At 43.9% G+C, this 288358-nt stretch overlaps 12 protein-coding genes across 22 annotated transcripts in view; 8 read left to right on the top strand and 4 right to left on the bottom strand.

Moving 5' to 3' along the window:
• The window catches only part of LOC125284409, a 23107-nt gene extending 2637 nt beyond the window's left edge, over positions 1-20470 (top strand). The window contains exons 4-7 of the mRNA XM_048228345.1: positions 1-476; positions 2737-2785; positions 3808-3917; positions 20315-20470. The exon at positions 1-476 is cut by the window's left edge and continues 386 nt beyond it. Of these exons, the coding sequence (XP_048084302.1) occupies positions 1-476; positions 2737-2785; positions 3808-3917; positions 20315-20470 (791 nt within the window). The remainder of the gene's footprint in view (positions 477-2736; positions 2786-3807; positions 3918-20314) is intronic.
• A 28507-nt stretch (positions 20471-48977) lies between these two features.
• On the top strand, positions 48978-59006 carry g2e3 (G2/M-phase specific E3 ubiquitin protein ligase). 2 transcript variants are annotated; one of them, XM_048228109.1, is made up of 14 exons: positions 48978-49433; positions 49570-49667; positions 49918-50019; positions 50141-50265; positions 50481-50643; positions 50780-50886; positions 51082-51198; positions 51934-52058; positions 54918-55011; positions 55694-55995; positions 56735-56916; positions 57240-57379; positions 57782-57993; positions 58399-59006. In XM_048228109.1, exons 1-14 carry the CDS (start codon positions 49391-49393, stop codon positions 58644-58646), a joined length of 2058 nt encoding a protein of 685 aa, XP_048084066.1. In that variant the 5' UTR covers positions 48978-49390; the 3' UTR covers positions 58647-59006. The 2 variants fall into 2 exon arrangements, with proteins under 2 accessions (XP_048084066.1, XP_048084065.1); XM_048228108.1 differs by having other exon boundaries at positions 48980-49433; positions 57207-57379.
• Positions 59007-65424: 6418 nt separating this feature from the next.
• Positions 65425-87340, top strand: scfd1 (sec1 family domain containing 1). Its single transcript, XM_048228110.1, has 25 exons — positions 65425-65521; positions 66276-66346; positions 66750-66838; positions 67057-67147; positions 67526-67648; positions 67996-68083; positions 68230-68319; positions 68831-68886; positions 69897-69982; positions 71003-71102; positions 72905-73044; positions 73270-73360; positions 74456-74529; positions 75361-75442; positions 75594-75690; positions 77283-77353; positions 80889-80968; positions 81092-81154; positions 81394-81469; positions 81586-81639; positions 84832-84884; positions 85534-85567; positions 86257-86322; positions 86442-86510; positions 87094-87340. Exons 1-25 carry the CDS (start codon positions 65491-65493, stop codon positions 87115-87117), a joined length of 1899 nt encoding a protein of 632 aa, XP_048084067.1. The 5' UTR covers positions 65425-65490; the 3' UTR covers positions 87118-87340.
• A 663-nt stretch (positions 87341-88003) lies between these two features.
• Positions 88004-92450, top strand: opn6b (opsin 6, group member b). The gene is made up of 6 exons (XM_048228344.1): positions 88004-88211; positions 88603-88808; positions 89342-89441; positions 89951-90055; positions 90473-90693; positions 91821-92450. The coding sequence occupies exons 1-6, from the start codon at positions 88115-88117 to the stop codon at positions 92448-92450; spliced, it is 1359 nt and encodes a 452-aa protein (XP_048084301.1). The 5' UTR covers positions 88004-88114.
• Positions 92451-96442: 3992 nt separating this feature from the next.
• On the top strand, positions 96443-103690 carry coch (coagulation factor C homolog, cochlin (Limulus polyphemus)). Of its 2 annotated transcripts, none has more exons than XM_048228111.1 (12): positions 96443-96671; positions 97161-97209; positions 97469-97513; positions 97702-97858; positions 98212-98345; positions 98586-98660; positions 98788-98847; positions 99102-99246; positions 99544-99650; positions 100017-100243; positions 101163-101682; positions 102359-103690. In XM_048228111.1, the coding sequence occupies exons 2-12, from the start codon at positions 97176-97178 to the stop codon at positions 102529-102531; spliced, it is 1677 nt and encodes a 558-aa protein (XP_048084068.1). In that variant the 5' UTR covers positions 96443-96671; positions 97161-97175; the 3' UTR covers positions 102532-103690. The 2 variants fall into 2 exon arrangements, with proteins under 2 accessions (XP_048084068.1, XP_048084069.1); XM_048228112.1 differs by having other exon boundaries at positions 96443-96693.
• A 438-nt stretch (positions 103691-104128) lies between these two features.
• On the bottom strand, positions 104129-125004 carry strn3 (striatin, calmodulin binding protein 3). 2 transcript variants are annotated; one of them, XM_048228105.1, is made up of 17 exons: positions 124392-125004; positions 116474-116577; positions 116277-116350; positions 116084-116162; positions 113207-113383; positions 112709-112847; positions 112110-112251; positions 111679-111738; positions 109423-109559; positions 108704-108879; positions 108520-108567; positions 108272-108393; positions 107835-108002; positions 107166-107306; positions 106923-107030; positions 106552-106638; positions 104129-106153 (listed from the first exon to the last, which is right to left on the bottom strand). In XM_048228105.1, exons 1-17 carry the CDS (start codon positions 124644-124646, stop codon positions 105984-105986), a joined length of 2187 nt encoding a protein of 728 aa, XP_048084062.1. In that variant the 5' UTR covers positions 124647-125004; the 3' UTR covers positions 104129-105983. The 2 variants fall into 2 exon arrangements, with proteins under 2 accessions (XP_048084062.1, XP_048084063.1); XM_048228106.1 differs by lacking the exon at positions 111679-111738 and having other exon boundaries at positions 124392-124999.
• On the top strand, positions 123408-127882 carry ap4s1 (adaptor related protein complex 4 subunit sigma 1). Of its 5 annotated transcripts, none has more exons than XM_048228125.1 (6): positions 123408-123496; positions 125849-126006; positions 126113-126199; positions 126593-126661; positions 126760-126771; positions 127393-127882. In XM_048228125.1, the coding sequence occupies exons 2-6, from the start codon at positions 125869-125871 to the stop codon at positions 127519-127521; spliced, it is 435 nt and encodes a 144-aa protein (XP_048084082.1). In that variant the 5' UTR covers positions 123408-123496; positions 125849-125868; the 3' UTR covers positions 127522-127882. The 5 variants fall into 5 exon arrangements, with proteins under 5 accessions (XP_048084082.1, XP_048084081.1, XP_048084080.1 ...); XM_048228124.1 differs by having other exon boundaries at positions 123414-123496; positions 125846-126006; XM_048228123.1 differs by lacking the exon at positions 123408-123496 and adding an exon at positions 123825-124017.
• On the bottom strand, positions 127770-164693 carry hectd1 (HECT domain containing 1). The gene is given in 42 exon segments (XM_048228127.1): positions 127770-129093; positions 129695-129839; positions 130219-130369; positions 130487-130580; positions 130866-130944; positions 131754-132418; positions 133029-133166; positions 133465-133666; positions 133817-133944; positions 134553-134635; positions 135501-135705; positions 136186-136368; positions 136728-136782; positions 137059-137281; positions 137889-138045; positions 138355-138488; positions 138883-139104; positions 140051-140445; positions 140447-140990; positions 143083-143259; positions 143582-143748; positions 144157-144480; positions 144803-144942; positions 145270-145404; positions 145513-145618; positions 145724-145818; positions 146254-146400; positions 146830-147041; positions 147249-147512; positions 148048-148270; positions 148791-148961; positions 149323-149461; positions 150212-150386; positions 150679-150793; positions 151318-151416; positions 151871-151947; positions 152109-152379; positions 152831-153112; positions 154134-154361; positions 154494-154728; positions 159253-159531; positions 164459-164693. Coding segments are annotated over 41 exon segments (7863 nt in total). The 5' UTR covers positions 159393-159531; positions 164459-164693; the 3' UTR covers positions 127770-128955.
• Positions 164694-165196: 503 nt separating this feature from the next.
• heatr5a (HEAT repeat containing 5a) lies at positions 165197-194497 on the bottom strand. 4 transcript variants are annotated; one of them, XM_048228093.1, is made up of 37 exons: positions 194323-194497; positions 192324-192554; positions 191870-192081; positions 190801-190909; positions 190377-190526; positions 189453-189624; positions 188932-189089; positions 188479-188728; positions 188026-188160; positions 186549-186799; positions 186183-186294; positions 185469-185621; positions 185162-185261; positions 184566-184675; positions 184190-184350; positions 183659-183822; positions 183269-183374; positions 182542-182732; positions 181519-181678; positions 181099-181294; positions 180699-180868; positions 180225-180251; positions 178534-178678; positions 177693-177872; positions 177005-177235; positions 176409-176587; positions 175245-175313; positions 174798-174977; positions 174099-174318; positions 173566-173805; positions 172885-173012; positions 170100-170247; positions 169554-169850; positions 169053-169277; positions 168481-168629; positions 167405-167615; positions 165197-166997 (listed from the first exon to the last, which is right to left on the bottom strand). In XM_048228093.1, exons 2-37 carry the CDS (start codon positions 192468-192470, stop codon positions 166699-166701), a joined length of 6135 nt encoding a protein of 2044 aa, XP_048084050.1. In that variant the 5' UTR covers positions 192471-192554; positions 194323-194497; the 3' UTR covers positions 165197-166698. The 4 variants fall into 4 exon arrangements, with proteins under 4 accessions (XP_048084050.1, XP_048084052.1, XP_048084051.1 ...); XM_048228095.1 differs by having other exon boundaries at positions 185469-185612; XM_048228094.1 differs by lacking the exon at positions 194323-194497 and adding an exon at positions 193629-193726.
• A 1360-nt stretch (positions 194498-195857) lies between these two features.
• LOC125284230 lies at positions 195858-202848 on the bottom strand. The gene is made up of 13 exons (XM_048228104.1): positions 202840-202848; positions 202379-202494; positions 201960-202275; positions 199992-200184; positions 199517-199793; positions 199108-199411; positions 198595-198787; positions 198239-198407; positions 197408-197705; positions 196982-197197; positions 196721-196862; positions 196397-196463; positions 195858-196303 (listed from the first exon to the last, which is right to left on the bottom strand). The coding sequence occupies exons 2-13, from the start codon at positions 202491-202493 to the stop codon at positions 195978-195980; spliced, it is 2616 nt and encodes an 871-aa protein (XP_048084061.1). The 5' UTR covers position 202494; positions 202840-202848; the 3' UTR covers positions 195858-195977.
• A 7182-nt stretch (positions 202849-210030) lies between these two features.
• Positions 210031-210884, top strand: LOC125284407 (mucosal pentraxin-like). Its single transcript, XM_048228342.1, has 2 exons — positions 210031-210079; positions 210277-210884. The coding sequence occupies exons 1-2, from the start codon at positions 210031-210033 to the stop codon at positions 210882-210884; spliced, it is 657 nt and encodes a 218-aa protein (XP_048084299.1).
• Positions 210885-228314: 17430 nt separating this feature from the next.
• Positions 228315-247853, top strand: zfand3 (zinc finger, AN1-type domain 3). Its single transcript, XM_048228116.1, has 6 exons — positions 228315-228667; positions 235770-235810; positions 236709-236897; positions 238717-238782; positions 240561-240761; positions 245579-247853. Exons 1-6 carry the CDS (start codon positions 228597-228599, stop codon positions 245731-245733), a joined length of 723 nt encoding a protein of 240 aa, XP_048084073.1. The 5' UTR covers positions 228315-228596; the 3' UTR covers positions 245734-247853.
• The last annotated feature ends 40505 nt before the right edge of the window (positions 247854-288358 follow it).

The raw sequence follows: 288358 nt of genomic DNA, 5'->3' as shown, positions 1-288358 counted from the left end.
TCATGGACAGCACCACTGCCAGCATGACCATTCAAGTGCTCAGGGGCCTTTTTAGTTGCTATGGCATTCCACACATTCTTGTGAGTGACAACGGACCACAGTTCTGTGCTGAAGAATTCAGTGTGTTCCTGAAGTCCAATGGAGTCAAGCACATCCGCTCAGCGCCATACCATCCTGCCACCAATGGCTTGGCCGAACGCTTTGTGCAGACGTTCAAACATGCCTTAAAAGCATCCAAAGGCATAGCACGTGTGCGTCAGCGACTTGATGCGTTTCTACTGACTTACCGAAACACCCCTCACGCAACAACGAAAGAAACGCCGGCTATGTTGTTCCTCGGGTGCAGGCTGCGTTCTCGACTGGATTTCCTGAAACCCAGTGTTGCTGGAGCAGTTCACAGGTCACAGGATGCCCAACAACAACGCCGCCAACGTCACTCTAGGGCCAGACAGTTTGATGTTGGGGAGCCAGGCCTTGTGCGTGATTATAGGAAAGGGGAGGAAAAGTGGGCACAAGGTGTTGTTATAGAAAAGACAGGACCGATTGTATTTTTTACAAGGTAAATGTGGGATCACCAGGGGTATGGAAACGTCATGTGGACCAGATGCTGACACGCCCGGAGCCTGAGCCTCAGCAGACTGCGGTGAACCTTCCTGTAATCCCACAGGTGTTACTACCCCAGAGTGATAGTTGTACCACAATGCACCCTTATACACCTCCACCAGAAAAAGAATGATGATCAAGTTCCTGAGATCATCGAACCATCAAATACACACCATTCCCTGAACCACCACCCACGGGACATGCGCGGGTAACAGAGACTGTGAAACAGCTATCCTGTGAGGGATCACAAAACCACCAGTACGTTACCGTGATGAGTGAACAGTGATTAGCTCACAGAAGTTTGTAGTACAGTTTGAGTTTTGGAACATATTGTTTTCAACATAGTTATACCGAAAGTAAGATAACTCCTCATTGTTATTTTGTTGTACAAAGAAAACTGTACAAATGTACTTTTTATGTTGTGCACGGAAAAGTGTATCATTTAGGTTGTGTTAAATAAAATATATTTTGTGTTAAGGGACAACCTATCTTAGTGGGGAGGAAATGTTAGGTATGTAGCTAAATGTTGTGCTATATAAATATTGACCACTAGGGCGCATCAGTGTTCTGTAATTGGTTGAGTTCTCGTATGCAATAAACCAGTCTAGAAGAAGTGAGTGAACCAGCAAAAGCGCGTGAGTGTTGCTCTGGTGCGAATATAGAATTGTCTATATAAAGACATTAGGAAGCAACATAACACTACTCACAAGAATAATTATTCAGAGGCTGCATTTTAAAACATAAATGTAGATCTAATTAGAAAAAAAATCCATAAAGCTATTTTAAGTTAGAATAAAAAAACTTAGAATGCAGTGCCTATTTTAGAGATTGGTTTTATTGTAGGTCTAAATCAACACGTGAACTAGGCTTTGTTTATTGATTAGCAAACTGTGTAACCGATTGGCCGAAGTAGCCTGAGCTATTAATACTTGGAAAAAATATCCTTTGAACAGACATCAGGAACCACGATCAGTGAGGAACAGGAGTTACCTCCACTTACTTTACTCCTAATTTGCTGTGCAAACAGTCATTTCAGGGTCTCCGATGACGCGTCCATAATGCGCGCTGGCTGCGTTTTGAGGCTAGTGCAAGACGGCGGGGCTTGGATTTAAACATAGAAACAATTTCATCATAGATTGTTTTCAGGAGCTTCTGGGAAATGGAGTGGCCTTAATTTATTTAGAGAGTGAATAAACTTATGAAACAGAGAAGTATCCGTCATGTAATTCATTGATTTTAACAATGTAACTGTATTCTAAATAACTATTTAACTTGTAACTGTACCGGAATACACGTAACGCCGGTACATGTATTCCGTTACTCAGCAACACTGGTGTTTGAGTATAAGCATGTGTGCGCACATCCATGCATTTGCACATGTGTGTGTTTGTGAGTATTTGAATGCTTGTGTGTGTGTGTGTGTCTACATCCCAGAGGTCCAGTATTGTATAGATTTGTGAGGCTAAAAATCATAGCACAGTAGATTGCTTTCTCCACCTGGAAATCAAAATGCCAATGACCTGTCAGAGTTGTCAACGGCCAATCCTCACTTGTTTCCACTATGGCAGGTCTGCAAGGTCTATATGTAGAAATCAATCACACACACAAAAAACACAGTACTCTGCCCTAAGAAAAAAATAAATAATTGACCTGAGCTGTCCTCTCATGTGAAAAGGAATTTACATGTCATAGGGTGCATATTGGCATCATTCATATTTTAAGAGGCCATATATGAAACACCTTCCCATATGTGCCAATCTCTGAAGGTCCCGATGGCACAGGTGAGAAAACATACATGAATACTAAACAGAGGAGGCATCTTTACACACCGTTCCCCTCAAGTAACACCCTGACATTGCTTTAGGTTAACCTCTCTGTTAACAAGACGGGCTGTCTGCACTGACCAGTTTGTCATGCTGAGGGTTGGCGTGCGGTGGGGATGGTAGTGTGTGTGTGTGTGTCCATGTGCATGTGTGTGTGTGTGTGTTCATAGACTAGTTGATGTCATTTTATAGGGTACAGTCAGATACTAGATACATCTCTCTCTCTCCCTCTCTCTCTCTCTCTCTCATGTAAACATTGGCTCATTGGCACAGTGAGTCAGTGATTTGGTTTTGGTTTCGTGTGACCCAGATTCCCCCTGCGGGCTGGTGGCTGATGGGCAGTGACCTGGTAACGGCTGGTGAGTGAGCGCCCAGTCAAGAAGATGCACTGCTCCCATTTTCTCCACGGGAGAGGAAGCTGGCGAGGCACACGAGAGGTCACTCCCAGCGAGAGAGGCACCGGCAAGTGCATTATGGCAAGTAAGGGTGCCTTGGTTCTCTATCTCTCTCTCTCTCTCTTTTTCTCTCTCTCTGTGTTTGTGTGTGTGTATCTGTGCTTGTATGTATGGTTGGGAGGTCATGTTATGGTACTTGCACACCATGAGGGTCTGTAGTGTGTGGGTGTGTGGTGGTGTGTGTGTGTGTGTCTCATTCTGAGGTGTGTGTCTGGTTGGTGTTTTGCATTCTGACCCCCTGTGAGTGTAAGATGTTTGTCATATAGGCCTACTCTGTTTCTGCACACAGAGGCTCTCAGCTGCTGAGTGGCCAGGTGTGAACGCTATCATGACGGTTACTCGTGCGTCGCCATGTCAACTGTGCCGGTCATTGATTGGCTGGAGAGGTGACAGTGGGGTCAGACCTGGGAAGGTCATCACTGACTCCTGAGACCCCAGTCACCAGTCTCTAATGCAGGAAGCTCAGGCCAACAGACAGGAAGCTGTTGGTAAGAGCCAGGGGGATTCTGGGAAAACACGGGCCCAAAGACTCAGCCAAACCCCAGTCTACACAGACAAGGCCTTTTTTCTGTTCCAGAACAATATGCACAGAAGACTCAGTGCTCAATTCTGACAGATGAAGAGGGATAGCCGGATGGGAGAAAAAAGGAATAATATATATACAGAGAGAGGATGATGAATACAAATAAAGAAAGAAAGAAAGATAAATAGATAGATAGATAGATAGGAAAAGAAAGCAAATGAAAGAGTACACAAAACCGAATTCTGCTTCACCAAGCAGTTTGTAAACATGGATTAAAAACCGGCCAAGATGAAAATGCCATTCTGCAGTGCCCCAGTGATCAGAGGCTCAAGCGGCGGTGTTATGCCATTATTTCTAAGCGCCTGCAAGGTTTCACACCCTCTAAAAGGCTTATGTTCTTAAGAGAGCAAAAGTCCTGCGTGCCAGTCCTGGTCAGCTCTGGTCCCGGCCCGCAGCCCTGCGGCTCCCAGGCCCTCTCGCCTGGCCTTCGCCAAGCCCCGCAGATGTGCCTACGTGAGTGGACTAAGCCTCTCAGCTCTCCCATAGCAGCGTCGCTCTCGCTGTGCCAGTCATGCCCCCTCAAGTCACACAAACACACTTGACCTCTATTGCATGTGAATAACATGAAACACATAAGATAACAAAGGTCCAGCTGGGAGCCTGCTGCGAGCGTTGAAGACGGAAAAGGCCACTTAAGCTCATGTGTCAGACTGCAAGCCATTTGCATATGAAACAGGGTTCACAGTGTCACACAAGACCTCTCATTGATCTGTCAAATCGGCGTGCCAATTGATTCATTTTGTCGCAGCGGTATTGACATATTGCTGCTGTGGCATAGTTGTGGAGAATGACGCAGTAGGATAACAAGGAAACATCTGCAGGTGGTAAAACACACACACATACACACACATATACACTCATAAGCATAGATGCATATAGACACATGAACACACACACACACACACACACAAACTGACATACAGTACATGTGAAACATTGTGTAGTTTCATATATACTTGAGGTTTGTATGTGGAAATAGGCATGTTTACTGTAGTTTCACATCTACACTACAAGGACAATACAAACAAAAACAAAGCAATAACTCATAACTGTTAGCCTTCTCTGCATTAACTCATATGTGTACTAGGAATACATTGAATTGATGTATTTATTTACAGCAGGCAGTATTTTAGGCACCTCTGACAGTCCTCGTTGGTCCCATTCCCTCCCTGCATGGCCATTTCCACACGACTGGACTGAGTAGCCACATGATGGATTACAGCTCCATAATCCTCCATGCAAGAGGTAGCAGGCCTCTGCTTGCTTTCATACCACATGATGGAAGTCTACAGCCATAGCAGTTGTGTCCATTAAGGGCTGCAGGAAACATCTCAAGGGAGGAGGTCCCCAAACCTGGACCACTACTGGACAAAAGTGTCTGATGGTTTTGTTTATGGGGCAGATGATTGTTGGTCATTAGTGTCCAAAGGTCATACAGTCTCTATTTGATCTTTTTATCTTATAGCCTGCATATTGTAATTATATTACAAATAATCTGCATTTGTCCATAAGCCAACCAACTCAAGCCTACTGATTTACATGTGTGAATGAGATTTCATCTTCATGACACACATTATACTTATATATATACAGTGGGGAGAATAAGTATTTGAACCCATGCTAAAGTTGACTAAAAAGAAAAATATAAAAACATCTGTTAGAAATTGATCTTAATGCCTTAATTAAAACAAATAGTAAAAATCCAACCTTTAAGTACACCAATTTTCTTAGTGAATGAAGAATGTATCGTAAATAAATAAATGTCCTTCCTTAAATTACAGGGGCAATAAGTATTTGACCCCTATGTTAAATTCCCATAGAGGCAGGCAGATTTTTTATTTTTAAAGGCCAGTTATTTCTTGGATCCAGGATACTATGCATCCTGATAAAGTTCCCTTGGCCTTTGGAATTAAAATAGCCCCACATCATCACATACCCTTCACCATACCTACAGATTGGCATGGTGTGTTTTTCAGTTAGCCTATTAGCTGGTTTGATTTGCATTGAACCCAATGAGCATTTTAGTCAACTTTAGCATGGGTTCAAATACTTATTCTCCCCACTGTATATTGTATATATATATATATATATATATATATATATAGTCCATTGAAGGAGACTTTTATTCAGTATTTTCTTTCTCAGTAAAGATGAAATGAGGAGCATTGTTTTCAGGTGGATCTTTCTGTTCCTTGGAGGAATCACAATGATTTCAAATATCAAGGTATTGGAACCCTTGATGTGTGACATGATCCCGGACATAACCGTGAATACCAAGTGCTGTTTGATATTTTCGAGTGACTATTGGGTTCATAAGGCGTGACTATTGGTCTCATAACACTGTCTTACTGGAGGGAAAATTAATGTCTAGGTGTGTACCTGGCAGTGAAAAGGCACAGAAAAAGCCATTACAAGGCCCGAGCGGCTTGTAACCACAGGCCATGGCGTGCGATTGGTTGACTAGAAAAAGGTGTTGACCATGACATGATGTCAGACATAACCAACACACAGACATTTCTCTGACTTGGAAATTGGCAAAGACATGGAGAAGCAAGTGCCCAACAAAAAAAAAAAATGAAAACATAATTATGGCCCTGAGATCGATCTTTCTTGGGGGGAAGGCATAGGGGGTAGGGTGAGAAGAGAGGGCAACCTGGTGATATTGTGAAGAGAGGGCTGGAGGGAGTCGCAGATCTGAATAGAAGACAGCCTCTCGTTGACTGACGTCTTTGATGCCAAGAACCAATTAGACCCAGCCAAATGGCAGCCGAATGTTGCTTTATTATATTCTGTCACAGATGTAGGTCTCGGTGTAACTTTTTAAATTCTCTTCCCAGATTGTATGCTCAATTGTGTGTGTGTCTCTGTGTGTGTGTCTTATACACAGTATGTGCATGAAAAAGAGAGTGAGAGAAAGAGAAGGTGCTGCTTAGGACTCTGATGATGGGGTGTTCAGTGTGTACAAATTACACGGATACACACACACACACACACACATACACACACACACATACACACACACACACACTGTGTGACACTACATAACCAGCTGTCCGAGGCTCTGTCTGGTGTTTGAGAACTGGACGCTTTGTTTGCCCGCCGTATGAAAAGAGCCCCTAAGCGTTTTTTTCCCAGAGTGCCGAGCAAGGGGCCAGTGGCGAGAGAAAGGGGCCGACGTGTTGCCAGCTTCTTTCATTATGCCCCCGTCTCTGCTTCGCACTGCACTGCTAACGAGGCACAGGCCTCAGGTTGGGTGTAACGAGCTGTCTGTCACTCACCACTGGCAATGCACTCTAATGAGGAGCCAGCGTGGTCCTTCTCTTAGGTAGGGCGGCAAAGGTGTGGTGTGGAGGGGCTCAGGCTCGGGGTTGGTGGGGTACCCAGCCCTTATTTTCATTGTCATTGGGGTATTGTTATAGGTGATAGCTTGAGGGGTGTGAGGAAATAAGCTTCCAAAGCAATCAATGCAGCACGCGTGTGTGTGTGTTTGTCAGTCATATTGTTCTCCACCCTCAGGACCAGCTTTAGCCCATCTATAAGCATGCAGCACCACAAACCTATACTGATATGCTGATATCATTTTTCCATTCCTAAAATCTTTGGGACTATGCAGGTTTCTGCTAGCCTAGAAATCTAGACGCACACTAGCGGCAGCAAATTTAATTTGCTGCCCGGGCTAGTCTAGCAACTGTCCGTTGGCTTGCGAGCTGGAGCTTTAATGAGGCCAATCACATTGTGTATCGTGTATATCACGTCGGTAGGCGGGCTTCACATAATGATTGATGGCAGAGTTGCAACGGTTCGGCGTGAATTCCCTGCTACTTGAAAACAAAAAAGATGGATGTTGCTGTTGGCGAACAGCGTGACACGAGTTAAGCTTTTTTTAAGTTGGCAAAAGTTTGAACTAGCCAACTAGCTCCACTGGTGGTAAAACGCATGGGACTCATGAGTTGTAGCTCTATCCTATTGCGTGCAGAGGGAATTTGAAATACAACCGATTATCCCGCCCCTCGGACTGAGCACTGTGAACCAGACGCTACCTTTTAATGTGAGTCTGGCTCGTCAGGCAAGGTTTCTGGAATATGTTCTACAAACTACAGAGCCCTAGAGGGGTCATCGCAAAATGTTTTGCATGTTGAGAGAAGAATGCTTTTACTAGATTGTGCTTCGTTTTACTAAATTGTGCTCTTGTTTAACTAAATTGTGCCCTCGCTTAACTATATTGTGCAGTCGCTTTACTAAATCGTGCTTTGTTTAACTAAATTGTGCCCTCGTTTAACTATATTTGTGCACTCGTTTTTAATAAACGTACCGCGTTTTACTAAATTGTGCGCCGGGTTTACTAAATCGCGGTGCACAATTTACTATATCTGTTTAACTAAATTGTGCCCTCGTTTAACTATATTGTGCAGTCGTTTTACTAAATCGTGCTCTTGTTTAACTAAATTGTGCCCTCGTTTAACTATATTGTGCAGTCGTTTTACTAAATCGTGCTCTTGTTTAACTAAATTGTGCCCTCGTTTAACTATATTGTGCAGTCGTTTTACTAAATCGTGCTCTTGTTTAACTAAATTGTGCCCTCGTTTAACTATATTGTGCAGTCGTTTTACTAAATCGTGCTCTTGTTTAACTAAATTGTGCCCTCGTTTAACTATATTGTGCAGTCGTTTTACTAAATCGTGCTCTTGTTTAACTAAATTGTGCCCTCGTTTTACTAGATTGTGCGCTCGTTTTACTAAATTGTGCTCTTGTTTAACTAAATTGTGCCCTCGTTTAACTATATTGTGCAGTCGTTTTACTAAATCGTGCTCTTGTTTAACTAAATTGTGCCCTCGTTTAACTATATTGTGCAGTCGTTTTACTAAATCGTGCTCGCTTTACTAGATTGTGCTACTGCTTACTAAATTCGTGCTCTTGTTTAACTAAATTGTGCCCCTCGCTTAACTATATATTGTGCAGTCGCTTTACTAAATCGCTCTTGTTTAACTAAATTGTGCCCTCGCTTAACTATATTGTGCACTCGCTTTTACTAAATCGTGCTCTTGTTTAACTAAATTGTGCCCTCGTTTAACTATATTGTGCAGTCGTTTTACTAAATTGTGCTCTTATAACTAACTGTGCCCTCGCTTAACTATATTGTGCAGTCGTTTTACTAAATCGCGCTCTTGTTTTAACTAAATTGTGCCCTCGTTTAACTATATTGTGCAGTCGTTTTACTAAATCGTGCTCTTGTTTAATAAATTGTGCCCTCGTTTAACTATATTGTGCACTCGTTTTACTAAATCGTTTTACTAAATTGTGCTCTTGTTTAACTAAATTGTGCCCTCGTTTAACTATATTGTGCAGTCGTTTTACTAAATCGTGCTCTTGTTTAACTAAATTGTGCCCTCGTTTAACTATATTGTGCACTCGTTTTACTAAATCGTACGCTCGTTTTACTAAATTGTGCGCTCGGTTTACTAAATCGTGTGCACAATTTACTATATCTATATACGTGGCCACAATTTGTAAAAAGTGCACTCAATATTGTCTTGACACATGTAAACATGAGCACGTTATAGTATATTCGAGATCTCGATCTACTAAAACGCACCCACGAATAATTAAAACGTGGGCTCGAAGAAATTAAATTGTGTGCACAAAAACATAGTGTGGTGTCAAGGGGTATCCCCGGGAATGACGTCGGGAGGTGTGTCGCTTGTAGTGACGTAGAGGGAATCTCATTGATTGCAGTGCACCTGGATATAGCCCCGTAAAACGTCCCACATACTCGACGCACCCGACCAGTAGCGCGATAATGTGACGTCACAGAAGCGCCGTAACCATTTATACTCGCGCGTGGTGGTCGCAACACTAGTTGCAATATTCTCCTGAACAGAGGTGTCGCTGTTGTGAAAAGACTAACATTAACTACTTACACAGCAGAAGAAGCTGCAGTAAGAAACACCAGTAGCTAGCCTCTGTGATGGTACTTCAGACTTTGGTTGCTACTATTCACAACTACCATCATCATTATCATGTAGTTTCCAAGGTGTGTGCACAAGTAGATAGATAGATAGATAGATGGATATATAGATAGGTACTTTAGTCTTCCCGAGGGAAATTTTAATAATTTAAACAGTTTAGTTAGCTGGCTAGCTAGCTAGCAGCTGGCTGAGTTTGTGTAATTTCCTGAAGTGGAAAGAGATTTTGTTCAGGCCTTAATAGATATCCTTTGTTTGAAAATAAATCGTTTCTATTCTTTCCTCTTAATTCCATGTGTTGCAACTCTCACTGGTAACTTTGTTAACTTATCCAGCAAACTATTAAAAATTCACGACTGTAACAAAACACTGCAACTCGCTTTGCCCTCGAACTAGTCCATCTTCCTGTTTCCGCCTTTGTCGCTTCTGCCTGAAAAAAAATGAGTGGTGCGCTACCACCGGTGCTACACGGCCAAAACCCTGGCGCGCCAGAGAGATCTACGTCATTTTGACGTCACATTGTCGCGCTACCGGTCGGGTGCGTCAGGTATGTAGAAGCCATTAGGTAGGCTGTAGGTGGGAGAGCAGATGATTGTGTGTGTTTGTACAGGCCCCTTGCCAACATCGTCCAGCTGAATGTTTGCCGAAGTTTTGAGTGTTTGTTGAGGTCCAAGTGTATGCAGAGCTGTAGTGTTTATCGCGAACGGTGTGAGCTGGGCTACATAGCCTGAGAAGCTGAGCATCGTGGAACGACACTGTTTATGTCTCCCGTTTCATAGTCCGTATCAAAGCTTACCTCGTTGTGTGCATCATTGGTGTGCGCGTGGGTTATATGGTGAGGCCCATCGGGCGCTAGAGGGAACCTTATTGTATTGGGTGGGTATTAGGCTATACTACTAATACGCAGTAGCCTATTTGTACCAATAGTTGGTCTACGTGTTGTAATTGTCTGGGAGCTTGTCGCTGTGATGTGCTTCGATTGACTTCTAGACCTCACAGTTAAGTCAACAATCCAGGAGATAGTGGAAACCGGTCATTAGGCTACAACAGAGCCCGCGAGTAGCCTTTGTAGCCTAGTAGAATTTCCCCAATATGGGTCTCCATAGCTGGCGGTTGACACCACAGTGCCCCTGCTACAAAGAGTAGAAGTCCGCTATAAAACATGACCACCTAAAGTCTTTAATTAGCTGCTTACGGTTATCATCACATTACCAATATGAACTGTTACAGACAGCTGTAGGCCTAGTCCATGTCAAGGTAACACGAAGTTGCCACCACAGCACAGCGAGCGGTGAGAAAATGTCGGGAATTAGGCTACTAAATGTGAGCACAAAATACATATTTCGAGAGCTCAATTTAGGCCTACAACGGGGTCACGTTGTATTAATTCGAGGGCTCAATTAAAGGAAAACGTGCTCACGTTTTATTAATTCGAGGGCTTAATTAAAGGAAAACGTGCTCACAAATTATCACGACCAGAAAAAATATCACTTAAAGTGAGCTCTCCCGGGCTCCGTAACAAACCGTCTGTGTCTCTCCCTTAATGTGTTTAGTCTATAATTTCATGCATCTTGAAGAATTGCTATTGGTTGTCATTGATACATGCCTAAGGCTGATGATATCTGAATCAGCACTAATGCATGGTAGACATACTCTGTTTTTTTTTTTTTTACAAGAATCCCATATAATGGATGAAAATTCTTCCCATCTCTGTCTCGTTTCATCTGTTCTTCAGCACAATCAATAGACCTATTTAATACTGTTTTCCATAAGAATGAACAAGAGATTATGAAGAAAGCTGTATACATTGGACGTGGAACATGCAAAGACAGTAAATAGTCTTTGAGATGTCAGAAGCAACTGCCATATGCTTTACCATTTCTAACTTTACCCTCGCTACGATGTGCTGATTTTAAAAAGATTTCCTTGTAGTGGTGTATTTTTACCCGATTTCGTTGCTTTGCCCCCCAGGTGAGCCAGAGAATTTGCTGGCGCTGCCACATATCCATGGGACCAGGGGGGTGTGAGTGGGGGTTGGGGGGGTGGTGGGGTGGGAGTGGGGGTTGGGGGGGGCAGGGGGGCACAGCTGAACGGAGCTCTGAGGGCGGGGGGAGAGAGCAGTGATTCCAGTACTATTCACAAGATCGACCCCTCACCGACTAATGGTGTTTTATGCATCATGAATGTGATTCCTGGAGACATGATGTGTGTGTGTGTGTGTGTGTGTGTTAGTTCCAGACCTTGCTACATGGTGTGGACAGGTTTAATTCGAGGAAAGTCCGGGGTACTTTTATCATGATAATTTAAACAGATGGGGCAGAGCTGTTCATCATGCTGTTTGCAATTATGTCATGCCACCAGGGCATCCCAGAAAGAATGACTGAGAATGATTCAAATTTTAGTATTCAAAGGATATCTGGATGTGAATTTCATTTTCTTTTGTAAGACTGATATGCAGAGCCTGTTATTCAAGAATAAAATTCAAGAACAGACTATGCATGTCAAGTTAATTCAGCCTGATTACATCAAATTAAAATTAGACAAGATATCTGTGTTTAATATGGATTTTGATCCCAGTTTGCGCCAAGGTGTGTGATATTTAAACTAATCTTACAGCTCTTTGAACTGGTATATTGCTTCATGCTATATAGAGTCATCACATTTCTGAGGAGATTGTGTAATTATGCACCATGTATTTCTGTCCATTGTTGTTTTGATGAATCCTCCATGATTCAACTCATCAGGGCTGTTGTAACTGTACCTGTCATAGCCAATAACTTACTAAGTGAAACATCTTTTCCAGACATTTTGGACCTGCTCTATGCCAGTGCACTTTCATAGTGCCCATTACTGAGTACGGTAAGACAAATGAATGTGGGTTGTCAATATAATAAGTAGACATATCCGTGTCTCAGGTGCCTTCCTCCAGAGAGCTCGGAGTTTGGGAGGCCAGGCGTCCATTTGCCATCTGTTACTTGCCCGTCTCCCCTGCATCATCATGCTCATTCATATTCACAGTCAACACACAAGAATTGCACTTCACACTACTTCCAGGCCCACATGGAAAGACAAGCTGTTTATAGTTTGTCTCTGGTACAAGGCATGGAGGGTCTCTGTTCGTGCGACACCTACTTCCAGGGAACTTTTCCAAGGAGCTGTCTTTTTCGTCAGTATTTACTGAGTGTTTATGAGTTGCAACTCTCCTCAACACAGAAACTACAGATTTCTGCAGGCAGGGGGTGGGTAGAGGGCCATTCTCAAGGAGACAGGGAGGAGTATGCGCCTCATCTAGGGTCTGTGTGGAAATGGGAATTGCATCCCACTCCAGATGGTGTGTATGCATGTGTGCATGCCTGTGTGTTTATGTTAAAATATATTTGTGTTTGTGTATGCATGGTTGTGTGTATGTGTGTGTGGGAGAGAGAGAGAGAGATAATGAGTGGGCGGGTGGGAGGTCATGTACACATACCTGTGCTGTGTGAGTATGTGTTGTTATGTTCTATGTATGAACCATGAATGTGCATGTGACGTGTGTAGGCATCTCTTACTCAGACAAAGTCAGAGCTGCGTTCTACAGTTACACACTGTAGTGTAGATGTTGTCTGGGGAGTTGTACATGATGCATGGGTCATCTGAAATGAGAGAATAGTGAATGTGTGTGTGTGTGTGTGTGTGTGTGTGTAAGCGAGAAAAGAAAGTGTGTGTGTGTGTGTATGTGTGAGACAGAGAGGGTGTGTGTGTGTGTGTGTGTGTGTGGTGTGTGTGTCTAGAAGCTGACAGCTCCGAAGAACATGTTTTGGAGGTCAGCTCAGTCAGGCAGCTCTGCCCCAGTCCTGTGGGGGCATCATCGAGGGAGAAAAGCTGCTACAGTACAACAGAGCAAAACACACACACTCGCACACACACACACAACACACACACACACACACACACACTCAAACACACACACATAAACACATTCAAGCACGCATGCACGCACGCACACACAAACACACATACAAACTCAAACACACACAAACACTACTAACCAACACGTGAACATGTCCTCACACTCGAAAAACATTATGTACATATATACGGCACACAAATTCAGCATTTACAGATGAAAACACATTAGGCATTGCAAATATTGATTGTTTATTTTAATTATGTGGGTAATGTATGTATGTACATATGTTCAATTTGTGTGTGTGCGTGCGTGCATGCGTGTGTGTCTCATCCAGACCCTGTTGACAGCCAGGCCTGTCAGTTCTCTTTAGGCTATGGGACAGCTTGAGGGGCAGTGTAGCGGTCAAGGGCTTAATGAGGGCTAAGTGCTTTAAGGAGAAACAACACCTCCACCATAACCAGTGTCACACACTCTGGCCTGAAACACATCACACACTGTAGCAAAAATTAATCCATTTGTGGTTACCTTGCCAGTCTTCAGTCAAACATTTCTTTATTGTCAACTTGTAACTGCATCAGCTACTGTATAAAGTACTTTGGGTTAACTCCTTTGCAGGGCTGAGATGGGTTTTAATTGGATATGGCGAGAATGGATAGAAAAAGTGAGAGAACTTAAAAACAGAATAGAGAGAAAAAGGTTAGAGGGTCAAGACAAGAGAAAGACAACTCCACAGAATCATAATTTATTTTGGATCAGAACTTTAATATAAAACATATTATAATTCTAATGTGATTCATTTATTTTGAATGTTAACATTTAATAGGTGATTAGTTTGTGTCATGCGGTCATCACAGGTCAAAAGCATTAACAGCACAATATAAACTGGTTTTAAATGGCATATGGTTGCACATCATTATCCAAAGGGTATCACCTTAAGACAGAATCCTGCACGTCTTGTTGTCATGGTCTTTTCACTCTTGGTCTCTGCTTTCCAGGTTATATTTAAATTATGCTAAAAATATATATTTCGAAATATATATACAAAATTATTTTTCTGTTTTACGTGTTATGAACATGAGCATGAAAAATTGTGTGCTCAGTGCATCACTAAGAGGAGGCCATGGGGCTATGTTCACTCATTTCTGCTCTTCACTGCACACACACACACACACACACACACACACACACACACACACATATGTACAAATACACACACACACATATGTACAAATACACACACACACACACACACTAAGTCACTCAGTCACACTGACTCACAGACAACCCCCACAGCACTGGTACTTTCAATGTAGGTCAGTTGAATGAAATGAGGGAGTTTTGAGGTTGAAATGAGGACCTTTTTTTATGTTGAGGACAATGTTTTGGCAGTGGAATATCCTCTGTAAGGAATGGATGGAAGGCCCTACCCTGTAGTCTGTTCAGTGATTTCAGAAGGATTGTTCATTTCCAATTTCCAGTAAAAAAAAAAAAACATACATTATAATGAAAAAATAATGATTTTATTGGAAATGTCTAACTCTCTCAAAGGTCCTCACATCTCCTACACACACACACACACACACACACAGACACACACACACACATTGACATTGTGAGAGAGGTCAGTACTCACCATGCTCCCACAGATCTGACCTTTTGGGACCTGAGTCATTGTCACAACACATCATCTCCTCATGGTAATAGCTAATTAAACTGACCTCCCAGAATTCAGATCTGCAGCAACACAAAAGGAAGTGTCCCACGCATACAAAGCCCTGAAGATAGAAAAAACACATGATAATCACAGAAGTCCCTAAATGATGCAAAATCTGAGAAGACTGTTGAACAAGCCTTAGAAGCAAGAGAATATTTTCCTGAATAACTCTCTATTGATTACAGAGAGCAACATGATCAGTAACAGACTTTTACTAAAGACACAGAGAGGCTCATGAACAAATCCCTCTACAGAGGCAGCTAGAGAAATAGATTTCTGAATAGACATAGACAGGAAGTGTCTGAACACCAGACTGTTACTGAATATAAAGAGACAGAGGGTTTCAGATACAGGGGAGTGGAGGGGTGGGGGGTTCATCTGTGACACAGCAGGCTAACAGCTAATGGATGAATATGACACAGACACTTTTTAAAGATCCCAAAACTACTGTAATTTCCCAACTACTAGCCGCGGCTTATACATTGATTTTGCAAAATTTCTTCAGCTATGAGATTAATACATGGGGGCAGTTAATATGGTATTATTGTGGTTTTATTTCTTTTAACTTGCATAAAACACTGTCCTGCGGCTTATATACAATGCGGCTAATACACAGGAAATTACTGTATTGCTAGAATAGAGAGCGGTAGGTAAATAATTCCACCAACAAGGAATCACAGAAGAAAAGATTCTCAACCGTGACAGCTTTCTTTGTGATATTAATAATACAGTTGTTGTGATATCACCACACTAACACTGATGTAATGTTAAGAAACTGTATCCAGCTATTTAATAGAGATAGAAATAGATAGATAGATAGATATAAAGTATCTATCTATCTATTTCATATTAATTCATTTAGAATTACATACAAAAGTCAGTATTTATACATAAGTACAAAATAATGTACAAATAATATTTTTCTATATTATGCATCAATTATGCATTATATATAATAATAATACTAATATTATTGTTATTATTATTATTATTAATAATAATAATAATAATAATAATAATAATCAATCATATTACATTCTTAAACACACTGAAATAATGCCCCCAAACTGTAACAAAAATGGGATGAGAGGTTATTATTTGTTGTATTACACCAATTTTTAAGTCAATTTTTGTTCATTTTTTAAATGTGAGATATATTACAGTGTAAGCCCAATGCATTTGCAAAATGATGACTCGAATTAGATGAAATGTTTACCCACCCATTTTTTGGCCCCAAGATAAATTTGTCCATGTTTATTCCTCAACCAAATACCTCTTGTCATGTGTTGTCAAAAGTAAGAACCATCAACCGTAACCACCAGTAAAAACTTCTCTCCCATATAACAAGCAAACACACTCCTAGTACACAAACACACACACACCAACACACACATACACGTCAACGGCAGCCTTGAGAGGTGACTGTAGCCGTAGTAATGGAGCCCGTTAGCCGTGACGTCCCTCCTCTGGCCGGCTCTCCCGTTCCTCCGACTGGCTAGCCGCCGAGAAACCCTCCCCGCCCACACACCCGCCCTTCCCCTTTCCTTTTTTTTCTCCAGCCAGAGTTTGCGTGCCGTTTTATAATGTTTTCATCGATGTCAAGACCTTGGTATAAAACATGACTAGCTCTGCACTAACTCCCCCTGCGCTCCCCTGTGTCTGTGGACGGGCCTTCCTCCTTCAGCAACTCGCATAGCTGGAGGACTATTTACAGCACGCCTTATTTCCCCTTTATCTTGGATGTCCCAGTATGTCAAAGGCTGTGAATTTAATATTGATTTTATAAAGTACTTTTACTGTAACATGTCAGTTCGCGTTAGGCTCAACGCGGCCAGTGCTCCGGCGGAGGGCCGGCTTTGCACGCGATGTGGCAGTGGCTGCCCTCCTTGGAGAGGAGAAGTGGAGCGAGTGCTTTATTTATTAAAGTGACAGTGGGCCCAGAAAGGGCGGGAATGCCTCTCAGTGCTCGCCTTTATATGTGTGTGTGAGTGTATGTGAATGTGTGTGTGTGTTTGCATGGGTGTATGTGTGTGTGTGTGTGTGTGTGTGTATGTGCACTCATGTGTGTGTCTTGCGAGTGTGTGTGTGTGCAAACGGCAGCCGGCAGTGTGTGTATACATTATGCTGGGAGCGAGAGAGTGGAACCAGGAGAGACGGATCATTTGCTGATACGTAAACAGACAGATGAGTTTATAGATTGCATTAAGCCCTAGTGGCTGTGAACAGGAGGACAGGGGGGAGAAAAGAGGCAAATAGGGGTGAGAGGGAGAGTGTAACGTGCTGTGACCTGGACCGGCTGAACACACACACACACACACCACAAAAACACATGCACACAAACACAGACAATCTCACACCCTTTTGCACACAAACACACACATCCAAAAAAACACACACATCAGCCTCGACTATGAAGGTGAGAGAGAAACTGAGAGAGAGAGAGAGAGAGAGAGTTGTGCCAGTCTTCCTCACAACCCTGGAAGTGAGGATGTTGATGTGCCGCTGCCGGTTGTTGCCACACGCAACCGTATCAACACATTTCCCATAACCCAACACAAACACACTCTCCCCCAGAGGCCTCGGAGCACTGTGGCCCCATCAAACTAGCCCGACCACGGCGTTCACCTCACACTGGAAAAACAACTCTGTAATAATAATAATTCTCCTCAGTTCTTACTTGCTATTCTCATTTTCTCTCCCACACCATGAAACATGTCACTGATGCAGAAACATAACATTTAGCAAGCAGTAAAAAAGGCACTTTAATAAGTACTTCAGTCACTCAGGCCCACATGTCCTAGGTGACCGGTCAACTCAGTCTCACCCTGGGAAGGCCAACTGTACTATTCTGTGACTCTGGCTAATTGTTGTTCCTGGAAAGGAGGTTCCAGTGAACTCGAGTCCTCATAATGGACAGGGCCCACCCATTATGTGAACTCTCTCCCTTTAGCATGGATTTACTGGAGAATTAATGACGAAGGCAGCCGCTGAGAAAGAAAGAAAGAAAGAAAGAAAGAAAGAAAGAAAGAAAGAGAAAAAAGATAGAGTGAGAAAAAGAGGTATACAGATGAAAAAAAATAGACAATTAATGATGACACATATAATAATAATAATAATAATAATAATAATAATAATAATGAGACTTTAGAATACAAAAAGAGAGGACAAAGAGGGAAATAATGCCTATATTTATGTCTACTGTTGTCTACTAATATGTAAATCTCATTCACTAGAACGTAAATTATGTTCATATGCACAAAGCCTTTTGAATTTGAAGGGAACACTTATTTGATCAGCCCAGGAAAGGGAGATGGCAGCCCTTTGACCCTGCCATGCTTATGCTACATGAATTATGAAGCACATTTGAGCATTTCAAATGCAACCTAGTTTATACCCAGCTGTCCCTGACACTTTTGCATGAGTGCATATGTGTATGTGTGTGTGTGTGTGTGTATGTGTGTGTGTATATGTTTGGGTCTGCATAGAGGTCAAGATAAAACTGTTAGAGGCTCAGACGTGTCCAAAGGCAAATTAAAACACTGGCACACTGATGCAAACTAACACACACACACACGCACACAGACACACAGAGAGACACACACAAACACTTACACAGCTCTCGCTCAGTGAAGTTGACAGGCATTGTGTTTGACAGATGCTCTCCTGTCAACAATGGGGTGATAGAGGATTGCGGAGAGGGAAAGGAAAGAGATGCGCACCTCTCTTTCTCTGTGTCCATTCCGCCTTTACTGTTTGCTCTCTGAGCCATGTTGTATTCTAAACACATGCTCTGTTTGGGTTCCATGGGTGGATGAGGGGACGGCAACAGAGAGCGTGGGGGGGGGGGCTTGAAAAAGGAGGTGTAGAGAGAGAGAGGGAAAAGGATAGCGGGTGATCTGTAGAGAGAGAGAGGGAGAGAGGGAAAAGGATAGCGGATGATCTGTAGAAAGAGTGAGAGAGAGAGGGAGAGAGAGAGAGAGAGAGAGAGGGATAAAAGGAACAGTGGCTTGGGGCGATGAACTCTGCACTCCCATGCTTACCCCATGCCTCATTACCCATAAGCACCACAGGTTCATGACTATGGCTCATCAGGGGCTGGGGAGGCTACCCGGGGTGGGGCTTGCATGTATTTTAGGGATGGGGGGGTGGAGGCTGGTGGATATGGGTATGGATGGAGGGATGGGGGGGGGGGGTGATGGGGTGGCGTTCAAAAGGAGGCTCCACGTTGGGGTGAGTTGGAGCCTAATAAGGCCAGAGAGAGTCGGAGAGCTCGGCCCTTAATCCAGACAAGAATTTCAGGCCGTCATCAAACCCCTTCTGATCTGCACTCTTCCGCCATTAGCACCCAGTCAGAGGAGCTTGGCACAACCAATTAGTCCACCTATGAGCCTCCCTGCCGGGTTAAGACCCTCCAATTTGACAGAGGCCCATATGGAGGGGGTCAGTAATGAAGTGGTCTTACGAGTCAACTCGCCTCGACGGAAATCCGTTGTCTGGACACCGTCAGACACGATACTACACGACTAACATAAGCAGAGCAAGTGCCAGAACAGAGCTTTCAACCATCAACAGAGGATTTCACATCAGTGCTTATAATAGGAGTTTCTCCTACAGACACCACTTTCACAACTCTGCTGCCATTCTGAGTTTTATGTACTCGACAACACAAATGGCAATAACCCCAATGCTATCGGACTCAGAGGCTCAGCACATAGCGACCGGTGTCGTGAGTACAAGTGTGTTGGGCCGATACTCTGGTCTATAAGTGAGGCAGACAGCCACTCTCTCCGGGCCTCCCAAATGCCCCCAGATCCTCTGCTGTCCCGCCACAGCCCTCAATATTTCATTAGAGCAATTAGGAAAGCCTGGGTGCAGACACACTCTGCCGTTGACATACTCCCTGGCAAATACAAACGCCTTCTCTCTGTGTGTGTGTGTGTGTGTGTGTGTGTGTGTGTGTGTGTGCATGTGTGTGTATGCTGTGAAGCCTGGGCTTGAATAGGGAGTATTAAAAGAGCATGAAAACAATTGCCCTGTTTGCACCAAAGCTGCTCTCGCGCCGCCTCTCCTGGCCTGGAATGTCGGCTCGCATTAGGGGATAGCGTAGATGTTTGTGGGGTTGGGGTGGAGGGGGTGAGGGGTATATGTGTGTGCGTTTGTATGTCTGTGTGTGCGTGTGTGTGTGAATGGAGAGAGAGGGGTCATGACTGCCAGGCCATGTTTCTGCAGGTGAATTTAACCACATCACACAGGCTCTTACTAATCTCACACCATCGCTCCTAAGAACACAGGAATTCAGTCTGAGGCTGGGGCCAAACACAGCCCAGCCAGCGGCCAGTCCAGGAGGAGGATGGAGGAGGCGGCGAAGCACGTCCAGGGCGAGGAGGAGCCACAGTCTGAGAGATTCAGGAGGAGGAAGAGGAGGAGGAGGAAGAGTTAAGCCATCAGAAGGGGGTTTGCTGTGTGAAGGTCTCTAAGTGTGATGAGGTTCAGATGAGACACTCAGCGCCTCTGACCAATCCCAGGGTTTCATGGGAGAATTAGGGACAAGACCTTCATTCAGACCAGGGATTGGAGCTTTTAGTATAGAAAAAATACCAAAAATTTAATTTTGACCATTTTTACTTTATTTCCTTATTTCCAGTATATTGTTAAAATATGAGAACTTTACTTATTAAATAGTTATAACATGATATTAGTGTGAGAATGTGAATTATGCATTAATGTTTTTCTTTAATTTTTGAGTATTTTATCGTGTACTTTTGACATATATTTTATTGAATTTAGTGACGTTTAATTTAATTCTGTTAATCTCCAGTCAATATGTCTTTTAATTTCATGCAGCAAAATGAAGTCAGCAGGGTCAATACAACGCTCAAGATCTCAGAATAGACTTTGTGCGAGATAGCTAATGGAAGATACAGTACATGCTCAGTTCTCATGAAACTGTATACATACATGTACATTTATATAATTTATGTTTCCTAATTTGGTTTGCGGAATTATTACTGAAGATTTATTTAATATAAAATTTCAAATTTGCTTAATTGTAATATTATATTTTACACATTTTTTGAAGAGGAAATTGCCAACAGACTCAAGGTGAGCAGTCGTTTGGTAAAATAACAACTGAAATACGAATCCAAGCTTTGTATCACCCAAACACTCAACATTTGGTGTCTTAAGATAAGCTTAGGTGCTTAACGTCTGCTCCAAGCCAAATAGAGGCCACATGTTACACTGTGTGTTGTCGCCGTGGCCGCGCATGAGCGTAAATCCGAATGTTTTCAGCAACACTTGATTTTGAAAAGGTGCTAATCCTGACTGGTGCTCAGTGGAGCAGCATGACCCGGCCTTGAACTCCTTCCACCCCTTCACGCTCTCTTCATCCCCAGCCCTCACACACACACACACACACACACAGACACACACAGAGCGCCTTTCACGGCTTAGTCTGAAACAGTCCAGATGAATTATGCATTGCAGTAGTGGCGCCATACGAACAGAGCATTTGCTTGCACACTGACCGAAGACACCCACACAAACCTCGTCTTTCAGGCCGCCTTGCTCATTAAGTGCAATGCGATGCTGCCATCATTAATGGAGGGTGTCCAATTCAACCGCTACCCACTCCTTTTCCACTAACACTTCCCTGTGTGAAGTACACAGTTAAGACACAGATGCCCCTGAGCTAATGATACTGAGCCATCACGATAATAATGGCAGTGAGCTTCCTGAGGAATGTCTCACAACAGATGAATCACTCAATTTCACTGCAAATAAACACAAATAGTCTGGAATCCATTATTTTCAATAACAATCACTATCAGTTGTAATAATTCTAAGTGAATAAACCACCTTCTGCTGAGAGAATGATTTAACTGTTGACTCGAATACAGCTATACAAATTTTAAAATACATGACTTATTACCAGAAACCTGTCCACACTCCACACAGATATATAGGAGTTAAGCAACAGAGAGTAACAATAACATCAATCTTGTGTCCAACAGACAGACTACTAATTAAATGTGTTAGGTTTGTTTAGTCTGCGAGAGGGTTTATATGGTTCTGTGCTCAAATATTTCCTGAGAACTAGCCTGCCGACAGTGGTTTGATGGCAAATCTCTGTCCTACAAAAACATTCTCAGCTGTTACAAAGAACTCTGCTGTTGCCAAGGGTTACTGCGACCAGGACAAACAGCTACACCTTGGGTTATTCGTTATGCGTCCCACTCGCACCCTGACAGCACACAGCTGAACCTCTCATTCCAACCTCTCAATCTTATACAACCTCCCTCAACAGAACCAACATCCAAACCTTTTTTGTACAGCCTAATCAGCCCTCTTCCGTTTTCCAAGAAAAGAGCTCTAATGCTAATCCTTTTAAATGCAGTACCAGCCAACCACTTAATACTTCACCATCAAGAGATTTTTGCCTGTTACAGCGTGGGCTTGTTTTATAAGTTGCCCCAGTCAACTTGGAGATTCAATTTCAATTTCAATTTCTTTTTTAAGGGATAACCCCTTGAGATGAGACATCTCGTTTTCGAGGGGGTCCCAAAAACACCAAACACATATATTACACACACGCATTCATCCACACCAAAGCTCTTCATCACTACAAGCTACAAAGCAGTCCAACCTCTCTAACCTAATAGATGTATGTTGGTAAAAAACAGAAATTAAATTTGTAATACATTAAAAATAAAAAATAAAATAAAATAAAATACAAATAAAGGACATAGGAGAAAACCACAACTGAAAATGAGTTAAAGTAAATAAAAGAAGTAGAAGTAGGAGAAATAAGCAAGTATATGCACATCTAATAAATACAAGTACACAAACATAGGCCTATAGATAGATTTTTTTTTTTTAAATAAGTCAACCACCAGGAAAGCATGTGCATTGGTCACATGATTGCAAAAAGTTTAATAGGGATGACTTAAAAAGTAGAAAAGATTAAATAGATCTCAATGAGCTGGGTAGACCATTCCAGTCAGAAGGAGCTTTACATTTGAAGGCACGCCTCCCTATTTCTTTAGATATACTAGGAACAGAAAAAAAACAAATGATCAAGATGTCTAAGCCCATAAGTAGACCTATATGGATTTAAATAATTGTGTAAATAAGATGGACAAATAAAGAAAAAGCATTTATAGATAAACTGAAGCCAGTGTAGTTGCCTGTCTGGCCTTAGGTGATAAGAGATTCAGTTGCTGATACATGTGACAATGGTGGGTAAGGTATGGACATCTCAACACAAATCGACAGAGGCTGTTGAAGACAACATTTAAAGATTTCAGATGTGATTCTGTTGTATTGATATACACAATGTCTGCATAATCAAGGATGGGAAATAAAAGCTGTGTTACAATTCGTAATCTGATCTGTTGAGTGAAACAATTTATAGAGCGATACAAGAGTCTAAGGTTGAAATTAATTTTCTTCACAACAGAGTCAATATGTGACTTGAAGGAGAGATTTGCGTCAAGCAGTAGGCCCAAATATTTAAATTCTTCCACATTCTCCATAAGTGTATCATCCAAGAACCTTATTGACAGAGTGTGATCTTGATTGTAACGGGTTGACCTATTGTCAAAAAGCATACTGTAAGCTTTATTAAGTATGAGCCCATTATCTGCGAACCACTTTTGAATGTTGTTAAAATCTGATTGCAATGAAGACTTGATCAAATTAATATCGCATTTAGAAGAATAAATAACAGTGTCATCAGCATACAGCAAGATATTACAGTTGGAGTATATTTTTGGAAGGTCATTAACAAATATAGAGAACAAAAGAGGGCCTAGACATGAACCTTGTGGAACCCCTTTTTCCATGACCATGTACTGGGAAAGACAGCCATTGAAAACCACACATTGACGCCTAAAATGAAGATATGAATTAAACCAAAAGAGTGACTGCTTACACAGACCAATGCTATGCAATTTATCAAGAAGTAGATAGTGATTAACCAAATCAAAGGCCTTGGTGAGATCTATAAATATTGCTCCAGTAGGCATGTTATTATCTAAAGAGGATGTAACATCATTGACAAACTTTGTGAGGGCAGTAGTGGTAGAGTAATTGGGTCTGAAACCTGATTGCATATCAGATAAAACAGAAAAGTCATTGACATATTTCAGTAATCGCTTAAAAAATATTTTTTCAAATATTTTTGCCACAGTGCTAATAATTGAAATTGGTCTATAGTTGTTAGGGTCAAGTGGATCGCCACTTTTATGAATAGGTGTTACTCTAGCATACTTCCACATAGCTGGAACTTCAGACATAGATATAGATAAATTGAATAAATAACATAGTGGAAATGCCAGGATGTGAGAGGCAATCTTAATAAACTTGATCTCCAGACCATCAGGACCAGCACCACCAGATTTAATGTCAAAAATAGCCTGCTGTACTTCAGTAGGTAGTATTGTGTAGTTAGTGTAAATGAAGTATTGGCTACCGATGTATTTACAGAATTGGAATGAAATAAATTAGATGGGCTTAATTTACTTACAGAGGAAAAGTGCTGGTTAAATGCATCAGCCACAGTAGCAGGATCAGTAATAAACTTGTCATTTACACGTAGTGATGGAGAACTCACAACAGATTTATTCAATACAAAAAATTGTTTTGGGTTAGTGAAGTCATTAGACAATGCTGTCTTATAGTAATTCGACTTTGCATTTCTAGTTTTCACAGTGTAGATATTACGTAACCTCTTATATTCAACCCATTCATCCATAACTTTTGTTGACTGGTAGCGCTTCCAGGCCTTGTCCCTTTCCTTAAAAAGATGTAACAGGTCACCATCAATCCATGGTAGATGCCTACCCTTCACCTTCATTGATACCCATGGTGCATGTTTGTCGATCACTTCGTGAACTTCAGTATGAAAAAAAGTCCAAGCATCCTCAACATAAGGAATAAGTTCCAACCTAGACCAATTAATATTCGGCAAATCATTAATAAAGGAGTCTTCACAAAAGTTTTTATGTTGCCTTCCCTTAATTATTTTAGATGTCAGTCGTGGCAATCTTTTTTTCCACACACAGAAGATGACTGAGTGGCCACTGAAGCAGTCAGATAAAATACCAGAGTCAGCAATTCTGTTGGGATGAGTGACCAAGATCCAATCTAAAAGAGACCTAGAGCTCCCAGTCACTCTAGTAGGAGATCAATTTTATACGGTAAGCTCCTGATATTTAAGTGAATGACAAATAAACCTTTACCCATTGTCAAACAAAACTAAATAAGAGAGAGTGGGACAAAAAGTAGGATAGAAAAGCAAACACACACACACACATCTCACCACACACACACAAACAAACATAGGTTGGCTAGACCAGAACATTAAAAGAAAGTAAACTATCTGCCAGCATACACAAAATATTATGATAATTCATTTACTTCATAATTTCCCATAAAGTCCAACAAAAACAAGGTCTAACACAACAAAACAGAAAAAGCCCCTTATAAGGCGTACCAAAAACAACACATAGAAGTGTGCAATCCAGTTATTTATCAATAGAGGGCGGCTTATCATAAGTACTGAACACAAAAGATCTCAGTTTTGAGCATAGGGATAATTAAGAAGTGTCTTTCACAAGTATTCAATATTCAATATTCAATGCCTTCAAGGAGAAAAAGATACGGAAGCAATTGCAGCATTTTCTAAACCGAACATGTATCACGCATATCATAAGTTGATGAGATGAGAGGGGATCTATGTAACCCCTTTGTGTGTACATCCATATTATGCTTTGTTGTGGCTATGGCTCTCCTCAGCTGAGCTGGAGATTTTGAGCAAGGGATTGGCCCTGGTCAAATGCTGGAATCTGACTGCATAATGCTCTGATGTGAGCCTTATCTTGACTGCCCTATTGATTTTAATGAAGCCCTGCTGGCAGGGCTGTACAATGTCTGTGCTATGGATGGTTTACCAGCTTAGCACCGGTGACACATTATTTAAAATGTTTTCTAGAGTGTAGCCTACAGATGAGGTGTTTGTAACTACATACTGATGCTAGAGATTTTTTGTGGATTGTGCTTCAAAACTATCAATCTCTGTAGCACTAGTGCTATGAGCAAAGCAAGTTACAGTACAACCCAGTCTGCCGGACAATTTCAGCTCAGATGCGTGGACTGAAAGAATCAAGATTAATATGTCAGGGTTTAATGTGGTGTTGGTAGTAAACAGCAAGAAAAACCTTTTTGTTGCAAAACTTTTGCAAGAGCGTACATCCGCTCCTTATCTCAAGTCATACCTGGGGTAAGTGTGGGAAATACATTTTTTTCTGTCCAAAGTACGAAATACAATTACACAATGAGCGGATTAAAATTCTCCTTCTGCCCTTTTTTTCACACCAACGCAGTCAAGGCCTCACTGACCAGACAGAAGACCTCAAAGACGAAATGACAAAAAGGGCAAAAAAAGGGACAGACAGACAGAGAGGGTAAATCTGCTGTGTGGAAAGGTCACGATTTCTTTCCTGAACTGTTGTGACACAGTGGTAACTCAGCAAGAGCCGAGGGCCGAGGGCCGAGGGCAGCCATTGCCTGGAGTGCCGAACGGATCACACCGTCCACACAGCCTCGGTTTCTTTCCCCTCTCTCTCGCCTCGGAAGGGTTTTCCCCCTCCTTACGGAAACCAAATCCACAAATTCCACATGGAAGGGTGTTAGTGGGGGGGGGGAGAACTGCAGTGCACAGACTCACACTTAATCTCCTGTAAACCTGAAATATTCCTATTGCTTATTTACTAACACTGTATAATCCAACCCTTCCACTGACCCCAAAGAGTGGTTGAGTGAATCGGAGAGAAGAGAGAGTTAGAATGCCCAAATAGACTTGTCAGACGTGTGTGTGTGTGTGTGTGTGTGTGTGTGAATGAGTGAGTGGGTCAGGCATGTGTGTGTGTGTGCGTGTGTGAGAGTGAGTGTGTCAGACAGAGATGTATGTGTGTCAGAACATGGCATCCACTCCTTGAGGATGATGCATCCAGCTGTGCACAGTATGTGGAAACATCTGATGCAAAGCAAGTGTGACTTCTCTTTGACCCCTATGACAAATATGTGAGTCATTTTCACATACACAAGTAGGCTACATACCTCCGATGCCAAAACAATGACACATTTAGAAATCTGGCTATTATGCTACATGAGTAATACACAAAAAAAGACATGCAAGGTTAACTGTAAACATATATTTATATAATAAAGCCATTTTTGTGTAGATAACCATTCGAAACAAGTCAATGCGGACATACAACCATAAATGCACACATTCATGTCACCTTCCTAAAGAAAGAGTTTGCCATCTTATCATCTGGAGCTACACAATTAAGTACAGTACAGTAAGTGTTGTAAGAAACTTGGTTTCGTAAACTGCATACATCCAATGAAAATGTTTTAATCTGTATACAGTAATATAGGCTGTTTTCTCCGTGCTGTTAACTACATTAAGATGTAATGTAATACAAAGATACATTACCTGCAGATTAAGACACATATACTGTATCTGCAATAACTGATGGTCTAGCTGATGTTCAAATCATAATTTATTAGCACTGAAAAATCTCTGCTGAATTCCTCACCCTTCCCCCCCTTACAACTGCTTTTATCCACTTAAATGGCCTGTCAACAAGATATTGAAATCATTTACATCCTTTGCACCCCATGAAAGTAAAATTAGTCCCTGTTATAGGTGCTGTACATGTTAAACATTTTGACAATCACAGCATGAATTTGAAAAGAGGAACTCAGGCCCTCGCACAGCATTTGCTGCTTTGTCTTTGGGGACTGGGTGCTAACATTCATCCTTAATTGACTAGTTAAACCAATTAAGTCTGAGGCAGTCAGATATGAGAATAGTTCTGTTTAATCTTCTGCCCTGTGTGTAATGCATGTGTGAAACTTTTAATATGTGTGTGTGTGTGTGTGTGTGTGTGTGTTTCTTTAATAGCAGGTGTTCTGTCTGTCATTTTAACAACCATTTTCTCTCTCCTCTGATTTGCGTCATAAATGTTCCATCTTTCTCTATCTCTCTCCTGTTTTTCAACAGCAGCCACTGTCTGCGGCTCAGTCACCAATCACAGCCGAGATATCCCCCCTCAGCAGCAGCGGTTGCTATGAAACAAACCTGCATAATTCATTTACCCACAGCATACAAATATGTGGACAATTAACCCCTTTTGTTTGCATAATAAATTTGGATATTTAATCTGAGCTCATCTGCCAACTCTCTGTGAGCCAGTGAAGCCACAAAAGCAAGCAGCATTATGAGAGCCAAAACGCCCACCACACATACACACACACACACACGTTATACACACACACTACGCACACACAGCAATCATTCCCTGATACCTGATTTCTTCCAGAAGTACAAGAGGGCTGCAGATTACCCCGTCACAGCTATCTGCACTAATTACAGTCTAGCAGCTATAGACGCCATTCATGTGCAGATGAAGATGGACTATGTGTGTTTGAACGGAAAAGAAGGCATGTTTTGGTTGTGCTCTGTCAAAGGAACAGCTGGGTTGCCATTTTCTCTCAAATTAGATTTCACAGAAGCAAAGCACTGTAAAAACTCAGAGAGCATTTATGAAAAGTTGTTTTCTGTCTTTTTCTCCCTCTTTCTTAAACAAAACCATGTGAGACGCCTGAAAAGTCAATTTTTTGCGCTACTTTAATTGGCAGGGGGAGGAAAAATGTCATCATCTCCATTCTGAAGTGTGCGAGTTACAGTAATTCATCACTTGCTTATTTACCAATCTAATCCTGTCGGAAACACAAGCCATCCTCAAAACCCGACAGAGGAATACAGAAATTACTTTTGGAAATTTTTTTGTGGTTTTAAGTAGCACAAAATATCCTTGCAAATCCAGGATGCTACTCTCTCTCTGACAAAATAAACCATTCATGCAAAATTTGGAAGAATCCTTCTAACCCACCTTTAGGTATGCAGATACAGGTGGATAATACTGGTTACAGGTGCAACTGCAAAAATATTCAATATATTCAATGCACAAATAAATAAGTATTTATCAGTACCTTCTATGTATGTGATGCTTGTGATGCTGAGATGTCCCAGGTATGACTAGGTGTGTTGAAGGCCTTACCTGGGTGGCACAGGACAGTGTAATGCTCTCTCCTCCTCCCCTGGCTGATCCTCTCTGGCTCTTCCATGATGTGTGTGTGTGTGTGTGTCTGTTTGTTGTGGGTTGAGTGTCGGGAGGCGAGTGTCCTCAGTGGGGCCCCACGGGTCACTGATAGTTCAACCATCAGGACAGGAGCACAGCAAAGGGGAGAGGAGAGGCTGGCGTTCCCAAACACAGACTCCTCCTTGTTCCATTGCCACCGCCACCCCCCATCCCCCACGACTCAACCCCAAGGCCTGGGGTGACAGAGCAGGGCAATGAGCCCATCCAACACCACACTCCATCCTACCCCACCCCCTCTGCTTACACATGCATTCTCACCACAAGTGTGCACATCCACTCAATGCACAAATACAATCACAAGCCTGTGTCTTTATGCATCCATCTTAGTAATATGGCTATATCCTCTGCTATCCGTCTTATAAACTGAATGAGGAGACTTTATTCTCAAAATGAATGTGGTGCCAACTTTCTCTGGTTTCGCTGTGGCTACATTGTTTCTTGCTAGGTAATTTCAATAAAAAAGGACTATTCTGTCAGACAACAGCTTGACTGGTAAGACAGTGGTTTGCTTGAGTTATGAAGTATGACTGCAGTAATTTAACCTTTGACAGATGTTTATAGACTGTGTGAACTGTTAAATTGGTGTCTTGTTTCACTTTTAAGTAGTATCATTTAGAAAAGTATGGCTTAACTGGTAATAATGGAAGTAGTTTTTATCAGTATATGAACTCTTTGGAAAGGTCACGCTTGAACCTCTTGATCACATTCTATAAAAATCAACTGTCCTTTCTTCTTTCATTCTTTATCTTAAAAAAACAGATATGTGTACAATGGATGGTGTGTACATTGTTTACTTTGTGCTTCTTCTCAAAAACAACAAACCAAGTCTGTGACTATAGGCTAAAGTATCTACCTCCAATACAAAGACAGAGAACTTGGGAACAAAAAGGTAACAAAAAGAGTAACACTCTGACGAGGCAGCTCCTCCTTCAAGTTACCTTTTCTTTTTTTCTCCCTCTCTCTCTCTTTCTTTCCCTCCCACCCTCCTCCTCCATGCTGCTCTTTTCACATCTCTGATTAGTAGGCACATTTTATCACTCTCAAGACAAGTCAATTTTCGTTGGGGGAAAAGGGAGGAGGGGGTACAGCGCCACACTGGCACATTGACACTGAGACCCCAGCGAGCCAAGTGGCGAAGTTGATAATTAGACTTGCCCGCACTTGGGGTCAGAGAGACCGCATTATTTGGTTTGTGTAGACAGCAATTTCCTCAAACCACATGAGACAAGATATCGCAAGCTGTTACAAATGTGCGGAGGGAAGCACATTCAAGCGGGGTCAGAGTCCGGCTCACGGTCCCCGCTCAATCCCGGGAAACGTCGAGAGTGGCAACTAACCAGGGACTGCTATCATTTAATTTGGCAGCTTTCCGGGGAGGGTTCCCCACCACTGGGGCCTGCTCTCCAGGGCCAACTTGCCGCTCTGACGGCGGCTGATAATCAAGGCTGAAATGTGAGCCAGCGGTGCTATGTGCCGGGGTTGGTGGTGGCGCTGGTCACATCATTCCAACTCCTCAAAAGTAGCACAATTTAATGATGTTTTTTATTTTTTACCCCACAATACCTCTGGTGTATGCACTCCAACCAGGTCTAAACGCTGGGCCTCTACAAGTACACAGACTGTGTGTGTGTGTGTGTGTAACTGAGTGAGAGAGAGCGAGAGACACAGAGAGAGAGAGCACATTGTTAAGCTATAGCTAACAAAAACCTTAGTTGTGGTACACAAACTGTGCATTACCAATAAGGGGGAAGTCAAAGAAATTGGACCACATGTTTCAATGGCTGCAGGGGCGGCATAATCAACAATTTGAAGCAGATTTGCTGGCATTTAATTAGTGTGAGAAGAGGTGTAATTTATACAAAATCCTGCCCTTGGTCCAAAAGGCCTATTGGAAAAACAACATACAGAAATGTCTGAGGCAAATATTATCATGGAAATATAAAAGAAAAGGCATTGTGGAATTTGCAGCTGAAATGCCGATTCTTTTTTTGTCACTTCAGTAATGTGGAGAACATAAATGTTAGCATGTAGCCTACCAATTAAACCATAACAATCCTAGTGCAGGTGGGAATTCAAGTACAGCCCATGCATTCTGCTGCAATGTTCACGAAGGTGCTTGGTAAGGAGCAGTTGCAAAGTGAGGAGAAGCAAACAGCGGACAGATGTGTAATTATACTATTTTTACCACTGGGAGCTTGGTGCACTAAAGGAGAATTAGCATCACACCTGTGTATAATTGGCTAAATTAGCCTGCAGAATGCCAGCTCTGAATAGTGTTGGACGCCAGGGAGGGAGTGGTTTGTGGGGCTGTTTAGAATCCCATTTGGAAATTTGATGAGGAAAGAAAGCCACAGCCTATAATCTGGCGTGTTGGGGGCAGGAGTGCATCAGGGTGACCCTGTTGGACATGTTGTCAAACAGTAGGCCATGTTCAGCTGGCCACCCCTCCGCCACCCACATTCCAGTGGGTAGGTGATGCTCTGGAAGGAACAGCTGGATAAAACAAGTTGGTTGTAAAACATGCATGAAATCATACCTTTGATTGGTTTCCATGCAAGGAACGCAAGTATGTTTTAGACAAGGGAATGCATTGATTCAGTGCCGTATCAACTCTATTAAAAAATTAACAAACATTTCTGTCTCGTATTTGAGGTGTTGACTACATCACCATGTCTGGATACTATATAATATTTACTTCAGTCCTGCTGCATTGCACTGTGAGACTGCATTTCATTTTAGGGGACTAAAACGTGCAAGTATACCTGTTGTGTTTCACAAAAAGTATAATTAAGACATAAAGACACAAAATAATCAGGATTGGTTTTCATTATTTTACATCATCAAGTCATAGACTATCCCCACACAATTCATTAATGAGATCTGGATCATGCATGTCTTGAAGATCAGCATGCAATGATATGTTGAGTATTACTACCACCTACTGGTGCATTCAGGAGAAAACATGTACTATGGGGTTTATGACTTTTTTAAAGGACTAAAAGGCATTTTCAGACAACCTATTTAGCTACGCACAAAAATAAATCACCTACAGAAGTGGATGGTTTTACATGTTTGTCGTATGGTCCTTTATATCAAAGGGTTCTTAATTCCTTTTCCGGGATAGTTTGGCTTAAAGTTGTGCATCAGACATCAAGACTTTAACAGTTTGTTGCAGATTTTTTTATTTTTTGCAGTTGAACCCACCACCATTTTCTCTGAAGGTGAACATTTTCAAGTTTAGGGCAAGACAAAATTATATTTTGTGATAAAATAGTGTAATATTAAAATACCTTAACTGATTAAATTGTGGTGCTAAAAGTTTAAGTTAAGTTTTAAACTTAAAGGTGCTCTATGTTGGGTAGTGTCACTTCTGTTGACGTTCAAACAGAACAGAGAGCTAGCTCGTCCCTCCTTTCCCCTCCCTTCCGTGCAATTGAAACTCTCCTGAACGGGCATCTCGTCGGTAAATGGCTGCAAAAGTTTGTTATTTTTCATGGTCCAGGCTGCACCAGATTGTTTTTGTTGCCATTTTTGGAGAGAGCACATTTTTTGCAGTGTATTCAGGGGACAGGCAGCTAGAGGATGGTGAGGAGATTTTTGCTGTATGTGACAAAAAATGTTTTAGCTTAACATTAACAAAAAATGTTTTAGCTTAACCGCGTAACACCGCTTTAAAGGCGAGCTATGCGTTTCTTGGCGTTGTCTTCAAGGCAGCGCTGCCTGGAAGGCGGTTAGGCATGGGTTAAAGGAGAATTCCGGTGTGATATTGACCTAAAGTGTGTTGAAACATGATACCAAAAAAAAAATTCCATGGAAATGCATGGATTCCAGTTGCTGCTACTGGAAGAAACTGGAATCCATGCATTTCCACTGAATTATTTTTGGAATCTGATCCCTTATCATACCTGTTCATTCTTACTCGTCGCTCGACTTATCGTGACTAAATTCAAGATGGCTGCAAACGCTAAACTTTGTGAAGATACTGTCTGCATAAATCGTCTTGTAAGTAAACTACCAGTGCTTTTCAAAGTTCTCAATGTCTCGTTTTAAATGTCAGGGCCCTCAGAAGTCTACCAATGAAGTGTGGAGATACATTGAGCCTCATAAATGGTGTAAAACAGTGATTTATTTGCATGGCTAGCCCGATGCCGAAGCACCACCATTGAAAAAGCTGTTGGTAGCATCGGCTAACTAGCCAGATTTTTGGAGTGCAGGGGACAAGCCGAGATGGGCTATGAGACATACGTTCACACTCGGTATCATGTTTCAACACACTTTAGGTCAATATCACACCGGAATTCTCCTTTAAGGTTAGGTTTAGGTGCCTTTAAGTCGACGGTGGCAGCGCTGCCTGGAAGATGACGTTGGGGGCTTAAAGGGGAACTTGGCAACTATTCCAACGTAATAAACCTGTTTAGAAATCATTTGGATGGTTAAATGACCTGTTCCGGTGAAAATGGTGACTTTTCCCGCTGCCCCTAGCGTCCCCAGGCGGAAAACCAACCTTGCAACATTGAGACTACCGTCCCGGAGAGAGAAGTGAGAAACAAGAAACTTGTTTTAAAGAAGCCCTATGCAAGTCTGGTTATTCCTTCGCTGTTTCTGGGTTTTCGCCTGATTTGGGCTCGCATTTTTCACAACATAGCTCCCCCTGCAGCTTCGGTAGCAAGTGACTGCTACGCTAAACCCCCACTAGCTAGGGAGCTAGCCATCAAGAAACCAAGCTAAACACATACAGTACAGGGCTCACAATAAAACGGTCGAGCAAACACATTGTTCAAGAGACTATCAAACCACATTACAAAAACGAAGTTCACCCAAGGGTAGGCTAGTTACAATTTCAACAGCAACAAAGCCAAGACGGAGTCCGTTTTGCAGTCTTCTTAGAAACTACAATCTGTAGATTTTCGAGGCCTTTCGCTGAGTAACATCAGGATTTCTTCGGTTCGGGACCAGAAAGTTGCATATTTGTTTTTTCCGCGGAGAAGCACTAGGGAGAGACGAAGCACCCACCAAACGACCCAAAAAGTGTTGTAGAACCATCAGAACGACTCTCAACCTGCATAATTATGACCGCCGTGCAGCGAAGCGGTCATAATTATGCAGGTTCTGACTAGGTTTAGTCAGATTTTTTTTTTTTTTCTTTTTTTTTTTTTCTTTTTGCATGCCCAAATTTCCGTCAATGATTCCCGGGACACTGAAAGACCGGGTACCTAAACTTGGTGGGCATGTAACCCCACATGGATAGCATGGAACCATCGTTTTTCGTTTTGATCTGTAGCCCCCGCTGGACTGGACCCCCGAAGGAGGGTAGGGCAGACACAGTTTTCTGTGAATATCTCGAAAACGTAGGGGTTTAGGAGGACCATTTTTTTTTTGTATGTTGATCTCAAGGGGCCATGTCAACCCATTCCATAACCACTCATTTCATGTATAGCCACCTAGTTAAACACAAAAAGTAAAAATGAGGTGTTGTAATTGAAGGTATCTGTGACCTAACATAGTCAAAACTGCACAAAATTGGAATTGTAGGATCATTATGACACCCTCTGTATGCACGCCAAGTTTTGTGGAATTCCGTTCATGGGGGCCACACAATAAATTAATTTATGTTACTATACACCAACTGGCCTGTAGGTGGCGGAGACAGTTTTCTGTGAATATCTCGAGAACCGTAGGGCCTTAGAGGTCCACCTTTTTTATGTATGTTGGTCTTAAGGGGCATGTCAACCCATCCCATTACCACTTATTTCATGTATAGCGCCACCTAGTTAAAAATTAAAAAGCAAAAAATTAGGTGTTTTCATCACAATATCTCTGGCTGACAAGGTCAAAACTGCACGAAATTAAAAGTGTAGGATCATTATGACACCCTCCGAATGCATGCCAAGTTTTGTGTACTTTCGTTCATGGGGGCCTTACAATAAAATAATTTATGTGTACATTTAGTGGCATACACCAACAAGGATTCCGGGACACTGAAAGACCGGGTACACAAAACTTGGTGGGCATGTACCCCCACATGGATAGCATGGAACCGTCATTCTTCGTTTTTGATCTGTAGCCCCCCGCTGGACTGGACCCCGAAAGGAGGGTAGGGCGAGACACAGTTCTCTGTGAATATCTTGAGAACTGTAGGGCCTAGGATGACCAATTTTTTCATTATGTTTGCCTCCAGGGGTCATGTTAACCCATTCCATGTGCACACATGTGCATAAACAGATACACACGCACACACATACATTTACAGTAATCATCATTATGACACATACTCACACAGTAGACATATGTACGCATGCATGCAAACACACAAGCAGGCAAACACACACACACACACACACACACACACACACACAAACATAAACATAAATTTGTACACGCACACATGCACATAATTCAAGAATTTTTCCGATCATCTACTCCCTGAATTTTTGGTCATTGATACCCGGGACACCCGAACCACCAGGGTACATGAAATTTGGTGGGTATGTAGCCCCACTAGACTTTACGGAAAAATTTCATTTCGCCCCCGAATTTCATTTCGACCACCACCAGCACCCCGGGCTGGGCCCCCGAACCGAAAAAAAAAAAAGTTTTTCCTAAATAACTACCTGAACCGTGGCACTGAGGATGAAGAATCTTTTATGGTATGTTGGTCTCAAGGGCCCACATCAACCTGGCTCATAATCACTCATTTGTGATTTGCACCCCACCCCGGTAAAAATGAAAATGCAATATTATTCTGCTTTAATTGCCCCTATCTTCAGTTAAGATGTTCAGAACTGCACCAAATGTTATGTGTATGATTGACCTGGCATTCTCTGGGGGTATGCCAAGTTTCGTGAGAATTTCATCCATGGGGGTCTAAAAATTAGGTTATGTGTACATTTAGTGACTGTACACTCATTGGCCTGTAAATGGCGGTGCACACATATACACATGCACACACACAGGCACCCACATACTATCGGTATTAGAACGGCCGATACATAATTACAAATTCAGTAGGATTAAAAGAAAGCCAAAATAAATATTCATCATCATCATCATGGCTGCATTTTCAGTATTGGCGATAAGTAGTCGCTTGTCCACTAGATGGCGATCGTTGCAGTGAGACGTAATTTTGTTGGAAGTTAAAAGTGGGTTGGAAAAAACAATGGACGTTTCCTACAAGGACTGTAATTTACCGCAGCGGACATCTAATAAGGATAGGACGATGTTCACATGAAGTGTAATTCCCATTTCTTCTTGAAGCCGAAATAAATCTGAGGATGTTTATCGGACATGCTTGGTTTTTACTGCAGGTACGTTAATCTTGTAATATCAATAAGGACCTAGGTAATGTTACCATTAGCGTTAGTTGAGTGATGGAGGCATTTGATTGATTGCATTTGTAGAAAACTATAAATGCGGTTATACCAAGCAAATTGATAGCAGCACTGTAATTGTATCTTTCGACTGTCATTTATTGCACGTGCTACAAAATCATTCTGTGCAATGGAAGATTTACCAACGTTACACCGGTCTGATACAGTTTTGCCTATACATGCGTGAGACTGAGACGCCTGTTTATTTTGTTTAAAGTGCGTGCATGGTGTGAGAGGGGAATCGATGTGCTTTGATTACAGCTTGGTAGTTGTAGTCTTGTGAAATGAAAAAGCTCGTGTGTGTGAAGTATCCAAACAATGACACCTTCATTTCATTATGGCTGCTTTAGCAACACACCTTAAGCTACTGTGTATAGTGGGTCCCATCTAGAAGTGGCTACTTCATTCAAGGCTTCCCTTGACTCATGGAGCTGCTTGAATGTTATTACAATTTTTCGCCACGATATGGCAGTTTAAGTCCGCTTGATACTGTAAAGGCGTGAAGCCATTGGTTTCCAAAGGAGATTTTATTCGTAGTAAGCCAGCATAGCCTATTGACAATTTATGTTGTAAATAGGCCTACCTTATAATCCTACCTGTAGCTTAGGGAAGCTAACAGCTTTCTATTAGGATCTAGTTTGTTAGTTACCGTTTTGTCATAACTCCCCTGATGCATTTTTGCATTTAGAATAGCCAGAGCGTGTATATCTCAATCGGAAAATTAAACAATATCGGGTGCCTATGGACTAGGCTGGGTGAACCCAGCCTGATCTGCCCGCTATTTATTTTTTGATTTCTTAAAAGATTGAGCTTGGTCTGATGAAAGCCAGACTAGCCATGGACCTCAGTTACACAATGCAAGGGAACATGAATCAGCCTATATTTGTAACGAACAATAACGGACAAAAGCTCTTCAACTTTGGCCCGTTAAAATGTGTATGAACAGTCTAGCGGCGCATTTCATCAAGGCCCATTTGGACATGTCAGTTATTTGCACCACTGGTTAGATGTAAAACAGCATTTTGTTTCAGACTAGGCTACTGTTACTTAATTTGTGCATTAACAATAACGTTTCAGACTACTGTTACTTAATTTGTGCATTGACAATAAAGTATTAGGCCTACATGAACTAAAGATGACTAAAATCTTATGTAGAAGAAGAAACATTCACAAAAAATCCATCCATCCAAAAATGACCTTTGTTTTTGATAGCTGTTGAAAACGGCATGGAACTGACAGAGATGTTTTTGTTTATAAATACACAAAAAAAAAAATAAATAAATAAATAAATAACATTATGCTGATACCTTTTGCTTTTCCCAAATACAATGTAGCCTACAGGTGTAAGTGACCTTTCATCAATCCAGTTGCAATGGATGAACTGTGATGAACTGCCCTACTTGTGATTGTTTAGCGATTTTAAAGGTTTTATAACAATGCTACATCTTCTTTGGCTATTCTACAATCTATTCACCTTTTCAGCACCAGTAGGCTACTTTCTGTGCAGCCGCACACACACACTCAGGCATGCCAAACAAGCATACACAAAAGTTTCAAGAGTGGGGGATGGAGTAAAATATGGAGACAAATTGAAGTGTGATTTATTTTCGCGGAACGGATGTACAGGACTGAGCGGCGGTCATATTTTGTACCGCTATGCGGTACATCTAGTTAAGGTAATTTTTGCTAAAATTGCTGCATAGGGCTTCTTTAAATCGTGTTTCTTACCTTATAACATCCACATTGTCTGCCGAACTTATGCTAACCGTTTTGCTAGCTTGTAAACAAATCCATGTGCTTTATGTTTTTTCACAGTTTAAAATAGCACAATGCACAATAGCAGAGGGGGAAATCCTGCCAAGTTTCCCTTTAAAACACCATTGAGCATCCCATGCAAGGTTTTTACCTTAATATAGCAGCTTCGAAGTAATTTTGATGGTAAACAAATTTGTAATAGGGTTAGTTGAGCCCTCCACTAGAGCTGATCGATTATGACATCATTATCACAATTATTTTGTTCAATATTGAGATTGTCAGGATCCTGCCTGGACTGAGTGACTTTGTGCCACCCTGGTGGCCATTTTGTATGTTGTCCTGTGTTTATTTGCTTTCCCCATAGGGGTATTCCATCAACCTCGCAAAAATCCAAACCTGGCTAATTTCGATAAATCTCGCTAATTTTAGTGAGAGTTCCGTTCCATTAGTGAGGTTAACGTGAATCCCAGCTTGGTAACTACTGTATGGAAATGTATGCCACAAAACTAACCTGGGGCCGTATTCACAAAGAATTTTAAGGCTAAAAGTAGCTTCTAAGTGGCGAATTTAGGAGCAACTCCTAAAAATCATTTTTCACTAAAAGTAATTCCTGAAGCATTTTAGACCTAAATGTAGCACCTAAGTCTGGGACAGCTTAGTCGAGAGGACTCCTAACTCACTAAGACCTATTCACAAACAGCTTTTTGTGGCATTTCACGTTGCAATGTTTTGAAATGCGTCGCCTATGCAGCAACAGGAGCTTCCAATCGCGAGGGAACAATTTTGCATTCATAAAAGGGATGCAATAACGCCACCAACAACAACCAAAACTACTCATTGTTAACATGTAAATTAAATGTAACGTTTCATTGTGAATCAAATTAAAATGGTCTCCTCTTTGCAAACGTAGGCATGGTGACAGATTAATTTAATAATGTTGCAAAGATACTGCATCAATCCGTAGGCCTATGTTTCATTAGGCTACAAGGCTATTTGTTTTCCCTTACTCTTTATTAATTTAGGCTAGGCCTTTTTATTCAGTTATTCATCATCTTCCGTCCTTCGCACTACTTGTGTAGCGCACACATTCTCAGACCTGTCACTCATCATCGTAAGGGAGGTGTTTGGAATCATTCCCGCGTTACAATCATCAGCCAATCAAGGTGGTCACTTCAGTCAAGCTCGTGCATGAGTAATGACGTCATCCATAGCAACGAAGACTCACTCTTAGTTTAGGAGTTGTCATTTTTCCTTACTAAGAGTAGGTCTGAAAGGCTTTGTGAATAACTTTTAAGAGAAAACTCCTAGATCTTTTAGTGCGATTTAGGAGTACTCCTAGTGGTAAGATAAAAGGCTTTGTCAATACGGCCCCTGGTCCGTAGCAGGTTAACTTTCAAGCTTAATTAAGCTGTGTTGCAAAAATACCCAATCAGTCGGAAAACAAGTCCAAAAAGATGGTTCCGTCTATGCTTTCATCACCTGTAGAAATGTTTTTTCCCGACAGTGTCACCAAGCATGGATTTACACATTCACTAGCTCCAAAGAATTTATGAAAACGATGCGACTTAAAGCAACACCATAGAGTTTTTTGTACCTTAAAATAATGTTTCCAAAATCGTTTCAGTGGTCCATCAACTCGTAACAGGGTGAACGGCAATTCTGCATTCGCTTCGCGGCCCTCTATCGGCTATAACTGCACTATGTAAGTTTGCCAGATCGGGTAGCGTATCTGTAGTTCGATGGAATGAGACATAAGAAACTACAAATTTGACTTGCATCTGATGTCGCAATCGTATTTTTATAAGTCATGCAAAATATTCTACCTTGTCTGTGGACATCGTTATTTGCAAAGCCGGTGCTGGATAAACAAATAGCGTGCGTGCGACAGAGGAAAAGTTCTTTAAGGCTTTAAGGCCTCCTTACACCAAACAACTTCGACAAGATTTGGGAAAGATTCTTGAAAGATTGTAGTCTTTTAACTAATGCCCCCATTCAAGCATTACTCAAAAGACTACAATCTTTCAAGAATCTTTCCCAAATCTTGTCAAAGTTGTTTGGTGTAAGGAGGTCATTAGATCAGTATTCTATTAGCCTTACATCTGAGCATAAGAAATGTAAGGAAACACTTTTGAAGGCAGTAGTTGACGGCCTGATAGTTAATGAGATTTTTCCTGCTCGAGAGGAAAATCCTAGTTCACCACCAGCTTCAAATTCGTCAGCTATTACAGCTGGTTCCGAGCAAGAACTTAAGCTGCGGGAGTATGCGTTGGAGGAGCGTAAACTGCAGTTTGAAGCAGCTAAGCTAATTATTTTATTAGAAGAGTTTAAGAAATGTATTCCAGACGCAGTAGCGATGTATTTAAATGACCAAAAAGTGACAACACTAAGGCATGCTGCTGTCTGTTCTGATGGATTTGCGTTAATGCACAAACATTTGTTTTTTCTTTTCATCTCCTCCTCCTCGTCGATATTCAGCTCAGCCTTCCAGTCCGAGGCAGAGCTGGAGAAATTCAGAGTTCAATAGGCCTAGGCCTAAGTCACCTTCGGAAAGTGAATCGTGTGAATGCTATTACTGCCATGAGGTTGGTCACCTCATTGCTCTATGCCCGGTCTTAGAAAGAAAAAATTCTTCTCCAAAGCGGAAGAATGCGAAAAGTGCTGGCCTTATGCGCACTGTAAATTCAGATCATCCATACGGGGAATTAGAATCCGCTTTTGATCCGTTCGTCTTCGAAAGAATCGTGTCTCTCTCAGGGCGGGAGAGGGACAGTGTTCCGATCAAGATTTTGAGAGATACAGGTTCAGCTCTGAGTTTTATTCTTGCATCTACTTTGTCTTTCTCTGAAGAAAGTTACTGTGGTTCTGACGTTTTGGTACAAGGGATTGACATGGGATTTTTAAAAGTTCCATTGCATACTGTTCATGTTAAGAGTGACTTAATTTCTGGATTTCTAAACGTGGCTGTTTGTTCTCAACTGCCAATGAACAGTATTCATTTTCTTGTTGGAAATGACCTCGCACATGAAAGTTGTTCCTCAGGTAATTTCGAAACCTCCTGAACACACCGAAGTAGACTCCAGTTTGTCTGACTTCTGTCCAGGGTGTGTAGTCACTCGAGTTCAAGCATGCAAGTCACGTTCTGACTTGTGTGATTCGTTTATGGCACTTAAGGATCCCATTGTGTTTACTTCCGATTCAGCGCGTCGGTCGCTGTCCACGGCAGATGGTGCTGAAATTCGTAAACTCTGCTTCATCTTTGCCAATAGGCCTTTATCACGGCAGCTGAAGCAGGGCTGTTCACTTTCCTGTTAGCAGGCAAACCACAGGTGTTCCTAAAAACATTAACGAGGCCTCTGGTTGAAGTAACTGTGGCCGAATCTGACACTTAATTAGAAACACCTGTGCTCACACAGGAGCAGGGCTGTTCGCTTCCTACTTTGGCCTATTGACAGAGATTTGATAATGCATGAACCGAGTTCCGTCATTAGCCAAGTCTGTTAACCGTAGTTTTCAGGCCGGTGACAGAGTTTTAGTGTCTGTGCTTGGGTCTGCCCTACAGGCATGTGTGTGTCATATTAACATGTTAAAATTGTATGTCCCCAGGGAGCCTGAACCTTAGACTGAGTGTGTGTGTCCAGTGCCTGTCGCTTGTGCTGCTCCTGTAGTTTCCACCTACTCTCTAGAGGAGGACAGCCTGAGTTTTCGTGATGTGCCTGTTTCGTATCTCTGCCTTCCAAATTCAGGGATTTTGGAAGATTTGCCTTGTTTGTCATTTGCCAGGTTCGTGTGCAAAGGATGTCCAGAAGTTGCTAGAATCCTGACTGGGTTTTTTCTCAGATGTTACCTCGTGCACTAATGTCCTTAGTCACGACATCAATAGTCGCTATACCTGCAAGACTTCAACCTGGAGATACGATACGATTTTAGCAGACACATTATCTCACTCTTACCAGTAAGAGAATTTTATGTGTTTGAAATTTCTGTCTGTTTTGTTCGTTTCACACACTGGGTTTTCTTTATCAACATTACATGTTGATTTTTAGTGGTGGGGGTGTTACGTCCCTAGCTGTTTTTGTATTCCTGCTGGTTTTCTGTGTGTTTTTCAGACACTCCAGCAGGGGGCTTAATTGCTGGACCAGCCCTATATAAGGTGCTGGTTGACGTCACTCCAGAGACCGGCTCGTTTTTTGGTTCCTCGCAGAACGCTACCGCTGCCACGCTACGCTTCGCTTTGTGCTCCGCTATCCGCTCTCTGTCCAGGTCTCCAGTCCCTCTCAGAGTGAGAGTCTGGGAGAGAGGCCTGGAAATTGGGCGGCTTCGTTTTGCAGCCTTCTGGCCTTCATATATTGAGTCAGCCCATTGGCTGTAGGATGATTGGATGAAGATTGGGCCGATGTATTTGTCATACATATAAATGGTGTTTCTGCCAATGCAAATTGTTACATATTCAAGTGTGGAGCTCATGCATATTCAAATTCATGCAGCTTAATATGCAGTTGTGCATATTTAAATTCATTTCAAAAGAAACTGGGAGTCAATGGCAGCACTTATTTCCAATTGAGCTGCATACACATATTGGGTATCGTTGGATGCGTCTTGATGAGAGGAATACACTGGACATGGTTTCCATGTGTTTGGTGCTTGTATGGACCTTGTATACAGATATTAGCTATACAGATATTAGCCTGCTGTTGGTACATTGTACCAATCAGCAGTTTCCAGGCTGCACCATGGGGAGGTTTCTGTATCAGCTCCCATGGCTAAATGTATGAGGGAACCCAAAGCTGTACTCAGTCCCCAGCTTCTTACAGTCCCTCCACAGTAACGCTGCCAGTTAGGGACATCCCGTCTGGCAGCTTCTCACACGTGAGAACATAATAGGGCACAGCAGGGGTGTTATAAAGGTCTGCCAATATAACTCGAAGCATGGCGGCACCAACCATAGAAGGCGCTGCCTCTAGTGCCTCAGTGATTGGGAACAGCCACCTTACACTGTGGATAAGCTGCTCGTTTCCCGTCCAGGTGTTCAATGGGGAAGGTCTGTCCCCAACTGAGGCACTATTGAATGGGGCCAGGCCTAGGAAGCCCCTGAGGTAGGTTGCACTCCTCGGGTTAATGCTACAGGTCCTGAGGGAGGGACTGTAGTGCCGGTCGAACAGGCTCATTGGAGGGCCTTACACCATCAGCTCATAAGCCAGCTCCAGCTGGTATGCCTTCCACGTGGCTGCAAATCCTCCTTTTCCCAAGTTAGACAGAAGCAGATCGCTGAGGGAGGAGGAGATATAGCCCATCATCTCCTTCAGGACTCCAATGAGGGAACAGCGCCTGGTGTCCATGACCGGGACGACGACCGGAAAACTTCTGGAGAAGGCTTTCCAATGCAGAGACATCAAAGAAGTCTTCAGCCTGGATGCTTCCCGGCAAGTGGAGGTCTCTGTCCTTTGCCTTCATGTCCATGGCAAAGTGCACAGACATGGCATCGAATTTATCCATGTCCAGGAACCCCAGGTCAAACTGCCCTTCCATTTTTTGCCCAAACTTGGTGATGCTGGGAATCAAAACAATATATTCGTCATCACTGTTTGCATGTTCGACGGCACGCTGCAAAAGTGACATGACAAATTGCAGGTCTTGCGGCAGGAACTCAAACTTGGCAGTGTGGGAGAGGCATTGCTTAATAAGGGACGGTCTTCTCGGGTCTTCTTCCGGAAGTACTTGCAGTTGCTCCAGGAAATTTCCCCTCACTTCATTCAAAGCTTCGGTGGCAACAGTGAGGTATGCCAGTTGCTGTTCTAGGATTGGATTGGGGTTTTAATGGCATGGCTGTCAGGTTCAAGAACAATGCCCCATCTAAATGTGCAAGAACAATCCCGCAGCAGTTCCGCAATGCCATCTGCCCTTTTGCCGAATAGGACTGCAAGTCCACATGCTTACTCTGCAGGTAGTACTGATTTCTCACCTTGAGTACTTGTGGCAAGAAGAGGTAGTGAACCCCTGATGTCACTGCTGTGACCTTTTGCGGCTGGATGTTGATCCATCAAGGGTTTTTGCTGCTTCTTCGCCGGCTCTGCCATTATACACACGTTTGCAACAATCTCTAGCGTTTCGTTAGCCTGCCTCTGTGCTGTAAACTGATCCTGCTTCGGTCGGCGGGTAGGATACACCGAACTTGCAAGTGGGATATTCTTCCTACAGGCAGTAGGGGCGGGCGAGAGAGCCTTCATTCGCCCCGTAATGAGTCATTTAACCATATACCAACTTATTAAGATGATTAATTAACACGAAAACGTTGCCTGGTGTCCCTTTAATTTGTCAACATTCCCTACCAGCAACCCTTCACTCAACATCATCATCTACAGGCCGATGGGTGTACAGTCAATAAATGTAAACATAAATTAATTTATTGTACGGCCCCCCCATGGACGGAATTTCATGAAACTCTGCATACAGTCAGAGGTTGTCATAACGACGTCAAATGCAGGTCTGAACATGTCAGCCACAGATGCCTGCGATACCTTTAAATGAGTGGTATACCACAAATGAGTGGTTATGGGATGGGTTGAGATGAGCACTTGAGACCAACAGACCACACAATAATCCTACAGTTCTCGAGATATTAACAGAAAAAAAATGTTTTTCACTGCACTAGCACGGCGGTCATCTCTCAACCCAAGTAGGCCTACTGGAAGACATGCATCTGTGACTGATAGTTCAATACACTCCTGTGGTATGATGTGTGGCAGCAGAGCAGTAGGCCTAGCCTAAGTTTTGGTGAACTGTTCTGAAAATTAAATTTAACAGCATAACTAAATGTACCACATAGCGGTACAAAATATGACCGCCGCTCAGTCCTGTACATCCGTTCTGCGAAAATAAATCACACTAATTAATTTGTCTCCATCTTTTACTCCATCCCCCACTCTTGCAACTTTTGTGTATGCTTGTTTGGCATGCCTGTGTGTGTGTGTGTGTGTGTGCGGCTGCACAGAAAGTAGCCTACTAGTGCTGCAAAGGTGAATAGATTGTAGAATAGCCAAAAAAGTTGTAGCATTGTTATAAAACCTTTAAAATCTCTAAACAATCACAAGTAGGGCAGTTCATCACAGTTCATCCATTGCAACTGGATTGATGAAAGGTCACTTACACCTGTAGGCTACATTGTATTTGGGAAAAGCAGAAGGTATCAGCATAATGTTATATTTGTATTTATTTATTTATTAATAAACAAAAACATGTCTGTCAGTTCCATGCAGTTTTCAACAGCTATCAAAAACAAAGGTCATTTTTGGATGGATGGATTTTTTGTGAATGTTTCTTCTTCTACATAAGATTTTAGTCATCTTTAGTTCATGTGATACTTTATTGTCAATGCACAAATTAAGTACCAGTAGTCTGAAACGAAATGCAGTTTTACATCTAACCAGTGGTGCAATGCAAATAACTGACATGTCCAAATGGGCCTTCATGGAATGCGTCGCTAAACTGTTCATACACATTTTAACGGGCCAAGTTGAGGAGCTGTTGTTCGTTATTGTTCGTGCAAATATAGGCTGATTCATGTTCCCTTGCATTATGTAACTAAGGTTCATGGCTAGTCTGGCTTTCACCAGACCAAGCTCAATCTTTTAAGAAATCAAAAAATAAATCGCCGGCAGATCATGCTGGGTTCACCCATCCTAGTCCATGGTAGGCGCCCGATATTCTTTAATTTTCCGATTGAGATATCCACGCTCTGGCTATTCTAAAGGCAAAAATGCATCAGGGAGTTATGACAAAACCGTAACTAGATCCTAATAGAAAGCTGTTAGCTTCCCTAAGCTACAGGTATAAGGTAGGCCTATTTACAACATAAATTGTCAATAGGCTATGCTGGCGACAAAAAAAATCTCCTTTGGAAACCAATGGCTTACGCCTTACATTATCAAGCGGACTTAAGCTGCCACATCGGGGTGAAAAGTTGTAATAAAATTCACGCAGCTCCATGAATCATGGAAAGCGCAAATGAAGTAGCCACTTCTAAATGGGACCCACTACACAGTAGCTCAAGGTGTGTTGCTAAATCAGCCATAATGAAAGCCATAATGAAGGTGTCATTGTTTGGATACTTCACACACACATGCTTTTTAATCTCACAGACTACAACTACCAAGCTGGAATCAAAGCACATCGATTCCCCTCTCACACCCTGCACCAACTTAAAACAAATAAACAGGCGTCTGTCTCAGTCTCACGTATGTATAGCCATAGGCAAAACTGTATCAGACCGGTGTAACGTTGGTAAATCATCCATTACACAGAATGATTTTTTGTAGCACGTGCAACAAATAATATTAGGATTATGTGTACAGCCCTGCCTTGGATACATCTCTCAAAGTGCGCTCTAAAATATTTGGTTTAGATGTTGATCATCACGGGTGCGTTCATTTTGAAAATAGAGTATTGAAGTAGCCTAGTGGGTGTTTGGGAATGAACGTTAGCTCAGATGCTTTTTGAGACTTTTTGTGGTTTTAATGCAACACTTTACAAAGCACTGACAGGGCCACCTTGCAAGGACTGTGATCAAATCAACAGCAGAAAAAAACCTATTTAGCAAGCAGAATCTTTCAGGTGTATTTTCCATTAGAAAACCATCGCGTTAGGGAACGTTGTGGCTAACTTACTTAGCTTGTTAGTAGGCCAGAATGAGATGACAGTCGAAAGATACAATTACAGTGCTGCTATCAATTTGCTTGGTATAATCGCACTTATAGTTTTCTACAAATGCAATCAAATTGGCCTCCATCACTCAACCAATGCTAACGGTAACATTATTGTACCTAGGTCCTTGTAGATTAACGTACCTGCAGTAAAAACCAAGCATGTTCGATAACATGCGTTCATTTTGAAAATAGAGTATTGAAGTAGCCTAGTGGGTGTTTGGGAATGAACGTTAGCTCAGATGCTTTTTGAGACTTTTTGTGGTCTTAATGCAACACTTTTCAACGCACTGACAGGGCCACCTTGCAAGGACTGTGACCAAATCAACAGCAGAAAAAAACCTATTTAGCAAGCAGAAATGTCCCAGCTCGGTGTTTGCATCATAGACAGGTTGTCTTTCAGGTATATTTTCCATTAGAAAACCATTGCGTTAGGGAACGTTGTGGCTAACTTACTTAGCTTGTTAGTAGGCCAGAATGAGATGACAGTCGAAAGATACAATTACAGTGCTGCTATCAATTTGCTTGGTATAATCGCACTTATAGTTTTCTACAAATGCAATCAAATTGGCCTCCATCACTCAACCAATGCTAACGGTAACATTATTGTACCTAGGTCCTTGTAGATTAACGTACCTGCAGTAAAAACCAAGCATGTTCGATAAACATTCTCAGATTTATTTCGGCTTCAAGAAGAAATGGGAATTACATTTCATGTGAAAATCGTCCTATCCTTATTAGACGTTCTCTGCGGTAACAGTCCTTATAGGAAGCGTCCATTGTTTTTCCAACCCACTTTTAACTTCCAACAAAATTACGTCTCACTGCAACGATGCTCCATCTAGTGGACAAACGACTACGTATCGCCAATACTGGAAATGTAGCCATGATGATGATGATGAATATTTGGCTTTCCTTTAATCCTACTGAATTTGTTATTATGTATCGGCCGTTCTAATTGCCAATACCGATAGTATGTGCGTGCCTGTGTGTGTGTGCATGTGTATATGTGTGCACCGCCATCTACAGGCCAATGAGTGTACAGTCACTAAATGTACACATAACCTACATTTTTTTAGACCCCCCCATGGATGAAATTCTACGAAACTTGGCATACCGCCAGAGAATGCCAGGTTAATCATACACATAAAATTTGGTGCAGTTCTGAACATCTTAACTGAAGATAGGGGCGATTAAAGCAGAATGATATTGCATTTTCATTTTTTACCGGGGGGGTGCAAATCACAAATGAGTGATTATGGGCCAGGTTGGTGTGGGACCTTGAGACCAACATACCATAAAAAAAATCTTCATCCTCAGTGCCACGGTTCAGGTAGTTATTTAGGAAAACTGCATTTTTTAGTTTTCGGGGCCCAGCTGGGGGGGAGTGGCCCCCGGGACTCAAAAAACACATTTTTTTTTCCGTAAAAGTCTAGTGGGGCTACATACCCACCAAATTTCATGTGCCATGGTGTTTCGGTGTCCCGGGTATCGTTGACCAAAATTTCAGGAAGTAGATGACGAAAAAAAAAAAAAATAATAAAAAAAACTTTCACAATCCCTATATGACCGCTTCGCTAGCGGCGGTCATAATTATTTATGTAGTGTATGACATTTGAGTGTGCAGTGTAGTGGTGAGGGTGAGTTTCATTGATTTCCTTTGTGGTGAGGGATCAGGTTGGGAGACAGTATGTTACTTTTCAAAAATGTTCAGGATACATTATCATTAAAATTGCAGTAGGCCAAAAAACGTGCATAGTACAGTGTGCACAAATGCAGTGCATTCTCATAATCATAGACAGCATAAAATACGACCGGTCTTGGTCTTAACTTATCAGGAACTTACCAGCAGCCAGCAACGCTTGAATTTTCACAGGAAACAGTTTGATGGCGTATTTCCTTTTGTCCCGCCCACGTTTGAATGTTTTGGTTTGAATGGAACCAACCATGAGTGGAGGAGGATTGTCTTGCAGCTGCAGGAGAGTGGGTTTCAGATGTTTAAATGTATCGCTAGAATTTCCAGGAAAAAGTCTGAATTAAATGCAATATCACGTCATATTTTACATATGTTCGTTTAACGCTCGAGGGTCGAAGTATTGTTGTGCATGAAACTCTGTTTAACATTGGGTAGGGCAGTAACGTTAAGCGACAAGTTTTCTTTTTCGCGTTCGCTTAGAAGTTTCTGGCAACGACCTAACGTTACGTGTTAGCTATTCTAGCTATGCTATGATGAACAGTTTTGCCAATTGAATACATTCGCTGACTGTCGCAAAAACTCGATCACACTTGAGCCATTAATGCATAAAAAATGAAGAGGACTAGAAGTTCCGACGAAAAGAATTCTATAGAAGGTAAGTATAACGTTACATTTTCCACCGTGGTTTTGTTACAAAACAATGTCAGCTAACTTACGCAGATAGTAATATGATGTTATCAATTATTTACGCGTGTTAATAACTAAGACACTTCATTTTTATGTATTTTTAGTTTGTCAGCTTTGTAGACGAAGTGATGATTGTCCTGAAAAATATGGAAAAAAAATTACTGTTCCGGAGCACCAACTCACCATCCACTATTTCTGCCTGGTAAGCGAACGAAAAGTACTGCGTTCAAGAGTCTTATGCTGACGGTGGGAGCTAACAAATGCTTCCAAATACACCACACAAGGAAGTATATCTAGCTAAAGATTATACTCTAAATTAGACATTGTCCAGGGGTTGTTATTGAGCATTGACATCCCCTGCTGTGCTTGCTTATTGTGAGCTGTCGTATGAGGTTTGAAAATATTCAAACCAAGAAGTGATGTTAGGCTCAATTGATATCCATATGTTGCAGTTGATGTCCAGTGGCATTTATCAGCGCGGAGAAGAAGATGAAGGAATTCATGGGTTTTTAGTGGATGACATCCTCAAGGAAGTGAACAGAGCTTCCCGGCTGGTATGTGTGATCATGTTTACAGAATTAAGCTGTGGTCAACTGTTCTTGCCTTAAGTGATGTATAACTAGTTATGAAATACATATGGATTCAAAGAGTGTTTTGTTTTCTTTCCACCTCCAGGCATGCAACGGTTGCAAGCAGAAGGGTGCATCTATAGGATGTTCTGTAAAATCCTGCCGAAAGATGGCCCATTTCCCATGTGGGATACAACTAGAATTCGTTTATCAGTTTAAAGATCTATTCCCGTAAGGCTGACTGCTACTACTTCATGCCAGCTCTGTATAATCAAGATTTGCATACTACCTCTTTATACAATGTATGTTGTGTGTGTTGTGTGAATGTTCACAGTTATGAGCAGTTATGCTTGCACCTTTTTAATTTATAAGCAGATCCATGGGATTTCCCTGTGAATAAGGACATTTTCATCAATGTCCAAGGCTTACTCTGTGTGTGTCTTTAGGTCATTTTGTTGGCATCACCGGCCCACACAGACGTGTGCCGTGCCTCCCTCTGGGCCGCTGTCTTGCTCTGTATGCCTGGAGGACATCGAGCCTGTCCTGTCCTACTCAGTACTCAAGTGCCCTGCCTGTCACGGAAGCTGGTTTCACAGACACTGCGTGCAGGTATTTACATACACATAAGCACACACACACACACACACTCTCTCTCTCTCAATCCTCAACTTCATGATCCATTAAGTTAGTCAAGTCCAGTTGAAAGGATGGTTAACTCATGATTGTCGGTGCTTCTTTGCCTCAGCTCCAGGCTCACAATGCAGCACAGTTCTTCTTCAGGTGCACCATCTGTAACAACCAGGAAGAGTTCCAGGAAGAAATGCTTCGAATGGGAATCCACATACCAGAGAGGTGCCCAGTTGCATACCTGCTTGCTATTTTTTCACTCTTCTGTAGATCCCCTAATCCACACTTGGATAAAGGATACTGATGTTGAAGTGATGTGATGTCACGCTACCAATATCCCTTATATACAAACCCTCTCTTGTGCTGCTGGCTGTTTTGCGCAGCTACGCTGTTCTGAACCACTGCTTGTACTTTATGCAGAGATGCATCTTGGGAGATGGAGGATAATGCATATGCGGAGCTGCTTCAGGTGTACCAACACTGTGATGCCTTCACCTGTCAGAGCAGCTTGGGCAGAGACTTTAGTGCACAGTCAGGGTGAGTTTGATTTATAAATTATTTGTATAGTGTGAGGATACTAACAACAGCTCTCTAGATATGTAATGCACGTGATAATCACATGTCTAATAATGGGTTATTTTGGTAATTTTTAATTGGTTTGTGTCATTTTTTCCTCTATGACGGTAAACTTAAACAGGGTTCCCACAGGTCATGGAATTTCTGGAATATCATGGAATTTAAGAAAGTCTATTCCAGACATGGAAAGTCAGGGAATTTGATCATTCTTTGAGCAAAGTCATTGAATATCAGGGAATGTTGTAGCAGAATGTTGTATATCTGGTTATTAACTCTACTGCTTGTTTGAGTAGATGTGGTTAGCCCAACTTTGTTTATTCAATGCCCATTTATTCATCACCCACTCTAAAAAAAGTAGAAGATTCTTGAACACTCTGGTTACTCTGAAATCTTTGGTCGGTATATTGTACCATTCATTATATAGTAGGTCATGGAATTTCAGGGTTTTAAGTCATGGAATTTTACATCTGACTTAGAGTGTGAACCCTGCTTAAATATACTTGTTGTGTGGACTGAACAGGGCATTTGAGGACATTCTTGGACTTTCGGAAATGTGTGAACATGTTTTCACAATTTTCTGGAACTTTTTTTTATTAAACCACTACTCGATTGATCCATAAAATAACCAATAGCTAAATCGTCTTTCAAAGTAATCAGTTGCAGCCCTAATTTGAGTGTTATGCCTTCCCTTTGCAGGAAGTTTGAAATTGTCCGTTGTAGCTTTTGTGGCTCCAATGGAACACACCGAAAATGCTCCTCTCTCAAAGCCAATCAGAATAACTGGGTTTGTACTGACTGCAAGTCCGTTGTTGATGGATCAGGTATGTGTCACATTTTCTTTTTCTGGCCCCATGTTGTTCATTCACATTAGTGCAGCAGATTAGTGGAACAATTGTTCACTTTGTGATACAAGCATTTTCTTCTTGATCTACTTTTTCCGGTAGCCACACACAAAAAAAACAACAACAATATGACCAGCATTTTCCAAGATGGCTGTCTTCTATAGCTACTTTTTTACCTAGATTGTGATTGGATAATCCATTGTTGATGATTTGGTCATCAAAATATAGCTTTTTGAGTATAAAGATTTCAATTTTGTATTTAAAAAGTTCAAATTGTGAAAAAAAAAAGTCAGTTAATTGAAAATAAATGTTTTTCAGTAACATTTTATAACCAATGACTGATATGTGAGAGTCAATTGGGTGTTGTGTCCCGAACCAAGGCTGGGTGGGTATGGTTGTTCCAACGTGAAGTACTGCAGTCAGGATGAACTCGTTCGCCGAACACTGCTGATTTAATTATGTATACTTAATAAAGAAATGGTAATAGTGCTACCCAGTGAAGACCATCATCAGTGCAAACATTCACAAAAAGGACACACCCTTATATCGAATATCCTTATTGGAAGACCGTGATGTTTGAGTTGTCACTCAACCAAACTCCAAGTAGTAAAGTGACAAGTTATACAAAATCGCATTTTTAAACAAAGCCTAAGGTGGGACAAATACAACAATAATAACAGGACCCAGATTAAAAAGTTATACAAAAGGTATACAGACATCACATGAGTGCATTGCTTAGGTATATTGAAGATGGTTGCGATGTGACAGCTCTTTAAGAGGGTACACCGCAAAGAAAAACACATGTAACACAGGCTACCCTAATAAGTTAAAGTTCATTCAGACCAGATAGGTGCAGGGTTTTCAAATAAAAAATCCATTTATCTTAACATCAGAATAGACTTTGCCTAATGCAACTATTTGTCCGCGTGACTATGCCCACAAATTTGGAAGATGAATGATTGGCCTCAGCGAAGTGTCTCACAACCTAACGGCATAATTCCTATTAATTGCACTGCAGTGTTTATTTAGGAGTCTCTGTGTGCACCCAGTGTATTGTTTTCTGCAAGGACAGTATAGTATGTAAATGGCATTAACAGAACTGCAGGTTATGAATGTCCTAATGTCATATTTTTACCTATGGCAAACCAGTTTTAAGGATGCAGGGTGTACGAGGTACAGTTCCGACAAGGGAAAAATTATTTATGTTATCCCAACATTCTCTGGGACATTTGGAGTGATCTTTGTGTCGGAGTGGACCAGCCTATCCTTCAAATTACAGGAATTACAAGAATGCATGAATAAAGGCCTACACACACAGCCAGTCAAACACGATGGTGGAATTCTGTTATTCTGTAATTCACTTTACTACACACACTACTGGTGACGCGATCACCCATCAATTCAGTGGAGATACACTGATCATAGAAGCTGTTTTCTATTATGACGTATCAATATCACCCTGAAAAATAGAAAGGGGGTGATCAGAGCGATGTGTGTATGTGTTGCCCCATTCACTTCAATAGATTCTACAGTATTTCAATTTGCCGGTCACCTGGGTTTAGGAAAAGCCTGTCTGTAAGACATGACAATGTTGTTTAATGATTTTCTCAGACTCTGGGTTGTGTTCAAAATCCCCTGCTGTGAAAACACACTGCAAAAGGTCTTCCATTAGTTTGCAGTGTGTTTTCACAAAAGGGGAATTTTGAATTTTGGGGGGTTGTCCTCGATTGATGATTTCATGATTTCTGTGATTGCATTTGAGACACTAAACCAGAGGTGGGCACACTACGGCCCGTGGGCCGGATCCGGCCCGCCATGCACTTTAATCCGGCCCGCCGAGCATTTAATTAGGTTATCATAGGCTGCTCGCTATTTTTTCCCTGCTACAGATGATGTTGTGGTTAGCTTTACTGCAAACTGCTTTTCACTCTTCTTAGAGAACGTTTACAACGTCAATGTCAAAACAGCATGTTACATAAGGATGATCCTGATGCTGTGTCCTCCCCATCTCCATTGCAGCAGATCTAACTTGAATGTTATGGTACTCCATTTTATTGGGAACGCGTCTGAGCACACACGAGAGGGAGAGAGAGAGAGCGGCAGGGTCCGGCTGGCTTGTCATTGTTGATAATTGATCTCTCCTTTTTAATATCAGAACCTTTTAAAAGGAAATCATGAGGGAAACAAGAGTTCCCATTTGTAACTGAGAGAGCACAGCACTAGCCATAGGCTATATTTGAATGGAGCTGGCAAAATATCATTATGAGATACAATGCTCTTGAACTGACAGTGCACCATTTATAAATGAGTTAAACATCATCAAATTAGCAGTGTTTTATTAAATTAATAATTGAAAACAAAATTACTTGGTCATTATTATCATTTATTTATTTATTTTGTTGGGTGCGGCCCGCTGGCCAATTTTCAACTAGAACTACAGTCTAGTATAGTTTAGTCAATTTTAATTGGCACCATTGAATTGGTCATGTCAAAATACATACATTTTGAATCCTGGATCACCACAATATGTCCAGCCATTCACGTTCTACATTGAAATAAACTATTTTACATTTGATCTGTCGGCCATCTTGGATTTTCAGGAGGCTACCAGGCTCTTCTGAAAAAGTCCGAGGCATTAGTCATGCCAAATTTGGCGCTTGTATCACAAAGTGAACGATTCAACTGCAATATTGACTTAATCTGCTGTACTACATGGACTACTGAGACTTTCATGATAAATGTTACATTATCACACTGTACACTGTCCATAGTCATTTTGAGTCCCTTTACGGATCCTATTTTTACTAAAACAGTTCTGATCACTTTGTTCCTCTTCAGGTACTCTTCCTCGGCACGTACAGTCACCTGTGTCAGAACGCCACGAGAAGAGGAAACGGCTAACCACTGTAAACTCTTCCCTTCTGTCCAAAAGGTATATCTCCCAGCCACACTGTTCATCGCCACACAAGACAAGTAGTTCACTCACAATTTCTTTGTGTTTCAATTTTCATCTTAAGTGGTAATATCTTGACTGATATATAGACTTAATTACTATATTTCAACATTAGCATGAGTGTTCTGTCTGTTGAGCATTTGAATTGTCGTGTGACAATTCTCTGCCTCATGAAAGTTAAGTTATATTCGTCAGTCAAATCTTATTAATTATCCCTTCCTAGTTAGAAAAAGTAAAGAGAACCATTACTGTTGAACATTGTCTCTCAGATTGGTTCTGGATGTTAGATGTAAAACATGTTAGTGGCTGTCGATAAACAGAAATCCTGAAAAAAAATGTGCCTGGCTGTTGATAAACAGAATCCTGAATAAAATTGTGTGTGGCTGTTGATAAACAGAATCCTGAATAAAATGTCTGTGGCTGCTGATCAATAGAATCCTGAATAAAAATGTCTGTGGCTGTTGATAAACAGAATCCTGAATAAAATGTCTGTGGCTGTTGATAAACAGAATCCTGAATAAAATGTCTGTGGCTGTTGATGGATAGAATCCTGAATAAAAATGTCTGTGGCTGTTGATAAATAGAATCCTGAATAAAAATGTCTGTGGTTGTTGATAAATAGAATCCTGAATAAAAATGTCTGTGGCTGTGTTTTGGGCAGGCGCTTGTTACACTCGAGCCCACGGGGCATCCTGCAGGAGCTGAGCAACCAGATCAGTGGCACGCAGCCTGGCGGCGAGCTGCAGGTGCGCGAGGGTCAGGTGCTGGAGGCAGCGTTGGGCCTCCTGCGGCGCTCCGACTTCAGCCCTGAGCGTGGCCTCGTCGTCCGATTCACCGGCGACCACCAGCACAACGGTGCCAGCGAGCTGCGCCGCTTCTTCCGGCTCCTGCTGCGGCGGTTGCAAACCTCGACACTCTTCAAGGGCCCAGAGAGTGACAAGAACCTGGCCCTCGACGCACAAGGTTAGAAAGACAACCCCAGTCATTGGTGCTTTTCATCTTGCGTAGGCTACCCCCTAGTGGAAGCTTGCGTACCACAGTTTGGGAATCCCTTGGCTATATAAGTAGAGCTGGCAAAAGAAACATTAATTTGGTGATTTATTTTCTATTTAATATGCCCTTTAGTTGGGGATCACATTAGCCAGCGGAAAGCGGCAGATTTCCTATTGTAGTACTACTCAACTGTAGTGACGGCACTCTGTCACACTGCCCTCCCCTTCGGGAAGCTTGCCCATGCACTTCACGCACACTGGCGTCCCTCGCGCAACCACCAGCCGTACTTCTCCCATCCCAGGGTGCCCCACACACAAGTGCTTCACCCATCTCTGGGGTCCTTCACACAAGGGTCAACCAATCCTGGGGGTTCCTCATACGGCTCACACACTAGGCAAGCTTCCGATGACCTCACGGCAAGCTATCCCACTTCTGACACCATATGTAGTGAAGGGAGAGAGCAGTGACTCTACCCGGTCTTGAACCCGGGTCTCTGGGGCACTAAACCTGCAGCTTGACTGCAACGCCAAAGAGCCAGGCCCGTTGGTATGGCAGTCAGAGCACATATTCAACTGTAGTTAATTTTTTTTTAATTGTTTGACAGCCCTAGTAAAATGTATTATACTGTAGAATGAGCCAAATGCATGTTTGTGTTTGAAGCCCTGAGGATCACTCAGTATTGAGCCTGTATCTGTGGTCATTTCTGCAGCTGTGCGACAGGACCGATACTATGAGATGGGCTGCCTGATGGCCCTGAGCATGCTCCATGGCGGCCCTCCCCCGAGCTTCTTCTCCAAAGCCCTGTACTTCTCGCTCTTCCACTTCCCCAAGGACTTCCAGTTCAGTCTCAGTGACCTCAATGAGACTGGGCTAGTTGACAAAATGAAGAAGGTAATGCCCTCCCACAGCTGTTTTTGTTTGTTTGTTTGTTTTTGTTTTGTTTTAAGGAGCCATTTATCATTTCTGCCCTGTTTTTTGTACTTTTTAATCAATTGCACTGATTGCACAGCACTGAATAGCATCCAAGGTGAGCAAACAGTGTCTTAGTTAATAAATCCTTGGCTGACTAGGAGGTTATGCTAGTGACCCACATGTCCGGATCCATATGATATCCAGTAAAGAAATAGTTTGCCACATGATTTCAGCACATAAACTCCCATAAACACTCTCTGGCATGACAGATAAAGGAAAGTAAAACAGTGGAGCGCTTGCGGGAGGCCATGGAGCCTTTGTCCGAGTATCTGGAGGTGTCTGGCTGCAGGAGGGAGGTGGCGGGTGCATATGAGAAGTACTCCCTGCTGGACGACATGCTCAACTTCCACATGATGGTCAGGATGCAGTTGCCTTTACAGAGGTAGGCAACATTTTTAGGCAACAGACAGCCTTTTTTCTTTTTCAAACTGTCAGTTAAATATGATAGAAATCTATATTAAGAAGAAGTTCCCTCTTGAACTAGCTATTAATTTAAACACAAATGCCCATGACTTGAAATTGTCATAGACCTTGTGGTAGTCTCTGCCTTCATTCCTATGAAACCATTTTTTGAAGATGTGTTTTGTTCTGTGAAATTCCGTTGTCAGTTTTGAACAGACAACTCAAAGCTCAATACACACCGACCATTGTGCCATTCAATTCAAGGGGCCTTTGCACGCACGTTTGTTTGCAAGCTCACGATGGTGCCGGTGTGAGACAGTATATCTACTCCTGATTCTTTTCTGTCCTAATGTGTGTGTGTGTGTGTGCATATGTGTTTCAGATTCCGTGAGGGTCTGAGAACACTGGGTGTCTATGAGCAGATCCAGATGGCTCCCGAGGCTTTCTACCAGCTGTTCTGCTACCCTCCAGAGAAGTTGTGTGCCGATTCCATGGTGGCCATGTTCTCCCCCCAGTACTCCGAGCGTGTGGACTACCTAGCTAGGGAGACTGTTACCACCAAACACTGGCAACAGTTCCTCCAGGAGTGTGAAGGTGGGTTTATTTAGAATTGATTTAGAATTTAAGGCTTCTTTAGAATTGATATTCAGTGTGCTGGTATGTTGGTGTGAATTTATGGGCATAAACAAGAACATCTGGAGTAGATATCCTCTGTGGGTCACCTTTATAGTGGATGCATGTTCTTAATAACCCTCTGGGTTAACACTTTGGTCCTTGGCTCCTTATCATCCATCCAAAATGTGCACTCAAAAAAAAAAAAAAAGAAAGTGGTTTGGAATGTTGAGCTTAATATTAAGAACTAATATTCCACTCAGTACCCAGACCCTTTTGCCAGAATCAGGTAATGCCCCTTTAACAGCCTTTTGACCTGGCAGATAAAACTCTTATATATTGTTTTACTTATTACCTGTGTGTGTGTGTGTGACTGACTGGTCACAGAGGGCAGATGTGCCAGCTCCCTGGAGGACGTCCTGGTGTTCGCCACCTCCTCGGACACTGTGCCCGCCATGGGCTTCATGCCGCCTCCCACTGTCTCTTTTCTGCCGGTGGCCGACCCGTCCTACGCATTCCCCCAGCGTCAGCCCGACGCCAATCGCCTCCTGCTACCCGTCACCCCTTCCTACAGCACCTTTAAGAAGAACATGGAGTATGCTGTGTGCCAGGTCACAGTCATGCAGGACTCATAAGGGACTCCTCTCTCATCCATTACTCATGCAAAAGCATCTGGATGATTGTGTTGCTGTTGCTAGTTCAGACCTTTTTCAAGTTGCTGTTACTGTTACTATGAAGTCATTTCGAGGTATTCTTCCCCAGAAAGTTGCTTTGGCTGCCTCTCTCAGGTCGTCGGGTTATGCGCAGTCCTGGACAGTCCGTAGAACTATGTAGCTGTGTACAGAATTGTATCTGTTGCGTTTCATTCGACTCAATTCCGTCAATGGTGTGTTTTATACCCATCTTCTGTTTCTCTGTCTCTGTTTCTCGCTTGTATTACGGCTCAGAGCATAAAAGCTGTATATTTCACAGTAGTAAAATGTAGAAAATGTAAAGCCGTGTAGGTTGTAGTCTTTTTTTCTTGCCTTTGTGTTTAATTTACTCTGGTCAATGTCAAGTTAAAGGAACCATATGTAAGATTGTGGTCAAAACTGGTACTGCAATCACTTTCAAATTACTGTAGAGCGGTGTATCCCCTCCCCCTCCCCCCTGACTCGAGGTTACCCACCCGGATGCCGAAACACTACTGACTTTGTGGTTAGTAGATAGGTGGAGGGTGGCGCATCAGGCCAAAACACAACATGACATGAAAAAACACAACATCAACATCAGTTGAGGGCTGCAACTTCACTTTTTTTCCTGGCCGGACTACTGTTTTCAGTGATATAAGTATTTGAAATAAACATGATTTCTTAATGTCTAGTGACATATCAGGGCCATTTTATGATTAATTGAAATGCATTTCTTACATACGGTTCCTTTAAGTAACCACAACCAATGTAGGATACAGTTAAAGGAGAAATCCGGCTGATTTTTACATGGATCTTGATTGCTAGACGTTGCAGAGTACTGTCAATAGGAAAAAAAGGTGATACCGAACTGGAGTAGCTGCAGCTAAAGGCCAGTACTCCCAGTCAGCTACAATGTCTGGGGGGGATCATCTAAACATGCCTTTTTTGCCTCTTAACAGACTCACAAAATGTCATTAAAAAAAAAAAAATTGTACTACATGAACACGTGACAAAACGATGCATTTTCAACTCATTAGCTGTGAAGAAACCATCTAAATTCAAAGTTTTATAGATGTAACAAGACCCATGTCTTCCAAGAAGTTGTGAGATGAGCCTTTGTGTTCTTTTTGGTCAGCAGTGGTTTTTGCCTTGCAACTCTCCCATGGATGCCATTTTTACCCAGTCTCTTATTGTAGAATCATAAACACTGACCTTAAGGCAAGTGAGGCCTGCAGTTCTTTAGATGTTAAAGGGATATTCCACCATTTTGGGAATTACACTCATTTTCCACCTCCCCTTGAGTTAAACAATTGATTTTTACCTTTCTCCAGTTCATCCAGCCGTTCTCTGAGTCTGGCGATACCACTTTTAGCTCCAGCCTAGCATAGATCATTTAATCGGATTAGACCATTAGCATCTCGCCTGCTAGCATCACGTTTAAAAGTGACTTAAGATTTCCGGTAATTTTCCTATTTAAAACTTGTCTCATCTCAAGTTAGAAAGTGTAATAAGACCAACGGAAAATGAAACTGCGATTTTCTAGGCTGATTTGACATGGAACTATACTCTTATTCCAGCGTAATAATCAAAGAACACCATGGGCACAGCAACACAATGATATCATGCAACACCTGAAAACAGTCCCTGTAGGCGTAGGCTAACTTCCAGCAACAAGGTTGAGCTGCAGCAGACGAATTGGTAAGTGACTGGATTGATATGCCTGACATCTTTGATCTGACGTCATGAGGTTGGGTTTCAGCTCGTGCAGGAATTTACAAAGTCAAATACAGTTGTATTTTCATCAGGAATTATTTCAACAATTAAAAGTGGAACGTGCATAATGTTTTATTTGTCCCTCCTGGTCGGGAATTACAACGCAGTCCAACTAATTCACAAAAAAACTTTAACGTCTTAAAAATACAAAAACATTGACACAAAATACACCTTTTCTACAAGAAGAATTAAAACTGGTCAATTATTAGCCTACTGATTTAGGATTAGATTAGATTAGATTCAACTTTGTCATTGTGCAAGTACAGAGACAACAAAATGCAGTTTGTGTCTAACCAGAAGTGCAAAAAAGCAGAAAAGTGCAATGTGATATAAAAAGTAGTTGGTGCATAGACAGGACACAATATATAGTGCAGTGTAGATAGTAGTATACAGTTTTCAGAAGGTGGTTTAGAGTAGTATAAATTAGATATAAGTGTGCAGTGTATTAGCAGTAACTTTATAAGAGCAGAATAAATATGGCTATGTAATATGAACAATGTATGAACAACATGTACAGATATGTGCAATATAGTGGCAGTACCATTATAGTAGTAGTAAGAACAATATCTATATATGCAGTGTATTAACAGAATATTAATATGGCTATGTATAAGTGTATGTACATTTGTAAATAAATAGACACTATGGATGGGATAGGGTAGTGCAGTTGTGGATGGGGGTGGGCTGGGGGATGTCCGCCTCCTTGTTGTCCCTGTCAAGGCTGCCATGGTCATGGACACCTCAACAGCCACAGGCAAGGAGGCATCAGGCAGGGCGGGGGGTGATGGGGGCTTAGTTTGTTGGATGTCACCGGGATGCAGAGCTAGAGTTTAGTAGGGTGACAGCAGCAGGAAAGAAGCTTCCTCTGAACCTGCTGGTTCGGGTGCGGAGAGACCTGTAACGCCTCCCTGAGGGAAGTAAGGTGAACAGTCTGTGGTTGGGTTGAGAACAGTCTTTTATGATGCTGCGCACCTTACGCAAGCACCGCTTGCCCTGGATGGCCTCAATGGAGGGGAGTGAGGAACCAGTGATGCGTTGGGCAATTTTCACCACCCTCTGCAGTGCTTTCCGGTCATGGGCAGAGCAGTTGCCATACCAAACTGTGACACAGTTGGTGAGGATGCTCTCGATGGTGCAGCGGTAGAAGTTCACCAGGATCTGAGGAGACAGATGGACCTTCTTTAGACTCCTCAGAAAGAAGAGACGCTGGTAAGCCTTTTTGATCAGGGTAGATGTGTTGAGGGTTCAAGAGAGGTCCTCAGAGATGTGGACACCCAGAAACTTGAAGCTGGTGACACGCTCCACTTTAGTCCTGTTGATGAGAATGGGTGTGTGTGTGCCAGCTTTAGACTTCTTGAAGTCCACAATGAGTTCTTTGGTCTTCTTGGTGTTGAGAGCCAGGTTGTTATCAGTGCACCACAATGTTAGGAAGAGATAGATACTTTATTGATCAATTGAAATTCAAGGTCTCAGTAGCATACAGACAACACACACACATTCACTAACAGCAGAAAAAGTAATTAAAAGTATATAAGAACACAACTAAGCTATACAGTAAGGACAGTAGAAGATAAAGAATATACTAAAATACAAATTATACTAACTAACACTTAATCTAAATCAATTCTAAAAGCAGTATCCACATAGTGGTGATTAATCAATCAAGAGGCGCTTGCAATAACTGAGGCAGGGACTGAGCCTGTGATTCTCTGTGCATAGTAAGGTAAGTTAAGGTGATCTGTGAGTGAGTGTCACGGTGATAGTGCAATGGTGATAGTGGTCATGGTGATAGTGCAAATGAGTAAGTCCAACAGTGCAAGCAAGAATAAGTCTATATATCTATATATCTATTTATATAACTATTTTAAGAAAATGTAGTGTGGCCACAGTTCGGCTGTGGCATGGAGGGAGGGGTTATGCATATGTGCTAATGTGCTAATATAGCACGCAAACAGTGAGGCAGAAAGACAGTGGTAAAAAGTGGCTAGTGGACAGACAGTATCCAAACATGGAGGGGGTGAAGAGGCAGACTATGCAGAGAAGTCTATCTCTCCTCTTCCTTTAAGTGAAGCATTGAACAGTTCAATGGCCCTGGGGACAAATGACTTCCACAGTCTGTCTGTTGTGCAAGACAGTGAGCAAAGTCTCCAGCTGATCAGGCTCTTCTGCTTAACAATAGTGCTGTGGAGTGGGTGACATTTATTGTCCAAGATGTTGATCAGTTTGTTCAGGGTCCTTTTGTCAGATATTGAAGTGATGCACTCCAGTTCAGCTCCCACTACAGAGCCAGCTTTCCTTACCAGCCCGTCAATTTGCCCTTTGATCCTTCTTCTTTGTGCTTCCTCCCCAGCATACCACTGCATAGAAGAGGACGCTGGCAACAACAGACTGGTAGAACATCCTGAGGAGCTTGCTGCACACATTGAAGGACCGCAGCCTCCTCAGGAAGTACAGCCTGCTCTGCCCTTTCTTGTAGAGTGCATCAGTGTTGGCTGACCAGTCCAGTTTATTGTCCAGGTGGAGACCCAGATACTTGTAGGTGCTTGCCACCTCCACATTGACCCCAATAATGGGGACTGGTAGCGGAGTGGGCTTAGACCTGCGGAAGTCCACCACCATCTCCTTGGTCTTTGAAGTGTTGAGTTGAAGATGATTGAGTTTGCACCATTGCACAAAGTCCTCCACCAGGTTCCTGTACTCCTCCTCCTGCCCATTCCTGATACACCCCACAATTGCAGTATCATCAGAAAACTTCTGCATGTGGCATGACTCGGTGTTGTAGCAGAAGTCAGATGTGTACAGGGTGAACAGGACTGGGGAGAGCCCAGTTCCCTGTGGCGCTCCGGTGCTGCTGATCACAGTGTCAGAGAGACAGTTCTTCAGTCTGACAAACTGTGGTCGCTCGGTCAGGTAATCTGTAATCCAGGTTACCAGGTGAGCATCCACACCCATCTGCAAGAGCTTGTCTCCCAGTCTGAGGGGTTGGATGGTGTTAAAAGCACTTGAGAAATCAAAGAACATGATTCTCACAGCACTTTTCCCCTTGTCTAGGTGAGAATGTGTCCTGTGTAGAAGATAAGTGATGGCATCGTCCACGCCCACTTTCTCCTGGTATGCAAACTGTAACGGGTCTAGTGCATGGGGTCTGAGCATACCTAAGACCAGTCGCTCCATTGTTTTCATCACATGTGATGTAAGAGCGACAGGTCTGTAGTCATTCAGCTCACTAGGGTGTGGCTTCTTAGGGACAGGGACAGGGTGCTGGACCTCCTCCCTGTAGGCCGTCTCATCGTTGTTGCTGATGAGACCAATCACCGTAGTGTCATCTGCAAACTTAACAATGATGTTAGAGCCATGTACAGGTGTGCAGTCGTAGGTGAAAAGGAAGTAGAGGAGAGGGCTCAGCACACATCCCTGTGGAACGCCGGTGTTCAGGGTGATGGTTGAGGAGGTGTGGTTATCTAACCTAACAGACTGAGGTCTGTTGGTTAGGAAGCCCAGAATCCAGTTACAGAGGGAGGTATTGATGCCCAGTTCACTGAGTTTGGTGATCAGTTTGGAGGGGATGATGGTGTTGAATGCTGAGCTGAAGTCAATGAACAGCATTCTTAAATAGGTGTTGCTATTGTCAAGGTGGGACAGGGCAGAGTGAAGTGCCGTAGAGATGGCATCCTCTGTACTCCTGGTCTGACAGTATAAGCAAATTGGAAGGGGTCCAGTGAGGGTGGTAAACAGGTCTTGAGGTGGGCTGGATGTTCTAAAATAACTGCATGCAGGGAGAATTTTATACACATAGCCTACTACTGGCTGTAAACCTCCAAACTGGGAGGGAACTAATTGTATGCCCGCTAGGGATCTCAGGGAAGATTCCTGCTAGGGATCTAAGGAACTTACACAATTGTCAAAAGTCAAAGTCAAAGTCAGCTTTATTGTCAATTTCTTCACATGTTCCAGACATACAAAGAGATCGAAATTACGTTTCTCACTATCCCACGGTGAAGACAAGACATATTTTACCAATTTAAGTCCACAGACAAACATAACATTCAAGTAAACAAAAAAGTAAGTAAATAAGTAAATAAGAGGGCACATATAATGAAAAATAAGAGCAGCAAAATTTGGTTGAAATTGTGCATAGACAGTCAATAAAATACTAGTGCAAAGTCAGGCCAATAAAAGGCTGGGGTAGTTCTGTTTGACCTAAGTAAGAAAGAAAGTGGCATAGTGGTGCAAGTTATGTAAGAGCAGCAGAAGTGTTGTGTTTTCAGGACAACAATAACAAGTTGCAAAGTGTACAAGTGTGCAAGTGGAGTAGTGCAGGCGGCCATTGTGGGTCCAATGTCCAGGATGTTATGTAGCTGAGGGTGGAGGGGGGAGAGGAGGGAGAGAGTTCAGCATCCTTACAGCTTGATGAAGCTGTTGGTGAGTCTGGTAGTGCGGGAGCGCAGGCTTCTGTACCTCTTCCCAGAGGGCAGTAGATCAAACAGATTGTGAGCGGGGTGACTTGCATCACTCACAATTTTGGTCGCTTTGCGGGTGAGGTGGGTGGTGTAAATGTCCTTCAGGGAGGGGAGTGAAGCACCAATAGATATCTGAAACTGAAAGCGTGTGTACATAAATGACCAAAGTGAATCTATCCTTAGAAAAATGACAGGGTTGTGGTCGTCTGAAATGACAACTGTGGATGGGGAGGCCATTGTGGATATCTGAAATGTTATTTTTATTTTTAGGACGACTACATTACAGATATCTGCATATCAGGTTTGTTAAAATTGTTTTGTTTTTTTTATATAGAATTTGAATTTCGCTTTAAATAGTGCAAAGTAGACATCTTGAGAAACATTGTCTACAGGTAAAGATTTTGTTGTCGGTAGCCTATATTTTAGTGCCTTTCTGACTAATGAGCATAAAACGGCATGCTCTTGGAACAGACTCTGTGCTATTTGATCATGTTTAACAGCAGGTGGCAGTGGTGGTTTTTCCTGATGAACTACGCCACGTCATCCTGCGCCTCGTCACTGCATAAACAGTAAAGATGGCTGCCTCCGTACGGGAGAAACAGACAGGTCTGTTGGCGATTTACACATTTTTCTAAAGAAATATTGTATCTATTGCCGTGGGACATAATTCATATTTGTGTATAATTAGATAATTGTCTTGTTTTTCTGTCATTAAATACAGTAAGTTAAGGGATAGCTGACAAAGACAGTAAAAACGATAGAACCGGCGCAGCTAACCATGCTAGCTCTAGCTTCATTACATCATAATTTCAAGATATGTCTTATTCGGTCTGTTAATTTGATGTCAAGTAAAAGAAAGTGGGAGAATACAACGCTTTTAGCTTTGGCGACCTTCACATTTTAATCATAATATTCTGTCATGTTGTTGGTGCCTGTAACTTAGCTAGAAAACGTCCGGTGAATATTGTCATCATATCATATAAAAACATATCTAAACTTCATGAATAATAGTTACTAGTATTGGTCCGCAATACAGATTTGTACACCTAGCATCGAGTGAGCATCATGTTCCCAAGTTTTCTTGCAATGTCACTTCAAACAATATCAAGAGGTTGACAGGTGATGGCTGATAAAACAAGTCTTTCAAAACTGTTTGACGAGTTGGCGATCGACTATCCAACCCTTGTGATGTCTGACGCGAAGGCTGTCGATGCTTCATTTTGATCGAAACGGAGATAACAGTTGCCTACCTTTGTGAGACCATTGTGTCTGAGCGGCTCAGCCCATCCTTCTTATCGTAAGCAACATTCATCTCTGCGAAGGTGCTCTCCCTCATAACATAGGGTATCTTTCTTTACAGCTGCCTTAAAGCGGATGCTAAACCTAAACGCCCCTCTCCTGAAAAACACTGCCTCCGAACCAGTATGGAAGGTAAAGTACCGGATATAAAACATCCCTGTCCACTTAGCAGTCCAATATGTATGTCTCGTTATGGATTGGTATTATGTGGACTACCATGAGGCGATTTGAACAAGGCTGGCAGGAAGGTTGTAAAACTAAAGAAGGCTACTCTGTTCAGGAGCGGCCCTATTAACTAATAAGGTTTTCTTAGTTTTGCATGATGAATACATGATATAAAAAACACAATGATAGTTGAAAGTTCCTTGTCCAGTAAAATTTCCTGTCTGGAATTATTGTTTAGCAGTAGGCCTAGGCCTACTGTATGTGGTGGGCTTGAAATAACTCTGAGGCAAAACGAAAGTACCCTGTTTAGAAGCAGCCCTCAAAATAATACGATACTTCTGGTTCACTATTTGCTGTTTAATTCCATCAGGTTTTGGTCTACGACCGCTTTGGGCAAGACATCATCTCTCCGTTGCTGTCTGTGAAAGAGCTGAGAGACATGGGAGTAACCCTACACCTGTGAGGCTTCCGACCAACCACCACAACACTGCACTTTAATACACCTTTCATACAGAAACTACGCTTTGAATTATATTTCGTAGCCACACAATTTGAGTGGAGAGAATTTATGTAATCTGAAATTGGAGAGATTATTTAATAGTTCATGTGTCTGGGATTTTATAACATTTGTATCAGCAGTATGTGCTTGCATTGATGATATGCTTTTGGTGTCAAAGGCTGCTGCACTCAGATCGTGACCCAATCCCAGATGTTCCTGCCGTCTACTTCGTCATGCCCACAGAGGAGAACATTGACAGGATATGCCAAGTAAGTTTGTTCAGGCACCACCTGACATCCCTGCTGGCCAGTGTCCAACAAGACTGTGAGACCAGTGCATATGACTTTCAGGCAGGACATGTCAATAAATGAAAAAGCTGCAATGATACTGTGATCTCAAGGCAGAAGTTGGTAGTAGGCCCCATTCACTGTGAGTTCTGGACAGGCCATCAGTGTGTGTGTGTGTGTGTGTGTGTGTGTGTGTGTGTGTGTGTGTGTAGAGAGAGAATTTTTTTCCTGATTTTAATGTAATGTAATCAAAATCAAGTAAATGACTCCGAGTGAAGAATGTCACTGATGAGTGAGAGACTAAAAGCACCAGCAGATAATCTGAGTTCCCCTGATCCACATGTAAATGGTTTCCCACAGGACCTACGGAATCAGCTCTATGAGGCCTACTACCTGAACTTCATCTCGGCCATCTCCCGGAGTAAGCTGGAGGACATAGCCAGTGCTGCCCTGTCCGCAAACGCCGTCACCCAGATAACCAAGGTCAGCCAACCAGATCACTACTCTGGGCATTTCCGCTTCATGGTCTTCGTGCTCGCCCCTTGTCATCTGATTTCACTTATCTCTTCTTGGTCCTTTCTTGGACATTACATTTCTCAGTATTGTCTGGTCAGCTAAACACAGGAAAAGATGTTTAAATCCTAGTGCTATTGGTTAGGGACTTCCTACAGCAGCCAATGGAAAACCAAGCCTTAATACAAATGATAATACAAAATGGTGCAGGATTCAACAGCAAAGCACAGTTTATTAGTAATGCAAGTTGGGTTTATTTTTTTGATCGGAGTAATGTGCCTGTGGAGACATCTGACTAGTGTCTTGTTTTCATGTAGGTATTTGATCAGTATTTAAACTTCATCACCCTGGAAGATGACATGTTTATCCTGTGCAATCAGAACAAGGAGTCCATCTCCTATCATGGTGAGTTGTGCTTTTACTGTATATCTGATATGTGAATCCCGTCTGGCCACACTGTTGTTTATGAAGGAGAGGGTGTTTTTGAGGGGGGGGGTTTCTGTACAAAATCTTTTATTTTATCAATTTATTGATTGTCCACTCTCTCTCAGCAATTAACAAGCCTGACATAATGGACACAGACATGGAGATCATAATGGACACAATAGTGGACAGTCTCTTCTGCTTTTTTGTGACACTAGGTGAGTATCTAAATCTCTCTTTTTCTCTGTCTCATGCACACATACACACACTCTCTCTGTCTCCTGCACACTCTCTCTCTCTCATGCACACACTCTCTCTCTCGCTGGAATGTGTGGGTTGTGAGTGCGCGGAGGGCTCTGCTCCTGTGTGTGCCCACATCAGAGCAGCTACCGCAGGGCTCCAGCAGTGGGCAGCATGAGCTCATGGTTGTGATTGGCAGAGCTGAGCCGTGCCATGCAGGGCTCCTCTGGCGGGCTCTCGGGCTGTGCTCTGGGAACGGCAGCCACCGATGCTCATCTCAGGCCTCAACCTAAACAGCCGCACTCATTCGATCCCGCAGCTAACGGCCCAGTGTAAATCCCTACTGGCCTGATGCATTTTGCAGCTGTGTGTTTTGGCCCCGCTTTCAAAGCAGTGTGTGAATGTTAACGTTGTGTGTGTGTGTGTGTCTGCCTGTCTGTCTGTCTGTCTGTCTGTCTGTCTGTCTGTCTGTCTGTGTGATGTCTGAAGGTGCGGTGCCTATCATCCGATGCCCACGAGGAAATGCAGCTGAAATGGTAGCTGTGGTGAGTTAGCACTTGTCTCCCTTCCTTTGGCTTCATATCCTCCCCCACTCGTTTCTTCCTCCATTGTTCCTCCGTCTCTGCTCTCCGTCTCTTCTTTATGCCCTCTCCTCATTCCTGTCCTCCTCATTTTCTCTTCATGGTCTCCCTCCTCATCATTTCTTCTTTCTCTCTGTATCCCATGGCTATGTATCTCTCTCTCTCTCTCTCTCTCTCTCTCTCTCTCTCTCTCTCTCTCTCTCTCTCTCTCTCTCTCTCTCTCTCTCTCTCTCTCTCTCTCTCTCTCTCTCTCTCTCTCTCTCTCTCTCTCTCTCTCCCCCCCCATCTATTTGCTCCTCTCCTCCCGTCTCCTCTCCGGTTCTCTCTGCCGTCTGTCAGAAGGGTCTTTGTGTCTCAGTGCTATGCATGCAGGGGGGTGGGGTGCTTCCCTACTGCGGCCCAGGGAAAAGAGGTTGGGTAATATGATAACACACACACACACACACACGCTTTGATACTGGAGGGACATTCTCTCTCTGATACCTCATGTGTAGTGGAATGCAATGGGCCTTGGGTGCCAGTTAATCCAGTGTAATAGATCCTGCCATTTGAATTGTCATATACACGTACACACACACACACACACACAAGCACACACACACACACTCACTCTATCACTCACACATTGATTTACTCACACACCTGCTAACACACATGGTTCTTTGTTCATGGGGTCTTGGGGGCTTAGCTGTGTAGCTGCAGTCCCAGGTTGCCCCTGCTCCAACCTCTCAGCTCAGGTGTTAATGCTGCACAAGGCAGATCCAACAGCCATAGCACTCTCTAACTCTGCCTCGTCCTCCCTCCTGCATACACACACACTCACACTGTCAAGTCACTTGTCCATCTTTTATGCATAGAGACACACTCCTGTCACATACACCCATTAAATCAACACACACACACACACACACACACACACACACACACACACACACACACACTAATCCAGCTTGTGTGGTTTATGTGGGTTGCAGAAACTGGATAAGAAGCTGCGGGAGAATCTGCGAGATGCCAGAAACAGCCTGTTCACCGGAGACAACATGGGCTCCGGCCAGTTCAGGTACCACAGTCAACACACACACACACACACACACACACACACACACACACACACACACACACTCTCACTCACGTAGAGATCAGACTACTCAAGTACTTATACTCCACATAATCTCATATGCATACATTCAGACACTCACATGACAGACACTCTTTTAGATAGATACACACACACACACACTTAGAGCGCAGAGCACTCAAAGTACTCACACTCCACATAATCTCATATGCATACATTTAGACACTCACATGACAGACGCACTTTTATATCCACACACACACACACACAGACACATACTGTGCACACACTTATTATATGGAGACTCAATACTCTCCACTGGAGTCGAGAGCACAGTATGAGTTGGTGCTCTTGGAAGGCCATGTTAGATTGCAGTCATCAGCAATCAGCGTGAACATTACTTCAAACTGAAGCACAATATTATTCCTGAGCCCATTTGCATGGCCACCCACCTCCGCGCTGTCAAGCCCCCCGCTGTCTGCAGCATCCAATGTTTTTAGTCGACTCTCACTGTCGCCTGGCCAAGAAAAATCAACTTTTTAAAAAGCCACGTATACGGTTATATAAATTCATTTCCAATAACGGCACTTGCTGCTAAGCAAAGCTGGGCGCTTCAGAGCTCTGCCAGTGCCTTCTCAGTGTTATGTCATAAGCTCACCAGAGCCGCGTTTATGAGACGGGCCGGGGGGGTGGTTGGGGTAGGGGTAGGGACAGGGAGGTGGAAAAAAGAGAGAGAGAGAGATGAAGAATCCGGCAGAGGACAAAGAGCGGGCTGTGCCTCTGCTCTGTAGGGAGGAGAGTGTTGGGGAGGGGGAAAAGATCCGTGTGTGTAGGTGTGTGTGTATGTGGGTGGAAATCCCAGTCTAATCAATCACCCTACACATTTCATCCCTGCTTTGTATCTTTTTTTTCATCTCTCCTTTCTGCCCCCCCCCCTCTCTCTCTCTCTCTCTCTCTCTCTCTCTCTCTCTCTCTCTCTCTTCTTCTCTGTCATCCTCTCAGTTTCCAGAGGCCCTTGTTCGTCCTGGTGGACCGTAACCTGGATCTGGCCACCCCACTCCATCACACATGGACCTACCAAGCCCTCATCCACGACGTCCTGGTAAGGAGACTGGACAGGAGAGGAGCAGAAGGAGACGAGTTAAGACAGGATGAAGGAGAGAGATGGAGGGAGGGAAGGGTGGTCAGAGTGAGCGGATGGGAGTACAAGGAGAAAAGGAGCGAGAGGAGACACAAAGAGAGTGGAGATAGTCAACAGTAGGGGTAGATGAGAGCTGGGATAGCAGGAGGCACTCTCTCTCTATTGCTCTCTTTCTCTCTCTTTCTCTCTCTCTCTCTCTCTGCTCTCTCTCTCTCTCTCTCTATCTCTCTCTCTCTCTCTCTCTCTCTCTCTCTCTCTCTCTCTCTCTCTCTCTCTCTCTCTCTAAATATATATATTTATATATATATATATCTCTTGCTCTCTCCCTCTATCTGTCTCTATAGCTCTCTCACACTCTTTCTCTCTCGCTCTCTCTCTCTCTCTCTCTCTCTATCTCTCTGTCTCTCTCTCTCTCTCCCTCTCTTCCTCCCTCCCTGGTGTCCCCTTGTTGGACTGCGTTGGCAGGCGTTCTCCTCCTTCCCAAGGGGAAGTGGAGGATCACATCCACACGGACCCCAGCGGTGGAAAATTCCCAGAAAGAGCCGCCTCTACGGGGCCACTCCTGTCCGGTACAGGCCGGTCCGTTCGCATCACACAGGACACTTCTGCGGTCGGGCACGCCGAGTCGTGTGTCTTGTGTGTCTCCGTGGCGATGGCTTGAAGGGACGCCATGGCCCGGGCAACACCAATAGGCCTTTTGTTTTCGCCAGGGGCCGGAACAGCGGTGTGTGACAATGCGCGTTATTATGGCCTCTCTCTCTTCCTCCCTCTCTCTCTCTCTCTCTCTCTCTCTCTCTCTCTCTCTCTCTCTCTTCTATTTTAATATGCTGTAAGGGGAGAGCGGAAAAGCACAGCCCCAGGGGAATGTGCGGAGAAGCGTTTTGTGCTGTGCACCACGGTTGAGGTATTAGGGTTACAATGTCCACACTGAGCTCAGCCAGATGCTAAAAAACACACTCACACACATACACTAATCACACACACACACATACACTAATCACACACACACACACACACTATTAGCTACTTAGTTTATTATAAACACACGCACACATGGACCTTCCTGTTTCAGTTACGGGAAGTATGCGGTAAGCACTGCCCGTCAATGATTGAAATCAACGATATTATTTGTATAGGTTGTTTGCGCTGCAGATGGAAATAGGCTAGTTTGACAGACAGCGTTGCATATTATGTTTACTATAGCATGAGGTCATGGTTGTGGGCTTGGCTCTGTAATTGCTGCGTGAAAGTGTTTTTGAAATATACAATATCTGATTTCCATCTTCCTCTACTCCGTTGGAAATAAACATAGGCAGAGTTAGAGAGATCCTAGATCAACACCCGCTCTACACACAGAAAGGCTTCATACGTCTCAGCCCACAGTGCGTGCCCGTGTGTGTGTGCGTGCGTGTGTGCGTGCGTGTGTGTGTGTGTGAGAGAGAGACAGACAGACAGGGAGTTGGTGTCTTTCAGTCAGCTTCTCCTCTGATTGTATTGTTCTGAGTATATGAACATTAAGCGGAGACTTCAAGTATATTATATACTATATATTATTGTGATATATTGTTCAGTTAAAAATGTGGGTGCTCCTTACACATCCATGGTTTTGTCAGCATCCTGTTCCTGGTTATTGATTAGGACTGGTTTGTGAATATGTGTGCATGTCCATACTTCTCTCTTTGTGTTAAAATGAGTGTGTGCGTGGTGTGTGTGTGTGTGTGTGTGTGTGTGTGTGTGTGTGTGTGTGTGTGTGTGTGTGTCAGGACTTCCACCTGAACAGAGTGAACATTGAAGAGGCGTCGAGCACAGAGGCATCCCCCGCCGGGGCCCGACCCAAAAAGAAGAACAAGAGGTGTTACGACCTCACGTCCGCAGACAAGTTCTGGCAGAAACACAAGGGCAGGTGAGCTCAACACACACACACACACACACACACACACACACACACACACACACACACACACACACACACACACACAACAGACAATATTTGTTTTATCATTCTACTTGCATGTATGCATGTTTGGCATGCTTGTTTTGAGATTCTCAAATGTGTCTTGTCTATGTTCACTCATCTAAAATTTGTTTGTGTGTGTGTGTGTGTGTTTTTGTGCGCGTGCGCTTGTAGTCCATTCCCGGAGGTTGCGGAGTCGGTACAGGAGGAGCTGGACACGTACCGGGCCCAGGAGGATGAGGTCAAGAGGCTCAAGAGCATCATGGTGAGGCCTGCCCCCTTTCCCACTCCACGTAAACACGACACCATATGGGCCCTAATTTAATTGACCGGCAGAGTACAAAGTTAGGCAATGAGCAAAGTGCCCTGTGCTTGAACAAAGGCTATTGTGTGCTGTGATTTAATAGCTCACGCTATTAAATGTATTTATTTATAGTTATTAAATTGGCTTTATTTAGACTTAAGACTTTGCCCATAATTTTAATTGGGGCCACCTATCATCACCTCTGCCAACATCCATCCCCTGAAAGAGCTCTTGCTGTGTGGTGTTTATTTTAGAGAGACAAAGTCTCTGGTTGTTACATTCAAGCTGCTTCTCAAAGAGACACTGCCTCCGTCGATCACTGCACAAGGCATTGACGTGTCTTCCTCGCGGGCAATGGCAATTGTAATTTCAATCATGATTAAATGAACAATGAGACACAGGCCCATACAGTATGTGCAGCCAAGGGTCTGGCCAAGAGAAAGGAGGAGAAAGGAGGAGAAGGGGGAAAAATGAGGAGAGAAGAAAAAGAGGAGACTGTCATCAGCCTTGGGGCAGACGTGTGTCTGGCGGGCGTCCACTGGCGTCTCAGCAGGCCGGCCATCTTCATCAGGGCTCTTTGACTCTGCCACCAGGACTCAGGACTGGCCCTGCTCGTTAGTCGGGGCTTCTGGGAAAGAGGGGAGGACTGGAGTGTGTGAAGGCCAGGCGGCGCTGCTCTCCGCCGCTCACTAATGACTTCACAGCAAAAACGGTCCCTACTCATCTGGAGGAGGCCAACAGACTTAAAGGCACAATGTGTGATTCTGGCGAAAGGTTGTAAATGCGCAACAGCCAATGAAATTGCACCCTACCTTTTATCCTTGTTCTGTCCTCCTGAAGCGTGGTGTGGATTGGCCGGAATATTGCTTGAATATTGCTCACTCCGAGCCACTTTGTTGACAAATAGTGTCTTGGACGTAAAATCACCGACAGCACCTTTTAAGATTTGTATAAGCTGTTGAATTTAGTGAGGTAAGGTAGTTGTGTTTGCTGGATGCTGTTGTTCAATTCTTTGTGTATTGAATAAGCGTCTTGTCTGCCTTGGCTTGACCACAGGGGCTGGAAGGAGAGGACGAGGGGGCCATCAGCATGCTCTCGGACAACACGGCCAAACTCACCTCCGCCGTCAGGTGAGGGCAGCTTGTAGTGTGTTTACTGATGACGGATGAGTAACACACACACACACACACACACACCTACACACACACACACACACAGACGGCATTAATAACTGCCTGGGGTCAGAGGTAGTCTATCAGCCCTAGTCCAGAAATAGCTGACTTCACCTCACTGGCTCGCTCCTTGAGCAGCCTGTATGTGTGTGTGTGTACACTCCTCCCTTCACAAAATGTCCTTGGCCGCAAAGTTGTTGTTTGTTCAGAGGTGACAGAGCTGTAGAATGTGTCTCCATATTAGGCCCCAGTTGGACAACACTACTCCTCTTGGTCTGCTCTTGACATGTAAACACATTTTAAACATAAACCCAAAAATCATCTGGAATTTTCCGGAATGATCAGCCCTGCAGTGGATGAGGTGAGACAGAGATGGAAAGATAAGTTCACGTGAGCCTGAGCTTCTCTCTGGTTCTGCTGGGGAAGGGTTTGCTTGCATTAGGCTGGACCGGTCAGATCCAGTTCCTCCTGGTCATTTCTGGACCCTCTCTGTCTCTCTCACACACACACACACACACACACACACACACACACACACACACACACACACACACACACACACAGCACCCAAGTACTGGTCCAGACCTGCAGAGGTGTTGACATGCGTTCTCCTCCATCACATGTGTTCTGTCTGTAGTCATAATGGTCCCTGAAGAGAGGCTTTGTGTCATGTGCTAGAGCTGTCTGAAGATGCTCTGTGGGGGCTCACATGTGTCCTGGTGGTTTGGGTTGTGTGCGTGTGGTCTCTTCTCTGGCATGTTGAATATGTGTGTGTGTGTGTTCACACAGTTCTCTCCCAGAGCTCCTGGAGAAGAAGAGGTTAATCGACCTGCACACCAACGTTGCCACAGCAGTACTTGACCACATCAAGGTAAACACACATATATACACTCACACACACTCACACTCTCTCTCTCACACACACACACACACACACACACACACATACACACACACACACACACACAGAGACAAATACAAGCATTGTGGGCTTATGTTGTGTTTGGGTATGTTTTCCTCAGTCGCGTAAACTGGACGTTTACTTTGAGTACGAGGAGAAGCTGATGAGCAAATCGACATTGGACAAGTCCCTGTTGGACATCATCAGTGACCCTGATGGTAAGTGAGCCTCAGGTCAAAGGTCATGAAAACACACTCGCTCACACACAACTACGCATGAACACCTACACAGATACACATGAATGCGTGTGCTTACACTCTTGTGCAGATGCACACACACAGAGACACACAAGCAAGACTCCATCAAATGTTTTTTTGAATGAACAAAAGGGGGAAGGCCATGCAGTGTGGCTGGGGCTTCAGCTCCCAAAACGGTGACAGCTGGGCACGGCTCCCCTAACCCAAACCTCAAGAGGGAGATCAGCGTGTTCCTGTCTTGCCCCGGGGCCGGGTGAGCTCACCGCGGCCACTTAGCCGGCGCAGGACAAGCGGTCCCTGCGGAGATGCGGTCCGATCTCTGCTGCTCCGATGGAAGAGAGAATGGGGGGAGCGCTGCCAGCGGGGGAGAAGAATGGAGGGATGAGAGAGAGAGGGAGAGAAAGAGAGAGAGAGAGAAGAGAAGAAGCGAGGGAGAAGTCTGGCTGCGGAGAAGCGTGTGTGTCTCTCCTTGAACAGTGCCTGCTTTCAGCAGCGTCCAAAAGATCCCTGGAGAGATGGGTGGGTGCGACTCAATGGCCAAAGGGTTGCGGACACTTTCCCCACCTTCATCGAACAACAAGAGCTCCTCCTGTCCCCGCTGGCTGAGCGTAGCAGACGTCCTGTACCAACACGTCCACTGGGGTGTTATTGCTGATCATGATCTATTGATAAACATCGTCCTGGCCTGCTGTGATGCTTCATCACTCAGTGCCTACTTACCTGGCCAGGCATACAATGTTTGGTTACATAGATCATTGTGAAATTCTTCAAAGAAGCGCTAGCCTTAACAGACCAGACCGAAACTAGCTGTTTTAAACAGTGTGTTGCACTTTTTCAGTCTACTGCGTTCCAATATCATAGTTGTCAAGGTCATGAGTTTTTTTTTGCAGGCATATTAGTGGGTAATTCATCAAGATAGCTGTAATAGCATTTTAAACCTGCAGGTCTGTTTTCCATTAGCTTCTGAAGTGGCCCAGGTGATGACACGGACTGTCGACCGGGCAGCCGAGGGCCGTTCATTTTTTGGAGTCTTGAGTGGGCCGACTGAGCCCATTCTGGACGCTGCACCTCACATTCCTCCCCCGAAATAGGCCATGGTTGGGGCCCGGCCATAGAGGAACCCCCTCAGGCTGTGGAGACCCTGAGCCCACAGCATAGCTTATGTGGAGGCTTAGCAGACCCGTGGCTGGGTCTGGGGGTCCTTCAACAGGTCCTTTTACCATCAGACCTGCCATAGGGCTTGGTGACGGGGGGATTCAGTGGAGAGAGGTTTTCTAGCTGCTGGGGGCGGGTATGTGTGATCTGTCACAGATGCTTATGGATGGTCCTGTAGGAGTTAAGCGAGGGGCCCTGTTGCAGTGCAGAGGGGCTGCAGCCCAGAAGCTGCTTCAGTGGCTCTATGAGTAATGTCTGCTTCTCCTGCATGTTGGGTAACCCGTGTGTCTATCGGAAATGGTAGTTGGTGGTGTGTGTGTGTGTGTGTGTGTGTGTGTGTGTGTGTGTGTGTGTGTGTGTGGTGCTGTGTGTGTGTGTGTGTTGTGTTTGGTTCACAGCGGGAACGCCAGAGGATAAAATGAGGCTCTTCCTGATCTTCTACATCACCGCACAGATGCCCCCATCAGAGGTGAGAGATCTCTCATTCACACATACATACTTTAACGCCAAATATCTCAAACATTACACACACACACACACACACCAGCTCACATTTGGTGCAGACACTGCTTCATTAGACTTCATAAAGGTGTTCTAGCATGCATAGCATCTAAAGGCAAAGCTCTCTCAAGTCAGTCAAACTCTTTTGGTGTTGTGGACCCCACATAACCGTGACAAATGTGGGTATTGACTTCACATTGGGTGGCCCACTGTTTATCAGTATATTAGGTAAGCAGTTACACGCGTACAAACAGACATCAGACCTACGTTCAAATTTACTTAAAATGATCAGTGGATTTAAACACTACATATTGGGGCATCACCCCTTCAGGAGAGGTCCAGGAAGCACCACGTATACAGTCATCAGAGCCACAAACACACACACTTAACTGGACGTGATCAACGGTGTCAAACACTGGGGCACCGGCCCCTTAGGACAGCTCCAGGAAGCGACAGCAGCGCAGGCATCTGCGAGCCCTCACTTTGGCAGAGAGAGAGAGAGAAAGCTAGTTACATAAAGCAGCTCGGAGTCGTGCGCATAACATGGGGAGCAATGGCATCTCGGACAGCAGTCAAAAGCCTCATTGTTCGGTGGGACACATGCAGCGCAGATTTCAGGAGCGCCGCTGGCCTTTGAAGGCCTGGCCAAGCATTATTACTCGTGTAGCTGCAATAATGCCGCTCTGTTGAAGCCAAGGGCCCCCCCCTCCGTTTTGGCGTGTTTTTTAATGTATGGATGTGTGTATATATGTGTGATGTAATATGTGTGTGTGTGGAGCCTTCAAGAAAAAAGTTGTGGCGCGCAGCGGTAATGCGCAGTTTCAGGTTTCCAGCATGTTTGTGTGCGCGCGCGCGGGTGCGGTGTAAAGGCAGGTTACATGTGTTTCCAGTACTTCGCGGTGTGGGGTGTGGGTGTGGGTGGGGGTGTGCGCGGTGCTGCAGGTGTGCGCGCGCAGGCGCGGCGCAGGCGGGCAAGGCAGCTAAGGCGTAGGTGGTGTGTGCGACGCGCTGTATAGGCAGGCAGTTGCGGTGTGTGCGCTGCGGTCGGTAGGGAGTGATGGGCTGAGCCATGGCCGGCACATTGGCTCACGTGCGCTCACACACCGCTCACGTAGGTGCCCACAAGAATGCGTCCAGGTTGAACACGCGGTCACATCTGCATCCAAACGCCAAAGAGCGCAGGAGATTTGGGCTCCACACACACACACACACACACACACACACACACACACACACACGTGTGCACACCCACTCAAACTTATACACATACATTAACTCACTCACACACACACACACACACACACACACACACACACACACACACGTGCGTGCGTGCACACCCACTCAAACTTATATGCATGCATACACACACCAGTAAACTCTGACAATTCCTCTCACTCACATCCACTCACACACCAAACACAATCATATGCATGCCCTAGGCACGCATACATTACGTACACAAATACCATCCTAGGATGAGAGACGCTCACATGCACACACACACACACGCTCAGACACTGGTCATTTGAAAGTGCCATTGTCTTCACATTGAAGGACACTAGCTCTGACTTAAACACTTTTGTCATTTCTGCATTCCTACTCAACCTCTTCTATCAAACTCATCTTGGTTGCACCAGATGAGCCTAAGTTCAGTCGTAAATAGCAGACATCCTGTCTGCACAGCACACACACACAGTACAAACACTTTTGCGTCCCTTTTGCATAAGCACACATTCTTTCATCTAATGTCAACACATTATTTACACAGTCTGTAGGTGTTCACCTGCGGATGCACTTAATGTTTGCACTTATCTGTGACTTATCTGGCACTAAATACCCAGAAGTAAACACACACACACACACACACACACACACACACACACACACACACACACACACACACACCAATCCTGGTTGGTGGTTGGCCGGTGGCCACAGCCTGTTCTTCTCTGTCTGCCATCATCATCATCCCTGATGAAGCAGGGGATCTGCACCGTGGCCCAGGAGGCTCAAACCCCCACCCCACCCCCTGCTGCCCTTTCTCTTTTTCATATCTCTCAGACGCTGCTTCATCCCCCTTTCTCCTCAGGCTTGTCGGGTTGTTCGCTTGAGCTCTAGGTTGTTTCGATCAGCGCTGATCCCAGCTCTGCTCCCGGCGCCCTCCCCCTATCCCCCCTCCCCTCAAGCCAGGCCCCTGTTTGTTTTTCATAAACGCGGCTTTACCTAAAGGAGCCCCGTCTAAACCGTTCTTCCTCTCTCCTCCGGGTGCCTCCCCACAACACACACACACACACACACACACGCAGCACCCACTCAAACTCATACACATACATACACACACACACACTCACACAAGTGTGTGCACACCCACTCAAACTCATACACATACACACACACACACTCAAACACACATGTGTGCACACCCACTCAAACTAATACACATACATACATACATACACACACACTCACACACACACACACACACACACACACTCACACACACGTGTGTGCACACCCACTCAAACTCATACACACACACACACACACACACGTGCGCACCCACTCAAACTCATACACATACATACACACACACACACACTCAGACACACGTGTGTGCACACCCACTCAAACTCATACACATACACACACACACACTCACAGACACACACACTCTCACACACACGTGTGTGCACACCCACTCAAACTCATACACATACACACACACACACACACACACACGTGCGCACCCACTCAAACTCATAGATATACATACACACACACACACACACACACACACAAACTAATACACATACATACACACACACTCACAGACACACACACTCTCACACACACACGTGTGTGCACACCCACTCATACACATACACACACACACACACACACACACACACTCAAAAACACATGTGTGCACACCCACTCAAACTTATACACATATATATACACACACACACACACACTCACACACACTCACAGACACACACTCTCACACACATATGTGTGCATACCCACTCAAACTCAAACACACACACACACACACACACACACACACACACACACACACACACACACACACACACACACACACACGTTGGACATGATGGTTCCCTCTCACATCCCTGCTGCATCCCCCCCCTCATGACCTTTGGCCCATGAGGTCACCGTGCCCCTGTGTCTCCAGCAGCGCTGGTTAGTTGGGCCGCTGATCAGACTCTGGTGAGCGGTGCGTTGGCTAGATGTTCTACTGAAGGATGCTGTGTGTTGGTCTCTGTTGCCTCCGGGATACAATATCAGCGCTGTACGCTGGGAGACTGTAATGAGAACACTGAAAACGCTAAATCCCCTTCAAATGTGCTCAGATCTCAAATGAGGAAGAGAGAGAGAGAGAGAGAGAGAGAGAGAGAGAGAGAGAGAGAGAGGGGGATGCAGAGCTGGGAGACAGACAAGTGATTGAGGAACTGTTGCTGCTGTTGCTCCCCCTACAGGCGGACGTGGAGCAGTACAAGAAGGCCCTGCTGGACGCTGGCTGTGACCTCTCGCCTCTCAACTATATCAAGCAGTGGAAGTAAGTTTGTGTGCCCTCACATTTGTACACACACACACACACACAGTCCCACTTTGCTCTCATCAGTATATGAACATAGCTGGTTGTTTGTGCGAGGCTGAATCTTGATTGTTTTCATTCCAGAGCTTTCACCAAGATGGCTGCCGCTCCAGCTAACTATGGGAACAGTGGAGTGAAGCCCATGGGGTGAGATCATTAAAGAGCCTTCTCTCCTCCCTCTCTACCCCTCTCTCTCTCTTTTGCTCTGCACTCAGTTTGCTCCAACTCTACAACCGGTGATCATCTTTAGGTTTTACAAAGATGGTAATATGTGTCCACATGCATCTAAAGCCTGTTCATATTAATGTGTGTAATCTTTCTTAATATTTTTTAAATCTCTCTCACTCCCCCTCTATCTCTTACTTTCTCTCTCTCTATGTGTGCAGTCTCTTCTCTCGTGTGATGAACACAGGCTCCCAGTTTGTCATGGAGGGAGTGAAGAACCTGGTGCTGAAGCAGCATGTGAGTCCTCCCTCTCTGCGTTCCTCTCCTCAAAGCGCCCAGTCTCAGGGCAGACTAGGCCAAGGAAGTCATTGTTCACTTGATGTCTTGGTAATGATCATTTTGTGTTTTTGCAGAATCTTCCGGTCACTCGAATCCTGGACAACCTCATGGAAATTAAGTCTAACCCGGTGAGTGCATCTCTCTCTCCCTCCATACATTCATCTATCTATCCATCCATCCATCCATCCATCCATCCATCCATCTATCTGTAAATCTGTCCATTCATCTATTCATCTGTCTGTCCATCCAACCATTCATCCATCCACCCACCCATGATTCCTGTCCTCTGTCACATCTCTGGTGGGATGTTGTGTCCACTAACTGTCCATCCAGTGGGAGCACTGGTCTCTGGGGCCCGTGTGCTGTGTCATATCAAGCTCTGTGAGTCCACCTCCCGCTGACCAATGTTTGTGTGGTGGACTTCAGAGAGGACAGTCTGCTCTAGTCTGACACACGAGGGTCCAGAAGGGAAAGATCTGTTTTTCTTCTCTTATTCTATCTTTCTCTCTCTCTCTCGCTCTCTATCTCTCCTTCTTTCTTCTTCTTTTTTCATGCGCTCGCTTCCTTGCTCACTTGAACTGCTGGTCAGCTGAGCGCCTTTCCCACCAAAGGGGCGAGAGTAACTCTCTGTTCTTTTCCGCTGACCGGCGGACTTATGCAAGCCGCACGAGTCCTCACAGCTTAATTCTGAAATATTTCCGAATGGCAGCGCGGATCAAAGGCTTTTATCGCATTAAGGACGGTTTGGCAGCGGCACGGCGCCGCCCTCCCAACTCCTGCCCGCCCGCCACCGAGCAGCATCCTCCTCATCCGCACAGAGAGAGAGAGAGAGAGAGAGAGAGAGTGTGTGTGTGTGTGTGTGTGTGTGTGTGTGTGTGTGTGTGTGTGTGTGTGTGTGTGTGTGTGTGTGTGTGTGTGTGTGTGTGTGTGTGGAGAGAGTCTCATGCCTGTGTAAGGAGAGATGACCTTTGCAGGAGATGAAGGCACCACCCACAGCACCTGATCTCACACACACACACACTAGGACACACACACACACACACACAAACAAACAGCCACTGGATCTCTCCCAGTATCTCCAATCCTACCCTGCCTCCACACTCAGACACACACCAGGTATGCCTGGCCTTCCTGCTAGCCCATATCAGGCTGGGAGAAGGTGCAAACTCTCCAGCAGACCTGCCCTGAGCTCATTCAGGTGTGTGTGTGTGTGTGTGTGTGTGTTTGCATGTGTGCCTGTTTGAAGGACATGAGACCTGAACTCTTTCCCAGACCTCTTTGTTACTTCTCTGAAAGAGATTTATGGTTAAGTCATTTCATTATTCCAGTCCCCTTCTGGACAAGTTCTGCTTGTTCTGTAACACATTGCTCCCTAGCTGCTGAAGAAAATAGAAGGGACTTTTAGTTGTCATGGTGACAGCAGTGTCATAGTAACAGTGAGCAAATTTCTGCTGGGATCATTGTGCCAAAAAACGGCAGTACTAATAAACCGGGATTGGGAGTAGTTTTTCCCTCGGAATGAACCAAAACTAAGCTACCACAGTGTTCTAAGCAAAACTGTCTTTGTGTTTTCCAATGAGTGCACGTCAGGCATGCATGTTGCCCTGCTGTGCATGTGGCTGCTTTGCATACGTCTGAAGTATGTCTTTATGACTGACTGATCGTGTGTTACTTTTCTGGGGGCCTCGTGTGTGTGTGTGTGTGGTGGTGGGGGGGTTCTCAGTGGGACCCACCTGGGTAAACTGAACGAGGCTACAGAGCTGAAAGAGGAGAGAAAAGGAGACGAGAGGAGCGACTGGGGGCCAGAGCAGCTGGACCCTTCTTCACTGCTGCTGGTGGTCAACAGGAGTCCTCCACTCAACCCCCACTCCCCCCTCCCTCCTGCCCCAGCAGCTCTGCTTCTCTGCTTCGTTCTTTCTGTTTGTTCTTTCTTTCTTGCTTACTCTCTCTCTCTCTCTCTCTCTCTCTCTCTCTCTCTCTCTCTCTCTCTCTCTCTCGCCTGTGTGTCTGAGCGGACTCAGGGTCTGGTTTCTCTGGCTGAAAGCTAAGCCTCTTCTCCTCGCCTCCCACAGCCGCCGAAAGCTGAAATGGACATAAACAATATTATCATTTTCTCAGCTACTGGAGTTACAGTGGGACGCACAATGCTACTGTTGTTAGGCGGGCCGGTTTAGCTCAGACCAGATTCAGCAGACCCTCTTTCTTGCTCACACACGCACACACACACACACTCTCTCTCTCTCTCTCTCTCTCTCTCTCTCTCTCTCTCTCTCTCTCTCTCTCTCTCTCTCTCTCTCTCCATACCCACAACTCTCCATCTCAGGTGTCATATATCTAGCTTTTTTGTGCGAGAGAACAATTTCTGCTCTTCCCAAACTCTTCTCTCTCTCTCTCTCTCTCTCTCTCTCTCTCTCTCTCTCTCTCTCTCTCTCTCTCTCTTTCTTTCTTTTCTTCTTTCACTTTCTTTCTCTCTCTCTCTCTCTCTCTTTCTCTCTCTCTCCCCTTGTGCTCTTTCTCTATCCACCCTTCTCTTCTCATCTTCTCTCTTCACTGAAGCGCAGCACAAATGCACAGCCCTGGCGCTCATAGCCGGCCGAAAGCCGATAGCACAAATATTCTGGGCATCCTGCGTTCTCTCCCTCTCTCCCCTGCACTGGTGGAGTGCAGCGGGAGCTCCTCTTTCAGCGAGCTGCCGCTGAAGTATGTGTGCTCAGCCCACGAGAGAGAGAGAGAGAGAGAGAGAGATGGGGTGGAGGTTTTTGAATGAGTTGTGATAAATGGGTAAGGAGGGAGGACAGACGATGATGAAGCCTGTGGGTCAAACCCCTACTTCAGACTTCATATGTCCTCCCCCGACCCCCCACCCTCCCATCCCCACCCCCACGTCAGGCCTCCACCCCATGAACCATGTCTGCTCGGACTGGCCGAAAACAGAGCTCCAAACGCAGGAAAGGGCCCTCGAGGACTGAGGTGTGCATGTGTGTTTCATCACCTGTCTACTCTGTACACATTGACATCTATGGACACACACACACACACACACACACACAGAGAGAGACTGGTAATACACACATACACCATGAAAACCGAAGTAAGTCCATGTGTGTTGAAGTCTTGGGCCTGTGAGCTGGGCTGTGTTTGATGGAGAGAGAGAGGCAGGGAGAGTTGGGACCAGGAGCTGGCCTTTTAATGCAGACAGATGAAGTGGTGCAGGACAGATGGGATGGAGCAGTATGGAAGCGTATGGAATCTGGGTTAGGCGTCTCTCTTCAGGCGCAGAGCAGACTAGACTCCTCACCTCTCTCACTTGTGCTTCCCAGGAGACAGACGACTACCGATACTTCGACCCCAAGATGCTGAGGGGCAGCGAGAGGTAGGAGCTGGACACACACACACACACACACACACACACACACACACACACACACACACACACACACACACACACACACACACACACACACATAGTTACGGATGGACTACCCATTAGTTCACATTCACACATTACATTACATTTACATGTATTCATTTAGCAGACGCTTTTATCCAAAGCGACTTACAGTACATACAGATGCATCTGAAGAAATGAGACACACACACACACACACACACACACACACACACACACACACACACACACACACACATAGTTATGGATAGACTACCCATTAGTTCACATTCACACATTACATTACATTTACATGTATTCATTTAGCAGACGCTTTTATCCAAAGCGATTTACATACAGATGCATCTGAAGAAATGAGAATATCATGGAAAAGTTGAAACTGTCATATAATCTAGAAGTGAAATATGTCAAGCCTTTTTTTTTGTTTTAATCTTGATTATTCTAATCTTGATGATATGTCAATCATATGGTCAATCACACAACAAATGATGAATTGTGCTTGTACTGTGCTGTGTCCAAGGCACAAGCACATCCTCAGTATCTGGACTGAACATTTGTCTTCCCGTCTCTGTTTTATCTGCCTCTCTTCCTCTGATGTCCCTGTCACATACAGTTCCATTCCAAGAAACAAGAACCCATTTCAGGAGGTGAGTTAACTTCAGATTGTCTGTGTGAGTGTGTGTGTGTGCGTGTGTCTGTGTCTCTGTGTGTGTGTCTGTGTGTGAGAGAGACAGACAGACAGACAGACAGACAGAGTGTTGCTGTGGGAACCCTCTCAAGCCACTTAGCCAAATGCCCATGGCGATGCCTCTTGGGTCTGTGCTTAATCTGGATTAGGTTTCCTGGTGGCCGTGATCAGCTAGCATGAGACTTAGAGGGACATCAAACATCCCTCCAGTCCCCCTGCCCCCACCCCACCTGTAGTCACACCTGTAGAGATTAGTCCTGTCTATCAGAGCAGAAGCAGACCCAAGAGCTTGATTGCATTGAGATAATATAGATTAGAACCGACCTGCTTGGATATAACTGCTTGGTGCATACTGCGTAAGAACCTGTGAAGATTTTAATTAAGTTTAATTAGGTGGTGTTATTGAAAATACTGCAATGTGTCATTTTCCACAGTAATTAGTTATTTAGTTGATTAATGTGCTGGGAAGGCTTAATTGATTAATGCAATTAATGTCACAAAACAGAAGACTTCTTTTCTTTAATGTCCCTCAAGTGCTTTGTTGCGCTTTCATTGTGGTGATTTGATTTGATATTGTGATAATCATTTGAGTACTTTGGAATGTCTGTCACTGTATCATGCCAATCAAATGTCACATTGTCGTTCCAGGCTATTGTCTTTGTGGTTGGCGGTGGCAATTACATTGAGTATCAAAATCTTGTTGACTACACAAAGGTAAGTCCCTGCTGGTGGTCAAGTCCCAGAGACCCAAATACATGTTCATACTGTAATAACCTGATTGAGCTGGCATGCGATCAAATGGCTTACATGTGTGTTTATCTGTGTGTTTGTAGGCCAGACAGGGCAAGCGAATCTTCTATGGCTGCAGTGAGCTCTTCAACGCCGGGCAATTCCTCAAACAGGTACGGCTACCTCAACTGATCTTAATTCACACGATTGGTTTAGGAATCCCACTGGGATGTGTGTGTGTGTGTGTGTGTGTGTGTGTGTGTGTGTGTGTGTGTGTGTGTGTGTGTGTGTGTGTGTGTGTGTGTGTGTGTGTGTGTGTGTGTGTGTGTGTGTGTGTGTGTGTGTGTGTGTGTGTGTGTGTGTGTGTGGACATGGCTGATTGTTTTAGGACATTGTTATTACCATTCCCTCTAGAAGCTGCTAACAGGGACACAGAGTCTTTAGAGTAAAACTGAACATGGGACATCTTTGTTTTGAATCCCAACAAAGTGTTCATGCTCACAGTCAAGCTTGTTCATCTGAGCTAAGAGATCACTTGGACTTGGAGTTGATCCTGGACTTGCTTATGAATGGATAATACGTGAACCATCTTAATCAGAGAATATCTATTATAAATTCCACAATTTATAAATTTCACCCAATCTGTGTTTATTCTCTCAATAGTGTGTGTGTGTGTGTATGTGTGTGTGTGTCTGAGAAAGAGAGGTCGACAGAGAGAGAGTGAGTGGTCATGACCGGTCTTTATTGCTTCCCCAGCTCTCCCAGCTCGGACAGAAATGATAGAAAACTGTGATCAGAAGACCCTCCTCTCTCCAGCTCCTTGTCCTCTCTACATCCAGTCCAATCAGGATCTCTCTCTCTCTGCCTCGGTGATCAGCTCTTCAGATCTCTTGGTCATATTCCATGTATTTTATAATGTTTACCATACTGTAATAATGTTTGTCTTACTCAGATGCTAAACTCTCACAACAAATAAAGATTAACACTTAAATGCAAAGATGAACCACTGCGTCTGTCATCATTTAGCAAAGACTCCAGAAAAAAAGCTCCCAGCTCATTGTATGGATGGATTGATCACGTCTTAATCTGATTACTCATGACCAAGCACCTTTGAGGTACCTTATAGGTTGACTACAGCAATGTGAAGGACACATGCCATGTACTTTGCCTTCGATAAAAGTGCTTTATGAATTAAGATGAAATCTCTCTACATCCGGTCTTGTCAGGATCTCTTTAATCAGTAGTTTCTGGTTTGAGTTGTTAGGGCCCAAGGAGAGGGCCATTCAATTACAAATTCAGTTGGGCCAGAAATTTTGCTGGGTCAGATCATTTCAGCGGCTGATGGAGATTATAATCGGCGTGAGAGGCCTGAGAAGGGACTGTCAGGAGATGGGTAAGTGGCTCACTTGTGCTTTCTCCGACTCACAAACCTCGCCGTCGACCTGACGGCCTCATGCCTTGACAGGATTAAGGGATTAATGTAGCACTGCCATTGCATCTGTATGGCCGCTCCAGATGGCTTTACCTTATGGGATAGATTAAGGCCAGTAGCGACACTCCCCTCCCTCCCACACACACACCTCCAGCAACACCTGCTACTGCTAAGCTATCCAAAGGGACAAGCAGACCTCTAATTTACCTTGTTTGTTGTGTTTAGTTGGGTTAGAACACTGGAGCATAGCTGTGGGAACGGAGACCAACTGTCTGAAATGAGTGCATCCTAATAGTGGTTCTCAAAGAAACACAAACGCTTGCTCAAAAGCTCAAGGGCACCCTGATGATGGATCTCCAAGACAACCTGAGGGCAAACCTGTCGGTGTACCGCGTATCGGACGAGGGAGAAACGGCCATAGGAATCTATCTACTCATACTGGGTAATGCCCAAACTTTTCAATCAATTCATCTGCTGTGTGTGTGTGAGTTTCTTATTACCAAATGGATACCAAAATTGATGTTTGAGACGTATAGACTTTAGGGTAGATGTATAGACGACTTTAGGATAGATGGGGTCCGTTTTTAGATGTACAGGTATGTATGGTATGTTTGCAAAATTACATAGTGCTTCACCCATAATACAGAATACCCACCAAGAGTGGGAAGGCTTGAGAGAAGCCTTACCTACTCTTTGAAGCTTTACTTCAAAGCTCCTGAAGAAACAATCCCTGTTGATGGTGAACTTCAGAGAAAGGACAAGCGGGGAAAACAGGAATGTCTTTTGATATAAACCTCCTTGACCGATGTGAGTGATTATTTTGCTTTTTTTAGGGTGGCTGTCTTGGCTTGGCAATGGGGTGGTGATTTTACTGTTGACCAAGCGGTTGCACACACTCCAAGCCCAGGACTTTCTCACCCTCAACCTGGCCTTATCTGATGCTGGGATTGCTATGTTTGGATACTCCCGGGGCATCCTAGAGGTCTTCAACGTCTTCAGGGATGATGGGTATCTCTTCCAAACCTTCTGGACCTGCCAGGTAAAGCTATTAGTCACAGCATATTTAGTTTGATATGTGATTCCTATTTCATCCTCAGAGTCTTAAAAAGAAGCACTTTGAGGTTGTGCATGGATTGAAAGTTCCAAATATTATTCTGAGACTATGAATATACGATGAAGTCTAGAAACTAGGGGAATAGTACATACTGACTAGAGACTATCAACTCCAAGGAATTGTTTGTGTTTGCTACCTAATCTTTCCTCCCGTACACTAGAATCCCAATCACATGTGCTAGATCAGACAGTGAACAGATGGGCAGGAGTTTCTCATTGCACCAGAGATGCACCATGTTCCTCCTTATCCTCTAATCTACCTGGCCAGGCTGGCACAGAGCAGCAGGGCAGAGCGAGGTGATGTCGCTAGCACTGCTGCCCCATCCTCAGAGCTTATGAACACAGAGAGAGAGAGAGAGATAGATAGATAGATAGATAGATAAGATAGTGAGAGAAAGTGGAATAGGTAGATAGATAGATAGAGATGTCCTAATTTCAGGGTTTGTTTGTGTGTTCCAGGTGGATGGCTTCCTAATTCTGCTCTTTGGCCTCATCAGCATCAACACGCTGACAGCCATCAGTGTCGTTCGCTACATCAAAGGATGCCAGCCGCACCACGGTACGCATGCCAGCATCCCACTCCCTATGCCAAGAAATCCCTTCTCCTCCCCCTGTGGTCTGTAAGCCGCATGCAGGTGCATGAGTGAGGCCAAATGGGGTTAGTGGCCCGGAGGTGCTTCCCCCCTCTCTCTCTCTCTCTCTCTCTCTCTCTCTCCCGGCGGACCGCTGACCACTGGACTATGGTCTCGGGGGGTTCGCAGGAGAGAGTGGACGTGCTCATGATGTGGGAAACGCTTAAGTCAATTAAACAGAAAGTGAAAAAAAAACACAAATCAAACCAAGGCAATATGTCGATCAAAATAGTGAAACCCCAACATTAATTTGATTCGATCAGATGTGTTTTAAGCTAAATGTTTACCATTGCTTTATCACAGATGGTTGAACTCTCGACTTTAAGAAAGTGTAGCTTTAGTGCGCTCTACTGACCTGGGGCATTAAGGATGTATCCAGTTCTTGTTTTCAGAGTCCTCTCCTGAAACTTCTAATCCTGTTTCTCTGGTGCTGCAGCCCACCACATCAACAGGTTTAACATCTTCATTGCGATTGGTGTCATCTGGCTCTCCTCCCTCTTCTGGTCAGGAGCTCCACTGTTTGGATGGGGGAGCTACAAAGGTAAAGGAGCCAATGAACCAACGGCATGTCCATCTCCTCATGGCCTGAGGGCAGCTCTCCCTACCTCTTTCCACTCTCCATACTTTACACAAGAGGTTCTCTTGTCCTCTGTTAGGTCCCTGTAGCTCCAGTTAATCCTTGTTACCTGGCAACTTTCCATCTTTTGTTTGATCATTCTGTCATTCAGTTGGATCATTCCAGTGCAGGTAGCACCTCATAACCAGTACAGCATTCCTTCATAAACAGTTGTCTACATGTTGGAATTGTAAAACAAATAAAATGCCTCACAGTTACAGTATACTGTTAATGTCTTCAAAGGAAGACACAACAGCATTTATTCGACATATTGACATTGACATGATTTGACATATTGACATGAGTATTGAAGAGGCGTGGTCTCTCCTCTTCACTCTGCAGCCCGCAGGTACGGCACGTGTGAGATCGACTGGGCGCAGGCCAGGTTCTCCGTGGCCTACCGGCTCTACGTCATCCTCATCTTCCTCTTCAACTTCTTCCTGCCCATTTCCGTCATCGTGTTCACTTACGTGTCCATCATGCGCATGGTCAGCGCCAGCCACAGGAACTGCCAGGGGAAGGTCAGCGAGCGGCAGAAGAAGATCGAGAGAGGCATAACACAGGTACCTCATCTCCTCTCTCGGGAGGAGAACCATAACACAGGTACCTCATCTCCTCTCTCGGGAGGAGAACCATAACACAGGTACCTCATCTCCTCTCTCAGGTGAGGAGGGGCATAACACAGGTACCTCATCTCCTCTCTCAGGGGAGGAGAACCGTAACACCGGTACCTCATCTCCTCTCTCAGGGGAGGAGGGGCATAACACAGGTACCTCATCTCCTCTCTCAGGGGAGGAGAACCGTAACACAGGTACCTCATCTCCTCTCTCAGGGGAGGAGGGGCATAACACAGGTACCTCATCTCCTCTCTCAGGGGAGGAGAACCGTAACACAGGTACCTCATCTCCTCTCTCAGGGAAGGAGGGGCATAACACAGGTACCTCATCTCCTCTCAGGGGAGGACGGCACCTAAGATGTCCAGCCAGGTTGCTCGTAGAACTGTCTGAATAAGTGTTCTTTGTAGAATCCTTTTTGTGAAATGTATGGCAAGTTTATGCCTCAAAGAACACTGTTTTACTCACCAGTAAAAAAAATCTTGTAAAATTATTTATTTTTAATTTCTCTAGCTGTCTTTTTTCCACTTTTAAGGGTTCTGACCTGCTTTTTACTTGTATACAATATGTGTTCACCATCAGTGGAATGAGACTGTGTTACACAAACAGAGCTCCGCATAGCCACACAACCATGATTAACACTTCTGACTCTTTGATGATGATGAGGGGAAATCACCACCCCATCCACATAACTGTCCTGAGCTGGAGAGTCCATTATCCTGAGTTTCTTCTCCTCCCTAGACTCCCTCTCTCCTGTTTTCTCCACGGTTCTTTTATTCTCTTGTCCTCCTCCCACTCTCTGTATCCTCCCATCTTATTGAGTGCATCTCCCAGTGCTTCTCCGCAGGTGTCTTTCCTGCTACTTTTCTCTCTCCTCCCTCCTCCTCTCATCTGGTCTCCCCTCCTCTCCCCTGTTTACAGTCTAACCTTTCTCTCTCTCTCTCTCTCTCTCTCTCTCTCTCTCTCTCTCTCTCTCTCTCTCTCTCTCTCTCTCTCTCTCTCTCTCTCTCTCTCTCTCTCTCTCTCTCTCTCTCTCACTCCTCCTCTTTCTCTCTCCTCTATCTACCTCTCTGCAGGTGTCTCTGCTGCTGTGTGCGGCCTTCCTGCTGGCGTGGTCACCGTACGCCGTCATCTCCATGTGGTCAGCACTGGGCTACCAAGTGCCGCCGCTCACCGGGCTCCTGGCCAGCCTCTTCGCCAAGTCGGCCAGCTTCTACAACCCCTTCATCTACATGGGCCTCAGCGCTAAGTTCCGCACTGACCTGGCCGAGCTCTTCCACTGCCTGCGCCGGCCCCTGGATCGCCTGGGCCACGGCTCGCCGGTCCCGCAGGAGGACGGTAGGGAGGGCCGGGGTGGTGGTGGTGGCGGCGGTCACCGCCCGCTGGGCTTGGCGCCGGACAAGGTGCAGGTCAACCTCGATCGCTTCAAGGAGTCGGTGCCCGGGGACGAGACCCTCCTTGACAGCGGGCTGGACTCTGGGGTGGAGTTGGGCCGCAGCTGGAGTGACAGCGGCGCGCCCCCGGAGAGGGAGGCGGGCGTGGGAGGAGAGAACGAGGAGCGAAGGGTGGGCGTTGAGGGGGAGAGGGAGCAAGTGGAGATGGGAAACCCCCAGACAGACTATCAGCGGAGCCCCCTGGTGGGCCCCAGTGGTCCCCCCACTCTTCACAGCTTCAAACGCCGACCCAGCAACACTGGGCGCCTGTGAGGACTGGAGCTACACATCCCATAATATCAAACACAGTAAACCACACCAAATAAATCATACCAAATACAAAACATCATACCAAACCAACATATCACCATCATAACCACTTACTACAGAGCAACTCCCATTTATCCCTGTTATTGACCTTAAATTGTATGATTATGATCTTTGTAATAAGGTTTTCATGCACTACACAACACTGGCACAATCCATAATCAGTGTAAAACAGTCATAACATCATTTGCAGCCACCACCTCGGTAACATATTTCTTTGTTGGACCCCCCCCCCCCCACCCCCCACCTCTTTCAATATTTTCTCCTTTCTAAAGCAGCTACTTGATGATGTCTTTTATAATGTAAAAGCTCCATACAACTGGAGATGTGTTTTCTGGATCAGGTTGCTGCATTGTGATTGTAACATAGTGTGTCCCCCCTCAGACACTGGCAATCATCTATTCAAGACAACCCCTGTCCCATTTATAATCATGCTTTAAATATATTTTAAAGCATGATTATATATATATTTAATATATATTTTATATTTTTCTTATTCACTAGGCCTTATTATGAGTAGGCTTAGTGTGCTTGTGCTAATGTGCTTTACACTTAAAAGGGCCATAGCCCACTGTGAAGAGATGAGGGATGTATGCATCTGAATTATTTAAGAAATTAAGAAATTATTAAGAAATCTCTTAAATTCACTTCCACTTTGCTGCCGTGCGTGCGTGCGTGCGTGCGTGCCTTTGTCTTTGTGTGTGTGTGTGTATGTGTGTGTGGTCCTCAACGTTTTTCAGGATGTATGTGCTACAAACAAGTCCAAACAAATCTTCAGTGTTGACAGTTCTCACAAGCTTATATTTTGACAAAGAACTTAGCTTTTTGGATAAAGTCTTCTCGCACTTATTTATGTGACAACAGTCTCGAAAAGTATGTCCATGTATGTGATGACAACTTGAAATTGCCTTGAAGTGAATCCAAAAGAATCAGCTTTGGACAAGGGACATAGCTTAGAGAGTCAGCTGTCCTTGGGTGTCCTTCTCTGTGAAAATAATGAGAGCGAGAGAGAGCCAAGACTGCCCCAAAGTCGCTAATCTGGGACCTGCCCTCGCTTGACTGAGCTTGAGAAAAGTCTTTCCACCTCAAACAAAAGTTTCAGGAACATTCACCGATCTATGCACTAAAAATTGAGCTGCTTACCATATTCATACATGTACATAAACCAGCTATTCATATGTCTCTATTAGCATTTTATCAGTGGCTTCCCAAAGAGCAGTGCAGCATAATAGAATTCAGTGTTAATTCCCAAAATATCCTTTAGCTACAGGGATTCAGGAAATAAGGTAAGGGGATTTTGTTCAACAATAACATTGACTCTAGCCAGGGCCAGGTGTGTAAAATAAACCCGCGTTTCAAAGTGAAGTATCACCATGTCCCTCAGTGAGGCTATTAGTAAAGATTAAAAGGTGGTTTAGCATTTTCACTATTCCAGAAACTGAACATCGAAGGGGGGAAAAAAAGCTGGAAAAGACATTTGACTATGGTGGTCGTCGAACCTGTCAGTGCGGGTTAACCGTCCAGGCTTGAGAGAAGTTAATCATTAAAGTAAAAAGCCAATTTTCTCTCCTGTGTATCCTGGTTATACTGTAATCCACAAACAGCAAAATACTTCATCCCTGTTTTGACTTCTCCGACATAGCGCGGAGTTAGCAGGAATTTCAGTGTGCTGTAATGGGTCCAGACAAGCAGACAATAGCACACCAGGAGGTCCCCACCACTGACCCTCTGTGCTAGGGCAGTCCTGTCTAACACACACACACACACACACACACACACACACACGTGACACAACAAACTTATTCATAAGTGCACACAGTTGGCCAGATGACTGTTAGATAAAAATTAAATGTGCACAGGGTGTAGTTTGTCTGCACAGCAAGGAGTCTTGACTTATTATATTGTTTGTAAAATGTCTGACTGGTGTTTTTGGATAAAGGTGTGACTGGCTAGTTACCACAGGCAAAGAGCTAAACTGTAGAGAATATGGATTTCATATTAAGATTGCATATTGTGTAGGCCTAGGTACAGGTGTAGGTTATGTTCAGAGGGGTATATGAACCTCCTTCCACAGATTGAAGGTTCTTAATTCCCTTGTTGTTGAAGTGGTGCTGTGTGTATCACCATGAACCACCAGTGCCTTCAGTCAAGCCTTCAGTCATTGTTGAAGTGTGCTTAGTCTGTATAATTTTCTCTCCGTGTGTGTGTGTGAGAGAGAGAGAGAGAGAGTTAGAAAGAAAGTGTGTGTGTGTGTGTGTGTGTGTGTCAGTCTGTGTCTATGTGTGTGCGTTTGTGTCTGTCTGTGTCTATGTGTGTGTGTATGTGTTTGTATGTGTGCGTGCGTGTGTGTGTGTGTGTGTGTGTGTGTTTGAGTGTAGTTCTAAAGCATAGCCTCTTGCTTGCTTCCTGAGACACACACTGGGCCTCCGAGCCCTACTCACATGGGGAGAAACGTGAGGGGGAACTGGGGGTGTGTTTGGCCTGCACAGAGAGGAGTGTGTCACTTCCACTCAACTCACCTTCCTCTTCATCCTCCACCACACACACACACACACACATGCACGCACGCACGTACGCACACACACACTCACACCTTCCATGGTCCACAGATTACTGCCAGCTTCCCCTTGTGATGATCACCTGCCTTCTTGAGAAATTGAACCTCCTCCTCTTAGTCTTCTCACAAAAAAGAGCGACAGAGAGAGAGAGAGAGAGAGAGAACTCTCCCCCCTCTTCCTGACTAGGGTCTGGCAGGAGCCAGCAGGAGCTCTGTTATTATTATCCTTATTAATGTTTTTACAATGAGAGATAGCTCCAGGATAGAAGCCCCATCCCCCATCCAAAGATGGGGGTGTTGGTTGTGATCAAAGCAACCAAGCGTGGGCCAAGACACACACATAACACACACCGAGCAGGACAATGGGTGTTGTATTGGTCTGTCTCTAAGTCTGATTGTTATTATTAGTATTATTAAGTGTCCGGGTCCAGGATGCTTTCTCTCCCCCCAAAAATAATGATCAATTACCCATGTGCCCAAAATCACTACAATGAGAAGGCTGTTCTAGAAGGACCAAAACATTCCTCTCGGGTGTCCGTGACTCTGCCCGCGACCGACGGGGTGTGTGTGCACTTCAAAAGGCCCCTTCGGTGGCGGGCAGGAGGATGGGCAGGTTGGCGCTCGCCAACAGCAACTTCCTCCGCAACTTAATCAGCATACAGAAGCCCTGGTCAGCGGCTGCCACTGTAAACAGGGCCTGCGTCGCTCACAGGACGCCAAGAGCGGAGTCAATATACGCAGAAGGGCCTCGGCTAAAGGCGCCCCAAAACGGGCTCCTGGACCGGCTCCTCCATCTGATGAAGCTAATTTGATCTGGGATTGGATCCCCTCGTGCAAAAGGGCCCGTTATGTAAGTGGGGCTCTCTGGTGCCTAGCACTTGAGCCGGCGTTGTTATTTGAAGGAGAGGATGGATTTGCTTTGTCATCTTAGCAACTGCTGATTAATGGAGAGGGGGGGAAGCTGGAGGATGAAGAAATGGGAGTTAACAGACATTAGACACAGAGATCTGAAAGCCCCTATCAAAGCAGATCGGTTCTATTGGCTCATTATTGCTCATTTGTTATTGCACAGTAGAGTTTGATCACAGACTTAATTTGAGTGTTGTTTTTGATTCCACCTCTACCTTATCAACTCTTTTCACTTGGGGCCAAAATACCTCTTGCCTCTGAAATCCCCCCCCACCACCAAAATAAACCTATTAGACACACAGTGCCCGTGTACAAATTTGTCTCTAATATTTGCTAATATCTACTGTCTGCTGTGCCTGTGAAGGTATAACTGACCTGTTGAATAATAGGCTCTTCACTCTTGAAGCTCTTCAGTGTCTGGACATCCTCACAGCCCGGCGGGCCAACGGGCCCGCCTCTGCTGACGTTGTCACAGAGACTCAGTGGGATGTGTGTGGGGTCGTTATTTAAAGGGACGGACGAGCTTCTCTGCAGCCCACTCATCCCAGGAACACCAGGACCAAAAGGAATATAAGTCTGATCTCCCTCCTTTTTTTTGAATCAACGAAAAAAGAACTAAAGGAGGACAAAAAACAGCCTTCTCCTCAGTGAGCGTGAACTCTAAGGGTGTCCCAAAAGAAGTTGTGTCTCATCTGCTATCTGTAAGCTGGGGCTTTTTTTGAGGTGGGGAGGCTGTTTCTAGTCTGTTTTGCTCACTCTCATCCAGCTGCACTCTTCCCATGCACGCTGATGCTGTTCCACAGCAGAGCTAAAGGGGAGGGATCAGGTTACACTGAGCTGCAGGTGTCTCTGATGGGTCTGGGGCTCGACTGAATGGAGGGATGTAGAATTATTATTTTTTTAATTGAATGAACTTCCATACTACTTTTAATAATGTCTAAACTGAGAAAATGTTTTCATACGTAACCAAGCTGATTTAGTGCACTGCTGTTCACCATGTGAATGCAAATATGTAGAAATCCGGCCAGCGTGAAAGGGATCTTTCTCATTTATCTCCATTATTAAAAGTTCTTGTCTGTTAATTCAGGGCTGTTTTAAGGCCGAATAAGTTGGTAACGCCTATGCTTTCTTTCATAGGATATTTGTGCTGATTATATGTTCTGTTTCTATTTTCATTTTTTTTTCTGTAGGAGTTTGCTCTCAACATGTTGCTGTGGTCTCTTGTTCTTCATCTGCTGGGTATGAGTTCTCTTCTCTAAAAACAGCTGAAGCCTGCATTTATTAACCAGAAATGTACATTGAAACAGTTCTCGCTTGTCTGTGCAAATTAATCTATGCTCGTATCGACAGAGTGGTCATGTACAGTAGACTACCTGTCGTTTTTGCAGTGTTCCTTTCAAATATTGAGCCTATCACTGCTGTGATGTTCTTAAATCTCCCTGTTCCTTAGCTTGAGTTTCTTTAGAAGTAAAACTCAAGTTTTTTTTCTTTTGTGTAGGCTTTTTGTCCTTCTTTGGCAATGCGTATGGATCGGAATCTACTGGTAATATTTTCATTTATTTTGGAAAAATTGTGAGCTGTTATTTGAGACGCAGTATTTGGCTATTACGCATGAGTGTGATATGTAGTAGATCAGATTATTTAATGTCCTCGACTTCTTACAAAGTGTAAAATGAAGCTGAATGGGCGATAGACATAATTCCCCCTGACTTGGTCTCTTGTGCGTACTAGTGCCAATGCCCATCACCTGCACGACACGCGGAGCCGACCTGACAGAAACGCGCCAGATCGTGCTGTGTCCAGCTGACTGTTCACAGTACAAAGCCTCCGTTTTCGGCACGGGAGTCTACGCGTCTGTGTCTAGTGTGTGTGGTGCAGCAACCCACAGGTAAGCGTTATGATTTTAACTCTAGCATATAATTAAAAATATATATAATTAAACTGACCACAAGAACATTTTTAAAGACTTAGAAAATAGATCCATATTGTTACTGTGGCGAGTAAGATACCCGTCTGTAACCACTTTGAAACGTTATAGTTATATGATAGCTTGCTGTCTCCATAACTATTATTCGTACATATACATAATACATTTATTTTAAATACATGTTTTGCTGTAAAAGAGAAAATGTGGTTTCGTCTTAGACGCGCATTTCTGTACACTGCCATGTAAAGGGAGCTCAATTTGCTACCTCAGGTAATGCTATTTGTTCTCTATTCCTCCTTTGATGTGTCTTCTAGAGGAGTTATCGGGACCTCTGGCGGGTCCCTGATGGTGCACAAGCTGCAAGGCAGAAGCAATTACCTCGCCTCCTACTCACACGGAGTGCATTCTCAGCCGCTCTCCAAATGGACTGCATCTTTCAGTGTTACCAGTAGGGGGAGACATTTCACAAGCTATCTCTGCACCTTGTCTGTTTCTTCTTCGTCATGTGTAGCGAACTGTTGCTCTTCACATATTGCATATAGCCTTCATGATAGCCAGCACACCGTCATACATTATGCAATATTATTTTGCAGAGGGATTGACTTTTTGTCTGAATGAGATAACTAGGATTTTTCAGTCATATTTTTCCTTTCTTATTTGCATTATTTGTCTTAATTATGCTATTAAGAATGGATGAGTCCACCACTGGAGGTTTCCAGTCAGACCAGCACTGCTGCACCTGTGCCACCAGGACCAGGTCCAGGTACAACACGCGCACACACACACGCGCACACACACACACACACGCACACACGCACACGCACACGCACACGCACGCGCGCGTTTAGAAGTCCTTATATTACATATAAATAGCAATCTGTTTCTTTCAGTGAAGAAAGTCCCAATGGTGAAGAAGCCAACCAAGAAGCCCACCTTACAGGGAAACAGAGGTGGGTACTGGTTAGACAGGCCTAGACTGAGAAAGACAGACCCTGACCAGAGAGATGCACTGTAGATGAACTAATAGATGTAGTAGTAGACATGATGTGGATAAACTGGAGAAATATATCCATTTGATGTTATAACTGGCCAATTTGGGATTAGTGGTTGTTAATGTAATATTATTACAGTATGACAACTGTGAATATTGACTCCTGGAAAAGTATACATGGGTCACATGCTCTTCTGGTGTGTTGTGGGGCAGACTGCCAGGTGGACATGGCTGTGCTTCTGGACGGCAGCTCCAACATCGGGCGTCGGCGCTTCATCCTGCAGAAGAACTTCATCAGCAAACTTTCAATGCTGCTGCGTGTCGGGGAGAACGGCCCTCATCTGGGAGTGGTCCAGGCCAGTGTGTGTGTGTGTGTGTGTGTGTGTGTGTGTGTGTGTGTGTGTGTGTGTGTATGAGACAAAGGTAGAGTGAGAAGAAAAGAAATAAAAGGTAGAATTGAATATGAGAATTTACAAGTTGCAAGTTGTCTTTTGGATTGACCCGCTTGTGTTGGTTAGAGCAGACTGTATGAACTTGTGAGTTTGTCTGTTTGTGAGTGTTTGCATTGCGTAAGGTGTGACTGTGTATACTGAAATGAGATCATGAGTTACGTTTGTGGCCATTAGGGGAGTAACCTCTCTCGTCTCCCTCTCTGCAGTGACATGCCTCGCACAGAGTTTTTTCTGACTAACTACACTCAACCCAAAGATGTGCTCTTTGCCATTAAAGAGATTGCCTTCATGGGTGGCAACACCAACACAGGTCTGGAAACACTCTTGATTACGTGCATGTGTGCGTGTGTGTGTGTGTGTGTGTGTGTGTGTGTGTGTGTGTGTCTTCCTCATTCATCCCATATGACTTCTCACCTGTGTGACAGACAGCTTGACTGTGGTGTCTGGCAGAAAATCTCAACTTCACAGCTAACGGCTTTGAAAAGCATTCATTTTTGCACTTTTGTAAGATGTGAGGGTATTAAAACGTGATTTGTCTTCATATAAGTAATCTAATTAATGCAAGTCACGTAGAGTAGGGATTAGGGAATGAAAAATGAAGAGAGAAGGATAAGAACTCTTTTTTTTCTATAGCTATGGAGATGCTTATAAAGGCATATGTGAATGGTGCTCGCAGGTAAAGCCATCACACACACCGTGGAGACGTTCTTCAGCTCGGAGTTGGGTGTGCGTCGCGGGCACCCGCGGGTGATCGTGGCGCTGGTGGATGGCTGGCCCTCGGACAGCCTGGAGGAGGCGGCCGTGCTGGCGCGCGACTCGGGCATCAATGTGTTCATGGTGACCGTGGCCAAGCCCAGCCCCGAGGAAGTCAGCATGGTCAGCGACCCCGACTACATGAAGAAGGTGAATGAAGAATGATTATGCGTGTGCGCGCGCGTGTGTGTGTGTGTGTGTGTGTGTGTGTGTGTGTGTGTGTGTGTGTGTGTGTGTGTGTGTGTGTGTGTGTGCGTGTGTGTGTGTGCGTGTGCGTGCGTGCGTGCGCATGTGTGTGTGCAGGAGGAATGACAGCAGTGGCAGTGCACACACTCATCATAAGGGAGCACAGCAGACCAGAGGCCACAGAGTCATTAATCATGGTGCAGACAAATCATGGTTACTGCAGCACAAAGTGCAGAGTTGCTTGCAGCACTGGGCTCACCTTTATAGGCTTTGACATCAGCAGCTCTTAAAGCTATTGTTAGAGAGTCTGGTCAGCATTCAGTCTTCTACACTCTTCTCAGTGCTAAAAGAATTTGATTTTGAGGCTTTTCACTTAAGAGCAAGGCACTTAACCCCAAGTTGCTCCGGGGACAATGTGATCCCTTGTAATATAAGTATATATTAAGTAAGTATATATACTTTTTTGATCCCATGAGAGAAATTTGGTCTCTGCATTTAACCCAATCAGTGAATTAGTGAAACACAAACAGCACACAGTGAGGTGAAGCACAATGGTCGGGGCTCGAACCGGCAACCCTCCGGTTACAAGTCCAGAGTGTTAACCAGTGGGCCACGGTAAGTCACTTTGGTCAAGAAGTGTCTGCTAAATGTAATGTGTGTGTGTGTGTGTGTGTGTGTGTGTGTGTGTGTGTGTGTGTGTGTGTGTGTGTGTGTGTGTGTGTGTGTGTGTGTGTGTGTGTGTGTGTGTGTGTGTGTGTGTGTGTGTGTGTGTGTGTGTGTGTGTGTGTGTGTGTGTTGTGATCATGATCCATATCTAAGTCTTTATGACTGCTTGGTTCCTTCACCTGTATATATCTAAGTCTTTATGCGTGTGTCATGCCAGTCTGTGTGCAAAGACAACGGCTTCTTCACACTGAGCATGCCCAGTTGGTTCAGCACCACCAAGTTCATCAAGCCCCTGGGCCAGAAGCTGTGCTCCATCGACCAGATGCTGTGCAGCCGCACCTGCTACAACTCCGTCAACCTGGGCTTCCTCATCGACGGCTCCAGCAGCGTGGGCGAGGGCAACTTCCGCCTCATGCTGGACTTCATCGCGTCGGTGGCCGGCACCTACGAGGTGTCCGACGTGGGCACGCGCGTGGGCGCCGTCCAGTTCACCTACGACCAGCGCCTGGAGTTCGGCTTCGGCCAGTACGCCACCAAGGAGCAGAACCTGCGCGCGCTCCGCGGGATCCCGTACATGAGCGGAGGAACGGCCACCGGCGACGCCATCACCTATGCCATCAGGAACCTGTTCACCAACAAGAGGCCCGGCGGCAGGGGGAGGAACTTCCTGATCGTGGTGACAGACGGACAGTCCTATGATGACGTGAGAGGCCCAGCACGGGCAGCACATAAGGAAGGTATGTATGGGGACAAGGGGAACAAAGGACAAAGGAAGTTAGACAAATATACTGAGCTGCTCTACAGTACCTGAGTGTTCAGAGTATAGTGTCATTTGAGTTAAAGGGTGTTTGAGTAATAGGATATTTGAGAACAGCCTATTAGTCCTCTTAGGGTGTAGGGTGTCCTCTGAGTATGTGTTTTATAGATAAAAGGGAACAAAAGTGAATTCTAAGATTTCTAGGTATCCAGTCCAGTCCAGGGATCATAGTTTGTATTAATGTACATAAACATACAGTGTGTACAAATGTTGGCTCTACATACACTACTGGTCAAAAACGTGCGGTCACTTAGAAATGTCCATTCCAACGGCATTATAGACAGAATACCAGCTGAGATCAGTTGCATTTTTTTTTTAAATCTGGGCAGCAGTTTTCAGATTACATTATGTTCTTACAAAATTGCAAAAGGGTTCTCCAATGTTTTCTCAGTTAGCCTTTTTGAAATGATATTAGATTAGTAAACAGAATGTGCCTTTGGATGGATGGTTGCTGATAATGGGCAATGTGGATATTGCATTAAAGATCAGCCATTTCTTTCTACAACAGTCGAGAACCCTTTCTTGCAATTATGTAGTGTATACACACAAATCCTCTCTGATGTACCCTCTCATGCCCTCTCATGTCCCTTCCCCAGGCATCACGGTGTTCTCAGTGGGCATAGCCTGGGCTCCCATGGACGACCTGCGAGCCATGGCCACGGAGCCCAAGGACGCGCACACCTTCTTCACGCGGGAGTTCAGCGGCCTCGAGCAGTTCCAGCAGCCCCTGGTCAAAGCCATCTGCAGGGATTTCACCGAAGCCAACTAGCCAGCACACACTTTACTGTATGAGTACGGAGGGTTCCAAGAGTGAGGCCAGTGTGTAAGACACACACACACACTGTTTGAGTGGGACGTGGGGTGGAGAAGAAGTAAAGAAAGCATTTTCACACACAACACCTCCCCAGCCCCCCACCTGTAGGATACAGGCCCGCAGCATAGTTTTCTGAGCTTTTTAAGTTAATTTCTTTTCCTTTTTTTAAAACTGAAGGTACAGAAGTGTGTCCACATGAGATTGATTTGAGTATTGTGTTTTTTTTTTTTAATATTCTGTAAGGATGTTAAGATCTTTTTGCTTTGGTGGTTTTCTTTAAGGGTATTTGTGTGTTTGTGTATATGGTTATGTGTGAGTGTGTGTGTGTGTTTCTTGTGTTGCAGCATGTGTGGAACAGGCCAGCTCGATCCAAATGCGTTCCAATGAAAGTAGACACCTTTGATTCAGAATGTGTTTGTGCATTGCTGTAGGCCTATCTATTATCAACCAACTTTTCCTCAGTTATACAGAATGTATTTATTGCTGATATACTTGTACATTTCGGCAAACTGTGAGGCTAGTGTTCAGGTTAGAGTTTCTCTCTTGTGTCTGTTGCGACTCTTGGGACTATTTGAAAGAAACTCTGGCCTCTATTTTTTAAGACCTCACTACCTGAGATGTGTATCCAAACAACTAGGCCTCACTGTTGCCTACCAAGCTCTGAGCGCTTACATTTTATACCGTCCTGAAGAAACGGGCTCTGAGAAACCAAACTGAAGGTCACCCCCATCCCCCGTTATACGACAGTGCTCATACCTCGAGACACGACTTAAAACACGTTGGTCATTCAGTGTGGCTGACAGCAGTAAATGTCATTTCCACAGCAAAGTCGTAAATAAGATGCTCACAATAGAAGGTGGTGAGGAAAGCGCTCAGCTGTTTGTGGTTCTCTGTGCTGTTGCTTTTTTGTGCTCTCGTTACTTTTAGCCGCTTTGACACTCATGCCTCCTTACACACACAGGTAAAACTTGTCGTTTCTTTACATCTTTACATATGCATGTTCACCTGCTCTTTATGAACCTGGGGTGGGGAGGGGACAACGTAATGATTGTATATTTCTGTCATAATTTATTACTTTCCTCTCAATAAAGGACAAGGTATTTTTACAACTTGATCCACTTGTTATGGACAATCAAAGTCTAACAGCTGATGCTGAAGTTGCCAAGTCAACACTCACCACTGTTCCAGAAATAAAGGTCCACATTCATCACATGGTGTCGATCTTTCATAAGCTGTTACTCCTGGCAAGATGAGGTATTGACCAGACAAATACAGTGAAGCAACAAACCAATCAAGAAGAGCGTGATAAGGATGACATGTTACAACAGACACCCCTGAAACTTTAGTAACTGCCATCCATTGAGGGGGCCTCAAGCACCAGTCTTCAGTGGCCTCAATAGACATAATTGGTTACAGATAGATGAGATCAAGACAAAACATTATTGAGTGGCCTGCTACAACAGAATGGGGCTTGTTAAGAACACTAACACAATCAACCTTCCAAACTGCCAACACACACACACACACACACGGAATAGACCAGGATTCTAAATGTATGTACAGGTACACCATTTAATATTTATTATAGACATTTTATATACATTACTTTTCAACAGCGGTATTTTGCTATGTGGTACAATCTTTAAAATCTGCGGATTCATAGTTTGTAAATCAAAAACCTTACAAAACTCATCAAAACTCGCAAACTGATCAGAACTTTTTTTTTTCCTTTTGGAAGACTAGAAAAAATACTTTATTGTATTAATCATGCATTACACAAACAAACAAAAAATCTTTAGTTACACCATAAATTGTAGCATGTTTGAAAATAAAATGGTTTTACAGGATAAAAGTAGGGAAAAGTATAACCAAACAAAAGATGTTTATAACCATGATTCATCTTTGATGTTTGCTATTCAAATCCCTTCCATTTAAAAGAAACAAACAAAAAAAAATTAAGAAAAACAGAAATACCCCAAAAATAAAAGTTCCTCCGTATGCTTCAAAGCACTGATCTGTCACAACGTGGAGTGGCTTCTTCCACTGTGCAGAAACCGCCATTTTCTTTATAATCATCTATTTACGAGTGCTGTTCCTGATGCTTTGCAGGAGGCCGTTCTCAAGGACACCCTTCGACCGCAGTCTTTCATCATGAAATAAAGAATAAGACTAACCAAACTGAAATAAATACACGGATAGCGTTTTTTTAATTCTCAAAGATGTCTAACCCTGTGATAAATTAACTCTAATACAGAAGGTGTACAAAAATATCACATAGTGATAGGATGCTGCAGTTAACTTTATAATCTTTTTTTTTTTTAAGAGCTCTTCCAGAAGCTAGGAGCTGTTGGGTGACTCTCACCCTAGTCACTGGTAGGGATAGGGAGTTGGGTAAGGGTCAGGGAAACAGAAAGAGCCAGGGGGGGAGACATGACCCAGATAGTGGCCTGAGACCAGAGCAGACCTGGCCCCAGTCTGGCCAGCATCCGTTCTCCAGTCAGCGAGTGACTGGGGGTGCCATCCTTCCTGCACTGGCAAAAGACAGGAAGTCGAGGGACAGGATAAAGTGGTGGGGCAGGGAGGGGGCTGAATGGTCAAACGCTCTTCCTCTCCAATTAATTAAAAACTGAAATTTTCAGTGCTGTTTATGGCAGTCTTTTTTTATATAAAAAGGATTATAAAAACTATATATATATATATATATATTTTTTACACAAAATGTCATGAAACTAATAGCTAAGGTATGAGGCTGATTGAACAGAGGTTTATGACTATTCTCTTCTTTTTTTATGCTACAAGAGGAGTGGCAGGGGAGACGAGTCAGACTGGGACCGAGAACTACACACCCAGACTAGGGCGGAGGAGGGGAGGGGGGGTTCTAAGGTCCAAAAAAATGACCTACTGAAGCACATGATTCAAGAACCACTCCATGGTTCCCCTACAGAACCGATTTCTGCCCAGCTTATACAAACTCCAATGGCTACAGAAGCTGGCATTGTTTATTTTTTTTTTCTTAATCCACCCCCCAGCTGCAACTTACAGTAAATTATAGTTAAAACAATACTTTAGTTATTCTGTGTGTCTGTCTGTCTGTCTGTTTCCCTAGCCAGTCTGGGGAATTTCCGATCAAACTGGAGAGAAGGGGTTTGGAGATAGGGATGGGGTAGGTGCTGCAGTCGCCCCTGCAAAGGAGGCTCCCCCTTCAGCCGCAAGTCCTCGCGAGCATCAGCTCTGCCAGGGCTACAGGAACAGGAGCAGGAGACTTCGTTGTAGTGTTCTGGGATGCTACCGTTACACAAGGCAGTGAAGCAGTCCGTTTCATAAGTCTGTCTGTGTACTGTGTGCGTGCGTGTGTGTGTGTGTGTGTATGAGGGGGTTCTAGGTCTCTGGCCCACGTAGAGGCTGCTCTACACAAAGACTTTGGCGAGTGCGTCTGCCCCAGCGCTGGCGATGAAGGCCTTGGATGGGTGGAAGGCCACGTCGTATATGCTCTCGTCCGACTTCTTCCGATGGGCCGTGATCTCCTGCACGCACGTCTTGCTGTCCAAGTTCCACAGGCGCACTGAGCTGTCATGGCCTGGGGGGGGGGGGGGCAGAGGAACAGGCAGAAGGGTAGGGAGAGAAAAAGAAACATGTGAGTTGAAGTCAAAAAAAAAAAAAAAAAAAAAAAAAAAAAGAGAGATTTTTTTTTTTTTCTCCAGGCCGAGGCACTCCTTAATTAAAATGTCTTTATTCACAATGATATGTCCTAAATGGACCAGTTTAAAAAAGCCCATGCGTAGCATGGTGAGGCCTTCTTCAAGGCATAGTTGTGTGAGTTGAAGTATCAGAGACAAAAAAAGGACTCAAAGGCTTAATGACAGAGTGTGTATGTGAATGAATGTGTATGTGAATGAAAATATATATATATATATATATGTGTGTGTGTGTGTGTGTGTGTGTGTGTGTGTGTATTGTGTGTGTGTGGACTCTTACTTCCTGACATCAGGTAGATGCCATTGGGGTCCACTGCCAAGCAGGTCACAGCGTCTAAGTGAGCCACCATGGCATGGATGAGTTTCCCTAAAGTAAACAGAGTGCAGTGGTCCAAATTTAACATTTCAATTCATACACGTCTTACACGTACAGACATGTTGTCAAGTGTAGCAAGCAGTTTAGCTATGGTGTGACGTTTTCTGTTCAAGAGCTCACTTATGTTGCCACGAGCTCTATTTTATCCTGATGCAATGGCCCAAGAACTTATGCCATTTTAATGACACAAACTTAGAGCTTCCCAAATCATACTCTGTAGTGCAGTATCAGAACAGCACTGGCAGCATCATGAGCTTGGGCACAGATGCACTCACCCGATTTGTTGTCAAAGAACTTGATGTGCCGGTCTTCGTGGGCAGTGACCGTGACGGGTAGTGTGGGGTGGCTGACCACCTTGTTAATGTGGTTACCAGCAGGCAGAGCTGGGGTTGGAGAGAGAGGGCAGAGAGAGTGAATAGGACATAGGTACACTCAATGGGCTTTTGTGTGTGTGTGTGTGTGTGTGTGTGTGTGAGACTGCTCTGCTGACCCAGGGGGCCCCCAGGGGGGATACTCACTGCTCTCGCCTAGCGCGGGGAATACTACGATGGGCTGGGACGTCTCCAGGTCGTAGACAACAGCGTTGCCCGTGTTGAAGGACGTCACCATGTGGCCAGGGTCACAACCTGTGAAGTCCACTGCCGTGGGGATTCCGTGCTCTAGAAAACAAGAGTGTTTGAGCATTTCACAGCAATAATTTCACATTCAATGAATTCTAACCGTTTTAAAGGCTGCCTAGAAAACTGAAGGAACAACCTGAGGTAACACATTTAGCTTATCTGGTCTAACACAGACATTACCTAGCTTAGCAACAACTAACTTGGCAACAGAATAAAAATGGCCTGTGCTGACGAAGGCAGCCAGGCAACAGAACTTTTTTGATCCCTGCAGTGGACCAACTGAGCAACACAGACAATATCTAGTTGAATACCATCTCAAACCCTTCCATAAACCCAACAGACGGGTCCAAAGAAACAATTATATTCAGAGACTGTCAATTTAGAACATTGCAATTGAATATTAGGCTAAGCCACTGAGTGTCCTGGAAATGTTCTTGAACCAACTGGAAAGAGGCAGTCCTTTTGCAAAAGGGCCTCCTGTCCAGTTCTAGGCCAACCTACATTAGAACTGCACACTGCTAAGTCCTGTGGGGCAGGTATATGAGAACAGGACTGAGGAGAACTCACCTTTCTCTACATTGTAGGTGGTGAGGCAGGAAGTCTTCTCCTTAGGGTTCCAGAGCCGCACGGTTCCGTCGGCGGAACAGGAGAGCAGCCGGTTCTTGATGCCGCTGTAGGCCAGGCCCCAGACTGCGTCTGTGTGCCCGAGCAGAGAGCCTGCCAGAACACTGGGGTCTGTGGAGAACAAGAACGGAACGTTGAGAACTTCGGTCCTCATGCAACCCCGTGTCACATCAGGATAACAGCTTAGAAATCAAGTTAAATCAGTGTAGACTATATACAATCTCAAATGCAACACACTACAGAAACGAGAACAACTTTAGGTTGTATTTTAAGTCCTGTTCGATAGAGGTTTAAATTTTCTAACCAATTTGAACACAGTTTTACCAATGGAGTAAAGCCAATTCATTGATTCGTTGGTTTAAGCCTAGTCAGGCACACACCGTAAGTGTCGTATGGGTCGACGTTGGAGCTGGGCATGTTCCACCATTGAATGGTGGAGTCGATGCCACCGCTGAAACAATGCTCTCCACTGGAGCTAACAGCCAATGAGAGCACAGGCCCACTGTGGAGAGAGAGTGAGAGAGACAGAGGGACGATTTAAAAAAGGATTCTCTCTGTGAGGAATCGGGTACTAAATGTGTAGTGTTATGGGATCAGTCATTAGTGGCATTCTCTCTGAGATACTCACACATGGGCTCTGAATGTGTAGATGGGCTCCACATCAAGAGAGGCACTTGGAGGGGGAGAGAGAGAGAGAGAGAGCAAGAGCTCAAGGTTAGCTGGGAATCACAGTAGGTATTGCTAATGCCACTTCGCAGCTTATTTCTCTGGTGTAATGTGATTTGTCGTTAATATTTTCTGTGGGCTCTAACTTTTTGGCGGGGACCGTCTTCTGCAGGTTCCACAGCTTGAGCGTGTGGTCCTCGGAGACAGTGACCAGCACGGGCTCCACGGGGTGGAAGGCCAGAGCGCGCACCCCGTCAAAGTGGCTCCGCAGCGTGTACTTGGGGTTCCACGTCTTTCTGAAAGCGTCCTTATTGGTCGGCAGCTAAAAAAAAAATATTAAATAAAAAACATTCACACAGAGGTTTGGAAGCACAGGGTTGTGCGAGTGGCAGGGTGAAGAGGGCTTGGGAGGGACTGTTTAGGACTCGGTCTAATCTGCGGCGTTTGGCTCCCATGAACAGATCTGTGTACAAACATCAGAAGGACTGTGAGAAGCAATTCACTCTATCTGACCATGTTGATGCGATTAAAATAGCAGGCTACACCTTTAATTGAAGAAGAGTTCCCCTCCCCTCCCTATGCAAACACAAGAGCATAACCATGTGACATTCTGGCCTGTGTGCCTCAGACTGATTTCAACAGTTGTGTTAATGGGTCTGTTATGGCAGAATATTGAGGGCACTGTTCAGAGCCAGAGAGAGAGAGAGGCGCCAGGAGACAAAGAGTGGAATAACGACAGAGACAGGGGGCATAAAAACCACAGACATGAATAGACAGACTGTGAGAGAGAGTGTGTGTGTGTGTGTGTGTGTGAGGTTGAGAAGCAGAGAGAGTGCGCGTGTGAGAGGATGCCAGGCGTGCTTACATCATAGCTGTATTCGGCCTCGTCGTTGGCCACGGTGAGGTCTGCCAGGTCCCCCAGGCCCAGCACGCTCTCCAGGCCGTCCTCGGAGCCCAGCAGGAAGGACTTGCCCCCTCCCGACGGGAACGGCAGTGGCTCCGCTAAGAATAGGAGCAGCCCGAGAGGAGAGGATCAGTAAACAACATGCCACACCTTGCAGAAGGGAACTCTCACTCCCTCAACACACACACAAACCTACACACACACACACATACATACACGACGGAACACACAGTGTGTATGTGTGTGTGTGTGAATGTGTGTATGTGTTTAAGGCGATCAAGAGGCCCATGTTTGCTATGAGAAGCATTGGCAGAATGAGAATGTTGCAAGGTATAAACGGCATCATGGTGGATTTAACAGCATAGCTGAGGATTTGATCTGGCAGGGTTCATTATGTTCGCCGTCAGTAAAAAAGTAGAAACGGTCTGTACTCCCTACTCCCCCCATTATCCAATATTATACAAACATCCAGAGAATGTGATAAAATCAGAACGGCCATTTCCAGCATTGTTAATTGGTGCAGCAAGGTTGAGACCTTCTACTGAATTGGCTGAGGGAGTGAATGTGTGTGTGTGTATGTGTGAGAGAGAGAGGAGTCGAGTGAGCAGTAAGCTCAGAATATCCTGAGTAGAAGTGGAGTGGAATGCTGACACAGCACGGAGCCCTTACCGACACTACGGCAGGGAGGGAGGGGCTTGCCACAGCCAGGATCAGATCATTTCACACACACATACACACACACACACACACACACACGCACACGCACACGCCTAAACACACACCAAGTACCCACAGTAAGTCATTTGCAAGGGGAAGGTAAATTTGCACACACATGTATGCATATGTGTGTGTGACCCAGTCTCAGTGCAACACTGCTGTGTGTTATTAGCCTGTGTAGGGGTTAGAGGAGGGGCATGGATGCTGTGCTGAACTGACTCCAGTCCTGCCAGTGGAGAGCAGCCAATTTGCTGCATCATATGCTAAACATACAAAGCGGAATGACCCTTCCTACTGAGAGCAATGTCATGTTCCATGTATAGCCGATATTAGGATATATTAGCTTTGATTATTCATATATTTGTAATGTCATGGTCCCATAAGAGGTTAAGAAGTTAATTAAGTCATCGAAAATAGAGAGTTTAGCTAGGATGGGTAAATATACATACTACTTTTAAAATTGCTAAATCTTGTGTCAAAGTTTAATGTAAATGTAAAAATGTAATTCAGCTTTCTAGGCCATGTATACTTGCGTATTATCTCTGCATTTATCCCATCCGTGAATTAGTGAACACACAGAGCACACAGTGAACACACAGTGAGGTGAAGCCCACACTAAGTCGGAGCAGTGAGCTGCCTTGCTACAGCAACGCTCGGGGAGCAGTGAGGGGTTAGGTGCCTTGCTCAAGGGACCCTCAGCTGTTCCTACTGGTTCTTTTTTTCTTTTTGCTCCTTTAATGTATTACGGGGCAGCCGTGGCCTACTGGTTAGCGCTTCGGACTTGTAACCGGAGGGTTGCCGGTTCGATCCCCGACCAGTAGGAACAGCTGAGGGTCCCTTGAGCAAGGAACCTAACCCCTCACTGCTCCCCTCGAAAGCTGTTGTTGCAGGCAGCTCACTGCGCCGGGATTAGTGTGTGCTTCACCTCACTGTGTGTTCACTGTGTGAAGTGTGTTTCACTAATTCACAGATTGGCAGAGACCAAATTTCCCTCACGGGATCAAAAGAGTATATATACTTATATACTCAATAACACTTTCCTCCCCTTCCTCTTTGAGGTATTGCTTCCTCTCAAGTCTCTCTGGTGTGTCTAGCCATCACCTTAATACCAGGCCATGCCTCATTCCCTCAACTCCATCAAGTCCTTAGCTACCACCACCATTTATAAGAAAGCTTCTGATTGCACCGACTGTTTTCAGAGCAACTCGGTACATCCCAGCCACAAGATAAATCTGACAGCTCCCTCAGGCCCGCTTAGCATCAAACGCTGATCTCTGATCAAAATGACAACTTAATTGAGGAAAGCGAAGATGTATGATCACTGATTAATAGACTGATTGATTCGTCAATAATCAAGAGAGGAACTGAAAGTTGATTGATAAATTGGGTTGATTAATGGATAAGAGGGTTGCCAGCTTGTTTTATTGGAGCACCTACACAGCCGAGGAATCAAGGACACCTACAGAGACTAACGGAGTGATTTATTACATTTACACGTACACATCTGGGCACAATCCAAAGGGTGACGTTCTCGTAGACGGAACCTCTTGGCACTGTGAGCTGCCGTGGATGAAAGACATCAGCATCAATAACTTTCCCAACACAAGACTTTAAGGCCAGTTTTCTTTATCACTGTGAAGTGTGGTAATCTAGCCCATGTATTCTTACTTGCTCCATGGCGTGGACAAGATGTGATTCGTATGAGTTTTTGGTGCATCTTCTCACCCAAGCCTACAAGTCACTATTGTTGTGGTCTTTAAGTATGATAACCTTGCATTTTCAAAAACCCTGCTCTTCTAGAAGAACCTCCCTAAAGGCCTTATATTAATTACTTGAGAGTGGTGGGGCTAGCACCAGAGTGCTACTGAACAGGTCAAGTAGACATGTTTCTGTGGAGAGGAGTTGAGTCTGGGCAGAGTCTGGTCTCTTACCCCATTCTGTGCCGTCTCCAGAGCTGCGGGCCTCCCCAGCCCCCTCCCCGTCCTCAGCGTTCACCAGGAAGTCAAACTCCTTCAGCGCCTCCTCCGTGTCTGGGTCATCAGGCAAGTCGGACGCCAAACCCTCATTCCCCACCTGACACACACACACACACACAATGAATGAGACTTTACTTCAATCGCACAAAATCAGTCCAATTTCACCAATGCTGCTATTGTGGTCACTCACTTCTGTGCTTAACTGCATTATTTATCATATGCAACATCAGCACTGATTTCTCCTTTTCTTTCACCCAAATGGAGGTTGCTTCCCTCCTGTGACTACTCCCTTGACTGTGAATGGTTAGCTAGCTATCATTACCGGTAGGACTGTGCTGACTTAAAATGTTTGGAAGCTCCAAACGTTAATGCCTTCAAAAAAGCACTCTACTGACTCAGGGTGAGACCTCCTCTGGCCATCTCCGGACCACACATTAATAATGGAGCAACGAAACTTAAAAGCCGGGTCCTGTCCCGCTTCCGTTTTGTTCAAAGCCGTCCAGAATAACTGTGTTGGGCTGAGAGTCTAGAGGAAAGTAGGGGAGGTTGGACACCTTGATTTTGTGTTTCTTTATTCTGTGCTTCTCTCGGTCTGAGATGTCCTCCATCATGTCGCCTTCCTCGTCCTCATCTTCATCGCTGTCATCAGCGTTTTCTAAGAAGTTAAACGTTTCTAGAACATCGCCAGGATTCCTACCGGGAGAACAGAGTAGAGCAGATGGCACCTCAGCAACGGCTAAAAGCTTACTACGGTCACTGCTCACATATGCATGTCTTTGAAATCACTTGCACAAGACCCAAACAGTTCAAAAGGCATTCATGGTTAACAGGTTAGCAACTATAGTTTTGGGAAATACACCCCAGATTTCTTATGGGTTCAACTAAATCAACAGCATCTGGGTAAGTGTGCAGGAGCTGTTGGCTGAATGGGAACTAAAACTATAGCCAGCGTGTGGCAGGATGTTTGTAATTTTGCTGAAACTAAAACTGATTTTATCCAGTTGAGCAGCGCTTGTTCGTGCGTAGGAAAGGATCTCTTGGATGCACCTCACCTTTTCATGTCCTGTCCCTTTCTCTTGGCGGGAGACTCGCCGCCGTTGAGGATCTGCTCCAGGTTCTTGCTCTCCACCGAGCCGTTCTGCTCCGAGCCCGACAGGCCCAGTAAGGAGCGCACCCGCTGTGACCGCACGTCCAGTATCGTGTCCGTGTAGCCTACCTCCTGGAGATACCTGAGGATGGAGGAACACAAACGGTTATCCACTTTGTAGACATGTCCAATGCAAAACAATTCAGCTAATTTAGTGTTGTGTGACATTATATAGTATAGTATACTAGTGTAGTACAGTATAGTGTACTGTAGTGTATTGTACAGGGCTTAAAGCAAGGCAAATTGCTGTGCCTGAAACTTTTGAAGCCATTATATAATTGTCTGTTGTCAAATCTCAAACGGCCTGGCCCACGCCTGAGTTCAGGCACAGTGCCTGACAGCTTTAAGCCCTGACTTTTTAGAATTAGCCTAGAGGTAAGCTGATGCACAGTTTCATAGCTAGTGGCTACTGCGTTGACATATACCCTATGGATGGTTTATCTCGCCGCTCCATCTGCCTTAGTCTTTCCATGTGTGCTCCATGGGGCTCCCAGAACAGAGCCATACCATCAAATGAAAGATTATACAAATAGTAATAAACTATCCTGACACAGTGGTCCTGACTGAAATATACGAAAACACTTCAGAGTGAGCCAACCAAGAAACCTGTACTAGACATCTAGACCTTCTGTTCCTTCCTTCCTTCAGAGCTTTGCGGGGGTTGGGTTAGATGCAAGTCTATTTTGTTCCTTCCTGGAGTTCAACCCAGTCCCAGAGCAAGCTGAGGTAATCAATACATCTAGAGTGCATCCATTTCCTCTAAGCAAGTCACTCAGGACGAACAAGAATACTTTGGCTTTGGAGCTCTAACATGTGAGGCTTACCAGAACAGATGTGCCTCAATGAGTCTGTGCCTTCATTAGCTTAGCCATTAATAGCTAATGGGGAAGAGAGCAGCTTCTGATGCAGATGTGAAGGTCTTAATGCAGTGTTTCCCCTACAGTGTATTTAACAGCGGCGCAGCGCCGCCGCTGGATTTTCAGCGCCGCTGCAACATAATATCACCAGATTCACTTAACACACTGTAAAAGCACAACGCCAACGCCATCTCGAAATTGTTTTCTGAAAGTCTTGAGGTTAAGTGCATCAACCGCGACTTAGCCTCTCATTATTCAGGACATATATGCATGATGTGTCAGGTGATTACAAGCCCAAAGACAAGTCTGCAGCCCATATGGCTAGCCTAACGCTCTGAACACGGTTACGTTGTTTAGCTATCCCGACTGATGGGGTCTTGTTCACCACAGTGTAGCCTATGGTGTCATCGCTCACTTGTAGGTTACACAATAAATAGCCTACTTATAGGCCTGGTGACAATAAAAATGATATTAGTTATATTTCATCACGGCTGTTTGTATGTCGAATTCGCTTGTAGCCTATGCCATATGTTAAGCTTGAGCAATTCCTCTGATCCAAAGCCTGCTTTGACACATTGACACTAATGTGAAACATGCATCCTCCTCTCCTAGCCTACATCAAATAAAAGAAACCAATTCATGATTACCAAAATGAATTTAACATGGGGGAGTTTGTTGCATTTAGCCTACTGTTGTGATGGTTCTTTCTGCTGATTGGATTTACGGCCCGTGTCGCTAACTCTGAGAACTCTTGCTCCGGCTGACAATTTTATCCAGAGAGCTGAGATTTCCCAAAGATGAGCCTCCATCAACATTCAACGACAAATTATTAAAACGTAAGTAATGCAATAGAGTAAACCAATGTGCTACAAGGTGTATGGTCTTAACGCTAATTGTAGCCTAGACTTGTAACGTTAGCGTAGGGCTACATGTAATGTTTGCATGGGAAAGCTAGGCTTAACACAGTCTAGGCCTGTTTAAACTTTCTGATAGTTAAAGGAAATATGAGCATATGTTGGCATATACGATAGCCTAAATTCTGTCCACTTAGCTATAATAGGCTATCACAAACAGACCTTTTCTACGTTTTATGCATTAGACATAGGAGCCTACATTCTCTTATCAGAAAGACGTGTTCTCATAACTTCAGCGTTCTCTTTGACGGTGAGATCTAACGGTCGACTTCAATCAAGTAGCCTAGGGTCCTTTTTCGAAGTTAATTGTGAGTTGTATGGTAACTGTGGGAGTGATGTAGAAGAAAAGTGAGTATTTACTTTTTTATAATGCGGGTTTGTTGTTTTGGGACTGAGAAATAGACTACAAGGAGAGCATCTGGCTATGCATGCGTGTCAGCATTAATGGCCCCCAACAATTCAATTCAATTACCAAAGAGCCTTAGAGATGTTCTTTGAAAAGCCCAGAAAAATTAAGTGCTCGAGATTGGGTGTGGCCTTTGCCATTAAGACAAATTTAAATAAATTGTAAATAATCTTTTTTCTGGGTTGTGCCATTTCATTTTTATTTTATCATTTTTAACCAATAATGTAAAAGAAAGCTGAAAATGTCCACAAAAGAAACACGAAGGTATGATATATATAAAAAAATTAATTTTTTTTTTTAAAAAAATGCTATAACAACCCCCAAAAAGAACTCCTCCTAGGATTTTTACAGAAAAAAATAAATAAATAAAGTTTATTTATTAAAGCCAATTCATTTTAGGACACGTGTGTCATGAGTTCAAGGATGTTTTAGAGCATAAGCTAGCTAGATAAGATAGATAGATACTTTATTGATCCCCAAAGGGAAATTCAATAAATATGTTCCCCTTCACTGCTGAATGAATATGTGCCCCTTCACAGTGAAGCACTGCTTCAGTGTACTGTGGCTGAGGTGAAGACTGGATGAGGGTAAGAGGACAGACTCACTGTCTTAGGAGCTGTCTGCCCTGTTTCCACGTCAACTGGCTGTTCTGAGGAACGGCGGGGACCTCCGCGTCTTTGGCATCTGCCGCCGGGCAAAAGAAACAGTGCAGTCAGTCGGTGGGCAGGCAAAATAACACACACATGTCCAGACTGGTGCCTCTGATAAGAGATGACATGTGCTCACACACACACTTACCTGATTCAAAGCTGGGCATCTTCACTTCACCTTGATTGAGTTCAGTACCATATTTTAATTTATGGTATTTTGCTCTGAGATACACACACACACACAAACAGAAAATCATAAATTAATGTCTTCAGCTTATTCCATATATACACATTCAAAATTCAGTATGTACAACATTTATTGTCAGACAGTGAAAGTCCACTTACCTCTCTTGCTTTAATGCATACTCTAACATCTTTATTCTTCTGACCAAGTCATTCTTTAGATTTTCCTGACCCTTCCTTTCCCCCTGGAGGAATGCTATTCGAGCCTGAAAGACAAAAGGACATACAAATTAGCACACCATTATGTGGGCCTAATACCTTAGCAGTGTGTTCTTCCTTGACACAGATTAAAGGGGCTAATATGTATCCAGCCAAATAACCTGAAACACAGAGCCCAGTTTTAATTTGACCTGTTTGGTCAGCATTTGTGCCTGAAGGTGGGAATGAAATACCTGTTGAGCATTTTATGGTGCAATCAATGATTCATTATTTGTTCTTAGTTGATTAACCTTTGTGTAATTCATGAGGCTTATCTGTGAAACACCCAGTAGTTATGAAGTAATTGCTTTACAGCTTCATAAACCCACATACTCAGATTCTCAAGAACAAGGGATGGCCCTTTATAGGGCTGAAATCCTGTATTACTGTGAAAGTGGTCTTTGATGCCTTGTTTTTGCCCTGATGACTTTTACGAGTCAAAACGTGTAGGAGTATCCACTACAATAAAGGGATTTTATTTTATACTTGATCATTGTGCCTCAGATTTCTTAAGACTGCCTTATACAAACTTACTGGCTATAGCCTACACAAACAAGACAGTCACATTTACTGTTACCATACTGGTCTTTGATACTGTTGCACAATTTGTGTAATGTTGAAATAAAGTACAAATATTTGTGATTGATTGTATTTTCTAAAAAGTTCACTGTAACAATATAACGTCTACTTAAATGACCAAAATGACCCCAGTAGATATCTAGGCCTATTAACTAACTTCAATTCGTCAACAAGTTTATAATCCAAGATCACGTCAGTCAAGTCAGCCACTGCATGTATTTTTTCCATTCTTAATATAAGATGTCATCAGTGGTAGTATCAGTATAGGTCATAGTTTTCAAATAAAGAAAACACACACACAAACTAATTTTGGACCAGAGTTCATTCAGCCTTGTGCAATCTGAAGCATGCCACATGACGTCTGAGTCGGCCATCGGATGCACCACTACTGCATGACAATGACACGGCAAACTGAGACCTTTCACTGAAAAACAGGCCTGCCAAACTCTGAGTGGACTGTGGAGTCTTTAAATTTAGCCCTTTCAGGGAAAAGAAATAGGCTGCTCCATGCAAGTAATTTAGGTCAAGTGCAGAGCACTTAAAAACTTTCCCCGAATTTAACCTCTAGCTTTGTTCAAAAGTGTGCCCTGATTGTTGACTTCATACGCCATGTGGATGAAGGAAGACTTCACCTAACTAGAAGCCACCTAAAGGTTTCCCCAGTGTGAGTTGTCATCCCCTACTTTGAATCTGGAAGCCCATAGCCTCCATCTGATCTGAGTTCAGCTTCTAAATTTGGCCACACTGGTTCCCAATTGCAGCACGGTTGGCAGCATCTGACTCTGGATCAGCTGATGAGCTGGGAACGAAACCAGAGCCGGGCGACCGTGAAACCCAATCTGATCTAAAAGGTTGCTGGGAGTGGGTGAGGGGCAAAAGAGGGGAGTTGGGGGTTGGGGTTATATTTATAGCCCACTGGCCCCTCATGCCCCATTTGCTCATGATTGGGGTCAGGGTGCCCATGGCAACCCATTCTGTTTGGCAGGTAAACCAGGGGCAAACACCCTCCGAGGTCGCCATAGAGATGGAGTGGGGCGCAATGCGGTCACCATGACAGCACATGTCTGTGCTGTATTGCTTATGTAAGGCAATCCAGCACCTCTGATGTCAAATAATAAACACATACAGAATCACTACGCTATGTCAGCTTGCATAATTAACAGCTGCACAAGTATTGTACCAATGCTAACAAGCAGCGACAGCACTATGTTGGTATAAGGTAATGAACAAAGTGCCTGGCCCATTGCAAGTTGTTGTAGAGACAGAAACTAATCCTGATCGTTGTACACTAAATGTGATACTATCAAAATCAACGACACACATTGAAAAACAACTGTAGCCTAGCAGAATGACAGCCTCTACTCTGCTTGCTATTAACTGAAATCTATCAAATTCAGCACACTAGCAACTAATATTCATTCACATTCAAGTCTGGCTCATATACGCTACTGAAAGCCATTTTTAAAATGGTTTTATGTTGTTGAAGGTTTACGCTCTATAGTATTCCATGCAGAGGGAATACAGGACACTCATGATATTCCCTTTAAGAGAGGGAATGAACATTTCTCCTCAATACTTTATCTGATATATTGTAAATGGGTTTCGCATGTGAAAGGGGCTTGACAGTCATGGCAGGTTAAGGGAAAGCAGTATTTCAGATAGTGCTGAAAATAACTACAAATTGGCTAGTGAAGAATGACTGCAGGTCACCCATTTCCATGACCTGTTGGCCCAAGGGACCGTCAGTAGCCTAAGCAATCTTCAAGTGCCGCCTCCACGGCAGAAGTGATGAGGGCACCAACAGATTACGATTATAGACAAACTGAAAAGACAAAACTCAAATAAGAATCTAGATTCTAGATCTTATTTAAGTCAACAAAATCATCATCATCATGATCTTACTTTGTTATCTAGAACATCAGTGGAGTGGGCTTCTCAAATGGAACAGAGGTGATGAGGAGTTGGTAGAGACTAAGAGAGTTGTCTGAGTAAATGAGAGTGGAGTGGAACTTCAGGACCTCAGTGGGAGGACTGGAACGCAGCGCTGCCAGATCACCTCACTACAAACCCGGTGGCCTTTCCCTTTCTGGCAGACACCGGAGAGAGCACTTCAGCAACTCCACACTATGTGTGTGCGCGTGTGTAGTTAGTAGACTGGAGGAGATCCACTGTGTGTGTGTGTGTGTGTGTGTGTGTGTGTCGTGCGTGTGCACACAGAGAGCTGAAACAGGCCCACATGTACGCATATGTGTCTTCTGGGCTGGGACATGACGTGCTTATGTGCGTGTGTGTGTGTCGTGCGTGTGCAAACAGAGAGCTAAACAGGCCCACATGTACGCATATGTGTCTTCTGGGCTGGGACATGACGTGCTTATGTGCGCGCGTGTGTGTGTGTGTGTGTGTGTTTGTGTGCGTGTGTGTTTCGTGCGTGTGCACACAGAGCTGAAACAGGCCCACATGTATGCATATGTGTCTTCTGGGCTGGGACATGACGTGCTTATGTGCGTGTGTGTGTGTGTTTGTGTGGCACTGGGCTGCAGTGGGCACTGGGAGGCCTGTGGCTATGGAGGAGGGGTTCACAAGAACAGCTGTCTGCATTTGTCATTGTGCTGAGGACTTGCAGGAAACAGCCTGACAAACCAAGTCTCTAGGTCCACTCAAAGAAACATGTCCAGTTGTACACCGAGCGCCAGCTCGCCCACCCACCCAGATAGACACAGCCACTCTCTGCATCACACAAGCGTGCAAGCGTACACTCTCACTCTCACCCTCACTCTCACTCTCTCTATGTACAAAATCAAATTAAAGGCAGTTCCGATTAGAGCCTATTGGAGGCGCTAAACAAGCTAACTAGATACCCACCCCCCTTGTTAATACTGTGCTGGACTGAGTCATGGTGCCGTTCCTGGAGGCTGATGGCAACGGCAGCAAGATGTGAGGTCACAGGCGAGCGGGAGGCGAGAGCGGGAGACGAGAGCGGTAGGCTCAGAGGGGATGTGGGGAGGGGGTATTCGCTGAGGTCACTGCCCAAACCGAGCGGCTGACAAAAGCAGGAATAGCCACAGGCCGACCCAAAGCGCATTCCTCTGGCCTTCAGCTGTCTGATAGCCCCCTGAGGGGCAATGGCCTCACATCAGAAACCCCCTCCATCAATAATCCCCGCAAAATAACCTGGGGGAAAAACAAAACAAAACGCGCTACGGAAGTTACACCTAGTCATGAACGCAGGGGACAAACAGTGAGGTACTTTGGAATGAAGAGTGGAGAGTAGTAATGAGCTGCGAGTGAGAGCCTCGAAACACCTTCGAGGCAGTGCGGAAAGTGCAGATGCCGCACATTTTTTGCAATTCCCCCTGGGCAGTGCGGGGCCGAGGACAGGGGCCTGTGGTGCACCCTTGCTGACATTTACGGGGGGAGACGAGTTGTGCCAAAGCATGGTAGTCTATGATTACCACACACACAAGTTCTTCCACTCTGCTAGACTTTGGACCACTGGCAGAGAAGAATGCAGTGGACATGAGAATGCTGTAACATGAGCAGCTCAGACAAGACTCTCATGATGCAGCTTACAGAACAAGGATACGCTCTAATGACAAATATGCCCAAAGTTCAAAAACAAAGGAACTCAGCATTACGCTAACAACCCTATGACAGGAGTGAGAGCCACTGACCGGAAAACAAGGACTCTGCATCCAAATTCCAGAGATCATGCTACAAAACACAACTTAATATTTTCACAACTTAGTATGTCACAAAGTCATGAAATACTCATACAATACTCTCATTAAGTTGTATATAATACAACTGTGCTTGACTGAAGGCTTGTTAAAGTTTATGTGAAAATCTATTCCTCTATTTGTATGGCCCAGGAAGCTTTCTGCTTGAGTGAGACCAGCCATCCAACAACAACAACAACAACAACAACAAGCATATTCCCACAACGCCTGATATGCAGAAAAGGTGGACGGACAGCCAGCTCAGCATATCATGTAGGCCTGTTCATCTGAAGGTGAGGTCTGACCCAAGTAGAAACTGGCCCAGGGTCTGCCTAATGACTAGCAGCCAGTGCCTCAGCCCCAGTGTGAAGCAGTGGAGCGTCATTAGCGCTGCGGTGTGAGAGTTGCTGCAGCCTGTGTGGAGGGTTGCATGCATGTTGTGCGGGGGTTCTGGGAGGTGGCAGTGGGGGTCAGCAGCACATGGGATGGGATCCATATGGTGAGAAGCAGCTGTGGGTCGTCTGTCCTCAGGTCACGCTGGGGTTGGGGTGTGCTGGTGCTGCTGCATGAGATCACAACGAGCTGCTATAGAACTACTGTACACAACACACTACACACCAACACACACACACCAACAGACACACTAACACATACACACACGATGATGGAGAATCAAACCAGAAAGTGGACCAGGGGCCTTTCTGGATGCCTGCCAAGATGTGCAGAACAAATGACTCAAGGTTCTGGAACATTCCAAAGGAGCATTCAACTCATGTCTTGAGTTGGTTCCTGTTCAAGTGATATAATGGGGAGCGTTACGTGCATACGATTGTATGTTTATGCGTGGCGGTAGGCCTATAAAATTTAGGGGCAAGGGCAGAGAAGATCATTGGGTGATGGTGAACTATAGTACCATAGGAGAAAGTGACCGAAAGTGGGAAGGATGGGCCAGGGAGGAGAGGAGTGATGCAGAAGACAGCACAGCTTTGACCTACAAACCACTTCCAACCCACATATAATGATTTCCCCTGCTGATGCGAGTACTGTGGACAGCGCAATGATCTACAGTGGCTACTCAGTTCTCAGCAGACAGCAGTCACATACACACACACACACACACACACACTAGATCTTAGGCATCTACCAGACACACCGTTGAAATCAACTAAAGAATGACCAAAAGGATGACAGTTGGTGAACACAATGCATGAGGCCAAGTTTGGATACCCACATACAACTGTGAAACAGTTTTACACAGTCCCAAAAATCATTATCCTAAGACAATGGCATCTGTAAGGACAACGGTCTTCACCTGCCATTTACAGTTTGAACTTCACATGCCATTCTGCCAACCCAGATAAAAACATATCCAGATTATTGCTTTCCAGAGCACAGATGATGCATCACAGTTAATAAACAGGTCAACAGCATCTATCATACTGCAGTGGCACCTCTGCATCAGAGAATCCATGTCTTCCATGGGCCTACTTTCCTTGAATTTCCCCTGGGGATTATAAAGTATCTATCTATCTACTCTTTAAACCACCAGAGAGACAATTATGGATCACGCGCAGTGATTAAACAATGAAATGACAGACCCTAGGTCTCTCCATTACGACAAAATACTTCCAAGCAGCAAGAACGGATGTTTTGAGGGCTTACGCCTCTCATGGTGAATGAAACAAGCGAGTCAACAAGTGACATTCCAATGTCTCTTGCCAGAGACAGGAGTAGGTAATTGAGGTGAGAGTCATGGTGAAGGTATGTTTCACTGTGCAAGTTGGAGCAGGGGGATGGCGAAACACTCCAACGCTTCCACTTTTCCTCATGGACTTTGGCATGTGTGGACACACATTGAGGCAGGCTGGGCCCGGTCATCACCTACAATTTCAGACCCCCCCCCCCAATCCCCAACACTTAACTGCTGCTGCTTCTTGACAACGACAACAACAACAACAACAACAACAACAAAGAACTAGCACATAGACATGGCATTTGTACATAGTAAAAGTAAAGCACTGAGGACCTGGTGTGATTTCCATGAGTACTTCTCATCATTCATTCCTAACAGTGTATATGCAATACCACCGTTCATGGACATCTGATTCATAGCAGTCGGTATGCACCAGACTGTCAACCACACAAATCTCAGTTATTGCCTTTCAAATTCATCTTAGTCTCCTTGAGTAAACGAGGCTGTTTCAAGCTCCACCCAGACATCCACTTTTATCTTTGGCCTATATGTGTAAGCGATTAGGAGCGCCGCAAAGGGGTGCGGATTCGTCACTTCGATGTGATTGCAGTGTCCAGTAACTTAGCTAACGTTACAGCTATATTTCCTGTCAATGAAACTGATGCGTTCCCCTTTGTTTGAATTCGTTGTGCAAGTCTAGCTCATTTTGCATGTAACAAGCAAAAGTAACGTTACAATGCAGGACAAACGTTGATTAAAAGTACTGATGATGTCACACTCGAAGGACTTACACTTAATGTTGTTACGTGACTACTGCGGTTGTCTTACCGATCAGACGTCCCCCCATGTAGACTAATACAATTCTTGTTGTCTAGCTAACTTTCCTACCTCACCAGTATAATTGTGCCAACCTTTATTGTTCATGCGCTACAACGCGACGTGAGTATGTCACGCAACCCCTGTTTATAACAATACAAACAATATGCTGTGGAATCTGTAATGCCAATTGAATGGCGAAGAAGATTACCGACACACTTTAGCAAAATGACTGTCTGCTTAGCGTAGTTTGCCATTCAGTAATATTCTGACCTAGCAAATGGCTAGTTAGCAATCTTCAAAAGGTTATTCATATCGGTTAAATGCCAAACATGACTATTTTTGAACATATGATGAATGCAGTAAAGACACCATAAATCTGTCAGCAAATGTTTTCTAAAAGAGGATGCAACACTTTGATGATGAGGCCCAATAGCAGACTTACATTGCTTAGCTAAATAATGACTAAGAAGACCTAGCCAAGCCGACGCCATGTTGACCAAACCAAAATGGCTGCATGAGAGATTAGTTGACAGTCAGTTGGCTAGATTTGAGTTGGTTTCTTGTTTTGGAAAATTACGTACTATGTTAATGTCTGGACCCTATCAAATCAGCAAGACTAAGGCGTTTCATTGAAATCAGTGGTAAGACCAGATTATTTCATGTAACATTCCACTGTCCATCTCAAATACATCGATGACAACCCGTCTAGCTAAGGACGGTGCATTATCGCTAGGTGCTAACTTAGCCACCTAGCTCGAACCAAGTTAACGAGCTCGGTGGTTCATAAGGTGGCAAAGCTACTAAAACATATGTTTAGCCTCTAGCACAGACTATGGTATATAATTAAAAGCAAAGTATCTGAGACAAACTGCAAGGAATGTTAACCAACGTGCCGTCTTAATACAACAAATCCATACTGTTAACTTGGTGAGTGAGTTAGCTAGTATGCTAACGTGTCAACAATCCAGCCAGCTAATGTTAGCTTGTTGGCTAGCAAATGTAGGCTATTTGATACCTGGAGCTCGGCCCTCTCCACTTCCCAATGAGCCCTTTCCATTTCGAAACGGGCCCATTCGTGTTGAATGTAGTGTAAAATCCCCGGGATTGTGTATTGCTGAGGCCGAGGCATCTCATCTTGTTGTTGTTGGACCATTAAAGCACCACCCCCTCCACCGATTTGCGGATTAACGTTGTTATTTCCCTGCTGCGGTGCTTGCTGCTGTCTTGGGGTGGCCATTCCTACTCCTCCTCCGCCGGGGTGTTCATCCATTTTTTAAATAGGAAAGTCTCAGCTGAAGTAACTGGACAATTTCACCCAGTACTTCTTCTAAGACTGAAACTGTTCTTGGTGCGCAAGACTACTAGCGCCCTTCCCTGAGAGGTCTCAGTGGGTCTTTGTAGAGGCGGCGCTCTGTTATGGATTTGATGTCAGCGCACGGATTTGCCGGCCGCCATTAGTGCGATCCTTGGATGAGAGTCTCCTCGCTTACTCACTGCGGGGGTGAGGAAGAATTGGCTCGCACTGCATGATGGGACGTGTTCACCCAGCCCTCTCTCAGTCAGTCATCCCAAATACAGCAGCTGGGCGAATGGCGAGCATGCGAGTGCCGTTGCGCTGTGTTAAATCCAAAGATGGTTTGGGCACAAACTGTGACATAAAATGTGGCGGTGTCCTAGTGAAGGCAAATGTGAATTGCGAAGGAACACATTTAATGCAGAAAAAAAAAGATCCTCCTTGAATTTACATCTGGCCTATAAGTGTGTGCACATAGCTATTGATCTTTTCTAAGCTTTGCTCTTTAATAAAAAAAAAAGTTTTCGTCTTAGACTTAGACTATTTATATGTTCTAAGCACAGTCAAGAAGGATTCTTCTGTGATAATGAGTGAAAGAAAATCCGTGTAGGCCTAGATCACACATTTTGTTTATTTGCAGCACCATGATTCAATGGCCTCTTATTGCCATTTGTTTACTTATTGCATTCATTACAATATAGAAGTTTCGAATTAATTTAATATTGTTTTTGTTTGGGATTTTTTATTTTGTCTACAGCTGTTCTTCGTCACAATAATGTCTGCACTGTAGGATGTGTAGCAGTGAGCTGACTCAGGTGCATATAAAGTTAAAGATTTGCAGAAACGTTTGTGCTGTGCCCATAGTTTGTTGCAGTACTTTGGCTTCTTGATGATGAAGCATTTTACAGCCTCTGTTCTCCAAAACAGTTTCAGCACTGTGAAATTGTCATGATGTTGTGAATTGAACGTGTTATTATTTGGCTTTCATTGAATTTAAATACAAATAATGACATTTGTTTTTGTCAAACCTCATGTCACATGGCATTAGTAATGAGTTTGATTAGGACCAAAATACTCCTATAATTCCTGTTGCCACCAATGGTATTGTGTGTTGTGCTATGAGATATCTGAATAATGTTATTATCTGAATAATGCTTCCTTATCTCTTTTCTCAGTAGTCTATCCTCATCAGACCATCATGATCAAGTTTTTCCTGATGGTCAACAAGCAGGGACAGACTCGCCTTTCCAAGTACTATGAGAATGTTGACATCAGCAAACGTGCAGCACTGGAGGCAGATGTCGTCAAGGGATGCCTCTCCCGACGAAAAGATGAGGTTGGGTGCTCTTGTGCATGTCTGATATTCTCCTCTCACAGATACTACTGAATTTAGAGTAGTGCATATGCATAAAACAAACTGAATGTATCTTTTCCCCCTCCAGTGTTCCTTTGTGGAATATAAAGACTACAAGCTGGTGTATCGGCAATATGCAGCCCTTTTTATTGTGGTGGGCATCACAGACACAGAGGTGATGGATTGATGCTCACACCCACAGACATATCCAATAATAGCCACTCATGTTCCACCCACACCTTACTTTTGGTAGGTGTGATTGTGGCTCTGTATGTTTTAGCTGGGGCTTTAAGATTACACAGCCAGGTACACTCCCTCTGGTAGGTGTGTGTAGAAATAATGGTGTGGAAGTGTACGTGTAGAAATAGATATAATTCCACATCAAAATCATTTTCACATATTTTTGATCTATTTTTGATACTCACTATGAATTGGGTTCTTCAAATAACTTATTTCCCAGTGGAAACTAATTAGAAGTTTGAAGTATTTTGTTAAGAACCTTTAGTGTTATTGAAAATTAATCAACACCTGACTATAAATGAACAGATATTATTTTTTCATCTTCCAGAATGAACTCTCTATTTATGAGTTAGTGCACAACTTTGTTGAAGTTCTGGACAAGTACTTCAGTCGTGTTGTAAGCTATTTTTTCCTTTACTTAGTAGTTTTCTATATAAATATTTAAAAAGGTAAATTGTGTATTAAGTAATCTGAATATTTTCTTCTCCCATACAGAGTGAACTGGATGTATCCTTTTAACGGGTCATGGGGATTTGTCATGTTATCTGTTAACTTAAACACACATACAGTGACCTGTAGAGGCGTCACTACACGTCAACTGTGAAGCGTCAGGGACTGCATGTTCTCACCCTCAACAAAACATTTAGCACAAAGAAGATCAGCTGAAGTGAAGATCATTTACATAACTTTGGGATAACTTCTGGTCTTGCATACATGAGGATAGTGTTCGGTCACAGGTATTGCATAACATTGTCAGGACTCCACATGCACAAGGTATGCTTTCATTATCCACAATCTACAAGACCCCCTCCCCTGCTGTTTTTAGTCTACTCCAAATAGTACAACTCTCACTACTGTGTACCGTCCTGCACTGGCTTTTTCTAGTGCTTACAGCACACACCTGTGGGGTATTCCAAGTATGTGGTTTAGTGACAAACCAGGTTAAGTGAAATCTAAGTGGTAAACCTACTAATAATAGGCCAATAGGTTTGATAGATGAACAAAGCAATTTGAGATTTACTACTTATGATTCCTCCAGATGAGTCACTAAACCACGTACTTGGAATATCCTCCTGCTGACACGGATCAATCCATATTTGAAGGGTTTTTCCTTTACCCTTGGCCCAGATCATGTTTAACTTGGATAAAGTGCACATCATCCTGGACGAGATGATTCTCAACGGGCATGTGGTGGAGACCAACAAGAGCAGAATCCTGGCACCCCTGCTTGTTCTGGACAAGATGGTGGAGAGCTGAGCGCAAAAGCCTTTCCCTTGGTGACAGGGGGAGACCATCCCTCCATTCCATACATGCTCTGACAGGAGTGGTGCTGCACTAGACATGGACTCACACCCAAGAGGACTTGCATGCAGCCAAGCTTGTTGTCTTTGTGCTTTTGATAATGCTGTGTTTTCACTTTCTCATCTGATTTCAAAAAAGGTGTACAACATGCCAGCACAGCTGCTGAGTAGATCACAAGACGGAAGGAAAACCATGACGCTGCATACTTTGCAAACATTTTTTAATGATTTTTTTTCGGAGCATACACATTTGAAAATATTTGTTTACTTCAAACTGCAACTTGAGTTAAATAAATGTTTATAATATACAAAGAAAATACAAGGGAAAGCATAGCTTGCTTTTTTTGTCTTAAATGTGCCTTGCACACAGAACCAGTGTTTTTTGTCTCTATAGCTTTATTGTAAAATTACACAAATGCACTCAGGGACTTTGATCCTTGTAGCTGGGCAATGAACAATCAAAACATACTCACACTGTAACAAAAGCAAAACAAATACGGAAGGGGGAGGAATAAGCGTGTGCATGATCGTATGCCATAAGAGTAAGTAAAACAAGAAGAGAAAAGAAAAAAAAAAAATCCTAACAGTTCAAACAATGCAGGCACTAGTAAAACTTAAAACTTGTTAATGGAGGGAGGCGGTTGGGGGTGGGGGAATGCCCAAACACGCTAGTTATTAGCTCTACAGAAGCAGGTGCCTTACTGGTTCCCCCACCCACCCACCCACCCACCCAGTCAAACAGACCCAACTGAGCTCTGTGGGAGAAAGAGCGGTGAAAAGTAATGCTGTCCGAACAGTCGCGGCGGGGAAAGAGAGGAGGGGAAAAAAGAAAAACCTTGAGGGCAGAAAAATAAAACTATGTTGAACTTTACACGGATGCTCACAGCCAGAGAATGAACCAACACAGCAGCAGAGGGCGGAGCAGAGGCCACCTGTCACTCAAGCCCTTTGGCAGCCCTGTGCCAATAGGAACAGCTTGTGGGTGTGAGTGCAAGAGAGTGTTTGTGATGAGAGTGTGTGTGTGTGTAATATGTATGTGTCTTTGTTAGGGGGCACGCCCCTTCTGTATCAGTAGCTAGTAGAGTCAAACATGGAGCTGTTTTCCTTGACGTGTTATTTTTTCCTCCTTCTTTTTAATCTTCACCTGGGACAATGAGGAGGGGAGGAGGGGAGGAGGGGAGGGGAGACGGGGCTTGGTGGGAGAGCGGTAAATATCAGAGAGCGGAGCTTTTTCGGTTTTTTTCCTTTTTTTTTTTTTTTTCTTGGTTTACTGCGACAAAACACAACAGGCTTCACCAGCAAGGGGAGTCAGTCAGTCATGTGTTAAACAGGGGCGGGATCTGGGAGGGCTGGAGGACTGGAGGGGGGGCGGGGCCAGGGCCGAGCATGCTCAGTTGAGGTGGAAGCCCTTTTCCATGGTGGCGGCCAGGAGGCGTTCCCTCATGATGTCTTCAGAGGAGTACTCTGGCAATTTCAGGTAGTGCACACACGTGTTAACGGAGGGGTAGCTGGCATCAGTGGCGTCCACCTGAAACCAAGAACATAAGTGTGAGCTGGCTGCCAAACAGAACCGTCCACAACAACTACCTGACACACAAATATCATTAAGGAAGAAGCTTGAGTTACTTGTCTTATGGGTGACTAAGACACTCAACAAGGTTAATTTGCCTCATAGGTACATAACTGTTAGAGGCAACAGTACAATAATTATTTTACGATGCAGATTCGATTCTGCAAAACTTGGCGATTTATTTCTCCCTTATATTACAGCACATATAATGGAAATCGCTGAAGCTATCTTGGCATGTTCTCGACCCCGATTTCTTTTCCAATTTCCGCTGTGACACAAGTATAAAGCTGTTGTGCGCCATCTTGTGGACTTCGGAAGCAATGTCTAATAATAAATAATAATACTAAATTAATAAATGGCAATATTGTGCTTGAAATACTGTGATACAAAATTTATTTTTTCTCCCACCTCTAGTGCACAAAACATTTAAATAAAGCCTTGAGTCAAAAACCATACCATCTTTACCATTACAATTCTGGCCCAAACAGGCATCATAACACCAAACGTGTGATCTACGCATCTCTCTTAAATGGCAAGTGACCCGGAGGCCTCTCCATACCTTGCGGACAATAGTGAGGCGTGGGTGAAGGTTGGCGAGGCCGCCAGGGGGGAGCGTGGAGCAGCCGGTGGTGAACTGCAGGAAGGCCTTCCTCTCGTCCGAGGACATCCCGCACAGGACCCGCACAAAGCGCATGAAGCCTGGGCTGTGGATGGAGGGAGGGAGGGCACAGTCAACACTTAACTCCAGCCTGAGGCTATAGCTGACTTTTAAGGGCTGCTGCCTCACATAAACTCTGACATTCAAACACACTGCAGTCAAAGACTAGACTCTTTTTTTGTGCGAAAGCCTCAACCTAATGTGAACTTCACAAGATTGCCATGTGCCTCCACGTGTAAATCATGCTCATAACATTAACCCATCATTGGGGCAAATCCTAACTAACTAAGCAGTCATATTACCGTTCTCTCAAACCATTATCTGACCATACAGTTAGGCAGCTGTCGCTAACATCTAACATGCCTAATGTTTCCAAAACAGTCTTAGTGTGTGAACTACATAAAGGGCACTTGCCCAACCCGTACCTGTCGCGCGTGTAACCTAGTTTGGGTTCAGTGTAGTTCACCACGTCGTCAGCCGTCCAGGATGGAGACTGGTTTCCACACAGGATCATCTGCACCTCCTTATGACTGAAAGAGCTCAGCTTCTCCATGGGGAAGACCCTGTTAAAGCCCTCTGAGGGTTGGGGGAGGAGGGAGAGATTGCATTGTCATGATCACAACCAAGTGAAAATAAAGCAACGTCACATTTCTAAAGCTTTGGCAAGACGTTCATCACACATGACGCACATACCTCTAAATGCCTCCATCTGCTTCTGAATGCCTGTGTGCATGCCAAAGTCAAACATCAGTTCTACATACTCTTCTGCATTCTCCATGGTCACCATCTAGGAGATACAAAATCACAGTATTAACACCAAAACAAGATTAACACACTATAAATTACACAAGGTCCACCACTGTCAAGTTCTCTGAAATCATTGCTAATTTAAGAGGTCAACAGTTTTATAAGCTTAGTGCATGCCTTGCTAAATGTGAATTTCATAGTGATTTACTAGGGAACCTTCACCACACAGACACATGCGGGTGGACTTTGCAGTGAGCCTGTTCAACAATATGCTAGCTGCGTGAGGTAAACATACTCCAATGCAAGGTCTTGTTTGCCCACATACCTCATCCTCTCCGTTGGGCTTGAGGTCCACAGCCGCGAAGCCATGTACTTTGGACGACGGACAGAACTGGAAATTCAACCTGTTAAGAAACATCAGGCCAAACAATGAGGAAATCTTTCGTATGGCTCTCCCTCACCTCCCGGCGTGGGCTGAAGTGTAACGTAGCAGCTGGTTTGTTTGTTTGTTTGTTTGTTTGTTTGTTTAAGGCCATTTCCGCAACTAAGGCTATTTAATGGCCAGAGCACTGTGTGTTATAGAAACTTAAAAGGGAAACTTGGCAGGATTTCCCCCTCTGCTGGAGAAATTGTGCATTATGCTATTTCAAAACTGTGGGAAAAGGTAACGATAAAGCACATGGATTAAGTTTACAAGCTAGCAAAGCGGTTAGCATAAGTTAGGCAGACAATGTGGATGTTACAAGGTAAGAAACACGATTTAAAGCGAGTTTCTTGTTTCTCACTTCTCTTTCGGGGACGGTAGTCTCAATGTTGCAAGGTTGGTTTTCCGCCTGGGGGACGCTAGGGGGGCAGCGGGAAAAGTCACCATTTTCACCGGAACAGGTCATGTAACCATCCAAATGATTTCTAAACGGGTTTATTACGTTGAAATAGTTGCCAAGTTCCCCTTTAAATATGTTTTTTAAAATCTATGCTAATAAGATATTCTAAAACCTTCAAAAGGTGGGACCTTACTAAAAACATCAGCTATAGAATTTTGATGATAAAATAATTGTCTTTTGGTTTTCAAGGCAAGGCCGTAGCAGCTGGTTATAATAATACTGACAGAAGCACCCATGAATGGGCCTTGGGATAAGACTACCTATAATATATTAAGGGTACTGACATACATATTGACTGTCTGCATGTGTTTCTGTGTGTGTGTGCCTACCCCAAGTCCTCCACGCTGAGTGGTGGCCCGGAGCCCATGGGGTTCTTGAGCATGAGGTCCTGCAGCCGCGTGTTCTTCTCGTCCTCGTTGAGCGTCTTGCTGGTGAGGATCTGCCTACGCTTGACGGCCAGGTCCTTGACCTCGCGCAGGAAGCGCGCCCGGTGCGGGTTGACCAGTTCAAAGTCCTCCCACGTCAGCAGGCCGTGGTACCACGCCGGCGGCTTGGGCTTGGGCGGCTCCAGTATGAACTCGCACTTGGAGTCCTCGTCGAAGCTGCCCACCGAGTAGCAGTCGGGGCCCTCCTCCGTGGACGTCTCCGTGGACTGGAAGTCCAAAAGGAAGTGGCGCTCGCTAAGCGTGGAGTCCATGGTGGTGGTGGTGGTGCTGGTGCTGAGGCCGCCGCTGCCGCCGCGGGACTGGTACAGCAGCTTGCTCACGTTGCTCTTGATGTCGCCCATGCACAGGAGCTTGAAGAAGGGCTGCGAGATGGGCAGGTCCACCAGCCGGTTGTCCTGGATGCACTTGGCCAGAAAGATGCCCAGGAAGAGGAAGAGCTTGCTGATGCGCTCCAGCTCGTCGCTGTCCTGTGGGAAGGGTGCCGGGAAGAGACCACACGAACGCTGCACGTAGTAACCGGGGGGCTTCAGACCGCCGCCCAGATCCACCTGGAGAAACAGTGCCACTCATTTTTAACTTCTCTTCCTAATAACAAAGCTAGGGCTGTCACTGATGATAATTTTCATTGTCAACTCATCGGTCGATTCATTTTTTGAATTCTTGTTTATTCAATAAAATGCTAGAAAATGGTGAAAAAAAGAAATGTCAATGAGTGTTTCGCAAAGCCCAAGAATGTGTCCTCAAATGCCTTGTTTAGTCCACACACCAAGGATATTCAACTTACCAAAATGGCTGTCGATTAATTTAATACTCACCCAAGATCATTCAAATACGCAAGATGTCATTTAAAAACCAAGGAATCTATATTACCCTTCAATGAAGATTTGAGCATGCATTTAGCATATTGGTCCAGGCATACCAAGATTCTTCTGCAACACCACCGTGCAACAACTATATGTATGCAATGGAGGAACACCACAGAAGGAGCGCAACAGCTTGTAGGGACATTTATTTTAAAAGTAAATCCTTGTAAACAAGCCTGCTCCATGGTGCGGTCTCGTAAAGCTCACCCCAACCAGTCCCCCACTTTGGTGCCTGTAATTAGCAGCGCATGCCTGGAGGAGCCGCAGCTCCGTGGCGGGCAGCGGTGGTACTTGCCTGGCGCGACTCGTCGTCGGGGAAGTCGTCGTCACAGAGCCAGATGCCCAAAGAGGTGCGCTGGAACTCAGCCGCCACGAGGGCGTAGAACTCCAGAGTGGGCCCCAGCCCTGTGCCCTCCTCGCCCTGGAACTCCACCTGGGAGGAGGAACGGGACCATGTGATCAGGCTACAAACACCACTATTACACACACCATGAGGGTGATTGGACACACACTTCGTATGAAGCAGTCAATACTACGATACCAAGACAGCACTTATTCCAAGTCATCACCAAATTAGACAAGTGTCATAATGCACAATTACTGCACTTGGCATTTTGAAAAAAAGAAAAAAACCATGAGGCGCTATGAAATGCATTCTGTCATAGCAAAGAAATAAACAAACAAATAAAACCTCTACTCCTAGACTGGTTGATGACCTTCACTCTCCTCACCTCTAAGACAGACTTTCTGTCGGCATGGATCTGCATGACGCTCTCGGCCCATTCCATCATGCTATCCCCGCGGGGCACTTTCACACGCTCGTGTTTTAGACGGCCCACGCGGAACTCGCCAGGGTCGTCCCTTCGCACCGTTGTGGACGGCCGCGTTCGCTCCATGGTGGCCTCCCGCCGATTCTGAAGCCACACTATCGCCCTAGAGGGGTGGATGGACACACACACACAGTTAAACCCAAACATCATGTAGCGTTTGCACACAATGGTAAATCACTAAAATACACTCATCAGAATGTTCGTGGAGAATAAGAGAAAAGTCAGCACTGATTTAAGATCTGCTGATGCTCACCTTGAGGCTCCAAATGCTGTGCAAGTAAAGTACAGTTGCCGGGTCTCGAAAGGGATGAGGAAAGGACATTTGCTGGTTAACTGCTCACACCAGTCAGGTAGGGCACCACTCGCAAGTGCCAGTGGCTCCTTGGAAACACACACACACACACACAGAGAGAGCAGAAACTCTTATTTAGGAAGTCATCATTGGATCATCAAAATGCCATTAAAAGTCTTGCAGTTTTTCGACAGAGAATGCGTTCTTGAACCAGTTTGGTTTAGAATTGTTTGAACCTTGGTGCCATCTAGTGAACCAGCCCGCATTTCCACCAGTTTTGAACTGGACCAAGGATGCGTCACCAACAGAGGGTGGTGCATGCATAAACAAGAGTTAATTATAAACATGACAGTTGTGCCATAAAAATGGCATAAATTAGCTATGTAAAATGCTAGTGGTTAATGTGTGCAGTGTAGTTCTAGTTTTGTTCACTCATGGCAACAGTTGATATGGACGAAAACTCATGCTTTTAGCCTTCTCTCTTCTGAAAGGTAGAATGACACGGGCACTTCGGTTCACAGGAAAAAACTATTTTCTGGTTCAAGCTCCGAACCAAAGTGCCACGTTACGAACCACTTTTTGTTTGGTCGAAATGCTGCGGTTCTCTGTCGGTGGAAAAATGCTAACAGTGAGTGGATGCTATGCACAAAATGGGCTGATCCCATAAGCCTCACAGGCCCAGGGCAGGCCACCATACCTCTATCTGCTGTAGGATCTTAGTAGTAACTTTTTTGCTGGTGAATTCTTCAGGCGAAGCATTGAACTGAAGATCTTCAAAATCTATGGAGGGAAAAGTGGTTTTAGATTAGCAGCAGAACACAGAGAACACAAGACGCCCAACCCAATCATCACTATAGAACACAGAGAACACAAGACGCCCAACCCAATCATCACTACAGAACACAGAGAACACAAGACACCCAACCCAATCATTACAGAACACAGAGAACACAAGACCCCCAACCCAATCATCACTTCGCTAGAGGAAGCAGTGTTTCTCACAGAATTGGATTCAATCTGTGGCGGTAGCACGATGCTAAGCGATTTTATTAGAAATTTAGCCCGCCGTCTTCTATGCAATGCTTCTATGTGGCATCAACAATCTTTCAACAATCTTTAATGTTTTGTTAAATGCACATGCAGAAGAGGGGCAGCGCCACAGTGGGTTCGTTACGAGAGACAGAGGGGCGGGGAGAGGAAAGGCTGCATGTGTAAAAAGCGCAGCTCAATGAAAGGATTTGATCTTATCCTTAATTTAAATAGTACAACATAGAACATTGATGTGTGGCTGCTGGTTTTAATCTTGTGGCGCCCCGCCACAGATTACTCAATGTATCGGAAACACTGGGAAGTGTGGCTGTGGCCAAGACTTTTCTGAACAGAATTCAAAAGAATTCTCTTCTGTCTGACATCACCTCCACATTTGTTTTGCTGCGACACTTCATAAATCAAGGCTACTGACTACTCAGACTACTTACTATTAACATCTAACTGACTACGAACATCTCTAACCCAAGAACCAAATTGCTCAATAATTATAGAGAAGGAATATGTGAGTGAGCATGTAAAATGTCAGGGTGAATTACTGAGACTGAAGCTACTTGTGTGTGTGTGTGTGTGTGTGTGTGTGTGCGTGCGCACACACCTTCTAGCAGGCTGCGTCCCAGGTCTCCGCCGATGATGTAGAGGATGCGCAGCAGCTGCAGCACGTCCTCCACGCCGCAGGCACTCTGCGAGGTGCCGGCCTTGGCCTGCGGGGGCTCACGCGCCACGTTCAGGATCTCGCAGCTCTGCAGGGAGCCCAGGGCTGCCGCCCAGCCCAGTAGCCGGCAGCCACGGTCGCACAGGTCCTGCCCAACGCAAGCACAGAGCACTGGCCGTTAGAGAAGCAGACCGACCCAGCGGTCGACCCATCCACCCGCCAACCCCGTCAACTATCAACTTGCTAACCATGAAGCACACATTCACACATGAGCAAGTAGAGGCACACAAACATGTACAAGCACAGACACTCTTTCAGTCACTGCTCCTTGTTTAGTTACTCAGATTACTGTATAATAGCATGGCAGAAATCCATCAATTAAAAAAAAAAAAAAGTTCAATTGAAATTATACATAAAGTAACTGAAGTTAAAATGAGGTTTACTGATCAGGATTTCTTTGAGTGAACAGCAACAACTGTCTGACACGTGCTTACACAACTGACAGTCAAGCAAGAAGGGAAAATACAACTGTATAAAAAAAAAAAAAATGAGGGAAGGGTAAATAATAGATGTAAAATAATAATAATAATAATAATAATAATAATCACATCTGACGCCGTCGCTATACCTTGTATGCAGCTATGAGCTGAGAACAATTTCTGTTTTTCCTAATACTCTTATTAGTTCCGGTTAATTTCCAGTGGCGCAGGAAAGAGGAGTCTGCATTCTTCTGCATGTAGGTTATCAAGTGATTCTTTGGTAACTCATCAGTGCCAAGGTACTGTTCCACATGCTCTATAGACCAGCAACCCTACAACAGGAAGAACCAAATGTTGGTCTTTCCTGATTGTAAAGTCTCACGCAACACACATGCATTACAGTGACTAGCTTTTTGTGTTTGAATCTTTTTTTTGTTGAAGTTGTAGTTGTTGAAGTCATGAGGCCCATGCAGTTACACCAAAAGTACCATCAGGCCCTAAGGCACGTCTTTGTTGCTGTTGTTGTCAAAGACTTCCTCATGTTAGGGGTTGTGAGTTTCGGACAGACTACTAAGAAAGCACCATTTACACACTTTTTTTTTAGAAGCAGCCACATACAATTTTACAGTCAACACTGAATGGCCTGGGTGAGTGGGAGAGAGGGGGAGGGGCCGAGTGGACAGGGGCTTACCGGCTTTCCTTTCTCCTTCTCCTTGTCGGAGTCCTTCATTTCTCTGTACATTATCCTGAAATACAAGTCAGAGAATCATGTAGCGCAACTCAAGTTTCCTTAATCGCACTGAATCAAGCTCATTTTCATGTGTGCTCCGTTTTGTTTACATCTTTCATGTTTGTGTGCACTTTATTACACGGTCTACGATTGTTGGCATTGTGTGCCCATATGTTATTGGGTCTAGTCCCAGTCAAATTTCCCACAGGGACGTGAAAGTAAATATCCATCTATAGATTACATGTACAGATCTGGCAGGCCCCTGAGGGCCACAAGAGGGAAGGTGCCTTACGTGTAGGTGGGTTCCCAGATGCGCCGTAGCTTGTCGGACTTGATGCTGCCGCCGCAGGAGAGCTGCAGCAGCTTCTGGACATAGTAGAAGATGGTGGACTTGTAGTTGGACAGAGGTAGCTCGACTTCCCGCGTGCTGCCCAGTCCGGCCACTTTCAGGATGAGGGCGAGACGGGGAGAGGGGGCACACTCCACCTCCTCCTGCACCTCAGAGCGTGGGGTACCTGGGGCCACACCAACACACCCGCAAACAAACAACACAATTATCCACCATGCATGGTTTGAGGACAAAGCTGAACAGTCACACGATTTAATTACAAATTTCCAGAGGTTATGTGCCTTTAGATCACTAGTTATTTACAGAGAGGGAACAGGAAGACTGCACTAAGAATATGCGTCATCATGGTGCATGATGGATGTACACTGCTGGTCAAAAGTTTGGAGTCACTTAGAAATGTCCATTCCACTCCATTATAGACAGAATACCAGCTGAGATCAGTTGCATTGTTTTTTTAATCAGGGCAGCAGTTTTCAGATTACATTATGTGCTTACATAATTGCACAAGGGTTCTCCAATGTTAACCTTTTAAAATTATATCAGATTAGTACCGGTAAACATAATGTGCCTTTGGGCACCTGTATAGTTATGTAGATATTGCATTAAAGATCAGCAATTTCTAATTTACAAGATCTATGATGAAAACAAGGACATTTTTGAACGGTAGTGTATGTGTACTGGGAACATTCAGTGGACAAGGTCATGCAGCGTATAGGCATGGAAAAACTGCATTTGTCTGTGTACGTGTTGGTGAGTCTGCTTTTGTGCCCCACCTGGTGGAGGGATCTCCAGGTCAGTGGTCTGCTGGACGTTGGTACGGCCAGGTCGCGGGTCGAAGGCGGGCACTAGAGCTGAAAACTGACGCTTCAGCACAAAGTCATCATCCCACGTCCTACGCCTGCCGCCTTTGGTTTCATACTCCTCCTCTTCCTGTTCACCCACACAAACACACACGTAAGGAATTGCACTAGATATGAACATCAATTTGCGCCTCAAAACATATGTATAGTCAACTATATTTAAATCCTATTTCTACATGTCTCCCACATGTTATTTTAAATGCTAATCCAAATGTTACCAAAATGAAAACTTGTATAAAAATACAACACACAAGACACAGCTGGTCAATGCACTAGACAGAAGTCATCCATCACTACTCCAGTTTCTCTACACACAAGAGAGCTGGGCTTAACAGCTCTGCACTGGGGAGACAGCAACTAAGAGAGATATGATGCGCACCAGAACCTCTTCATACTCCTGGTCCTCCTGATTGTCATCCTCGTTCTCGTCATCGTCGTCGTCGGGCTCGGGGAGATCCTCTTCGTCGTCCAGCTCTGCAAGCAGCGTGTTGGCCCGACAGCTGTCCAGGAAGTCTGTGTGGACAGAGCAGTCACACATCATCATCACAGACACCACCAGCCCATACAAACTGTCATAATGCATTTCATATAGAAGAGGAGACGTCCGATGCCAATGGTAATATGATCTGTACTCATATTTCCCACACACACGCACAATAAATCTCGCTTACTCTCCATGACTGGACTGAATTCAAAGGGGAGGGTACTTACTAATGTGATATCTGTAAACAACAAAGACAATAAACAACACACATGGAGGGCATTGCAGGGTGAGGGGTTATCAACCAAGGACGGGGTGGTAGAAGATGAGTAAGAGCAATGCAGGGAGGAGAAAACACACACATTTGTGTGTGTGTGTGTGTGTGTGTGTGTGTGTGTGTGAGAAAATGAATATCACATGGCCTACCATAGAGGGAGAACTCTGCCTCCTGACCCGTGTCGCTCTCGCTAGAGGTGGAGGTCAGGCTGGTCGTCAGCGTGTTACTGAGCAACTGGCCCACCGACAAACCTGTGGTTGCCGTGGCTACGTTATTGCTGCTGGTTACTATGGAGGTGGACATGGTGACGGTGGAGGTGGTGCCGGTGGTGGTGAGGTTAGGAAAGCTCTGTGCTCCCATGAGCGGAGAAGCTGCAAACAAACAAACAAAGCCAAGAGGGAGCCGTTAGTCTGGACCCAACCACACCCAAAGCAGCCACTGAAAGTCCACTACCTACTCATGATCTGGGATGAAACTCAACCAAGTGCTCCATTAGGGTTTAAGTCCAAACACAACAATGGAGGGTAAGTGTGAGGGAACGGCATTGCTTGTTATGGGGGATTCAGATGCATGGTCATTTGTTTGTTGCAAAGCCAACCAGAGTTAGATGTGATCCATTCTGTTTTCACAATCTACAGCTGCTTTCTATTATGATTCACACAACCATGACAATTACTGTAGCACACAGCAACAAACGCAACACCCTTGGCGCACATCAGCTTTAGCATTATAGAAAAACTGCATTAATGCACACAATCACAAACAGAAAACTGATTTTAAATTGAGCCTCCATATAATAATAAGTGATGATTTCATTACTGGTCAAAGTAACACAGTTACTGAGAAAATTCTGTAAACTTCCACCAACATAGGCTAGGATTGAATTAATATCATGTAATGACACTAAAATGAATGGTGATCTTTTAGTAAGCATGATTTCTCCTCAACATATGTCACTAGTTATGAATCAAGGCTTTAAAGTTTTACAATAAAGGCGAAAACAGCAGAGCAGTTAGCCAAGATTGATTTGTCCTGGCAGAGATCTTCCAACTTCTGTGATGACTATACGGTCATGCCTGACGTGGACATGAATATATCGGCTAGTATAATGTCTATACTAGTATACTAGTCAACTCAAGTAAACGGTGCCTTCCCAAAACGGATACAGATCAAGCCAAACATACACAAAAAAATGTCTGACCATGAACATACATGTTGTATGAATGTAGAGTGTGTGTGCGCGTCTTGAAAAATGTGTGTGAAACTCATTAACATCAGAGCTGATGCATTATGACTGGCGGTGGTGTGTGGACTCACTGGCTGTGCTCATGACAGTCCTGCCCAGTGTGTTGGTGTTGTTGTCGCTGCTGCTGCGGCTCAAGTTCATGTTGTTGGTGGCGTTGGTGCGTGACATGTTGGGCGCACGGCGCACAAACGACTCCATGAGGCTGGCCTCCCGTGATGACAGGTTGGGCACGCTGGCGCTGGAGCTCATGGGCGCGCCGGCCGCCAGCAGCGAGCTGACCGACAGCCGGGCGCTGGCCGCTGAGCACAGAGGCCGCTGAGACGGCGCGTCCTTGCTGGACGACTCCGACACGGAGCTGACGTCGGGCGAGCTGACGCTCACCAGGCCCATGGAGATGGCCGCGTTGTCGGCCGCCGCCGCGGGCTGCTGCTGCTGCTGCTGCCGCTGCTTGCCGCTCGCCGGTGGGCGTCTTCCGTTCGCTCTCGGCACCCACGCCCTCGCCCGTCAGCGTGCCGCTGCTGGACGCCGAGCCCGCGTCGCTGGTCGCCGTGGTGGCGGGGGATGATGACAGCACCACCACCGGCTCCTGGCCCTCGGCCCCTGGACCCCCAGCTCCTCCTCCGCCGCCTCCCGGTCCGGCCACCGCCCCGAGCACACCACCCCCAACCACACCGGCCTCCAGCAGGCTCTCGGCCCTCCTCGGCTCCACGCGCGCGGAGCTGAGGCTGACGTCGCTGCTGCTGGCCACGCTACACACCGAGCTGCTACTGCCCTTCCGGCTGGACGAGCTGGCCCCCGCCGCCGCCGGGCTCGAGCCGCCCTTGTCCGGACAGTTATTTTTCACCAGGCTGCTCCAGGACGGCGGCGTGCCTGAAACAGTGGATGAGACAGGTTTGGGTGACGGCGCAGACTCAGGGTCGTAACCTGGAGCAAGCTTGAGGTCAAACTTCCCTTCCGCCCCCATACGGTACGAGTTTGAGCCACCGGCATCCCAGGTGACATCAATCCAGCCTGGAAAGGGATATGAATCTGTGAGAGCCGGCAAAAGACAGAGCAAGAAAAAAAGAAAAAAAAAAAAAAAAAAAAAAAAAAAACCCACACATACATACACACACACATACATACAAGCAGCAGAAGTCATAAAGATAGCAGCTCAGCACTCAACTCTGGACCAGGACGTCAGTAATCGAACAGCACATTTCCACCGCACGATTTGAGCGGAGTATAGACTAAAGTTTGATATTTAAATGCCATTTCAAAATGACGAAATGGCTTTGTCTGACTTGTATACCTTATATAATCTAAGTTTTATACGCTCATGACCGTTAGATTAGCCAAACTGCACATTGTCTGGTCCAGGTGGAGTGACGAGGGAAGAGACATGAGTTACACAAATAAAATGACAAAACAAAAAACGAAAGCCAAGGATAAGAAATTTGCAAAAATGCCAAGCTAAAAGCCACTTGAGAAAAAGGAACTGAAAGGAATTTTGAGTCCAAATGTAAAAATACACTTGCAGTGGAGTCCATTCAGTGCTTGCAAATTGTGACATCAACATGCACTTAGCTGATTGATGGAGACAGTTGCTTTTAAAGACGTTCTTATTGATATTGCTTTGTTTGTTTGTTTACATATTGAAAACTATGGCTGCCCAAAAGATTGAAACAGCAATGTAAGAGAGAGAAACGCTTTGGACACAAGTATGACAAAAACAAAGTTACCTGTTAGACAGTGGGAGAGGGGGGAGGGTTGCACCTCAAAATAGAAAACTAATAACAGAAATAAAAGTATGGAAGTGACAAATTGAAAGTGTGTGTATATAGAAATAGAAATAGGTTCAAATGAGTTAATTGTCCTCAAATGAAAGATAGAGGCGATGCGGGATTTCAGCCGGTAGGGGGCGCCGCAGTCCGAACCCTTCCCACACCCAGCAAGCCCAAAGTGCACAGGAGGAGGACAGCGATACAGAAGAAGCACAAGATGCCGTCACAGAGTACACCGGGTGCTGGATTCATGTACCTTTCTTAACAACTACAGCGAGTGAGGGAGCAACGGTCTGTTGGCTGGCCCATCCCAATCCCACCAGTTCTTTCATATTTCCATATGTGAAAACCCTTGTGAGGTAACCCCTGTTTTACATAGACCTTACATATACAGAGTCAATGATAATGCTAACATTCTTCCCCAGTATAATCTGTCAACTAGGGTTTGATTTGTAAGTGGTTCAAATTGTATAATAGGTGGTTCAAAGTGTATGGGAGATGTCTCATTACTATGTTGATGATTAATTGGTTTCACCAGTCTCAGTATTTAGGGTGTATAATCCTAGTCTGTGGTTATTGTATGGCAGCTTTTGAATGTAGAGGGTATTTTATCCAACAAGGCCCTCAGACAGGACAATAGGCAAGCGATTAGTAATCTGATAGGCAGCTTTGGGAGAATTAGAGAACAGGGCCAGATTGAAGCTTTCCTTCTGTCTACATAATGCTGTAGAAGAGAAGAGATGCTCCATCACTTCTGAAATACAGCATGCAACTCATCCACTCCAGTGAACTCTAACTAGCCTCTTCATTTGAACACTTTTTTTGGTATCCAATCCCCAGAAGGTCCACTGGTGAGGACACTAAAGCCAAATTCTAGCAGAGGTTGGAGGAAACAACATGACCAGAGGCTTCCAGGAATTACTGACCATCTCTCCTAGGATTGAGTGAAGGCTCCGCCAAACACATAAATGCACTTGATGTTCACAATTTGTTTTTGTCTTTGTGTACCAGAGACTCCATTTAGCCGAATGTGTTCAGACTCGTGTTAAACCTTTTGAAAGTGGCCTGCTACATTGTTTCTCCTCTATACAGAGAATGGTGGTGTGACAGTCCCTCCCACTCCAACTACCAAATTGGAGAATCCCACCCACCCCATTTAAAAAAACAAAACAAAACACATACAAACAGTCTATACACCACACATCTAGTACACTCAAACCTTGCTGATTTGGTAAGTGAGATTAATGCACTCTACCTACAACATTATGAGCCGTCAGCTCCACACACACACACTCTTTCTCTCTCGAACACACACAAACACACACAAGACCGCTGCTCACCATTGTGTGCCTCGCCCGTTACAGTGCCCTCTCCTGGGGGATTGCCATCCTGATCACGCCACTTCCAGTCGATGCCGCGCACCACGCGTGCCCCGGGCACGATATACTTCATGACCTGCGAGCGGAAGAGACGACGCTGCCTGCGCAGGTTGGCCTCTGCCTCCTTCACAGCTTTACCTGAGAACAATACACACATTTAGGCAACGTGATGGAAATTCTGTAATTTCACTTCTGGGTTGAATAAAGTGTATCAATTATCATCTAATAAAATCACACACACACACACAGACTACATGTCTGCACATACAGTATGTACATATGCCATACATTTTAACAGTGGGTTGAACTCTGACAGGAACATAAACTGAGAAACATATATGCATAAACAATAACACTGTCAAAATTCAGATTTCAAATAACTTCAAATCCCAAGTGCAGAAGTGCGCCAGCACCAACAGACCAGCGGTGCGAGTAGCGCAGGCGCACCAGAGGTCCTTACCCAACTGGTCCTCACAGACGCCGCTGACGGTGCCGTAGAGCTCGAGGCCAGACAGGGAGAGGTAGTGGGTCTGGCCGCTGGCGTTCTTGCCCATCTGCTTGATGCGGATGTGCCTCCAGCCCTGCTTCTCCTCCTTAGACGGGTCCAGGGGCCAGGTGGCCGTGGAGCTGCATGTGGGGTGGGGAGAGCCCAGTTCAGGTCAGACAGGGCAGGCTATACACAGACTGCTGCAGTCTAGTCTGTGTTTGGGTCTTTTTTTTATTTACTAGTCTTTTTAACTACGTTTTTATTCAGTGATCAACCCAAATCCATAAAAGCACTCATACGACTTTGTAACAACAAGCTTGTTTATCACTAATACCCCCCGCCTTCAAAACACTGCTGTATTTTGATGCACAATTCTAATGTCAAGAAGCTATCGGCGAGTCCATAGCTCAAGCATTGTAACCTACCGTCTGTCAGCTTTAGAAACAATTTCATGACACGTGATTAACAATTTGCCTGAAATTCTAGCTATGATTAATGATTATTAAGCAAGAGAGAAGAAAAACGAAAGAAAGAAGAAAAAATCCTACCCAGGCTCGTTGAGGCTGCAGTCGTCCACGTGTGTGTAGAGTGTTGTCCAGTTCTGTCCGTCTTTGGACACCTGGAACATCCAGTTGCGCAGAGCGGAGCGGCCATAGCCGCGGGCATGTCTGAGCGTGTAGGCCGAGGGGATGACCCACAGGCCCAGGTCCACGGCGAACCAGGCGTTCTTGTCATCGTTGGTGTGGCAGTTCAGCGCAGAGCTGTCGCGGCTCAGGATGTCTTCCAGCCGCCCGTACGGAAGGTTCCGGCCCTCCGACGAGGTCACCACCACCAGGCCGTACGCAGCAGGGTTTACCCACTCATAGGCCGTCCTGTGGAAACACAGCAGATCAAAACCATTACTCACGAAAGACAACTGATCTGTGTTTTTTTCTTCCAGAGAAGAGATTGACTGAATTAAAGCTTTCAATTAAAGGTTCATGGTTTCATACTTCAGCATTCATGCTACAAAATCAGTAATGACTGATTGCTAAAATACAACTATAACTCATTACAACTCAAATCAGAGTTAAAAAGCCTTTGGTGGCTTATTGCCCAATTCATTTAATTCCAAGTTAGTTTTTTACACAGAATTCTGATCTAAGAATAAGACTGAGTGGTGTTAACAACTGTAGTATACTGGGTGAGCCTTACTTGGCATTAGTGCCGATCCAGTAGACGATGCCGTTCTCGTCAAAATCATGCTGGTGTCTGAAGGTGAAGTTCTGGCCTTCTCGCAGCTTCCGCACAAAAATGAAGGAGGAACGGTCAAAGTCGTACCACTGCTTCGCCACCTGAGCAGAAACATAACAGAGAGAGTTAAGAAAGCAGGACAACAAAGAGATCGAGGCTTTAAATAAAAAAGTTCTATCTGACCAAAGGGTCCTGCACCGTGATGTCAAAGCATGTAAGGATGATGGAGAACTACACAGCCAAAGGCAGAAGGAATAACAGAAAGAATATGGAAGCTGGAGTGAGAAAACTGCTCACTGTGACACTTGTTAAAAAATTGGACAAGTACTGAAACAGACAGATATCAATAAATCAGTGCAGAGAGAGAGCGAGAGTAAGAGAGAGAGAGGAAGAAAGTGAGATAGAGAGAGATGGATAGATGATCTGACCATCTTGAGCAGATACTGCTCCAGGGACTCCACGGTGGCCAGTGGCTCCATTTTCAGCATGCGGCCGGTGCGGTCGATCAAGGCAGTCTCCCCTGGGGCCCGCTCCAGACGGAAACGCAGCCGCCGGGTCAAGATCTGACACACACAAAATTCATATTTAGTATAGATTTACACAAGACAACCTTTCTTCAAGTGCTTTACCCAGTAGGCCTGATAGATAGGCTGACTGGAGTAGAAGCTCACCTGTAAGTTATAGGTGGAGCCCGGCGTGTCATACAGGTGCAGAGGTAGCCGTTCTATGGACTCCAGAACTGCGATCAGCTTCCGGATTAAGGCAATTGCGGGTCGGCTGCTGAGGTAGAGACTGCATTTGAAGAACAGCGGTGCTAAAATCCGTTCATACCGAATGATGCTTTTATGGTTGGTCTCAACATTATCATCTCGAGTGACTGACCTTTCATGATCCTCATTTTCACTGAACGCAGTCTTAAATACATTTATCCTCTCCATCAATGGCTTACAATCATGCTTCATGTCAAGTTCCACATTCTGCAAAGAAAAATTGGGGAAGAAAAAAATATATAGCTTTCACCAATGGTCTCCCTATATTTTCATTCATGTCTTTACTAGGATTAGTTTGGTTCAATACTGTGGTGTTCAGTAACCATCATATCTCAGAACTACATAAAGGTCACAGCTTAGGTAAGGTCACAAATCACCATTATGACATGGACAATATTGGAGTCTATCAGTATGACACTGTAGCCTTATCAAACATGTATACATATCTTCACAAAGAGCACATACATCAGCATGCGTCAAGGGAAACTTCTGATTACTTATTAGCTCAGCGATAATCATGTAGGGGACTAATGATTACTTGTTCTACTCTACATCTATTATAGACAGCAAGGACAAATGACATAACATAAACACTGGCTTGTGACACACACACACACACACACACACACACACGAAACGTACATTATTAAGGACAGTAAGGAGGGCCTGCACAAGGCCGCTGCTGCACATCTCGTAGGGGGAGATGGTGTTCTCATCCTTCAGGACCACGATCAGGTTCTCGAGCGCCGTCTTCATCAGATCCCGCCACGTGTTCTCTCCCTCGATGCACTGCAGGCCGCAAGGGGTGGGCAGAGAGAAAAGAGCAAAAACATGAGCAGGCAGAAACTGCACTGAGTGCAATACTCCCCAAACTAATATAGATCCGACGTTTTAACTCAAGTGTGTGGGAGGCTCACAGGTGAAGAGACAACAAATGAGTCGCTCTGCAGTCTTTTTTTATGACTGTTCCTCACCGATCCATTTTTATGCTTATTCCTGACATCTCAGCGTCTTAGCTGTGGGTGTGTATATACTATTCACCAGTCTGTGTGTGTGTGCGCGCGTGTGCATATACTATTCACCAGTCTGTGTGTGTGTGCGTGTGTGTTCAACTTAAGCGTTTGTGGTCTGTATATCTATGTTCCACAATTATCTGTGTGCATGAGGACTTATGTGTATTCCTCACTCCTGTATTGCGTTAGTATGCGTGTTCCTTACCTGTCTGTGTGTGTGTAGCTCCCAGGCCGACTCCAGCTGGGTGGCGATGTTCCTCAGGGTGACCACTACCCCTCTGGGCATGCTCTCCACCGCCTTGAAGTGGTCGTCGTACAGGTCTCTGGCCATGGTCTTCACCTTCTGCTTGGTCTTCTCCAGCTTAGACTTCAACTTCCTGCCACGCTTCCCTGTCCAGCCAGTCACAAATTCAGAACCTGCAGATACCCCACCCACCCACACACACACACACCAGATTGGGAATGAGAAATCAAACCAACACTGTACTACTAGAGGGACATACAAGGACCAGAGCCAAATACTCTGTGTGTGTGTGTGTGTGTGTCTCAACATACTTGGCCAATAAAAGACAATTCTGATTAACACACACACTAACAAAGACATTGATGTACCTTCAGACTTACCCAAGGAGGTCTCTGCGGTGAAAGAGTGTTTGGTGCCGCGGTTGGACTCGAACACGAAGCCGGGCAGGTCCTCCTTGAGGATGGTGGCCTGCTGCCCATCAGAGTTGTGGATGGCGATCTCGCCCTCCTTCAGGCAGGTCAGTGACCAGTTGCCCACCGTGAGCTTGGTGGGGCCCACGGCCGAGAGAATGGGCTGGCTGGCCGTCACAGGCTTCACCTGGCTGCGGGCACGCTGGAGCTTCTCCAGGAACTCACTACGGCTCTCTGAGGGTCACAGCACAAACACCGAAAAGAGTTCAAACACCTCGTTACAGACACTGGACACTACCATCCTCAGCACATTCTAACCCACAGCAGAATTAACATCTACACAACACAGGAGATTTAGATAAAGAGGAAATCTTATAAGAAAGTTGTAAAAATGACACCACTAAACCTAAGTTATAACTGTTATGTTATAACTGTGCTTCTGAACAAGTGTCAGTGGATGGCGGTCTAGTCATTAATGATTCTTCTGTTCCAACCAGGGCCTAACTGGGGACAGTCATTTCTTGTGTCCATCACCAAGTGATACATGCGAGTTTCTGTGTGTATGCACGTGTCCATGTACATTTATGCATATCGCTGCTGTCGGGTAGAAACCTTGTAACTCCATATTTGTTGGTTTTTTTTTTTTGGCGACGCAATGTTGAAATATTTTCACAATGCACGTTTTCCTTTCAATTTCCTGAAAACTAGTGGATTTGGACATACAAGGTTTCCACCCGACAGCAGTGGTCTGTCTGTCTTGTCTGTCTACCTGAGCTGTCGGAACCCCCCTCGGGGCTGCCGCTGGAGTACATGGTGGCCAGCTTGCCGTCCAGGATGAAGCGGAACCAGCCGTTGCTGCCGTTGGAGAGCTCGAGCGCTGCGGCGTCGCTCCAGATGTACAGGCAGTCGCGGCCGCGGATGATGGACCAGTCGCGCCAGTGGTACGGCTTACCCTGCTGGATCTCTTTGGCATCTTCCTGTGGCTCATCCTCCTTGAGCAGAAAGGAGAGCGATGAGCACTTAGACACAAAGACAAAATTCATAGTTTTATGGAAACCTGATGCTACCGTCAGATATACAGTTGAGGTGAGTTAAACAGAGGGGTTTACTTTAAAGGGTAGCAAAATGATGACCCCATTGATGAGCCATCATCTAACCCAAACATGGCAGGCCTATCTGCCACAGGCCGTAATGGAATGTACAGCACACTGGAGGACTTGCCAATAGACCTCTGAAGTTCGCCTGCAAGGAGGACCCAAAGCTGCCATTTTTGCCTATATAAGGAGATCCGAATCACCTTGTCTTGGCAAAGATGGTACCCAGATCTGCTTATATGGGCAAAGGCAGCAGCTTTTGGGTCCTTTTTGTAGAACCTTCAGAGGTCTATGTGCTAGACAATATGCTTAATTAAGGAAGACCTTTTAAAAACTTATCTGAGGAGGGTGAAACAAAGGAAAACGATTGACACTTAAGGCAAGCCTCCCATATGCTCGGCTCTGTTGCCTCGCCTACCTTCTCAGGTTTGGACTCCTCCTCGTTCTCGTCATCAGAGGTAGGGCCGGCCAGAGTGGACACCTTGTTGATGACGCCCAGCCGCGCAAGCTGGTCAAGGAACACGTCCCCTCCTTTGTCGACGAGATCTCTGATGATCTGCAGCGCCAATAGGTGCCCATCATCGTCATCCTGTGTGGGTGTAAGGTGATGAGGGTGGAGGGAGGGAAGGAGAGGGTGAGAGAGACATACTTCAAAATCTGCTTGAATGAATGAATAAATAAATAAATAAATAAATAAATAAATAAATTAAAATAAAATAAAATAAAAAACAAAAACATAATTAAATGCAAAATAATGAAAGAACAAGGCCTGCATTAGGATCATCCACTCACTCACAGTTCAAAAAGAGAACTATATTTCACTATGCAGTAAATAAGTCGATGTTCCAAACGCAGGTCTGGACTTGATGCAGTAACAACCACATTGGATCTGTGTGGGAATCGGTGTCAGAGGTCAGAGTTTTCAAGGACAGGTCTAACTGATTACTGACCTCTTGATCCAAGACTGTGGCCGTGATCTCCACCAGCACAGTGGGCAAGTTGTGTCCGGCGTCCGAGTCACACACCTCCTTAAGCAGCGCTTCGGAGCTGTAGTGCACCATTTTTCTGATCAGGGCTAAGCTGGCTTTCCTGTGGGACAACGATGGCATACAATTATTCACAGTGGACGGACACACACACACACACACACACACAGCTGCTTGTGCAATGATACCTATCAACCACACTAACAAATGTCAACAGGTCTATTTTGAGCTATTCATGCTTCCTATGAAGCTGTATGTGTGGGTGTCTCGCTGAGCAATGGGTCAGAAAATAGAACTTTAACCAGAAAATAGTCGTTTTTTCCTGTGAAATGGAGTGGGCGTGTCACGTAACCGTTCAGAGGAGAAGGCTTATCAACTGTTGCCATGAGTAAACAAAACTAGTCAACTAACACTAGACTACAGACTAGCAACTGTTAACTAGCATTTTACACAGCTAATTTATTGCCATTTTTACGGGACAATAGTCATATCCATTCTCCTGTTCATGCATCTCATTAACTTTTGTTTTGCATGCAACACCCATTGTTGATGACGCACCCATGGTTCGGTTCAAAACTGGTGGAAATGCGGGCTAGTTCACTAGATAGCACCAAGGTTTAAAGAATTCTGACAGAATCGGTTCAAGAATAAGAACCACATCTTTACGCAATATCACAATTTCATTCAGTTTTGGAACATTGGGAAAGGTGAATTTGTGCAGAAACATGGATTTCTGAGAGAACAGCTACAATAGATCTACATTAGCTCAGTCTACCATCAAGACAGCTCAGACCAGTAAGAACATTAAGACTGTAAAAGTAGCCGTATGTCAGAGCTGTAATCCAGTTTCTACCTAATTGAAGGCAGCATGGTTTGCTGAAAGGTTTGTGCAAAAACAGGAAGCAGCCTCTTCAGGTAGATGGGGGCCATCTCAGGATCTCCTTTGGGTTCGCTGCCCTCCTCCTCCTCCTTGTTCACATCTTTCTTCTTCTTTTCGTCTCCTTTGTTTACAGGACACATCCAGTCCCCTGAAACGGAAACACAGGATTCCAGTTATGACTGCTTATGTTGGTACATAATATGATAGATCGCTAATCTCTTCACTTTTTTTTTTTTTTTTAGAAGGCAAAGGCAAACTGTGGTAGGGCGAACTCTGGGAGATGTGTGAGGTTGGTGGACTTTTACTAGCACAGACACCCATCTGTTAAATTAAGGTCATCAACTCTAACCTCAATCATTCCCAGGGAATGTTTATGAAGTCTGGAGGTGTTCGTGAGACAGGAGTGTGTAATGTTTTGATGCGAGAACAGGTGAGCTCACCTGGTGATTGGAGGATGGCTACGACCTCGCTGTGACCTCGCTCCCTGGCTTTGTCCAGAGGGGTCTTCCCATCCTCGTCCCTCAGGTCAGGATTCGCTCCGTGGCGTAATAAAGTCTACACAACAACCACAGACAGTTTTAACCAATGAAAATTACCCACACAAACAGGCTACAGATTAATTAAAGTAAGGTATCAGCTGAGGCATAGCCTAGAAATCTAGACGCACCCTAGCGGCAGCTAATTACATTTGCTTCCAGGGCTGGTCTAGCAACTCTCCGTTGGCTTGTGAGCTCGGGTTTAACATAATGATTGATGGCAGAGTTGCAAAGGTTTGGCTTGAATTCCCTGCTACTTGAAAAACAAAGATGATGGATGTTGCTGTTGGCCAACAGTGTGACACGAGTTAAGCTTGTTTTAAGATGGCAAAAGTTTAAACTAGCTAACTAGCTCCGCTGGTGGGAAAACGCATGGGACTCAACGCTGTCCTATTGCGTGCAGAGGGAATTTGAAAGACGACCGATTATCCCGCCCCTCGGACTGAGCACTGCGAACGGTGAGTGCCCAGACCCTACATTTTAATGTGGGTCTGGCTCGTCAGGCTAGTTTAGGGATTCTCCAGTGAAAGAAATAGCTGTTACCTTGGCTACTTGAGGCCGGCCGAAACAGGCAGCGTAGTGGAGGGAGGATGACCTCTGACCCCTGTTGACATCAGCACCTCTCTCACAGAGAAACTCCACCTACAGGACAGGGCACACACACACACACACAGCTCAGCCCGATTTCACAAAAATACACCTGACCTATCAGTCAAAGTAGGCCGACCTGCCAGACAAGCAGGTCAGCGGAACAGGTTGTGATCATGTGGCTCTGCCCTGTCTGAGTCATTTGTTGCCATGGCGACGCCAGCTGCACAACAAGACGCCACAGGTTTGCTCCCTCTGGATTATTTGCACACAATGGCAGGGACAGCGAGTGCTCCCTTCACTGCATAATAGGCCTTTGTATGTGGAGGAGAAGACCTACTGGCTGTGTGGCTACATCATGACCACAACAAATGAAGTCTCAGTACTATGAACAAGCAACAAAAAGGTATGACGAGCGAACAAATAAACAGATAAACATTAACACACTGAATAACAAATAGTGACTTATTACTGGAGACAAACTAAAGTTCTGGAACAGAGAGCTTACCATCTCCTGTGTACCGAATGCCGAGGCCCAGTTCAGGAGAGTCTGTCCCACGTCATCCATGAAATTCACTTCAAAAGCTGGGAAGAGAGAACATGTAGTACATCAGGACCAAAAACAGAAAGATCTCTTTGATTCTCTTTTCAAAAGGCACAGATAAACACAGACAGATACAGTACATACAGAGAGACAGACACTGACCAACACAGACATGGACACAGGGTCCTTGGCTTCCACCTACCTCCCGTGTCTATGGCGTCTATGAGTGCGTCCGTGTCTTTGCTGCGGATACAGTCGATGAGCTGTCGGTGCGAGCGCTCCCCGGAGCTGTCCAGACGCCGCAGGCCAGGGATGCGTCCGCTGGAGCCGGCCGTGGACTTAGGCAGCGCCTTGCGTCCCTCAAACAGCAGTACCAGCAGCAGGTCCACCAGCCGCATGGTGTCCAGCACACAGCGCTCATCCCCCTGCAGTGCACTCTCCATGGAGTCGGGCAGCTCAGAGCGCAGCAGGTCCTAGAGAGTGAGAGTGAGAGTGAGAGAAAGAAAGAAAGAAAATAGGAGAGAGACAGACAGAGAGAGATAAGCAGCAAGAAAAAACAGAAAGTGACACAGAAAGAGAAGAAACAGAAGAGGGAGATAAAGAGCTGATGAGGTTCCAAACTACTTCCTAAGGACAGTCTATGCAGAAGACCTGAAGCTCTTACAATATGATATGCAGTTTACTGCTGGGCAGTTTTTCTGAGCGAATCACTCCCATTTCTGATATTGGTCTGAATAAGGCAGGACAAATGTCACACAAGAGGTCTATAAAGAATCCGTTGTCTTAACAAAAACAATGACAAACTTTGTCTTAACAAGCTCACCAATAAAAAGTAATCGATGGCTAACTGATTAACTAACTCTGGACAGAAGTGACTTGGAGAAGAGTGACAGCAGAGGGTGTGTGTGTGCGCGTTTCCCTTACATGAGTGACGAGTGGGGACCCGCGACACAGCGTGGACAGCAGGCTGACGATGGTGGACACCTGGTTGCTGAGCTTGGAGTCGGCGACCGATGGGGTGGGCCCAGTGGAGGTGCGGCTGGGCTTGCAGGCGGACGACGGGCCGGACGCCACACCGCCCGCGGCCGCCATGCGCGACAGCAGCTCCTCGGTCAAACCGTGCGTGGCCAGCGGCGCCGGGTCCACACCACGACGTGTGAAGCGGTCCGCCAACGAAGCGAAGCAGCGCAGCGCTCCATCAGACACCTGAGAGAGGGTAGGGTGCAGCCACACACACACACACAGGATTAGTCTCGAACCTTTGAAGTCTTCAGGGCTATACTCTATGATGAGTAGAAGTTCAGTCAAGCGAGAAGAGGCTTTTCTTTTCTACCGCTATGCCAGGAGCAAGTTGGCATTCAAATGATTTAGGTCAAACAAATGTTTGGCAATAAAATTCTTATTTGGCAATTAATTCTTTTCATTCTGCAGCGTGTTTTCCTTCTATCTGCTAGCAAAGGGTAAAAACAACAGAAATCTACTGTTCCCCCAACAGTTAATTTGGGGGACCACAGGAAAAGCGAAATCTTTGTATTCACTCATACAAGGTTGTTTTGCTCGTTACAGCAGGCGTCAGTCAACCAACATAAAGGGGAAGCATATTTTTAGGCACACAGTCCTTCATTTGCACCTTCAGCACATTTGCAAGTTGATCTTGGGAGCATGGAGGTTTGTTTGGAAGTTTATCTTAGTTACACAAAAGATCTGTTGAGCAATGTGAGCTGACATGCATCGCTTTTAAATGTTACATCAAGTTTTTTGTATGAGCATGCACAGCCTTTCATGCCCATAATTATGGGTGCGTGTGTGTTATTTAAAAGACCCAGTTGAACATGTGTTGAGAATGTGTAGCAGTTAGAAATAATATCTTTGGGCACTCCACTTACAAAGGGGTTTTTTAAACATGCTTTGACCTAATTTACTTAATAGAACTAAGGTACTTTTTTTATTAAATAGAACTGAGGTATTTTACCAAAGGGCAAAACTGGAGCTGTGTAGAGTGAACAGTCTGATCACACATTAAAGTGCCTAGATGCACATACAGCTAAATGTTAGGCAAAAATCTCTTGTAGGGCAACAAAGTTTTTCACAATAGCAATATTTGCAAATCAAAACACTATCACAATTCCACTAGGTTCACCAAGTCAGAGGGTCTGTTTCATTTGCCACAGATGTGTGCGCGCGCGCGTGTGTGCGTGTGTTGTTCAGCAGGGCCAGGGTGACCCACCTGATGGTCTTCGTGCTTAAGCAGGCTGGACAGCGACTCCACGCAGGTCTCCAGGGAGGTGTCCTGGGGCTCCATCTTGCTGCAGAGGCGCGAAACCACAGCCATGGCCGAGTGCAGCGTGTCCTTGTGCACCAGGTGACCACTGTCCCGGATGAAGCTCAGCACACAGTTCAGGCCGCCCGCCTCAAACACTGCACCCGACTCCCGCGTGCAGATCAGCTCCAACACCTGAGAGAAGCGCACACACACACGGCAGGTCACACATACACCATGTGGAAAAACACTGAAATGTGTCTCTTTCTACACAGCTTTGGGCAAAACAAGACACCCAGTAAGTTTTGCATGGACTTGATCCTGCACCTTGACACACTGCTCTGCCAGGTCGCGGCTGGTGCGGTTGTTGAGCTCCACCACCACCAGCCGGTTGCACAGGGCCTTGATGGCTCCATCCACGCCCACAATCCGACGCGTGCACTCAGCCGAGACATCCAGGTAGTAGGTGATGGCTCGGGCCGTCACTTCCAGCACGTTGTCCGGTGCGCTCTCGTCTAGGAAGATCTTACACAGTGCCGGGAGGAACGTCCGTGGTGGACACCTGAAACAGAGAGCAATGACTAATGACTTCCCTGGGCATGGACAATGCATGAGGAAAAAACTTTAACAAACTCTAGCATCAGCTACACAAACATGATCCCATAGGTGTTTTGTACATATGGCTACATGCAGATAGCATGACTAAATTAACACACAAACCCATATCTATCACTGAATAGTAATCTGTTAGATTACAGTGAGATTAGCTTTTCATAATCTCAATACAATAGTGATCTCAAGGAGGATTGCTAAGCAAGAATAAGTCTAAAAATCACAATTTAAGGATACAATTATTTAGAAATGTTGATAAGATGCAACATCTATCTGCAAGGTAAGCAAAACCACCATGCAGCAACAGAGAGCTAAAAACAACATCTCTCATACCATAATCTTAATTAGAAATCTCACACCATGTCACTAGAGAACACAAGGCTTATGAAACTGTCTGCAGGCAGAAGAAAATAACAGCTGAATGAAAAGCAACCCTTCATCCTTGAGCTCTGAGGACACACGCCACCTTTCAATTCTATCCGGCAATGTTACTCACACAGGACTTCTTTGGCCTGAACATTCAGTGTCTCATCTGAACTTGTTTTTTAAGCAGCAGATCTGCCATGATCAGAACAAAACACTTCAGGCTTGCCCATTAGTGATGCAGACTCAAAACATGTTTTCAGGGAAGCCTACATTCAGTAAAGCTTCTTGTACTTGTGAAGCGTTGAGTAAGGTTCACAGAGTTAATGAACTCACAATTCACAGGGATCCATTTGAAATTCAACAGTGTAACATGTTAGTCCAACTATTAGTTTTCTAACATGATATTTATCAATGTTAATTTCCAGCACCCTTCATTACTATATAAATTACTACAGAATTACTTTGCCTTCTGGCTGGATGAAGAGCTAAAACTTGACACTCTTTAAAGACACAGTGAATGATGCAATTACACCACAGAAAACAACATTCAAGCACTTTCTTTGAATCTGGCTCAGGTTTTCTTACATTTTTTGCAGTATTTTGCAGTAAGGGCCCTAAATCAGATCGGCCAATAGCTCGATCCACAAATTACAAACTAAAAAGGGACCTTTACTCAACTTGTGCAACACATGACATTTTTAAAAATGCATGTTTTAACAAATCTTGTAATCGAAGCCACTGATTAATTTATGATTCCCATTTTCATGCAAGTTTCAGCAGTAGGAGGGGGGGGGGGGGGGGGGATCAGTGTTGGCTCACACAGCACTATCTAAGACAAGACGTTGCAAATTAGCTCCTGGCTTCCTGGAATACAGCTGATTCAGGTGGCCAAGGATTTGCCAGGTGACAAGCAGAAAAGGAAGTCAGCGGAGTCGAGCCAGCAGCTTAAGTGTGAAGATCACCAGTAATCTTACACTGCTCGGCACTTTCCTACACAAGGCACTCATCCATAATAATCAAAACATTTTGGGAAAAAATAAAATAATCAAAAAATGGGCAATAGGAGTTCATACAAGCACAATGTTATCTATTTGAATAAATACGCTATAGATAGAAAAGCAGAGAGTCCAAAAGATGGGGATAGGGAGAGAATCAGTCACAGTGGTAGAAGCAAAGAGGAAGAGGAAGAGGACACAGACACAAACTGGCTTAAAGTGGGTGCGCAACACACATAGACTAGACTAGAATAACAGTCTGAACAGAGCACCCTCTTCTTATCAGAGCACCAGCTGGTGAAAATGCCAGGTGTGAAGTTGCAGAGTGAAGCTGGAGCAGTGCAAAACTATAAGGACAGCATAGGCCTCCCAAGACTGAAAGGGTTTCCAGGGACAACAAATTAATTAGCTTTAGTAGTATTTTCAAGCACAACCAATAGGACAGTTAGTTCCATATTGCCTTTAGATGCCAGATATTCCACTATGGAGAACAATAGGGAATTGTTTTGTCAGAACTGTTCAAAGTAGAACATCAGTGTCCTTGGCAGAAAGTAGAGCCCCTGTCGTGCCATAGATGTATAGGGATAATTACACAAACGTTATGCCCAAATAAGTAAGAGTTAATACCGAGATTAAAGTTGTAAAGGAGTGGGTAATGCTTTTGTGCAAAGCCTCAAGGAGAGAAAATCCATCTCCCTTTCTCTCTCGGATATATAATCATTAGATTATCAATTTCCTCTGGCAACGTAAGCTGGTAAGTCGTGTATAAGTCTACATGGTTTGTGCTTTAAAAAAAAAAAAAAAAAAAGAAACTGTGACATGTAGGCCTAATGACCATCAGGCAATGCCAAACTATACAGCATCATTAACTACATGACTTGAGTGAGCTGCAGATATGATGCACCCCATCCCTTCCTTTGGTAATGAACAAATTATCTACAACTCTTGGCAAAAATGATCAAATCACCACTCGTGGAAGATGTTCATTCAGTTGTTCAGATGTGCCTCAAAAATATTTTTCTGTAACAGATGAACATTCTGGCTTTGTGAAAAATTTTTTTTAGTAATTTAAGGCAATTTATTTTTTAGATCATGTCAATCCTGAGGAAAAATAAGGGAATCACAAACCTAATAAGCACATTTTTTGCATCTTCTCTTTTTTTTGGCAGCTTGATTTCTCTGAGGCATAGACTTCATTAATGTAGATATTCTTGATCAATCAGATTCAAATTTTGACGAATGGCAGTTGAAAGATTAGCTTTGCAGGATGGAGTCTGGTCATGAATCATTTCCTTCAGTTTCCATCGTAAATTTTCCTTTACTTGACTTTCTGGTTTTCTTCAGGCAGTCATCTTGGTATTTTCCATTGGAACAAAAAAATAAAAGAAGTTCCATCATCATCTTGCCCTATGTCGATTTGCGAATTATCTCTGAATATCACACTCATCTAATTGCTTCCCTTTAGCCCACTGTAACTGAATGTAAATGAAAAATACAAAGATGACTGCCTGAAGAAAACAATAAAGTTTCCACAGTCACTGATGATATGGGGTTGCATGTCAGGAAAAGGACCAGGGGAGATGGCAGTCATACCTCTACAGTAAATGCACAAGTGTACATTCAAAACTCTTGTCATTCCATCAACTGAAAGGAATTTTGGTGATTTTCATTTAATTTTCCAGGGAGATAATGTACCATGCCATAGAGCAAAGAACGTTACAACTTTTCTTCAGGAAGACATCAAGTCAATGACATGGCCAGCAAACGATGTGGATCTCGATCCCACTGAAAATGTATGATGCAAACTGAAGAAAAGGCACCATCCTGTAAAGCTGAAGTTAAACCTGATTGATGAAGAATACTGTTCTACATAAGTGAAGTGTATGTCTCAGAACATTCAAGCAGCCATAAATGCCAGAAGAGGTGCAACAAAGTCCTAATTATGATGTTTTAGGTTTGTGATTGCATATAATTTCCTCCACATTATCTAAAAAATAAATTGCCTAAATTAATTACTACAATTTTTGTTGATTTGAGCCATGTTTCACACAGCCAGAATGTTCATCTGTTACAGAAATATATTTTTGAGGCACATCTGTGGTTTGTCTTTTTCTAAAAAATAAAACAGCTGAATGAACATCCTCCAAGAGTGGTGATTAGTTATTACAACCCCTGGCAAAAAATATGTAATCAGGCATTAACTGAAGTGTCCAACTTGGCAAATAAAATCTATCTGTCTGAGGAATGGTTCTACAAAAGTAGAGTGCATACACACATGACATGCATATTCGGACACGATGCAATAAGAGCTGCTTTGGTTATTTGTCTGACTTGCACACAACGAGTTATTCTCCAAATGTTAAAGACATTCATGATATTACATCAAACCTGCCTCGGGCAACACTGAAACAGTCTAGGAAAACTGAAAGTCCATTCTGACATGATCCTTGTATAAGCAATACCATTTAAACACAAACACACAATGAGCCAAATATTAACAGAGGCTGGCAGAAGTCAAACAAAGTAAAAACAATCTGCCTGAGTAATTTCACATGTCTACGCTATGCTGTCACTGCCAACTAGAGCCCCATGTTTTGGATGGATCCAGTCCATTATAAGGCAGCATGAAAATGCAGTAGACAGTTTTGAATCAGGCTGGAAACCCACCAGGAACACACCAAGCATTTCTCTAAAGCTCAACTTGTGAACACTTCCATGTCATTTATTTGTTGAATTCTTAAGAACTTTCCTGAAGGAGACATTGCACAAATCAGAGCAATCATGATTCAAATATAGTGCAAACACGACCTTCCATCAGTGTAAACACAGAATTTTCTTCTCCTGGTCCGTCAATCTAAAAAGAATGACCAAAACCCTAATGAAAAATGACCTCAGATGCATGAACTAAGCTAAAAACCCTGTCCCTTCCAATACAATCAACTTGAACGCACATATCCATGACATTTTCATTTTGCTTTCAAACACCCAGTCCAGGAAAGAAATGTTGCCTTTCTACCTGTCAATTTGGAATTCAAGCATTTCCTGGCTATACCCAAAATGTAAGTAACCCTTAACACAAAATCTGAGCCACACACACAGCTGCCCAAACTTACGTCTCGAAGCAGCGGTCCACATTGTCGGACATGAGCAGCAGCATGCAGAGCTGCTCGAGGGCGATGAGCTGCATGTCGCGCTCGTCGCCCTGTCCCATCTGCAGCCACTCCAGCAGCGTGTCCGGGTCCACGTCCGCCATGACGCCGTGCCTCTCCCCCGACTCGCCCGATCCGCCAAACACCTGCTGCTCAGATGCGCAGCCGCCAACTCATCCACCGCCGCGAGAAACACACTGAGGGAGGGTTACTTTCTTTCCCGCTGGATCATCAATGCTTCGCCTGAGGACAGAGACGCAGAAGAAAACAACAGCTAAAATTATCTTCTGAAGACACAGGCAAAGTACAAAGGGCAAATATCCAAACAGAAAAACGCAATTTTTCACACACAAAGAGCTTGACTAATTTAGCATGGGCCTTGTACTAACAAGTTTAGATTTACTTATAGGCCACTAAATAATGTAATATAGCAGTGTGTGGAAAAATAATTTTGTAATCAAAACTATATTTGTTAAGTTTTATTCCAGTCTACAATTTATGATAACTAGGTCTGCTTTGAATTGTGCCAACAACTCCTACAGAAGTTATACATTTTCCATATAGGCCTATTATCTCTTGTAGTAGGGCTTGAATACAATTTGGTGGCCAAACTCATAACCAGCAGTATATGGAACAAAATTATATGCTACATAGAACTCCACAAGATGGACCGAGGGTGCACAGTAGAGCATAATTACACAGAGAAGACAATTGCCCATACTAGCTTTCCATATCATATCAGGGCATTCAATAAACTAACAAGTTCAAGTAGTCAAGTCAAGTAAAAGTAGACAAGCCCCCTAAAAGTGATCACCATTTCCTGGTTTAGAAGGAAAGAATACAAATGCATTCCTAAATCAGTATTTCGAGTACACTTTTGCCATAGCATGCTTCTTCAGGCTCAGTTACTTTTCTGCTAAAAATAAAAAATAAACTAATTAAACCCTTACACATTTCAGCATAAAATTCTGCATAAATATTCACCATACATGAATGCTTAGTATACTGTAGAACCAACTTTCTACAATAACAGCCCTAAAGCTTTTGAAGTGAGACAGAGCCAGCTTCACACATTATTCTGCATTGTTTCCCCCCCATTCTTCATCATACAATTTTAGATTTAGGTGGACTGTAGCACCATAAATCCTAAGGGATTATGATCAGGGGTTCGACTGAGGAATTTTATAATATGTACAGACTGTTTGAGTCAATCCAGCATTGCTTTGGCCTTGTGCATCGAGTGATCATCCAACTGGTAGGGTATTGCTCGCTCAAGCCTTAATTTCACATCAGACTGCAAGAATTAATTTTTTAATAATATTGTGTAGAATTAATTTCCAATCATTCTCCCTTCAATGAGATGCCCAGTTCCTGTAGACAAGAAATACTCTCAGGTTACCACTCTCCTCTCACAACTTGAGAGATCAATTCTTGTGGCATTGGCATTGGTAAATTTACATTGCATGCAGCACTTTCCGCGTAGGTCAAAATAATACTTTTGTCTCATATGACCAAATGTTATGACCCTACATCCTGGGCAACCTCCACAAATGCTTTCTTCCACTCTCCAACAGACTGTGGACTCCCGACACCAACATCTTCACCCCCTCGTCAATGAACTTTGAAGGAACTTTAAAGTTTGGGGACAGCCCCTTAACTTAAACATTTGAATCATCTTATCTGTTTAGTCTTAATCTTGTCATTTCACAACTTAGCTGATAAACATTAAGACCGTGATTTACTTATCGAGAGAGAGACATCTACTTTAATCACTCACAGGTAAAACCTACTAATGATCAGTCTTGGTTAAATAAGTGGCACTTGGTATCATTTGTGATAAATGTCTAATCTTCTTTAACGTGCTACTCTAAAGCATATGGGGGCTGAATACTTGCAAGTAGTACATTTAAGTTTTTAATTAATTGAACTTAAACAATGTTAGCAGCCAGTATACCAGAGCGTAAATACTCACTTTAACAAAACAGGGTGGGAAAACACATGCAAATATATTTTGTGTTGTGAAAATGCTGATTTTCAGAACACCTTCTCTTTTGCATGTAACAGTGCAATAACACACACTTGGTTTACATACCCCTTGAACAGAGTGACACCCTATAGGCTAGGCTGATGTTATCTGTTTAACTATTTTCTCTCACCAGCACCAAGTAAAAAACAAAAAAACAGTCTACCAATTTCTCAGAAGTAGAAACTGTAATGCCTGAAAACGTTGACGCACTATTAAAGCAACACCAAAGAACTTTCCCTCTGTCGCACGCACACTATTTGTTTATCCAGCACCGGCTTTACAAATAACAATGTCCACAGACAAGGTAGAATATGTTGCATGATTTATGAAAGTACGATGTATTGCGACATCAAACGCAAGTCAAATTTGTAGTTTCTTATGTCTCATTCCATCGAACTACAGATCCGCTACCCAATCTGGCAAACTTACATAGTGCGGTTATAGCCGATAGAGGGCTCTTGGTTTAATGCAGAAGTGCCGTTCACCCTGTTACAAGTTGATGAACCACTGAAACGATTTTGGAAACATTATTTTAAAGGTACAAAAAAAACTCTTTGGTGTTGCTTTAATACTTGCAGCTATTCATTCCCCTTTCTATAAAAATCAGTCTAAAATGCTGTACATTCTTTCGATGAGACAGAAAATTTCAGACTACGGTGATGTGTTTTTGAGGTAAAAATCTGAAATAAAGAATAGGCTAATTTGATATTCTGCCTTGAGTTTTATTTAACAGGCTGTCGTCCATGACACACACTTAGTATACAGTATAGCGTTCGGTATTCTCACGTTTTACCCTTTTCAGTCTTTATATCAGACATCATGATTCTTCTCAATAACTCACAGTACTCCTGAAAAGTAGTACAGGATAACTGAGCTTATTAAGCTTGCTGGACAGTCCCCTTTGTCTTTTTTCCTGAGGTGGCTGTAAACAGGCTTGTAGTAGATCCACTATCCTCTTATTGCCAAGAGGCAGCCACAACTGTTGACTCAATAAACTCGGCGAGTTGATGAACTCATTTCCAGTTATTTCAATTCACTCTGTGTGTTGATATTTTCTCACCATGGGATCCTTTTAACCAAGCACAGGTGTAAAGTTTTAATATGATGTCGTGCCCAATATTCTGAACAGATTGTGAACAGGTGCAAAAGTTACCTGTATGCCATCTGCAGCAGAGTTCAGTCTTTAAAACCTACACCTGAAGTAGGCCTAATCAAAATAGAGCTGTATGCCATGGTGGTGAGACATCACAACTACCACCTCGCTGGTTGGTGTGTCATATAGTGCACTCTTTGTCTACATGAAGGGCACAGACATCATGTAAAGGATACATGAGATCACATGACTAATTTGTTAACTCAACAGCTGCCACCATAAGTGACAGAAACATCTGGACACTTGTGAAATGCCATCTAATCTACATCATACAGCTCAAGTCATTCCAGTTATCCTCCACACAAACATCACAAGTCGTCTCAAGGACAACATAAAGTTGTAATGCTCCAATATCCTAATTTCTGATGTGAATAGTCATCGAATATGATCACCAACAACAACATAACTACATTTCAATGAGATATTTCGTTTCAAAAGGCATCATTCTTTACGACATTGGAATATCATGATTTAGATTCTGACTAGGCCTAAGAATACCCCATGTCAAAAATGTGTGCTAGCGTTAATCTAACCGTTTCAAAATCCACGTTGGCAAAGAAGCACAACATTGTAACTTTGACATACTTCATACCAAACTCAGTTGGTATTTACGAGATGTCATCACCTCCAACCTAGCTGGCAAATGAGTACCGAGCCATGACACAAAACAACAAGCTAGCCATCTGGCAAGGAAAACACAGTAAGATAAAGGCTAACAGTTAGACAAAGCAGAGTGTGGAAAGTTAACATAAGTGGGGTAACTGATGTTCACACGAAGTAAAAAGGAATATTTATTAACTCATTTAAAACATAACCAACTACCTTATTGGACCAACAAAAATGGTCAAACCACAAACTGATAATGCATTAGCCAACATTAGCCAGCAATAACGTTAACGTCATTATTGACGATACCACTCGTTATGTTTTTTATTTTTGTTTTATTTGCCTTAGCTGACACACAAGCTATCGATGTTTCTCCGTGACTTACATCGAAACGACTAAGTTAATCCTGACATTGGGATCTGTAGGAGCTTATTTCGCAAGTTAACATAGCAGGCCAGGGGTGGGTGAAATGTAAACCAAAAGCTAGCTAACTTCGCTAGCCAAGCAACGAGGCAAGGTAATGTTAACTCGTCGAAGTTAGCTTTGGGATATCTAGAAGCTATCTACTTTGCCTTAGCTAAGTAAACCAAGGCCCTCGCTCTTGCTACAACCTACAGAAACACACAGTTTGACGTTAACGTTACTAAAATGAAAACAAATTTGGTTCGCAAGCTTCACAAGCCACCTACCAAAAATAGTCACCCAACGTTAGCTGTACTGGGTGTCCTAGCTGGCTATCTCGCTAAAGTAACGTTAAATGAGCTAACCTAACCCCAGTTGAGGTAATTTTTAGTCGTTAACCACATAATCCATATAACACAACACGTAAGAAATAACGTTACAACAGTGGACACCTGGTACACATACACAACCACAACACTCATCTGTCAAAGTTGACATTACCATATAACATAAAACAAAGAGTTTTCTACACCAGTTAAAGTTGTCCTGAATTACGACAAATCCAGCTAGTGCTATCAATGTTGGTTTGCAAATTCCTATGTCACGAGCTCTACTGCTAGCGTTTATGGTCATCCATGCTAGTTAGCTCGTGAGGATAGTACTGGGATTGAATTTTCTGGTGTTTTGCTAGCATAGGCACGGAATGTAGTAACATATATTTTTAACTGTATACATCTCCGTTTGAATCCAAGCAACAAGGTATGAATACCTCAATGCTGAGAAACTCGTCAAAATCTACATTGATAGTGTTAACGACAGTATTTTGAGATAGGATGTAACAAACACGGCCTCTCTACTGCGACGGTAGCCGGGAGTCTAGAGTTCCAAGTGAACCCAAGGCCTCGGCTCTAGTGTCAGCAACTCCAAGCAGGAAACCTGGGCTGCTCAGCTTTCAAACCCGAACATAGCCCCAAAACACTTACCGTCTCACAGCAAATGACGAGAAGAAAAAATACAACGAATGAAATTAAATTGTGGCTAACATTGAAGGCCAACATAAAGTGTCTAAAACTTCATTCCGCTTCCCTTTTATCTAAACCTAAAGGTCAAAGTGAACGGCAAAGCTATGGATAAATCAAGCCGAAATGGAGAGCCGTCGAGGGAACGAGTTGGCTCCCCCGTCGTTTGCATCACAAGGCTACGCAGCGTACTTGTATTCACTATTCAGGAGCAGACAGCATTGCGGTTATATGCCAGGGGGCGCTAAGATATGTCATGTCACAACTCCTCATTTCATCAGAAACCCACTGATCCACTCTTGAAAGGATGAATTAGTTCATTCGTGATGAATTAGTTTGTAAAATGCCAAACCCACTCAGTCAACACCCTGTTAATAAAACGTGGTGGATCGAACAATAGGCGTAGACCCTAATATATAAGTTAAATAGTTAGAGTGCTTGTTTAGAAGTAGGGTCATTTTGTTTAATGAAAGAGTTTCTCCAGTGTAAAGGAAGCCCAGGAAACATTAGTGGTTAAAATAAATAATTCTTTAAGATCACAGGGTGTGGTAAATAATTTGTGCTGCTGATCCAGCAATTCCTTCAGCTAATCTGTGTGCCTTTCCTAGGTGCCAAGTGTGACTTTATCCTATCTGTCACTTCAATTTCTATTGTATTGCGACAAATTAAACAGTACCATTTGGTTCTACACTCAACACAACGTTTTTGGTATTTCTTTTTTAATCTGTACAATTTACAGTGTACAAAATATATGGTGAAATACATTACAAATACTGCATCATTCATCATTTTCACAGGAAAAGTGCTCAGTACCAACACAGCTGGAGACAGAAGCTGTCAAGAGTGCCTCTGTTGCCAGACTGCCTATTGCAGGAAGGTATCCTGCCTCGAGTCTGTTGTACAGTCCATTTCCCGATACATTACCCCCTGCTAAACAACATGTAGATCATTGTTGTGTAAACATTCCTAAATAATCTCTTTTCATGTTAAAATCAGTACCAGTCATCTTAATTCATTAATCATTTCCCTTTTTGGAAGCAATGAGAATTTCTTCAAAAAGATCTCCTATAATGTGTCCAGCAATAAGGTCAGCCCAAGTTATGACCAGTTATGAAAAAAGCAGTACTTAAGTGAATGACACAGTAATCAATGCATCAATGATTCTCCAACACAGAGCTCAAATACACGTATGTGATATTGTATAGGACAGGGCTGCAACCTCTAAAAATCCACAGACCATTACAGAGACTCATCAGTCCTGGGGACATCGGCACATTTGACTATCTTAAAGCATCATTCCAATTGATGTACTGTATCACTATGATCACTGTTCTCTGTCCACACACACACACACACACACACACACACACCAGATGTATTTGGTGACCACATCTGACACAGACTCATGCTCCTGTTCCAAGCAATAATACTGCAATAGTATAGTGCACACTTAATTTCTTGCATGATTGAAATTACTTTTTTGCATGAAACAAATGAAGCGACTTGCGAGTGTAATTATAAACACTGCAATAAACAATCACTTTGTGATTGCGGAGATAATTGTGGAGGAGAAGGCGGCATGTGTGTTTGGAGTGCAGGGCGGAGGAGCTATCTGCGCCTAGGAAGCATTGGAGCTCTGTTTAGTGTTGCTGATGGCTTCAGGGGGCAGATGAAAACATTACATAACCCACTTCAATACACTCTGTCACAACGTAACAGACAAAGCCCATAAAAGCATCTCGCACTTACACACAAACACACATACATACATACATGGGACCTTTCCACTTGTGAAGGCAACTTTGCAGACAATAATAAAACTAACAAAAAAGTCCTCTAAAAATAGTGTATATCTTTTTGCCGTATATATTTTTTGCTCAGAAGCAAATGTACTCCCTTATCTATCCTATTGCGTGTACTAGTGTTTAAAATACTACAGCTGTAGTGGGTGAGTGTACAAGTACATATTTGGATTATAGTCCTCATAGAGGTTAACACACTGCCATAAAAATGAACTACATTTTTTTAAAAGACAAACTCACAACCTTAAAAATGATTCAGCACAGGGAAGTGCGTGCCCTTTTTAGAGTTACAACAGTATTATTGTCTCCTACAGTTTGAGTGATCTGATGTGCAGCATGTCGGCGAGTTTGCCCTCCCCCTTCTCTCTTATTTTTGCAGCGGTTTTCAAAAAAATGCAGATATCACAGGAAGTTGGTCTTGAGTTGGATGCTGGGCGAGCTCTTGCTAGGCGGCTGCGGCGTGCTCTTGGTGCTTGAGCGCTCCTGGTTGCCCTTAATGGCCGCCTCGAGGCGGGCTTTCATGGCGGGCACCGCGGCCATGAGGTCACGCAGGACGGAGGGTTGCTGGGGCCCCAGCCGCATGAGCTCCTGCAGGGCCCAGGCGTGCAGCGAGCGTGAGGGCCCGGCGGCCGACGCCAGCGCGTTCTCGTCCAGCAGGAAGGAGATGAGGACAGGCAGCAGCACGGATACCAGCTGGGGGCCTGAAACAAATCCACCATCACAGCATGAGCTCAATCAGCCATGAGGGTAATCATCAATCATTTCCACATGACTAGTAACCACTAATCACTCAGCTACTCCCCACACCCTGCCTATCTAATCACATTCATGACACCACTTCATCACTAAGTGCACACCCTCTTCTTTCATCACACAAGTATGTAGCAGCATGGAGTGCCTTGTTTCGTTGTAGCAGTTTCTAAAATCTAGTGGCTGTGAGTGACATATCCTCTGTAAGATGTATTGTCTTATAGTGTGCCTTGTGTTTATGGACCAGTTCCCTATACATGAATTAAGCCTAATCCTGGACTGAAAGAGAATTTAAATGGAGATTTCCATTGAAAAAAAGCTTCTAGTCTAGGACTAGGCTTTATACATCCAAACTCACGGTGCGTCTCCTCTGCTGCCTGCACTAACGCCTCCAGCGCTTTGGCCCCCTCCTGCACAGCCTGGAGCTCCTCCTGCGTCTGGGGCCTCCGGTTCTCCACCTCGCGCAGGTAGCCCACCACCGCCGCCCCCAGGGCCTGCATGAAGGACCCTGATGCCCCAGCTGGGCTCTGGAACACAGAGGTCAGCAACTGGAAGCTTCGCCTTTGGACCTAAGCAGGGTAAAAAATCAGAGCAGTCAAAGACAGTCGCATACCAGGAGAGGTATCAAAAACGAAATCAGAAGAAAAAAAAAAAAAAAAAACAAAAAAACAATTCAAACTACATTCCCGTAGCGCAATTTCAGGTATAACTTCAGTGGTTTGGCCTCTAAATTTGACGAGAGAACTATATCCACAGTGCTTTAGGCAGTGAAAAATCACCGTGCCTGAAGCGATCAGATATTTTTTATGTGGTTACATAGAACTATCTATTTTCAATTCCTAAAACAGTGTTTCCCATACATTGACTTATTTGTGGCGGCCCACCACAATATCAACATTGACCACCACACAATGATTTTCCAGGTTGTACTAAATTGTGCTTAAATCTGGTTAGCATCATAGCACGCTGCGCTAATTTGTTAAAAACTGTTGCATTCAAGTTAATTCTGTTAACCTGCCACCACAAATATAATTCAATTTTGTGGGAAACACTGTAAAAGGTCCTGGAACTTTAAAGGAACGCGCTGACTATTTGAGTATTTAGCTTATTAACCATATTCCCCAGAGTTAGCTAAATCAATACATACCCTTCTCATCTCTGTACGTGTAGTTACTCGGTCTGACGCACCCTACCTCGAAGTAGCCGGTTCCTGCGTCAGACCGAGTAACTACACGCATGGAGATGAGAAGGGTATGTAGACTTAGCTAACTCTGAGGAATACGGTTAATAAGCTAAAGTCCCCAAAAGTCAGCGTGTTCCTTTAAGCCCTGTATCCATTCACCACAGTAAGCGCTAAAAATCAATACATCTGAAGGCAGAATGGAAATGAAATGAACAGTTAAGATGTTGGTGGACTGAGTGGTGGACTCTGACCATGGGGTCTTTGGCCTGGAGGTTGGTCTTGAAGCGCTGAATGAGGCGCGTCTGCAGCGGCTCGGCTGACGTGACCTCTGGACTCGCCCACAGCAGGAAGATAGTGAGGCCTGTCAGCAGGGTCACCTCATCAGCCAACGCCTCCTTACCTGCAGAAAGAGAACGCACGTAAACACAATAATAAGTACAGAACGTATGTGTGCACAATGGGAATTTGGAACAAACAAAAGCAGGTGACCATTGTGCAGTGCACAGCAAAGAGATGCCTCAGTAAAATGTACAGCAGTGCTGAATACTGCAAATCAAATGTGTGCATGAGGGTGTGTCTGTGAACTCAGCTTCCCACTCCCAGCTCTGAGTAAATGCATTGCATACGCAGATCATACACTACTCTACAGTGTATGATCAGCGTGTGCAATGCATTACCCATGTCTCAGTAGGCTGGAAGAGTAGAACAGAGAACATCACGATGCATGGGAGCAGCGTGTGTGTGTGTGTGTGTGTTGCATGCATGTGTATATTTTTTATAGGTGTCGGTACAGAGGGCAGTTCATATACAATGTATTATGTACCTGTGTCTCCACAGTCCAGTAGTGTCTGCAGAGCACAGCGCAGCAGGTGGCTCCAGGCTTCTCTGCTCTTCTCGCCACGGCTCAGCGGTGTGGACAGGACGCTGCGGAGGGCCTGGAGGGCCCCTGAGACCAGCGGGCCCCCGGCCGGCACTCCGACTCCTCGCACCAGCTCACACAGCACCCCAACCAGCAGGTACAGCACCGTGGGCAGAACACATACACTGCCTACAAAACACACACGTACACACTTTCTTCAGTGATTTTGAACTACTTAAACCAAAACAGAAATGCTAACAAATAACCGACAACCTATATAATCACATCACATACACAAACACACACACACACACACACACACACACAGATTCATATACTGAATATATATACAGCACATAACATACATACATGCACACACAGAATCTGGCACAAAATTACAGTGCACACATCTGCTCTCAAATACACACACTCATACATCCAGACAGATAAAACACACTATCTTACCCTCTGGGGAGCAGATGGAGGGTAGGTCTGACAAGATGGCCAAGGCTGCTGCCACCAGCCTGCAGTCGCTGGCATCGAGCGGAGTGCTGAGACCCGCATGCACCCCCTGTTGCCCCTGTCCCGAGGTGGGGCTCCCTCCGGCCAATCGGGGGCTGAGCTGCGGCAGCTTCCTGAGCAGCACGCACAGACACAGCTCCAGGGCCCCGAAGACCAGAGAGTGGCCCGGCACCAGGCCACCCGTGTCTCGACCCTCCCCGAACTCAGGCAGGGTCTCCTTCTCCGCTGCCCCGTCATCCACTGCAGGCCGAGAGCAAAAGGGATTTCAGCAATGTTGCGGCGTTACTACTCACGGTCAGTCATGTGAGCTGATTCATTCAACACCCTCACTTATAAATGGGAAACACAGATGGGGCAAGGGAGACAGTGAGCCAGATAGCAAGCCAAGAGACAGAAAAAGGAAAGACTGACCAAGAAAGATCTGGGAGAGGAGGAGGCATGAATACGCAAAGAAAGGGAGATGGGAGAGAGTTGGTAAGACTGACTGACCCTCTGCGCTGTGGCGTTTCTCTCGGACGTGCTCCTGGGCAGCACACACCACCTGCCTGACCAGCTGCAGCACAGCCAGCTGCACCTCCACAGACTCCCGCGTCACCATCAGCCTGTGCAGCACCGTCAACAGCTCCACACTCAGGGCCTGGGGAAGGATACACAGCAGGACACACACACACACACACCCACACAGATTTATTAATTTAGCAGACACACACACACACTTAAATTTGATTGGATTGATAAATGCTGATTAAAATATCTAAGTATTCAGCCAGATAGGAGCCTATTATGCACCACAAGTCACAATGTACTACAAAAGAGCAATAACCAAAAGCAAGACCTAGTGAGCTGTTTTTCAGTCCGGCACTAAAATCTTGAAAACAAGTGAACATGAGGAATGCTCACATGAAACCACTGAAATTCAACAACAAGAATGGCTGGCAGTCTCAGCAGCAGCAGCAGCGCCACACAGATCCACCTCAGGACAAATACCACACATTCCTCTCAGAGCAAAGGCAGCACAGGGACCATAGCAAGACACGTCGCCGCATTCACACACAGGCACCTCTGCTATGTGCTGTCACAGAGTGTCGCATTGTATTGTACAAGACACTGTGACCAGCCGGCATCTGCAAACAACCGTTAAAAAGTGCACAGTCTGTTCTGTTAGTTCGGGATCATTTAACAAAAAGGACATACACAAGAACAATAGCTCTACATAGAACCTCTTTAGAGGGAGATATATCAGACACTAAAGGTGCTAGGTGACTAAAATATAGGGACACCTAAATGTTCTAACTAAGTAACTAATGCAGTCAATAAAACAGTCATCTGTACCTACATTTCACTATAATTATCGCTCATTTGACCATAAAACGCAATTGCAAACTTCTAACGCATGTAAAGAATTTGACCTAATTCCAAAGTGTGCCACAGACAGCCTAGTGGTCAAGCCTCTGGACCCCTCTGACCATCATTACATTTGCTTTACTGTATGCCTACTGGAACAGCCCTCTGTTCCACCACAATCTCCCATCAACTTTTACCTAAAGGTCTCTGTACTGAAACTGAAGTGTTGTTCCTGACTTGTAAGTCACTTTGGATAAAGCCATCAGCCAAATGAATAAATGTAATGCAATGCAACACATTATTGATTATAAAACAGAGAAGTGGAGAGTTTAAGAGGTCTATTCATTTTAGTGTTGTCACGATACCAAAATTATGACTTCGATACAATACCTGCCATAAATATCACGATGCTCGATACTGAAACGATACTACGGCGAAATCCAAAATATCTGAAAAAGAAAGGAGTCATACCTCCTCCAAGTGTATTGAGTCATTTGTGTTGAATTCGGTGCACTTTTGTAGTGTGCAGGTCAATTCTGGGTTCTAAACTTCTTACATAATTATTATTTTTTTATAGTCAGTAAAATAGTAGGCCTACTTTGTGTGAGTAAGTCCTTTATTGATCGTTATAGTTCATTTACATTGTGTTGTTTTGGCAATAAAGTAGCTTTAAATAGCCAAACTAGGCTAAATCAATTTACTGCATGCAAATCACTGAATGTTATGCAGAGGGGCCTAATCTTTAGGCCATCTGAGGTACAGTATAGGCTACCCTAGGCCTTCCCGTGTTCATGGGATTTCTTTGACAGTTGCAAAGGGTCAAAAAAATGTGAGGATAGTCTTCTTTGCGCCCAGTGTACAAGTATGACGTTTCAACCACTCAGGTCTTCGTCAGATAGGCCTACACCATTACCTGTTGCAATATATCTGTGCTCATTCCTACATTACGTCTATTTCTTTGATAACATGATTTGCTACCACGTAACAATACGCCGCTATTATTATTAGGACTCACGCTTTGGTGGTATTATATGCTGTGGGCTTTAATTAGCCCATTTCGGGTAGCCTATCCTACATCTGGGCAATAATTATTGAACAAATTGCAGTCTACATGCCATGACAAATATTACCAGTAGTACTGACCGAACATGAAATAGATAGTTTACAAGTTATGCTAATGTTATTCTGGCATGAACATTGCGCTTTCATCACGTTAGCACCCTATGATTACAGCTCGTTATGTCTCGTCAAAAAAATCATTGATGAAGGAAGGTTCGCTTTATTCCAGAGAACCTCGTTTCACTTAGGCTAGACTAAAACAGAAGAGAAGAACTTGGCACTAACCATGTAGGCTAGTGGTGTTTTCTATAGCATATTCGTTAACCTGTCGTTCTTTGAACTCTTTAAAAATGTCGGGATATGTCTGTGAGGTGTTTAGCCAAGTTCCATGCGTAGCCTAGCGTGCTTTTAAATGACTTTGAAACATATTTTACAAACGGGCCTCTGTGTACGTGATGGCTTGCCTTCAATATTCGCGATGTATTTGAAATAGTTCCAGATTTCACCTTTTGTTTTATCCACAAGGCCGAGGACTGTTAACCTGACTCTCGCCAGATGAATTTCGGAAAGTCAGGTTAGAGGACTGTCGGCAAAGAAATATGTTGACGTTGCCTGCGCACTCACTCAGAGCAGCCTGCTTGACACGCCCTCTTGCCTAGATGTGTTCAAGGAGCAGTGAGAGCAGCAGTTCATATAGACACAGAACATTATTATTTTAATAAAGTATCGATTCTAAAAACATCGGAAATTGTATCGTTTTTTGCGTGAAAGCATCGTGGTTTTTGCGTGAAAGCAGGCTGGTGGCAGCATACACCGTGCAGCACTAGTTCATTTACCCATCATTCTACCATTATAACCATGACATTCATACCTGATCGTTGCCCACTTTGGCGCGGGGCCAGGGCACGTCCAGCAGGGCCTGCAGTGCTTGCAGACAGGAGGTGATGTTCTCCATCTGGTCCTGGGAGTGGGGGGAGCACAGGAACTCCACACTGATACCTACAGGGGTTTTAGAACGAAAAGGGTGGAAATTGGTGCTTTTACGATAGAGATGTTAACTATCCTACAGTATAACACAGGCCTTGAAGACTAATTAATAAAGGTGTATCTGAATTGATGGGAAATTCAATTGGTTGGATGGATGGATGATAGTAGGACAGATGGATCGATTGATAGACAAATACTTTATTAAAGGAAAATTCATGTCCACTAACCACTCGGTGAGTTGCACAGTTTTGAAAAGGAACGTTAAGGGTTGTTTTAGGACATGTTTGAGTAGCCTACAGTATGCCTGTTGGCAGCCACTCTGAGCAGTCAAAGGCGACTCAAAAGTCAGAAAAGTCGAGACAGGACCAATCGTCAAAATTTCGGTGTCCACCACTCTAGTTCATCCAAAACAAACCAGAAAAGGGACTCAAAGCGCTAAAAACCAGAATTTTAAAAGAAAATGTAGGACTACAGATAAGCATGTACCGGTATTCATATTACAGTGTCACATAAGCAATTAAAAAAGAGCAGTTCATAAGTAGGGGAATGTGTAACTGTCTCTGACCCAGTATGAGGTGCAGTCGCTCAGTGTTGATGTCCTCGGGGGATTTGACGCTGCTCAGCGAGGCGGATTGGCCCATGGAGGTGGGCGTGACGGGGCGGGACAGGTTGGCGGGCCCCTCGTCCATCAGGATGAAACCTGTGCTGTTGAGCCAGAGGGCGCTGGCGTGCAGGATGGGCGCCCACGAGCCGCAGTAGTGCGGCCGCGCCTGCTCCAGAGTTTCCGCCGTGTAGAACGTACCGCCTAGAGCAGGAAGAGGATGAGGAAGGAGTGAGGGAGAGAGGGACAAGTGGAAGAAATGGGGTATGAGAGAAAAACAACATGCTTTAACAACATGCTTTAATACCATACAAGTTTCTCACCTGGTCACACAATATCCAACAATTACCATTATCTGTAGCTTCAATCTTCAAATGTAATTCATAAAATGACCATTTCATTGCACAAATACTTGTAATGTTGTAATTTTTGACCAGATATCCATGGACGATATCTCGTTTAGAAACAGCCATGCTGCAGGCCGAGGGGTCACTCACCTGAGGCAGGCAGCTGCTGGGCGTACTGAGACGGAAGGGTGAGGAGCGCGTGGTCCTGCAGCGCGGCCAGCCACAGGCGGCTCAGGGTGGGAAGGTCCGTCTGCACGAACCTCAGCAGGTTGGCATCCGCTGCCAGCGGCCCGCCTGGACCTACTCCATCGCCCTCGTCCGGCTCTGTGGCGTCGCTCCGGCTGGCCGTCTGGACGGCCACGATGTAGACCTGCAACCAAAGAGGAACAACACGGTGCTTAGCTGAAGGGTTCTACACAGGGCTACATCAGACTTCAGTGCAGCTGCGCTCAAAATATCGGCATTGTGATATTATTGTGATGTACTCCTTGTATTGCCGTATAAAGCCGATTTTAGCTTCCATGTTTTCCTAAAAACACCAGCCTACGTGCAGTGCCTGCACAAAATAAGGAGGGAAGGATTTTCGGTGAGCACACGTTTTGGTAGTCTACAACTGAAGCACTCCTCTTCAGGTGCTTGCTGACCGCGATGTCAACGAACAGGAAACTGGTTTGCCAACTTCCAAGTAAGCTAGTGCACAGAGCCCATTAAGTTCCAGTAAGATCTTTGATGACGAGTTCTTTCAAGAAAAAAAAAAAATCCCTAGCAATATAGAGCAACTTCATTCAAGATGAAAGCCCTTTTGTCTGTGCATGTGTTTGATGAACCAGTGCATTGAAGAGGTCTCACCTCTGCCCAGGCCTTGAGCACAGCGAGCGTTTCCATGGCCGCCGTGCCCTCGTTGTAGAGGAGGCTGGGCACCTCGCGGTCCCCCTGTACCCTCTGCAGGGAGGAGACCAGCAGCTCGTGAACACGCCGCACGTCCTTCAGCTCGCTCACCACCCCGCTGGAGATCCACGCACTGCACACCTGGACACGCACAAAAAAAAACACACAAAAACACACACACACACACACACACACACACACACACACACACACACACACACACACACCTAGTTAAGAAATTGCAAAGAAATACAGTACACACTCACAACCACACACAAACGCAATCCACCCCCATTAGCTTTACCACACACTGGTATGATCTGAAGAGGGACCTATTCCTATTATGTGTGAGATCTCTCAGAGTGATATAGAGCCATATTGTCTGTGATAAGGGGGCAGGAAGCAGACCTGGCAGGCTTTTGCGGTCACATCAGGAGGGGCATCTGCAGTGAAGGCTGGTCTGAGGGCAGCTCCCACCTGCAAGGTGTAGAGAGAGAAGGGTCATAAAACACACTAGCTAACACACACACAAACACACACCTACATCCGCATTGGAAGACACATCTGCATCCCATTACATTTTTATTATAGTTTTTGAAAACAGGGTGAAGTACAACAGTACAAAACATACACAACCGCACCTCACAGATTCAAAATCAATGCTTTACAGACTACTACCAGCCCTACTCACTAATATGTTAACATTGATACATAACCGATAGTCTGACCGACCACGAATGCTCACACACAACCACACGCACAGTGTCAGTGTAATCTGATCTGGATGGCTCAGATGCTGAGGCTCAGGTGTTTTGATTCTAAAAATAAACGACGACCAGAGAATTCTAAGAATACACTCCAGAATGCCAGTCTTGCAAATCGTTATGATCACACACAGTTCATATGCAAGCATGAACTTAAAACAGAACTTCAGACTTTCAAAATAATATGAAAGCACAAGAGTAAACCACTATTAACAAGTGATGAATATTAAATGAACCCTGCAGCAGAAAGTGAAGAGATGAGACTCAAAGAAAAAGCAAACGAGACGAAAGAATGTTCAAACGAATACATCGCAGAGTGTGGCACTATGACGACACGGAAAGGTGTTTGGTGTTTAAGCCCCCAACCTCGACTTCCAGACAGCGCTGCATGGAAGGCACTAGGGTTAGGCAAGGGTTAGGGTTTAAGGTTAAGGTTAGGCTTAGGTGCCTTGAAGTCAACGGTCACAGCGCTGCCTTGAAGTCGACGGTGTTAAAACACCATCGAGCACACGGAAATGGACCGAGACAGAAAGAGAGATTCTGACAAACAGAAAGTCAGAGTGGAATACTGGCAGGTAAGCCACAGAACAGTATTCGAGAAACACAGGAAGGAAGTGGGAGAGCAAGATGAATAAGTGGCAGAAAAAATGAGTTGCAGGCAAGAGCAAGATGGGTGGGAAGAAAGGAGTCTGTGAGTGAGTCTGTGGGGGTGAGCAAGTGTAGGTGGGTGAGAGTGGGTGGGTGACGAAGCCGATGAGTGAGAAAACGAGAGGGAGAAAACGAGAGAGGGAGAGTGATTGGCTCGTACATTGGCCTGGTACTGCTCCAGGATGCCGTGTCCGGGGAACTCGGGCTCGGGGACACTGGCGAACTTGCGGATGACCAGCAGGAGAGTCTGCAGTCCGGCCAGCCGCAGCTGCTGGCTGTGGTCTGTGGCCGCCACAAACGCCATGCGGATCAGGTCGGCCAGGTGCAGCACCAGGAAGTCTGTCGGAGAGAACACAGGAGGCGGTTACTAAGCAGGTGGCACACGTTAACTTATCATCCAATAACAGGCAGTATGGAGTCAGTGAGCTGGTAACTGTAGTTGCTATAGCCATCAAATTCCACTAGGCGGCACATGGACACATGTATAAAAGGTGACATCTTTAAAAGACAGTACATGACCAGTGGAGAGGCTGATTTAGTGCCAGAGATTAGCACAAAATCCCTTACTCATTGTGTGTGTGTGTGTGTGTGTGTGTGGTAATAAATGAGAAAAAAAGAGGTGGTAGAAGTAGTGAGTCTGAACATGCGGGGTAGACAGATGACAGATGTGTGCATGCATGAGTTTATGTATTTGTAGGAATGAATGTTAATATGTGTATGTGTGTTTGTAAATGACTATTTTCCAGCTGCACTGACCGGTGGACTCCTGCAGGCGGCGCTCCTGGGCCAGAGCCATGTCGAAGTGGGCCGGGTCGGCACTCTCACACAGCGCCACCACACGGCACACACACTCCACGGCAAAGACGCGCGTGGCCCAGCGCAGGCTGCTGAACGGCCCATTGGACTCGGCACGCGCATAGAACACGGACGAGTCGTCGTCACGGTCGTCGTCCTGCTGGGGATCCAGCGTGCCTGCAGCTGTGCTGTCTGAGAGGGGCAGAGAGTGGGAGCTGACGTGGTGTGCACTGCATGTGTGTCGTATACGTGTTTCTGAACAGGTGTGTGTGTGTGTGTGTGTGTGTGTACCTAGCCTTGTTGACACCAGACTGCATATCTCAATTAAGAAAGGCTTCATTGACTTGTGGCTTGTAACCAGCAGTGAAATTAATCTTAAATTGGCGCATTAAAACCCTTACAAAATAATTTCAGAAGTGCCGCAGTTTACTCAACTCCAAAGAAATACACATCCATATCCGTTCAACCCTGTCACCATCAGCGCAGCCATTGACCATGAATATGTGTGTGCATTACTGTATGTATGAGTGAAGAACTGAGTGTGTGCATGTACAAGTGTGAGTGTGTGTATGTACAATGATTAATTCCACAGTGTCAGTTGTGTATGCAATGAGGTACCCCTCGATGTGTGCCCAGACCCAGTGCCCACCTGCAGATGCCAGCAAGACATCCTTGCAGAGCTTGAGCCAGTGTGCCAGCTTGCCCGTAGCAGCCGAGCTCAGCATGTGGCCCAGCGTCTCCCGGATGTCCTGGCACAAGCGCGGGTCCCACTCACGGTCCAGAAGGCAGAACAGCGCCCCCTCCAGGCCCACCTCTTTAATGGTCACATCTGACACAGAGCGAGGAGTCGTTACTAATGTGTCATTATCCCCACCTAGTACCCCTAGTCCAGCCATTCTGAGCCCTCCTCTTAGCCATGACTTAGAGCCACAACATAGAAAAAAGTAAAACTCATTAATAAAACCAAGACCACTACAGTCAAACAGATGAAAGATGACCAGTCGAAGGTTTCATAGTGAAATTTCCATAATCAAATACTCATACATACACATATTTTCCTTCATTTAGTAGGGGTGTAAAGTACACGTATTCGTATAGTTTAAGTAAATGTTACGTTCAAAACAGATGTGTGTCAAATGTACCAAAGGCAGTACCAAACTTTCAAATCCGAGTTCCCCCACAAACATATTAAGTGGCGGACCATATGTTAGTTTACCTTTTCAAAATACCATTTAACATCAGCAATATTGTCAGTGAATTTTAGGCTTGCAGTACCTACAGACTGTACCGTTACACACCTATCATTTAGTAGACACTTTTATTCAATGTGACCTAGCTAAATGAATAATGTAAATAAATGTTACAACTTCCATGACAAATGAGTGGTGATGGAGTGTATCTACAGACAAAACAATCACCTACTCTCGTGTGTGTGTGTGTGTGTGTGTGTGTATAGTATTTGAATGTGAGTATGTGAGTGAGTCGCTGACCTAGTTGTGTGTTGTCCCGTCGTGGCAGCTCCTTGACCAGGGTGACGGCATGCTCACACACCTCTAGTGCCTCCCGCTGGGCAAGCTGCCTCAGGCAGGCCACCACTGCCCGCCGCAGCCACAGATACGAACTGCACATATTCACCTGCGCACACACACACACACACACACACACACACACTTACATCATATTCTAAATAGGTATACCCACTCTTAACCCTCCTGGTGCAGACATATGCGGAATAAATGCCTTCAATTTAACCCAAAACCCCAATGCATTTAGGATTTGAAACACACGCTCATCACCATGTACACACAAGATTCACCAGAATTCTCATGATTTTCACAAAAAACACACCTTGCTAAAATAAGCCACAATAAACGTCCACATTTCAACCCAAAACACCAGCAAGTTTAAGAACTTCAATACAATCATCCTTGTACACACACACACACAGGTCTCTTCAAACCAACACCAACAAAACAGCAGCTGCCATGCCAAAGTAAGCCACAGCACACAGCAGCGGTCCAGCTCCAAAGCGGCATGGCCATCATCTGTAATGGAAAAGTGTTAGAGGCAAGGAAGCAGCCCTGTGGGGTGCTGCAGGGTGAGGCCAGCAGACTGTCACTCAGACTGCAGCCACAGGCTCTGATATGAGCATCCCGTTTACTCTTCTAACTGGGTCAAGCTGATAACAATACTGATTGTTTGAATATGACGATGATATAGATGCAATTTCAGATTATTAATCTGGGGATGAGATGAACTTCTTGAGGGTTGAAACGAAGCGCCCCAGATATAAAACCTCAATATCCATTTTTTAGTTCAGATGATAAGAAACATGGATTAACGTGACCGACTTTGTCCTCAACATGGTCTTGTCCTCATAAGGACCACTGTCCTCATATCAGAGTACAAACCAGAGGCAAATACACACACACACACACACAAAAAAAAACACACATGCATGCAAACAAAGCTGTTAGCTCCTTGGGGTTGTGTGTTCGCAGTGAGACAGGCAGTCCTGAAACAGGAGGCAAATAACCACTAAAGTTGTGCGTGTTTGTGCGTCTGAGAATGAGTGAGTGTCTATGTGTGTGTGTGTGTGTGTGTGTGTGTGTGTGTGTGTGTGCAGAAATACGTGAAAATATGTGTGTTTTTGAGGCATAATAGGCTAGCCTGAGAGAGAGGGTGCGTGGCGTGTACAAAGGGGGACTGAGAGGGGTTTGTTGGCGGGAGGTGGTGAGTGCAGTGGGGTGAGGTTCTCACAGAGGAGAATAAGCCCCCTGGCGGGAGCACAGCCCTCTCCTCCCTCTCTTCCCTCTTCCTCGGGCCACAGAGAAAGAGAAGACGGCCAACAGAAAAGAGGAACTGAGGCACAGCTAATTTGTGTTTGTGTGTATTTGAGCGTGAGTGTGTGTATGTGTGTGTATATATGTGAGCCAGAGATAGTGAATCTGTATGTGTGTGTGTGTGTGTGCGCGTGTTTGTGAGAGTGAGAGTGAGAGAGAGACGTTAACAGGCAATGTGGTAGGTGAGTACGTGTTGACGTGCACGCCGGGGCCTGCGTTGGGTTAGTTGATGATGGAGAGACTAGTGAAACAGAAGGAAAGTGAAAGTGCTGAAGGAGAGATAAAGAAAGTGAGAGAAAGGAGGGCTCCCCACGGCAGCCAGAAAGGCAGAGACCTACCAATACTGAGTAATCCAACAACACCTCCTGCGCAAGAGATCAAAGAAAAACGGACGTCATATCGCAGAAGCAGACACACACACACACACCAAATGCTAAAGTATTCATTGAGACACACCGATTTCACATTGGCTTTATGATCAAACCCATACCACCTAGCCTTTGGTAACACTGCAAAGCACTCATGAGATTAATAATTTAAATTATTAATAAAATAACACATTTATTCAAAACACAAACAAATCTTAATCACAAAATGAAAATGCAAAGTCTGACTTCTGACTAGAATTGAATGAGTGAACAATGAAGCAGTTATCCAACTGACTCAGACTAACAGAAAGACAAACACACGCACACACACACACACACACACGCATACACAGAAATCTACTTGTGAACGGAGAGGCAGCACATGGTGACCGACCACTGGCAGCGCCCAACTCCCACCCACCGACCCCATGCTGGGATACTCACACACAGGCTGGGCACCAGCTGGGCCAGGTTGAGGTGCTTGGGAGCGAAGAGGTGCAGCTGCTGCAGGCAGGAGATGGCCTGGGCCTGCAGCAGACACTCCTGGCTGTCCTGGAGCAGCGTGCAGGCCGTCAGGCACACGCGCCGCAGGGAGCACACGCCCTCACTCTCTTCTGAGACACACAACGAGACAGGGAGAAGGAAGAAGAAAAGGGGGTCAGGCCTCAGTGTGCTTATAGACTGATTGTTACAGTGTATCATTGTGCGTGTGTGTGTGTGTACAGATTTACCCTGTAAGTCAAGTGTCAGGTGTGAGAGAATGTTGCATGATGGAAGCAGGAGTCAAAGCTGAGTTGTATCACTCTGTGTGTGTGTGTGTGTGTGTGTGTGTGTGTGTGTTTACCCTGTAGGTCCGGCCCCACGGTGGTGATGAGCTGATGGAGGCAGAGGGCCAGGCTGAGGTGCAGCTCCGTGTGGGTGTGGGTGTATGGGGAGGACAGGAGCAGACGCAGCACTAGAGACAGACTGGGCTCCACATGCACGCGGTACAGAGGGCCCGACAGGTCGACCAGCACGGCCAGAGCATGAACTGACCACGTCTGTTATGGACACACACACAGGTTCAGCACAGCACGAATAACGAGAGTAACACTCTACATTTATTTGGAAAGCAAACTTTCAGCAAATTCAAATTCAGAACCCTGTTTTATGAGATACATGAGGGTGCACATGTGCTTGTGTACATATAGAAGTTGTGTATATGTACGTACACATGTGTGTGACATTTATGTGTGTATGTATGCATGTGAGCGTGTGTGCGTACCTGTAGCTCAGGCGAGCTGGTGTCCTGGGCGAGGGGGAACAGGACCCCCACCGAGGTGCCGAGCTGCTGGGAGGAGCTGATGCCCCCAGTGTAGCGCTGTAGAGCAGCCAGACACAGAGCGTGCCCCGCCCGTGACACGGCGTCCCGTGCCGCTTTCAACCTGGACAACGCAAGTGCAGGCGCGCGCACACACAGATGTCAACTTATTACAGATCAAATTAGTTTATACACACTTAACAAACTAATGCAGTGCAATGTAGCCATTATAGGTTATGTAAGGGATAATGGACGACACGCTGTTCGACTATACAAAGTTAATACACGTTCTAGATGGTGAAACGGCCCGACGCAAAGCGGAGTGTATCAACTTTGTATAGTCGAACGGCGTGAAATTGCGTTGTGTTCATTTCCTGTTATAATGGAAACGTTTTAATTTCTAAAACTGTATTGTTTGTAGAACTACTTCTTTCCGCCACATATCAACAAATTTCTCAACTTGCAGCACAAACTGCCGTTACTAGTTCTAAATGGATGGTTGCTATGGCCAAAAGGCCAGTCGTTAGTTCCATCTCTCTCGTTGTCAAGCAGGCATATCTCAGGATTCTGATGAACCTTAACTTTGAAACATCGCTATTTTACTTATCCAACTAGCTAAAATCCACGTCCGTCATATGCTACAATGTTGCTATGTTCTGAACATCTGTATTGTACAGCTTGGATGCAACGTGACAGTTAGTTTAAACTTAACGAGTTCGACGACTAATATACAAGTGTGATACGACCAACAAATTGGATCTACTTTATATGTGTGCAAATAACATACGGTTAATGCACGTTCTAAATTACGCAGGATAATGGGGAAGTCAACCAAGCAGTGGAATAATGTTATTCATAATATGCAGGTACACTTTATGGGAAGCATGGGAACATAAAAACACAATGCCACCTGATCTATTGAGTATCAGCGATCCCCACGCAGAACACCGCTATCATGTGTGATGTAAATCAGACGTTGAGACGTACTTGTCAACACTGGCCATGGTCATGGAGGCCGTAAAGGCTGAGTCATTCACCGCCTGCACCAGTCGGGCGGAGCCCTCGGCAGCGACACAGCGCAGCAGCCCATTAGGACTCTCCAGCGCCCCCCAGAGGAGAGAGCGTGCAGGCTTACACACCTCCTCACCCCCAAGGCCTGCTCGCCCGATGCCCAATGCCTGCCAGAGGACAAAGAGATACTCAATCCCATCAGTTCCATTCAGTTCCCTGACCCCAGATGTAAGTTCATCATTTATCATTGCCACAGCTTAGTCTCTCATCACTTTGTAACTTTTATATTCAGGATATCTAGTTTGTGTCTTATGCTGTCTCTGGATAATATCCACTTTGAATACTTTTGAGATAGTCATGTCATCCTTGATACAGCATGAAGCCAAGACTGAGTGGGAGTGAGTGAAAGTGTGTGAGGCAGAGTGGAAGGGTGTTAAATAAGACTCATTAAGGCTGTGTGCCTTTGGGCTGCAAACATCAGGTGATAATATTTCAATGACATCATCGGGACTTGGCATACAAAGCATGAACACAGCCTGAGTCACCAGCAGCCAAGCAAAAACATATCATGACCACTTCCTCATGACTCCCCACACTGAATATGTGTGAGATTTATGTATCAGAGCTTAGACTGGGGGCTAATTAGGCCATTCACTTTTAGCATTTATATGTGTGTGTGTGGCTGTGACGAAGTGATTCTTACCTTGAGGGCGCAGCAGAGGGCAGAGGTCACCAGGATCTGTGCGGTCAGCTGACGAGCTCCCTTCAGCTGCCGCAGGGCTTCACCAAGCTGCTCCAGAGTCTGAGCCCTGACACACACACACACACACACACACACACAGAAAAGTTGAAATCATACCATACCATCTGAAGTCTGAATGCAGAATATATCCACGCCTATCATACTAAACTGTATCTAAGCGTATACTTGGAATGACATTTGTTTCATATTTTGTCATATTTTTTTGCTTAGAGTTTTATTTTATTTTATAATTTAATTTATTTGTTTGCTCAATAATGAAACAAATGCAATTTCATAAGCAAGCATTATGGAGGTGGTGATGTGTGTGAGGATGTCAGATTGCTGTAGAACCTGTGTGGGGTGGCCAGCTGGGGGAAGATGACACCAAACAGCTGAATGGTGGCGTTGGTGAGGGCGGTGGTGGCTGGCACGGGCGCAGGGGCATCCTGAGAGGTCTGGAAGATGGTGAAAGGGTCGTACTCTAGTGTGCCAATGCCAAGGCTGCCACTCTGGAGCTGCAGGCATACAAAACACACACAACACACACACACACACACACACACACACAAACAGAGGAAATCATGTTTAACAAAGGGGTGATGAACAACAGAGAGTGATTCAAATATCAATATACATTCTTCTGTTGCTGTGTGTGTAGTTAAAACCATGTCAATGTTTTGTATACATAGGTTATTTATGTGTAAACATGTGATGCATGGGTGCATTTGTGTTATGCTGTTTCACACATACTAAATGCAACTATACCTGTGTGTGTGTGTGTGTGTGTGTGTGTGTGTGTGTGTGTGTGTATACAGATAGAAGTTGTTTATGCATGCATGTTGTGTATGTATATGAAGGTGTATGAGTGAGTGAGTCAGACACCTGCTCCTCGATGTAGCGCTGGTCGGTGTCGTGCGCGGTGCTGCCGGTCAGGGTGAGGTCAGTGGGATGGCAGAGGGGCGGCAGCAGGAGCAGCTCGCAGCAGGACGGGTTCTCTCCCGTCAGATCACACACCAGCTGCCTCAACAGGGAGCCCAGACCCTCTGCAGGACGGACACACACACACACACACACACACACACACAAAGGACAACATACTGTCAAAACAAATACAAAGACTAATCTATATAAAATACAGTATAATCAAAACATGCCTAATAAGAACAGTAAACATGGATAGATATAAAACATACATGCAAAGGAGACAAAACATTTGAGCGCGTGCACACGCACACACACACGCACACACACACACTACCTGTGTATGTCTCAGGGGGCAGCAGCACAAGGACCTCATACACTCGGAGCCTGTAGAGTGTGGTAGCATTCTTCACCTGGTTGCCGTAGGACTTCACCACTGTGGGCAAGCTGAACCATTGCACCATATCAAATTAGCACAGAAAAACAAAACACCAAATTTCCATTCAAAACAGAAATCTTGAAGTAAATGTTTACAAAAAAGGAAGCAGACTAGTGCCCCTCAGTGGGTGGCACTTTGTCCTTGTAAGTAAAATAAACAGTATCCATACTCAGTTTATCACATGATTAATTTAAATCTGGCCAAGGCTGCTTAAACACACCAGACAAGAACCTGGCCATGGTGCATCAGAAGAAAATGGATGATGTGCTAGAAGCTCATTTTGAATTTGAATTGAATTTTATCTACAGAACACAAATGACACCTGAAATTGTCTCAGATGCTTTACAACGCCTGAGCCCCTCAGGAAGGAAAATTTCACTTTTAACAGGAAGAGACCTTGAGGGGGACCTGGGGGGGGGACTGGAACTGAGGGGGGGGGAACAACAGGAACTGAGAGAGAAATAAAGGGAAGAGTAGCAGGCTAGCAGACTCACTGGTTGAGCAGAGCAACAGCACAGGACAGGGGCGTCTGTAGGCGAGTCCACACCTCATCGGTCAGCAGCTCTCCACAGCATGAGACCAGACTCTTCAGAGCTGCACACACACACACAGAATACACTCAATAAATACTGAATGAGCATATATGGATTTATGAGGACAACCCACACTCTGCGCGCGCGCACGCACACACACACACACACACACACACACACACACACACACATCAGGGGAACAGGGGAAGACATGGACAGAACCTTCTGGAAAGCCATTTAGTTGAAAGCTGGGAGTCCAGACACTCACCGTTCAGAGCTCCAGCCCGGCCCTCCAGGGTCACCTGCCAGGTGAAGCTGTCTCCTCGCCGCAGCTCGGACTCCAGCTCCCGCACGGACGGGGGGAAGGCACACCTGAGCAGCAGCAACTGCCGCCCCAACAGATCCCCCACAACTGCAGGGCCTCCGCACACGCACACACACACACACACACACACAGAATATATTTAACAGATCCCCCACAACTGCAGGGCCTACGCGCACACACAATATATTTAACAGATTCCCCACAACTGCAGGGCCTACGCACACACACACACACACAATATATTTAACAGATCCCCCACAACAGCAGCGCCTACGCACACACACGCACACACAGAATATATTTAACAGATCCCCCACAACTGCAGGGCCTATGCGCACGCGCACACACACGCAGGCACGCAGGCACGCAGGCACGCAGGCAGGCAGGCACGCACGCAATATATTTAACTGAGAAACACATTTCTTAGCAAAATGATTACCGGTACTACATTCTAAAGTGTATCATAACTGGTCAAATCAAATATGACTATCCTGAGTATGAACCCATATTAACCTTTGCGATTATTAAACAATGTGAACAGCAGATAAAGATACAGCTTTATGACTTTCAGTGGTCACACTGACTGCCCAGACAAACACAGCATAATTTAGCAAGGTTTGCTTATGTGTGTGTGTTAGTCAAATTGCCGTGTCTTACCAAGTGTGTTGAGGGCAGCCAGCAGCAGCCAACCTCCCTGAGCCCTCTGCATGGAGATGCGGCTATTCTGGGCAGCTGAGCGCAGGAGATCCTCAGCCAGCTCCAGCACCATCTAATGAACAGGGGCAATGAATTACCATCTCATGAACAGGGGCAATGAATTACCATCTCATGAACAGGGGCAATGAATTACCATCTAATAAGCAGGGGCAATGAATTACCATCTAATAAACAGGGACAATGAATTACCACACACACACACACACAATCCTGCAATTGTCACAGGTAATAAGCTTTAGAGATCCAATTTAACTGGCCACAGGCCCAGGCTTAGCTCCACCCGTGTTAAGAGAGCACTGTTCCTACCTTGCCCTTGCTGTGGGGTATTCCCAGAGGACACTGCTGGACAGCTCCCAGCAGGGCGGCGACAGCTGCACTGTAGCCCGCCACCGCCTCTGGGCAGGACTTCAGCGCTGTCAGCCTTTCAACGCAGCGGTCCAGCAGCACTGCCGCCTGAGCTGGCATCGCCACGGCCACGCAACGCAGGCACCAAGCAGCCGCCAAGCGGGCCGACGCACTGGGATGGAGAAGCACGGAGATGACCGAATCCAAAAGACCTGTAGTCACACACACAGAGGCAGTTACAGACACATTGAACATGGGACTAAACACGCACACACACAAAGAATGAGTCAAATTGCAACCATACGTCAGGGTTCGAAACGGATTACAAAGCATGATACACACAAGACACACACAGGATGAGAAAGACAGGTACTTCTGTAGAGAACACCTTTTTAAAACCACTCTGCGTGTGAGTGCTTTCAGCAATCAGGAATGAAAGGCCAGTCTGGTGCCAACCACAAAAGGGAGAGTAGTCTCTCTCGAGTCAGGCATGATGAACACTGTGTGGGTGCTGGAATTTCAGTAATGTGACCCCAAACTTTTAACCAGTAGTGTAGTTAAGTTTGCGAGTATACTTTTATTTTAATATACATGCATGTGCATGTGCAGCATGTGTGTGTGTGGTTGTATGTAGTCAAGTTTGAGAGTAAACTTTTATTTTAATATACATGCGTGTGCATGTGCAGCATGTGTGTGTGTGGTTGTATGTAGTTAAGTTTGCGAGTATACTTTTATTTTAATATACATGCGTGTGCATGTGCAGCATGTGTGTGTGTGGTTGTATGTAGTCAAGTTTGAGAGTAAACTTTTATTTTAATATACATGCGTGTGCATGTGTGTGTGTGTGTGAGAGAGTGAGTAGGTAGTTAAGTTTGAGAGTAAACTTTTATTTTAATATACATGCGTGTGCATGTGCAGCATCTGTGTGTGTGGTTGTATGTAGTTAAGTTTGCGAGTATACTTTTATTTTAATATACATGCGTGTGCATGTGCAGCATGTGTGTGTGTGTGGTTGTATGTAGTCAAGTTTGCGAGTAAACTTTTATTTTAATATACATGCGTGTGCATGTGCAGCATGTGTGTGTGTGGTTGTATGTAGTTAAGTTTGCGAGTATACTTTTATTTTAATTTACATGCGTGTGCATGTGCAGCATGTGTGTGTGTGGTTGTATGTAGTTAAGTTTGCGAGTATACTTTTATTTTAATATACATGCGTGTGCATGTGCAGCATGTGTGTGTGTGGTTGTATGTAGTCAAGTTTGAGAGTAAACTTTTATTTTAATATACATGCGTGTGCATGTGTGTGTGTGTGTGTGTGTGTGTGTGTGAGAGTGAGTAGGTAGTTAAGTTTGAGAGTAAACTTTTATTTTAATATACATGCGTGTGTATGTGTATGTGTGTGTGTGTGTGTGTGTGTGTGTGTGTGTATGCGTCTCACCTATGCTGGAGTCCTGCACCAGTGGCGTGGCCGTGGAGCCCAGTCCCTGCAGTAGGCTGCCCAGCTCCAGGAGGGCACACACCAGGATGTGCTGGTTCAAATACACCTCGGGGTTAACCTCTGCTGCACACGCTTCTGATACGCAGGAAGAGAAGGGAAGAGACAGAATGAGTGGTCTCTTCACAGGCCATAGTCACGCAACAACATGTATAAGCTACCTTCTTCCTGCAGAAGAAAATGGCAGGCGGGCGACATATTAAAACATTTTGCTCCAATTAACAAATTACAAGATGCAAAACCCCAATGCTTCTATACAGAGAGTTAGAAAAAGAGTGAGAGAGAGATAGAGAGAGAGAAAGAAAGAGAAAGAAAGAAAAAAAAAAGAGAGTGTGAGAATAAGTAGGAGAGAATGACACACACACACACACACACACACACACGTTAGGACCTGACCTGCAGCCTTCTTCTGGGGTCCGATGGCACGGCAGAGCTCCTTGGCAGCGGCCACCTGGGCCTTCTCACCGAGCAGCGTGCCCAGCGTGGCGCGCAGGGCGAAGGACACACAGCGGCGCGTGCAGGCCGCGTCGGCCGGGCTCTGGGTGGCGCGCGGGTGAGACACCAGCTGCAGCAGCAGCGCCAGCAGAGATGGGAAGTTCAGCTCCAGCCAGGCGCTGCCCAGGGCAGACACAAACACCACACAGGCCTGCCACAGAGCAACACACAGGGGCAACAGTAATCAGCCATGCACATATAGCTCACTCCAACTGTTTCTAATGCAGTAGAGTCTATGGGACAACACAAATCACATGCTAATCTGATGGGAAAAGTGAAATATTCAGAAATTACACTGGAGAAGGAAAGGGAGGGAGGGAGAGAGAGAGAAAGAGAAAAAGAAATGTGGCCTACCTGAGTGATGCCCACACGGATGTCTCTGCTGACAGAGCTGCTTCCTTTCAGCATGTCGCCGCTGGCACGTAGGAAACCAGCCCCCCCTCTCAGGAACCCACCCGAAAGAAGCTCCATCACCTCCTCCACACACATACGCCTCCCGCCTGGACGGGGAGCTGAGACCAGGCGATAAAAAGCGTGCACGCACGCACACACACACACACACACACACACACACACACAGAAATAGCTGGCCTTAGATCTATTTAAAGAGCAACCTCAAAAACAAAAGCAACCTCAAAAGCATGTTGAGAGGTAATAGGTCAGACTTTGTCAAACAAACAAAGCACAGCACGTTAAATGTTCCAGACAAAGAAAAGCTAGACATTGCACAGCACTGTCAGACATTCCTAAAATAAATGCCAGCAGAAGATGTGAAAAGAGATTCAAATTCCATAGAAACACACAATAACAATAGATTATACAGGGTGGAACCTACATCCCAGTGCCCCACGGCTTACAAAGAGTGTGGAACTCACCAACAGGCTGTTTGGGTTGTAAGGCGGCGGCCAGCAGGGTGCCCAGCAGCTTGGAGACGGCCACGCGCACGTCGTAGCAGGAGCCCTCAAAGGCCCTGAAGCAGAGCGTGGTGACTCCTTCCAACTCCGAGCTCCACAGGAACACAGCCTCCCGCTGCAGCTCCAGCAGGCACTGCACAGGGACAGCAATGGTAGCAGTTAGCACACAGAGCATCAACACTACAGGCCAATGACAGCAGGCCCTGCTGTTCCCAGTGACCAGCTTCGTAGTAACAACACTGATCAGTTAGTATACTGGGGTGCGTTACCCAAAAGCATAGTTGCTAACCTGTTAGCAACTTAGTTGGCTGGCAATGGGAAATTGCATTGCAACCAACAAAGTTGCTAACTTAGTTAGCAACTATGCTTTTGGGAACGCACCCCTGTCTAGGTCCTAAGACAACTACAGTCCAACTGAAACATGCATTATAACCATTAACTTGCTACAGGAGCATTGGAAACACTAGGCTCAGTTCAACCCCCACCCCTTTCTGAATACTAGTCAACATTCTGTGCTGTTCTGGGCAGTCTAGGTGGCATCTCTCTGATTTCCCAGGTAGTATCGGCAAAGTCCTTTTAGGCAAGTCCCTCCACTCGGCGGCCATTTGACAACGCTTTTTGGGCACTCGTCGGGCATCCATTTCGGCAGAAATGCGCGTGCGCAAGCCTGATGGCTCACTGATCTGAGCATAACTATTCCCATTAATATTGTACCATTGGTATTGTAAATATCAGGCATAATTCAACTCTGGAAACACTGCAACTACGTTTAGTCTAAGTACAAACTACAGTCTTCCCCGTCTGTCTGACTGTCTGGATTTCTGAATGGAATGTCTGGATTTCTTGCCTGATGGCTCCTACTGGCCTATGGAGAGAGAGACTGACCTTAGCGGCAGCACAGCGGACGGCCATGGAGCGGTCAGTGAGGCAGGCACGTGCCGCCTTGTAGATGTCCCTGTGACAAGGCACAGCGCTAACACCCAGGCCCCGCAGGATACGCTCCACGCTCAGCATGATCTCATGGCGCCCCTGAGACTGTGCACAGCACAGCACACACACACAAACAATTTACACATGCTCTGATACCAATAAATAAAACCCTTCAAAATATGATTAATTGTATAAATTATAGCCTGACAACAACAGACCTACAATTACTTCTTACATAATCAATTTACTACAACATAATTTGTTGTTTCTCTCAGTTCTACTTTTGTCATTTCCATTTCTCAGTTCTTTTTTATTTTCATTAAATAGTTTTATTTCATTCATCCCCAAAGGCCTGAACAGTGACGTGCTGGAGCAGTACCTCAGCGCTCTTTATGGCTTTTAAGAGGGTCCCGACTGAGTCCTTAAACGAGCTGATGAGGAGACGACCCAGCTGCTCATACAGCGCTCCCACGCAAGTGATGGCCGCACTGCCACAGAGACAGAGAGAGAGAGGGAGGGGGAGGGAGAAAGAGAGAGAGAGAGAGATGAATGCATGAAGAGAGGGATATAGACAGCTGGGCAGAGAAACAAGGTGGAGATAGACAGAACAAGAGACTAAGGTAGAGAGAGCCTGTGACATTATACAACACCGATGGACATCCATTTTTAAATAAGTAAATTGACTGATGAATAAATCACTGCATGTGCAGAGGCCATTACTCTCTGAACACATCTACTAAATGAGCAGTCATGGAGATTTTTCTAACTTAGGCCCACACAGTGACACACACCCCATTACATCGCATTAACATTCATGTCAGGCCAACCGGTGGCACGAGGCCAAAACTACTCAGCACTCTGTGGGTATTGAAGAGCTCAACACCAGCATGTCCCAAGGAGATATGGCCACTGGCCATTTATAACCCTATACTGGCACCTCTTTCCCCATATCATCCCCTTCAATATAAATGACACATCTGTCCCATCCCACTCCTCTACCATGCAGCACAGCATTCCAAAATGAGACACACACACACTGGAGTGCAGATAGTTTAGGCAGACCTACATTATGGAAATCCTAAGTATTCTTTTAACATCTTTAAGTATAGTACCAAAAAGCCTCCCAAGTTAAAGGTGCTCTAAGCGACGTTGGGTAACGTCACTTCTGTTGACGTTCACACAAAACAGAGAGCTAGCTCGCTCGCTACTCCCTCCTGTGCAATTGAAACTCTCCTAAATGTGCATCTTGTCGGTGACTGGCTGGAACAGTTTGTTATGTTTTTATGATTTAGGATAAATATGTATCCTAATAAATATGTGGATAAACAAATAATCTAGTATCAGCACTTGGACAGATAAGTAAGCTAGTATGCAATGGCATTAGCCAAACAGTTAGTGGTCAAATAAGCCATCTCTGATGCCCATCGATCTTGAGTGGCGTCACTCACAGGCGGGTGGGCAGTGCGCTGGGCGAGTCGTCCTTGCTGCGGATGATGTCGCTGCAGCGGTCCAGGGCCAGCGATGCGCTGAGCGAGTCTCCGTAGCGGTACACCAGCGCCAGGCACTGGGCCAAGAGCCAGCGTGCGGGGGGGCCTGGGGAGCCCGTTAGCACGGCCAGCAGCTGCTCCACCAGGCGCTTCTGCTTCTGTTTCACGTCCGCCTGCGAGAGCGCACACACACACACAATACAGTCAATGTGAGTGAGTGGCAGACAGCAGGATGCTGGAGAGCAAGACACATCACTGGCTGGCTGTAGACTAGACAGAGATGTGTGTTTGTTGGATGTGTTCTTAGCCACTCTCCAGCAGCCCGTCTGCATCCAGACAGCAGGACAAACAGGGGTGTGTGTGTGTGTGTGTGTGTGTGTGTGTGTGTGTGTGTGTGTGTGTGTGTGTCTCTTACTCGGTCTATGGTGGGCAGCAGCTTCTTGAGGAAGCGCAGCCACTCGTACACAAACTCGGCCCGCTGGTGCTCCCCTAGCTGTCCACAGGCCTCCTCGTTGAGGAGCAGCGTGTGGGCATGCTCCATTCTGAAGCCACCTCCCGCCATCTTTGGTAGAGAGGTCCAGAGCAAGTGCTGCCTCTCTCAGGGTAGCCAGATGTTGCCCACTCCCATGACCATCACCTCTACAATCTGAGACACACACACAGTGAGAAACATGAGGCAGCATAACAGGGGAAGTAGACTCATATGCAAACAGACTGATTTTGATCGGAGATCGGATCGAAATTACGATCCAGACACAGCAAATGCTGAAAGAGACTGTTCCATTTCACCATCAATACACAGACAGAAAAAGGGTAGAAGAGAATTATTAAAATCGTGTGGGACTTTCTTGCAGCTTTTATGATACTTTGGAGCTAACCAAACCAGACAACTCATCAGATCAAAGATGCAGCTCCTCCCTTTAAACCTGAGACAAGAAATTCTGTAATTTAGTGAAGCTCATATGAGACGATGGGGGCTATGAATAATTCAGTCTGCCCTGCAGGGGCCTGGAACCGTCTCGTTCCCTCCTTCTGCTCCAGCTTGATCGCAAACAACTCATTTGAAACCCTCAAGTTCCAACAGGATCGCACAAGCCATTCGCACAAACACACTACAGCTGGACGGCATTCTCTACTGCCGAAAACAGAAGACTTTTCAGAAAGCAGCTCGTCAGGTCTTATTCTGATCAAAGGACAAACGTTACGAATAACTAGTCTTAGCTGTTAATGTGAGCCTACTGCTGCTACTGCTTCAGTTGTGGAAAACATTCGTCAACAACCTGCGTTGTCAGCAGTGGCCAAAGTGCCACGGAGACATTTTCATCATCCATAACTACATCGATCCTTCAGTGGAGAAACGAAATAAGTACTTTACTGGCCAAGTTACAGCTTTGGATCAATATGTATTCCAAGCAGCACGAAACTAGCAAACTAGGAAAAGAGGTAGCCTACATAGCTAAGTTACCATGATGTCTCTCTGGTCCTCGACAAATAGACACAATATAAAGACCAAGTGGCTAATATTTCACACGTTACCCAAGCCTGAATGGTGTGATCTTGCGTAGAAGTACCTTGCTAGCCCCAAACTTTTGTTTCCCATCACCCCGCAGACAACTTTAACCAAGCTAACGTTGGCTAACTTAGTTGGCACCTTAACAAGCCCTATCAATTAACGTAAAAACACACGTATGATACGAGTAATGAAAAAACAACTTCTTACGCAAAATAAGTTGACGTTAGCCAAGTAACTTTAACCCATGAAGATGAGAAAATACGGTTAAAACATGCTAGCACGCTAGCTAACGTTATAACGATAACGTTACGTTAACTCAATGAATTAACATTAATGTTGTGTTAGCTTTGAATCGTTCGTCTTGTATTACAACAATACTGACGCTGGAAAGACACATAATTCCCTCAATCAAAGTCTAAATTCGTTGTTAGTAATGACTATCGTCAGCTGTTTGTCAGTTTGTAGATAAAGGTAGCAGATACTCTTGGCAAACGGAATGCCCAACAGCTAGAACACAGCTAGCAACCCATTAAGATTGGGGATGTGTCAGTAAGTTAGCTATATCGAAATTGCTTGACATATCCATGCAAATTAAAACTTCCACAAAAGGGAGAATGGTGTGAAGGTTTTAGTTTAACCAGTAACTCTTCTAAAGAAAATATAGTTAACATTTAGGCAGCTACCGAAGTTGAAGTTAAGAGGACGTTTAGTGGCATTAGCCACCTAGCCAGCAATTCGCATCCTCAGCTGATGTTCCGTACGACAGCAAGTTAGCATAGCATCTAGCTTCTAGTTACCGTTATGACGGACCGATTCAAACAAGGTGCTGCAAACCTAAAAACACACCTTAGATTGTGCAAATCCAAAACAAATGTTAAAAGAAGTCAGCGGGGAATGTTACCTGAGAAACAGGATATTTAGCTCCTTCGCTCGCCTCAGCGCTCTTCCATTCAAGGAGGTGCGTTTACTGTTAAGTGTTCGCTAGATCTAGAATTCTACCTCAGGCTCAAACAGAACTGCCGCTGCTGTTTGGAGGGAGCCCTACCAACTACCAAGCTGGAAAGAGTTGCCAGAGCAGACACCCACCACACTGCTTGTTGTATAGTGGGTCATTACGTGTTCACTAAACATAATACTAAAACTTAGTTAACAATGCAGTTATTACATAGATAATATATTTGATCTGATACCAAACATAACTATCAGAGAGACATGGCACAAGAGTGGGAGAATTGGAAGTTGGGGTAATTGTAATCAGATTAAAACAGTTTAGACTAAAAATAAAATGGCAAAACGTACAATAATAGCTTCCAACACTGTAACGTTATAAACAGTGATTGAAAGGCCCTGTTTTGCGACTGATGTTAAAGCTTCATTACAATTAAGGGCCTCTGACTGGGAGAAGCGAGAAGCCCTTGGCTGCAGCGTGTTGACTGGTCTCACGAAACAGACTGCTGTTTTAGAATTGCAATAGTGACACCTGCTGGTCTCTGACAATAAACTTTCTCTTGTGCAGTCGGACACACCAAAACAGCCCAGTCTCAAACAGATCCTGATGATAAACATTGTAGGCCTGTTTCTCGGCAAATTCTAACTTTGATATATCTTTAACTTCTCTTCTCTCACACTCTAAGACCATAGTGCCTAACAGTCACCCAAGGCAGACAGCTGCTCAATCGCAATAGTGGCAATGAAACAGCAAGTCACAAACAGATCACACGAATGACATAGGCCTATCACCCAAAACCAAGGGTGTACTCCAAGTACGTGGTTAAGTGGCAGATCTGGGTAAGTTAACCCAAAAGAAGTGGTAAACCTTCAAATAGAAGAGCTCGGGCTGTTCTTTTATCAGGTTTACAACTTCTTCTGGGTAATCTTACCTAGGTTTGTCACTAAACAACCTACTTGGATTCATAGCCAGGGGGAATCATTTAACTCCCTGGACACAGATAGTGCAGAGTGCTCTGTGGAATGTACTCTACTGCATGTAATCAGGTGGGGACAATCATCTGTATATATCATCTGTATTATAATGTAGGCTTTTCAGCTTATTTGGAGCTATTATTCTTAATGAATAATGTAGTGTTTATATTCTGTCCGTTGCTTTGAACATAAGCATTTGCCAAATACCTTAAACATAAACATCTGACATACAATCCCCTTACTGAGACACTGGCAACCCCAACCTGAACAGAAGTGATTTTATGTCATCTTAACCTGTCACTTTCCAATTTTGTTTTTTTCCTTGTCTAGACTGGTTGCACTGAACGGATTTCATGATGTCCATGTTCTCTTACACATTATGAAAGCTAAACTATTGGGGTATGGAGGGTTTTTTTAATTAGAAAAGGGAACCAGAATAATGTTGTAGCAAACATTATGTGTGTTTCCACTACAACATACCGCATGGTTTTTTAACGAATGACCACTTTAAAATCCGATTTTTATTTTTGATTTTATTTACACATATTGCACACCACATCTTCTCAGATACTGGAAAAGGTCTGTAAGACAAATATGTATATCTGAGTAAATACTTCTAACCCACAGGTGTCTCTAGAATTCCACAACATGAGTGAGTGGTTCCTCTGAAGTGAGGTAAATTGACTGTTTCTGGCCGTAAACCCCGTGCTTGACGACACATTTGGCTTCCACACATCTTTTGGAAGATGCCAAAGCTCTCTCACACTGGGACACAAAGCTGCTATAAAGCCGCTGTCCATGTGAAGCATCAATTCTCTGCAAATACTGAAACTTATTGTCTTTCAGTGTTCCGGTCAGCGAGTCTTGTGGAACTATGAGAACACTTCCAGGAAGATCAAGCACAGATGAGGGTTCTCGTCCGTTAACATGGAACAACTTGGCCTGCAGCAAGGATCTGACTGTTGATAAAGAGACATCCCCTCATGTTTATTTGAGTAAAATTAATATAATTTTAGTCACTAAACTCTGTTTAAATGCTGCTTCGTACTCACCCATCTTTGGTATTATCTCTTCAGTGGCGTCAAAAAAGGTCAAATAGATCACTAGGCCAGCATCAATCTATAAAACAGACATTACAGATGATGTAATGTCAATAATAACACACTACATTCATTGTGCACTGAAAGAACATGCTTTGCTGAAATTATATTTCATTAAGTGTGGCATAGGAAAAGCTTTGCATGAGGAAAGCTCTGTCGACCTGTTTAACACTGTCATCTGCATTAGTAAGGCATCAATAAGGACAGCATGTAAATAAATAATAAACAGCAGCACAAAAGAACTAAATATATACACCCCTGAGCAAAATATCTTACCCGTGTGTAACATGCATTGTCATCTTTGGTTTCTTTTTGTGTTTGAATTATTGCTTGTGAGCACAGCTGTAAGACTGTCCTTGCTCGCAAAGGTTCAAACTTTTCCCGTGCAGGCAAACTATCCTTCAAATGGACCTGGTAACTACAAATGCAAAACAATACATACCAATTCACTGAACGTATTTCCAAGAGAGGTGTCATTGTGTTATGTCCATAGTTACCATCACATAAAATGCCTATAGAACAATCGATGACACAGACCTCTGTAAGGCAATGATCACAGGAAGCACGTCCCCATCTTTCCTACGCTTGTTTGGGAGGAGACTGGCGCCATCCAGAGGATCACTTCTCTTAACAGCAGGATGCCACTGGTGGCCAGAGCCCTGGTGAACTGTTTCCACTACCTCTGACAAAGCAACCGCTTTGGCTGGTTCTACATCCCCACCAGCTGGACTGGCCGAATCTGTGTCTGAAGGACTTGCAGAAGAAAAACAACATTGTATTGTTATTGAAATTATATAAGCATTGAGCAACAAGTGATGTTGCCATGACAAAACAGTAGTCGTGATGCATAAAAGCACAAGGTCCTTAGACCCTCACCATACTGTTCAATTGTGGCTTCCTCAAGATTCCTTAAAGCCACTTCTGAATGGTGCTCCTCACACACCTTGAGCATTCAATACTCACCTTGCTGCCTGGGTCTGGTTGACATTTTCAGGGTCATTGCATTGTGGACTGGCTGGACTGGCACAGGGCTCTGGGGGAGGCGCCCGGGCAGCAGAGCACTCCTCGCACCTCTGGATCCACCTCTGGATGTCGGCCTTCAGCGAGCCCCAGTGGAAGTGCTTGGAGATGAGCGTGGTGCACTTGTCCACATCCAGGTGATTCATCTCGTTGTGGTACGTCGTGAGGGTGGCCTGGACGTCCTCTTTGTTCCTGACCACTCTGCGCCGGTTACATTTGGTGGTGAAGAAAAGTATTCCATCTGAACAATACAATAGAAAACAAATGTGAAATACATGGAATTGATGTCGTTTTTCCTCTGTTAAAGGCAAAGTCAGCGATCGTACGCGATATCAAGCCCATAACATTTTTTGTCACATTCAGCAATCATCTCTTCACAACCGCTAGCTGTCCATTGTAGGAGGCCCAATATCAAGAACGTTGTTTTTGAAAAAAGCATCTGTTGATACATTTGAATATAATTATAAACATAAACAAACGTGACTTCCTGCGCCATTGCTGACTGCACCTTTAAATCTGAAAGTTAAGTAGAGTTATTGCCCTGAGTAATGCACACGAGTTCAGCTATCCAGAGAATCACAAAAACATGAGGTCACAGTGACCTTGACCTATATACATTAACATATATTCTAATGTGTTAATCATTAAAGTATAAGTCTTTAAAAAATATCAGTAAGGTACATGGGAGACATTCTTTGCTAAAAACAACTGTTCCAAAGACCAATAGTGGTCACAATGCATACACCAACTGTTGGGTATATTGAACAGGCTTACCATGTACAGCAAATCTTGTACAGAGTCTCCGCAATGTGTTTTTCTCCACAGCATTCAAACCAGGAGGATAGACCCTTGTGCTCAAGTATTTGTGCACAGCGTCATATTTTGAGAAAAAGGTCTGCTGGATATTTTCTGAGTTATTTTCTGCATCTGAGCCCTCTGCTGCCTGTATGAAGTCACAAAAACAATTCGTGACAACATGTCCAGACAATCTTAGCTGTTTTTTACATCCATCTTTGTTCATCACTGACCCCAGCCAAAGCTGCAAGCAACTTGGGTGTTATGATCAATGACCAACTCAATTTCACTTCAGACAAAGGTGTCTAAATAAAAGTTTGCCTACTACGTCATACCTCTAGCTGAGGTTGGCCAAGTGACAGGGTGGGCACAGCATGACTTTTCAGCAGCTTTTCCTTGCCCACACGCTCAAAGCAGTCTTCAGTGAAATGATTGGAGCAGACTGTTGATCTTGTGAGTGGAGACCACTTGCTTTTATGCGTGTTCTTGATCCACTGGGTAAGCCTCTCAGGGTCATCAAACGGAAACCTGAAAGACACACACACAAAAATCTCTGTTTCTCTGTCTGTCCCTAACAACACAAAACATTGTGAATGCTCCCATGAATGGTTCAGAAGGTGAACACCAATCCGATCGGACATTCTTCTGGTGTGCTCTCAGACAATGTACAATAAAGTGAATAGAATAAATATGATGGATCAACCCAGAATAATAAAAAACAGTGTCTGTGTAAATACTCTGAGATTTAATGTTCATATTGTATGATCAGATTATCTAAAACAGACCTACTGTATGTTTGATGTAAATGGGAGTGGTATCAGAGCCTGTGTGGATGGACATCACCTTACCGATGAAAGGTTAGACCCAGTGTCCTCTCCACCGGCCCATTGTGATTCTTGCAGCCATTCACACAGCAATGAAACTTCTGTGATGATTCATCCATATTAAGGCAGAACTGACAGTTACCAATCCACATTTCTACATCCCTCATCAGCGTTCCCCAGTGGTACTTCTCAGCGATGGCTGAAGTGCATCGGTTTATGGCGTAATGGCCTTGGTTATCATGAAATTCCCTCAGCACCGCATTCACCTGCGATCGGCTTCGGAGCACTCTACGACGCTTGTTTCTTCGGCAGTAGTACAGAACATCATCTGTACAGAACGGAATTTGAATTGAGTGGGAGAAGGATATACAAATGCAGGGAAAAAAAGCTTATGTGTTGCTGCAAGTATAGCATTGCATGTGGCTTAGATTACCTTCCAGGCGGTAGAGCTTTGAGGCTCTTCTAATTGTGTACTTCATTGTCTTACTTGTCTCCTTTGAATATGACCCTGTCCTCAAGTACCTCTCCACAGCATCATACCGAGAGAAAGGAAGCTCCTTTTTGCTGTTTAGGTCATTTTCCCACAGTTGATCACCAGTATTCGCCAACTCCCCCCTCTCTGAATCTATTGCATATGGATGTTCTTTATGTTCTGTGTTTTCTAATGAAGGGAGATCTTGGAAAGGGCCAATGTCATCTTCATTGCTTTCCTGTTGAAGTTGTCAGAGGTTAACATTTTAATGAACAATCACTATCATCATCTATCATCAACTATCTAACCATCTACAATTTTAGAAGCATGGAGCAAGAGAATGGGTTTTATTCCAGGGCACACTCTGATATGCCCTGAAAACAAACACAAATATGTTTAAAAAAAGAGACAACATTGACATTTATATGCAGGTTACCTGTTTACCATCTGAGGACACTGGCACAGTGGGGACTGCATCAGATTTGAGAGATATACTCTCTCCTGAGTAATCGAAGCAGTCCTCTGTGAAGTGCTTGGAGCAAAGGACAGATTTTGGGGTGAGAGACCAATGGTCCCGTTTGGCATAGGAGATCCAAAGCTCACGTCTCTTGGAATCACTCAAGGGGAATCTGGTAGCAGAGAAGACCAAATAAGGTCCAACCAAACTAGATGTACCGCAGAGCGGTATAAAATATGACCGCCGCCCAGTCCAGCACATTTTTTCCACAAAAATAAATCACGCTGAAAGGCCTATATGATTCTAACTGTCTCACTAAATTGCATTATCCACACTCAATTCCCACTGGTATCTGCTAGACAACAAGTACCAAAACATGATTAGTTCATAGATTTCACATGTAAAATTCATTTTATACAACCCCACCCCCATCTTGCCTGTTCATAATTCTGAGAAATTCTTGTGTGCGTATACAGTACATGTTTATGTTTATGTGTGTGTGTGTGTGTGTGTGTGTGTGTGTGTGTGTGTGTGCCTGCGTATGTGCCTGTGTTTGTGCATGTGCATGCATGTGTACATATGTCTACTGTGTGAGTATGTGTCATCACATTGGGATTACTGTGAATGTATGTGTGTGCGTGTGTATCTGTTTATGCACATGTGTGCACATGGAATGGGTTAAGATGACCCCTGGAGGCAAACATACGGAAAAAATCGGTCATCCTAGGCCCTACGGTTCTCAAGATATTCACAGAAAACTGTGTCTGCCCTACCCTCCTTTCGGGGGGTCCAGTCCAGCTACAGATCGAAACGAAAAACGATGGTTCCATGCTATCCATGTGGGGTTACATGCCCACCAAGTTTCGTGTACCCCGGTCTTTCAGTGTCCCGGGAATCCTTGTTGGTGTACGGTCACTAAATGTACACATAAATTATTTTATTGTAAGGCCCCCCATGAACGAAAGTTCACGAAACTTGGCATGCATTCAGAGGGTGTCATAATGATCCTACACTTTCAATTTCGTGCAGTTTTGACCATGTCAGCTAGAGATATTGTGATGAAAACACCAAATTTTTTGCCTTTTAATTTTTAACTAGGTGGCGCTATACATGAAATAAGTGGTAATGGGATAGGTTGACATGTCCCCTTAAGACCATCATACCAAAAAAAGGTGGACCTCCTAGGCCCTACGGTTCTCGAGATATTCACAGAAAACTGTCTCCCGCCACCTACAGGCGAGTTGGTGTATAGTAACATAAATTAATTTATTGTGTGACCCCCCATGAACGGAATTCCACGAAACTTGGCGTGCATTCAGAGGGTGTCATAATGATCCTAAACTTCCAATTTCGTGCAGTTTTGACTATGTTAGGTCACAGATACCTGCGATTACAACACCTCATTTTTACTTTTTTGTGTTTAACCAGGTGGCGCTATACATTGGCCCCTTGAGATCAACATACAAAAAAAATGGTCCTCCTAAACCCTACGGTTCTCGAGATATTCACAGAACACTGTGTCTGCCCTACCCTCCTTTCGGGGGGTCCAGTCCAGGGGGGGGGGCTACAGATCAAAACGAAAAACGATGGTTCCATGCTATCCATGTGGGGTTACATGCCCACCAAGTTTCGTGTACCCCGGTCTTACAGTGTCCCAGGAATCCTTGACGGAAATTTGGACATGCGAAAAAGAAAAAAAAGAAAAATATGCGCGGTAGTCAAAATAACTTCTAGAAAGCCTCAATAGGCAGTTCCCTAGGGTAGACAGCATAGGCAGTAATAGTGTTACCTATCATAGCCCCACACAAGTGCTGATGTATTAAACAACACAAGTAATGATTGTAATGTCCACTAACAGCCAAGCAAACTGAATCACACAGAGCCAATACAATAACAAAACCCAGACACTAAATATATCACATGCAATTCTCATATGATTGGTGATACCTGTGAAAGGTCAGGCTCTCATCTTCACCATTTGATACCAGGCTACTCTCACACCCATAGCAGATGCAGTGCATTGTCTTTGGTCCACGGACGGGTTTTCGACGAGTCTGCTTGCATGTCTGACAGTTATCGATCCATGTTTTAACATCTTTTGTAATGGAACCCCAGTAGAAGCGTCTTGCCACCTCTTGGAGTACCCTCCCGCCATTCTTATGAAGTTTGTCATTGTGATACTGTTGAAGCACAGATTTCACCTCTTCTTGGTCACGTACAACTTTACGTAGCCTTCGGCCATCATAATGCCAAAGGCATTCATCTGGAGGAAGCGAGGAGATGAAAGATGTAAATTTGCACAGATCTTCACACACAATCAGATGTTGAGTAACAATTATGTTGTAAATCAACCTCCTGTGGCCTACCTTTCCAGAAAAACTTTTTACTTGCTCTTTTAATACGTTTGCCTTCCTTTTTGTCTGGTTTATAGGTGTGGAACCGTAAATATTGTTCTACTTCACTATAAAGCTGGAAATACATCCTAGAGAAGAGGGACATTAGACAAAAATAATTATCATTAGTCTTACACATTACAGACATAAAACTGAATTTACAGTGTGCCATTGCCAGGAAATACACCCTAGGAAAGCTTCACAAAGTCGCAAAGCCATGCAAATAAAATAAAACCACAAGCTAATTTCCAATCATTTGGAATTATGAAGGTCATTAGGCCTAATTAAAATCCTGATAGACCAAACACAGGGCAAAAATGCTTAGCTGAGGAGAAATAGTAGCCTAAGATTTAATAAGATCTTATAAAATAGTTAACACAACATCCATTTTGATATCACTCAATTAAAATAAATGAAACAAATTGCACTCACACCTCTGCAAAAAGGCAGATAGGTAGCTTTGTGGTATGAAAAAATGCACAAATTAAGATGCAAAAACCCATCATAACCCAACTAAAAATTAATATAACATCCACATAAGATAGCCGTAACAAAACAGACACGTTTAAACGCTTCAAACAATTATCTTTTCGCCGTGTATTTATATGCAAAATTATTTGTAAGTAGCCTATGTTCAAATCCCAATGTTGAAATCCTAAGGAATGTGTTATAGGACTGCTGTTCAGCAGCGCAGAGGAGCCTTTAGCTTTACCACAAAATTTGGCAAAACATGGGGTATTATAATCGGTAAGACTGCCATCTTCTAAAAAGAATACATTCAAGTAAAATTATGCTGTGAGACAAATTACTAATCATGGAGTGATTAATACAATTGTCTTTGAAAGTTTTCGTCTTTCAGAACTAAAAAGAAAGACTAGTGAAGTACCTGACTTTACGAGAAATGCTGCGAAGAAAACGTGTACCATTTCCGTTTCCTAAACATTCCCTCGTCTATAATGACTTTCCCCCCCGTTACACTAATGCAGCTACTGCCACCATTTGGACTGGCATGTAAGACACGGAAGAGGCTAAGTAAATGTCAGGTCCTTTCTGGCCAACTCTTTTAGATACAGTTCTAGAGAACACGGGCACTTAATAAAACAAGTAAATAAATATTATGTATGTTTAAGTAATCAAATACAAACATACAAAATAATTGAGAGAATAAAATATGTATTATATAGATAAGTGATACTTAAATTAGAATCAAAGGTACACGTTTTATAGGCTAGGCTAAAACATTTTCAAAACAGAGCTCTCTCACACTGGGAGACAAAGTTGTTATAAAGCTGGTGTCCATTCAATACATAAATTCCCTGCATACTGACACTTGCCCTATATGAACTAGTTTGGGAACTGCTTGAACACCACAAGGCAACACAGGTTTGTTCAAGACTGTGACATGGTTCCAAAAATAAATCTATTTTATTAACAAGTAGGCTAGAAAAGACACCAAGGGGCAGTAAGCCTACACCCAACAATCACTGACCAGACAAACAGAACCAGTGGGCTGCACTTGGATGTGGCGCAATGCGCTATATGGCTAATGGCCTAGTGAAAGCACAGGAAACAGGACTAAAAGGTTTACTGTGGCAGGGGGCCCAGAAACTACACACCAGCACATGTGAATACACAATACAGGTCAAGACACACCCAAGTGCACTACAGCAAATCAGTGAGGGGGGGGGGGGGGGTTAGGTTATAGGTTATAGGTTGTCTGTTATGAAATTGAGAATCCAGTCAATTAAATCTTAATTCTGTGAACCTTATTTTTTCAAAAGGCTCTTTAAAAGCACATTGCTCCTATTGAAAAATATGTAGGCCTACAATTGCATGTAGCATAGGTGGGTTTGGGTTGCTCACAAACTCCTCTTAAAGGCTCAGAGATATAAGAGATAAAGCTCTATTAAACTGCACATAACACAGACCCCTTTTGAAATATCTGAACTATAAGTCTGCATTTTTCATCGTCGTGTACTCAGGTGACTAACTTTGAAACATCTCTTGGATAATCATACCTTTGTTAATTGGAGTTTCATTAGTCACAGATGATCATCATGCGATCTGCAAGCTAGACACTCTTGGTAAATATGGCCCTATGTTTTTATGGTTATGGTATTTGGCAAATGCTTTTGTCCAAAGTATGCCTTGCCATATGAAATGTGCACACTATGATATAGCTTAACAAAAAAAAGGCCTTCAATACAGAAGATACTTTATTTTCATTTCATCAGAAATAGTGTGTTGAAGTATTTAATTAGTGCACAAAATACCTTTGCCCAACATTTTTGCTGTTGGTTTAAATTTGTAGTCAAAATGTCAATATTTATCACAATGAAGTCTGAACAAAGTATAAAACAAAAGAGACACTAAGAGCTTTTCAACTCATATCAATAAAGAAAATGTGTTCCAGGCTATAAGTAGAGCAAATGGAAGCAAGTAAGGAGTCCAGTTCGATGAATATCCAGGGCTTCTCTGAATACTTTATCACATGGTCTTGAAAGCCGGGAAATATACACTAGTGTACCGGGAAGATACGTGTTCTGTCTTCAATGAGGCTTAGTTGAATTAAAATGATTTCTTCACCAATCTGACTCCAATTTTATTTTAAAGGCTAGCCACAGATATACTGCTGGCATTATTTAACCAACAATTATGTACTTCCAAAGTATTATCTCTCTATCAAATTCTTATCTGTTAATCATATATGATCCAACCCAACACCTTTAGCAGTTACTTCTCTTTGAAAAGAGAAGAGAGCTTTGAAAAGGGTTTTAGTAGCCTAACCATCTGCCAACTTCATTATGAGGGCTAAAGCAGGACTTTTACAAATAGACCAATGCTTATAAAATTGCAGACCCTAGTGGGTCCCATTATACTGAACAAGAGTTTTTGGATGGAAAAGTATAATTTACCAAAATGTTGAAATTTTAAGTAAATCAATTTAAGTCAATGATAAAGGAATATTAATTGTAACTTTGAATTTTATTTTGGCTATTATTATACAATTAATTATTTCATCAAATGGTACTAATCCAGGTCATGAGACACAAGAGTCTGTTTGTTTGCTTCAAAATCATTTAGAAAAAAATAATTGAGAATCAGTCAGGTGTGTTTCCTCAGTTAACGCCATATTCGTTGTACATGATTATGAAGCATTTTCTTGGGCCATAAAGTGCACCAACAGCTTGTTTACACGAAATTCATTCATTCCAATCCATGAGAATAAGTCAGGTGTGTTTGTTCACAGTGGAAAACATTTCTGTTGGCTTCATATTGAAGGACTCTCTATAAAGTGCACCAGTCGGTCAGTAATAACCATGCAATGAATTTACTCTCTGGAATAGTTTAAGGTAGGAATCAAAGTAGTTGTATGAATTTTCAGTTGCAGAAGAGATAAATTGTTGATGTGTATTGTCAAATAATTATTACTCAATTCTGTTTCATAATGACAATAGCACTGTTCTTAATGTCGTTGCAAACGGAAGTTCATGAGGAACGTGAGGACATTTTGCCACGCCTCCACTTCCCTGCAGTCGTTCTTGCTTGTCAGGACCCTGACTAGTGACCTAGATAAAGAGCTCCCACACTTATTCTATCTGGCAAATTTCTGATAGTGAACGCTTGAAATGTGTGTCAGTTGTAATATGCACATTCTTTGACGTAGGCTACAAAAGATTTTCATCCTGGGACAAAGAAGAGCCATGAGGCAACTCAGCGGGGTCTTCCTGGCATTTATTTCTTGTAGTGTGGTATCACCGCGTTAGAACTATACATTTTGATTCTTAATTTCAGATATACATTAAGATCAAATTAATAACAAAATATGACATACTACTACTAGTGGCTTGTGGCTCCACATCCATACATGTATTTCGTCATTAACAATATCACTCACCCCGCAGGTTCTATAAAACATGGGGTTGTCTTTCTCATTACATAGACAATTTGAGCCTTCCCTCTGTGACGGACTAGAGCTGGGTACACACTGTTTAATTAAATAGACATAGACAAACCACTGTAGTGACATTTCTCTGTAGAATGCAGGCTTTGTGTGTTTTTATTTATTTATTTATTTATTTATTTATTTTATTATTATTTTATTTTAATTGGGTTTTTTTTGTGGTAAATATATGTATGTATGTATGTATGGGTGGGTGGATGGGGGGTTCTGTGTATCATTGTTTTCATATAACAATGTGTGGTATAACTTCTTAATTTAATTTCTTGATTTTTTTTTCCCTGTTGTGCCATATACCACATTTCAGTATCATGTTTGTTTATATTTGTACTTGGAAAAACAATAAACAAAAAACTATAGAAAAAAAAAACAAAAAAAAAACAATATCACTCACAGATACAGGGGACCTGTCGAGAAAAGTCTTCTCCTTTCCAGAAAAGGGAAGCACAGCTCATGTGAGACTTAAGCCTATGGTACAGTCCCGCGTCTGCGTCCCGAGCATGCGGCACTGGTGAGCGTGTGACGAGAATTGCGTCATCTTTACGGCATGAGTCGACTGAAATTTAACCCTCTAGGCGCCACTGTCGAGTTTACTCGACAAGATGCGGTACTGAATAAAACGGCCGATTTAGTCAAATAGGGTGTCATATTTCGTTCGACATCCACTCCACTAGGTGGCAGACATGTCATCGTCATCCCGAGTCAAAAAAAAGGTCATGGTTTAAACAAAACTTTTGAGCTACAGCGCATTGAATCAGTGCGTGCAATACCGAGCTAGTGTGCGTGTGAGCCACTTAGTCAAGCGATATTGTCAACGCGTTAGCAGTATTTGCATTAGATTATCGTCTAATGGCATCAAAAAAGTTTACCTGAAATGAAGTGTTGGGTCTTCTATTAGCGGACCCTGATTCTGAAGGGGAATATCTGCCTTCAGGAAATGGCGGTGATTCGTTTAGTAAGGCTTCAGATCGTCCCTGCCTTCAATGATGCAGCTGGACAAAGTGAGAGTTTACTCCATAGTTTAGCTTACACCAAGCACAAGCGTTGAATCGTTTGCCCAATGTCACTGATGGGAATAATGTTTCACGGGTTGAGTGTTCATCGGGAAGTTAGCAGGGTGTTAGTGGTGTGGCGGGCGAACAAGGCTGGAGGTAGCCTAATAGCGCTTAGCTTCTGTCTTTGCCTCTCCACAATCATGGGCGACAGTAGCGTGGTGGAGCCTTTGTCTAATGCGACTGGGTATGTTAGACGAGGTCGAAGTGCTCATAGGAGAGTTAGGGGAAACGTAGTGGCAGTGTGTGGGAGTCACAATGAGAATGACAGTAGGCCTAGTCCGAAGCTGCGCAAATTCTCTCCACTGGGCTTGAGGCAGATCTGGCCATGCTGCTCGCATGGTGGAGGTGGTGACTCTCCCTCTCCCTCTCCCCTCGCACACACACACACACACATTAGGTCATGCATAGTCTATCACAAGATGATGGGAATGCCGGCCCTGTATGGATAGGGATAGGGAGTCATTATCTCTACAGCAAAAGGCCTGCTACATAAAAAAAAAAAATGTCAGCCATTTATTAGTAATGATTTACACTGTTGATTTGCTATCTATTTCCCTGATCATTTAGGACATACACTATGTGTTCCTTTTTGTGTGTTCATGTCCTTGTGATGTGGCTGTCTTTGTCAGCTAAGAAAAAAAACATCAACAAAAACAACAAAAAGAAAAAAAATACTAACATTGTCTCTTGTCTTGTCTCGTCATCTCACTCCTGATCTGTGCCTTGCCGTGGCAAATGAGCTTTTGAACTAAACAGGTCTTGTCTACTTGTGTTTGTGTGTCATCTGAATAATCTATATGTGCCCCATACATGGAATCAGAGTGCCTACTGTATGTAGTAAATGGAAAATCTCTACAGCAAAAGGCCAGTCTACCGCTACATGCATTTGGTTTGTTTCGGCCATTTATTAGTAATGATTTACACAGTTTGTTCACTACTTACTATTTACCTGAGCATTCAGTATTGTGCAATATAGCATACAGAAGGTGAGGGACATTTTGGGGGGAAAGAAGTGGTGCATTTTATCATTCAAACATGCGACTTTTCATGAAAATTCTATAATCCAAGATGGCAGCCACCATATGACGTCATAATATGCAAATTAGATATAAACATTTAATCTCTACATAAACTTTGGGTCATCCTTAATATTTCTCTAATTTACAGAAAGTCTCTATCTCTTATCACTTTTAAGATATAGCCTTTTGAAATGAAGATGTCAAAATTTATCGTTTCGGAAAAAAACCTCTGGCGCCTAAAGGGTTAAGACCGCGCGTCAAAGTGACGCGTAGACTGCGCATGTGTGAAACGGAACTGCTGTAAACACTCCCCTCCAGTAGGTGGACCACATAGAAGAACAACACTTAAAACCTAGAAACAAACCTTGACTGAAGAAGACTTGTTTGGTTACCATAACGACGATGGAGCAGAGCCCCTGTCCTGTCCTCAGCTTGCCTGGCTTTGCTAATGGGATCCAGTGTGAAGAAATCACACAAGGCTGGGGGGTCCATTGTTGGAACACCCATCATAATACTAGGCCAAGATCAGGATAATTATGGAGGAGGGTTCCAGGATAGTCAGGCCTTCATAGGACAGATCAGAGATGTGAATATGTGGGACCATGTCATTTCTACATGTTAAATCAAGAGCTACATGCAAGGCCTGGCCCAAGGAAAAACTCCCTAGAATTGGAGATACATATAGGAAGAAACCTTGAGCAGATCCACGACTCAAGGGCCTGACCCATCTACCTAGGGTCAGTTACAGAGCAGAAAGAGAGAGCCTAAGAAGGTGAGTATAGGTTCTAGTAAACTAGCTACAGATTTTGATGAGGAAATTGTGGAGGTGAGGTCTAATATGTCGATAGGTGTAAATTAATTAAATGTTGTTCCAGGTCTCATCTGTGATTCTATTATGTTTTCACTATTGTTCAGCAATGGAGTATGTGTATTTGGTGAAACTGATTATTGGTTATTGACCTTATCTCTAATTGTTGCAATTTTGTCATTGAAAGTTCATTAAATCAGTATTATTATCAGAAATGTTGTATTATTTTTTATTTTCTTCAATCAGCGAGGAATAGTAAGCTGACTTGGCCTCATTAAGTGCTTTTTTGCAAGTGACGGTTATAGACCATGGTTATATCACGCCTTTACTACTGTAACACCCTCCTCACAGGCCTTCAAGCCTGTGCAGTAAAGGGTCTATAAGCCTCACTTTGTTTACTTAATGATGTTTTCTAAACAAAGTTCGGCAGGAGCTTAGGGATGATTGACAGCAATTAACTCACCTGCCTACTGCCGCCAGGGTATTTAAGCTGGCCTCCTTTCCTTAGGGCACTCTGGCATTTGCGAAATTATCCCTCCTCCTCCCCTACTCCTCCATTTCACTGATAGCCAATTAATCATCAATCAATCAATTAATCATGCGCTTAACTTACACTCAAGCATATCATAGGCTACCGACGGCGAAACAAAGCAGCTGGTTGCTCTCTGAGGACTGCATTTTACATTTGATTATGACAAAGCAAACCTATTTTTAAGCTGTGTATGTTTGCTAACCCATGATGCATGTTTTAATTTTATTTTAACAGAACAAATCCTAAAGCCATGAAGAAGCTGGAGCTAGTGTTCCTTACAGTAACGCTGTGCAGTGTAGGTCAGAGTATTCATAAACTGATTAAACTTTGACTAAATTAATTCACATATTGAGATAATTTACATATTGAAATTGACATGTGACCCCTAAAACTTCACAGAATCTTCAGCTATACATTAATAGCTCTTGATTATCTAATTGACCAGTGATCAGAGGAATACACAATACGTATTAATGCTAAATATGATATCTTACAGCTACAACAGACTTGTCTGGGAAAGTTTTCTCCTTTCCACAACAAGGAAGCACAGCTCACGTGCGATTGGCCCCATTGGTGTCTAAGATCCTGTTCTCCACCACCGTCTGCCTGAGGTTCCGCACCGACATAGATAACTTTGTACTCTTCTCTATGGACACACCCGCACAAACAAACAGTTATGCATTCTTTAGAATAGAAGGCCAAGTTTATCACTTCTGGGCTTCTGGCAGCATGGATGATTTCTATGGCTTACCAAACAACTTGAATAAGTGGAATTCTATATGTGCAACCTGGGATGCAGGCACTGGTATGGCTCAGTTGATTATCAATGAGATCCACAGTCTGAAGAAAACTATTTCTGCTGGTGGATCTATTTCTGGGCCACCCATTATAATTTTAGGTCAGGATCAGGATAGTTATGGAGGAGGGTTTGATGCAAGTCAGTCTTTCATTGAACAAATTAGAGATGTGCACATGTGGGACCATGTCATTTCTACATGTGAAATCAAGAGCTACATGCAGGGTTTCGTGCACAGGCCTGGTAATTACCTTAACTGGGCAAGGATGGATTTCTCTATTCATGAATGTGCTGGTAGAGGATTTTGAAACCTGCTAGCTTAACATGACCAATAGAAACAAATTAAAAGTGTGATCTTTTGCCAGACATGTTGCTGCTATGAGGCTAACTGGGCTCTTTCATTTTACCTGTGGCACAAACTTAGTAATGTTCCCACAAGATGTCTTGAAGTTTAAAAGAGTATGTCAGTACATAAGTTTTCAGAAAAGCCCTGAATATTACAGGATCAAATTTGATTCCTACCTCCCTACATTCTTATTACCATGGAAAGAGATGAGGGTCAAAGAGTGTTCAGAGAACCTGAATGTTACGTGATGAAATGTGTCTTTAGATATCCTCATTGTATCTTTTTTGTTTCATTAAATTACTCAGAATTTAATGTTGATGTAAATGTGTAATGTTAACGTCTTTTTAAAAGCAAAATGATTCAACCAAAGGATTTCTTGGTAAAGCAAATCCTTCCAGACTATACAGCATTAAAATATTTCTGATGTGATGAAAAAATAAAGTATCTTCTAAAAGTCCATGTAAGTCTATGTAGTCCATGTATTGATATATCCATGGACAGATACTATATGTCTCTGGTATAGAATGTCCCTTAGCAAAACAATTATTACCATGGAAAAGTGGAAGGTATTGAGAGGACAGCTACAATGTAGTAGTTGGAGATGTTTGAGCAGGGGCCTCAGGGGCCAGAGGTTAGGAATTTAGCCAGGACACCAGGGAATTATGCCATGGGATTTTTTAATGACCAGAGTGAGTCAGGACCTCGGTTTAACTTCTCATCCGAAGGACGGCATCTACAGAGTCCCCGTCACTGCACTGGGGCATTTGGATTGATCTTTTTGGCCAGAGGGAAGAGTGCCACCTACAGGCCACCCACCAACACCACTTCTAGCAGCAACCAGGTCTCCCATCCAAGTACTAACCAGGCCTAGCCTGACGAGCCACACCTACATTAAAATGTAGGGTCTGGGGACTCACCATTCGCAGTGCTCAGTCCGAGGGGTGGGATAATCGGTGGTCTTTCAAATTTCCTCTGCAATCAATAGGATAGCGCTACAACTCATGAGTCCCATGCATTTTCCTACCAACCACGTTCTCCCCTTCCTGACTAGAGTGTTTCACGGCAAAACATTTGATTCATATTATCAGATTAGACCAAAAGGCAGAACATGTTGATGAAGTCATCAATTGAAAAAGGATGAAATGTACTTTTGGAGGTGATTGGTTCTCCTAATCCTATGATATACCTATGTGCGTCCCTTTAATATGTGTTACTGAACTTCAGCTTTCAGTAATGTTTGGGGGCGTTGATGACGATAAAAGAGGACTTTTTGCTATAGGCCCCAGACAATCAAATAGTTTTACATTTGGGGGGCCTTGCTGGAACACCCAAGGCCAAGCAGGTTCCAGTATAGTCAGGCCTTCGAAGGACAGATCAGAGATGTGCGCACATGACCATGTCATTTCTACATGTGAAATCCAGAGCTATATGCAACAAAAACACAAGACACGTGATCAAACAAACAAGAAGCCAAAAGGACCCACTGCCACTAAGAGGCCAAAAATGTCCCTGTCACAGGTAAAAACAAGAATCCCATGAGAATAGCAGGTGTGTTTATTCAGCATGAACACCAAACTATTTGATGACATGATTTTGAAACACACCTGTGGACTAAATGCACTCAATTGCCGATGGTTGGAAAAAACGATGGTTCCATGCTATCCATGTGGGGTTACATGCCCACCAAGTTTTGTGTACCCTGGTCTTTCAGTGTCCCGGGAATCCTTGACGGAAATTTCAACATGCGAAGAAAAAAAAAATCTGACTAAACCTATATGACCGCCGCTTCGCTGCGCGGCGGTCATAATAACTTCATATAGCTTGACTTACCTCACGTTTTTGTCAGTTTTTGTGGTAATGTTTATTATCCAACGCTGTTGTATGTTTCTTTAGTGGCAAAGAATGTTCATAATCCGGTTTTGAGATCCTAGCAAATTCCTGCATGGCATCCAATTCAAGGCTCACATTGCATCCCAATTTGTTTGACAAAGAAACACCTTTTTGCCTTTACTTTATTCATGGCAATGCAGTAAAAAGTTGTAGAGAATCATAGGTGCAGACACCATAGGCATAGCCTGGTGAGACCATCCTGATCTTGCGAGCCTCAGTGTTTCACTCGCAGATCAGTCTGGCAACTTTTCGTTAAAGATCATTTGGAGCAGTTCACCAAATGAACGTCCAATCACCGTTGGCTTTGAGGCGGGTTGAGGTGTGACGCAATGAACAACATGACGGCATCCACAGATGAGATGAGCATAGCTATCGCGCAAGTTTTATTCAAATTAGAAAGTATTCCTGGGTAAGCTGTGAAGCTATGAGTCTCAGCCATGCAGCTGGGAGGAATGAACGACACAGACATCCTCCACGGCCGATTCCAGTTCATAATGGAGGAATATACTTTCTTCAGTAGGGCCTACCGTGAAAACTTGATGGGAATTGTCATTGATTAGGTTCATTTCACATACAAATGGTAAGTTAAAACATCTTAATGTTAGTTACGTTACCTAACTTAATTGTATGTTAAACGAAGGCATTAGAAGAACACTTTGTTCATCTAATTGGTTGATTTGGCCCGTCGATAACCAACAAAGGTGTTGATAGACATCCAATCAGCCAATCAGCTAACCAGTATTTCCGCCCCTTCCCAAAAGTTCTTCAATGAAAAGTTCCCAGATATGCGGAGCAAATCCATCTGGCAGAGTCAGTTTACCATAGGCATACATTGGCTAACATGCAAATTCGGATTCAGTCAGGTCAGATCAGTTCTGTCACAGATATGGAGCGCAGAAAGGTCATTTTTAATCACTAAATAAAAAAATGCCATTCATTTCTGTAAGGCGCACACCACATATGTCTGTAAATTGCTCAGCCCCAGAGAATCCCTCCACCATGGAAATTACATTGCCAGATTCAGGACAGTCTGCCACACACACATGAAATGCATGTAGAGCTAAGAGTGCTGTGGTGAGATACATGTCAAAATATAAGAATTTTTATAATACGCTTTTTATATTTTAATTCTTTAAAAATCTAAATAAAATCAATGCTAGCCTAGAAATCTAGACGCACCCAGGGCTAGTTGGCTTGTGAGCTCGAAAAATGAAACTTCTATCAGGCCAATCAAATCGTGTATAGAGTCGTTAGGCGGGCTTAACATAATGATTAATGGCAGAGTTGCAATGGTTTGGCTTGAATTCCCTGCTACTTGAAAACAAATAAGATGTTGCTGTTGGCGAACAGTGTGACACAAGACGAGTTAAGCTTTTATTAAGCTGGCAAAAGTTTGAACTGCTGGTGGGAAACGTATGGGACTCATAGCTGTCCTATTGCGTGCAGAAGGAATTTGAAAGACAACTGATTATACAGCCCCTCGGACTGAGCACTGCAAACAGTGAGTGCCCAGACCCTACATTTTAATTTGGGTCTGGCTCGTCAGGCTAATGCTAGTACTAATACATGAAAAAATTAAAATATACATATATTTAAAAAGTAGAATCCAGGCAAAAAATACTTTAAAAACAATTATTTAATACATATTTCAGGAAAATATTAGTTCATAAAATGAATTTTATATTTCAGTAGGCTATTCACTTTCATTATCCTAAAAACCCAGAGTCACCCTGTCACATGCCAACCGCCATCACCTGTCAATCACTGTCAAAACTCAAATGATGGAGTCGTGGTTGAAGCGAGCAAGCTGTAATTCTTGTGTGCTGGTTAGGGGGTACTTGGCTGAAAACATATTTCACAGGGGGTACTGAAAAAAGGTTGAGAACCACTGATCTAGGCTATGGATTTAAGTGGTTTCATTTTAGAAAGTGCAGCAAAAGTGGGATATAGTGCAATTGCTTACCCAAAACAATTCCTCCATAACTGTTGATTTAAACGTTTGATATATGGATAACTTTCAGTGGACTAAACAGTGCATAGAAAATACAAACCGCTGAGCCCGAGCAGAGCCCGTTTACGTTATTAGACAGTCTCTGGTAAAGGCCATTATTTTACTGTCTATGGTAAAAGCATGGAGGACCAACCATGTTCTGCACTTCCTGACCAGTGTTTCGCGGCAAAATATTTGAGTCGTATTATCCGATTGGACCAAAAAGCAGAACGTGTTGATGATGTCATGATTGTATATAAAAAGGACTGAGACTCGCTTTCAGCGGTGGTGGGTGGTTCTCCTAACCCTAGGAAATGCTTGCTTTCGTCCCTGACTAGTTCTTACTGTTTTAAACTCCAGCTTTCAGTAATGTTCGGGGACGTTGACGACGATACCGATTCGACAGAAAAAAAGCACGAGAAGCCCATCCATGCTCAGAGTCTGGTCTGAGAGCACCGGTATGTAATGCCGTGGACAGCTTGGCTGCCGCGAAGAGGTTTTCTCTGTAGCACCGGTGTTGCTCGCCTGAGCTGAACAACTGCGCAGATAAATCTGAGTGCGGTCAAAATGTGGATCCTTTCCAATGGTTCTACAGATAAAACCGGGCTCAAACACTGACCTTTTAAACGTCGCAACAAGATTAATGCGGCAAACTTTCTTCGGCATCCGACGTAAGATAATGTTACCGTTTATCGCTTTGTGTGACCCCACACGTGTAGTTCGGAAATTATGCATGCTTGATGTGTTTGATCCGATGGGTTTTTTTGTGTGTGGATGATCGTCTAATTGTTTCAAAAAGCCCACAATTTTGAGTGCCAACCATAGACCCACTTCTCCTTTGTAAATTGACATTCTTGGTCCATGTCTGAATTTCACAGATAATCAAAGTTGCAATATATCAAAACAAAATATTTTGGTAGCCTACTGTTCACATGTGTGGACGAGATGAATCAGTTTGTAGGCTACTGGCTTTCTGAGGCTGGTGTTGCTTTAGTTACATGTTTATGCAAATAAACAGAGTTTTGAATGCCACAATTGCAATTTGTTGCCTTGGTCAATGTGCTTTTTAAACTGTAGAGATTTCCAAGTACTTATTTAGGTGTAGGCCTATGATTGACTGAATTACACTGACGACATGGCCTTGGTGATTACCGAATTCCACAAGAGGGCGCCCCTGTATAAGCCACTACAGAGCTGTATGGTCTTCACAGTAGCCTACAGGTGCTGGTCATACAATTTAGAATATCATGAAAAAGTTCATTTATTTCAGTAATTCTATTTAAAAGTGAAACGTGTATAATGTATACATTCATTCCACACAGGCGTACGGAGCCCCTAAGGGGACATTAGCAAAACAAAATATCAAGTTTAGTTTCACGTGAGACTTTCATGTGCGCACAACTGTCATGTGAAAAGGTTTTGCGTGCTCACGTGAAACTAAACTTTAGGTATGTTTTTGCTCATGTCCCCTTAGGGGATCCATACAGGCGGATATATTTCAAGTGTTTCTTTTATTTTGATTATTTGTTAACTGACAACTAATGAGAACCCCCAAATTCAGTATCTCGAAGTTGAATATTGTGAAAAGGTTGAATTTTGAAGACACCTAGTGCCACACTCTAATCAGCTAATTAACTCAAAACACCTGCAAATGTCTTTACATGGTCTCAGTGTATAGGCTACACAATCATGGGGAAGACTGCTGACTTGACAGTTTTCCAAAAGATGACCATTGAAACCTTGCACAAGGAGGGCAAGACACAAAAGGTCATTGCTAAAGAGGCTGGCTGTTCAGAGCTCTGTGTCCAAGCACATTAATAAAGAGGCGAAGAGAAGGTAAAGATGTGGTAGAAAAAAGTGTACAAGCAATAGGGATAACCGTACCCTGGAGAGGATTGTAAAACAAAACTCATTCAAAAATGTGGGGGTATTGTGAAGAGGGAGATGCGATATGTCAGATCCAATAGGCCTTTATCACGGCAGCCCACGGGCAGCTAAAGCAGGGCTGTTCAATTTCCTGTTGGCAGGCAAACCACAGGTGTTCCTAAAAACATTAACGAGGCCTCTGGTTGAAGTAACTGTGGCCGAATCTGACACTTAATTAGAAACACCTGTGCTCACACAGGAACAGGGCTGTTCACTTCCTACTTCGGCTGCCGTGATAAAGGCCTATAATGCAGAGGAGCTGAAGGCCACTATCAGAGCAACCTGGGCTGCCACAGACTGATTGACTCCATGCCACGCTGCAGTAATTGGGGCTCCTTTGCCTGAATTACTGGTGGACTGAGGAGAAGCAGGAGGAACGGTTGATGGGCAGAATTTTTATTAGACCCCTCTGCCTTGCAAAAACGTAAAATGTATCGTTGTCTCTGCTTATCGTGATCAGTGCACTGTATATTTCACTTAAATAGTACAATCAACTCATTTCTTTAAGTTATGGCATAGGGTTTTCACAAAACACACAAACATTAGTAGTGACCACCTAACATATTTATTACAACTAAATATGGGTTTAGGAGAGGATTGTAAAACAACTCATTCAAAAATGTGAGTATTGTGAAGAGGGAGATGCGATATGTCAGATCCAATAATGCAGAGGAGCTGAAGGCCACTATCAGAGCAACCTGGGCTCTCCTAACACCTGTGCACACAGACTGATTGACTCCATGCCACGCTGCATTGCTGCAGTAATTCAGGCAAAGGAGCCCCAACTTAGTATTAAGTGTTGTAGGCCTACATGCTCGTACTTTTCAGTTGGGCAACATTTCTAAAACTTTTTTGTATTGGTCTTAAGTAATATTCAAATTTTCTGAATTTGGGATTTTCATTAGTTGTCAGTTATCAAAATTAAAATAAACATTTGAAATATATCAGTCTGTCAAGTTTTACTTTTTGAATGGAATTACTGACATAAATCAACTTTTTGATATTCTAAGTATAGAGCACCTGTATATTTGAGTCATGGCTATGGCAAGATCAGTGTAGTTTCTAAGCTTTTAGATACAATAAATACATTTATAAATGTAAATTAATACATTTAATGACTGCACGCCTATCGGCCTGTAGATGGTGATGTTGAGTGAAGGGTTGCTGGTAGAGGATGTGAGGGGCTACAAGGCAGGACTGTCTCGCACACATGCGCACAGACCTAGCCACTGCATGCATGCACACACACACACACACAGGCATGCACACACAAGTTGCAAGCGTATGGGATGGAGTAGGAAATGGAGACAAATTGACAAGCATGATTTTTTTTTTTTTTCCGCAGAGAAAATATAAAGGTCTGAGCGGCGGTCATATTTTGTACAGCATACTTGTACCACAATTTTAAGATATTTGTCCACTATTCACTGGAGATGAATGTATGTATGAAACATGGCGTCCACAAACCATGTGACCGCCTCGGAAGCAATCGCATAATGGGATAGCTCCAATTGGCCAAACTCCCTATGGGGGGGGGGCAGTTACTACGGATTAATGGTTAACCAATAAAGCCCAGGGGCCTCATTTATAAAGTGTTCTTATGCACAGATTTGATCTTAGACCGTGCGTACGCTCAAATCCATGCCAACGCTCAGATTTATAAAAGCCGTCTTTGACGTGGAAAAGTGCTTATCTCCACGTCAGGTTCAAATTTGACGTACGACCATTTCCTTGTGGTAATGCTGGGGTACTGCAAGTAATCTGAGGTCTAAGTGCGATCAAAATTCCAAGACCAACGATCTCATGTCTTTCTTTGCCCTATGCATGATTAATATCAGAAGATTTTTAAAGACGTTTTTGGATGCAGCTTCATGTTTCATGGTTTGGCATAAAACTGCTAATGAGAACTATAGCACTTAAGAAAGTGAAAAAACGTATAGCTTACTTATTTCATATCTATTAAAAAAAATTCTGCAATCTCGGTGAGGTGGACTGCGCCATGCGGTATCGGATTTTTAAAAAAGGCATTCGAACATGTTTGATAATGGTGGAGGTTATTATGCAGTATTGGGAATATGCCTATAGGATAATAGTTTTGAATGTTAAAAGTGAATAAACTCTTGAGAGGTGGATAAATTCTAACAGGGGCGCCTGCAGGAATTAATGCTATGGTACGCACACCCATCACCCCCCCGAAAAAAAAAAAAAAAAAAAAACGTTCACGCGTGGACAGTATTTTTCCTTTAGATTCGTGCATACATAGCATAACAACATCCACATGCAATAATGCAACAACAACGTCTACAATTACCTATTCATGTGGGCAACTTTATACATCCCTATACAGGCTAAAGCTACCTTTAGTTGTGTGTTAGCTACTGTAACGTCTGGCTTTAAACAGCTGTAATGCAGTCGTTCTGACAAGCACACCAATTGCTTAGCCAACCTTGTTCTTGCCCATCTTGAATAGCTCCTCTAGCTTTGTTGCCTCCATCCTTTCTGTTTTCGTTGTTTAAACTTGTGATATCCATGATGAGTATGGAGTTAGTGAATTAGCTCAACATTGTGTGCTGATAACCATATAGAAAGCCGAGTAAAAGAAAACAAGTAGCCTATGCGTGCCTGCGCGCGTATTCTCTCCTGCTCAAACCGTGCATGGATTGGCGTTAATTTTGATAAGTGTTCACTAACTTTACTTAATAAAACATTGTAAATAGCCTGATGGCATGCAACTAATGGGATACTGTGCATAGTTGGAAAGGTATGGTAGGCCAATATGGTGTGAATATACACACACACAAGGTACATTTTCTCTCGTTGTTGAGTGATGGTACGCACAGTGCGTACGGACGTACACCTGCAGGCGCGCCTGAACTCTAATACGAGGTGGGTAGGCCTAAACTCCATTTCTGAAATGTCAGAGATAGATAAACTGCGTTTACTCGCGTTTAGCCTCCACTACATCCTAATTTGCACTCATAGGCCTATTCCCAGCTTCGTAACAGAAAGGTAATATTTGAATGTAGGCCTAAGCTATACAATGTAGGCTATAGATATTTTATATCATATATAGCCTACACAACAAAGAAACATAAGTTATCCTCTCAAAGCAGGGCATCTTCATATTTAGTGTTGCGTCGGAGTTGCGTAAAGAGGTGCAGAGCGCGCACCTGTTTGCTTTTTTTGACTGGCAGTGCCCAAGATCAGATGACAATACGTGAGTCGAATAATGTAGGCTAAAATATAAAGGTAGGCCTAAAGCAACAATAAAGGACAATGTTTAAGCCATTGGACATTATTGAAAGCAAAGATATGCAGAATGAATGAATAATGACCGGTGAACTACTTTTTCAGCAAAACATAGCCTATCCTAAAAGAAACGTTAAGCCTACATGACATATCACGCTTATAATTTAGTCCTCTGTTTTGTAGGCTAAATCAGCATATTACCCTGGGTCATATTGGAAGCGTTACAGTAGCCTACTGTACCATAACATTACATGATTATGTTGTAGGCCTAGAGGTCTTTCCTTCATAAGCTAGGCCTACCCATTTTTTTCTACAAAGTAGGCCTAAACATACTAAATGTTGATTAGTCACATTACTGCAAGCAAAAGGAATGAAAGCGAGCAGAATACAATGGACATGGATGACGATCTCTTTCCAGAAAGCTGAACATAAAAAAACATAATTAGTTAAGCTATTCAAACTGACGCATATAGGCCTAGGCTTAACATCAGATGGCATGGGCTAGACCTATACAATGTTTTCCATATATAATTCTACATAGGCTACAGCTTTTAGGCCACTGATTTCATTAAAACATATGCTAATGATATTGATGAGGGGGTGTTTACAAGGCGGAGACCTAAAACCATCCGGCTGCGCACAAGTTGACGTTCATTTGTGATTTATAATCGGCACATCTGGAAGGGTGGTGTACGCACGTTTTTTTGTGCGTACGTTCGTTTTCTCTGAATCACACGTACGATCATTTCAGAAATGATCTAAGATCAAATGAAGGATGGTTTCTACGCAACCATTTTATAAATGAGGCCCCAGGAGCGCTTTGTAGACCTGACTCTTGCCAGATGAATTTCGTTCTGCCTAGCTCCGCTCATCCATCTGGAACCGATCCATTGGAATGGTGTTTCAGAAGGCTGGGCCTATAATCAAAAAATGCTTGCATATGATGGAATAAGCCACATGTCCGTCATCTATTGACGTGCTACTTCAACCACTCACATCGGAGCCAACCCGTGACGCTGATAACAGTCTCACAGTCGCTTCTACGCTATGTCACATCTATGAAACTCCCGCCCTGCGTCCTGATTGGCTCAACCATACAATCTCGTGCTGAAATCACTCTCAATGGAAGAGGTCCTAGATGGATGTGAGTGAAGCTAGGCAGAGCTAAGCGGAACGAAATTCATCTGGCGAGAGTCAGGTTACTTTGTAGATGCTCTCAAGCAGAAATTCTACTATTGTTATGCAAGAGTTGCCACTCAAATGAATGAGATTGCCTTCCTCCAAATTTACATTTGAGTAGCCATTTCTTCAAGACATTCATTAAATTGCTGTAGGGACATTAAAGATCTTGTATTGGGTGAAACCAGCAACTGGGCTTGTCCTATCTTGTTTGAACCAACTGAATTGTATGTGTGTGGATAAATGGGCTATTTCAAATTCTGGTTGTCAACTCTGCCTAATTCAATCAAACTTGCACTGCATACCATCTTGTGCAAAGACCTTCACAGCAGACCTTGCATGCCTCGAATAGAATCATAAATGGCTAAAAAGTTGCTCAATCTCCCATACTGTGATATGCTTGTACACTATCAAATTACATTCTCAAAATGCGCCCTAAATACTCTTGGCCATGCTTGTCAGTTGCGGGAGGTTGGTTGAGAATAGAATAATTTGCCTTATTCACCCGGTGGCCAGAACGAGGCTAAAGGGTACACTTGCCATTACACCTCAGTCCAGCAGATGGTGGTAATGCACGCCGTTTGCAAACTGCCAATACAAAAGCTTGCCGTCTGCTGGACTTAGGTGTAATGGCAAGTGTACCCTGTAGCCTCGTTCTGGCCGCCGGGTGAATAAGGCGAATTGGCACAGAAATACCACTTTGTATGTGGATTTCTTGATTAGCCTTTAAATGTTTTCTCTGTTCTGCTCTTGACTATACCTTTTTTCCATTCGGTTTTTAATGTAACATTAGTACATTCTGGGACAATAGTGAATACACAGGTACACAACAGTATCTGTTCACACATCTTGAAAATGTGGATCAGTTGTTGTCAAATGTTATGTTACCAACACTTGGTAAATATTTTCCCTGCACAACATAGTAGGGTTAGATAGCAATGCTGCAATTAGCCAAGAAATAGTCTAATGCCTCATTGGCATAACTCTTCATTCCCTGATCATGTCATACACACAGTATCATTCAGAACTCCCTCACATACCGATGCACACACTTGCCAAGAGGATTTTCTTCGTATTCCCTTTGATCTGCCATCTTCCCCCTCCCTCTCCCCCTCTTCAGCACCCGGTTTGTTGCCCCTTTACTGCCTTTAATGAGGCTCCAGCGTTGGGGGCTGCACAGCCATCACCTGCAGTTTAATCCAGGTAACGCGACAAGGGACATTTACTGTCCCTAAAAATTAGATATCTCTTAGAACACCTACCCCCCCCCCACACACACACACACACACACATACACACAGCAGTTTCTTGCTGTTAGTGTGGCTTTGATTAGGAGATTGAACGATAGAAGAACTGCACAACCTTCCTCACACAACACACACATATACTGCAGTTGGGAGCAGAGAGGCATTAGCATCGCTTAACCACACATACGGTAACGTGGGCATACGCAGCTGTCAGGTGTAACTAACCCTATCTGACCTCCTTCAAGTCACTGTTGCCAACAACTGCATGAGTAGGTGTCTACAGGACCGTCTTGTAATTTACAGTGCCATGTCGAATTCAGCTACTGAGTGCTATGACAGCTGTGCTCAGTGATCTGGCGTGTATAAAAAGAAACGCCCACATCACAGACACCCGTGGTGTTGAAATATTCCAGATACGCCAAAGATGCTGGAGAACAAATTTTCTCCCATAGAATCTAATGCAATACAATGCAAAAATTCCTACAACCACACACATGCAAAAGGCCACAGAGGAGATTCATCATCATATTTGTATAAATGGGGACTGGTCATACGCAGTGTAATGTTTATCGTTGGGGTATGAACTCTGGGCAGCTTTGCTTGATGATTGTCCATGCAGACACAGTATACAGCTGCTGTACAGTCTTGTCTACAGTCACCCTAGGAGTCTATTAGACATTAGAAGAGGAGAAATGGCTAATTTATGACCAATTTCACATGATTGTTGCCTTAAATCTAGTGTTGATTTTTAGAGGTTAATCTGGCAGAAACAGCACTTGGTCACCTGGTCTATTAAAAGCATCTTATTTGACTGAGTTTTGTAACTCCGTATGAACAAAAGAATATCGTAGAGCATATGGTGTTTGAATATGGTGTTTGCCGATACTTGTACTACCAGAGATCTTCAAGATTAGATATAGATTCAACTTTATTGTCATTGTGCAGAGTACAAGTACAAAGACAAAGAAATGCAGTTTGCGTCTAACCAGAAGTGCACCAAAGCAGAAAAGTGCAACGTAATATATACAAAGTATAGATAGGATAAGAAATATATTGTGGCGATGGTCTGTGAATTAACAAGTCTGATAAAGACCTGAGACTTGAAACAACTTATGGTGTAAACTAATAAACAGGAAAAAAGGGGAGCTAGAGTGCGGATATTCCTTGTGATTTTTTACAGAAATACAGATGTACTCATGTCTGTTGTCCATTTGCATGGGCATATGAGTTAGTTAATCTGTATGAAATGGTCTGCTCGTAATAAACTTAAATTGGATTAAACTCCTATGGAATCCAGAAGTACAGCGTCTTTCTAAACAAAAATGTTTAAAAAAAGTATTGTTAGATTGGACTCTTGGTATGAATGGTTGGTTTTAAATTCAAATTTGAACATTGCAAGCAACATATTAATACACCAGCACATTGGCACAAACAGAACACTGAAAAATGGCTGAGATTTCTATCTGAACTAAGAGTGATATTTTCAATAATACTCAGCATAGAACTGGGTTACTACAATACAGCCAAGCTATTATTAAAACGCACTAAAATTTAGCATGTACTTCCTACTCACTACCTCTCATGATTACTTCATGACATCTTCTGGTCACTTAAACTCCTGCACCATCATCCTCTAACTATCCTTATGCAATGGTAGTATTTATTGTTTGCTTAAGTCTCCTGTTTTGCACTGAAGCTTTAATGTCCTCATTGGCTCTGGTTGGCTCTACCATACAATCTGGTGCCGAAATCACTCTCAACGGAACCGATCCCAGATGGATGTGAGTGGAGCTAGGCGGAGCTAGTCGGAACGAAATTCATCTGGCGAGAGTCAGGTTATTGCTGCCCCAGGTTTCCCAGAAAACTCCCCAAATAAAATGTCATGAAAGTCTTATATGCTAAAGTGACATCCACAGTGACCCAAGGGATGATTCCTGATCTGTTGTCAAGATGTCTTGTGTGTGCCAAACAAATGGAACTTTTACTCAACGACCAGCATTACAGCATATATCACATTTTTCATATACATACACATAGGCACACAACTATACTATCTCTCTGTTTCTTTCTTCCTCTCCTTTGCACTATACCTCTCAAAAAATTCCTGATAAATTAATCAAATCTCCTCTGAGATTACATCGCCTTTCTTTGTAGCCCTCCTCAGGGCATGAAACCACACAGAGGCATCAGGGGGATTTCACAATTTCACCAAAAGTTTGAAAGTTTACATGAACTTTTGTAAACCTTATGAAGTTCATCAGCAGATGTACCTGTAAGCGCACGCCTGCATAGCCTGCTCATGTGTGTCTGTGTGTGAACACGTGTGAATAAACACATATGTCCTTGTTTAGAGGAGCGTGCCAGTGGTTTGCCACCATTGCTCCATGTTTGATCCACCATCTAATTAATTCCTTAACTACTTGTTTTCATTGCTGTGTTCAGGGGATGTGCGTGTGTGTGTGTGTGTGAGAGAGAGTGTGTGTGCGCATCAGGGGGAGAGTTGTCTTTGAAGTAGTGTGGGGGAGTCTCTGGAGGCTTCCCGGCCTCAGGCTGGACTGAACGAGGAACGGGGAGGAGGAGGTGGTTGGAGGGAGGTTGGGGGGGTAAATGGCGCTTTAAAAGCAAAACAGACTGTGCTCATCTGATATAAAGTTCTACTGGTCCTGCCCAATTTCACTCTTGCTACTTGTAGCAGTTTCTATAGCAATGGATGTATATCTATGTATAATTACACACACACACACACACACACACAAAATTCTGTGGTGTGAGGTAACTTTGATAAATAGTTTGGAATGGTAATCCTAATGTTGCATTCATGCATTCATTTTCACTATTGCATTAATGCATTCACTATTCACTATTTTCAGACAGGTAATCTGATTTATCCTTACAAAGGGAAAGTTAGACTGGGCAAAGCCAAACAGGCTGGAGCAGTTGTTCTCAGACATGATGCCATTGAAAATTCGAACATGAACACCTTGAGCCTTTTGAGTAACAGCAATGTCTGAAATCTATTTTCCTGTTTGTAGAAACACAACTTATGTTCACAGAATGAGAATGTAAAACATGTATTCTAACATTTATGATAAATCAATTTTAGGCCTGAATGCCTCATATTTTGTGATTTGACACTATTCTTTTTGTATTGCCCACAGTCGTGCTGTTGGGTCCAAGAAGGCCTACTACCCACGAGCATCAAGGCAAAAATACACATGCATGTAAAAAGTTAACATTGTCACCTGGGACAAGGAGAGTCCTTTTAGTCAAGACCCTCCACTCTGCGGCCATATTGCAACGCATTTCGGCACTTATCGGGCATCTATTTCGGCAGAAATGCACGTGCGCAAGGCTTCACAACACCAACCTTGCTCCAGTGGCAAAATCACGATTGGCACAATGTCCTCACAACACACCACATGACTGGCACAATGTCCTCACAACACACCACATAATTGGCTCAATGTTCACATGTCGACGTTTTGCCGCGGAAGGGATGGGATATGTAAAGACAACTGCCATATTGGTGTTACAAACTAACCCCATGCATTCTATGGAGGATTTTTTGAGTGCTGTGTCTCCTCTTTAGAAAGTCTCTGGACAAGGTTGGTTTAGATTCCTCTCTGATGATAAGCTCTACCTTGTGAAAAGCACACAAGGGTCGTACTTCCCATACAATATTTTCAAAACAGTGAATGTCAGTAAATACTGTATCCAGTCACAATTATGTCAAGTCGTTTTATTTGTATAGCACATTTAAACGAACAGTTGACCCATAAGTGCTTTACAGGTAGAGCAGGGAAGGCAGTTCAATATGCCTTGAAAATACATAGACATGTGCAACACTCCATGAATAAAGTTAGGCAATATACCAGTGTTAAATGAAATAAAGTTTAATAAAATAAAATAGCATAAAACATAATTTAAAAAAAAAAATTAAAAAGGAAAAACAAAGCAAAAAAAAGATAAATACACAAAGATGAGAGATATATATATATATATATATTAATAAACATAAATAACATAAATAAATATATATAAAAGATTTCAAACAAAAGGGCATAAAAGGAATTATATCTTATAAGGAATAAATAAGGAATATGCATCATTCTCTTACAATGTTACCGCTACATTGCAAATATCTGTACATATTTATACATTGCTCATACTACATAGCCATATTTTTCCTGCTCTTATAAGGTAACTTCTAATACACTGCACATATTTATATTTAATTTATATTACCCCTGTAAACCAACTGTACTACTGTCTACACTGCACTATATGTCTTGTCCTGTCTATGCACCTGTGCTTTGTATATCACATGGTAGGCTACTTTTCTGCTTTTTTGCAGACGCAAATCACATTTTGTTGTCTTTGTATTTGTACTCTGCACAATGACAATAAAGTTGAATCTAATCTCATCTAATGTAATCATTGAAATCCTTTACAGCTGACAAGTCATTTAATTAAGTGCTTAGTTTGAAGACTCTGTGACTACTACAGAACCAGCTCTATATTTTGAGCAGGTTAATAAAGTCTGGACCTCATCACCTGATAACTAAAAAGTACAGTTTCAGCAGAGGACATAGACTTCTTGTATCCCCCAACTAACCAAAATGAAGCTATTTGCTAATTGCAGGAGGCGCTATATTTTTTGTTTTCAAATAAGAGAATTAGAGCATGTGTATTTGTGTCTCAAGAAACATTTGGAATTGCCAACTGTTTTCTTGCCAATATAGGCCTACTATTTATTATTTTTTTACACCCGGCTGATTGCACCTTTAACATCTAATAAACTATGATCCATAAGGAAATGGACTGGCTGGGAACTTTTACTGCAAATATGAAGTTACCATCACTGCATTATAAAGAAATCTGACTCTGGGGACCAAAGTATGCTAAGTTATCGCTCTAGAGTTAATTGCTCAAACAGGCCATCTTTGTAGCCATATGAGCATGCAACTGCAAAAAAATATGACAGTTCAATGTATGGAGTTGTTACAAAGATCTGCTTCAACCCTCTCTGGTTGTGACTTGTGCTATTTAGCTAACTTGATATGTACAATGAAATACCTTTCTGGCACAGTTGCTATTGACTGTTATTCAAACAAATTGTATGTCAGGGTTTCTCATTTGGTAAGTAGCGTATTCCTTGTACTTAGATGATGATGACCTTACACAGGCACCCTGGATCCTGAACATTAATTTCAAATAATGACAAAATTAAGACAAAACAAATTAAGTTAGGGATTGGGACTAGTTGAGACTGTGCCTGTTGAGGTGCCTACGACCATGGCAGCCTTGACAGGGACAACAAGGAGGCAGACATTGTGCAGACTTTGCCCATCAACAGCCCCCTCATCCCCGGACAATTGCCTGTTAAGGTGTCCATGACCACGGCGACCACGATAATAGTGAATAGAGAATTGATCATCCTTTTAAGTGACTGCAAGTTTATGGTTAAGCTTAGCCTAGCCTACTGCCTTTGATAGACAACCTGCCCTGGACACGTTTTCACGATCACTCTGTCTGTCGGTGGTTTCTGTAAGACCATCACGGTTTAGGTACAGCATAATGGAAACATCTGTTCAAATAAAACTGTTCTCAGTGTGATCTCACTTGATTGAATCAGTGAACACTGCACGGCCGGGGATCCTTTCGAACCAACCCTAAATCTCGGGTACAAACAAGCCATTCAAAATGGGATGTGCCACCTCATCATAGGAGTTACATTCATGCGGAGTCGGATTTGCTCTCCTGTTCGCACACATGAACAATTCATATTATTAACGCGGTATTTAAAGCAAAAATGAAAACATGCGTATGGTAATACATGTATTTCACATATTTAACAATGGTATTGAAAGTTCCTAATGATAACAGGACAACCCCTTCTTGCAAAGTTGGTACCGTCCATACTACAGCTGATCGGCCTCGACCCCCCGGTGCGGTCCATCGGACTGTCCGCGGCCGTTTTTAATTTTGAAATAATAGAGTTTACAATTTATAGATACCCACGACAGCCTTTATTATCGACGCATACATCATTGCTTTATTTAATTGCCAAGGATAACTTTTGGGGGCATTTTTGTTAATACTTGGACGAGGAATCCCCTTCAAAACAATCAGGCCGTGAACCCATCCTCGGTCTCTCATAAGAAGTCTGATTTTCTGACAGCTAACTAACGTTATGGGAGACACAGGCAGTGAAAGGAGCAAGCCACCCACCATACCACCACGATGTCCTTGTGGATTCTGGGGGTAAGACTCTTAAACTGTTTGTCTTGGCGATATTGGTTTGAAATGTATTTTAGCAAGATGCTAACGTAAGCCAATGACAAGGGGAAATGGCTAGCTTGCTAGCGAGTCAGCTAACGTATGCTAGGTAGAGCTACGACCAGCTAGCGCTAGCTAGCTCATCAGCCGGAGGCCACTGTCAGTTTGTCGTTGTCAGTATTCCATTGTTGTTTTGTGTTCTAGGCCAGAGGAGGGGGTGGGGAATGTATCCAAATAAAGAATTTCTGAAGCAGATCTATTCTCGCCAGCTAGTGAGCGTGTCTGCCATTCATCTTACTCAGAGAAATATCTCGTCATGTCCGATAATGACTTGAGATAAAATAAACGTTTAGCGGCATGTGAAGTGTAAGCTAACGTCGATAAGCTAACTTTTATTGTTAACGTTGTCTGATTTTGCTCTTAGATCATTTGAATTGAGTCGGAAGACGGAGTCGTAAATTCTGTTTGATCAGCTGTCACCCATTCTAACCTGTTGGGCAGGGGTTGTAAGCTCCAGCTTCGCTTAATCTAATACAGGTATTAACCACTGTCTATGGTATTAACAGTACACCGCCCGGATAACAGCTGACTGTGCCAGAGCTAGTCTGCTAGCTACCATTTTACGGTGTATCTGACGGTAACGTTAGTTGGGTGGTATTATGCTGATGTTTATCTCATCATGAATTACACTCACGCTTCACTAGCCAACGCCATAGCAATCCAAAGCATAATTACATGATTGCATGGGCGACTACTGGACCTTCCGGTTTTGGCATTAAACATAATGGGAGTCATGGCGCTGTTGTTTAAGTACATGGTAAATCCGTGTGTAAAGGATTGCCAAACAATTAAAGGGGGACACCGACACGTGATCCGAAGTGGGCGTATTAAAACAATATAATCAACGTCTGCATTTTTGACTTTTTCAAGTAGTAAGCTACCAGGACCTGCAGTGTTCTAGTGAAGGACATAACAATCGATTTAGAAATATGTATGTAGCCGTTTTGTTTACTCCAATTAATAATCAATATTGCATTTTATCCAAACCTGGCAGGAAAATGCCATCACGAGGGAATCCCAGGTTAGAACAACCATGAGCCAGTGGAAAGTTTTACATTATGATGTGCTTATGGAAAAAAGTTCTCTGTTGTAGGCAATTTTAGAGCAGGCTAATAGACTTTGTAGAAAATATGTTTCAGGCGTAGATTTAAAGTTGTAATGTTGAGTGTTTGCTCTGTTGATGTTTGCTGTTTTGACTAGTTTACTTGATTGTCAGCTGCAATGTGCAAGCAGATAAAATGCCTGCAAATGACAGTTTGGTAACAGTGGATTGTCCCATCAAGTGATTTAACAGTCAGAAACTCTTCTGGCTCAGTCTTCTGGGGAGTTTGGCTGTACATTTTTATTTATTAAATGTACAGGATGAATAGCAACAATTTAACAATAAGAACAAAAACAACAGTGATATTATTTATTATTATTATTATTATTATTATTATTATTGGATGTGGGCTAATGATAATAGTGTCATATTAATTCATTCAGAAATATTTTGTTGTAGTCAGTCTGACCTGGAGGTAGTGGTCATAAAATTACAAATTTAAATTGCGATTGAAACAGTTCAGACTTCATGTTTTAAGTCACAGAGGTAAGAAAAGCAGGCCTCCTAACCCGGTAAGGACGTGGCAAGCTATTAGAACGTTCATCTTAACAAAGCTCTTTTTCACAGCATCCTCCACATTACCTCTTATTGAGTGGATTCAATTATGTGCATATGAATTTGCCCCCTCTCTGTCACCACCTGAACCACAGCAGATTAATGGGTCCAAAAATTAAATCAAACAATATGATCAGTTGTGAACATTTTCAGACAATATTATAGGGGGGGGGAAATCCCAGGTTTTCAGCATGGTGGCACCTGAGTCTTTTAAAAAGCTGGAAAGGGCCTAACATATTACAGCGGTAATGAGTGAGAAAGGTATATAGGGCCTTCGTGCCGCATCGAATATTCGGAAATTCCGACCTCCGATAGAGGAAAAATGACTTGAACGCAAAGTCGGGTCGGATTTTTTGCTCGGAGACTCGTACGGAAGTTTTGTGCCCTGAGGTATCCGACTTGACGTCACTATCATACTCTTCACGGCGGCCTCCCTTGCAACAACACAAGAGGCGAATTTCACTCTCATTACAAATAGGCAAGGTAATTTATCCCTAAATTAACACTACAGATATAAACACTCACCCGAGACATTTTCCGCTTGCTAAACCATAGTAAGCAGTCTTAATAACTTATTTATGCATTTCCTGTAATTGTTTTCCGAGCTGATCACATGAACACTCTTTTCTCCGAGGTCGGGGTTTTTAAAGTCGGGTCCTCAAAGCTTACGAACGGCATGAAGGTGCTATTAGGTCTACAGTCTTTCATGATCATAAGCAAAAAAAGTGGATGTAAAAACTTAACCAGAGACTGTCTAAGAGGAGACACAGCACTCAAAACATCCTCCATAGAAATGCATGGGCTTAGTTTGTAACGCCAATATGGCAGTTGTCTACGCATATCACACCCCTTCCGCGGCAAAACGTTGACATGTGAATACATTGAGCCAATCATGTGCTATGTTGTGAGTACATTGAGCCAATAATGTGGTGTGTTGTGAAGACATCGTGCCAATCATGTGTTGTGATCTCGCCACTGGAGCAAGATTGCAGTAGATTGGTGTTGTGAAGCCTTGCACACGCGCGTTTCTGCCGAGATGGATGCCCGATGAGTGCCCAAAAAGCGTTGCCATATGGCCGCCGAGTGGAGGGACTTGCCTAAAAGGACTTTGACTGAACTCACTCCAAGCTTAAAGGTGCCCTCCAAGCTTATTGGATGACTTTAGTCAAGATCAGCAAGGCTAACTTTCTAATTTACTATTATTTTCACCCATAGAGGTGTTGAGACTCTAGCCTGTCACAGCTACAGCAGAGATGTTAATCAGTAGAGTGGGAGTAGTTTTATCTCATTAATAGAAATTGTGGAAGACTTTTTTTTTTAAAAGGGTATCCATTGTGTGAACACTTCTATTTGGCAACAGAGCTTCAAAAAGGAACATGGCTGTATGAAACAATTAACTGTGTCAAAGAGTGGAAAGGAAAGCACTGTGATGTACATTTTCGGCAAGTTATGCTGCAGTCAATTACCCAACACGCCCAACCCTACTTATGGATGCCTATTGACCCAGATAGGCACATGACTAGATGTTTTAAAATCTTGAGCAGTAGGGGTGGGCGAGAGAGCCTTCATTCGCCCCGTAATGAGTCATTTAACCATATACCGACTTACGAAGATGATTAATTAACTCGAAAACGTTGCCTGGTGTCCCTTTAAAGTAAACTAAAGTAACTCCAGCAGCTGTTAGCTTCTGAGGCCTTGTAACCCTGCTGACTGCTGAACAGTGTGTCTGGCCTCCAGAGGCAAGTGGCAGTCGAGTTTTATCTGTTGGCAGCTGGTTTTCTCTCCCAGCAACAACCTCTGTGTGTGTGTGTGTGTGTGTGTGTGTGTGTGTGTGTGTGTGTGTGTTTGCCAATGTGTGGGTTGGTGGTGCTTAGCAGCCTCCCTTGCCTTTCCTCCCTCTCCCCTTCTGATTTCCCTCAAGAAGGTGAGCTGAGGTGTGCGTGGTGCAGGCTTGATTGGCGCTTCAGCCGCAGCTCATAAGCCTTAATTGCGGATGACATTTAGCAGGAGATGTCAAATTAATCCTACCGGCCTTGTTATCCCCCTTGAGAGCGTCTGCCTTGATTGGATTGGAGTGATGTGGATGAGAAAGGGAGAGGAGACAGGCACGGGGGGTGAGAGAGAGTGTAAAGAGAGAGATGGACATGAGAGAGAGAACTTATATTTGTTTTCTTCCCTTTGTCTTTCTGTCTACTCTCCTTGCCTCACACATCAGATAGTTTTAATCCAGGTTAGACATATTGTGCAACATTAACTAGCCTATAGCAAATAATGAAAATGACATGGGCTGAAAACTGAAGGTCTGGACACAGGTGGATTCTGTTTCCATCACAAAAGCTGTTTGTGTGTGTCGTGACTATCGGTGGACCAAAAGTCTTCCCTTCACTTTGAAGGTAGATAGATAGATAGATAGATAGATACTTTATTGATCCCCAGTGGAAATTCAAGGTCACAGTAGCATACAGACAACACACACACACACACACATTCACTAACAGCAGAAAGTAATTAAAAGTATATAATATAAAAACACAACTAAGCAATAAGGACAGAAGATAAATATATACTAAAATACAAATTATACTAAATAACACAATTCTAAAAAAAAACAGTATCCACATAGTGGGTGATTAATCAAACAAGATGCGCTTGCAATGACTGAGGCAGGGACTGAGCCTGTGATTCTCTGTGCATAAGGTAAGGTAAGGTAAGGTGTTCTGTGTGAATGAGTGTCAGGGTGATGGTGCAAATGAGTAAGTCTAGTGCAACAGTGCAAGAATAAAGTCTATATCTCTCTCTCTCTCTCTCTCTCTCTCTCTCTCTCTCTCTCTCTCTCTCTCTCTCTATATATATATATATATATATATATATATATATATATATATAAAACTATATTAAGGAAGGTGTAAGTGTGGTCACAGTTCGGCTGTGGCATGGAGGGAGGGGTTGTGCATATGTGCTAATACAGCACGCAAACAGTGAGGCAGAAGACAGTGGTAAAAAGTGGCTAGTGGACAGACAGTTCAAGACATGGAGGTGGTGAGGTGGCAGACAGACTATGCGGAGAAGTCTATTTCTCCTGTCATGTCTAAAGACGGGTCATGTCTAAAGAGAGACCACTCCCTGATGGCAACCCACCCAGAACTCCCCTCTCTGCGAGGGCAAGAGCCTCTATATAGTGACTGCAATAGACTTTGTTAGAGCTTATCTGATTAATCATTTTATTTCTACCATTTACGACAGTGACGGAAGACTGGAACTCCATTAAGTTTTCTCAGCCATTATCTGTGTGAGCCCCTAGTGTGTGGTTTTCATCAAAGAAATTTCGTTTCAGCACAGATTGTTATTGTCATCTTCTAACAGACCATGTATCTATGGAGACAGTTTTGTGAAGGTCTAGTGGGCAAAAGTGTATGAATAGAAGACAAGTTATTCAGAATTGTTGGATCTTGGATGAGGATCCATGGTTTTTAACACTCACATATTTGGCTGACATTTGTCCTGTTATTGTCTTCACTCCCAGAGGAGTGTCCAGTTTGCTGATTTTCATGCCGTACCTGGCCAAGTTGATAATGTTCATTTGGTGTTTAAACTCCTTGTCAGATCTGAAAACGCATAATTGATTTCCCCAGGATATCTTTTATAACAGATCAGTCCTTACAGTAGCCTGCTAACAGGTATAGATCTTTCCCCCCATCCAAAAGGGAGGCCCTTTCATGCAACTGACAACCACCCTGTTGTTCTCTTCAATGCAAAATCATTAGTCACTCTTGATTTGGTTGCGGAATGCCCGGGGGACAAATATATGATGCATGCGTGACAAGAGAAGTCCACACTCATGAGAAGGTACGCGTGAGCGTGCTAGTGGTCACGTCTATCTCACACCCTACAGCTACACGTGCTCTGCAGCTGCTGTGGGCAGACTTTGTGTTCTGGCAACACCAAATAGCTTGGATAGGTTTCCTTGTAGAGGTATTTGGTGTGTATAGTAATAAAGTAGGCGGCTACTTGTGATTTATTCTTCTTATTTATTTATTTAGTTTGAGTTCGCGCACACACTCTTTATGCTGGCCAAGTGGAGATACTGTGTCATCTGATATTCATTATGGTCTTCCTGCAATGCTCAGTCTTTTACACTGATTTAGAAAAGAATTGCAGGTCAATTGAATACCAAAAAAGACACATTAGGTTAATTAGGTTTTAGGCTTCATTAGGTTTAGACTAACATATTTAAGGAGAAATGCAGAACTATATGTTGGTATCAATTTCGTGTGAGTTCCACTTGGCAAACAATTTTTTTTTCTCTGGATGTAGAACACAGGATCCAAAGAGGTGTACAGTTTTGACTGCGTAATTGACGTGAACCCATCCTCACCCATGTTCCTGTTTATGCCCACCACTGAGCATCCGTCTCCTGTGTTGACAGTTCTGGACTGACAGACTTCCCAATCAGGCCCTTATTAATGCACCATCCATCCTTAGACACACACACACACACACACACACACACACACCACCTCAACCCCCCCCCTCCCCTTCCCACCAATAGAGTCCTACTGCTCTGGTAAAGTGCCAAGTGCACTCCCCACGCCACTCCTCCAGCACCTCCTAAATATGCATGACCCCCCTCCCCATAACCACCCTGGTGGGTTCTCACACCCCCGGCCTCTCTGGAGCCTCCATATGCCTCAGCGATGATTGGTGCGGTGATTATGATTACGACTGATTTTGATGAGGGATGATTGTTGTTGCTGTAGCGGCAGATTACCTGTCTCCCTCCGAAACATGTCTGCGCAGTTGTTGTCCAGAAGAAAGAGTGACATTAGCACCTTCCCACCCAGCACCCCGCACCCTCACCACCTCTCCCCCCATCTCAAGCCCAGCACCGAGTTTACTGTGAAGGAGCAGAGATCCCAAATGAATGGGCTGTGTTGCATTCGCTGGTCAGAGTGGCGGATGAAGAAGGGCTTGGTGGTGTGTGAGCAGCTAAAAAGGACTCTCGATGGTCCCGCTGCGTTTTCGAGAGGGGCCGGTGCTTTTCACAGACATTAGAGGATGAAGTGACGCTACGGCTTTATCCCCGCAAATCAGCAAAGCAAACAGACCTAGCCTAATCCCTGTGTGCAGCATCAGTGCAGCAAGAGGGCTCTGGCCCCCCAGCCACTTCAGAGGCTCCAAGAGAGTTCTCCAAAAGAGTGCCACTATTGCATCCCAGACACCCGCACTGGACAAATGTTTATGTTCAAGAATTAAGCACAAGACACCTGATTAAACAAATCACCACAGTAAAGGCCGATCTGGAGGGGACAAAACTGTATGTCTGCCTTTTGCCTGTTAAGGTGCTGAGCTAATCTTCTCCTCTTTCCACAGATCCAGCAAAACGATGAACCTCTGCTCGAAATGCTTCGCAGGTAAGCTCCACTCAGGACTATTTGGGTTGCAGCCTGGACACTTACAGTCTGGTCAATTTATTTGTATATTTAACCTCAGACCACCCCCATTTCTGTTGTTACAAGGGGAAGTCTATAGCAGCTTAGTTACTGTATTTAGGGATGTTGAGGTGAATATGGTCAAAACCAGCTTGTGAGGGAGAGTAGAGCTATTTTATATCTGAATGCTAAGGGCATTAACCTGTAGCTTTATACTAATGGAGCCCTTTTGACAAATGGACTGCACTATTGATAGCATTGGTCTCATAACTTCAAAATATATCTAGTCAAAGTTATAGTTTGTGCTTGCTTCCATGGTTTTGCGTGCCAGATGTGTCAAATGCTTCTGATGTTTGGAGCTAAAAGAGATTTCAGCAATAGCAGTTTGGGTTTCATTTTAATTCCTGCTTTAATCTACTATATTGACATATTAAATTATTTAACAGGCCATGCAGGTAAACACTGAAATCCTCTCATTTGACCACAGTATGCCAGATTTCCTCAGTCTTTGCTGGGTAATTTTCTGCAAGCGTGTGGGTGTTTGTGTGCCTTTTAATGTTTGCTCAGGAGGTTGCTTATTTCTGTCAGTGTGAGGGCTGCCAAGTCTCTCTGAACGGTGACTAATATGTAAACAAGCAGAGTATAGGAAGGCAGACTTGCACCTTCCAGCTTGGGGTTTAGCTGCACCACATTTTCCCTGTTGCTGTTCTCACAGTCTCTCTTTCTTTCTTTCTTTCTTTCTTTCTTTCTTTCTTTCTTTCTTCTCTCTCTCTCTCTCTCTCTCTCTCTCTGACTCTCTCTCTTGGTGTCTTTCTCCCTCCATTTATCTCTCTCTCCTTGTTTCTTTCTCTCTCTCTCGTTTCCTCCTGTCCCTCTCCAGACATCCAGAAGAAGCAGCCAGACGAAGACTGCCCTCCAGAGCCCGAATCCAGCCCTAGCAATAACCAGTCAGCAGTCTTCTGTAGCGAGACGAACAGCAGCAGTAGCCAATCCCTGTTGTTGACACCAGTCAGCTCTGAGGCGCCCTCACAAGAAGACTCAGGAGCCACACCCCTCCCTGCACAGGAAGGTAATCAGTAGGCGATGTGTCTCAAATCATTGCCTACCTCCCCCTGATGCTAATACCCAGTGCTCTGCTGTTGTTCACAGATGCTGTCCAAGGTGTAGGATGCAAAGCTTGGCAGAGAATTTGAGACACTGTTGTTAAAAATACCTGGTCTTTTTGAAGGACATTGTTTGTTGTCTAGACAGACTAGGCACTGATGTTTCCTGATTGTGCAAATCCATCCTAACAGGGTGGAAAGTGTTATTGCAATGATATTTCATCGCTGTGTTGGTGATCATTATATCATATTTCATTATATTCATATTATATCATATTTCATCACTGTTTTGGTGATCATTATTATGTACTGGATTAAATATCCATGACCAAAATAGTTCTGTGTATGGAAGTGGAATGGTTTGGTGGGATTGAATATTCAGTTGTTTTCCCCATTAATTCCAAAGTCAAGGATGTAGTTTAATAATGAATTGAAGAAATCATAAACATTTCAACCACTATAAGAGATGCAATAGGCCTTTGATTTAAAGGAGAATTCCGGTGTGATATTGGCCTAAAGTGTATTGAAACATGATACCGAGTGTGAACGTATGTCTCATAGCCCATCTCGGCTTGTCCCCTGCACTCCAAAATCTGGCACTAGTTAGCCGATGCTACCAACAGCTTTTTTCAATAGTGGTGCTTCGCATCGGGCTAGCCATGCAAATAAATCACTGTTTTACACCCATTTCTTTTAGGCTCAATGTATCTCCACACTTCATTGGTAGACTTCCGGGGCCCTGACATTTAAAACGAGACATTGAGAACTTTGAAAAAGCACTGGTAGTTTACTTACAAGACGCATTTATACAGACAGTATCTTCACAAAGTTTTAGCGTTTGCAGCCATCTTGAATTTAGTCACGATAAGTCGAAAGCAACGAAAGTAAGAATTAACAGGTATGATAAGGATCAGATTCCAAAAAATAATTCGGTGGAAATGCATGGATTCCAGTTTCTTCTAGTAGCAGCAACTGGAATCCATGCATTTCCACTGAATTATTTTTGGAACAAACCATGACTAATGAAAGTGCTCGGTGACACTGACCCCTATTATTGGGATGCCGATACTGTAGGTCACAGAGATTAGATTTTCCAGACTTACCCTCTTCAGACCACCGTCAGATTGTCATGGAGATAGAGCTGTTAGCTACCAGATTTGGACTGAGTGAATGGTATCCTGAGGAACTTTTCATAAGTTTCCTCCAGACCTCCTACTCTGTGTTTGACAGCAGAATGAAGCCGCGGCAGAAGCCTTTCAAAGATAGAAAGAGCCCTGCTTGTTGTACAATTCCCCCATCCTTCTCCACTTCAAAAGAGGACCAATTTCCAGGGCTGAGCAGCCTACTGGATTTCTGACTTCCTCCACTGAGGAGGGGGGTTCTTGCGGTATTCCGTGCTTGGACAGGTTAAGTTGACCAGAGAAGGAAGTGACTCTTTGGAGTCTCTGACTCATATAATTCACTGCCCTCATCTTTTTCTCTTTTTGTTGCCCTAATACAGGTAGACTATGGGAAGATCATTAGCGAGTGTGTCTTTTAGTGAGGTAGTGGTGTTTTTTTTTTTTTTTTTCTTCCTTCATTTGAAGTCCTGTGGCTGGCCTCTCTGCACTGAATGGATATAATAATCGAAAAAAGCACCAGTCTAAAATCTCCCTTTCTCAGAAGTGCTGCCATTGATTTGCGATATGATCATTTGCTTATGATTCTGATGAAATGTCTAAGAGGGAAAAAAAATGTGTGTACATGAAGGCCTTTTCCTGACCCCTATCTTTGTCTCTGTTGCAGAAGCCTCAAGCACAGACGCAGGCCACACCACTCTGTCCACTCCCACGAAACGACCTTGTGACTCTGGTATGCAACTCTGTTCTGTTACTTTCTAAGGCAATGCTCATCAACATGCATTTGAAATGATCCCATGACAATTTTAGACATTCTGGCCAATTACAGGGGAGAAGGTTTTTTTCTTCATTGTACAGAAATTAGTTCTTCACATCTCTTAGCAATATGATAGAACTTTGTTTAAACTAATAGAATTAATATGGCCAGAGTGTTGAGTTACTTTGCCACTGTCGCTTTGTGATGTTTAGTTTGATTCCAGCCTATAAGTGTTTCCCCCCCCAATTAGCTGTTTTCAAATGACAACATGTGGAAAACAATTCGTTCCTCTTTTACCTACTGTTAACATACAACAAATGAATTGGTAATGGACTAGATCTGTTTTCAGCCTCAACATTCCCTACCATTTCTTCATTTTAAATGCCCATTACCCATTGGGAATTAGCTGGATATTGAATAAAAATGCATCCCATGAAGTCCATTCAGTCAGAGGATTAAAGGGGGGAAAACGGCTTCAAGTAAGCCCAAGTGTTCTTGTGTTGTAACAGTAGTGGTGTAATGGTTGTTTGAGAGGAGCTATCTCTTACTCGCTCATCATTAAGTGCCGTTAGGCTGCTGTGAGGAGACCATTGACATTTTCTTTTGAGATGGATACTATCGGGAGTCCCCTGACCACTAGTTGGAGTTTTGATGAGATTTATAAGAGAAAGGCATGTGATGGTGATCTTTGTGATCATCTTGTGATCATAGTGGTGGCTAAGTGGAAATATTCCCCTAGCCCTGGGCCTATATTCAGCCACCATGACCTTGAACTCTGTTAACCTTGAGTGTGGAATGAAAGGTAGCTGGGATTTTCTGTACATACATCAGAGATTTTATCATAACTTCATACTTATACCCATCTTAAAAGAGCCACTAGGAAATGTAATGGAAAATCATGTATAGTGTATAGGGCTGTATATTGACAAGAACCTCACAATACGATACACATCATGGCACATGGGTCACGATAGAATACATCACAATATATTGCAATATATTGCGATACTTTTTCACCGAAAATGTAAAAATAGAGTTGGAAGCACAATTTGCTGTGTACCGCCTGGACAGTATAATATGTAGATCACATTATACTGATAATTCAAATAGTAAAATGCTTTAATAAAATATATTGATATTTGGCGGCAGTGTCGATACGATATTGCGCAAGTGGCAATATGATATATCGATATTTCTACATTGAAAGCACAGCCCTAATGTAAAACCTAGTATTGATGAATTCCATGAAGCATGTTGTAGTGGCAGTTGTGAATGTATCTCAATATTATATCATTTTGATATATTCATGTAGCCTGGATGATGCCTAGATGAGTTTTTCCATACTTTTTTCATACTTTCTTTGCCAATTGGCTTTATTTAACAAGCATTGAAGCTTGAATGCTTAAATAAAGTGGGGGAAAATAAGATCAAATGCTTAATTCAAGAACACCAATTGAACATCAATTGTATAAATGTTGTTGTTTAAACAGGAGTGAAAGAAATAAGTCTCAAGGGTGTCCTTTGGGGAGTGTTTGTAGCTTTTATGTAAATGAGTTTGACCATGAAAGTGTTGTTTAGACTACAATTACCACAAATTTACGCAGAGCAGTGTATGAGCGCGTGTGCATGTTTTCCTAAGTGTGTGTGTGTGTGTGTGTGTGTGTGTGTGTGTGTGTGTGTGTGTGTGTGTGTGTGTGTGTTTGCACATACATGTGTGTAATCTCTCTCTGTCTCTCTCTCTCACCCTCCTCTAGCCTCAGGCTCTCAGAGCGACGAGTCCCCAGAGAAGCGGGCGCGTGTGGCCTCGCCCTCCCCCTCCCCCTCGCCTTCGCCCGCCACCCTGGACGAGACCACAGCAGCCCCACGAGGGCCCAAGCAGAAGAACCGCAGACGTTGCCACCGCTGCCAAACCAAGCTGGAGCTGGTGCAGCAGGAGCTGGGCTCCTGTCGCTGTGGTAAGCGCCGCCTCATCCACAACCATAATGAAATTAGTTCCGGTCTCCTAAATAGGCGTGTCCATAACAATGACCTATGAGGATTCTAGGTCAGTGGTCCTTAATGTCGCAACAACATAAACTTTTCTCTGAATAAGCAATAAGAGAAGATCACTCTTTCGAACATGGAATAAATAATTACATTGGCCTGTTAATCGAGCTAGCTGCCTAGCTAATGTTAGCACAAGAAATTATTGTGAATAGGCACATGGCTAGTAATATTCGCTAGCTAGCTAGCTAGCAGCTAAGGACTTGGGTTGACTTTTTTATATTGTTGCAAACTAACCTGAGCTAGAAAAATACATCTCAACTGATATCAGGAATGTTATCTAGCTTATTATCATTTAATTAAAAACAACACTCATCTATTTCAAATGTTACCTTGGTATTTGTTTGGGGTTAGGATCTACCAGTCCCCTAAAGGGGCGTGAGACAGATACTGGAAATAGCCCTGTTATGAATCGTCTCTGTTGCAGTAGAGGTCACATTCAACAATATGCTCTTATCAACATGATCAAAAATCGCTTTGTGTGTTGATTATTTGTCTATGGGCTACTAGCTGTCCCAGGGCTCCCTTAAAAAAGAGATTTAATAGCTCAATGGGTCTCACCTGATAAAATAAAGGATAAATAAAAATAAAAAAAAAAACGGGAAAGACAGCTGACTGAATGCATATAACGTTATCGGCCCATACAATTCTAAACAGAAACTGTGACCTTCTTGTCCTATACTATATCATTTTTGACAGTCTCAGGCATTAGATAAAATCTTAAATTTAACAGTGGGATTTAGTTTCAGAGTAGTAATATACATTAGCCTGGGTTTTACCATGCTGCCTTACGCGCGTGATTTTATTCACGCTGCTAGGCAGCCTGGATTCTATGGACTTCGTTTTCACCTTAACGAAGGAACCAATCACAGAACGGAGGGAGGGCAGCAAAACGATGACGACACACCAAATCCGTTATGAGCTATGTACAGACGCATTTGATAGACATTCGTAGCGCCCAATCAACGGCTCTGGGCATTCGTAAACCACGTTTCAAATACGAGAAAATGATGTCTAGTTCAATGAGATGAGGTCTGACGTTAGCCAGGCTAAATACACATGACAGCACAGCTCTTTTTTTTTGCTCTTTGATAGGTAAATAAATCGGAGACTACTGCCTGGATTGCCTCGGAGTGCTAACGCTACGTAACATCACTAGCCAACTGGTTTCCCATAGTATTTTGTATTCTCCGACATATGATAGATTATGCGAAAATATGCAAGTTTACACACAAAATGCCTGTCCAGTTGCTGCCACCATCTTCCTGCCATAACTTAGGCTCATGGACTAGAATCTTTGTAAACCAAGGGCTGGAGTGAAATATTATCCCAAAATAGTGGAAGCTGCTACAGTTGGAAAGGGATGGCCAACTCCATATTAATACCTATGGATTTAGAATGGGATGTCATTGCAGTGTGTGCATGTGTGTGTACAGTATATATCTGGTGCTTGTAGAACAGAATCTAGAATCGAAGTGTCCACACAAGCTGAAAATATCAATGTACAGTCGCTCTAAAATATAAATCAGCACATGGAACACAGCTAGCTCAACAGTAATTGAACCTTTCCGCCATTTCTTAAAATCATTATGTTCTCATACAGACCTCCAAATGTGAGCCAAGTCTTCTTTTGGGTTGACATTAATTAAGGAGGTATTTGTCTTCTGTAGCCTAAATGCTAGGTCGTCAACTGTGCTAACACAGGAGATTGTGTGTGCGCACACTGAGGAAGGGAGAGCCGTTTCTAAAGTTTTTCAAGCAATTTGGCATGCAGCACAAATATCGCAGTGCTCTGTCTTCATTTTGTGACGTTGGCAAGTGCATCATCAGTTCAGTGGGCCTTTCTCTGGGTTAGTGCTGAAGGTGGATAACACGATAACGCATGCTTGTATCTAATCCATAACAGGGGATAATCTCTGTAGTACCACTATGAAAACACTACGGTTTGTCAGCACTCCTAAGCAGCATCTTTTATTTTTGGCTTGTGTGTGCGTACGCGCATACGCACCAGAGAGAGCAAGATAGAGACTCGATACAAGAAAAGTGTGTGTGTGAATGTGTGTCTGTGTATTCAGTAATCCAAGCAATGAGCTGGAGCATGGACTGATGTATGTGTGGGTTTATGCATGTGTTTATGCATGGTTAACTGCACCAAGATATCTCTTATTTGATATTTTGTGTGTGTGTGTGTGTGTTCATAAGGCCTGTGCGTGTGTTTGTGTTTGTGTGTGCGTGTGTTCATCAGACCTGTGTGTGTGTGTGTGTGTGTGTGTATAATAACATAGAGGGTGTGTGTGTGTGTGTGTGTGTGATGGTGGTGGTCTCCAGCTGTGCCTCCTCTTTTGTTCCTGCGCCGCCCCTTAATTGTGCTCGCTTTAACTGAAGGTTGTTTAATTGAAGCTTGTTGAGCTGTTAATCACTGCACACTTGTGTTCGAACTCGACCATGCTAATGAGTACATTACCACAGACACCCTAACGAGACTCTCTCTTGAACAAGGGATTAATGTCAGGCGTGTTATATTGCAGGACTGTGCCCCCCCCTCTCTCTGTCTGTCTTCTTTCCTCTTTCCTTCGTCTGCAACTGCCATTTATTCAGTCACTGGAAAAAGGGATATTTGCTGCTGCACTCCCTGTTTTGGTTTCAAGTAAAGCTGTGAAAGATTAAATCTTGATCATTCTTAGATGTTGGCTTTGCTGGGGCCCAAACATGGCTACTAATCGACACACCTACACATTTTCACAGATGACTTCTGTTTTAAAGGACATATATTCACTGCTCACTTTATTAGATACAGCCAATCACTTGGCAGCAAAACAGGCTGGTATGAGTATTTTTCAGAAACTGCTGATCTGTGGGGATTTTTACGCACAACCATCTCTACAGTTTACAGATAATGATCTGAAAAGGAGAACATATATTGACAGTAGACAATTTGGTCTCAACTTATGCTGCAACATTCTGATGGTAGGGTCAGAATTTGGTGTCAAACATGCATGGATCCATCCTGCCTTGTATCAATGGTTCAGACTTGTAGTGGTGGTGTAATGTAGCCTGACGAGCCAGACCCACATTAAAATGTAGGGTCTGGGCACTCACCGTTCGCAGTGCTCAGTCCGAGGGGCGGGATAATCGGTTGTCTTTTCAAATTCCCGCTGCACGCAATAGGACAGCGTTGAGTCCCATGCGTTTTCCCCCCAGCGGAGCTAGTTGGCTAGTTCAATCTTTTGCCAACTTAAAACAAGCTTAACTCGTGTCACACTGTTGGCCAACAGCAACATCCATCTTCTTTGTTTTCAAGTAGCAGGGAATTCAAGCCAAACTGTTGCAACTCTGCCATCAATCATTATGTTAAGCCCACCTAACGACTCTATACACGATTTGATTGGCCTGATAGAAGTTTAATTTTTCGAGCTCACAAGCCAACGGAAAGTTGCTAGACTAGCCCTGGAAGGAAATGTAATTTGCTGCCGCTAGGGTGCGTCTAGATTTCTAGGCTAGGTGTAATGGTCTGGGGGATATTTTCCTGGTAAACTTTGGGCCCCTTAGTACCAATTGAGCATAGTTTAAATGCCACAGCCTACCTGAGTATAGTTGCTGACCATCCCTTTATGACCAGTGTACCCAACCTCTGATGGCTACTTCCAGCAGAATAAGGCAGGGGATCACATTAGCCAGCGGCAGCGGCAAGCGTAACGCAACGCTCAGACCATAATAAGTTCTATCTCGTTCCTATGGTAACACAAACGGTTTGCCTTAACTCACAGTTGAATACGCTCGCGTTGCACTTTGAAAGTTTAGCCAAGTTCAGCGCTCAGCTTGCTCAACGCTAGCGTTACACCAGCGTTGCCACCGTTCCGCTGCCGAACAATAGAGAACAATAGGAAACCTCCCGCCTAATGCGCCATGTCACAAAGCTTGAATCATCTCAAACTGGTGTCTTGAACATGACGATCTCACGGGACTCAAATGGCCTCTGCAGTCACCAGATACCAACACTATCAGGTATTAATAAAGTGGCACGTGAGTGTACTGTATATTTAGGTCGATGTTTTACTTGCTAATCATCAATTTTCATTACGCTGTGTGTTAATGATCCCACATCAATTAAAAGCAGGAACAAGCTCACTGTGGACGAAGGCTTTAGCTTGCACTTGTAAGCCTCTTTGGATACTAGCCGGCCTTGCATGCAGTTGGCTGTTTTTGGACACGCAACAGCCCCTCTTGTTAAAACCAGTGGTCAATTAGTGCAGGCTTTTGGTCATGTCCCTGAGATGGCGAGGGTAGTGCAGGCTTATGAAGGATGAGAAATTAGTTGTGGTTGTTGCACTTCAGGCACTAGTTTTGTATGAGCTTCCAACCAAAGTGATATTCGACCCCACTTAATACAGCACATTTAATATAACCAGGCCATATGACTGATGAGGTGACCTTTTAAAAAAAAAAAAAAAAAAAAAAAAAAAAGAAAGAAAAAAAACGCTTCCGCTGTTCCGCTTTTAAATGTGCCTTCTTATTCTGTTCAAAATCATTGCACAGATGGATAATCAACATGGAGCTCCTTTGAATGAAACCAAAGGAAATTCTCAGGAAATCCAAATAGGGTCTGCTCAGGCAGCAAGCTGGGCGTCTGCTGGCCAGCTGCAGGACTGTCACCAAATCTATGTTCTCCTCCTCACCCCTCTCCCTCTTTTTTATCTCTCCTTTTCTCTATCCCTCTCTCCTTCTGCAGGGTACGTGTTCTGCATGCTCCACCGGCTCCCCGAGCAGCACGACTGCTTGTTTGACCACCTGGGCCGGGGCCGCGAGGAGGCTGTGCTCAAGATGGTCAAGCTGGACCGCAAGGTGGGCCGCTCGTGCCAGCGTATCGGCGAGGAGTGCTCCTGAGGCGGCTGCAGGGCCAGGGGGGGGGGCGGTCGGACGGACGGACGGACGGGCGGACGGACGGACGGATGGATGGATGGATGCTGGAAAACAGGAGGGAGGGATGGAAGAGAGAGAGGGAGGGAGGGAGGAGAGTGGGAGGAATGAGGAAGATCGTAATGATCCACACTATGAATGCATTCAAACCCACCCCACAACAGGGCCCAGCCACCATACACAAACTATCTCTCTGTCTCTCTTTCTCACACATATACACATACACACACACACACACACACACACACACACACACACACACCATGTGCTGCAGAACTCTTCCCTCCACGACGAGAAACGCATCCTGCCTCCTGTCTCTGTCAGTGCACCTCTTGACTCCACCCTGTCTGAGACCTTAACCTCTGACCTTTTGACCTGTGTCCTGTCATCTGCATGCCCTCGCCCCCCCTACCACCCCACTAGCCCCTCTTGCCCCCCTGCTCTCGGCCTTAACTGTCCACTGCCCAGTAACACAGTTGCCTCTTGCCCTCCTCCAGCTCTGCTCCTGCTGAACCTAGAGGACTGGGTGGGTCAGGGATCCTGCTGTGGCCACAGCTAGGGCGGTGCTCATGCGTCATGCCCCCTCCCTGTCTGTCTCTCAACCTAAAGCTCTCGTGTGTGTGTGTGTGTGTGTGTGTCTGTGTCTGTGTCTCACCCACTCCTCTCTGATCAGTGTTTACACGGGAAAACAGGGGTCAGCAGTCCTAATTGGACACACACACACACACACACACACACACACACACATACATACATACATACAGACATACAAGGAAAAACCCTCTGCACTAGTCTGACCATAATACACACACACACACACACATATGCATACTGCTGTTACCTCCTGTGTGCTTGGTCACTCGAGCTGCTTTGACACCTCCTAACCTCTCTCCTTTCCCTCTTGTTTGACCCTCTATGCAACCCGCCAACAAGTGTGTGTGTGTGTGTGTGTGTGTGTATGGTTGTTTAATTCAGTGGTTTGTGTTCTCTCAAAGGACCCCCCCTCCCCCTCCTCCTCCTTATCCGATCACCGCTCTCTACTGACGGGTGGAGTTCTTCCCTTGCTCTGTCTCTCTCGCTGAGGCCTGGGTTTGGGGTGTTGGCTAGATTCAGGTGGAGACCCCCCACCCCCACCCCCACCCCACTCAAGCCTCTGAGCGGACGGAGTCTCTCAGGCATCAGCGCCAACCCCCACCCCCCGCTCCATCCACACAATATGCAGACAAGCAGCTCCACAGCTGTGCCTGTGTCAAGACCTGCGCATGGTTCTCCTCTCTGTCTGTTTGTCTGTGTGTCTGTCTGTCATACACACATTTACATTCTCACTCACTTTCACACACACGTGCATTTTTTTTTTTTTTTTTTTGTCAAACACATCTGAGACCGTGTGGGGAGCTGAAGGACTGAAGCAGAATCAGACAGCACCCAGTAGATTTTTTTTTTTCCTTCATTTGGAACAGGACCTCAGCTAGAGGATCATGGAAGCTGAGGTCTCCATGCTTTGCCATGTGCTTTTCAGAACTGAATGAATCTGCTCAGACTACATCTCCCATCAGCCACCATGGCGGAGTCTCTGCCCTCCACGTGCCAGCCTTCCTCTTAAGAGCTGCCCTATAACCTCTGGGATTTGTATTTCTTACTGTATATTTGGGTTGCCATTTCCGTTGTCTTGCCCTCTCCACGTTGCTGCTTGCCACTCGGTTGTTTTTCTCTGATGCTTTGTCTGGAACTCTCATGCCTACCCTTTCTCTGTTGTCTACGTTGTCACTCCCCTTTACACACCCACATACACATACAGACACACTTACACTCTCGCACACACACACACACACACACACACACACACACACACACACACACCCACACATATACTTACACTCTCATGCGCACACACACTCTCCCTCTCCTGCCTTCTGTTTTTCCAGACAGTGTCTCAGGCCCCCCCCCCTCTTTCTCTCTCTCTCTTTCTCTTTCTCTGTGTGTGCTGAAAACTCTCTGCCTCTATTGATTTCTTTGACTCTCTCCCTCTTTGCTACCCCCTCTGCTGCTCTCCCCTCGGCCAAGCGCAAGGGGACACAGAAGGGCAGTCCGCCGAGCAAGGGCCCCGCGGGTTCGACGGGTGTGTGCAGTTTCAACGGAGACATGAGTAGGGACAGGTGGGCGGTCGCAGGGCTCGGCGAGTTCATCGAAAGTGTGCTGGATCTTCCTGCACCTCTTTTACTTTAAGCTGTTTCTCCTTTTTGTTTTGGATGAGTTGAGGTGCAATGGAAGACGGGAATTGATATATCCTGTAAACCCCATTGTGGAAATGGACAAACCGAATGCGAATGGGGAAACAACAGGATGAGAAATGAATATCCTATTATCTTATTTACCTCTCTGTGTTTTTTCAGATTAACAATCACCTGTAGAGAATAGAATGGCTTTTCTTTCCTTTTTTTGTTTTTCCTTTTAAGTTAACGTTGTAAAAAAAATGGATAAAAGAATTCTGTAGCCTATCTTTATGGTTTCTCTTTTGGTTTTATTCCTTATTTGTTCCTATTTTCCTCTTTTTACTTTTGTTGAAAAATAATAAAACTGGATAAAGAGTGTGTGTGTGTGTGTGTGTGTGTGTAAGTGCTGTTCATTAGGAGTGGCTTATGTTTACTCTTCTACCAGTAGATTAGCCTATGTCTGATCTTTGGTCTTAGGACTCCAGTGAAGTCATTGAGTACAGTATTGTTGGATGAAGGCTTTGTAAAACTGCAAGAGATACATCACAGTTAGGGAGGTTTAAAGTCTTCAAGTCAAAAAGCAAGCATTAATGACATTTTTTATTTTCCAAATATATTAACGACAATTAATTTATCCTGAATTATCCAACTCTGCTAAAGAGCAAGAACTTTTGTTTGCCTGATTGACTCTGCTTGTGTTCCTTTAGTTTAGGTCATACAATTCAAAATGTGTTTTGGGTACTGCAGCACTGAGGACCTGCCAATTGCTTTCTTAGATGTAGGATTGTAATTGTATCTCCAGGCCACTGTTAGATTATTCTTGTGCTCCCAAGCTATGGGACTAAATGATTAATTGATAACATCTCATAAAATACTTTAAAGAGGATTTATGTTTTACCTAGTTGTGGACAGTTCGTGTGTTGTGTAGGCTACATTATTAATATGGTCAATCTTAATACATTAAACTTCTTACACTTTGGAGAGTAGAGCAGAGTTAGGCTAACACAAAACCATAGTGCATATACAAGTAGATAATTGCTGTACTACACTGCTAATGTTGTGCTGGAGGAGCAAACTGAACAACCCTCCAATTAAATTCTTATTAGTTGAGATGCTGTAATGAAAGTCTAATGACATATAATGTAGTTAGCAGCAAACAATGCTGCTTTCTGAGTGCTAGTGTACTACACTCAACTACATTTGGATTGTGGTTGAGTTATTATTCTGTTATTTCAGTGGTAGATTTGAATTTAGGTGAATTTAGTTGGTGGTAGAATTACATTTTTGAAATGTACATAAATTAACAAACATTCAAAGGTAGGCTATGAGGTCTCTGCCTGCCAAATTGTCGATGGTTCATGAAAGGAACCCCCTGCCGTGATTTTTGTGATTGCAGAATGCAGGACATTAGGGTTGAAAGGGCTTCAATGAATTGGTATTAACAGGGGACACCATGCCATTAGTTTTTCACTCTACTTAATATTGCTGATGATATTGCTAATTATAACAACAGTCTGCAGGAACTGATATTATAGATCTTGCCAGTGGCTCCCTCGGAAAATATTAACAGAGGTGGCCAGATGAGGCCATTGCAAATCTTGGGGTGGCACACCAAAACAAAGCAACTTGGGGGGGCTGTCATCACCCCCCATGTCATGAACTGTTGTGAAGTTACATTTGGTATTTCAATTAATAGTACCCACTATAAAATATCACATATTAGTCCTTTGAGGCCTGGGCTATTTTCAGTGTAATTTTACTGTTAAGCTCTGGTCATTGCAAGGGCCATATCGTTAATTTTCTCGTGAGAGATAACCACTCTGAGCAATTCAATAGAGAATAATTGGTGTGAATTATTTTTTGTAATAATGTAAATAAATGTTGTAATAAGGGGGGTTGATCATCTTAGGGTGTCTTCAGCCCCCCCAAAATAGGCCTAACAACGTGGAATGCAGATCCCAATGCAGACTAAATCTGTGTAACATGTATTTGCGTTGCCTGAGGTGTTTTTACCCTACTTGGCTATCCTGTATGGCTAATATGTGATTTTAGCTAGATGCTGTTTGTGTGAGGTAGAGGTGTAGCCTACTATATACTTGCTTTGTGATGATGGATGGTAGTAAACAGACATTCTTGCTTTCATGACATGGCTGCCATGTAGTTTACAAAAATGAGATGTTGGACAAAGCAATTGGTTGAGTGGTGATGGTGCGCCATCAGACACCTCCCTCTGACTCCTTGTGTCCTTGTGCTTCCTAAGATTGGTTGATGGATTCAAAACAAAACTGTTCAGTGGTAATATGATACCTTGAGTCAATGAGGATTTTCATTTTATAGAAGTGTAAGCTCTTACAGTTTTATTTTCACCCTTAGCATTCTGCTGTGTTGCCTTATTACATTACATTACATTACATTACATTTGGCTGACACATTTTAACCAAAGCGACTAACAACATGGTAAACAGTTTAAGTTTTAAAGCAATTCTCTCAACAATTTCAGGACAATTTAAAAACGGTAGAGTACAGTAAGAATAAGTGCATTAGTGAGTGCTGTTTTTGAACAGTTGAGTGTCAGTTCAAGACGGGTGGTAAGTGCTATAGGATCAGCTATACTTGTTGTAAGTGGTGTTATGAGAGGAGATGTTCTCTAAAGAGCTGGGTCTTCAGGAGTTTTTTGAAAATAGAGAGGAACTGGCAGTGTGTTCCACCAATGAGGAACAACAGATGAGAAAAGTTTGGATTGGCCTGAGCGTACAGGTGGTAGAGCTAGACGTCGTTCGTCTTAAGGAACGCAACGGTCTGGAGGTAGCGTATGTGTATGAGGGCATTCAAGTAGGTGGGAGCAGAAGTCAAGTCAAGTCAAGTCGGCTTTTATTGTCAATTTCTTTACATGCACTGGTCATACAAAGAATTTAAATTTCGTTTCTTACTTTCCCATGCAGACATAGACATGCTTTAAATACAGACATAGACATACTATAGACATAGCCATAGACAATAAACATTAAATTAAAGTGCAAGACTGAAATATAGAACATGTATGTATCAAAATAGAAATATAGGACATATATATAAAAAAAATGTTGGTGGTCCAGGAGGGTCATTGGCTGATGTGCACCCCAGAAATTTTGTGCTGCTCACTCTCTCCGGAGAACCGGAGACTACTTTGTAAGCAAGCGTTAGAGCCTTGAATTTGATGCGGGCCGCCATAGGTAGCCAGAGTAGCTGGATGAGCAGGGGAGTGCGTGCCCTTTTGGGTTGGTTGTAGACCAGGCGCCGCTGCATTCTGGATCATCTGAAGGGGTTTCACTTTGCAGGCTGGGAGACCTGTCAGGAGGCGTTGCAGTAGTCAAGTCGTGAGATGACTATTGCCTAAACCAGGAGTTAGGTAGCATCTTGAGTCAAGGGAGTCCTGATTTTCCATTATGTTGTAGAGTCGCGCGAAAAGGCACGAAAGCTGACTGAGGCAACATTACATTACATTACATTACATTACATTTGGCTGACGCTTTTTAACCAAAGCGACTAACAACATGGTAAACAGTAAGTTTTAGAACAATTCTCAACAATTTTAGGACAGTTTAAAAAAAAAAACATTAGAGTACAGTAAGAATAAGTGCGTCGGTGAGTGCTGTTTTGAACAGTTGAGTGTCAGTTCAAGACGGGTGGTAAGTGCTATAGGATCAGCTATACTTGTTGTAAGTGGTGTTATGAGAGGAGATGTTCTCTAAAGAGCTGGGTCTTCAGGAGTTTTTGAAAATAGAGAGGAATTGGCCTTGTAGGTTCCACCAATGAGAAAACAACAGATGAGAAAAGTTTGGATTGGCCTGAGCGTACAGGTGGTAGAGCTTGGACGTCGTTCGTCTTAAGGAAGAACGGTCTGGAGGTAGCGATGTGTATGAGGGCATTCAAGTAGGTGGGGAGCAGGTCAAGTCGTCGCTTTTATTGTCAATTTTTTTACATGCACTGGTCATACAAAGAATTTAAATTTGCTTCTTTACTTTCCCATGCAGACATAGACATGCTTTTAAATACAGACATAGACATACATACCATAGACATAGCCATAGACACAAAACATTAAATTAAAGTGCAAGACTGAAATATAGAACATGTATGTATCAAAAAATAGAAAATATAGGACATATATATAAAAAAAAATGTTGGTGGTCCAGGAGAACTGTTTTTAACAGTTACTTGTCAGTTTAAAAACGGCTGGTGAGTGCTAGGATCAGTAAGACATGTAAGTGTTGCTATGAGAGTAGATGTTCTCTAAAGAGCTGGGTCTTCAGGAGTTTTTGAAAGTGGAAAAGGATGTCCCCTGCCCTTGTAGGAACCGGCAGTGTGTTCCACCAACGAGGAACAACAGATGAGAAAAGTTTGGATTGGCTTGAGCGCACCGGGTGGTAGAGCTAGACGCCGTTAGTCAGAGGAGCTTAGCCCGGTCTGGAGGTAGTGTAAGTCTGTATGAGGGCATTCAAGTAGGTGGGAGCAGAGCCGAGACTACTTTGAAGGCAAGCGTTAGAGACTTGAATTTGATGCGGGGCGCCATAGGTAGCCAGTGTAGCTGGATGAGCAGCGGGTAACATGTGCCCTTTTGGGTTGGTTGTAGACCAGGCGCCGCGCGTTCTGGATCATCTGAAGTGGTTTCACCGCGCAGGCTGGGAGACCTGTCAGGAGGGCATTGCAGTAGTCGAGTCGTGAGATGACTATTGCCTGAACCAGAAGTTGGGTAGCATCTTGAGTCAAGTAAGTCCTGATTTTCCTATGTGATGTTGTAGAGTGCGAAACGGCATGACCGGGCGACTGAGGCAAACATGATCTGAGAAGTTTAGTTGGTTGTCGAGAACAACTCCTAGATTTCTTGCAGTCCTGGTCGGTGAAACAGACAGGGAGTCAAATTTGATGTTGATGTAAATTGGTGTATGGTAGGTTTAGCTGGGATGACCAGCAGTTCAGTCTTTGAGAGGTTCAGCTGGAGGTGGTGTGCCTTCATCCATGTAGCTATGTCTGAAAGGCAATCCGAGATCCGTGCTGGAAACCAGGGGTCGCCAGGTGGAAAGGACAGATAGAGCTGTGTGTCGTCTGCATAGCAGTGGTATGAGAAGCCGCGCGAACGGATAATCTGTCCCAAGGAGGTGGTGTAGATAGCAAAGAGGAGGGGCCCAGCACTGAGCCCTGGGGGACCCCTGTGGTGAGATGGTGAGGTGCAGATAGCTGACCAAGCCATGATACGTTAAACGAAAGCATCCTGTGAGGTAGGATTCAAACCAGGAGAGAGCAGAACCGGAGATTCCCATGTCAGCCAGTATAAAGAGAAGGATACGGTGATTGTCCGTGTCAAAGGCAGCCGATAAGTCAAGCAGAATGAGTACTGATGACGGCGGTGTCGCCCTGGCTCGTTCAATGCCTTTGGATAGGAAAGGCAGTAAAAGCGACAGGACGGTAGTTCTCGACTTGAGCAGGGTTGAGAGAAGCTTTCTTAAATGCTTGGTGTTACCCGGCCATTTTGAACGCTGTTGGAAATGTGCGGAGGTTAGCGAGGCATTGATCACATGTGTGATAGCTGGAGCGATGGTCGGGCTGATGGACTGAAGTAGGCTCGTGAGGTTTAGGGTCCAGCGAGCATGTGGTAGGACGGCTGCATGTCAGAGTCTGGACACTTCACTCGGAGAGAGGCGTGAATGCTGAAAAAGATGTTCCAGCAGTCCCTAGAGGTTGTAGGAGTGCGGTATCTGAGTCAGATGCGTTGAGTGGGCATGTAGAGAATTGACTGCTGATTGCTGCCACAACATGATCTGAGAAGGTTAGTTGGCTGTCGAGAACAACTCCTAGATTTCTTGCAGTCCTGGTAAGTGAAACAGACAGGGAGTCAAATTTGATGTTGATGTCATGGTGTATGGTAGGTTTAGCTGGGAGGACCAGCAGTTCAGTTTTTGAGAGGTTCAGCTGGAGGTGGTGTGCCTTCATCCATGTAACTATGTCTGAGAGACCAAGGGGTCATCAGGTGGAAAGAACAGATAGAGCTGTGTGTCGTCTGCATAGCAGTGGTATGAGAAGCCATGCGAACGGATAATCTGTCCCAAGGAGGTGGTGTAGATAGCAAAGAAAAAGCACTGAGCCCTGAGGGACCCCTGTGGTGAGATGGTGAGGTACAGATAGCTGTCCAAGCCATGATACGTTAAATGAGCGTCCTGTGAGGTAGGATTCATACCAGGAGAGAGCAGAACCGGAGATTCCCTTGTTAGAGTATATAGAGAGAAGGATGCGGTGATTAACCGTGTCAAAGGCAGCCGATAAGTCAAGCAGAATGAGTACTGATGACCGAGCGGTCGCCCTGGCTTCTTTTAAGGCTTCTGTTACAGACAGCAGAGCCGTTTCGGTAGAGTGGCCGCCTTTGAACCCAGACTGATTTGGATCCAGAAGGTTGTTCTGTGAAAGGAAGTCAGAGACCTGTTTGGACTGTTTAGACTGCTCGTTCAATGCCTTTGGATAGGAAAGGCAGGAGTGAGACAGGGAGGTAGTTCTCGACTTGAACAGGGTTGAGAGAAGTTTTCTTAAATAACGGTGTTACCCGGGCCATTTTGAACGCTGTTGGAAATGTGCCAGAGGTTAGCGAGGCATTGATCACGTGTGATAGCTGGTGCGATGGTCGAGCTGATGGACTGAAGTAGGCTCGTAGGTATAGGGTCCAACGAGCATGTGGTAGGACGGCTGCATGTCAGGAGTCTAGATACTTGGATTGAGGCGTAAAATGCTGAAAAAGATGTTCCAGCAGCCCCTAGAGGTTGTAGGAGTGCGGTATCTGAGTCTGATGCGTTTTGTGGGCATGTAGAGAATTGACTGCTGATTGCCGCCACTTTGTTTGTAAAAAAATGAGGCAAGGATATCCGCAGTAAGGCTGGATGGAGGATGAGGCAGCTGAGGGTTGAGTAGCGATTTGAAGGTTGAGAAAAGTTTTCAAGTGTCTGTAGCGCTGTTGATTTTGTCATTGTAGAAAGCCGTCTTAGCAGCAGTGATGCAAAGGAGATTAGGAGTGTCTAGCCTTATAGTTATCCACATTTTGAAAAGTAACGAAGCTGAATGTAAACAGCACTCTTGCATTGCCCCCACCCCTACACACACACTCCACCCAACACCCCCTTTTCCTCTGACCTTTTCATCTTTCTGCCAAAAAAAAGTACAAGTGCGTGCTCTGTAAGGGGAGCGACCTGATTGGCTGACAGAAAACAAGAGTAGCTGGGAGTGAGAACAGCGACAGAAGGGTGATCACAGTGATCACACATTCAGGAAGAAATCTTAATTTTTAACTTAGATATCCTCCTTCATTTGGGTGTGTGGAGTGATATCCCTCTTTCATAATCCTTCCCTAAAGCTTTCAGAGCTTCATTCTTAATTGTCTCTAGACGAGACTAAAGTTTTGCCCTCCTCTCTTAGCCCTAATCGTCCCTGCTCATATTCTCATTCAGATTGGCACTCATGTGCAGCTTTGATTTATTGGGACTGGGACCTATCTCCAGTGATGCAGAGATAATGCACTCACTCAACACTCAATTAGGACTTTGGGAAATAAGCTGTGCAGGTGACTGAAAAAATGTTTGCATGGTAAATGCAAATGTTTGCATGGTATGATTGTGTCTGCTGATAACCCCTTGCTGATAGAATAACTTATAAGCATGAAAACTGTCAGGAAGTTGGAGAGGTCAGCAAGATGTTCCCAATGAGGTTGCATATTCACCAGCAATTGATGCCAGTTAGCATAGGGACTTGTTGGCAGACTTTCAGGGGGCCAATTTAAAGAAGGCTAAGGAATGGATTGTGGTTACCAGACACTGGATATTAAATCCACAGAAGAAAAACAAAAGGATACAAATGAGCAGCACTCCAGCTAGGTTTTGCCTACGTGTATCTTTAACTAGTGAGCCATGCCAGTTTAATCCTTGCCGGCTGCTTAAGGCTATGGCTTTGCTGTGCTACACCCACACACGGTTTTACCAATTAGCCTGATATTACTCCCAGTGGTGTCTCCACTGCTGATGAACGGCATTGTGCTAGCCACTTTGAGATGGTGGAGGAAAGGACAATGGCTACCAGCAGAGTGAATGAGCCACTGCTGGTGTGTGAGAGAAAGTTTATGAGTGTGTGTGTGTGTGTGTGTGTGAGAGAGAGTGATTGTGTGTGTTTATATATGTGTGCCCCTGTGAGTCTCTGGTGTGGGAGGGTGTTTGTTTAATGGTAATTACGGCGATCAAAGTAGGACATGGTAGTCGGAGTTTGATTCATTTACAAATGCAGCAGAAGTCCGATTTCCGGGCATCGGATGAAAGCAGGGACGCTCCAAAGGCGTCTGATTAGATTTGCGGCAATTATCTCTGAGTGTGGGTGTGTAATTACAGCCCAGTGTTGGATGTGCTAATATTCCACACAACCACTTGAGTCATTAATGAGTAGGTCACTCATGTTGTATTAGCATTGTCAGCCCATCTCTCTCTCTCTCTCTTTCTCTCTCTCTCCCTCTCTCTCTCTCTCTCTCGCTTAGTCTCCATCTCTGAAACTTACAGATTCACTTTGCATCTGTAGTGTACTGAAAGTGGGTTTTAACATCTGTGGGATCACTTTCACAGCGCTAAAGCCCCTTTGTGCATCCATAGTGTAAATAGCCTGCCATACTACTGAACGTGTGTTTAGTCTCCTTATTTTCCCATAGACCATAAACTACACTGTTGCCACACTACATTATATCACACCCTATCACACAGTATGTCATTAACCTTTGACAGTGTGCATCTCCTTGATTCAAAGAATGTTTTACTAGCTCTCCTATTGAAAGAGCCAGTACAGAAGCCTCTCCTCACTCTGCTGTCTCTGGGCTTGAGGGGAAATCTTCCACCTTGCAGGGGGAATGTTCCAGAATGCAGGGGGAATGTTCCAGAATGCCCTCCTCAGCACATCCCCCTGGCTGGTTAAATCTGCTGTTGCTAAGCTACATGACTGAGCCTCTGGTAAGCCTGTGACATTCAGGGGCCAGCCCCTCTGCTGGAGGGGTCAGCGGCTCCCGCCACACATCCCTGAACACTTATTAATATCATCCGGAAGTCCCTTTTCTCCACCCTCCACACTCCCCTCTTCCTCTGACCTTTTTCAGCAAAGAAGGCTGACAATGTGGCGCTCACCCCTAATTTTTTTTCACAATAATACGGAGATAAACTGATCAAAGGGATGAATATTTAATGATGCATTAGCGATGACCGAGGCGTTCTCTTTCTTTGGACAAGAGAAGAGGAGAATATAAGGAGGAGGAGAGGAGAAGTGGAGAAGACGATGGAAGGGTGAAGCCTCCGAGGGAGGAGTGGCGGGGACAGTGGAGGAGATATTATCATTGGTCGGCGACGTGGTGGTCGGTGGTCAGACTCTACTGTGTGGCTTTTCCCTGGACAAGCTGTACATGTATCTGGTCTACATCAGTTGTTTATTAGATTAGGCTGCGCTCACGTCTGTGAATACTAATAAACCGCAATGCATTTTTTAACTGCTTGTTTATGTCAGGCCAGGAGGTAATTTGCACATGAATGGGGACATGCAGTCTAATGACTGATCCAGATGCATATGATCAGCGTGTGATGCCTTGTTCTCATGGCTGTCCGTGACCGGAAGGTACAGCCACCGGCCAGTGCTGTTTTTTTTGGACTCTAGGACAGTGTCTGAGACATTAAACCGTCATTTGACACAGACCCAGGGAGGTCCATTCACTAATGCTGACATGGCCATGATGCAAAGGCTGCTGAATGGGGTGATGGTTATCTGTCCTTGGTCCATGTGGTGCATAGGAATGATCAAGCTGAACAGTTTCTATAGTATCTAAAGTGATAAGGATTCCCAACAACCATCCTTGGTTGAAGTTATTTTTAACAGCCAAGGGTTGAAGTAATTTGTGAAAACAAATATTACATGGTCCAACGTTGACTTCTTATTCATAAAATATTGACAAAAAGAGTGCACACTAAATTCAAGGGAAAGAATTCTGTTTTCACTTCACATGAAAGAGAATTATTTCTCCCCTTACAAAAGGTGAATTAGAAGTCCTAGTCTATAGCTCTGCCATGGGCTACTACAGTCTTTTTTCCATTGAGCCTGACAGCACCAGCAGTAGCAGCAGCAGCAGCATATACAGTACAGTCTAAGTTTGCTCCGTGAGCTGCGTGTCTGCATTCACGGGCAGTTCCTCCTGTCCACCCCCACCGCAGGTAGACTGTCTTATCTCCCTCGGCCTGGGTGGCTGCCATCATTGATTTCCCCGCATCCTCCCAGCCTTTTTCCATATAACCCAGGGCAGCCGTTTTTGTGTTTTCCTGGGCTCCATTCTCTTCTCATTTTTTTTCCTGGCAGATGAAAAGAAACGTTTTTTCTCTCCTGGTTGTGGGCTGTAGACACTGAGCCTAGCTGCTTTGACTTCTGTGGGTCCAGTTGGGTCAGGGGGACCAGATGAGAGAAGAGGAGGAGGTGAATGCTGTATGTTAATCATGCACTCTAAAAATGAATGTATTGAAAACAATACAACTTGCGTTGTTTTTAACACATCTCTGTGTCCAGATAGGGACAACACATTTTGTGTTGTTTACTTTTTTTATTTGTTACACAATGTGTTGAAATTATAGCCTAGAAATCTATAATTCATAAATAGTCCAGCAACCCTCAGTTGGCTTGCGAGCCGGAAAAATTAAAATTTGACAGTAATTCACTGACACTATCTCCAAAGCCTGTCCACTATTAAAAGTTATCTGGTATCTACTATACCAAAAGCCTAGTAATGAGGTGTCATTGTTGTTCTGTTGACACTGTTGACTGCATTGTGAGGATAAGTGATACATGTTGAAATGTGTTTTTCCCCTCTTTTGCTTATCACGGGTGTAAATGGAGAGAGTGAGAGGAGAAGCAGATGCGTCTAGCGATGACTAATGCTCCTCTGGTGAACGATGTGTGCGCCCACCCTCGCTTATGAGGGCCTGGCCAGGGCCGCATCTGTTGCCCCTCCGTGCAAAGGTGTGAACGTTAATGATCTGATAGCACCTGATTCCCTGAGTGTGTGTGTGTTTGTGTGTTAGTGTGTGTGTGTGTGTGTGTGTGTGTGTGTGAATGTATGTATGTATGTATGTGTGTGTGTGTGTGTGTGTGTGTGTGTGTGTGTGTGTGTGTGTGCGCGCGCACCTCCTATCCTTCTCTCGGCGGTTGGCAGCTGAGCCTTCATGATCACCAACCCCCTCATCTGCCAGGGGATGGGAATGATGATCATCTCTCTCTCTCTGTCTCTCTCTCTCTCTCTCTCTGTCTCTCTCTCACACACACGCACACACCTGTATTATTTCTTTCTGGCGGGGAGGGGGTGGCTTCAGGAAGGCGCCTATGGAAAGAAACCCCTCCCCAGGAAAACCAGGCTTGTCTGTCAGAGAAGGGTGAAAACACAATCTCTCTCACACACATTCCCCACCCCTGGATTCCATTACTGTGGCAGTGATAAAATGTCCTAATGACGTTCCTAGCGCCATCTCCAAGGTGCAGATCGAAACATAAATTCTCTGGCATCCGTGTGGCCACCTAATTGCTAATTGCTGTAATCTTGCATTACAGCGGACGGGGCTCTAACAAATAGTGTCTGTGTGCTGCTGGCACAGAAAGCAATGAAGAGAGAGGGGGCATCAATCTTCCTTCCTTCTTTCCGCAGCACTCCATATCTCACCATCTTGCCGATGGCTTGGTGTATTAAAAACATGTTTCCTGGCTGAATGGCTGCAACCAATGGCTGGCCATGTGATGACGTTCAGTCCTTCCTTCCTGGCTTTGCAGGAGGAGGTGAAAGCCCAGGGCTGCAGGTTTGGCTCCACTGTCACAAGCATTGCTGGTGTGGGATCACGAGAGTTCTTATTGCTATGATTTTTTTTCTGTGCACACACACACACACACACACACACACACACACACACACACACACACACACACACAGGTCTCTAAAATGTGTATTTGATCACTGCAAAGTTTAGAGCATTTTACAGTCCATTCTGTGCACTCTGTTGATGCTGCTTCATAGAGATGGATGCCTAATTAGCTCTGATAACGCGCAGTCTCACTGGACGAAATACAGTTCAAATTAACGCAGTTTGTCCTCAACAGCTAAATCCATTTTAATGGAACTGCAGCTCCAATGGACAATAGTGAAGCCCCAGCAGACCCGAACAGAAACTTTTTAGAGGAGGCCATTAGTCGTCTCTTGCTTTCATGCAGAACTTCCTAAAGTCAACACTCCCTCCCGTTAATGTGCTGTTCAGTGACTCAGCCTGAAACACTGATCTTTAAATGCTCTATTTACTTTCTTCATGCCATCAAGCATACTAAAATTAACTGTTAAAAGCACACTTGACATGGACATAAAGACAACATAGTGAGCACAGATACGCAGACTTGATTAGATATCAGAGTGCGCGCTAATACTGTAGGGAATTGTAATGGGGGAGAGAAGCACTCCCTCTGGAGCATTCATTCAGCTGACGCCATACTGGAGACATCAAAGCACTGCATACAAGCACTGCATGCTGAACCCACACATATGCCAGCTGAAGTCTTACCACACAGAGGAGTTTAAACCATGTCTTTTCTTGATTAAAGGTCTTAAATTGCATAAAAGGCAGGTTAAGAGGTATGGTTTTAAGTATGTAATTGCTATAACGACATGTGGTTCAATCAGTCAGTTAAGGCAGAGACTTTCTAATGTGGAGACACAGCACTCAAAAAATACTCCATAGAAATGCATGGGGCTAGTTTGTCACGCCAATATGGCCGTTGTCTACACATATCCCACCCCTTCCTCGGCAAAACATCAGCATGTGAATACATTGAGCCAATCATGTGGTGTGATGTGAATACATTGAGCCAATCATATGGTGTGTTGTGAAGACATCGTGCCAATCATGTGTTGTGATCTCGCCGCTGGAGCAAGATTGGTGTCGTGAAGCCTTGCGCACGCGCAGTTCGAAAGACTGTGCCCGATGAGTGCCCATAAAACGTTGGTATATGGCCGCCGAGTGGAGGGACTTGCCTAAAAGGACTTTGGTTAAGGTTATGGAAATTCATTGTAAATGCAAAAAATTAGAGGTGTGTGGTGAGAAAATTGTGGTCCAATGGATGCAAAACCAATAGTAAGACACAAGGGTATGCTGAAAAAATATACCTCTACAGTGACCTAATCATGGAGACCACTCAGATGTGAGCTACAGCAGAGACTTTCTGATGAGGAGACACGGCACTCAAAGAATATCCCGTAGAATATGGGGTTAGTTCGTAATGCAATCATACACATACTGTATTCCTCCCCATCCGCCGCCAAAAGTTGACATATGAATACATCGTGCCAAGCATGTGTTGTGATCTCGCAGCTGGAGCGGGGTTGGTGTGTAGTGATTCGTGAAACATTGTGCAAGCGCAGCCGAAATAGATGCCCGATAAGTGCCCAAAAAGTGTTGCAATATGGCCGCCGAGTGGAGGCACTTGCCTAAAAGGACTTAGGGCCAATCTCAATTCTCTGTTTTACCCCTTCCCCTTCCCCTATCCCTTCATCTTACCCCTAGCCCTTGTCCCTCGAAACCGAGTGGCAAGACATAGGGGTGAAGAATATTCCCCTTGGAAATGAGATACCACTAGCCAAACCATAAGGGAGAGCTGGATGAATGAAACACTTGAATTAACGTAATTTACAGAGATCGTACCACACTGAAAGCTAATATTTTGTCACTAGCAACCTGTCTTCTGTCAAATAGGCTATAATTGCATTTTCAGCTCGGAATAAAACCGTTCAGGAATTATTTCAACAACAGCTGAACGTGCCTATGTTCGTCAAGCAGCCTACCTTGGTCCGGGTGAATGAAACAGGGATGGGGGACAAAATAAACATGCAGTTTGCTATGTAAACATCCCACAACTCCTTTGATATTTTACAATAATATCCAAATGGTCGTTACTTGACATCAGAAGCAATCGCTACCTGTAATAGCCTATGCGAGGAGTCGGCAGCAGTAGGCCTATGCAGCATTCATATCAGACGAGCGGTAAAAAAGTTCAGCGAATTTAGCTGCTGTTGGACTATGATAGCTTCAGCGAAAGTTCTACTAGGAAGACTCGTAGTGTAGCTTACTCCTCCCATGCTTACATGGAGCCAATCTTAGCTTTGCCTACTTTCGGGAAAGCCCTGCAATCTGATCATTCACTCATTCAATCAGCGCTAGCCTATAGGAATTCAGTGGGCTCTTTAAATATGTACCACCTAACACTGCTTCTGCTTCTCAGTACGCTGACTTTGACGTCCCCTCCACCTCCCCTCCAGCCACCTCTGCCAGCAGTCCACGTCCATCGGGCACGGTCTGCCTACCACATCTTCCTTCAGCCACCGCCACCAGTTGGTCCCCGTCTCGTCGTGGGGGGTAGGCTCCCCGCCCCTGCCTTCATCCATCGGCAGGAGACGAGATCCGCTCATCGCTGGACGGATCCGAGACGGGGCCTACGCCAAAGACTGTTACCTATTCAGGACTCTATCATGCTTGCATCCAAGCCGTTCCTTTACTAATTAAATCATTAACTGATTCTATTCTGTCTACTGAGTCTTTCTGGTAGAATTATATTTCTGACATGGTATGCTGCCAATTCGCGTGGTAGACATGGAAATATGTAAAATGCGAGACATTCGCGCAAATAATGATGTGCTGTTAACATTCACAAAACAGCGATTTTTTTAAAACTTCCTCGTGAAGAACAGGACCTTCAATATATGGTCACAAGATTGAATGCAACATAAAACAATTACCATTTTAATTTTATAATCCTTATTAATGCCAACATTTCATGTCAATGAATCTCTCGGTGTGCTTATTTTTCCGGTGTGAGCGGTGTATGTTGGGTACTTCTCTTACCCCTCGGTTTCAAGTAAGCTCCCGATCTTACTTGGTTTTAAGGGGTATCTACCCCTTGCCCTTATCCCTACCCCTCGATCGAAATGAGAATTGAGATAGCCCTTCGTCTCACGTGCACGCGCAAAACTAAGGGGAAGGGGAGGGGGTAAAATAGAGAATTGAGATTGGCCCTTAGTCTGATTATTTTCTTTCTATAATATATTATATTATACTGGATGTCATGTAAATATGTAATTACTTTTATGGTCAGACCTTTGTGATATTAGAAAATGGGCAGTACCTTGAAAAAGCAGGTTGGTTTGATTTTTTTAACTTGTAAGAGTCTGACAGATGTATCCACTGAAAAAAAACAAGTCTCTTATTTTCGTTCTTAGATCAATCTTTCCTTATTAGATTCAATCTTTCCTTATTATGACCGCCGCGCAGCGAAGCGGCGGTCATATAGGTTTAGTCAGATTTTTTTTTTTTTTTCTTTTTCGCATGTCCAAATTTCCGTCAATGATTCCCGGGACACTGAAAGACCGGGGTAGACAAAACTTGGTGGGCATGTAACCCCATATGGATAGCATGGAACCATCGTTTTTCGTTTTGATCTGTAGCCCCCACGCTGGACTGCACCCCCCGAAAGGAGGGTAGGGCAGACACAGTTTTCTGTGAATATCTCGAGAACCGTAAGGTTTAGGAGGACCATTATTTTTTGTATGTTGATCTCAAGGGGCCATGTCAACGCATTCCATAACCACTCATTTCATGTATAGCGCCACCTAGTTAAACACAAAAAAGTAAAATGAGGTGGTGTAATTGAAGGTATCTGTGACCTAACATAGTCAAAACTGCACAAAATTGGAAGTGTAGGATCATTATGACACCCTCTGTATGCACGCCAAGTTTTGTGGAATTCCGTTCATGGGGGGCCACACAATAAATTAATTTATGTTACTATACACCAACTGGCCTGTAGGTGGCCGGAGACAGTTTTCTGTGAATATCTCGAGAACCGTAGGGCCTAGGAGGTCCACCTTTTTTTTGTATGTTGGTCTTAAGGGGGCATGTCAACCCATCCCATTACCACTTATTTCATGTATAGCGCCACCTAGTTAAAAATTAAAAAGCATAAAATTAGGTGTTTTCATCTCAATATCTCTGGCTGACAAGGTCAAAACTGCACAAAATTAAAAGTGTAGGATCATTATGACACCCTCTGAATGCATGCCAAGTTTTGTGTACTTTCGTTCATGGGGGCCTTACAATAAAATAATTTATGTGTACATTTAGTGGTGTACACCAACAAGGATTCGGGACACTGAAAGACCGGGTACACAAAACTTGGTGAGCATGTACCCCATATGGATAGCATGGAACCGTCATTTTTCGTTTTCATCTGCAGCCCCCCCGCTGGACTGGACCCCCCGAAAGGAGGGTAGGGCAGACACAGTTCTCTGTGAATCTTTTATGGTATGTTGGTCTCAAGGGCCCACATAAACCTGGCTCATAATCACTCATTTGTGATTCCCCCGGTAAAAAATGAAAATCAGTAGGATTAAAAGAAAGCCAAAATAAATATTCATCATCATCATCATGGCTGCATTTTCAGTATTGGCGAGAAGTAGTCGTTTGTCCACTAGATGGCGCATTGTTGCAGTGAGGCGTAATTTTGTTGGAAGTTAAAGGGGTTGGAAAAACAATGGGCGCTTCATACAAGGACTGTAATTTACCGCAGCGAACATCTAATAAGGATAGGACGATGTTCACATGAAGTGTAATTCCCATTTCTTCTTGAAGCGAAATAAATCTGAGGATGTTTATCGGACATGCTTGGTTTTACTGCAGGTACGTTAATCTTGTAATATCAATAAGGACCTAGGTAATGTTACCGTTAAGCGTTGGTTGAGTGATGGAGGCATTTGATTTATTGCATTTGTAGAAAACTATAAATGCGGTTATACCAAGCAAATGTATAGCAGCACTGTTTGTATCTTTCGACTGTCATTTATTGCACGTGCTACAAAATCATTCTGTGCAATGGAAGATTTACCAACGTTACCCGGTCTGATGCAGTTTTGCCTATACATGCGTGAGACTGAGACGCCTGTTTATTTTTTTTTTAAGTGCGTGCAGGGTGTGAGAGGGGAATCGATGTGCTTTGATTACAGCTTGGTAGTTGTAGTCTGTGAAATTAAAAAGCACGTGTGTGTGAAGTATCCAAACAATGACACCTTCATTTCATTATGGCTGTTTTAGCAAAACACCTTAAGCTACTGTGTAGTAGGTCCCATTTAGAAGTGGCTACTTCATTTGGCGCTTTCATTGACTCATGGAGCTGCGTGAATGTTATTACAACTTTTCGCCACGATATGACAGTTTAAGTCCGCTTGATACTGTAAAGGCGTAAGCCATTGGTTTCAAAGGAGATTTTATTTGTGTCGCCAGCATAGCCTATTGACAATTTATGTTGTCAATAGGCCTACCTTATAATCCTACCTGTAGCTTAGGGAAGCTAACAACTTTCTATTAGGATCTAGTTTGTTAGTTACCGTTTTGTCATAACTCCCTGATGCATTTTTTGATTTCTTAAAAGATTGAGCTTGGTCTGATGAAAGCCAGACTAGCCATGGACCTCAGTTAAACAATGCAAGGGAACATGAATCAGCCTATATTTGCACTAACAATAACGGACAAAAGCTCTTCAACGTTGGCCCGTTAAAATGTGTATGAACAGTCTAGCGACGCATTTCATCAAGGCCCATTTGGACATGTCAGTTATTTGCACCACTGGTTAGATGTAAAACAGCACTTCGTTTCAGACTAGGCTACTGTTACTTAATTTGTGCATTAACAATAACGTTTCAGACTACTGTTACTTAATTTGTGCATTGACAATAAAGTATTACATGAACTAAAGATGACTAAAATCTTATGTAGAAGAAGAAACATTCACAAAAAATCCATCCATCCAAAAATGACCTTTGTTTTTGATAGCTGTTGAAAACGGCATGGAACTGACAGAGATGTTTTTGTTTATAAATACATAAAAAATAAATAAATAAATAACATTATGCTGATACCTTTTGCTTTTCCCAAATACAATGTAGCCTACAGGTGTAAGTGACCTTTCATCAATCCAGTTGCAATGGATGAACTGTGATGAACTGCCCTACTTGTGATTGTTTAGAGATTTTAAAGGTTTTATAACAATTCTACATCTTCTTTGGCTATTCTACAATCTATTCACCTTTTCAGCACCAGTAGGGTACTTTCTGTGCAGCCAAGACACACACACTCAGGCATGCCAAACAAGCATACACAAAAGTTTCAAGAGTGGGGGATGGAGTAAAATATGGAGACAAATTGAAGTGTGATTTATTTTCGCGGAACGGATGTACAGGACTGAGCGGCGGTCATATTTTGTACCGCTATGCGGTACATCTAGTTAGATTTGTTGCTATGTAGATGACAACAAGACAACCCTAAATTCAGTTTTGAATAGAGATTCTAGTTGAACTGCCTGAGAGACTATGCAGGGGACACAATGGGCACAAAGACTAATGACACTCTTGAGCATGAGAAAGGTCCGATGACTGGAGATGAGATGTTCATAAGCTGGCAGGACTGTATAAGCTGGAGGCTTGAAGCTCATGAGTAAGATGCATCCTAGGGAGGGACACAAAAAGGGGATTACCAGGAGAAGAGAGGAATTGTGTTAGCAGTTAGAACTGTTTCTCTTATTTCTTTCTGTTTCTCTCTTTCTTTTGTGTCTGAAAGTTTAGCCCTTCTTTGTACACATATTATCAATATTTAAAAAGCCATTATGTCTGTGGTAAATTTGAGTAATGTCAAATCATGTAGAGGAGAAAATGTGGCTATTGAGAGAATACCTTTTAAAGTCTCTCTGGGGCAGATGTGTGAAGGCAGTGTAAAAATTGACTTTGTCAGCAGAAAGCACACACTATGCCTTGCCATATGACATGAAATGCACTAAGCTTTCACTTCATCAGGTAAACAGCACTCATCACTACCCTCCAACCATAGTCTGCTGTGCCCACAAACAAACAGTCATTCAATCCCAACAGTTGAATGGAGTCAACCGAAGACAACATTAAAAGAAATCAAAAGGAAAAAAAGGAATCAAATGTTTAGCAATCATGAAATTATAAATGATATTGAAATATAAATAAACAGAGAGATAATGTAGAGCTATTTTTTTTTAATTATTATTTTATAACAAATACTCAAACTATTTGTGCATATATATATGCATTATGAGGGGAATATCATGGCAGAAATAATAGTGTAGGCATAGGGAAGATGATTGCAAAAGTAAGACAAAATTTAATGATTTTTACCATGGTCCAAAGAAACAGAACTGGTGCTATGGATACTGGCTCTGCTGTTTCTGAAAGTTTCTCCTACAGGTGCATTTAACGGCAAAACAGACCTGCACTGTTTTCTTACATATGCTGGAAGACAGAATTTCAATCGCTATTAAAGGTTCTGTAAGTCTTGTTAGGCGGTTTCTAAGCAACAACATTTTTTGTCACATACAGCAAACATCTCCTCACGATCTGCTAGCTGTCTGTCCCCCTGTAAAAAACGTTGTCCTTGTCCTTGTGAACAGCCCAGTCTCCAAAAACTGCAACAAAAACAGTCTGGTCCATGAAACATAACAAACTGTTCCAGCCAATCACCGACGAGATGCACATTCATGACAGTTTCACTTACACGGGATGGAGGGGCAAACTAGCGCACTGTTTTGTTTGAACGTCAACAGAAGTGACGTTACCCAACCGCGCTTAGGGAGCCTTTAATAATCATTAACCCTTAAAGGAGTACCGTCACACCGGTGTGACGGGAATGTTGGGAAATTAACATTCTAAAGAATATCTGGGTTCATTGAATTCAACATAGAATTTTAGAACCTTCAATTGTTGCGGAACTTAGAACGTTCAAAAACCTACACCTTTAAGGGTTAAGGAATACCAATCACTACTAACACTTCTCCTCCCATGTGTTCCTCGACCTTCCCACAAATGCACATGAGTAAGAAAAGAGCTGGTCACCATTCTGAACATTTGTGGCAGGCAGAATTTATTTATTCACGCGCAATCTGTTCGTATATGATGTTTTGCATATAAAAAAAAACTATACATTAAAACTATTAAAATGTAAATGCATCCGTCTCATTAGACCTACAGTATAGAATTAATGGATTTGTGAGGGTCAGTAAATTTGGATGTTGAGAATTGGCACATATGGGATAATATTATAACCGCAGTAATAATGATGCAAAAAGACTCGAGGACTGTGCCTTGATGGACACCCTAGAAGAGTGGGGCAATCTCTATGTACCTCAGATCTGTTTTTTGTCAGAAGGATACTGTGGTGGGGTGAAAGTTGCACTGATGCCATAGGCAGTTTGCAGGCAACTGAGCAGGAGTTAATAATTTAGGGTTTCATAGACTGCTCACAGCAGCCTGGAGCAAATAGTTTGTGATTTCCTTTGGGGAATTTTCATTTCCCTGATTTTCTCCCTAATTAATGGAAGAGAAAGAAAGGGTCAAAAAAAGCCTTGACATAATAAGATGATGAGGTCAGAAAACATGTTGACAACCCTTTATGAAAAAGTTTAGATTACAACCTTTACATAATATATGCAATCTTTTTGTTTACTTTATTTTGATTTTGAGTTAATTTGCTCTGCCTGAAAACCACCACATCGATTTCTAAAAATAGAAGTTTGTGCAGGATGACAGATTGGCATCTCAATCTAAACCCCTTTATCTCCATGACTTTATATGAATATGAATATGCGAAGGCCTTCCTAACACATGACATTTATGAAAATGAGCCTACAGAAGAGTGACAGGATATTTGTAAATGACCTCTGTTTGAACACCAGGACGCCGCCACCGTGCCCTCCTCGACTATGGCATGACGGATGGCATCATCATGAGAGTGCACTTATGATTGTAATATCCATCCAGGTAATACAGTGGGTGGGGACGCATAATGAGGTCATAAGTCTCCCATCTCAACATATTGTGAGTGCTCGTATGTCTAGAGCGGCAGCCTCACACCTTTACATAACGCACAATGCACGTCATCCCGTTTGCCAATATCTTGTTGATTAAAGTGAGAGAATGTTTGAATGGACATCAGCCCAAACACAAACAAGAGAGAATAATGAACTGAGCTAAGTGAACACATTTGGTCTCTGTGCGTAATTAATGTAAAGGCATGGTAAATATCTGATACCATGGTATAGGCTTTGTAATTCTGCAATATAAAACTCACAGCTGTGGAATATCATAGAAATGCCATCAGCTATGCAACCGGATGTAATTTCACCCAAAATTAAATTCAAATTCCTTGGCAGGAGTCACCACTGGATCATCGCCTCCCTGATGTCAATGGTGCGGCCTGACGGGAAAAATAAGTCAACCAAACACAAACAAGGCATCGTCTCCGAGCGCCTCTTTCTGGGGGTAACCCAGGGAACAGACCAGGAAGCTGTTGACTCAGCTCAATTGGCATTTTACGAGGTTCATTATAGATTTTCATCACTCTGCGTCCCTCCTCCTCCGAGCGCAGCTGAGCAGCGCTCATTTAGCAGCGACCCTTCTGCCTGCTCCCCAATGCAGTTATTGCCCAATTAACACTCAGAAACGCCTCGGGTTCCTCGCATCCTGTGCCCTCATTGGTGGAATGGGCCTTGAGTTGTTCCTACTCCAAACCACATGGGAAGACCACCCCCCCCACACACTTTAATCTTCTTTTCTGCATACAGTGTTCACCTGCGCCCAGATGACTGGGACAATGTTTCATTCAGCTGGCTCTCTCGCTCTCCTCTCTCGCTGCGTTGCCACTGGACACAGCATAGCCGAAGCATATTTTGTTTTTCTCTGGATGGTAGGTGGCTTTTATCTCAGAGGACAAACAAAGGTCCAAAAATAATCACTTCGGCTTTCATATGGTCATTGAGGTTATTATCAGTAAGGTGAACAGAGTAAACAAAGTCATCCTGACTAAGGTGGACAAAATCAATGAATCCAATAAATAAGCTCTCTCCTTGAGAATTGTAGTTTCTAACTGGCATTTAAAAGTTAAGACAAGGAGGACAGCGCAAGACACCGGTCAAATATGTGTCCTGACATTCCAATTAGTAGGTAAAATGTCTTATTGGACTTTCTTCTTTGACTTACATCGCATGTGTCATATTTGTCTTATGTTGTCATGGTGACACAGACATGTCAGGAAGAATGGTAATAGCAGGATATGTAGGACACTTATGCAGGCTACAATATGCAAATATAAATTATAGACAAGAGGGCCGTTCCATGGGAATAAACTCCAGGCAGCCAGGGGCATAAACTGGGCCTTAACTGTCCACTTAATTGGCGTGACAGCCACACGCTTGTTAATTGACTGCGAACTATTGAGAAAATGCCATTTACCTCCCAACCGCTGTCTGGCCAATTTGTCAATAGAGTTTGCTCCATTATGGCTACTCGAGTCTAATGAGTGCTTCACTCGTTCACCACAGCGATTTGGCAGTTAGCTTCAGACAGTCTCATAGTCTCCAAAATCACCACTCACCTCTCAACACATTACTTAAGCTCATGACCTATTAGACTCCTATGGAGACCAAGAATGAGAGAGAGAGAGAGATAAACAAACAATGCGCCATTTTTATAAGATGCTTCCTGTGTTTTATGTATTCATTATAGCTTAGTTTTGGGCTAATCTTATACAATGTCCTTCGTTTTACTCAATGCAGCTGTAGTGATATGATCTCCTCGTACGTCTCTGTCCAACTCTCTGTTGAGATAACTAATGTCCGTATTTGTACTTGTCTCAGGCAAATTAGATTTGTGCTGGAGCTTTAATGAGTCAGGCCAGAGTATAGACTCGGGAGGCTTTGTCCCAAAATGACGGCAGCTCTTAGCTGCCATTCAATAGAGCAAAGGTCTGCACAACTGCCTGCACATTGTAGGTTAATAACTCTTGTCTAATTACTTTTTTTTGGGCCTGTGCCCCGGATACACAGGTGCCATTTGTCAGTGACATTTACAACCACAAAATTGACATTTCCATCATAACAGGGTTTTAGCGCATTTTCAGGACATTTTTTTTTTTCAGGAGAAGAAGAGAGGGAAAAAGCTGGTTTGTGCTGAGGTCAATGAGGCCACTTGTGTATGTGTGTGTGTGTGAGTTTTGGGCTAATCTTATACAATGTCCTTCGTTTTACTCAATGCGGCTGAGTGATATGATCTCCTCGTACGTCTCTGTCCAACTCTCTGTTGAGATAACTAATGTCCGTATTTGTACTTGTCTCAGGCAAATTAGATTTGTGCTGGAGCTTTAATGGAGTCAGGCCAGAGTATAGACTCGGGAGGCTTTGTCCCAAAATGACGGCAGCTCTTAGCTGCCATTCAAAAACAAGGTCTGCACAACTGCCTGCACATTGTAGGTTAATAACTCTTGTCTAATTACTTTTTTTTGGGCCTGTGCCCCGGATACACAGGTGCCATTTGTCAGTGACATTTACAACCACAAAATTGACATTTCCATCATAACAGGGTTTTTAGCGCATTTTCAGGACATTTTTCTTTTCAGGGAGAAGAAGAGAGGGAAAAAAGCTGGTTTGTGCTGGTCAATGAGGCCACTTGTGTATGTGTGTGTGTGTGAGAGAGAGAGAGAGAGAGATAAATAGAGAGAGAGTAAGTGAATATGTTTATCTTGCGGGGGTGTCTCATTTAGAATAATCTCTCAACATGCTCCTCACTGTGTTTATGAGCATTACTCGCAGTGACCCTCCCGAGTGTCGCTACATTGCCTTAATCCCCCCGGGTTCCGACCCCCAATTTTCTCCAGTCTGCACCATAATATGGTGCAGAGACAGCGGCCAGCCAAAGATAAGGGACGTCATTGAAACAGGAGACCCAGGGGCGTGTAGCATGCGTGGGCAAGTATTGTTGGCTCTGTGTATGTTTACTTCCAGTTATACGTGTGCATTACGATCAAGTGCTCGCCACTGGTGCATTTGACTTGTTTTTATCTCGTCTCTCTGCTGCCGTGTCGCTTGCCCTCTTGTTTTCGAGGGCAGATGTTTGTCAACAGGTCCCGGGTTGAGACCGTCCTACTTCATAACATGTTGTGCGGGGGCCACTGGTGGCACGTGAACTTGGAAGCACCGTTTCAAAACACCCTTACTCTTCACATCAAACCAGGAGGGGGAGTGTTTTGGGTCCAGCACTCTGAGTCCCACCCCTCCACTCAAAACTGGTCGACTGCGCTTTGATCTCAGATGTGTGCAGCCGAGGATAAACATGAGTCTTTGAGACGTGATGGGATTTCATTTTGGCCGCGCTATCACTGCGACAACAATGCCTTTTATCCCAACTGACTGGCGGTAGCCAGTTCTTATCAGGATGGCGCACAAAGGCCACTCCACACTTCATGGCGGCAAACATATTCATTTATATATTGCCGTGGCAACTTATTTATTTATATCTGGCGCCAAGGGGAAGGGCGAGTGGCCAAAAGATTCCAGATGTGTGGCAGTGTGACACAGATGATTTGTTCATCCCTGTCTCAGTTTGCACAGGTACCATCACATGTGTGTATATGCGTGCGCGCGCGTGTGTGTGTGTGTGTATGATGGCTGGTTGGAGGTGACACAGGTGTAAATACAGTATGTACACAAGAGAGTGAGTTTGTAGCACTGCCACATAATTTTAGGATTCACTTTTCTTAAGACTGTGTTATGAAATGATAACCAACATAAAAGTGTTCTACGTTTTAGTTCTCCATATTATGTAAGTCTGTAGCCCTATAGTGAACACCATTATTCTGTTGTCTACGTCTTAGCTCTGATCAGCTGATTGTAAGTGTCAGGTGATGCAAGGGACCTGTCAAGCGTCAGCTGATATGATTAAAGTTTAAAACGCGGAAGTGCGCGAGGAGCGGGGGAGTTTTTGAACAGTAGGCCTACCCAGGGAGTCTACGTGAGACCTGGACAAACTGTTTGTGTGGATTTCCCAACTAAAGGTGGTTTTAGCTCGGAACCACAGACATACCGGAGAGACAGCACTGAGCTCGGAGATCTCCGTTGTCGAGTCGCTGGTATCCGGGAAGAAGGATCCTATTTTTTGTTTGTCACCGAAAGCCTCATCGGATTCAACGTTTTCTTTGTGGATTATATGGGTTGCACTGGACGTGGATTATTCAGACTGTTTTCTTCTTTTCGGTGGATTTATGTCGTGGAGTCTCTGTTAGTTTTCGGATGGATTGTGAGCGCGCATGAAGTGCGTAGGCCGCGTGGACACTTTGGTTGCGTTGCTTGCAATATGAACTGTGTGGAAAAAAAGGGTGTGGTTTTTCTGCTCACATAACATCTACCTGTTAACTGTATTGGTGTCTTTCCCGATGTCAGTGAAAAGCATTATTATTTATCTACCCAGAAATACTGTATCTGAGACACATCACAAATCCCCCCTCACTGAATGACTTATTAGCATGAGCATTGCTGCAATATAACAACTGATATGATGCCAATGTGACCATTGAGTGCTCCGTTAATTTCCGAGTCTGCTTCTTTGACTGATGTTTAGTTTACCTTTACCTTGTACTAGTGTCTTTTGGAAAACTCTTGGAAAGTGTTCAGATTTGAGGCTTTATGCATCAGTTAAAGGCACACTATGCAGGTTTTTAGCTTAATATGCCAGTTTTTTCGCGTAAATTACCTTCATTTAACAGCTTCAGAGTGATTTGGAATGGTTATATGACTTTTTTCGGGTTGAATGGTGGCCGTCTCGCTTCCCCCTAGCGCCTGTGGGCCGGCGAGCCGACGGCCACAGTGTCAGGAAGTATAAGGAGTGTTACAAATTGCTTTGCTGCATTCAAATACACATACACGTCAGGCACCGGCTAGAAAAAGGTAGCGATGGAGTTTCTCAGACATTCGTCATGACAAAGCCAGCGAAAAATAAGCAAAAACCGAGAAAACAGTAAGGAAATTGCCAATACTGCATAGTTTACCTTTAAGTCTGGCATACCAAGTGTAACAGAGGTCGTAATTCGTCCACCGCTCACGGCTCTCGAACCCGCCACCTCAACACCGGCATGGGAGTCGAACGCTCTAACCACTGAACTAAAAGCCCAGGCTTCCAACTCAGCAGATAGAAGCGTTCTTAAGGTTAGGGCTGTGAGGATTTACACGGGCAACTAGCATGCTAGCTCAGTTCGCCTCTGTTACACTCACCTCCCTAAATCCTCACTTCCATGATCCGGGTCACGCACCACTGTAACAGAGGTTGTAATTCGTCCGCCGCTCACAGCCCCCGAACCCGCCACCTCAATGTGGGAGTCCAACGCTCTAACCACTGCGCTAAAAGCCCAGGCTTCCAACTCAGCAGTTAGGGCTGAGCTACACCAGGCGCATAACTGAAGCGTTCTGTTCGCGTTGCGTCTGCTGCAACAATTAGCTTCCATTATAATCAATGGAAGTAGCTACACCAGACGTGACAGTGGGCCGTACATTCGAAAAAAATAGACCATTCATCTAAAATGGATTTAACGCGTCGCGAACGGAACGCTTCAGTTACGCGCCTGGTGTAGCTCATACCTTAGAAGCATTCTTAAAGCGATGGTTCGGAGTAATTTCACCCTTAGGTCCTTTGCACCATGACCAATGTTCCCTCTAAGCTGCGGCCGCGTAGGCCAATCGAAGTGGCAGCGCAATAGATTTTTCAGACTGCGCACATTTTTCAGACCGCACAAACGATTTTTTTCAGGGGTTAAAAATCTGAGCATCAAAGTCGATGTAGGTTAGGTAATAAACATTTAAAATGCTGACATGTCTGACAACCAAGCCGGATGTACGTTAGAATTTTTACATACAAAGTATCCTTTAGGCCTCTCCAGTCAAAGATTCTAGAGCGCTACTCGCTCCGCTCTAGAATCTTTGACTCCAGTACAGGCAGGCCCTATGATGCAAACTTCTGGATAGGCCTACTCAGATTAGGCAGGCCCGGCTCCAGCAGTTATGCAGTAGGCTACCATGGCGAAAAGACAGAGCAGATGCCTCAGAAAAAGGTCTGCGTAACGTTTAAACATGAATGGCTAGATGAAATACTCCAAATTGACACAAAAGATGGTCCAGGTAGGAAACAACTTTCAGACATATTTACGAAAGTAGTGGTGTGATCTGCAAATTCTGCTCGGAGGCAAAAGCGAAAGGAGAGTTTGCTCGTGGGAAAAACTTGGTCTGAGTGGAAGCTTGATTACCTAAGCTTGATTATCTTACACATAAAGTCCATGTAGACGCATTGAAAAAATTAAGACTTAGACATGGGAAATCTATCGATGAAATTCTCCCCGAAACGAATGAATCCCGAGAGAGCACGATCTGACCCTAAACAAATAAAATTATTAATCGACAATGTGATGCTAGCAATTAACACCAACATGTCCATGTTATCAGTTCAGGATACACGATCATATGGCACAATCCTTGTGCTTTACATTATGTTTCGGAAGCAAACTGATTTCAGTTAAGACAGTTTTTGCTGGAATCATTCAGCTTTCAGGATGCCCTGCAGAAAACATCCTTGATGCCATTACCAAGTTCTACGCAGACCATGCGCTAAACTATGGAATCGGAACAACGCCATAAAGATTGTGTGCCCGTGAAAAGGTATTCACATGTGTAATACATTTTTGTCTTCGAGAATATGATTTGCACAAGTGTAGAACCGTTTTGTAACTGTGGAATTAATTTGTCTGTGTGCAAAGAAATGCGTACCTGCAGAAATATTTTGTGCACTTGTGAAAAACATTTGTCCACAGCAAGGCCGTAGTCATGGTGTCAACATTGGGGGGGACCAAATCTGTGGTGGGGTCTGAGGGACCCCCAAACAGAATTTCAATACATTTCCTACCATGCAAAAATATTATTAAAAATCACAAACAAGTTGTTAGTTAGGTCAGTCAATTAGGGTATTCCAAACTTTTGACGGACATGGGCATGGCATGGATGGATTATGAACCCCTGGGCACAGATGCCCCTTCAGATAGAGGGGTCCTGAGGCATTCTCCCACCGAAGATTTTTTGGAAATGCATGGATTCCAGTTTATTCCATTTATTTTATGGAATCCATGCATTTCCACTGAATTATTTTTGGAATCTGATCCCTTATCATACCTGTTCATTCTTACTCGTTGCTCGACTTATCGTGACTAAATTCAAGATGGCTGCAAACGCTAAACTTCGTGAAGATACTGTCTGTATAAATCGTCTTGTAAGTAAACTACCAGTGCTTTTTCAAAGTTCTCAATGTCTCGTTTTAAATGTCAGGGCCCTCGGAAGTCTACCAATGAAGTGTGGAGATACATTGAGCCTCGTAAATGGGTGTAAAACAGTGATTTATTTGCATGGCTAGCCCAATGCCGAAGCACCACTATTGAAAAAGCTGTTGGTAGCATTGGCTAACTAGCGCCAGATTTTGGAGTGCAGGGGACAAGCCGAGATGGGCTATGAGACATACGTTCACACTCGATATCATGTTTCAATACACTTTAGGTCAATATCACACCGGAATTCTCCTTTTAAAGAAATTACAAACTAGAGTATCTTATGATAACCTCTATATTACACAGAATGTGGTTCTTTGACTTATTACTTACACCTGAAGATCTTTTTAAACTAAGGCTTAGACTCATAGGTTTTGAGCCTAATAAGATTTTGTCTTTTAATTTAGATTTTATTATGCTAGCGGCTAATCACACAATTTTAAGTAGTTTGAAAGGGACAGGATTCAGGAATAGGCTACTATGACAGGCCCTTCTTCTGTCTGACTCACCTCATGTTACCCCTATATGCATTATAGACTGGCTTCTGACAGAAATTACGTTTTGTGCCAACTTGTAGAAACACTAGGCCTACTACAGCCTTTAATTGGTGAATGGAGGTGCAAATTCCTTTCTTTGGTTATTGTCCGCGATTCACATTAACTGTAGGCTATCACCGCCAGTGCATTGTAAACGTTTATTCCAACCGGTGTGCCGTCGCCACATTTGATTTTTCCTTCATGGATGCGCGATTGAGTGCGCATCTAAATAATATGCAAGATGCAACAATCATTTCTAAGAGGCCTATAAACGGTAATTTCTGGCATTACTACTAGCATATTAATGCATTATTTATGTTGAAAGACGTGAAAGAAATGACACAGGCTTGCACAAATTCATCATTTAAAATCAAATGTTTCACTTTCGCTATCATTGCGAGAATAGGCTACAATATGGAAAATGTTCCCTTTCAGTCTGATCGGCTCCAAAAATGTATGGGATTTTCTTACCCTGTGCTACACCTTTCCAAGAAGTTTTGTGAAGATTGTAGCTTTTGCGATATTGTTGACAGCCCTGCCTCACCGCAGTAGGGTTCAGTAAATGGAAGCTTTTGATAGCGCACACCACTAACGAAAAACGGAAAATCACCAGGACACCAGGGGGTGGAGGCTACTCTGGAACCTAAGGTCACTAATTTGTGTGTTATTTACGTTTGATTACATTTCAGATGCGTGTTGGTTTCCTGTAGGCCTAGTATAGCGCTTTATTCTTTCTTTATTTTTCTATGTCCGTATATTGGGGGGGACATTTTGGTCATATTTAAATATTGGGGGGGACATGTCCCCCTCAATGTCTATGGTGACAACGGCCCTGGTCCACAGGGATTTAGTTTGAATGTGTGTGGAACAGCTTTATAGCTACAGGCATGGGAGAAGTGCGACATCTATCTTTCGTGTGCAAACTGGATCTACGAAGCTACAAAACTTTTTTACAGACACAAATAGACCTCTCCAGAATAAGTCCCGCCTCCGTAACTTCCGTATCCATCCAACTTCCGGGTGTTGAATGTCTATGGGAAATAACATGGCGTTTCGAAATATCATACCGGTAAAACATCTGTAGGTGGCGAAGTAGAAAAAAATGGTGGGCCGATTGGCCTACACACTTCTGCCATCTAGTTTCCACTGGGTTTTTTGATTGTCGGTGCCGTTAAAGTAGAAATATATCAGTAAGAAGCACTAAGCTAACACACGCTTCAGACGCCGCGACTCCCCCAGTCAAGGTTGCATAGCAACGGCAACGTTTCATAGTTTGTCTTCACCGAAATGGAGTTCATGACACCAGAGCCTGTCTACGGAGGTGGCATACATTCTGAAAAACTTTACTGTTCTGATCAAGGTCAAGCAAAATAAAGCTATCGATTCAATACGATTCAGCCTCTGATTCCTAGTCTGCTTTAGCCTGACGAGCCAGACCCACATTAAAATGTAGGGTCTGGGCACTCACCGTTCGCAGTGCTCAGTCGGAGGGGCGGGATAATCAGTTGTCTTTCAAATTCCCTCTGCACGCAATAGGACAGCGGCAGCTATGAGTCCCCATCGTTTTCCCACCAGCGAGCTAGTTGGCTAGTTCAAACGTTTGCCAACTTAATAAAAGCTTAACTCGTGTCACACTGTTCGCCAGCAGCAATCCATCTTATTTGTTTTCAAGTAGCAGGGAATTCAAGCCAAACTGTGACTCTGCCATCAATCATGTTAAGCCCACCTAACGACTCTATACACGATTTCATTGGCCTGATTAAGTTTCGATTTCTGGAGCTCACAAGCCAACGGAGAGTTGCTAGACTAGCCCTGGCAGCAGGGCGCGTCTAGATTTCTAGGCTAAGTCTGCTTATCATTATCTGTTATTCGTGAAAAGAAATCTCATCTCGTCATGTCTTTAGTGTCTTCATCGGCAATTTCTTTCTTTTTCAAATATCTCAATAACAGCCAACAAACTCGCACAGTCAAACCAAAGTTAAGTCATGTTGAAAAGAGGCTGAACCTTGCAAACGATTTACATTTATAGACCACTGAAACCATGCATGAATCACACGTGAAAATGACCATCACGTTAGGTTGTGACTGGTTGTGAGCAAGATCTAACGCCCTCCTCCGCCCGAGTACATCGGAACTAGCTCTCGGTTAGCATTAATAATCGTTTACTACTTAAACGGCACCGACAATCAAAAAATCCAGTGGAAACTAGATGGCAAAAGTGTGTAGTGTAGTGTAGACCAATCGGCCCACCAGCTTTTTCTACTTTGTCACCTACAGAGTTTGACAGGTACAATCTTTCGAAACGCCATATTATTTCCCATAGACATTTGATGACCGGAAGTTGGATGGATACGGAAGTTACGAAGGCGGGACTTATTCTGGAGAGGTCTATTTTGGCAGTGTTTTGTCGTCATTTCTGAATAGCCAATCAGTTTGGCACTGTCTTGACAGTTTCTGAAGAGCCAATCAACACATTGCATCGCCTACTGACTAGCCAATCAGGGGACGTCCTGCGTCACAGCTCTCGACCAGGGTCAGCAGCAAAGATTCTAGAACAGAGCTGGTCGGCAGGCACAGAGCTAGCGAACTTAGGTCGTAAATCTAATAGAGGGAGAGCAGCTTCACAGAAGAGAACTTCTGACGGCAAATTTGAGGAAAAGTTGGTAAGCCACCTTTCTTACCTAATTTGAGGGTGCTGATTCTGAATATTTTGTTTACCAAGCTCAATTCTGAGTTCTAAGCTGCGTAATCAGCATTTTAACATAAAATAGCGATGTTTTTTGCTTATTTTTCCCTAAATTGGGTTGATTTCAAAAGTAATCACTAAAACCAAATAAAAGTGTCCTCTAAATACATGTTTGAGCATTAAAGAACTCATACTATAGTTTATTAATGTATTTAATGGGAACATGATTACAGTTAACATGTAATAAACTCCGAAATTCTAATCAAAACACAACCATATTTTTATTGCTAACATAGTGAGTCACTCATGTGGTGTTTAATGCATTTCATCACAATAACAAGTTGCACAGATAACCTTCAACTCAGAATATATCCTACAAAACATATGAACTTATTATAGACCTTTTCAACAATAAAAACAAAAACAATGCTTGAACGTTCTATTTGGGCCCCAATCTACTTCCTTTGCATTAAGATAACATATGGAATGTTAAAAAGGAAGTCTTGTGGGGCCAACTATGATGCTGATAATGGAACTCTCTTGAAAGGGTCCATACAGCTCTTCACAATGCTAGTAGAACGCTCCATTGACTTGAATAGGATTTCCCAACGTTCATGTAATTACCGCTGCAAACATATAATTACCGCTGTCAATGGCAACGGGTTTTGTGCTGCTGATCATATCACTCCGCAAGTATTCCGGTCACTTCTTGCATTGGAACTTCATTCAAAAGTGAAAGCAGACGGTTGATCAGCTGTGTTCTAAAGAATGGTTGAATCAAGTTCAGCGTGTGTTGCGAACTATTTGTTTCTCAGCAAAAGCCACGACGAAACGGTAACAATTAAGTGTAAAGAGACATATCGTGGAGTTTATTTTTTCGTTCTCATCAGTCATTATGGGAAAATAAGTCCCTTCAGGGCGAAACAAGACCCCTCTGCTGGCGCGTCGGGACTTATTTTCCCCATAATGACCGACGTTCTATACATTATCCCTTACTTAGATAGCGGGAATAAGCCTGATGCAGAACTGCATCTACCGTTAGCAACAACCGACAAGTAAAAAACATTTTACTTCTAGTAACACTGGATTTAGTATGTGTGCTTGCCTCCATACTAGAGCTTGATAATGTGCTCTTCTAATATGCCATTGAGCTGCATCACTTGTTGGTGGTATGCCTCCAATCCTCGACATCTAGAAAAAAGAGTGGCTCTGGCATAGTGTTGTCACGATACCAAATTTATGACTTCGATACAATACCTGCCATAAATGTCTTGATACTCGACACTGAAACGATATCCAAATCCAAAATATCTGGAAAAGAAAGGATGCAGGCCTCCTCCAAGTGTATTGAGTCATTTGTGTTGAATTTGGTGCACTTTGGGTCAATTCTGGGTTTTAAACTCCTAAACTTCCTACTTAATTATTTTTTGTAGTCAGTAAAATAGTAGTTTGTGTGTGATTAAGTCCTTTATTGTTTGTTATAGCTCATTTATATTGTGTGGTGTTTTGTCAATAAATTACCATTAAATAGCCAAAGTAGGCTAGATCAAGGTCAGTGTTCAAATTACTGCATGCAAATCACTTAATGCTATGCAGAAGAGCCTAATCTTAAGGCCATCTGACGTAGGCTACCCTAGGCCTTCCCGTGTTTCTGGGATTTCTTTGACAGTTGCAAAGGGAAATAAGTGAAGATAGTCTTTGCTCCCAGTGTATTAATAATAATGTTTCAACCACTCAGGTCTTAATCAGACAGGCCTACACCATTATCTGTTGCAATAGCTGTGTGCATTTCTACATTAGGTCTATTTATTTGATAGTTAACATCATTTGCTACCACATAACAAATACCAAATAACAATACAAAAGTTTCTTACAAACTTTCCTGCATACTTCTTAAATGTGCTGCAGTCAGATGGGTGTCCTAAAGACATAGCTAGATCTTGAGCATCTATTACCAGTGTTGAATGAGCAGTTTTTGCAGTGATCACTACTGGACATTCCACATTGCTAGACAGCACTTGAGTGAGGATAGACTTATTTCCACTTCACAAATAACCATCGCTATCTGCAATAGCTACAGTACAGGGACATTAATCAGTTCATAGCTGAGGATTTGTCCTAGGCCACTTCCCTTTCAGCATCATATGCAGTGATGATGCACTAGAGAATGTTTCTTTTTGTTGCACTATAAAGGATATCTTGTCTAAATTTCTTGTAAATAATGCAATCTCCATAGCACTCTTCAGCACTCCTCAAACATGCACACTCTTCCATTTTTCTGCATGGCTGGAATTTGAATGATAGGAAAGAGCACCAGTGAGATGTTTTAACTAGGCAAGCACAGTCGCCTTTACAGTAAAAAAAAAAAATACAGTGTAAATCCTCTGTAAAGACTGTCTGTCCTTGCCCTAAAGACTGTTCATAATAGTTAGTGACAAAGGACTTTCTACTGAAAAATGAGCAGTCACCTACTATTCTATCAATTTATTATCAAGGAATCTATTTTGTTTCCAAACGTAATACTGAATTTTAGCTATTATTTCAATTCATATTTTAATTTTAGCTTATTTTCATTTGCTACTTGAGGGTCATTGGGGTAATTCCTGTCCTATCCTACAACATATCTGATAAAGAGTACATTAATGCCTTATGTTTTGCAATATCTGATGGCAAAACCAAAAAGTATGTGAATTATGCTAATTATGCTAATTAGCAAGCTTAAAACTCAAAATTGAGCTTGGTAAACAAAATATCTGAATTCAGCACCCTCAAATTGTGTGAAATAGCCCATTTACCGACTTTTCCTCAAATTTGCCAACAGGACTTTTTCTGAACGTTTGTTAGCTATCTGCTCTCCCTCTATAACAAGTTACGCCTTTTACAACAAGGTTTTTGATGGAACTGTGGTGTTTAATTTCCATAATCTTTGTTTAGTGAATGCATAAAACCGTCAGTTTTTTGCTAAGCAAGAAGCAAAGATTCTAGAGCGCTATTACCTCTCCTTATTCAGTGTAAACTTGGAAAAAGATCAATCGGGCCTTTCACACGGTCAGTTCTTGCAATTTCTTTACCGAGAAAGAAAAAAAAAACAGCTGGCAACGTTAAAAACAGCTGTTCAGGTGGGCTCATAGAATTGGAACTGTATATGAAATGTTGCGCTGAGCTTATTAAAATGGTGCCCTGTCAGGCTCAGAGCGTACTTCATGCCTATGACGTAACTGATCTATCTTGCTTCGCTCTAGAATCTTTGGCAAGAAGAATCAAGAATTACGAATTATCTTTGAGTTTGTTTATCGTAACCTAGCAACCGAGGTGTTAAAAATGATTGCGGTTTCAGTAGGCCTACAAGATGTGCTGTAGCACAGTGGTTAGAGGAGCGAGCCAGCATCAATCCTGTCCAGCATCAATCATTCTGCCCATGTTAGTTTTGCACTGGATATTTACATGGCAACACAAAAGGTTGTAAAAGTAGTCAGTTGCTGTTATCTCTTTGAATTCCCTATGGCTAACGCAGGCTCGTGGTCATTTTCGGCAGGTCACGTGGTTGCGAATTGCTCACAGTGCTGAAATGTGCGCTCAGAATAGAACAAAATATTTGCTCAGTACTCAGTACTCAGTGACCCCGAGCCAAAACCCTCCCAGAACCTGTTTTCCCTTGGTCGAACCCTGGTCGAGTAGCGCTGTCAGACACTAATGACTTTCTGCAGGCGCTTATGGAACGGTTCCATTCCATTGGAACCTATAAAGTATCTCGTAAAAATTACCCCACTAATAATGCCCTGAATGGTACGAAACTTCTACAGTAGTACAACTATGTTCGGTACTCATAAAACGAGGCATTGGAAAGTTTGTAAGTACACCAGGAGTTTATTTAAATAACACTTGCCTGATGGCTTCTACTCTGCTGCTATCTACCGCTGCGTCGACGTTACTTCCGTGATTTGGGTAAAGCCCGTAAAAGTCCTAAGTTGAACAGCCGCGAGCCGCACGCGGGGACATAGCCTGCCATTTTGGGTTTCATGCTGACAGTTCTTGAAAAGCTGATGAGATCGATGGCCAGCTCGATGGGCAAAGGACTGATCACTCATGTGCAGGACACAGAGTTTTTCTCTCCCTCTGTGGCAGTTAAACATTTGGTTAGACATCCTCAAATAATTGGGCTCCGCAGCCCCCAGAAAGGAAAAGATATTTGCCCAGACTATTGCTCGCGACAAAGATACCATCTCATTGTTTTCTCATACACCAGGTTTCATAATGAGAGAAGAGACTCATCTCTCGACAAATATTTTAACCTTGGTATTCGCTCCATTACACTGCTCAGAGAGAGAGAGAGAGAGAGAGAAGAGAGAGATTACTTGTTTTCTAGCTCCTTCTGTCCATTATGTGGTGTTAGAGACCTGTGCCCTCTATCCCTTCCCCATGTCCTTGGCATGAGGAGTAGAGAACATCGTCAAACAAACAACCCCCTCCCCTCCCCTCCCTCCTTCTCCTTCCCCACTCATCCGATGCTCCTTCCTCTAATGAGGATCAGTGTTGTTTTAAACATGAAACCGGAGTCCCCAGTGGACAGCAATCAATATGGCCCCATTACCTTTTTTCTGTAATGATGCAGCCCCCCACATTCACCACCACATCCCTCCCCTTTCCACCACACACCAGCGCCGCCGCCGAAGCCTTTCCTTGTCTAAGCCCATTTCAGCGGATCCGATATTGAATGCGAGGAGGTTATGAATTATTGGATTCCAAGGGCATCGCCTCGCGCGCCCGCCCCGCCAATTACCTGGCTGAAAAATGGCCCCGGCGCTGGCCAGTGACACGCCCCAGCTGCTGTCACACACATGTGGCTGAGGGGGAAAACGGTGGACCGCTAGGACACACACACACACACACACACATACTGCAAACACAAACATGGCAAATGGACACACAAACTGCCATACACATACAGTGGAGAAAGACTCACGTCACCCAGATGAGCAGCACATGCAATCAGCAGCCCACACAGAGACGCACACAAAGAATCATGCGCATGTGTGTCAATACGCATACGCACACATACACTTTCAACCCACATGCATACAGAACAGCACCAACACAACATACCAGCAAGGACATACTCTCACTGCCGCAGAGGTGCACACTCACTCACACGCAGGCGTCAGGACCCTGGCCCGACGTCCAAGCCTGACATGACAAATATTTGGCTCCTCCTAATGTGTTTGTGTGAATATGCTCTTAAAAGCTTGGAGCAGGTAGTGTCCAAAGGCACCGGCTCTCTGGCAGCCTATAACTCACAGTTGTCTGCTGAGGCGGAGGAGAGGGGGATAACAGGCTTTGTCAGTATGATCAAATACCTTTAGCCTTTGCACTGTTGCTTTGTGCGTGAGTCCATTCTTGCAAGGAGCTGTGTTCACCACACACCCTCAGAAAAGTTGGCCCTTTTTTTGCTGTTCCGGAATGCGATAGAACAGCTAATGGATTAGGTGATCGATTTCTCTAGATTACGTAACAGCTTCAGCGGGTTAATAGGGAAAACGATCCTGGTTGTTCAACTATCAGAATGTTCACGTCTTCATAATCATCTCCTGTTATTTGTCTCACTTCCTTCTCTAAATATCTGGCACAATCTTGAAGAAAATAAAGAAACATAATTAGATTTAGTTCCTGTTGAAAGGCAGTTCAGAGGCCTTGAGTCTTGCTAGCTGTCTGGTCTGCGGTCAAGAGAGTGTCCGCTCAGCTTCGGACAATACTCCATCACCCATGTATTCAATTTGTGGCACCAGCAGAGACGTTTAGCACTTTGTCTCGTCTTACCGTCCAGTAAGCAGACACCAGGGCGCTCATCTAAACAAACATGAGCTTATTCAATTAAGCAGATGTGAAATGTGCAAAGCCCTCCGTTAAACTGTCCGCTCCCGTTACAGCCAACCCAAGTGGCCATGAGAATGTTGGCAGTATGCTGTAATGACACCGATTACTTCACCCGGGAGAGAACGATTTCCCCCTCTCCCTCTCTGCTTCCTTGGGAAGCACAAGGATGAATGGTTTCAAGTGTGAATCATCTGAGAGTGGTCTAGTCCTTGCCTGGGAGGTATCTCTTACAGCCATGACGCATCTTTAGTGTTGGGATCATGACTTGATTGGTGTGACAGTAATCTGGAGACCAACATGAGTTGATGGAATAGCGAATGAACAATCAAGATATCATTTGTGCAGCAGATTACTCAGGCTTCATTTGACGTCATCAGAAGATCCTTGTTTCATGTGTAGTTGACTCTCACTATGAATAGCTTTCTGGCTTTAAGGTAATTTCTGTCCACAACAGGGACTGCGTGACGTCAGTTATTAAGGTATGTTTCACAGAATGAAATTGATATTGCACATATCTTCTTTTAGTAACCTATCAGTAATGGCAGATGTATTATCAAAGATAATGACTGAACGCTTAGAAGTTTGATATTGCATCAGATCTATGTACTGTAGATCCAAACTGACTGACAGACTACATCCCCAGTCTTCAATGTGCAAAAGATTAAATTAGCTACATGTCTTTTATTCTTAATCAGTGTCAGTGCAATTATGTCAGTGTTGGTTGTGTCTTACGTGCAGTTCTGTCCTCTGGAAGAAGCCCTCTTCCATATCTGACCCTGTCTCCAATTAAAACACTTCCACTTTTCCCCAATGCTGGAAGCAGAATAATCTGATGATCCATGAAGCTGATGGCACAAAGCCTGTCGACTGGTATCTCACCCGGAGGGTCTACTCTTGTGCAGGTGCCTCCAACTCTCCAACCGATTCCATCCATCTGAATCAGCTGAATTCAACACCCAAGCAAATTAATTAACATTCATCCATACACTTTGAGCCAAATGCCTCGCAAGCCTTAAGCCCAGGGACCCCGTGAGTCGTATAGAGCCCTTTGATGCAACTTCTCCATCTCAGATGGTTCTTGGGCAAGCCTTTGAACTTTGAACTGAGCACTTGTTTAAATGCTGCAGATCAACATCCTCGGAGGTACCCCACCCTCGAGTCTCCTTGAGCAGCGAGATGAAGCGGCAGAGATGAAATGAAATGCCCATCAGCTGGGCTGGCACACGTTCAGTGAAACTGCATGACAGCGAACCCCCTTCTCTTAAAGACACTTGCAGTCTCTTTAACGGGAAATCAGTGAGCTCAGTAGGCACTCCGTTGGCTGCCCCCTTGGGAGCCATTCGAGAATGCCACCCTGCCAGGCGCCACCAGTGAGCCGGCGGCATTGTCATGAACTGCTCTAAGCCCAAAATGATGCCCTCTTGGCAGTGCTCGCTGCACAGGGCTGGCAGGCTGCCAACGCAGAGGATAACTGTGCGAGAGGATTTGGCCCAGTGTCCGTGTTTTTGGAAATTCGACATGGGAAATGATATCGTGCATTGTCTGGTTATGAGCCTCAGTAACTGATGAAACGTTATGTGGGGGACTATCAGGCATGCATACAGACAAACATTTGAACCTGAATGGTAAAAAATAATGCCATGTCTTCATTTTTATAGTGGATTTAACAAAACTAATAAATCATTTTGGTACAGCGGCTTTACTGGCATAACCCTAACTCTAACATGACAGTATCAAATTACAAAAAACAACAACATATATAAATAGATATCAAAACAATTGTCGTGTTATGAAAACTATAAAAAGAGAGTTAGAGGGGAAAGCAAGACTGACTTGAATACATGTGACACACTACAATGCTAATGCTTTCTCTACTGAATGCTACTCTACTCTAAATAGGTGGTTTCCCAGGCTGTGAGATTAGACTGGCAATGTAAAGAGCTGAGACAGCAAAGTTCTCAAGTTCACTAATACACGTGAGGATGTATGATCACATCACACCTTTTCATCAAAGCCCTATTGATTGTTGTGATTGTGCTTTGTTGATAATGCTGAATGGACTGATCTGATGGGAATTGCCACTGATAATGAAAGGAGAGACATTATGAGTTGGCAAGAAAAGCAATGACAATTCCAAATTAGCCAGCGCACACACTCGCTCGCTGCCGACTGAGAAACGTGTCAATCCACCACAGTCGGTGGTGTATTCTCCCTGGAAAACAGCTGGAAAGCCACACTTGACTCATTTTGTGAGATAATCACTGGCAAGAATTATTTGCTGTGGTTGTGGCACCCTGGAGAATAGTGTTGCACAAAACATCTGATAAACAGACTGCTCCTCATAAATGGTTTGTGCCTATACACAGTGACTTGCCTTGTAGCAAGAGATAGGTGTATGTCTGAGGGAGGCAAGACAACATTCATCTGTTTGATATGCAGTGTTCAGAGACCATCCTTCTATGGGCTTAGATCATTGGGAATAAAATCTGTTATACGTCTCCTACAGCTGTCTTTTTGAGTCAGAGTTTAGGTGTGTGTGTTTTGAGGAGCAGGTGGATCACACAGGATTTAGTTCAGGAGGCTGCATCTCTCTGCCCCACTCAAGATGACTTCAAACAGTTCTCTCCACTTACAAAATCCAGACACATTCTGCAAGGTCAGCTAAAAGAGACTTGTGCATAGAGAGGGCAGTGTGATAACATGTAAGGCCTCAGGAAATGGTCTGTTCAACAAGCGTACACACACTGTTAGAATAAAAAATTCATAGAACTACTTGTGGAATTTGTCAAAATAGTTGTTTTATTTCAGGTCAAAATGGTCATTAGTACTTATTAGTAGTTCTGCTAATGCTTCAAAATTTGAATGTGTACTACCAATTAGAAGTGATACCTCACCGTTGGAAGCTGTAGCTAAATCACGCCGCCTTGTGGCCATAAACTAAGCGTGTTGTAAAGTCTGTTGACAGTCGGCGACAGGCAGCGAGAA

Source organism: Alosa alosa, chromosome 19 (genome assembly GCF_017589495.1).
Source record: "Alosa alosa isolate M-15738 ecotype Scorff River chromosome 19, AALO_Geno_1.1, whole genome shotgun sequence".
Classification (NCBI taxonomy): domain Eukaryota; kingdom Metazoa; phylum Chordata; class Actinopteri; order Clupeiformes; family Clupeidae; genus Alosa; species Alosa alosa.
The sequence above is the reverse complement of the archived record's forward strand: the minus strand, read 5'-3'. Positions and strand labels throughout refer to the sequence as shown.

Coding starts and splice junctions, on each gene's coding strand:
- g2e3 (XM_048228108.1), top strand. CDS start 49,391: ATGAAGAGGACTAGAAGTTCCGACGAAAAGAATTCTATAGAAG. Junction 50,020..50,140: donor TGAACAGAGCTTCCCGGCTG/GTATGTGTGATC, acceptor TTCCACCTCCAG/GCATGCAACGGTTGCAAGCA. Junction 50,644..50,779: donor TTCACAGACACTGCGTGCAG/GTATTTACATAC, acceptor TCTTTGCCTCAG/CTCCAGGCTCACAATGCAGC.
- scfd1 (XM_048228110.1), top strand. CDS start 65,491: ATGGCTGCCTCCGTACGGGAGAAACAGACAG. Junction 77,354..80,888: donor CACAGATGCCCCCATCAGAG/GTGAGAGATCTC, acceptor CTCCCCCTACAG/GCGGACGTGGAGCAGTACAA. Junction 84,885..85,533: donor ATGCTGAGGGGCAGCGAGAG/GTAGGAGCTGGA, acceptor TGTCACATACAG/TTCCATTCCAAGAAACAAGA.
- opn6b (XM_048228344.1), top strand. CDS start 88,115: ATGATGGATCTCCAAGACAACCTGAGGGCAAACCTGTCGGTGTACCGC. Junction 89,442..89,950: donor AGGATGCCAGCCGCACCACG/GTACGCATGCCA, acceptor CTGGTGCTGCAG/CCCACCACATCAACAGGTTT. Junction 90,694..91,820: donor TCGAGAGAGGCATAACACAG/GTACCTCATCTC, acceptor ACCTCTCTGCAG/GTGTCTCTGCTGCTGTGTGC.
- coch (XM_048228111.1), top strand. CDS start 97,176: ATGTTGCTGTGGTCTCTTGTTCTTCATCTGCTGG. Junction 97,859..98,211: donor TGTGGTGCAGCAACCCACAG/GTAAGCGTTATG, acceptor TGTGTCTTCTAG/AGGAGTTATCGGGACCTCTG. Junction 99,651..100,016: donor GGGTGGCAACACCAACACAG/GTCTGGAAACAC, acceptor TGGTGCTCGCAG/GTAAAGCCATCACACACACC.
- strn3 (XM_048228105.1), bottom strand. CDS start 124,646: ATGGATGAACACCCCGGCGGAGGAGGAGTAGGAATGGCCACCCCAAGA. Junction 109,560..111,678: donor TTTGGATTGTGCCCAGATGT/GTACGTGTAAAT, acceptor TCCTATTCTTAG/CGGAGCCACTGCCGTTCCCG. Junction 106,154..106,551: donor CATCTACCTGATGTCAGGAA/GTAAGAGTCCAC, acceptor CCCCCCCCCCAG/GCCATGACAGCTCAGTGCGC.
- ap4s1 (XM_048228125.1), top strand. CDS start 125,869: ATGATCAAGTTTTTCCTGATGGTCAACAAGCAGGGACAGACTCGCCTT. Junction 126,007..126,112: donor TCTCCCGACGAAAAGATGAG/GTTGGGTGCTCT, acceptor TTCCCCCTCCAG/TGTTCCTTTGTGGAATATAA. Junction 126,200..126,592: donor TGGGCATCACAGACACAGAG/GTGATGGATTGA, acceptor TTCATCTTCCAG/AATGAACTCTCTATTTATGA.
- heatr5a (XM_048228093.1), bottom strand. CDS start 192,470: ATGGCGGGAGGTGGCTTCAGAATGGAGCATGCCCACACGCTGCTCCTC. Junction 189,090..189,452: donor ACAACCCAAACAGCCTGTTG/GTGAGTTCCACA, acceptor GCCTGGTCTCAG/CTCCCCGTCCAGGCGGGAGG. Junction 178,679..180,224: donor TGTTGGATTACTCAGTATTG/GTAGGTCTCTGC, acceptor GTGTGTGCGCAG/GTGAATATGTGCAGTTCGTA.
- LOC125284230 (XM_048228104.1), bottom strand. CDS start 202,493: ATGTATTTCCAGCTTTATAGTGAAGTAGAACAATATTTACGGTTCCAC. Junction 198,788..199,107: donor CTGGGTCTAACCTTTCATCG/GTAAGGTGATGT, acceptor TGTGTCTTTCAG/GTTTCCGTTTGATGACCCTG. Junction 196,863..196,981: donor GTGATCATTGCCTTACAGAG/GTCTGTGTCATC, acceptor TTGCATTTGTAG/TTACCAGGTCCATTTGAAGG.
- LOC125284407 (XM_048228342.1), top strand. CDS start 210,031: ATGAAGAAGCTGGAGCTAGTGTTCCTTACAGTAACGCTGTGCAGTGTA. Junction 210,080..210,276: donor AGTAACGCTGTGCAGTGTAG/GTCAGAGTATTC, acceptor GATATCTTACAG/CTACAACAGACTTGTCTGGG.
- zfand3 (XM_048228116.1), top strand. CDS start 228,597: ATGGGAGACACAGGCAGTGAAAGGAGCAAGCCACCCACCATACCACCA. Junction 235,811..236,708: donor CTGCTCGAAATGCTTCGCAG/GTAAGCTCCACT, acceptor GTCCCTCTCCAG/ACATCCAGAAGAAGCAGCCA. Junction 240,762..245,578: donor GCTGGGCTCCTGTCGCTGTG/GTAAGCGCCGCC, acceptor CTCCTTCTGCAG/GGTACGTGTTCTGCATGCTC.